This window comes from Carassius carassius, chromosome 41, assembly GCF_963082965.1.
Source record: "Carassius carassius chromosome 41, fCarCar2.1, whole genome shotgun sequence".
Lineage (NCBI taxonomy): Eukaryota > Metazoa > Chordata > Actinopteri > Cypriniformes > Cyprinidae > Carassius > Carassius carassius.
This window is the reverse complement of record NC_081795.1, coordinates 14724895-14988683: the sequence shown is the minus strand read 5'-3', so window position 1 is coordinate 14988683 and position 263789 is coordinate 14724895. Positions and strand designations below refer to the sequence as shown.

General features: G+C 39.3%; 3 protein-coding genes and 1 pseudogene across 10 annotated transcripts; 1 reads left to right on the top strand and 3 right to left on the bottom strand.

The window, feature by feature from the left end:
* Window positions 1-13081: 13081 nt before the first annotated feature.
* On the bottom strand, window positions 13082-19859 carry LOC132123102 (transmembrane protease serine 5-like; annotated as a pseudogene).
* An 8765-nt stretch (window positions 19860-28624) lies between these two features.
* Window positions 28625-38501, top strand: LOC132123101 (E3 ubiquitin-protein ligase TRIM39-like). The gene is made up of 8 exons (XM_059533641.1): window positions 28625-28724; window positions 36008-36055; window positions 36224-36723; window positions 36820-36919; window positions 37075-37304; window positions 37382-37523; window positions 37818-37844; window positions 37963-38501. The coding sequence occupies exons 1-8, from the start codon at window positions 28625-28627 to the stop codon at window positions 38499-38501; spliced, it is 1686 nt and encodes a 561-aa protein (XP_059389624.1).
* Window positions 38502-82119: 43618 nt separating this feature from the next.
* LOC132122826 (zinc finger and BTB domain-containing protein 16-A-like) lies at window positions 82120-147192 on the bottom strand. The gene is made up of 7 exons (XM_059533274.1): window positions 147043-147192; window positions 144213-145471; window positions 129256-129353; window positions 113327-113413; window positions 92144-92314; window positions 84054-84221; window positions 82120-82869 (listed from the first exon to the last, which is right to left on the bottom strand). The coding sequence occupies exons 2-7, from the start codon at window positions 145415-145417 to the stop codon at window positions 82640-82642; spliced, it is 1959 nt and encodes a 652-aa protein (XP_059389257.1). The 5' UTR covers window positions 145418-145471; window positions 147043-147192; the 3' UTR covers window positions 82120-82639.
* A 1635-nt stretch (window positions 147193-148827) lies between these two features.
* On the bottom strand, window positions 148828-254581 carry LOC132122824 (neural cell adhesion molecule 1-like). Of its 8 annotated transcripts, none has more exons than XM_059533266.1 (21): window positions 254293-254581; window positions 216189-216263; window positions 214343-214552; window positions 213368-213511; window positions 212977-213114; window positions 208740-208857; window positions 207336-207496; window positions 206600-206742; window positions 206403-206426; window positions 186767-186796; window positions 184157-184307; window positions 181549-181736; window positions 180343-180439; window positions 179882-180052; window positions 178554-178682; window positions 169418-169542; window positions 169148-169328; window positions 152936-153131; window positions 152510-152626; window positions 150712-151311; window positions 148828-149711 (listed from the first exon to the last, which is right to left on the bottom strand). In XM_059533266.1, exons 1-21 carry the CDS (start codon window positions 254342-254344, stop codon window positions 149603-149605), a joined length of 3159 nt encoding a protein of 1052 aa, XP_059389249.1. In that variant the 5' UTR covers window positions 254345-254581; the 3' UTR covers window positions 148828-149602. The 8 variants fall into 8 exon arrangements, with proteins under 8 accessions (XP_059389249.1, XP_059389250.1, XP_059389255.1 ...); XM_059533267.1 differs by having other exon boundaries at window positions 178554-178679; XM_059533272.1 differs by lacking the exon at window positions 150712-151311.
* Window positions 254582-263789: the final 9208 nt, after the last annotated feature.

Here is a 263789-nt window from a genome sequence, read left to right as displayed (position 1 = left end):
GAGACGGAACTATTTTCTTTAGCGGAAGCAATACAATCGTGTTTAAATCAATAAACTCTTTTTTAAATCAATATTTTGTCAAATTATTGATTTATTTGGTGGGTAGCCATGTAATAAGCGGGATAATGTAGAGCGAGGCCCGATTTTGGGTTAGATTTTTTTCCCCGTTTTCAGTGGTTATAACAAAGCAACATGAAAGAGAAATTTGGTAATCATTGTTTAGGTACATTAAACCACGCCATGGCCATGTCATATTGTCAACATGGTACTTATATGATGATATGAAGCAGATTAGTGGGTCATATATCATATGTCTAATGCTTTGTACGGCTTTCTTCTTCATAAAACGAGTCGGACATCATCACATTTTTGTATACATTTTTATTTATTTACATTAATAAGATACAGGACGTCTTTCAAAACATGACCTGCGCGAAAGAGAAAAAAAAAATGCATCATTGTACCCACCACTTCTGAAAATGCACTTCTGAATGCGTCTCTGTCCCCACCACATTTCAAACCAAACTGACGCCCATGTATATAATCACCCTTCACTCTCTCTTAGATCATACAGTCTCAAACGCCGGGCTCTGAATGGTGTTAATGCCCCTCTGCCCACAAGCCTGGAAAAATATTTGCCTGGCTAAGTTAGAATGGTTCTGAGTGAAGCCTCCCTGTCAACTGGCCACATCCCCAGCAAACTCTTGTGCCAGGAGGGATTCTGCCCGGGACACGTCCAGATACTATCTGCTCCCTCCTGGCTGCTATCAGAGGAGAATTCTGGCAGAAAGATAATGTTATGCCCTAAAATGGACAGGACTGCAGGAATCAGCAAGACTGGTGATCCGCTGTAATTCAGACGTGATGAATGAATCCTCTAGGCCAAGAGCATCACCGCTGTCCCATCAGGTGTTCTGGAATGGGGCTGGAAATAATTGCAGATGTTTTATTCAACAAGTTTGTGATTAAAATATACACACTGTTACGGTAGCCGAGACAGCTCAACACGCTGCAACTTAAGAAAACACATGCAAATTGAAAAAACATCAGCAAGTGAAGAAAACATACACATACTGTAGAGTATAATTTGTAGCACATTCATGTATTTCTACATTATAGCACATACTATATAATGCATATATGACTTTAACGTATTCTTTGTTCAACATAGTTATATGTTGAACAAACATATAACAATGTGGGGGGTTGGGGGGGTGGTGTCAAATTTAAGCGGTAAATGTGAGTGGTAAGACAATGAACAAAACTGAGTCACAGTTTGCAGTCTTGACTGCTGCTTAACTTCTCTACTGTAGATTATAAGCTTGTAGCTTTTACAAACTACATTTAGATACATAGTAGCTTTCCCATCACTGGCCATGAGCAATCTCTGCCAGTAATAGGTTTTTCTAATTCCACTCCAAATCCACTGCCAATATGATCATCCTGCTCAGCACAAACTGGGACTGTATCCATTCAGCGACAAATGGGTTGTTAATGCATAACCATGTGTGATAACCAAAGGGTTGTTTATTTTGAGTAGGTGTAAAAAATGTGCAAATAAATAGGTATAAGAGCTTAAAAGAAAGATAGTAATAAAAACTAGAACTGCAAGTACTAAAAACAGCACCAATTCCCCTCTACATCATCAAGGCTGGAGTTTAACATGCTACACACCACAACAATCTTGTTGATTGTTCTCTATCCATTTACATTTATTCATTTAGCTGACGCTGTTACCCAAAGTGACTTACAATTGCGATATATGTCAGAGGTCGCACACCTCCTGAGCAACTAGGGGTTAAGTGTCTTGCTCAGGGACACATTGGTGTCTCACAGTGGATTTGAACCCGGGTCTCTCACACCAAAGGCATGTGTTTTATCCACTGCACCAACACCACCCCCGATATCCATCAACACCCGACTTCTAGTGGCGGCCATCTTAAATACACATTTTTTTCCCGCTCTCTCCAAAATGGAACATACCATTTATTTATTTAAAAAAAAAAAACTCTTGCCTTTGACTCTTATTATATACATGATTTAGAAACAAGAGTTTAAATAAATACAATTAATAATGCAATTAAAAAGAGAACGAATAAACCAAAACATTTGCACCAACATTAACAGTGAAAACAGTGATGGTAGACAATTTCAATGTCTCTCCATCACACCATGTCCATGGATTGAATGTTTTTTTTTATTTATTTTTTTATAATGTATAATATAGATTTAATGTACAAAGTAAAATTATATCTCTGTTTTTAAAAGTACAAACAAGTATAAAAAGACAATTCTACTTCTGTTTTTCTACTTTCTGCTAAATTTAATTCACTGTGTTACTTACCTTTTCTTTGTAATTATTTGTAAAAAATGTCATTAACAATTCACAAACACATTCTGCCTGTGGAATAAAAATGTAACACAAATAATAATAAAAACAAAACAAAACAAATAATAACAGCTTGTCGTTAATTATATGACCACTGTGATGCTAATAAAATTCCATCTAAAAAAGGAGAAAAAAACCTGCATATATGTGTGTGTGTATATATATATATATATATATATATATATATATATATATATATATATATATATATATACATACATATATTTGTTGTTGCTAAATTATGGGGATCTAACTAATTTCCCTTTCAAAAGGTTAGGAAAGAAACTGTTTTATTATAATAAACACTAGTCTGACATAACGATTTCAAGTAATTATCACTGGAGACACACATGGCTGATGTCAACATTCTCTGGCTTTCACACACACACACTTTATACTGACCAAACAATATTTTCTATCATCTTACCCAACCCTTACCCTTACCCTTACCCATCCAGTCCGCATGGTTTACTGGAGACGCCCTTTTTTCATCCTGCCCACACCCACTCACCCCCTCCATCCCTGAGCCCAGGGAGGGGAGAAGATGGAGGAAGGGAGGGTAAAAAGAGCTGGGCTGAACCATGTCTGACTCCTAAAAAAAAAAAAAGAACAAGGTAGAGGGAAGACGAGGAGCGAAGAAAAACAGAAGGGCAGAGGAAAAATACCTTATAAGTGCCTTGAGAAAGGCACAAAAAACAGGGAGAATGAGAAACAGGAGTCATACGAGTAACAGAAGATGCTGTGTAGATTTACGAAGGGTGGCTGCAGAACATTCCAAAGCTCTTTTCTCCCGTTATGGCTCAGAACTGAAAACAGGATTACCTCATGCTTCTCATCATAAAAACACATCTTGCCGCTGATCAGGATTTTCAACGTTGAGTCTGTGGGAATTTAATCAGGGTTTACAGTGCAAGTGTTAAGGCTGTCCAAAGAGCGACCTGCCAAACAACATCTGCATGGACTGAGATCTGTTCTCCATCAGACTAGACTGGCAGCTACGTGGACACTGGGATTTGTGGACACTTTGGACCGGCGCTGTGCCGTCTGCGATGTTGATGACAGTCTGCTGCTTCCTCAAACCCTACGGGTTGGGCTGGATCAGAATGGGAGGTTAAAAGGGCAAATAACATCATGGGAGGCAAACAAATGAAATGGTATGAATGAAATTCCACAGCTCCCTCTCATTTCTTCTTTCCTGTGTCCATATTCTATTCCTTTCCATTTGGATGGTCCCAAGAAATCAGATTAATACTATTGTCTATCATTTTCTTCATTTGACCGCAATGTTGTGATGTGGCTGTATATGAATATATTATAACCTATAATTAGTTAGACTGGATGGGACAGCAGTGTTCTCTACCTCTGAATGTATGTCTGAATTGTGCCCATAATATTGATGTGTGGGTGTTGCCTGCTATTGTGAAATCACCTAGCAACCGGGAATCACTGGCTTGAATGTGGCTAGTGTCATCTACATGCTAGATGCTCAGATTTATGAATCCACTATTTGGTTCATTGATGTGTTGAAAATTATATGGGATTTTGAAACACAGTACATAAAGAGGTCATACAAGTGGAATAAATGACTAGGGAGGATCTTTGTTCTCACCTGTAAATGTTTCATTGTTTTAGAGTAATTAGTCTTTTTTTTAAAACAGGCTACTTGGTCTGTTTGGACCAGCTTCAAAACACTAAATAGCAAGGTGTCATACAGGTATATGTCATGGAAGTGGATATTTAAGCAATTTCACACAAACAAGAGTGACGGCACGATTAAGAGGTTGAGATCATACAAATACATGGTTATCTTCCTAACAGATTATTTGCAACATCTCTCCAGCCTCAGTTCATCCAGTCCAGCACACACACCCAAGGAAGAGTACATTATTGCCAAATCTGAAGATTCAGGAGAGGTGGTGTGGAACCACACAGAGCAACCACAAAGCCTAGGTAGGATGTTTTCCCTACTTGACCCTACTTTCCATTCTGTTTATATGTTTCTTGTATTTTTTTCCTTTGTAGAGGATGTAGTGAAATCCTCAGCCACATCTCCTGGCCCAGGGCATGCTGGGAAAGAGGAAAGCAGCACATGGGAAGAACAGCTATGTGTCCAGCAGGAACAGCTGGAGAAGGAGATGCAGGAGACCAGGAAAATGATTACCAGGCTTCAGGTAAGTTATTTGGACATATTTACATATCATTGTTTCCCTTTCAGTTGGTCACGTTCGATGTTACGAATGGGATCTCGCCCGAGAGCCCAATCACCTTCGAGTGGTACAAAACTAGCCAATGGTACACAAAGTACCTTCGTCTGTGTTTCCTGCGACAGCTCCCGCGTTCTCCTGAGCGCATCAACACCTCTGAAAGAGCAAATTTCTTTCACAAAAGAGATACGGGCCGATTTGCGTCTTTTTAAAGATTTCATTTCATCCGTGTGTTTCTGGGTGTGGTCGATACATCGCTCCTCGTTACGGCCACGATCGTTGTGTCACGTGTCTGGGCTTCCAGCACGCTGAAACTACGTTCGTGGATGGCTCATGTTCTCATTGCGGGGACATGACCATCTCGGCGTTGAGATCGAGACTCGATTACCTTAAAAGATATAGAGTCCCCTCTACCACACCCCGTTCTAGCTCTTCTTCTCGTAAGAGGGCTACTTCGGCTGGTGGCCAGGGTGATCTGAGGGTTACTGTGTGGGCTTCCCCGACAAGCCAACCTCCTCGGGCCATACCCCCCTCACATATGCCGCAGCCGGTCGAGTTTCCGGATGAGTTTGCTGGACCCTCTCAGGCTCCTGACATCTCATTCGGGGCTCGCGAAGAGGACCGTATGTCGATCGGCACATCACAAGGCTGGCTTGAGTCCTCGGGAGATGAGGATTCGGCTGCGTTGCCTCCCTCGGGAGTGCCAGCATTGTCCGAGTCCGATCCCGAGCTGACGGCTGTGCTTTCCCGGGCAGCGGAGAGCATTGGGCTTGAGTGGAATCCTCCACCCTGTCCCGAGCGCTCGAGGCTGGATGATTGGTTCCTGGGGGCTGCTCATGCGGATCGCCAGCACCCCCCTCTGGTTCCTTTCTTCCCGGAAGTGCACCAGGAGGTAACCAGTTCATGGAAGGCACCTTTAACTGCCCGAAACCGTTCTGGTACTTCCTCCGCCTTCACTGCCCTCGATGGCGGGGCGGCCAAGGGGTATGCTGGGATTCCCCCGGTGGAGCGTTCTGTTGTGATGCAACTGTGTCCACAGACAGCCATGTGGCGTTTTGTAAGGCACCCCATTCATAACGTCGAACGTGACCGGCTGAAAGGGAACGTCTTGGTAAATATGTAACACTCGTTCCCTGAAGGAGGGAACGGAGACGTTACGTCCCCTTACCACATTGCTGATCCGCTGAACGGCCGGGTCACTGGCTCGGCTCCTCAGCGAAGACTTGAATGCGAGTTGCTCGCGTTGCTCCTTATATACCCGCTCTGTGAGGCGGAGCTTGCGATGGAAATCCCACAGACCAAGGTACTTTGTGTACCATTGGCTCATTTTGTACCACTCGAAGGTGATTGGGCTCTCGGGCGAGATCCCATTCGTAACGGCTCCGTTCCCTCCTTCAGGGAACGAGGGTTACATACGTAACCAAGACGTTTTGTGACATCAGGCTTTTTATGTCAAATACTGAAGTCATGTACTGACAGTGTTGGGAAGGTTACTTTGGAAATGTAATAGGTTACAGATTACAAGTTACCCTGTTTAAAATGTAATAGTAGTGTAACTTTTTTAATTACTTTAATAAAGTAATGTAACTAATTACTTTTGAGTACTTTTTGATTACTTTTACAAATTCCTAATGAATGTTTATTTGCAACTGTTAATCATCTTCAACCATTTACACCATGCAGGTTTAACCTTACAGTAGTGCTCAATACTGTCAGACTTTCACCATCCTTCATCACCTGAATTAAGATGATCACATTTGAACACATCCACCACACAATCAGACTTTAGTACTGCCTTTTACTTAGAGATTGATCTGAAGTTCAAAGCAGATTTAAAATCAAAAGAAATAGTTTATAGATACTGTTTTTGAAACCAAATCTTTGCATAACTACAGGCATCTAACTGCATCTAACAATGGTTTGAGGAAAAATAGTTAATAAAAAAATAAAAGCATATACATCAACTCAAATACGGTTATCTAATAAGCATGTGTCCTATTTTGTGTACTAAACTCCTGAAACATTGATGTCTTTTTGAAACACTGCTGTCTCTTTGTATATGATATGATGATAGTTTCTCAAAATAAGTAAAAAATGCTCATGAAGTGACTCAGAGCAGTTCTAGAGATTAATTTACATGAGGGCATACTGGGAAAAAAAATAGGCTGGGAAATCTCCCACTCATACACCCACAACCCATTCTGAAACATGGACAACCCTATTTTTTTATGGACCATGAAAAAGATTTGAATCCTTAGGTTGGGGGACTTGCAACGTAATTAAGAGTTCTCTCCTGAACTGCACCTTCACTTCCATTATCCACCCATCTCTCTCATGACTTTAATACTGAAGATTTTTATTTGACTTTTACCATGTTTTGTAAGTGCAATTATGTTTTTTTGGCAAATGAATTACCACTTGTATTTATTTTACTACAAATTCCATGGTTAAACCACGGTTAGTGCCATATCATAGGCTACATTAATTTTCCTAAGGGTTGTGTTTTTGTATGCACTAGCTCCCCCTAAACAAAATATGATGATTTGTCTGCTAAATTACTACTGTAACATTACAATAGATAATAATGACGTCGTTTATACAGTATTTTGAGTGAGTGTGAGCAATGTGCTGCTGCTGCTGCTTGACTAAGTAAACAAAGACAAAACTACATTAGCATATTTACAGATGAAACTGAAATGCACCTGAAACCCTGAACAGTAGTTCTGCTTCTCTGCTCCAGCTGTGCGCTTACACAGTTCACTCCGGTCTCTCTCTCTCGCATTGATTACTCGGAGTCTGATCCAAACCATTCGGCGGAGGCGCAGAGAGCGCACGAGCCCAACCATTGCCAGTCACGACTAACCGATTCATGATTTATTAGAAATTTAATTATCGAATGGCGGATTATCGTTTAAGTATATTCGGCCTGCAATTATACAATGACAATATTAAAGTAGAAGGCCAAATCGTCTTCCACGCCACCGGGAATAGTCCCGGTTCTCCCGATGTCCAGTCAGCGCCTGATTTCCACAGACATGCAGAACGTGCAGGATTCATATTCAGTCTTTTTGCGGCTTAATATTCACAGACACCAGTCCATATCGCGTTTTTATTCAAATGTACTGACCTACTTTTGATTTAGTCATCCAAATAATTCCGTCCGCGTTATGGGCTGAATTCCATTTTTATGACTGGATTCTACGAATGTGTTTTCCGCGTCGCGGAGATTATGGGCCATATGTCTTAGTGCAATTTGGGAAAGAAATAAGCTGTATGTGGATGTGTGTAAATATTCAAATGTAATCCTCTTTGTAATCGTTACAATTTTCATAAGTAACTGTAATTTAATTACTCATTTTTTTTCTGAGTAACTGTAACTGATTACTGTTACATTAATTTTGTAATTAAATTACGTAACGCCGTTACATGTAACTAGTTACTCCCCAACACTGTGTACTGAAGACTGACACTGAAGACTGGAATAGTGATGCTTGAAAATGTAGCTTTGCATCACAGAAATAAACTACATTTTAAAATATGTTTTTTTTTTTTTTTTATCGTACAGACCCAAAAGTTTTCATGGGTGCATATTACATAAAAATATGATAGAATGCATACAGTGCTAGTTATAAAATTAGCCATAGCGAGACAATGTAGTCTGACTGATAACATGATGCCTGTTGTTTGGACGACTGTTGGTTCAACACCATATGTTCACGGCGAGCGGTCTAGTTTAATTCACAGTAAGTTACCTCATTGCTTTAAAATCCTCACACTCACTGTACACGTGTCTTCATTCAGGCCTTACTGCTGCATGGCTCTCTACCTGAAGACGAGCAGACATCTACTCTGAGCTTTGGAGACAGTACCAGCTCAGAGCAACAGCTGGTAATCTATTATTCTGCTTTTCTGTGCTTTCTGAGGAGTAATGTGAGAAGCTGTGTATGTCTCATTTACAGTCTATTACTAATGACATATTCATTTTATCCTGCCACTGAAGATTTTAATCCGGAGTCGTCTGGACCAGAGTGTGGAGGAGTCTTTTGATCTGAAGGTAAATTATATTGCTGAAAAAAATATGAATGATAACAATTACTGATACTGACAGACAGACAGATATATAGAGTGCAAATATAGTGCAGTTTGCGTACTAAATGAGAGTTGTAATGTATTTTTTTGCAGAGAGAACTTTTAAGATACAAGCAGGAGGCATGTAATCTGCAGGCTATAAAGGTGAGAGCACATGACAATCAGTGTAGTGTGTTTTTATATATAAAACATATGTTTGTATTTGTATGAAAAATACAAAATATAATAAAAAATGTAAAACTATAGATTAATTTCTATTATTATATTATATTGTAGAAGTGTGGATAATTATTCATAATTATTCAACATTAGCTTTTGCAGTACACCAGATTTGTTGCCATTTGGGGTAATAAAAGTTTGTCCCTGTGTCCATCTGTCTACCCAGGATGCCTTGCAGCAGAGAATGTCTGTGCAGGAGGACTCAGTGCTGCAGCTCAAGCAGGAGCTTCTCAGATCCAGCATGGCCAGAGAGGAGCTGGAGGGACAGAATGTGACTCTGACATCAAAGCAAATTATAAAATAAAATAAAATAATAATAAAATAAAATAATACAAATATCCAATCGCATTTGGTTCTTCTCTATAAATGTGTCAAATATTAGAAGTTTTTTTTCTTCTTCTTCTTTAGGTCGAACTAGAAAGAAAGCTGAGTGAATGGAACAGATTGCTGAGTGAATATAAAGTAGGCAAGCTCATCCTAATCATGCTTAGTGTTTAGTGTTCTTTAATCATCTTTAGGGCTTTCATTACTTGGACAAATTATTATAACTTTTGTGAATTGTGGTTTTGCTGCAATTTTTTGAAACCCGCTGTTGTATATAGTACATTCATGAAAATACTTTTTCTCTTACATGTACTTGTCTTTGTAGAAAGAACTCGGGCAGAAAGACAGACTTCTTCAGCAGCAGCGAGCAAAACTGGATGAAGCATTGCTCAGGATCAGTGAAAGCTTTCATAGGGTAACTAAATGAACTACTAGGGGCCCATTTATTCAATATTTGTTTGTCCTATAAAAACACACCAAGAGTCTCCTGACCTTCCTAATCTAATTTAGTTTTGTAATTCTTAGACATTCCCATAAAATCTGGATTAAGAAATAAGCACAAACAACTTTAAATGAATTTGTAGTGCATACATTTGTAGTGTTCTATATTAATAATACAAAAACTGCTTGCTCCAGTTGTCAGGCTGTGAGAATAATGTCTACAGTCACATGATGGACACATCCTCTGATGTTTTCCAACACAGAATGGTGAGTCATGGCATACTTCAGTTTAAAAAGAATTTGCTTAATTTCAAATAAATGTGTGTATTGCGTGTTCTTTGGTTCTGGCTGGGTGTGTGAGTCAGAGGGATGAGCTACAGCTGGTGCGAGATGCTCTGCGCAGTCTAAGGGACAGTTTCAGTGGTCATGACCCGCAGCACCACACGCTGGACACACTGGAGCAGGGTGTGAACAGTCTGGTGGACCGCCTCCACACCACAGAGAACAAGAAAAGGCAGGAGAGAAAGGCAAGGCCAACTTTTAACTGTATCCATCACTACTAACAAAAATATATTCCAAGAATGTTTGCTAACATTGATGTTATGTTATAAAAATCTTGACAATGAAAAATGTCTTCTTGGCAAAGTGAACGTTAGAGAAATCATTAAGAGAACATTACATTTTATCATTTTGCAAACATCATGGATAAGTTACTTTTGAATGTTATCTTAAACATCGCTAACACAAGTATTAATGCTTAAAAGTAGTTAGACAAATGTCTAACTAAATTGTTTCAGAAAAAAAAAAACTTTCCATGAATGACAAATAAATATATATTTTTTGTAATGTTTTGAGCACATTATTAAAGACCAGATAACTTTGAATTAATGTTCTATTAACATTACTGGAAGAAAAGTTTGCTAACTTAGTTTGAACCTTGCCATAATGTTCCATGTTAGCTGAAAATATGTAAAAAGTTGCAATTAAACAGAAATAGCAACAGATCTTTTTTTCCCCCACATTGCAAGGTCCATCCAAGTTTAACAGATTATCAAAAAAGAAAAAATGCAAGACTTTACTTGGTTCTATGCATCGGTTTTTGATTAGAGAAGTCCTGCATGCATCACCACTGAGAAGTCTGAAATTTTCAGTCCCAGGGGGAAAAAAAGTGCACTTCCATAGTGCACTTGTCCAGTTATGATATTTTGAGTTCAGAACATATTAATCTTAAACATGCATTTAAGCAATACATTTTGTGAATTTTGTTGTGCTACCACAGAGCTCAACTAGGTCTCCTGGACGAAAAGCCAATCACACAGACCGAGAATCATGGCCATCAAGCTCAAGTAGGTCAATTCAGTGTTATTCTGCTAGAAATTCATGCAGGGTCCCACTTTTTAGACCAATGAGTGGCTTTTCTGTAACCTTTTCTGTCGTTTGTGGTTGTTGGATTCAAAGATCATTCCAGTCAAACTGAATTATCCGGCTCTAACTGTGAAGCAATTCACTGAAAAGAAAAAATAATTGCTTACATATTGAACAATGCAAAGTTTTCTCTACAGAGGAGCAATATTTAAAACAAATTCAATAGTTTCAATCATAGCTAAAAAAATTATATATATATATATTTACTTTTGATTCACACCAATGTCCATAAATTCTTTTTTATTTATTTTTTCAGAGATGGCTCATTCTCACAGTAGCCCTGTTCTTAGTGCAGCAGCCTCAACCAAAGTACTCTACTACAGAGATCGCTCTCTCACACCCTTCCTGGTCAACATCCCTAAGAGACAGAAATAATGACAGTATACCATCATCTTATAGAATCTGAATCCACAGGTATCCTTAACTTAATATGAACTATTTATTGGTAGGCTGGGGGAGGTCACGCTACAGGATTTCAAGGCGGCTATGGACAGACATGGCAGTTTCAGATATCACTTCAAATCTCTGGTTCCAGAGTTTGGAACAGTGAAGGAAGAGGTGAAAATTACAACCATTCAGGAGTAAATCAACCTTCCAAACTGAAGAATAGCAATTGCTCAGGGTCTTTCTCTAAATGTTTGTGACGTCTTTCAGGTATTTCAGGACGATGCTTTTATTCCTGGATGGGAAGGGAAGATTGTTGCATGGGTGGAGGAGGATCACGGAGACGGGAGGTAGAGCATGAGGGTTTGATTCATTCAGAATGTATGTTTTACCCTACATATACCTCATCCCTGCAAAACTCTGAAGCCTTTGTCCTGTCCTAACTGTGAATCTCTCCGAACCAGTTCACTATGTCACTACAGCAGACAAGTTTTTGTAAACGAAGTTATATGCATTTTTTTAAGAATGAAAGTTTGTTTTAAAATTGATTAAAAATGGTTTACAGCAAAATACTGAGGTTTTGGTACATTTTGTTTTCCAAAATCTAGTGTTTCAGCATTGCCATTGTGATAAGTGATCAAGCAAAGAAGTTTTAAGTTTGCATGTCTGTTCATAGTGTATGGTATCTGTGTTGTGAATGCAAATGCAGTTGACACATGTCTACCTTTTATTAAAGGCTTTTTCTGCACAGGTGGATACTTTTTTATGTGCATTACATTTTCTAAAATCTCAGCAATGCACTCATAAATCCTTAAACTCATAAAAGGTTACCATAAAAACTAATCTCACACATGCACTGTTCCTTGTCTTCTGATAGATGGCGCTGTTTACTCAAAATAACCGTTTCCATTCAGGACTGCCAGGGGCATCAGAACGCCGGATCTTCCGAATTAAAAATGTTATTTGTGTTACTAAAGACGTTTATAAACTCTAAAAAGCGATTTTAGATACAATAAAACATTTTGCTGATTCATCTAATGAGTCCTTGTAGTCTCTACAAATTTGTAAAATGTATTAAATCGAATCGCGTAATCACAAACGACTATGATTGGACCAGGCTAATCAGCGCTGAGAAAAGTAACAGTTTGTACGTGATAGCAGCGGACCCTGGCATTCAAGTAGATTAAATACGAGCCAGACTCTTGATGTACGCGGTGTTAAAACTTGTAAATTCACGTAGTTATTTAAATAGTCTTTATTAGGCTTTCCAGACAGTCAAAAAAAAAAAAAATGTGCTAAAGTACTTTAATGACACATGGGGCCTGTGTTTTAAGAGCTAGTCTGACCAACTAACAGTTAGCCAAGCCACTTTTCTGATCAAAATTGAGCCAATCTACATTTTTGTAATTGACTTTAAAGACCAGTTTTAGAAGAAAACAAATAAGATGGCTAACTTTTTAAAGAAAAGTTTAAGTAGTTTATTCAACCGGCTTCTGATCTGACAACTGAAACTTGTTTTCTTTTTTAACATATAGTGTCTGTGGGATTTTTAGAATGAAAAAAAAAAAAAAAACGGAACAGCACTCATTTTTGTTAAACATTTATTTTAAAACCACAAAGTAACACAACATACAGCAAAACATGTAATGTACTGTACAAACATCTAAATGTAATCATTACATTTCTTTATAAATTTAAGGCTTTACATAATCAAATAGAATAAATTAAATAAAAGGCCACAATTTATAAATGGTCAGGATATTCTTCTCTTCCCTTCTACTATCAAACGTGTCTTTAGTTGCTCTAGGAAAGGAATCAAGTTGAAAGCACAGTGTCAATTAACAGCTTCAGTTTATATATCAAGGGTCATTGATGCCTGTCTCTTCATTTACTTACCTCTATAATGTCATATATCCACCCTAAAAACTCAGCCACTTTGGTATAAACTCCTGGATGGTTTGGCTCAGCACAGCCTGTTCCCCAGCTAACAACACCAACCAGCCTCCAGACATTCTCATCCTGGCAAACCAGAGGACCTCCACTGTCCCCCTGAGAAAATGTGAAGACATTACTACATATTCACACCAACTCATTAGATAAATCTAATATAATTTAGAAAAAAAAACATTTAGAGTAGAATGAAGCTCACCTGACATGCATCTACTTTTCCTTCTGTATATCCAGCACAGAGCATCCGAGAGGTGATCTCTCCATTGTACATGCATGAGCTATTGCATTTCTTTGTGCTTATTAAAGGTACAGGTGCCTCTTTGAGAACCTCTGGTATATGAACTTAAAAAAAGATTGGATAAATGACATAATGCAATGTCTAAATCATAAAAATATTAAATATTAAATTATTTTAATATACATGCATTTAAATATGCATTTGTAGAAAAACAGTACCATCATCTGGCTGTGTATATCCCCAACCAGAGATCCAACACTGGGTTCCTCCTGGTAGATCATAATCATACTTAGGGAGACATACAGGTCTGATGGTGTCTGGGTGTATAAAGAACATTTACAACCTGAAACAACTAGTAGGTATTATGAAATACATGGCACACACAGTGACAAATTTACTAGATATTGGTCACCTGAGAAATTCAAAAGAGTTCTTAATTTCACCAAAGCGATATCATTGTCATGAGTCCTGTGGTTGTAATTCTTGTTGTAGATGATCCTCTCCACAGCTAAGCCTGGGTACTGAGCCAGTTTAGCTGAATTGCTGGTTACAATACCAGCATAAACCACCCAACTGGACACTTGAGGTAGCCTGTAGCTTCAATGAGCAAGCAAATCAGATGATATGCACACTTAATTGGCTTATGATAAATTATTTTGCAGAACTCAATGTGAAACTGAAACTTTAGTGGCATTATGTTTCATGTTACAGTGCCTGTCATCTGGTTAATCCTGTGTCTTTTGTATTAACTGCACCACATTCCAACACTATTGTCAACAACTACATAGTTACAGTGGGTGAGTCTCACAAAAACGTGTCCTTTTAGGGTTAAAGAAATAGTTTACCCAAAATGAAAATTTGCTGAAAATGTACTCACCCTCAGGCCATCTGGTATGTAGATGAGTTTGTTTCTTCTTTGGAATGATTTTGGGGAAATTTAGCTGCAGTGAATGGGTGCCATCAGAATGAGAGTCTTCTCACAATCACAATCATCCAATAATTCACATGACACCAGTCCATCAATTAATGTCTTGTGAATTAAGAAGCTGCATGTTTTAAATAACATCAAGGTACTATTTCTTCAGACTAAAAAAATGAGTCTTATATTCATAATATTGCTTTCTCCAATAAAAAAATATAAATAATTACATCTGAATCAGGAGAGAAATATACAAATCAAGGTGCATTTACAAGTGAATACAGTCCTAAGCAGTACTAAACAAATTTGCTATGATGTGAGAGGACAACAGGGGATGCACTTTTTTAATTGGAGGAAGTGTAATTATAGATTATGGACTCTTATTTGGGTTCAAACGCCTTTATTTGTTTCTTGCAAAACATGCATATTTTTTTTACTTTAATTGATGTTAGATGTTAATTGATGGACTGGAGTCATGTGGATCACTTGTGGATTACTGTTTTTATCAGCTGTTTGAACTCTCATTCTGACGGCACCCAATGACTGCAGATGATCCATTGATGAGCAAGTAATAAAGTCTGGTGAGATTCACCTAAAGTCATAGTTATTGTAAATGAAGAATCTTACTTGTGGACACAGTGAGCAGCTGTAACTATCCATTGGTTGGTGATGATGGATCCTCCACAGATGTGGCGGTTACTGTAATAGAGACTCACTTGCCAGGGCCATCTGCCAAGAGTGGCTTCAACTCCTCCAACAATCCTAGGTAGCTTTGCTCTGGTCCCGCACTCTACAATGAAGCAAATTATAAACACTCAGCTGCAGACAGACAGTGTATATGGATAGTATGTATTATTTAAGACTAATATATTAAGACGCACCAAAACATTTCAGTGCTATGACCTTTCCTGTACTACAGCTTCCCCTGCAAAAAAATAAAATAAAATAAAAAGTGTGACAGTTGATCTGGAAATCCATAATTTGTATTTTTCATGACTACCTGAAACGCCATAAACTCTCAAAATTGCTTTGGTGTTCTGAAGTGATTTGGACAAATCCGTCTGTGTAGTTCGGCCCAATATCAGTCAGATTCACCCCTTTGTGCTTTGACAATCTGAAAGGAGAGAATATTTGACAACACTTGATATAGTTCATCTAAAAATTGTCTTTTTGAAAAAGAAACTTTTCATTCAATTCAAATTTCTCATTTAATTCCAAACTGAATTTCTCATTGTTCGCTGTAGCCATCAGATCATGCACTACTTTATGACTGCTTTTTCATCCTTTTTGGAGCTCAATAGCACTTTTCGCTATCATTTTAGGGAAAAAAGCTGTTTTGGGAAACAGCTCCATGATTATGCAAAAAACTAATCTCAACAGTAAAATTTATACAAGTTTGAAGTTACATGAAGAGTACCTAAATGATGACAGAATTTTTATTTGTGAGTGGACTATCCCTTTAATATCCCTTAAAATGCCTCAATGCTGCACACGTCATGTTTTGAATTAGAAGGGAACATGACTTCAAAGTACATTTCAGTACTGCTGTCACTCTTTGAATGGTTGACCTATAGAAAACAGACACAGCTGGTAGTCAAGTGAAAGGTGCTGAGAGCAGCAAGTGTGTGTGTGTGTGATTCAGCTGTCAGCATGCTCACCTCAGATAGCCCAGCTGTCGACATACGAGCGTTCCCAGAGAGGAGTTCCACCTCTCGTAACATACGGGCAGCCACGTCTGTAGCTTCTCCAGCTGGATCTCCAGAAGAGAGTTCTCAGCACTGATCCTGTAATACACTGAGCCCACATTCAGTCAAAATCCCTCCTAAAACAACATACTGTGTAGCACAGTGAATAGGGCTGCTGTTAGGGGATATGATATTTTAACTGAGGATATATTACAAATCAAAGTATTTGTTGATGTGTTGAAATCGCAATCACAAATCAATCCAGGATACGCGAATGGTTTAATTTTCAATCCGTTCATTTACAGGAACCATCCAAATGAACAGATTCACTAGAATGAATCAGACTTTCTAATGTTAACTACACAAGTAACCATTTAAGATAAACCAGTTTACTAGGATTGACCAGATTTTCAAGGCTTTTATATGAAGGAGAGGACTTTTTAAGGTGAACGATTCACTAGAATGAATCAGACGTTCCATTGCTTAATATGATAAAAATTATTGTTTAGGTGCGTGTGTTTGATTTTCTCATTTGCTCAGACATTAAAAACAGCAGTATGTATTCGAAAAGCTGCTGTAAAAGTTTTACTATTGGAAAACTACCATGAAAACAACTGAACTATTGTCACACTACTCAAAAATTTACACATTATAGTATACTAAAGTTATAGAGTTGCTTGGTTTTAATTAGTTACAATGCCAGCTGTGTAGTCCACTTAATGTTTACTCCCTTTCCCTTAAGTTTGCTTCTCTTGTTAATGTGTTGGTTACAGCTTTCGCTGGTCATTGTTTATGTCACTTTGTTAATAGTGCCAGTGAGTTTAGATGGATGTACACTGCCGTTTACCTGCTGGGTCACTATTGTTTTTTGCAAAATTAGCAAATAAAGGGACCTTTATTACCTTTCCTGGCGTCTGTCACAGAGGTGTCATCGGTTACATTGCAGAAGGATGTGTCTTTGGTGTCTCCTAAACTCACAGGGCTCTGAGCTGAGTTTGGCCTTAAGAGAATTTTCACTGGAAAAACATTAAAGACATTAAATGCAGAAATATTTTATTTGAGTGCTACTGTGTGTATACATTACAAGTGCACGTATTTTACCAAAGCTTTTGAATTATTTAACTTCTTACCTATGAACCAAACTCCAATGACAACGCCTCCCAGCAGACAGAGTACACACAGAGCTGCAAACACTCTCACCAGTTTATGGGCCGACACTTTGCCAGGCACTTTATTAAATAATAATAGTCAACAAATGTCAAATAATAATAATAATAATAATCATATTTTGGTAAAGAGTATTACTTAGAAAGAATAAATAATTACAAAGAATAATACTGAAACAATCTATATCTTGCCTGGATGGAGAAACTGTAGCTCTCGGATCCAGGTGGGATTATTCTCATTCCTCTCCACCTGCAGATGCTCTGGATGGAAAGACTGTCTGACCACGGGATTCTCAATCACTGCCACAGCATCTCTCCTAAGATTCTGTAACAGAGCCACTGATATAATCAATATCAGTGTCATATTGTATATCAAAATAAATGCTCCTATTCTGTTCGCATACTAATGAGTGTTCAGGTTGTAATAACCGTAATAACTTCATAGTAAAATTCTCAGACAACAATACTGTTTTGATCCTTCTGTATGAACATATTGATCCGTCGGTCTATTTTTCAGAGATATCAAGGTTTATACTGTAGAATGGTGTGATCTAAACCACTTCATTTTAAATACAAAAAAGACTGAGGAGATTATTTTGACCCCAGCTCAGTAGGACATTGCACTCCATCACTGCATGGTTTAGTAACATTATAGTATTAATCTTGCGCATTCCTTCAAAATTGAAATATGGAAGACTATAGGGAAAAGAGAATGTCAGAAGAAAATATCACCTAGAGTTGTTATGGTCGGCATGATTTTGCCAAGTAAGACATGTTCCTGGATCTTTTTCTGATCCTGGACCAACATTATTGTTCAAAAATATAGACTTGCCCCAATCCCTAACCCTAAACCTAACCCTATCCAGTGAGAAATAATAGCTGATTAACAAGGGTATAGCAGCTCCTAACCCTGATTGTAAGCCTAAAACAGATATTTCCTGAAAAGTTATATCTCAATTCTGATTGGTTGATTGTAATGTTGTTCCAGGATCAACAAGGATGTTGATCCAGGAACATGTTGTACTTGGTGAAATCACACTCACCAGTTATATGAACAAACGATTGTGAGGGAAGCATATAGAGATTTAACTGACTCACTGCACATATTGCATGCAGAGTATGAATTGTTGCCCTCTGGAAGACATTATAGAGTACAAGTGTGTAGGCTCAATTGTTTTAAAATATTTTATACCTACCTCAATTAAACTGTTAAACCATAATTTAACATGTTTGTTTGTGTGTGTGTGTGTGTGTGTTGTATTTCTTGTGCTTATTGTTTTATTATTATTATAAATGTCACCTTGAGTCTGTATGGGGACAATAAAGTGTATTTCTTTCTTTCATACAATAAGTCATAATAAAATAGATCTGGTTTAATGTACTGATGTCAGTAGATTAACAAATATTGACTTTTGAGTTCATAACAACGTTCCTACTTGTGCTGAGTTTAAAAACAAATTAACATATTGATTTTGTCAAACTTTGTACGGCAAATAAAAAATGCAATACATCTTTTGTCACCATTTTTTAAAAATTATGGATATATATATTTGTGACAAATTGTAGGATGTTGTAGGTCATGTGAATGTATTTTTTCTTAATTGGTTTATATTTGAATAAACCTATTACATACACTATTTCAGAAAATAGCACACCATTTTAATCATGAGCTATCAAGGAGCACTAAAGAGCACAACACTGGTAAATGTGTTTTGTTGTGACTACTATCTTCTAAGCAGTAGTATTATAAAGTTATTGCTATTTCAGGTAACATTGTATACATAAAAAAGCACTTAGAAAAATAGCAATGTGATGATAATCAGTGAGATAAGTTGGCTTTAGAAAATACTGCTTCCTTTATGTATTTATTAAATATGTATACAATAATTTCCCCTGATAAACAATCAAATAATAAACTAAATTAAGTTGAAATAATTAATTGTCACTAAAGATAAAACACATTTTAGGAAGACTCACCTGCAAATAGAATCATTCTAGCAGAAAATACTCATATAGACTGAAAATATAACAGACATGATCTCAATCTTGCAAAATATAACACATACTGCTGAAAAAAGCATATTATTAGAAATGTTTCTTTATTCGAACATGCTGGGAGTAACTCACCATGTTTTGGTTGTTTGGATCCAGGTGTTTCCTGGAGGGAGCTGCTCGGACTGCTCTCTCATCCACTCACCTCCATTACAGCAGAGATGCTGCCAACCAGCAGCTGGCTGACCACTGAACAGAATGCAACTCTGGATTTTCACTCCACAAAGAGACAATGAGGTCAGCAGTGGAGCAAAGAATGAACCCGTTGTTTTACCAAGGGGGTCATGGGGCCTATCCCGGCTGCCTGAACAAGCCCTTTGTAAGGCCAAAGATATCCACCTGTTACTGATAGGATACAGACTGATTAGCACCATTTTTACCTGCGCCAACAGAGGTGTGTCATGGAGCTTACCTGACAGTTCACAGCTTCTGGGAAAGGGTTGTAATTACAATATGTTGAAAAGTCTCATATCAGGATATAAGAATTTCTAAGCAGACAGATGGAGAACAAGTATGCTACAGAATTTCAGTATTTCTTGTTGTGTGGTGTTACATGTTGCAGCGAGAGCTAATTAGAAAAATCCTATTCTTGTTCTACAAATTTGACCTTCTGCTCATCCAAGTTAAATTGCTGAATACACATGGTTTGATAATATAACACTACAAATGTTTACACACAAATATGCTTATTTCAAAATTTCCCTATTTATATGTATTTTTAGCACAAAAATTATTTACAACAAAACTACTATTTTGGAAATTATAACGTGTTAAATGACTACTTTAAGTTACTAAAATTTAATCAAATTACAGTAACACATTAATAAATAATGCACAGTTGCCCAACACTGGAAACTAGTGATGTCTTGTGGCCGTAGATGTGATGAAATAATTCAAAACAAGGGCCTATTTTTTTAAACACTTTATCTCTCCAAAATTTTTGTTGGAATATTCTTTCATGCTAGTGGCTGCTGCTCTAATCTTGATCACTGTGTTTCCCACAAAATAAGTTTGTTTGTTGTTGTTTTTTTTTTTTATTATTATTATTTTATGAAACATGTTAGAACCCAGTTTCTCCTGTGCTTGATTGTGTTCACGTCATCCAGGTGTGTCTTGTAATTAGCCTCGTTGCCCAATGTATTTAAGTCCCAGTCCATGCTTTCTGTCTTTGTTGGGTCTACTATGTTATGTATGTGTGTCTTCAGCCATTCCTATTGTGGATTACCCCTGTTCTGGATTGCATTAAAGCCTGTCACTTTGATCCACGCTCTGCGTCCGTTACTTCAAAACAGTTCCTGACAGAACACCCGATCTACAAAAAGAAGTATATTGTGTGTTCCCCTCAGTTTGCTTTCCATGTTTTATTCAGTGTTTTTTTTTTTGCTGTTTTCCCCCATGGATGTACTTGCTGCTGATTTCACAGCCCTAGCCTGTAAGGACCTTCCCATCTTGGAGTATGCGGATGAGAACTCACTGTTCTGGATCGGGGCAAATTACCATTGCCCCGTTGACCTCCCAGACAACACTGGACTGAGCTGGAGGGAGGCAATCATCCGGTGTCTGGAGAGAGTCCGGCCCAGATCCAGAGCACAGCCCGGCCCAGAGTCCAGCCCACCATCACCTCGCTGTGTGAAGCATAAGCCAGAGCCCACCAATGACGGAAAGCCCAAGCCCAACACAACCGTCGAGCCATTGCCATATAGGGTGACAAAGCTGAAGATCACCAAAGAGCCAGAGCTGCTACTGATGTCAGACCAGGAGCAAGAGCCGGCTACAGAGCCCGCTACGAGGGAAAAATAATTTAGACAGCAAGTGCCAGAAAGGAGCTACACCCACTGCACCATTGCTGAGGGTGAGCTTATTGTGTATCTGGGACTGCTGGATTTAGAAGGGGACCTAATAGACTGGGAGGCAGATATATATATATATATATATATATATGGACATGCCCATTCTCCCCCAACCTTCCTCAAACTTACGAGTCTGCCCTGTACTGTCTGCCAGCCCTGTCATTCCCTTGTCTGACGGGGTCCCATTGCAGGGATCAGCCCCTCTGCTCACCCTCAGCCCACCATCTGTTCAGTGTGAGCACTGCAGGTCTGCCAGTCTCCATCATCGGCGTTGCTGAAGAATCCCTTGATTCTTCAGCCACGGCTCCCTCCGCCGGGCTCCCTTATCCTTCCGGCTCCACCTTGGTCTCTTGTCGGCCATCCGTCGTCTCAGGACTACACTCCTCTGGCTGTGCCATGTCCCTCTGGCTCTGTCAGGCTCCTTCACCCCTTCGGCTCTTCCTCTGTCTTCTGTCGCTCCGGCTCCACCACAGCCTTCTGAATCCTTGCCTCAGCCTCAGTTGCCAGAGCCATAAGCTCCGCCTTGGCCCACTGGATCCTCCCCGTCACCCTGGGTCATCGGCTCTCTGTCTCGGGCTCCTCCTCCACCTGCTCCACCAACATTGGTTGGGCCCCCTGGAGTCATCAGCCCTTCCTCCACTATGGCTCCTCCCCCTGTCGGCTCCACCTTGGGTCACCTTCATGGCTGTGCCCTGGGTCCTGCCTGGCTCCGACTGCTCCAAGTTCATCCTGTCTCTTCCCTGGCTTCTCCCTCCGTCTGGTCCACCCTGATTCCTCCTGTCTCCTCCCTGGCTCCTCCCTCCATCTGGTCCACCCTGGCTCCTCCTGTCTCCTCCCTGGCTCCTCCCTCCGTCGTCTCCAGCCTGGACTTGGTTTGTCGTCCTCCTACAGGGTGTCTGTCCTCCACCTGAGCCTCCTTCCAAGTTCCCACCCATCCCTCCCTCTGCTGTATCTTTGGAAAAAATTTAGGATGGTCAGGGCTTCCAACACATTGTTTTATTTGACTTCATTGAATAAACATGAGCACTGCATGTTTTAAAGTCAAAAACCGTTGCGAGTGTTTTTATACAACTGTATTTCAGAAGGAAACCAACTGTATTTAGAAAATTTTCGAATTCATTTTCATTTCATCTTGCATGTAACGCTTGATAAAGCAGCGTTTGTGTGATCAGTGCTTCTTTACAGCCGTTACCAGAGAAACCTCTATCTCTCCCGCTCTTTAAGCGCCTCCTGTTGGCAGAAAATTTATTTGCATATACATGTATATATGGGGGTGGGGGAGTGCCGCCACAAATAGAGGGTAAGGCTGTGGGAAACACTGCATGGTTTATACGCAACATTTTAAAAATGAGGATCCTGGTCTCTACATATTTTACTGTGTATGTAATGTTTTTTTGTACTGTGTCTCAAAATGTATTTGTAGTAGAACACTGTTAATATTTCTAAAGCTTCACTTTTGACTGCCCTTCTGTAATGTCCTTTTTTTATACACACATAATAGACACACCTAGACAAAACAAGAACTAGACCTTGGCCACACTGGTAACCAAGCGCACGCACATCAGAACACTCACCCACACCCACATAAGCTCACATGCACATCTTACATATCTGTGTCCTTTGATTGCATATCCAGTAGAGCTTAGATTCTCTGCCCGAGCCCGAGCTCCTGTCCTCGGGCCGGGTCGGGTCGGGCCCTTGATAAAGCACGTCACGTGTCATGCGCAGCGTCTCGTCCACTCGCAGTCTCGAATGCGTGACGCATCACACCTGCTGTGCGTGCTGTACTATTCAGTAGAATAAGTGCAACCTGGAGCTTGAAGAATCAAATAAAAAAATTAAAACAGGAGAATTAACTTTGAGCAAGTTTGGAGGAAAATCGGAGGTATGGAAACATTTTAAACTAGTCGTGGGGAGTGACAACATATGTGTTGGCTTTGTCTCGTGCATATATATATATATATATATATATATATATATATATATAACTGCGCAGCTCCCCCGTAGCCTAAATGATCTACAGCACAGCACCATCTGCGGTAAAAAAAAAAAAAAAATCTGGCGCCGCCCCTGGTTATAACGGCCCACATATTAAAAATGGTCGGGTTTAAATCGGGCTCGGGCTCATAATTACAGTGAACTTGTCGGGCCGGGCCGGGCTCGGACACAACGTGCTCGGGCTCGGGTAGGGTCGGGCTTGATTTGTTGGGCCCGATCTTAGCTCTAATATCCAGGACATTGGTAATGCTATTTTATGAACCTGTGGTATACATATGACCCATCTTACTAAATGTGGTTCAGAATGTCATGGTAGTACACTGGATCTGTGTGTCTGCTTGTTCATTCTCCCATAATTCTATGCTGCTGCTACTACACACCGCAGGGGTTGGTTCACCTGTTTCCAATTAATGATTGATAGCATAAAGGCTACAAATAGTCACCAAAAATTTTATCTAACAGACACACTCACTGAATAGTTCAGAGCCGTTCTTGAATTAAAGGGACAGTTCACCCACAAATTGTTATTAATTTACTCATGCTGTTTACAACGTGTGTGTGTACAAGAATCTTTATATCACATACTACATATCCAGACTCTCGGTTAGGTTGTCATGGATACAATCAGCTGTGCCATTATTTATAAAATTTACCTGTACTTTTGAAACTTAAGTTATTTTAATATCAGTTACTTAGAAAGGGGCCTTATGATGTGATATAAATTATTCCTTTCTCTTCGTAGTGTTACAAGCTCTTGGTGGATATGTAGATATAAAAAAGATACGTAAAGTTGCAAAGACTAAAGTCTCAAATCCAAAGAGATATTCTTTATAAAAGATAAGACTTGTCCACGCCCCACACCGCAACATGTCTACGTCACTGTGTGGGAAGATTTGCATAACTCTGCCCAAATGGTCATGCAACTTTTATTCAGGTGTAACTTTTATTCTCGCTGTTGCCGCTGTCGCCATGTTGTTGAGACGCTGTGTGTTTCGTTGTGAAACTTAGTTTGGCCTTCCAAAAGAGGATGATATCTGCTTCGTAATGCCAAGAGTTGATCCGTGCTGGTCGCTGAGGAAATACATCAACTTCACGTTGTGGATCGCCAGATCGGCTTCTACCGTGGATGAAGCAGAGTCCAGCCAGGGGTCATCACATGTGGTTGCCGCAAGCCCACCAGCTGCTCCTTCGTTGAATCTGCTGGCCACATCATTCTCAAGTCCACCGGCCATTCCCAACCGTTCTTCACTCTAACCTGTGGCCGTTCTTCACTCAAGCATGCAGAGTGTGAGATTGTGTGACGCATTTTATGGAGGAATGTTTCCTGAACCTGCAGAATAGCCTACAATGTATCTGTGCTCAAAGGCTGTTTTATAAAGTGGGTCCAACTTTGCAAGGACAGTCTGCCGCTTCTGAATCATAGCCTGTAATCACAGTTTTAAGCAGTGTAGAGTAGTGCTTGTTGTTTGTCGTTTCTCCAATAACAAATGAAGACATGGTTTATTTTAACTGGGCGCAAGACGCAACGCATAAAAGCACAGTATAAGTCATTATAATCAGTAATTATGTCCCAACTGAATGCAACAAATGCCTCCTTTGTAATGGGTTTTATTGGTTTTGTCTCTGGGCCGGCCCAGGCATTGTTGGTCCCCTAGGCGAGATTTTAGATTTCACTAAAAAAATTCTGAAAATGCTGATTTTTCAAAACTTTACTATATAACATAACATAACATAACATAACATAACATAACATAACATAAATACTGATAAGTATTGACATAAATATGTAGTACATAAATTGTGATAATAAATAAATGTAGATGTTGAAGCGCCTTATAGGTATCTGTGAATCTGTAGGAGTGAATATGTTAAAATACTCTAAAAACTCCCACAAAAATGCCTACAATGACAAGTACTTATTACAACAAAGAGAAATATAAGCAATATGAAATGCATAAAGTAGTTCAACAGACAACAAAGGCAACAAAATAAAGGCAACATTTTGTAATTTATTTGATGATGTTAGCCAGCTAGCTAGCTAGTTAGTCTAATTAGCATACCCATACCTTTCATTTCAGTTTTGTGCATACAGTGGAAAATTACATACTTAAACTTAATTTCATTTTATGAATGCTAGATTATAGTCCTAGTCATTGTCTTTTTCAAAAAGACATTTAGACACTTTTTGGTGAATTAAAAGCAATTAGTAATGTAACTGAAAACAACATTACAGAACAGACCATTTAAGAAAATATAGTTAAATTAAATAAGCTGTTAACTCAGGCAAAAATGTTCCACAGTGTCAGTGTTGCCAGTTAAGAAGTTCTGAAAAGGCTATTTCAAAATACTACATAAACATCACAGTCTAATACAGTCATTAACTTATTTTTTTATATATATATAGATTTTTATAATATAAATGATTCCTTTTTAATAATTTTTCTGCTCCTCTTATTTGCGTTGCTTTCTGCTTTGTGCCCCTGATCATTTTTTTCTCAGATTTTTTTGAAATTATACTTTAAGAGCACATAAATAGCAAAACTATTATAACTCTGTGCACCATGCATTATCAATGCATTATGATAATGTTTGATAATTACATCATGACGTAGAATGTGTTTAAATTAGTCCAACATGACATGTTGTCAAATCTTATGATTTTTCATTTATGTCAATTTTATTTTATTCTAACATTATTTTAATCAGTTCGATGATTGATCAGTACTAAAATTGTCCATTGTCAGAAATTATTTTGCTTAATATATGGGTGTAGAGCGCACAATGGTCAAAAGAGGGTGCACTTCTGACCGAAAAAAAAAAACAAACAAAAACCTTTCGTTTGGTGTCCCCCAGTCATTTTGAGTCCTAGGCAAATGCCTATGTTGCCTATGACATGGGCCGGCCCTGTTTTGTTTGGTCTCCTCACTTTTCAGAACCATGAGCTTTGTAAAAGTCGACGCGTTTCAGAAAGGCAAAGTATAGAGGAGCAACAATAATGTGCATTATGTGGAAAATAATGTGTTTTTGAACATTAAACTGCATAAACACATTGTATTACACCAAATACACAACATAATGTTCCTTTCAGCAACGTCATAGGACCATATTTTTCTTATGAGCAACATTACCTTTTATTTGAGTCAATTTCCATAAAGGTATTTGTACTTTTACTGAAGTATGAAGATTGGATATTTTATGCAACACTGATAATCAATGTTTTTGAGGAGGCAGTCCCTTTCTTGTCTCTTCAGAGAATGTGCCCTGATTAAGAGAGCTGATATTCTACATTCCACTTTAAACACACAACATACATGTTAACACTCACACCTACTCTGTTTTTATAATGTATGGGAAACAGTGATCAGTTTGGTTAACAATGTCATCCTCGCCCTGTACAAAACCTTGCATTAGACATTTAACACATTACAGAATACATGGTAACACTTTAAATTAGGGAACACATATTCACTATTAACTAAGAGTTTTCTCTTAATAAACTCCTAATTTGATGCTGTAGTAGTTGTTGTAGTTTTTATTTAGGGTTAAGGGATCTAGAAAATGGTCATTGTTATGTGTTGGCCACTGGCCTCCCCGAAGTCAGGCCAGCCAACCACTGGTCTCTCAGCTCTTTTGGACGTTGCGCTTCCTCCCGAGTTCTCGGCCCCTATCCACCCTCCAGAGTCTGCTCCAGAAAACTCTCCTTTGGCTCCTGAGTCTCCTTCACCTCCGCTGGTCCCATCCAGCCCTTCTTTGTCTCCTTTGCCTCCTCTGGTCCCATCCAGCCCTCCTTTGTCTCCTGAGCCTATGTTGGTCCCATCCTGCCCTCCTTCATCTCCTGAGCCTCCTGTGTCAGAGAACTACGCTCCTTTAAAGAGCCTTCCAGCTCCCACTCCTCCAGAGAGCCTTCCAGTGCCCACGCCTCCAGAGAGCTTTCTAGTGCCCACTCCTCTAGAGAGCTTTCCAGCACCCGCTCCTCCAGAGTGCCCTCCAGTGTCCACTCTTCCAGAGTGCCCTCAAGTGGTAGCTCCTCCAGAGCACCCTCAAGTTCCCACTTTTCCAGAGTGTCCCCCAGAATTCCTCAGTTTCTCCAATAATTTTTTTGGGGGGAGGGGCATATTCCAATTGCCGTGGTGGCCGAGCCGGCTAAGGTCACGGAGGATCTGCTATGGCCTCCTGAGTCCGCTGATCGCCATGGTCTCCTAAATCTGCAGATCTGCTATGGTCTCCTGAGTCCCCTGATCCGTCATGGCCTCCTGAGTCCCCTGATCCACCATAGCCTCCTAAATCCCCTGATCTGCCATGACAACCTGAAAAGCCTGCTCCACCATGGCCCCCTGAGCTACCAGCTCCGCCATGGCAACCTGACCTGCCTGCTCCGCCACGGCCTCCTGACCCAGGTTCCCTTGTTAACCTGTACCTACTTTGCACCAGCCTCCATGTTCTTTTTAGCAACGTCATATGACCCCCTTTAAATACTTTTACTTTAGTATTTTTCTCATGAGCAACTTTAACTTTTATTTGAGTCAGTTTCTATGAAGGTATTTGTACTTTTACTGAAGTATGAAGATTGGATATTTTATGCAACACTGATAATCCATGTTTTTGAGGAGGCACTCCCTTCCTTGCCTCCTCAGAGAATGTGCCCCGATTAAGTGAGCTGATATTCTACATTCCACTTAAAACACACAACATACTTGCTAACAATGAGCGCACACACACCTACCCTGTTTTTTCAATGTATGGGAAACAATGTCATCCTCGCCCTGTACCAAACCTTGCATCAGACATAAGACAAATAATATGCAATCTTTACACAGTTTACACATATTCACTATTAACTAAGAGTTTTCTCTTAATAAACTCCTAATTTGATGCTTGTTGATAGCAAGTAAGGTATTTGTTGTTGTTGTTATATTTAGGGTTAAGGGAGAATATTGTCATTGTTATGTGTTTGTATAATATAAAGCACACAACAAGGGAGTAGAGTCCAAGAAGTCCTTTTTAATAAATCCACAAGGAGAAACCCTCAAGATACAAACATACAAACAAGCAATATAAGACAATGAATTGAGGTAAACTGAGGGTTTAAATAAGGAACATAATAAGGGGGAAACAGAACAGGTCTGGGAACTAATTAATTGAGAACCATAGAACTAACTCAGGCAGCGACAGGGAGAAAACTAAACAAAAAAAAGAACCAATATGTAACAGAACCTCCCCCTCCTGGAAGGTCACTCATAGAAAGAACAATGTCCAAATGAGGAAGGAGGGCTGGGTCTCTGGAAGAGGGCATGGAGCAGGAGAAGGTCTGGAACTGTGAGAAGGTGAGAGTGGGAGAAACCAATGCGGTGGAGACAGTGGGAGGAGCCAGGAGCAGGAGAAGTCAGACAGGTACCCAGGCCACAGTCAGCGAGATCTTTCATGGCGGAGTCGCAGCAGGGAGCCATCTTGAAACTCTGGGAGGATGGACCAGAGATGTGATCTTTTGCGATGGAGCTGGCCGAGGCGGAGACCCAAACAGAGACATGGAGGCATCGTGGCACGTTCATAGCCTGAATGTACTGTAAGTCGTTTTGGATAGAAGTGTCTGCTAAATGCATAAATGTAAATGTCCTCCAGGCAGAGCAGCTGAACAGCAGGCAGGTCCATGGGTGAGGGAAAAAAGAACAAAACAATAAAAAAGGAAAACACAGCTAAATCTATATTCTCTAGGTGCAGTTCCTCTTCAGGAACTCGAGCTGCGTCAAACAACGCTTCGGGGAAATCGCTTAGCGTGAGCGACTGAATATCTGAATATCGTGTGTAATCAGTCCAATGGAAGAGCGTGACGTCACAGGCGGGGTGAGGTAAGCAACCAGGAAGCTATAAAAGCATGTGCCGCACAGAGGGGGCCGACTGTCCGCACTGTGAGAGAATGTCGGTGCGGCTGCTTCGTTCCCGGAGGGCCCTCTTCAAAGAGGGGGCCTTCGCCAGCGTTCCCTGCGGTTCCCGCAGTATGAGGAGCTTTGGAGGTGGTGACTCGCGTGGTGGCCAAATTGAGTATTGATTGGCCCGCTGAGAAAACAACTGAACCGCAGCGAAGCAAGCCCGACCTGCATGAAGAGATCGCCAGGTCGTGGAAACGCTCATTCTTAGCCCGCCTCTACATCCCCTCGTCTGATTATTATGGCACTGTAGTGGGGATGAGAGAGCACGGCTATAGAGCGATGCTCCGGGTGGAACAGACGCTTGCGAGCTATCTGTCCCCCCTTGCTGCATCATCTCTGAAGGCCCCGGCATTGCCCTCCAAGCCGCTCAGAACAACGTATGCTTTGGTGGGCAAAGGGTATGCGGCTGCAGGTCATGCTGGTGCGTGTCTGCACACCATGGCGTTGTTACAGGCGTACCAAGCCGACCTGCTGAAAGAGCTAGACGAGGGAGAGGAGATCAACTCCCACGATATATCAGAACTTAGAAGGACCGCTGATCTCTCCCTCCGCGCCACCAAAGAGACCGTCCGAGCGATTGGGCGGTCCATGGCAGCGATGGTGGCTGCGGAGAGGCACTTATGGTTGACCTTGTCTGAGATGAAAGAGCGGGACAGGGTCTGCCTTATGGACGCCCCGATTCAGCCTTCTGGCCTGTTCGGCGATGCAGTCAGTTCTGTCGTCGACAGGTTTCAGGAGGCCCGCAAACAGGTGGTGGCATTTCATAAGTTCCTCCCTAGTCGCTCTCTTGGGGCATTGCGGTGCCTGTCTCGCCTCAGTGCCCTCTGGGGGCCGATCTGCCAACCCTGCCAGTGTTCCAGGGCACAGCGTTCCCCAGCGAGCATCGTTCTCAGTATCTTCCGCCCGTGCGCGTAGCGGGGCTGAGACACTCGCCGCCCCTGCGGGGGCCTCTTACACCAGAAGTCAGTCTCGAGAGACTGATTCCCTTAGTAGATTATTTAGCAGCGTGGAAACTACTGCAAAATGTATCTCAATGATTCCTGCACACAGTAGAAAAAGGCTACCGTATTCAGTTCGGCTCTGCACCGCCAATATTCAACGGGGTCATTCCGACGAGAGTCGGCCCCAGGCAGGGTCTGGTTATGCAACAGGAAGTGGACTCCCTGTCTTGAAGGTCCTTCCTCAAGACAGGGAGTCCAGGTTCTACAGCCGGTATTTCATAGTTCCAAAGAAGGATGGGGGGTTGCGTCCGATTATAGACTTGAGGGTCTTAAATCGTTCAGTTATGAGATTGAAGTTCAAAATACTCACGATCAAGCATGTTGTAGCTCAGATCAGGTCCGAGGACTGGTTTGTCACAATAGATCTCAAAGATTCCTACTTCCACATATCCATCCTTCCACAACACAGGAAGTTTCTGAGGTTCGCTTTCGGGGGCGAAGCCTACCAATATCGAGTACTTCCCTTCGGCCTTGGACTCTCACCCTGCACGTTCACAAAATGTGTAGTTGCGGCTCTGGTTCCCCTGCAAATGCAGGACATCCGCATTCTCAACTATACAGACGATTGGTTGTTTTAGCTCAGTCAGAGCAGGTTGCGGCTCGGCATCGAGATGTCATTCTCGCACATATGGGGGAGCTGGGTTTGTGACTGAATGCCAAGAAGAGTGTGCTTTCTCCAGTACAGAGAACCACCTATCTAGGTGTAGTATGGGATTCGACCGCGATGCAGGCACGATTGTCCCCTGCTCGTATTGAGTCCAGAGAGTCAGAGAGGCCAGTCACTCACTGTCAAACAATTTTAAAAGATTGTTGGGTCTGATGGCAGCTGCGTCCAACGTGATACCTCTTGGCCTGCTGTACATGAGACCCCTACAGTGGTGGCTCAAGACCAAGGGATTTTCCCTGAGGGGCAATCCACTTTGAACTATCAAGGTCACGCGGAGCTGCCTCCGTGCCTTAGACATGTGGAAGAAACCTTGGTTCTTGAATCAGGGCCCGGTGCTGGGAGCTCCTTGTCACCGTGTAATACTAGCTACGGATGCATCCCTCACTGGCTGGGGTGCAGTCATGAATGGCCACCATGCCTGTGGTCTGTGGAGCGGTCGCCATCTGATATGGCATATCAATTGTCTAGAAATGCTAGCAGTTTATCGTGCACTGAAGCACTTCTTCCCAGACCTAAGGGGTCACCATGTATTGGTTCGCACCGACAACACATCAGTGGTCTCTTACATCAACCACCAGGGAGGTCTGCATTCGCGCCCCTTGTACAAGCTGGCGCACCAGATCCTCGTGTGGTCCCAGAGCAAACTCCTCTCGTTAAGAGCAGTATATATTCCTGGGAAACTAAATATGGGAGCAGACATACTGTCGAGGCAGGGGCCGAGGCCCGGTGAATGAAGGCTTCACCCCGAGGTGGTGAAGCAGATATGGAGAGTTTTTGGCAGGGCTCAAGTAGACCTTCTTGCGACACAAGAGACATCACAATGTCCCCTTTGATTCTCTCTAGTTCATCCAGCTCCTCTGGGACTGGACGCTATGGTACAGACCTGGCTGAGGCTTCATCTGTACGCCTTTCCCCCTATTGCTCTGCTCCCAGGAGTTCTGGCGAGAGTACGCCAGGACAGGGTCCGACTGTTATTAGTAGCCCCGTTCTGGCCAGGTCGATTATGGTTCGCAGACCTGGTCTCGCTCTTCGACGGCTCTCCATGGGAGATACCAATCAGGACAGACCTACTCTCACAGGCGCAGGGCACGATAATTCACCCTTGCCCGGAGTTGTGGAAGCTGTGGGTGTGGCCCCTGAGGGGGCACAACTATTAGCAGCTGGTCTCTCAACCGAGGTTGTTGAGACCCTCCTCCAATCCAGAGCTCCCTCAACGAGGAAACTGTATGCCCTGAGATGGAGCGTACTACTCATGGTGCAAAGACCGCCAGCTAGACCCAGCAAACTGCCCAGTTGGTACAGTTCTGAAGTTCCAAAAGGCCAGGCTCTCTGCGGGGTTGACCCACTCCATACTGACGGTTTACGTGGTGGCCATTGCGGCCTACCATGCCCTTCTCGATGGCCAGTCTTTGGGAAGACACCCCTTAGTTACACGTTTCCTCTGCGGTGCGCTGAGGCTGAGACCTCCAGTACGGTTCTGTATTCCCCCTTGGGACTTGGTTGTGGTGTTAAAGGCAATGTGCAAACCCCCGTTTGAACCTATTCAAGATATTTCAGACAGACATTTGTCGCTTAAAACCGCCTTTCTGTTGGCTATTACCTCTCTGAGGAGAGTCGGAGATCTGCAGGCACTTTCAGTGGCCCCTACTTATCTTGATTTTGCACCTGGCATGACCAAAGCGTTTATATACCCTTGAGCGGGGTATGTTCCTAAGGTTCCCTCTGTCACACCACGACCGGTAGTGCTGCAGGCCTTCTGTCCTCCTCCCTTTCGGAAGCCCGACCAAGCGAAGCTAAACTGTATGTGTCCAGTTCGAGCGCTGGACGCATACGTCCACAGAGCTGCCCTGTGGAGAAAAACAGACCAATTGCTTGTATGCTACGGTCCCTCCAAGAGGGGTTTTCCTGCTTCTGAGCAGACTATTAGTCGTTGGATAGTCGAGGCTATCAACGCCACCTATGAGTCCTCTGGTCGTCCCCCGCTGTCGGGAGCCAAGGCTCACTCTACTCAGGATATGGCGGACTCCAAGGCCTTCCTAGCAGGTGTATCCATGCTGGACATCTGCAATGCTGCGGGGTGGTGCACGCCCTCTAAGTTTGTAAAATTCTATGGCTTAGACATGCCAGTCACTCCAGGCACTTCTGTCCTCTCGTCCTAAGCTGTGCTCTTTGGATACACTCTAGGCAGGGGTTTGGTAGTCTGGCGGCGTTGGTACTCGTTCCCCAAAGCATTGTTTGACGCAGCTCGAGTTCCTGAAGAGGAACATCTCTAGGTTACGTATGTAACCCTAGTTCCTCGAGGGAACGAGACGCTGCGTCTCGGAGCCATACCCCCGGCACTTCCTGGTACTCTAAGCTGACGCCAGCTGCGCGGCACGTGCTTTTATAGCTTCCTGGTCGCTTACTTCACCCCGCCTGTGACGTCACGCTCTTCCATTAGACTGATTACACACAATATTCAGAGTCGCTCACGCTAAGCGCGTTCACCAAAGCATTGTTTGACGCAGCGTCTCGTTCCCTCGAGGAACTAGGATTACATATGTAACCTAGAGACGTTTTCTGTTATGTGTTAGTATAATATAAAGTGCACAAAAACTAAACAGAAACAGAACCAACTTGTGACAGTCATGCAGAGTAAGGCATAAATGTGTGCATTTGATATGTGCTTTGTCAAGTAGGCTCAGCAGAGGCTGTACTTCCTTCACCAGCTGAGGAGGTTTGCCACAGGAGCTGCTGATACAGTTCTACTCTGAAGTCACTGAATCTGTCCTCTGCACTTCTATAACTGTCTGGTTCAGCTCAGCTACTAAATCACACCTTAGAAGCTTGGAGAGGATAGTCTGGACTGATCAAATCTGAGCAAATCACTGGTACAACCCTCCCCACTCATTTGCTATGTTCTGAGAAACCTGTTACCATCTCGCTGATGGGTATATATATATATTTCACACGGATGAGGTGGAGTTTTCTTCATGAAGTAAATTCTGTTGCATTCCTGGATGGGAGGAGCTATGATGTACAGTGAAAGAGAAACAAAACTGATGACTAACAGTCTGAAAACTTCATAACTATTCTTCTCATTACACAACAGGTGACAGGTTTATTCTGGTGATCTAAGACTACAGCTGAAACTCACTCATCGGTAAGGAGACACTCTCTCTGTAAGGGACATACATTTTGTAAATTTGACTCAGTAGTTTAATTTGTCCTTTTCTTGTTTAATTTGCACATCTATAAATATAAAAATTAAATGTTCTATATATGCTGTATATATACTGTCTGTGTGTGTGTGTGTGTGTGTGTATATGCATGCATATTTTGAGTGGTGGAAAGAGTACAGAAAATTTGTAAATATCTGAAATAATACTCAAAGTAAAACTACAGGTGTTTAAAAAATAAGTAAAAATGTACTCTTCTCTAAAACTATTCAGAGTACTACTTACTTTTTAGCCGTTGATATTTAATGAATTGTCAAAAACCACTAAATCAAATCAGAGATTCCAGGAGAAAACAGAATATAGCTATACAAACATAACTTTTGCTTTCCATTTATTGCTTAAAAACACTTACAGCAAGTGAACAATATCTACAAGAATACATATATTTAAATATATACAGACTTTGATTGGTTAGATCTATTTTGTTTCTAGATATTATTTCTAAATCACATTTAAGTCCGTAAATCACATCAAAACTCCATGAAGCACAAGAAGTATAGCCTATTGGTTAGGACATTTGTTTTAAAGAGAAAACACTCCAGGACATTTGACTGCACACACATAACACCACATTTTGACATAATTGATACTACTTGCAATAATAATGCAATAGACAGGTCTACAGAAAGTAAATTAATACTTTAAAAAAAGGGTTATGGAGCTGTTGTTTAAATTGTCACATAGGCCCTGATCTACAGTATAGTGGTACTAGCTCAAACAAAAGTTAGAGCACCCTCAGCTGAAGCAGTAATAATAGCATATTGGCAAAACAGATTTGGCAAACGATCCAGTGCATATTTGTGTTTGCACTCTGGAAAGCTGTTGCTATTTTCAATGTGTTTCTATAGTTTCTAGAAGTAGGTAACCACAGGGCTGTCTGTTGATTTTTATAATTTTTTTATGTCACTCAGATGTGTTTAAATGAGAATCCACTCACGTCAAGTCGAAACACTAAGATTTCAAAATGAGAACGAGACAATATTTTTAAACAATGACAACATATATGACTGGAAACATTCTGCAGGTGCATTTTGAAATGTTTTAACTTATCTTCTCAATGTCATTTCAGTTCTACTTTCTGAGTATGAATTATCATATGCAGTAAAAGACAATGATATCCAAGCACTGTAAAAGGTTTTTCCACTCAAATGTCTCCTGTATGACCTGTTCTCAGACCTTAAAACTGTCATCAAGTTTAAGTTTAAGTTCTTTTATTTTTAAGTACATTTAAAAACAGCCACAAGTACAAGTTATGTACATTAAAATCAAACCATAAACATGAACATAAACTCAGGAAATAAAACTTTAATACTTTTTCTTGCTAACCACTGTAATCTAAACATGTAAATATAAAATACTTTAATGCTATGTAATGTAAGCATATAAATATTAGGAACAAAACCTTCCCAATATCTATATCGCTATATTTTCTAATCGTTATATTTTTGAATCTTCGGCCTGTTACCTACATACGTCACAAGGTAACACATTTGCACAATCCCTGCCTGCCCTCGAAATAGGAACACTCTGATCTGCCCACTAAGACTTACGCTAGTTAGTGTTTTTACATCATGTGGAGAAGACACTGTGTTTTCATTCTAACACAGTTCCCACATGCACCTCATGCAGCGTTAATTAATCAAAGCATCAAAAGTCATGCAGCGTTATTCAGACTTATTGGCTAGATTTGCTAGACAACCATATCACAATACTTACCCTAAAGTTGCTGTGACCCACCAGTTGTAGAACACTGGTATACTGTATGAGAAAGCAATTTGGAAATATTACAGAATACACATAAAATAATATTTCATTCACAAAATGAGAAATGTGTTGTGTGTTGTGCCTTTTTCCTGAATAGGTTTAAAGAGGGGAAGAGCAATGGCTTCATTAACTTCACAAAAACAAAGTAAGGACAAGAGAAAACATCTGGCTACACCTCTAGTAATTCAGTAACTGAAATAAAGAGAGAAAAAAACATCCCATCAAGTTAGACTGATTTTACAATATTCCTGTTTATGTATACATAATTTCTAAATGCAGATAATAAATTGTGTTTCTTCATATTCCTATTTAGCTCTGTCAGAAGAGATCCAGTGTTCGATCTGTCTGGATTTGTTCACTGATCCAGTCAGCACTCCATGTGGACACAACTTCTGTAAGAGCTGCCTGAACCAGTGCTGGAACAACAGTCAGACCTACAGCTGTCCATTCTGTAAAGAAACATTGAGTAAAAGACCCGACCTCAAGATCAACACAGCACTCAGACAGAATAAATCTGAGGTTCTGTGTGATATCTGTGATGATATTGAGACGAAAGCACTGAAGATGTGTCTGGTGTGTCAGAGCTCTTACTGTGAAACTCACCTGGAGCCTCATCAAAGAGTCGCACATTTAAAGAAACACAAACTGATCAATCCCGCGGAGGATCTTGAGGACTATATCTGTCAGAAACATGAGAAACCTCTGGAGCTGTTCTGTAGAGATGATCAGACATGTGTGTGCTTGCTTTGTGCTGTAACAAATCACAGGAATCACAACACTGTTGCTGTAGAGGAGGAGAGCAGAGCGAGATGGGTTGGAGATACATTATTTATTTAAACAACATGATTTTTTTTTTCATGTTTAATTTATAAATAGACATTAAAAGATAAAATGTGTCTGTGTCTATAGACCCAGCTGGTGGACATGCAGACAGACGTGCAGCAGATGATCCAGGACAGAATTAAGAAAATTCAAGACATCAAACACTCAGCAGAACTAAAAAAAGTGAGTACTCTCAGGAAATTGTTGCAGAAATAATGCAGATGTTAAAAAATTTGGTTAGATTTTAGAGTTATTTCCTATAAAGATAATTGAAAATATTTTGTTTTATGCTGTGGTTTACTTTTCAAACATAAAGAAAAATGGTATTGATTTATCAGACAGCGTCAGAAAAAGAGAAAGCGGACAGTACTGAGCTAATCACTGATCTGAGTCGCTCCATTGAGATATGTCAGTATGAGCTGCTGGAGATGATGGAGCAGAAGCAGAAAGCAGCAGAGAAGCAAGCTGAAGAGCTGATCAAAGAGCTGGAGCAGGAGATCACTGAGCTACAGAGGAGAGACACTGAGCTGGAGCAGCTCTCACACACTGAGGATCATCTGCGCTTCCTACAGGTCAGTGTCCTCCTGTCTGCTCACATCACAACACAACTCTCCCCATGCTGAGGGATTTCTGCTCTCTCCTGCTGTAGATTTACCCATCGCTGATCAGACCTACATACACCAACAGCTGGTCTGAGATCAGTATTAGTGACACTCAGCTGAGTGTGACGACTCTGAGGAAAGCTCTGATTCAGCTGCAGGAGACTCTAGACGAGAAACTCAGCAAGTCTGGTAAGAAAACAGAATATAATCTTTTGATAGCAGTGAATAAAGCTAATATGAAGGTGGAAAATGTATCCTACAGATGATAAAAATATTATGCATACAAAAAATTTAAATGAACCATAGAAATGCACTATGATCTGACCTTAAACATGTATATTAATTAATTTCAGTAATATGTAGGCAGCAATAAGAAAACCAGCAGAGAAACAAACTGGAGTTTGAACTGGAACTGGAGCTGTATTTAAGTTGTATTATATTAAAACTTCTGCAATAATTATCCATTGTCATTTGTCTTCACAGTAATAAAGAGGATGCAACAATATGCAGGTACAGTTTGTGATGTGCTTGATTAGACTGTCACAAATAAGAGTTTAAAGTCATACTATACATTCTTAAACTTGTTCTATTGTGTGAAGCTGTGATTCATATCTGATCTGTCTTTCAGTGGATGTGACTCTGGATCCTGATACAGCTTTTCCAAAACTCATTCTATCTGATGATAGAAAACAAGTGACAAGTGCTGACTTTGATATTGTACTCAGAGATAACCCAGAACGGTTTAATTTTTGTTCCCTTGTCCTGGCAAAAGAGGGTTTCAGCTCAGGAAGATTTTATTTTGAAGTGCAGGTAAAGGGAAAGACTGACTGGGATTTAGGAGTGGCCAGAGAAACCATTAACAGGAAGGGAATGATCTCAGAGTGTCCTGAGAATGGATATTGGGCTATAGTTATGAGGGATGGGTATCAGTACCGAGCTCGTGAATCTCCCTCTGTCCCTCTGTCTCTAAAAGTGAAGCCTCAGGTCGTAGGTGTGTTTGTGGATTATGAGGAGGGTCTGGTCTCTTTTTATGATGTGGAGTCTAGATCTCATATGTATTCTTTCACTGGTCAGTCTTTCACTGAGAAACTCTACCCACTGTTTAGCCCGGATGGTAAAAAAGAAGGCAAAAATTTAGAACCACTGATTATTTTACGTGTCAGTTAAAATTACAATTCAAACATGAAACTTTAAATTAAAATAAAGCTGGTATAAATAAAAAATAATAACAATCAAGAATAGAAATAAATAAATAAAATTCCTTAATTTTAGAAAGCTGACCATTAATGAATGTTCAGTACAATCAATCAATCCATCTTTTACTGCGTACTAAAGGTTCAAATTTAAAAGGGACCCAGAGAGTTCTTGAACCCAGAGAGTTCTCTCGTCCCAAGCTGGGATAATAACAATAGAGATACCAAATAAAACCCCCAAATAGACAATTGGGGTGCTGGAAGGATGATGGTAAACTGTCATGGAACAATGGTGGGTCTGCTGTATATAATCTATATATGTTTTTTGTCTTTTACTCTATATATGTTTATTTTATTTACAAAATAATTTCTTTTTCCTAGTGATTTTCCTAATCAGTAATTATGTCCCCACTGGATGCAACATATGCCTTGTTTATAATGGGTTTTATTTGTTTTGTCTCGTCGTGCCAGGACACAAGGCATCACAGTATGGTAAGGGGTGTAACATTTCTGTCACATGCTTGAGGTATTCGGCCAATCACAATGCACTGGATAGCTGGCCAATCAGTGTAAACCTCACTTTACAGAACCATGAGCTTTGTAAAAAATTACGTATTTCAGAAAGGCAGGTCGTAGAGGAGAAACAATAATGTACATTAAAAGAATGTGTTTTTTTTTTACCTTAAACCACATAAACACATTGCATTATACCAAATACACAAAATAATGTTATTTTTAGCAACTTAATATGACCCCTTTAAGCCAGCAGTTTAAATAAATGTTCAGTGATACCATCAAAAAAACTTTTGAATTTTGGTACATTTTTTTTATATAGTGTTGATAATACAACTAGTTAATACGGTAAGTTTTGTTATGCTAGCATGCGTAGAAAAGTTTTATCGATGTCACAACTAACCCCGCATAAGTTTGTGCCCTGCTCACCCCTAATCTATGTTGTCTTTTTAATGTCCTGTTAAGTAATGTAATATGACTACTATCTAGATTACTTTTTATTAATCAAACTTGTTTTAATGAATAAATAAAAAATTGTTTATTCAATGAATGAATAAAACAATGATACACCCAAGCCGTCATTTACTGAAAGTCACTGGATATGATGACAACATGCTTCCCAGTTATACATTACCAATGTTTAGTAACTTATTTGTTACATGCATGGTCTAAATGCTTTAGAGGTGCTGCCCCCCCCCCCCCAAATTCAGAAGCATGGTTTGCAAATTTATTTACACAACAATTGTGAATATAGTAAATAGAAATGCTATGACAGTAGGATTTTAAGAAAGAAGCATTAAAATAGAAAAAGACGTATTAGGGAGACTCAATAAATTATGAAAAATGCACTGCCATTGTGTGGATAAGTAATTATGTTCACAAAAAAAGTGACTGTAATCTGAGTATGAGAATTTAAAATGTAATACACTCTATAGGGTATATTATATAATTTACAAGTACTTAATTTTTGGAATCTAATTATGTAATTCAGATTAGGTGTAAGGAGATTCTTCTTAGCATTGCATATAGTTATAAGTGTTCTCTGATTGGTTGTTACTTAATTCAATTATCAGGGTTGAGCATTTTGAGGTTAATATGTACCTTCTTTTCTTTATAAAAATGGTTTTTAAGATGTTTATATGTTTCAGGAATAAATGTCAGAAATATATGAATACATTTCTCTCTCTCTGAGTAGTGTATGGGGATTGGAACCATCTTACCAGATTTAGTGTATCTGTGCTATATGGTCTCTGACACTGCAAGGCAGAAAAATAAAATAGAAGATCATCAAAACAAACACATTTGATTTAAAATTCTGTATCTATTAGCTTGTCAGTTTACTATTAAGCAAATACAGTTCCCAATTAATATGCTACAAAATTGCAAATTATGATTTAATAACCCTAACTCCAATGAAGCAGAAACCTTTGTGGCAAATAATGCTAAAATAAATAAATAAATAATGCTCACCCGTTTTATAATAATTTTTCTATGTAGGATGTAACAATGTAATATCCAACACATTTTTAGTTTTGTCATACTGAACCATGTGTATTCAGTGGTAATAAACTTTGACTTTTGAATCTTGGGCCTCTTAAACCCTACCCTCACTGTCAGAAAAACTAAACTAATAGCAACAACAATTGACAATTGACTATATGCACGGATACTTCCTGGTTTTAGATAAGCCAGCTCAGTCATTTCCGGTCAACTGGTTTCTCTACATAATCCATTTACACCCGGTCACCGTGATTTTGCCAAGTAAGACATGTTCCTGGATCAACATCTTTGATGATCCTGGATAAACATTATTTTCCAAAAATGTAGATTTAACCCAATCCCTACCCCTAAACCTAACCCTACCCATAATTTATTCCTAAAATCAGTGGGAAATGATAGCTGATTAACAAGGCTGTAGAAGCACCTAACCCCCATTGTAAGCCTAAAATAGATATTTCTTGAAAAGTTATATCTCAATTCTGACTGGTTGATTGGAATGTTGTTCCAGCATCAACAAAGATGTTGATCCAGGAACATGTTGTACTTTGTGAAATCACACTCGCCGCATGCATTCTATTCACACTGTTATTTGCTACACTGCTGCCCACCTCCATTAATTATTTATATAAAAAAAAAATAGTAGTCAAACTACACACACACAAACTGCTGTCTGCTGTCGCATCATCCAGGTGGATGCTGCACACTGGTGGTGAATGAGGAGATACCCCTTGTCTATGTAAAGCGCTTTGAGTGCCTAGAAAAGCGCTATATCAATGTAATGAATTATTATTATTATTATTACAAACTGTTATAGTTTTGTAACAAAATGAATTATATTCCCTTACTCTCCTAATAAATTTATTACAATATACATGACTATATTATTATTTAATTTGAATATATTTCAAGTAGAAAAACATGGTTAATACAGTTAGTGTTACTACTGTACAGGGTATCCAAACTAAGGTTTGTAATGGTGATGATTCCCACATTTACCTTGTCAATCTCGTTGGGAATGTTGAGGCTGTTTCATCTGATTTAAACTAGTTAAATTATAGTGATTTAAGGCTTTTAACAGATATGTGTGTCAAATCAGATTTTCCGTTTTCATGTTTTCCTTTAGTGTGTTATGTAGCTGTTTGTGCTTGTGTAAGATTTGCAAAGTTAAAAATTACAAAGTCTCCCACAAAAGTTTTTTTTTTTTTCAATCTAAAAGAGAAGGCTGACCGAAACCAGAAACAGAATGGCACTCTGCTCTTAAAGAAGCCAGATCTTATTTCACTTGTTATGTTCAAGTTTGTGTAGGACATTTTACAAAGGACAGTTTCCTGAACCTGGGAGAGGCCGGCTGTGCACAAAGACTGTTTCTAAAAAATTGGGCAATTCCAACTTTTATGTTTACAAGCATAGTATCCTCTGTTCTCCACTTATAATTGGCAGCAAAAAGAGACAAAGATAGATGCACTGGCTGCTCAAGTAGAGCTGAAGCAGCACACACCTGTTGTGCTTTCATGCCGGTGGCGTCATTTGCAGTTTTTACCACTCCAAAACTTTCTGCTCAAGTCGTGCTTGTAAAGTCAGTTCCAATTGATTAGCTTGTTCATCTGTGATTTCATAATCTGACTCGGGGCTCGGACTGATACAACTGCTTTTATAACTTTTATAACTGCTTTGGAAGCTGAAGCTCATGATTTTGGTAAGGGATGTTACATTTTCAACACACGCTTGAGAAGCATAATGACATAGTGACATAAAAGTGCTGTACAATGGACCTGCGTGTCTAGTAGGGCTGTCTAGTTGCATATTATGTGTTCTCTTCAGAATTATGCAAGAGAACAGAGCTGAGAAAATGCACCTTATTTAAGAAATTAATGTTAGTTGCTCTTAAATTAAAAATAAAACTGTGTTAAGTGTAACTTTGAGATTCTAACTTCTCGTTAATTTGATTGCTGTTATTCTTATAATTATGAGTGTACCAGTGTGAAGCATAATTTTCTCCACATTTGTTTTTTTTATATCCATAAAGTGATAATTCACCCCAAAGTGAAAATTCTGTTATCATTTATCTCTTTTTGATGTTCTCCAAAGGATAACAACAGATATTAGACATTATATTGGCTTTACTTGACATTCACTTTTTATTGCATAAGTTAAAGTGAATAGCAACTAAGGTTAACATTCTAACATCTCCCTCTGTGTTCATCAAAGAAAAAGAAAGAAAGTCATATAGGTTTCAAATAAAATGAGAATGAGTAAAATTATGACAGACAACCATAAGCCATTGTTAATGCAATGGCATTTATATGTAGCCCTCCCCAATGTAATGAGAAAATAAAAATGTTACTTTAAAATAAATACATATTTCACTCCAAAAATTATTGGTGGGTCTCAAGAATGCTACAAAAGAAAGACAAGAAAGTTCCCTTATGCTGAGTTACAGTATTATTTACATATGCTTTAGCATTATAAATTTCATTAAATTTATTTGGAAAAAAATGTACAAACTGCAAAAACATGATTAACATACAGATGTATTAGATCCATTTTACATGTAATTTCACTTGAGAGCAGTAAATGAAAAAGGCTTTAGCAAACTTCTGACCCTTCAGAACAGAAATGAAAAATGTAAAAACTGGGGAACAGATTTTCAAAGCTAAAAAAAAAGAAAAAAAAAGAAAACAAAAAATGCTATAGGCAAAAATGTCAGGACAGTAATCCATCATTTCAAAACAGAAAGTATTCATACTGTAGTCCTAAATCTTATTTTCATGTTTGTGGGTGTATATTTATTTATCGTACCCAATTACCAGTGGTGCTTCATTTCTACCTTTTTTATTATCATAAGGGCTGAAGTATGTGAAGAGTTTTTCAGTGAAAGGCTGACCAGTGAAAGAATGAATGTGAGACCTGGACTCCACATCATGAAAGGACATCAGACCCTCCTCATAATCCACAAACACACCCACTACCTGAGGCTTCACTTTCAGAAAGAGGGGAATTATAGAGGGAGATTCACAAGCCAGATACTGATTCTCATTCCTCAGAACCACAATCCAGTATCCAGCTTCAGGAGATGCTGTGATCATTCCCTTCCTGTTAACGGATTCTCTGGCCACTCCTAAATCCCAATCAGTCTTTCCTTTTACCTGAATCCCTCTTTTGCCAGGACACAGGGACAATAATCAAACCTCTTTGGGTTGTCTGGGAGTTCAAGCTTAATATCTCCATATCTCACTTGTTTTCCATGATCAGACAGAATGAGATTTGGATGAGCTGTATCAGGATCCAGAGTCGCATCCACTGAAAGACAGATCATATATAAAATAATTATTAGAAAATTATTACTTTACATAGTAGACTGTGGCATGTTTAAATATTTAACACACAAATTGTAATGTTAAATATCTATTAACTGAATACACTAAAAAAGACTTTTTCCTTTTCTTCATTGTGGACACTTATTTTCTTTGACTAGCATACCACCATATTTCTTCTCAATTTGGGAGACATATGGCATAGCTGTAAAAGGATCCAGGGTCACATCCACTGAAAGAGAGAGAAAATATATAAAAAAACAGTTTCACAATACAACCATTTTCATATGTTTAATATAAAAACTAAGTATTACATAGACTTGATTACTAATTTAATATGCATTTCACATATACTGCATGACTTGGATGCACCAAAATGTAAAGCACATTTTAATCGGATTAAAACTTTTGTCCACCAAATTAAATTCATGTTTTGCAACCAACCAAATGATGTGATATCAACTTACAGAAAATATCATAGAGAAGACCCAACAGACCCAACTGTCATCTCTTAAAATATCAGATAAATTCACCTAGGGCTGTGAAATCGATTAATCGCAAAAAATCCCATCTTAAATACAAATTTGTTTTTACATAATATATGTGTGTGTACTGTGTATATATATTTATATGTAAATATAAATACACACATATACATGTATATATTTAAGAATCATATGATTTGTATATAATATAATTCATATGATTCAATTTCTTAAATATATACTTGTATTTATAACACACACACACACGTTATGAAAACAAACTTTTATTTTGGATGCAATTAGTTGATTTTGCAGCCCTAATTTGACCTCTTTATGACAAGGCAAGGTTAGTTCAAGTAAACTGTAAATACATTAATTAATAATTCATGATATTTGTAAAACATTTCACACATTAACACAGTTTATTTGCTATAGTTTAGAAAATGGTAATAAAATATGACAAGAAACTGTGTCAGACTAAATTAATCTTGATAATGTCAGATAACACTTCAGCAAAGCATGGTCAGGTCAAAGTGTCTGAATAATTTTTTGGTCCCAAATTTTTATCAGTTTTACTGGTAGTCCACCAAATGAAGAATTTTTGGGTATAATATGTCCCAGTTTAATTTTGTTCAGGTGTTTTAAATCCTCAGTGTGTGAGAGCTGCTCCAGCTCAGTGTCTCTCCTCTGTAGCTCAGTGATCCCCTGCTCCAGCTCTTTAATCAGCTCTTCAGCCTGCTTCTCTGCTGCTTCTGCTTCTGCTCCATCATCTCCAGCAGCTCAGACTGACATCTCTCAATGGAGCGACTCAGATCAGTGAAGAGCTCAGCAATGTCTGCTTTCTCTTTTTCTGATGATTCCTGTTAGATCAATCAAAAATATTTTTTTAAATAGTTCACCCGAAAATTACAATTCAGTCATAGTTAACTGTAAGTATTGAGATGATAAGTGCATTATATTTCAATCCTTTTAAGAGCAAACATTGGCTTTGTGTACGAAAGAGACCAACACTGGACATTTGAGATTTTGAGATATTTGAGATCTCATATGACTTTAGAAGACTGGGAAAATAAGGATCACTTTTATTACACTTTTTTAGGGTGATTTTTGTAAATCATACTCACATATTTTACTTCTTTTAAGTTTCTGATGTCTTGAATTCTCTTCATTCTGTTCTGGATCATCTGCCGCACTTCTGTCTGCATCTTCATCAGTTGAGGCTACAGATAGAACAGAACACACACACACACACACACACACATTCAACAGATTCAACAATTCCATCTAACACAAATAGGTAAATAGTTTATTTACTGCAGGGATCTGGGGGGGGGGGGGGGGGGGGGGGGTCATAGTTCAGTGGTGCCTGAGGCAGAAGAGGGAAGGGGGGTCAAGTTCGGGAGGGAGTTCAGCTTCCTGACAGCCTGGAGACTCCGCAGTCTCCTCCCTGATGGCACACAGACTTATTTTACATAGTAGACTGTGGCATGTTTAAATATTTAACAAACAAATTGTAATGTTAAATATCTATTAACTGAATACACTAAAAATGCATTTCACGTATATACTGCTTGATCACGATAGACCTCTTCTATGATGAGCATATTTTAATTTAAAACTTCTGTCTGAATGAAAGAGTACTTTTCTAAAAAACTTAGCACATGCATTTTATTTGAGATTTCACGATATCACGATCAATGCCTCACGTGCCTAGGCGTCGAGCACGCTGAGGTGGCTTTCAGTGGAGCAACCCACGGAATGTCGATCTCAGATGTCGATCTCAGCATCGGAGGGAGAGCTGTCGGATGACGATTCGGCTGCGCTTCCGCCCTCTGGGGCGGTGCCAAAGCCTGAGTCGGATGCCGAAGTGGCAGCTATGCTTTCCCGGACCGCCGAGAGGCCAAGTCGTGGACGGCACCTTTTACTGCCAGAAACCGGCCTGAGAACCAGCGCGCACCACCCCGAGAAACCAATCATCCAGCCGCGAGGGTTCGGGACGCAGAGACCCAGAGCTCCCTTCCCGGGCCTGTAGGCACTCGTCTGGTCTGACCGGCAGTGCCTATGCGGCTTTCGGGTAAGCTGCTTCCGCCTTACACGCTATGACGTTACTGCAGGTGCACCAGGCTAAGGCACTGAAGGACCTGCACGAGGGTGATCACGATCCAGCGCTTCTGGAAGAACTCCGAACCGCCACTGACCTGCCGCTTCGAGTGACGAAGTTCACCGCGAGTTCGTGCGATGTCCACATTAGTGGTCCAGGAGCGCCATCCCTGGCTGGGTCTGGCAGACATGAGGGACACCGACAAGGTCCGGTTTCTCAATGCCCCTGTGTCCCAGACCGGCCTCTTCGGCGACGCAGTCGAGAACTTGGTCCAGCAAGTCTCGGCTGCCCAGAAGCAGACTAAGGTGATCCGACACATCCTGCCCCGGCGGGCAGCTGCGGCCTCCACCCGCCTGCCGGCCGCAGTGCCCCAGCCTGCTCGCCGCCGAGGGCGATATGAGGACGGGGTTTTACAGCCCGTACTTCATTGTACCCAAGAAAGGCGTTGGGTTACGACCGATCTTGGATCTGCGAGTTTTGAATCAGGCCCTCCAACGGCTACGGTTCAAAATGTTGACACAGAAACGCATTTTCGGGTGTGTCCGTCTCCAAGATTGGTTTGCAGCGATTGACCTGAAGGACGTGTACTTTCATGTGTCCATCCTTCCGCGCCACAGACCTTTTCTGCGGTTTGCATTCGAAGGACTGGCATTTCAGTACAAGGTCCTGCCCTGCGGGCTGTCCCGGTCTCCCCGTGTCTTCACGAAAGTCACGGAGGCAGCTCTCGTTCCTCTCGGAGAGCAGGGTGTTCGCATTCTCAACTACTTAGACGATTGGCTGATACTAGCACAGTCTCGAGATCAGTTGTGCGAGCACAGGGATGTGGTGCTCCGGCAACTGAGCCTATTGGGCCTTCAGGTCAGCTGGGAAAAGAGCAAACTCTCGCCGTGGGAGAGGATCTCTTTCCTTGATATGGAGTTGGATTCGGTCAAACAGACGTAGGAGGACGAGGAGCAAGTCTTGCTAGTAGCGTTGTATTGGCCCACGCAGACCTGGTTCCCCGAACTAGTGCTCCTTGTGACAGCCCCTCCTTGGCCAATTCCTCTGACGAAGGATCTACTGACTCGGAGATGGGGCACCATTTGGCACCCGCGTCCAGACCTTCGGAAACTCCATGTCTGGTCCCTGGACGGGACACGGAGGTTCTAGGTAACCTACCCCAAGAGGTAGCGAACACCATCACTTCGGCAAGAGCACTTAAGCGCTTATGCCTTGAAGTGGAACCTGTTCATCGAGTGGTGTTCTTCTCGCCGAGAAGACCCCCGAAGATGCCTGATTGCGGTCGTGCTGTCCTTTCTGCCGCAAGGGCTGGAGCGAAGGCTGTCTCCCTCCACCCTCAAAGTCCAGGTTGCTGCTATTGCTGCCCGTGAATGGGAAGTCTTTGGGTAAGCATGACCTCATCGTCAGGTTCCTGTATACCCTCTTGGGACCTGTCTCTAGTGCTTAAATCACTACAGCAGGGCCCATTCGAGCCTTTGCATTCAGTTGAGCTAAAGTTTCTTTTCTTGAAAACTCTACCCCTGCTTGCACTGGCCTCCATCAAGAGGCTAGGGGACCTGCATGCATTTTCGGTCAACGATTCGTGCATAGAGTTCGGGCCGGCTGACTCCCAGGTAATCCTGAGGCCCTGGCATGGCTACGTGCCCAAGGTTCCCACTACACCCTTCAAAGACCAAGTGGTGAACCTGCAAGAGCTGCCCCTGGAGGAGGCAGACACAGCCCTGGCTTTGCTTTGTCCCTTCCGAGCATTAAGGTGCTACGTAGACATGACACAAAGCTTCAGGACCTCAGACCAGCTCTTTGTCTGTTGCGGAGGCCGGCAGAAGGGGAGTGTCGTCTCTAAGCAGAGGATGGCCCACTGGATTGTGGATGCCATAACCCTGGCTTATCAGGCTCAGGATGTGCCCTGCCCGTTCAGGTTGCGAGCTCAATCAACTAGAAGTGTTGCATCCTACTGGGCGCTGGCTCCTGGCGCCTCGCTGACAGATATTTGTAGAGATTTGAGATATTTGAGATCTCATATGACTATTGAAGACTGGGAAAATATGGATAACTTTTATTACATTTTTTAGGGTGATTTTTTTGATGTGGGATCTGGCGGTGGGGTGGGGGGGGTGTTCATAGTTCAGTGGTGCCTGGGGCAGATGAGGGGAGGGGGGGCAAGTTCGGGAGGGAGTTCAGCTTCCTGACAGACTGGTGGATGAAGCTGTCCTTCAGTCTGCTGGTCCTGGCCTGGAGACTCTGCAGTCTCCTCCCTGATGGCAGCAGGCTGAAGAAGCTGTGTGACCGGTGGGTGGGATCACCTGCGATGCAGAGGGCTTTGCGGGTGAGACGAGTTCCGTAAATGTCCTGGAGGGAGGGGAGAGACACCAATGATCTTCTCAGCTGCTCTCACTATGCGTTGCAGAGTCTTTCGGCAGGACGCGTTGCTGGCGCCATACCACACAGTGATGCAGCTTGACAGGATGCTCTCGATGGTGCCTCTGTAAAAGTTGTACATGATGGGGGGGCGCGGCTCTGGCCCTACTCAGTTTGCGTACAGTTAATGTGCATAATTTAAGCACAGCCAAGAATCAATATAGGCTAATGAAAAAAAATTGAAATAGTAATCAATCTAATAAAATAGTTGTTCAGTTTGGAACTGCATATTAATGCTACTCTCACTATTTTTGCTTAAAAATATATGGTAAAAATAGTAGGCTTAGTAGTAGTATACTAGTATCCCAATTCAACCTTGATTATGTCCATGTGTTTTGGAAAAAAAAAATTGGCTTTTAGCACCACATGGACTACTGTGTCTGTTGTAAGACAGTTCAAAACAAAGCAGTTTGTCATATCCGGTTCGCAAACGAATCATTCGATGTAACCGGATCTTTTTGAAACAGTTCACCAAATCGGAGTGAATTGTTTTAAACTGTTCGCTTCTCCAATACACATTAATCCGCAAATTACTTAAGCTGTTAACTTTTTTAATGTGGCTGACACTTCCTCTGAGTTCAAACAAACCAATATCCCGGAGTAATTCATTTACTCAAACAGTACACTGATTGAACTGCTGTGAAGAGAGAACTGAAGATGAACACCGAGCTGAGCCAGATAATGACTTGTTCACGAGTCAAGAACCGTTTCTGTCAGACGTGTCCGATTCGAGAACCGAGGAGCTGATGATACTGCGCATGTGTGATTCAGCATGAAGCAAACCGACACACAGAGCGTCTGAACCGAACTGATTTTTTTGGTGATTGATTCTGAACTGATTCTGTGCTAATGTTATGAGCCCAGGTAAACCGAAGGCTTGCAGTCATCGCCAATGACTCCATTATGACGAGCGCAAAATGTTGACACAGAAACGCATTTTCGGGTGTGTCCGTCTCCAAGATTGGTTTGCAGCGATTGACCTGAAGGACGTGTACTTTCATGTGTCCATCCTTCCGCGCCACAGACCTTTTCTGCGGTTTGCATTCGAAGGACTGGCATTTCAGTACAAGGTCCTGCCCTGCGGGCTGTCCCGGTCTCCCCGTGTCTTCACGAAAGTCACGGAGGCAGCTCTCGTTCCTCTCGGAGAGCAGGGTGTTCGCATTCTCAACTACTTAGACGATTGGCTGATACTAGCACAGTCTCGAGATCAGTTGTGCGAGCACAGGGATGTGGTGCTCCGGCAACTGAGCCTATTGGGCCTTCAGGTCAGCTGGGAAAAGAGCAAACTCTCGCCGTGGGAGAGGATCTCTTTCCTTGATATGGAGTTGGATTCGGTCAAACAGACGTAGGAGGACGAGGAGCAATTCTTGCTAGTAGCGTTGTATTGGCCCACGCAGACCTGGTTCCCCGAACTAGTGCTCCTTGTGACAGCCACTCCTTGGCCAATTCCTCTGACGAAGGATCTACTGACTCGGAGATGGGGCACCATTTGGCACCCGCGTCCAGACCTTCGGAAACTCCATGTCTGGTCCCTGGACGGGACACGGAGGTTCTAGGTAACCTACCCCAAGAGGTAGCGAACACCATCACTTCGGCAAGAGCACTTAAGCGCTTATGCCTTGAAGTGGAACCTGTTCATCGAGTGGTGTTCTTCTCGCCGAGAAGACCCCCGAAGATGCCTGATTGCAGTCGTGCTGTCCTTTCTGCCGAAGGGCTGGAGCGAAGGCTGTCTCCCTCCACCCTCAAAGTCCAGGTTGCTGCTATTGCTGCCCGTGAATGGGAAGTCTTTGGGTAAGCATGACCTCATCGTCAGGTTCCTGTATACCCTCTTGGGACCTGTCTCTAGTGCTTAAATCACTACAGCAGGGCCCATTCGAGCCTTTGCATTCAGTTGAGCTAAAGTTTCTTTTCTTGAAAACTCTACCCCTGCTTGCACTGGCCTCCATCAAGAGGCTAGGGGACCTGCATGCATTTTCGGTCAACGATTCGTGCATAGAGTTCGGGCCGGCTGACTCCCAGGTAATCCTGAGGCCCTGGCATGGCTACGTGCCCAAGGTTCCCACTACACCCTTCAAAGACCAAGTGGTGAACCTGCAAGAGCTGCCCCTGGAGGAGGCAGACACAGCCCTGGCTTTGCTTTGTCCCTTCCGAGCATTAAGGTGCTACGTAGACATGACACAAAGCTTCAGGACCTCAGACCAGCTCTTTGTCTGTTGCGGAGGCCGGCAGAAGGGGAGTGTCGTCTCTAAGCAGAGGATGGCCCACTGGATTGTGGATGCCATAACCCTGGCTTATCAGGCTCAGGATGTGCCCTGCCCGTTCAGGTTGCGAGCTCAATCAACTAGAAGTGTTGCATCCTACTGGGCGCTGGCTCCTGGCGCCTCGCTGACAGATATTTGTAGAGATTTGAGATATTTGAGATCTCATATGACTATTGAAGACTGGGAAAATATGGATAACTTTTATTACATTTTTTAGGGTGATTTTTTTGATGTGGGATCTGGCGGTGGGGTGGGGGGGGTGTTCATAGTTCAGTGGTGCCTGGGGCAGATGAGGGGAGGGGGGGCAAGTTCGGGAGGGAGTTCAGCTTCCTGACAGACTGGTGGATGATGCTGTCCTTCAGTCTGCTGGTCCTGGCCTGGAGACTCTGCAGTCTCCTCCCTGATGGCAGCAGGCTGAAGAAGCTGTGTGACCGGTGGGTGGGATCACCTGCGATGCAGAGGGCTTTGCGGGTGAGACGAGTTCCGTAAATGTCCTGGAGGGAGGGGAGAGACACCAATGATCTTCTCAGCTGCTCTCACTATGCGTTGCAGAGTCTTTCGGCAGGACGCGTTGCTGGCGCCATACCACACAGTGATGCAGCTTGACAGGATGCTCTCGATGGTGCCTCTGTAAAAGTTGTACATGATGGGGGGGCGCGGCTCTGGCCCTACTCAGTTTGCGTACAGTTAATGTGCATAATTTAAGCACAGCCAAGAATCAATATAGGCTAATGAAAAAAAATTGAAATAGTAATCAATCTAATAAAATAGTTGTTCAGTTTGGAACTGCATATTAATGCTACTCTCACTATTTTTGCTTAAAAATATATGGTAAAAATAGTAGGCTTAGTAGTAGTATACTAGTATCCCAATTCAACCTTGATTATGTCCATGTGTTTTGGAAAACAAAAATTGGCTTTTAGCACCACATGGAGTACTGTGTCTGTTGTAAGACAGTTCAAAACAAAGCAGTTTGTCATATCCGGTTCGCGAACGAATCATTCGATGTAACCGGATCTTTTTGAAACAGTTCACCAAATCGGAGTGAATTGTTTTAAACTGTTCGCTTCTCCAATACACATTAATCCGCAAATTACTTAAGCTGTTAACTTTTTTAATGTGGCTGACACTTCCTCTGAGTTCAAACAAACCAATATCCCGGAGTAATTCATTTACTCAAACAGTACACTGATTGAACTGCTGTGAAGAGAGAACTGAAGATGAACACCGAGCTGAGCCAGATAATGACTTGTTCACGAGTCAAGAACCGTTTCTGTCAGACGTGTCCGATTCGAGAACCGAGGAGCTGATGATACTGCGCATGTGTGATTCAGCATGAAGCAAACCGACACACAGAGCGTCTGAACCGAACTGATTTTTTTGGTGATTGATTCTGAACTGATTCTGTGCTAATGTTATGAGCCCAGGTAAACCGAAGGCTTGCAGTCATCGCCAATGACTCCATTATGTCGAGCGCAAAAGAACCGGTGAACCGTTTTCTTCAACCGGTTTATTGAATCGAACTGTCAGAAAGAACTACTGATGCAACCAGTTCTTGACTCGTGAACGAGTTGTTTTGTTTTAACTCAGAGGGAGTGTCCACCACATTAAACAAGTAAACAGCTTAAGTCATTTGTGGATTAATGCGTGTTGGAGACGCGAATCATTTAAAACGATTCAGTTCGTACTGTTTCAAAAAGATCTGGTTACAGCAAATGATTCGTTCGCAAACCGGATATGACAAACTGCTTTGTTTTGAACTGTCTTACAACAGACACGGAAGAGAAGACAATTCTGAATAAAGTCGTAGTTTTTGCTATTTTTGGACCAAAATGTATTTTCGATGCTTCAAAAAATTTTAACTGACCCTCTGATGTCACATGGACTACTTTGATGATGTTTTTCTTACCTTTCTGGACATGGACAGTATACCGTATGCACAGCTTCAATGGAGGGACTGAGAGCTCTCGGACTAAATCTAAAATATCTTAAACTGTGTTCCAAAAATAAATGGAGGTCTTACGGGTTTGGAACAACATGAGGGTAAGTAAGTTATTAATGACATAATTTAGCAAAATGGGACGAACTAACCCTTTAAGCAATGTAATGGTAAACTTTAATTTTATGTAATTTTAATGGTACATTTTAATTGTAAAACAAACAAACAAAAAAAACCAACTACTGTGTCAAAATACAATAAATCACATTAATACAAACTTGTATGTTCTTTTTCTTTGTCTTTTTACCATGTGAAGAGATTTTGTATCGTAACACAATTAACACTAAGCACAATCTAGTCTATTTACTGTTACGATAATTTGAAGTAAATGAAACAAAGTCCAATCTCACTCCTAAGATTCTCAAACTTGTCTTACTAATAGCTTGATCTAGATATCTGCCTTCATTTCATCTGTAGGGCAGTACTGTAGTTGGATTTGACCATTTTGCACACACTCACGAATGAAATGATAGTGAATGTCTATGTGCTTAGTCTGTGAATGGTCAACTGGATTCTTAGTGATTGCAATAACTCCTTGGTTGTCTTCCAGAATCACCACAGGTGTAACATGCAATCCAAGATCACTCAGTAGTCTTCTAAGCCATGCACATTCTTGAGCTGCCTGACTAAGTGCAACATACTCAGCCTCCGCTTTTGGGATGAGGTGTGGGATTCGACCAACTCAGCATTTGAGTATCTGATCAAAGTTCGAAGAATCTGACCACTCATATTTGAGAGCAAGATTCAGGCTACCATTCAAGTACCGTAGAATCCTCTTCACCGCCGTCAGATGCACAGCACTTGGATTGGCGTTGAACTTTGATACAACACTCACTGCTTGTGCTATGTCAGTACATGTGGCCATTGTAGCATACAGTAGGCTACCTACCATGGACTGGTAAGTACTTGAGTTTACAGGCTTGCTTACACCGTCATTTTGCTTACGCCATCATTTGCATCAGTTGGATTTGCAACAGGATTGGCATCATGCATGCCATATTTTTGAATAATGGCTTTGATAAAATGCTTCTGATGAAGAAACACAGTTTCTCTCCTCGTCCAGGATGACAGAGATACCCAAGATATAGGACAGCTCTCCCATGTCCTTCATCTTCTAGCACATCTTTAGCGCAAGTTTCAGCTCTTTCATGCTTTCCATCAACTCTGTGATCAGAATCAAATCATCAACATATACAGCCAATATCTCCAGCTCCTGTTGAAATCTCATGAACACACATGGGCCAGATGTACTCTCTTTGAAACCAGTGTTCTTCAGGAACTCTGTGAAAGTTTTTCTCCAGCAGTGAGGAGACTGCTTTAGCCCGTATGTTGATTTTTTTCAGTTTGCATACCAAATGTTCCTCCCCTGGTTTGACAAATACCTCTGGTTGATCCATGTAGATTTCCTCACCTAGGTGTCCATTTAGAAATGCAGTTATTACATCCATCTGATGCACTTGTAATTTATTCTGGATGGCGAAGGACAGCAACATACGAAATGAGCTAAATCTTACTACAGGTAAGGTACCCCTTAGGGACAAGTCAGCACTTATATCTCTCCACTTTTCCATCACTCTGATGCTTGACTTGGAACACCCATCTTGAACCTGTTGCCTTCTGATCCTTTGGTAGTTCCACTAAATCTCATGTCTCTTTTTCTAATGTCTCATTTCCTCATTTTCAGTCGCCTCCTGCCAATCCTTTGCATTGGAACTCATCATTGCCTCCTTTATTGTGCCTGGTTCTGCCACCAGACAAACACTAGCATAATGATCAACAGTCACTAGGTCAGCAAACTCATCATATCCATACCTCTTGGCTGGTTTTCTGATTCTGCCACGTCTTTAGCAGTTTCATCCACAGTAACATCAACTGATGTTTTCTCATCAGCTTTCACGATAACTTCATTCTCAGAGCAAGAAATGTCCACTTCTTGTTCAAGTCAAAGTCCAACTCATTGAAAATCACATATTGATGAATTAGTATCCTTCTTTTTTCCTCATCAAACAAGCGGTAGCCTTTTACATTATTGGCATAACCCACGAAATGGAGCTTCACAGCCTTCTTGTCCAGTTTGCTTCTTTCCGCATCTGGAACATGAGCATAAGCTACACAACCAAACACTTTCATTTGACTCACATTTCTGTATGTAATGGTTCCCAGTACATCTTTGGCAATTTAGCATGAGAGAGCATGGTTCTTGCTGCTTCAATTAATGTCCTATTCTTTCTTATGGACCAGCTGCAGTTTGCGTTTAGAACGGATTTCTCCCACTGGCTTATGAGGCTTCCTGGACATCTTTCCTTCCACTCAGGCTTCACAGAAGGAAACTTCTTTCTCTGCAGGAAGATCCACTCCATTCACCAGATTTTTAAGTTCCTTCAATTTGGTGGTGTGCTCCAGTTGCTGGTGCCACAAGCTGGCTGTTACTAAAACACCTGACGCACAGTGACAGTCGGGCGAACTTCCCTCGACATCCAGATGATACAACGCATCAGGTCTTTGTGTTCCCATTCCTTGGAGATCTCCATCTTTATTACGGATGTAACAGCGAGATTTCTTGAACTGCACCATATTTCCTCTTCTGACTGCAGATCCCACTGAGAAGAGATTCCCTTAAACTTGTGAACATACAGAACATCAAACATTGTGAAATTTTAGACATCACTGTCTTTGAATGTCATTCTCAGTTTAACGTTACCAAATCCTAGGGCATTAACCGTCACCGAGCTTTACAGACTGTTGTCTTGGAAATTGCTGGTAGTTTTGAAGAATTTCTTCTTGACATGTCATGTGCTTTGAAGCTCCAGAGTCGATCAACCACTCATTTCGCTGCATCATTTATCCTGGTTCGCCTATTTAGCGATAAAAGCACTCTCAGATGAGTCTTCTGCATCTTCATATGTTACATTTTTGGCCTTGTGGGATTTATTCCTTTTTTTTACTTGGACAATCAAGCTTGATATGTCCCTCCTTCCCACACTTCTATCATCTCCATGAGCTGGGTTTGTCAGCTTTCACTGCCTTAGAGTTATATCACTGTGAAGACCCTACTTCTTTGAGGACGCAACACCAAAATAATAGTCATTGGCAAAAACATGCATTAACATAATACATTGAATATTAAACAAACAACTTCACATTAGTTACCCTGTGGGAAATGTCCACATTTTCAACATACAGAAAGTAGCAATGTCCTGAAACCAGACAAACCAGTGGTGCAATCCAACCAAAATGTTCAATAAACACAATACAGTGTGTTTATGCGGACTGCAGCAAAGGTTCTAAAACAAAGAACTGATAAGTTTTGTTTTCTTATTTTCTTATTTTACAACATAATCGTTATACCTTTCAGGCAGTTTGACAGGTCTGTGACCTAACTGTCTAGGGTCCAGCACATCATGCGGAGCCATAGTAGGATGCACCACTTTTGAAGATACAGTGTCCATGTCATCAGACTGTCTGACAGTAAACTGTCCAGTGTTTGGAGTTAAGTTCAGGGGGGACTGTCCCAAAAGCAAAGACCTGGCTGGACTCTGATTGGGAACCTCACCAGTACAACAGAAGAGAACAGAAGGCAAGTTCTCCTGGATAGCAAATGTAGAGGTATTAGAAGCTGAGAAGTTGTATCACTTTGAGTCGTGCCTCTAGATAGTTAGTCTGCATTTGTGTGCTTTGCACCATTTCTGTGTTTTATGACCCAATTGTACACATTAATCTCCAATGCCCAGCATGCCCTATGTCCTGTTGAATCTTGATCAAAATAAATTTTCATTAAACCTAACAAGGGGCGATGATCGGTAACAATCACAAAGGGGCACCCTTGCAAGTAGTAGACCAAATAATAGCCCATCATTCTCTGTAAAAGGTGGACCAGTTGCACTCCGTTGGACTTAGCACATGACTCGCATAGGCTACTACCTTTTCAACACCCTGTTGTTGTTGAGCAAGAACAGAACCAATGGCATGGTCAGATGCATCCGTATACAGAATAAAAGACTTGCTCATGCTCTTGCTCAATCAGGGTAGGTGAGAATAGGAGTGTAAAATACTGAAAAGTGTCCCCACATTGTTCACTTCATGCAAATTTGGCATGTTTCTTCGTAAGGCTGTGTAAAGGCACTGTATTTTCTGCAATGTCTTTGAAAAAACACAGATAGTAAGAACACAGATCTATGAAAGCTCTAACCTCTGTAGGTGTAGTTGGACAAGGCCAGTTCAACACTTTCTCAGTCACTTTGGAGCCTGGTTGAATGCTTTCTTACGAAACAACATGTCCTAGAAAGAGTACAGACTGCTTGAAAAACTGACACTTTTGAGGATGGAGTTTGAGGCCAGCTTGCCATAATCTACACACTTCAGAGAGATCATGAATGTGGTCTTTAAAGGTCTTACTGAAGACTATTATGTCATCAAGATATACTAAAGTCTTGGCTGGCATTAGAAAGACTCATTTGCATGACCTTAAAATGACGAGGGAATCACCTGTAGTAAAGGCAGTTTTCTCCTTGCTATCATCATCAATTTGATTTTGGTAGTACCCACTGGACAAATCTAGAGGGCTAAAAAAGGTGGCTCCATGACGTGCATCTAAACTGTCATCCACACGTGGAAGTGGGTGTGCATCTTTGATAGTATTTGAGTTCAAACGTCTATAATCGATACAAAATCTGTAAGAGCCTTCCTTCTTATGGACAAGTATAACCGGGAAAGCCCATGGGCTATAACTAGGCTCAATTAAGTCAGCATCAAGAAGTTTCTGAAATTTCCTTTCATAGGACATGAGATGTATGATATGCATAACAACTATTAAACATTCATCTTTGATGGCTGATTCGCCATAGTCTAGAAAAGCTTGATGAAGAAGATGGATCAATTCGGCAGCATACACTTCCAATGGCTCGTTACTTAGATGCGGTCTGGCATTCAAGTACATTTGAAAGGTTCTTGAATGCCTTTTTTAAAATTGAAAACTGCAGCTCATTTGCTACAAGTGGTGTCTTAATCAGCTTTTATGTCATCCGACATACTCTCCCAGTAACTGAATGCAGCACCTGCCAATCTTAAAGGAAGTACTTTGGCAAGCTGAGGTTTGTCCATACCTGAGATTTCACAGCATACTTGAAAACGACGAGTCAACTGAAACAAGCTTTTATTGCCATCTCCAGTGAAGTCTGGAGGTAAAACAGCTCGGAAGTGCACTTGTGGGTTTGTTACATTGTCCTCTGCCATGTTTGAAAAGAGTGAAGTCAATGCAGTGTTGTATCAGTTCAATCAAGTCTTTAATTGATAAATATGGTTTGCAGGTTAGAACACAATTTTTCTTGTGCTTGTTTTCTTGTTTGTTTTTTCAAGTCTTATTTGCAATATTGTCTCTTTTGGTTCTGAGGCTATGTGCAATTACCAATGTCGGCCACAGGAGAAAGTAACACACACACAAGTGTCAGAAAAGTGAGCGATGTTCAATCCTGGCAATAAGCCAACTTCTAATAGTCCAGTTGCAAATGTCTTCTTTTACTCTTTTTTTCTTTCTCTTTTTCCAAAATAAAATGAAAGAAAACGATAACTGAACATGAAATGAAAACTCACACAATGGTGAAAAAAAATGCTCTAAAGTTATAAACAGTCCATCGGAATACAGTCCATGTAATTGAAATGGTATGTAAAGCAAAATGCGTTTCAGTCTAAATGAGTACACTATACAACTGTTCCAACATATATGATGAAAGGGCAGCGATAATCAAATATTTTTAGTCTTTGTCACCATACCAGTCCAACAGCAATTTCTCCGCAGATGCCGGAGACAAGCACCACTGCCACCAAAAATATGTAAGGCCTGGGGTTTTAGCTGCCTGTGGGTTGATGTGAATAAAGATGATGGACTTGAAAATATCGACGGCTAGTACCTTTTAATGAGCAAAGTCCTAGAACTGGGGAGGAGAGCAACACTCCATGTCTGCCACACTCTACCCCACTCTCCTCTCCTCTCCCGCAATTCCCTTCAAATTAAAAGACCCTCTTTCTCAGAGGACGTAACACCAAAACACCAGTCCTGTCCCATCCATAGACAATGACTAACTGATAGTTTGTTTTTTAGTTTTTTGTGTGTGTGTGTGTTAAAGTGTGTGTGAATTTAAGTATAAATATTATATTAAGATATCAAATGATATGCACTATGGATTAAAATTAGTGCTGCCAAATGATTTATTGTTATTAATCGCAAACAAAATAAACATTTTTGTTAATGTAATATATGAATGTGTGCTGTGTTTATTTATTATGTATATAGAAATAAACAAACATAAAGTATATATTTTGGAAATATTTACATGTATATACATTTATATATTATATTTTTATATTTTATATTATATATAAATATATTTAATATATAAGCATAAAATTTTTCTTAAATATATAAATGCATGTGTTTGTATTTACATATACATAATAAATATACACAATACACACTTATATATTATGTAAAGAAAAACTTTTATTTCAGATGCAATTAATCGCGATTAATCAATTGACAGCACTAATTGGTCTATATACATAGCCTACATGATACAACTGAATTAGTATTTCTGAAAAAAGAAAATTAACATTACACATTTAATTAGTGAATTAAAAAATAATAATACACATACTTGGAACAAATGGACAATATAATGATACATGATCTACTGTATCCTAATTACATTCACTGTAGGTTTTCATATACAGTATACAGGAGATGGATTGATATATACAGTATATATATGTTGTTAATGAGTTAATCATTTACTATTCACTATTTGTTGTCTTCAGGGGCGTCACTAGGCCCTTTTTAGGGGGGCTTCAGCCCCTAAACTTCTGCCCAGCCCCCCTAAAAAATATTTGATTAATACATTTTTGATCGCTTCAGTCCCCTTTAAAAAAACTCATTTGAAACGGCGGCAAGCTGCGTCAAGTTTCGGCTCCTCCTCTTATCTGAGTCTGCTTGGTTCCCTTTCATAGGTCACTTCGATGCTGCGGTGACGTCACCACGTATGGGAACACCTTCGGTGTGACGAATGTCTGAAGCCCTATACCATCCCGCCAGTGGCGGATCTAGAAAATTTTTCATGGGGGGGCAAAGGGGTGGCAAGAGGTCTTAGCAGGGTGGCAGGGGTACATGGAATCCCTATATATGAATTGCTTTAAAAAAAAACACACAAAAACACTTTTAAACTACAGTAGTTATTGTTTAATCATGCCCTTACACACTACAACGTTTTTTAATTCACAACACACACACCAGTTATGTTTAGACTACTTAATTCTATTGTATTTGTTATTTCCCCAGTTGTAACCTGGTTTCATTGCTGTGATATCTGAGAGGAATTGGATTTAATAGGACTGCTTAGGCTTAGCTAATCAAATGATCGATCTCCTAACTGGCACTGTATTGTGTGTTGTAACCTAACAGCCCAAACTAAAATTGGGTATTTTTATTTAAAGTAATTAATTAATTATTAAAGCGATTTAAGGGAATAAAGAAAAAGAAAGGCTTGTTGTATTAGTGAAATAATTGTAACTATTTGCAACTAATATTTAATTTTTAATTTACATAAATGAATCAAGGAAATTATAGCATATTTTCAATTCAAAAAGGCAAAATTTAATAAATAGATAAAAAAAGTTGAACTTTTCTATTGTAAAACAGTCAAATATTAAATTATCTACTTAGATTTTACCAGGCATTTGTTAACTTATTTAATAATTTTGACATTGATGAGCTAGACCGCTGAACTTTTAGTCTTCATAACAACAAACAGAGCGTTGCGTAATGTAGTGCATCAGAGCAGCATCAATAATAATATCAAGTGAATCTCTTATCTGCATCTTAAGTTTATTGCCAATAATAATGACAGGTTTGCGAACGTGAACTCGGTGAGCTCGCGCAAAACACATCTTCAGCACAGCGACTCATTTAAACGCCTCTGATTGGCCGATGTGATCAACAGACATGTCTGTGATTGGCTACAATGCTCAACGTTGCAAAAGCACGTCAAAAGTACCTTTAATGCAAAGGGAAAAATATAAATAAAAATGTAATATGCACTGTTCATGATTAGTTAATCGCGGCCGCTGTAATCTTATTCACATTTGTTTTTCTGATGAATTGTTTTGCTCTGTGAGAAAGACAAGTTAACAAAATATTCGGGGCTTTACTAAAAACTTTCGGGGCTTAAGCCCCATTAGCCCAGCCCTAGCGCTGCCCCTCAATATTTTATATTTTTTATTAAGCTGTTCTTGTCTTTACTAAAATCAAAATCAGGCTAATCAAAGAGAAGAGTGCTCTTACAAATCACGAGGGAGCGATTTGACCGCTGATTTTGCCTAACGTAATAGACTCGCTGTTTTTGCTGATGCTGAATCGTCTTTAGCATACAATACATTCATTACAAATGTAACTTTAAGTTAAACGTGTGTTTAAACTACACCTGGGGAAACTCACTTCACCTTCAGAGGATCTGTCCGGGGCAGCTCAGTCTCTGGTTGCAGGGCCACCGCACCGAAGCAGACTCGCTGTGTGTATGAGCCAGACTGAGCGAACGCCGCTCTGCACGTTTGAATCAGGGACATAACTAAGTATTTGAGGGGCGGGGGGAAGGGCGAATAATACATTTAAAATTAAAAATTAAATTGTTCACTTTTGGTAAATGTATTGGACATAGTGGTGGGTTGTTTTTGTAAGTACAGTTTTTGGATCATTAAAGTTAGGGGGGCAGCTGGGGGGGCAAGGCTCTAGAGTGAGGCCCTTGCCCCCCTGTAGATCTGCCCATGCATCCCGCCAATCTTATTGGCTAAATAGCGCGTGGCACCGCCCAGCATGCGTAAGCATATATATACCTATATATGGAGAGGCGTGTTTCCCCCTCCTACAGTGAGCTGTTGGATGTGGTTTCCCGTGCAGTGGGTACATTGGGGCTGGAATGGGAGGTTGAGAAGGCCGAGGCACAACATTCTTCGAAGCTGGACGACCGTTTCCTAACTAGTCGGACACCTGCGCAGCCCCGGAGGCCTTTACCCTTTTTCCCGGATCTCCACCAGGAGGTTTCGAGGTCCTGGAAACAGACGTTTTCGGCGCGCATCACGAACGCTGCGGCTGCGGATTTCAACACCATTTCGGACATGGCGAGCCATGGCTATACAGCGATACCGCCGGTGGAAGAGACTCTCGCCGAACATCTTGCGCCTAATTCGGCCGCGGCATGGAAGTCTCGCCCTCTCCTCCCCTCGAAGGCGTGTCGAGTCACGTCTAGTTTAGTGGGGAAATCCTATATGGCCGCTGGCCAAGCGGCTGCTTCGCTTCATTCTATGGCGGTCCTTCAGGCCTACCAAGCGGAGCTGTTAAAAGGATTGGACGAAGGGGAGGGCATTACACCTGAGGCGGTTAAGGAATTACAGCGAGCAACTGATTTGGCGCTTCGTGCTACCAAACATACTGCTCGAGCAGTGGGCCGTTCCATGGCTGGATTAATTACGGTTGAGCGCCACCTCTGGCTTAATCTCACCGATATAAAGGAAAAGGATAAATCTTTCCTCATGGATGCCCCTGTGTCTAAGGACGGTTTGTTTGGAGAGGCTGTCACTTCAGTGGTGGAGAAATTCAGAGCAGCGAAACAGCAATCAGCCGCTTTCCGCCAGCTGATTCCCTGCATACCAGAGAGGTTGAACGCCGTCAGGCGCCCGCGTGTTCTCGCTCAACCTCCTCTCACCGCCAGCGAGTGCCCTCTCAGGAAGAGCCTTCACCTATGGCGCCCCCTCACAAGGATTGGGGCCCTAGGGTTGTTCCACCGGCTCAACAACGCCAACGAAAAAGGTTGAACCTGAGTTCGACGGCCAATGCCTCTCGTTCTCGGGCACCGAACAGCAGCTCCTGATTTTTTCGCTGCCTGCCAGGGACTGTGCCCTCCGCTAGAGAGCGCTGTTGGACCACTTTCGCGCATCCAACACTCTCATTGCAGTCCCCAAGCTCAAACCCTGACTGTTTCGCCGCAAACAGCGCCTCAAACAGCATTGGAGCGAACTGTAACACCAATCGCTTCCTCAGACACTCTGCACGATCCAGTTTTCATAGCTCGAGGAGCGCTTCAAAGGGTCGTCATCGAACGGCCCGTCATGACGGCTCGCACAGCCGCCGCTATTTCGCTAGCGGCAGAGCCCGATGCTCAATCTGTTGGCCTAATTCCTGCTGTGGACACGTTTCAGGATTACGTACAACGAGATGCAACGACTGCTATGCATATACTTCCCCTGTGCACGAACACTGTGAGTTTTTCGTGCCCAGACATCTCTATGTGTGCAACAGCGTTGCAGGAAACGAACATTTTGAGACCGCTAATATTGTTTCGGGCCGCGTGGGAACGCTTGCCCGGCATTTCTCAATGGGTGTTACGCACAATTTGTCACGGATACACCATTCAGTGTCGGAAAGGCCCGCCCCCTTTCCGCGGAATTCTCTCCACGGTGATGAAACCGATGGACATGGCGGTGCTGAGACAGGAAATGTTAGCTCTACTGGGCAAAGGGGCTATAGAAGAAGTACACCCCTCTCAGATGGAGTCAGGGTTTTACAGCCGTTATTTTGTGGTACCAAAAAAGGACGGCGGATTACGACCCATTCTGGATTTACGCCGTCTGAATCTTGCACTCAGGTCGAGCAAATTCAAGATGTTGACGGTAAAGTCTATTTTGTCTCAGATTCAACCAAACGACTGGTTTGTCACGATCGATCTGAAGGATGCTTATTGTCATATTCAGATCATCGAGAGACACCGGAAGTTCCTCAGATTCGCTTTAGAGGGCAAAGCGTATAAGTACCGCGTTCTTCCCTTTGGCTTAGCGCTAGCTCCTCGTATGTTCTCAAAATGCATGGACGCAGCTCTGGCCCCGTTGCGGCTCCGGGGCGTCCGTGTGTTGAACTATCTGGACGATTGGCTGGTGTTAGCGCAATCTCAGACTCAAGCACACTCTCATCGGGATATTGTGCTGAATCATTTACACAGCCTGAGCTTACGCACAAACTTCCAGAAAAGTGTGTTAGTCCCCTCTCAACGGATTACTTTTCTGGGAATAGAATTGGACTCTCGCGCGATGACAGCAAAGCTTTCTCTCCCGCGCGCTCAGTCGATTACGTCATGCGTTCAGCACTTCAGGGCGGGTCACACAGTGACGGTGAGACTGTGCCTCAGACTGTTAGGTCTAATGGCGGCGGCGCTTCCCGTGATTCATCTGGGTTTGCTTTACATGCGCCCGTTTCAGTGGTGGACGAAACGACAGAATATTTCACCCCGTTGTCCTCCGCATCGAACGATCTCGGTGACGCGGAGGTGTGTGATGTTGTTAAATCGATGGACGTCAGCCGAATTTCTCCTCACCGGGGTTCGGCTGGGAATTTGTGCTTCCCGAGAGACTGTCACGACAGATGCGTCTTTGACCGGGTGGGGAGCTGTTTGTCATGGGCGCCCAGCCCACGGAGTGTGGACAGCGGCACAACGCAGCTGGCACATAAACAAATTGGAATTACTGGCGGTTTTTCTGGCTCTCCAGTATTTTTCGAGTCTACTGATCGGCCGTCATGTGCTTCTCAGAACGGACAACACTGCGGTCGTGGCTTATCTGAACCATCAGGGAGGATTGCGTTCTCGCCCCCTGTGCAGACGTATTCTTCTTTGGTTTCACGACAGATTTCTGTCGATCCGGGCTGTTCACATCCCCGGACGACTGAACTTCGGAGCGGATTTACTATCCAGACAGGCTCTGGAACAGGGGGAATGGAGATTACACCCCCAAACGCTGAATCACCTATGGCAGATTTTCGGGGAAGCGAAAGTGGATTTATTTGCGTCGAGCACGACTACGCATTGCCCGCTATTGTTCTCCCTATGCCCTCCATCACCCCTGGGTCTGGATGCGCTAGCTCACAGCTGGCCCAGGACCAGTTTGTATGCGTTTCCCCCGATTCATCTGCTGGTGGCTCCGCGATGGCACACACAGCCGTGGTTTGCGGATCTCATCAATCTGTTAGCGGGCTCTCCGTGGGAGATTCCCCTCAGACGGGATTTATTATCGCAAGCACAGGGACGGATCTGGCATCCGAGGCCAGAACTGTGGAATCTGTGGGCGTGGCCTCTGAGCGGAGTGAGTTGATATGTCCCGGTCTTTCTGCTGAAACTACCGAGACTATACTGAACTCTAGAGCAGTTTCTACGAGACGCTTATATGCTTTCAAGTGGAAACTGTTTATGACATGGTGCGAAACTCATGATGTGGATCCAGTTTACTGCTCTGTGGCTTCAGTACTGGAGTTTCTTCAGGACCGTTTTTCGGATGGATTGACACCAGCCACCCTGAAGGTTTATGTGGCAGCTATCTCAGCTCACCATGAGTATATAGGTGGTGTCTCAGTGGGTCGTCATCCACTGGTTTCTCGCTTTATACAGGGTGCGCGACGGTTGAGACCTTTCCGCCCTGTGCGAGTTCCTTCATGGGATTTATCCATTGTGTTACTGGGTTTGTCAGGGCATCCGTTTGAGCCCCTGGAAACTGTATCGGATAAGCTCCTGACTCTGAAGACACTTCTTCTCATGGCTTTATCCTCCCTCAAGAGAGTTGGGGATTTACAGGCTCTCTCTGTCTCACCCTCGTGCATGGAGTTTGCACCAGGCTCTGTGAAAGTGTTGTTGTGACCTAGGCCTAATTATGTTCCTAAGGTCGCGTCTAATCCTTTTCATTTTCGGCAGGTGGTCCTGGAGGCTTTTTCTCCTGCTGCGGCAGAGTCTGGGGATCTAAGTCTTTGCCCTGTGAGAGCGTTAATCAGGTCTTACAGTCTGGATGTGAGGATGGCTCCTGGCTCCCGGGTTCTCTCCGCTTGAGCAGATGCTTCCTTGGATCCAAGCTATCAGGTACGTCAGGCGTGATGGTATAGCGTTCCCATACGTGGTGACGTCACTGCAGCATCGAAGTGACCTATGAAAGGGAACATCTCGGTTACGTATGTAACCTTGGTTCCCTGAATAGGGCACGAGATGCTGCAGTTCTGGCCGTGCCATACCTTGATAGCTTTCTTGTTCTTCTTCGTCATGAAATCTGAGGTAAATGGCGCGCGGCACCAGGTGTATATATGCTTACGCATGCTGGGCGGTGCCACGCGCTATTTAGCCAATAAGATTGGCGGGATGGTATAGGGCTTCAGACATTCGTCACACCGAAGGTGTTCACATACGTGGTGACGTCACCGCAGCATCTCGTTCCCTATTCAGGGAACCAAGGTTACATACGTAACCGAGATGATTTAGCGCATTTTTCAATCTGCAGGGGCGCCGAGCAGAGCGAACATCAGAGAGCACAAGGTGTGTGTCGTGTGTGCGTGCATTTATCGATAGATTGCTAATGCTATGATATTACATCTGCATCGGTGCAGTTCTTTGTCATAAATGCATTGCAGTTTACATAATGTAATGTTACTGGAGCATTGGGAGCACACAGGACGGCTCGGTTTCTCATCCAATACCAATACGTTTCGCTGCGTTCACCTTCAGCCCTTTTGTGATAGTTGTTTTTTATTCCTACAAAAATGAAGTGATTAACACCCATGAAAACATACTTTAGATTCAGAAAACGATCATGATTTATTTTCATTTACTTTTTTAAAAATTACACACGTATTATTATGTATTTTGACATTACATTATGCAGCCATGCACAGAAATGATTCAAGACACACATCATTGTATGAAAGCACTAGATGGCCCAGAGAGAGAATGTGGAGTTATTTTGTTTTGTATTATTAAGTAGAGTTTTGTATTAAGTAATAATGAATCAGGAGGAGTGTCATGATGCATAAATTAGAGTAAGCGTAGAGTAAAGGGATTTTTGATTTTCTTGATTTATACTATTTATACTAGATTTGTACTTGATTTATAAAAATGGCAAATTGATAATTCATGTTGTTATTTTTAATAAATAGAAATAAATATGGAACAGTTTAATCATATTGCCAATAGACAATTACATTAATACATGGTTTGTCTATATTCTTAATGAATATTAGCTGGTTAGTTAAAATACTTAAAATGACATCAGTTTTCATGGGGTGACTTTATGAATATCCAACCGTATTGTTGATTATAAAGGCTAAAAAGCTAAAAAACCAAAATAATTTATATTTCATTGTAGATGGATATACAAATTTTTTTCTTGTCGTGCGGGAGTAGGTCTGCAAATGAGCAACAGTCAGGTGAGAATAGAATGTAGACAGCCTCTCACACACACAATACCACTGTGTTCCCAAGATTCATTTCAGTCATTGAACCCTGACATTGTTTTAATTGTCTGCCAATTTCCCTGTACATTTTATAAGAAAAAGCAGTGGTATCGTCAAAGGAAAAAATTCCTATCTGAGGTTTGTATGTGGGCATAGAAATGCAAACAGTAAAATGTTGTGTTTGTACTGGAAACATGTGTGCGTGTGTTTGTACAGTGAATGAATCAGGAGATCTTCATTGTAAAAAAAAAAAAAATCGACATTCCCTATTTTCTAGTGGTCACATCCAATAATTATTTTTTTATTACAGTGTTGTATATGGCTCAGTCAGTACTCCTACTCCCATATATGAAATACAGGGAATACAATGGAATAGTGGATTGCAGTAAGGTTAGTAGCATACCACCCTACCCTAATAGTCAAATAATATTTTTTTAATCATACCCTTATTGGGGGCTGAGCCCCCCTAAAATCAAAATCCTAGAATCGCCCCTGGCTGTCTTACAGCAACAGAACAGTGTCCTGCAAAACAGTTTATAAAGACAAACATAATTCTCCATTTTCTAAAATTCCAAGGGCCATTTAGCCATCTGAGAAGTTGGAAAGCTGTAGAAAGAAATGGTCATTTGTGAATAATGGCAGGATATCATGTGTGACATGTTTTCCTTTATAGCATCCTTACAGTACCTTATGTAAATTCCACAAAAGCCAGGGCACAGATAATGGACTACCAGAGAAAGAATTGAGATTGATCACACGCCCCAAGGCAGCCAGGTATTATTTAACATGTTCAGCTTTTCCAACAAAATGAAAAAAGTGTCTCTTTTATAATAACCACAACAAAACTGCCCAGTTACTATTTGCGCCCAAGTGTTGGTGTTATATTTGATGGTTTGCTTTCTTTTGGTTCTTATATTAATATTATTTCATGTACTGTATTTATTTATTTATGCAACATTACTAGACTCTATCACTTTCTCAGCTGAAGTCCTTATTCATGCTATGGTAACATCCTGGATTTATTACTGCGATTCTATTTTGTTTGGTGTTCCTGAAAAAACAATTTCACAGATTGCAGGAAATTTCAAGTTAAGTTCTTTTGGTGCTAGAGCCTTTAGTTGTGCAGTGCCAAAATTATGGAATTTATGGAACTTCTTAGTAATTTATCACTTCAGTTTTTAACTGAATACAACTAAAAAGAGTTGTCAAAAAACGGATATTGGCTTATTTTGTGTCAGAGTGGCTGTCCAGTATGTCCAAAATGTATTTTTGAGTAACTTGTTGATCAGTCAGTGCTAAAGGGCTGACTCAAGCCGTGAACTGTTGCAGACAATTCTGTTCAATTTGGTGAACTAAAGTTCAAAAGAACAATTCGTTCACAAACATCTGCATAACTAAATCTGTTGGATGAAAGCTTTTTCAAAGGTCAGCTGCACAAAAGCAAAGTCTTCTGTGAAACACATGTCTTTCGGGACCGTTCAGCAGTGTTCTTTAGCTGTTTTACAGCTCAGGTCATAACAACATGCCATTTGTTCAGTCTTTCCCGTTAACAGTTGGCAGTTAGCTAATGCCCCAGTGACACTGATTGCTTTCCAAACAAACATGCTTATTACCAATTAAAAGGCTAAATAGAGGATCTGTTTTAATTAATGACAGTGTTAATTACTTTCATCAAACCTAATGAGCCACCAAGGCTTAAAGCCATTGCACAGGTATACAGCTAAGCGAATCACATGGGATGAGGTTACAATTTGATTGGTGTATTACCTGATAAAGACTTTGTAGAATTGTTGTTCTGAACATGATGTTTTTATGAAGTCACTTTAAAAAGCTGTATTCAAATTATTTGAGTCTAACTTGTGTACAGAAAAATATGTGATGTGTCCACATGTGGCTTACCACCTGTGATCATGATTTATCACTCAATCTGTGTTGTCTGTGTGGGCTGGTTTCCTCATATTGCATCAGCAATAAGATATTTGCAGTATGCAGAGAACTTAATATTGTCACCCATCAAAACCAGTAACTGCATTAATAGAAATCACTATAGTGCACATATAAAGCCATCAGGGGTATAAAGCAAACAAACAGATGTGTATTTTACATATTAAGTATGGTAATTGAGCAAATCATCAGTGAAAAGATATGCCTAACCTAAAATGTAAAGGGGGGTGGGGGAATAAAATATAAGCGAACTATTATTTCAATCAGGACCACATCCGTCAAGTATATTTATGACAATTATATTGCATACAGTTAGTCTTGGCGGTATGGTTATGTTCTGGGCAACACTCCACACGCCAGAGCGGGGAGAGGAGCAAGAGAACCATATATATATATATGTATGTATATATGTATGTATACATATATATATATATATGTATGTATATATGTAACCACATGTATGCCATGTTAACAGTTACAAATTTAGCATGAATGAAACTGTCACTGAGTAGGTGCTACCAGTTTACTCAAATTTTAGTAACTGATGAACATATAAGGGTTAAAGGTTGATTAGCATTATTAAGACTGTATTTATAAAACATTATAAGGGTATTCTTAAGGCATTATAATGAATGCATATTTCTAACACACAATGAACACCATATTAAATCTACTTCATGTACTATATAGTGGACTGTATCATATCTTGACATTGTTTATTCAAGATCTGCACAGTATCTTATTACAGCTTGTGAGTCGTTAGATGTTGAGTGTTATTTGAGTGTGTCCTGTGGAGCTAATGTTAATTAATTGATGTAAGATTAATACTCCAACTGAAAAAGAAAAATGCAATATTTTAATGGTTTACATTTTATTTTCATGGTCCCCTTAAAGGTACAATTTGTAAGATATTTGCAGTAAAATATCCTAAAACAAATAGGCTAGTGTTATATATTTTGTCCAGCTGATTACTAACAATATCTCTAATGTTTTCAACTACTTGTAAATCATGAGAAAATTCCCATTCTAAACAGTGACACGGGGCAGTGCAGTTGCCTGTCAGTGACGTTAGTGACCCTTTGTTACCGCCTTTACTGATGTAGAAACCACATGACAACAGTGTCGTGGACAAATGCGGAAGTAGTGTCTAGCGTCCAGCAAACCACTAGCTTGCTTCATGCCGTTCCTTATTTACTTCTTCTTGCATGTTTTATGGTGGATTGTGTTACTTATTTATGGAACATAATTACTGTTTACCGTCTGCTGCTGGTTCTGTCGACAAGGACATCTCCCGTAAACGTAAGCGTACGGGCCAACCAAACTACCCAAGAAGAGTTTGGGACAAGAGGAGAGAAAGAGCGAGGATCAATATTGGTGTTGCATTTTCTAGATGGAGAGAGCTTCGCGGAAAACTTCAACTAGAAAGAGATGCCGATCTCGCTTGTGTTTTACTCGACAGGTGAGTTCTCTTACGAGAGTTCTCTCGTACTGCGTCTTAGTTAAGACGCTACGGGAAAAGTCTCTTTTCACGAAATACTGAAGCAAAAAATTATCCTTAATTTTGAATTATTGTAAAGCGCATTTGCAGCAGCACACAGCCATAGGCAAGACGGCTTGCTCGCTCATTGGCTGCTCTGCGGCAACTGCACAAGCCTATCGAGCGCAGGCTGATGCAACATCAGACCAATGAGGGCGCTTTGCGCCCTCCATGCCACTTCCCGTCGAAACGGGTGTGGCCCAGCCCTATAAAGGGAGCTCGAAAAGGCTGACTCACCTGATTTTTCATCTCTTCAGCGAAGCTCACGCATCGTTGGATCACGAGAAGAAGCAAGCGCCGTCAGATAGCATCTCAGCGGGACGAGCTATTCCTGAAGTCGCTGGCCAACGCCACCTTCCACTGCCGTTCCTGCTGCGCGTTCCGGCGCCCATATCCTTTTCAATTCTATTATATCCAACTGTTCTTTATGCGTGTGTGTGTGTTCGCCCTGCGACACACACTCGTAAAAGAGCTTGCGTCTTTTTTAAGATGCCTTCTTGCGGCTCGTGCAGAGCCCCACTAAGTGAGGGAGACCGTTACGTCATCTGTGTCTCCTGCCTGGGTGAAGATCATGCAGCGCTCGCGCTCGCTGATGGCAGATGCCCTCACTGCGAGCTGTTAACAATGGTGACTCTGAGGACTCGCTTGGTTTTTTTCTCTGAGCCTGCATTCTCTGCTGCGCTGAGGCGCCGTAAAAAGCGCCGCTTCCAGCGGATTCCGGAACCGTCTTCAGCTCAACCGAGCTCGCCGGTTCACCCTGCTTCACCGGCCTCCCCTGCATCGCTTCCCGATGGGCAGCGCCCGCTGTCTGCCACCACGTCTTCCGAGGAAGTCGATCTCAGGGCCGCGTCGGGGGAAGAGGACACGTGCTCTCTGCTAGCTTCGGGCAGTGAGGGCTGGGCGAGCTCCGGGGATCTCGCGCCTTCTGCTCAGAAGCCCAGCAGACGAGCTGACATCGAGAAGGAGCCGATGCGAGTGCTCACACTGGCCGCGACGAGCCTCGGCCTCGAGTGGTCTGCACCAGCGCCCCCCTCTCGTTCCCGGCTGGATGGTAGTTTCCTTTCGGATGAGCGTACTTCTCTGAACTCAAAGCCCGCCTCATGTCTTCCTGAGCTTCACGAAGAGGTGGCAAAGGCTTGGAACGCTCCATATTCAGTGCGAACTCGTTCGTTTGTCTCACTAGCATTCTCCACACTGGATGATGCTAAAAACAGGAACTACCAGTCACTTCCACCGGTGGAACAGGTGATAGCGAGGCACCTTTGCCCGCCCTCTGCTGGACGGCGGACGAAAGCGGTGTTGCCATCTAAAGCCTGCCACATGACGTCATCTCTGCTCGCGCGAATCTTTTCTGCTGCTGGGCAGGCTGCGTCTGCACTACACACAATGGTTGCAGATATTCCAGGGTGATCTCCTCTGTAAGCTGGACGAGATGGGACCTGAGGCTATCTGTCTCGCGGATTTGAGGAGTGCTTCACTACTAAATCCGCTGCACAGGCCATGGGACGAGTTATGGCTTCCGCTACGGTGGCTGAGAGGCATCTATGGCTGACGCTCTCAGACATGGCAAGCGCTCCGGTTCTGCAGCGAGTTGTGCTAGACCGGCCCCGCAAAGCTCACAGCCACACCCCCCGCCTCCTGCTGCTTCATCGGCAATGCAGCTCGAGACCCCGTTCTCGCTCTACCGGCCGTCGCCCCGCGCTGCGGGGACCACGGGCAGAGGATTACGGTGAGGCCGGAAGCCCCGAAGCCATCCTAGCATTCCTAGGAAAGCGCCGGTGTACGAGTTGCCGCGGCCGAACTCTCACCCAAGCGCGCCGCTGTTTCAGTTCCAGGGATTGTGACTGTCTCAGCGTCTTTTGCAATGCGCAAGCCTGTACGGTTGCCCGCTTGCCTGCACACAAAAAACCGTTATCACGGCTACCCAGATATTTCCCGAAAAAGGTGTAATTTCTGGTGTTCCGGCCACGGCCGATGGTGCTATAAATGTAGTGACGATGCCCACTGCTCAGTGCCCATCTCCACATATAAGCACAGCCCTTCACACAGGGCTCGCGCCCATAAAAGCGACTCAGGTCGATCGCGCGCACTACATAGTAAACGTGCCCACTCCTCAGTGCCCATAAACACTATGTCACACACGTCATGTGGTTTCTGTAAAAACGAAACCCTTGCAAGTTCGTTCTGCCCAGGCAGACAGCGAGTCTAAAGCAGTAAATGTGCACGCTTACAGCCCACAATTACTCACAGACAGCACGAGTCCCACGCGACCCGCTCAGCCCTCCCTCACTCGGTTAACCACCGTGGAGGGGTCGAGGACAAGCGATCTGCCTGCTGTGATCAGCGCGCTCCCCGCCTCAAATGTCACAGGCTTAACGCCCATGTTAGAGCACATCGAAGCGCTGCCGTTGCCCAGCCAACAGAGCGCGCTTCACATCCAACCCCTAGCCATTCATGCAGACGCATGGTCAGCGCTTCCAGGGGTTTCGGATTGGGTGCTAGACATTATAAAGGGAGGCTACTCGCTACAGTTTTTTCGATGCCCTCCGCGCTTTTTAGCGCGTCGAAACTACGGTCAAAACAGAAGTAGCACACCTACTTCGAGCTGAAATATCAAAACTGTTGAGCAGAGGGGCTGTGGAGCCTGTATCTCCAGCTCAAAGCGAAGGGGGGCTGTACAGCAAATACTTTCTAGTGCCCAAGAAAGACAGGGGTCTCAGATCCATACTGGATCTAAGACAGCTGAACAATGCATTGGCGAAATGCAGTTTCAAAATGCTTACAACCAGGAGACTCCTCGCGCATATTCGCAGAGGAGACTGGTTCATGTCGATAGATCTGAAGGACGCGTATTTTCAAATACAGATAGCGTCACGTCACAGGCGATACTTGAGATTCGCCTTTGAGGGCCAGACATACCAGTATACAGTCCTGCCGTTCGGCTCGTCCATGCGAGTGCTGAACTATTTGGACGACTGGCTGATTCTGGCTCAGTCACGATCAGAGCTCTTGGAACACAGGGCCATTTTACTCGATCACCTCGAGGAACTTGGTCTCAGTGTCAACTGGACGAAGGGTTCGCTGAACCCCAGTCAGACGATACTGTTTTTGGATTTAGCTCTGGACTCACGCTCCATGACGGCGCGGCTGTCGCCACAGCGCGTGTTGGGCATTCAGCGAGCAGCGAGCTCACTCCGCTGTGGCGCGACCTTCTCGCTCAGAGAATTTCAGAAGATGCTAGGTCTCATGGCCTCAGCATCACCAGTTCTTCAGTTGGGCCTGCTCCGCATGCGCCCCTTGCAGTTCTGGCTGAAAGCGCGAGTACCGTGCAGAGCGTGCATATCCGGTCAGTTGCGTCTCAAGGTCAATCAGAGCTGTGTTACAGCCTTGAAACCCTGGACAGCGAACGACTGGTACCAATCAGGTGTAAGCCTGGGGACTTCCTCGAAAGTGAAAATGGTGTCGACGGACGCCTCCACTTCGGGATGGGGAGCGCTGCTCGAGGGCAGACCGTTCTTTGGCCTGTGGGCAGAACGGGAAAAGCTCCAACATATCAACTGTCTAGTAAATACTGGCAGTAGAGAACGCGCTGACGCGCTTTTGTCCCCGAATCAAGGGCCACCACATCTTAGTCCGTTCGGACAACATGTCTGTGGTGTCCTACATAAATCGCCAGGGCGGTCTCAGGTCCCGAAACCTGTACAGGTTGGCGGAACGCCTCCTGATTTGGGCTCAGCGCAACTTGCGCTCGCTGAGAGCAGTTCATGTGCCTGAGCTACAGAATCTGGGTCCAGACAGACTGTCCAGAAACAACATTCCCACGGGCGAATGGTCTCTACACCCACAGACAGTCCAGCTGCTGTGGGAGAGATTTGGCAGGGCGGAAGTGGACCTCTTCCCGTCCCACGAAAATGCTCACTGCCCCGCGTTCTTTTCCAAGAGCGAAAGCGCGCTGTCACAAAGGTGGCCGCGCTGCCCAATCTATGCTTTTCCCCCCGTCTCCCTCCTTCCGCAGGTGATGGAACGGGTGAGGGAAACAAGATGCTCAGTACTGCTTGTAGCACCACTTTGGAAGAACCAACCATGGTTTCCAGATTTGATGCAGTTAGCAGACACTGCCCCTTGGCCAGTGCCGTTGAGGAGGGACCTCCTCTCGCAGGCCAGGGGCTCGATTTGGCACCCTCAACCGGAGTTGTGGTCCCTCCATGTGTGGGCGCTCATCGGTTACCCGCTGATCTCTCAGTGGGACTGCTAAATACTATCACTCAGGCTAGAGCTCTGTCGACTCGACGGCTATATGCCTCAAAGTGGTCAGTATTCTCCAGCTGGTGCACAGCTCGGGGACGTTCACCCCTTAGTTGTGAGGTGACGGAGGTTCTCTCCTTCCTACAGGAGCTGTTGGATAAGGGCAGAGCCCCCTCCACGCTCAAAGTTTACGTGGCAGCTATCGCAGCGTTTTCTGAGACAACGCTCGGTCAGTCAATAGGAATGAACGATTTGGTCATCCGCTTCCTTAGAGGAGCTAGGAGGCTGAATCCTCCCAGACCTCCGTCAGTCCCTGTATGGGACCTCTCGACGGTTTTGGAGGCCATGAAAGGTTCCCCTTTCGAGCCTATCCGAACGATTAGCCTCAAACATCTGTCATTCAAGACAGTGTTCTTGTTGGCTCTCGCTTCAGTGAAGCGTATGGGTGACCTGCACGCGCTCTCGGTGAGCCCGACGTGCTTGGAGTTTGGGCTTAATGACTCAAGGGTCATACTCAAACCTAGGCACGGTTATGTGCCGAAATCCCTCAAAACGCCGTTTCAGGCTCAGGTTATTTCCCTGTCTGCCCTGTCGGTGTCAGGAGAGGATGGAGACTCGAGTTTTCTTTGCCCCATTAAGGGCTTTAAGAGCTTATGTGTCTCGCTCCGCTGTCTTTAGACAGACTGAGCAGCTGTTTGTCTCGTTCAGTGGACGTTCCAAGGGAATGGCTGTTTCGAGACAGAGCCTATCCAGATGGATAGTTGACGCCATAGTGTTAGCTTACGCTTCCAGGGGCCTTCAGTGCCCACTGGGCGTCAGAGCACACTCCACAAGAGGCGTCGCCTCGTCGTGGGCGTGGTCTAGTGGGATCTCCTTACAGGATATATGTATGGCGGCAGGATGGGCCTCGCCGTCTACATTTATCAGGTTCTATAACCTGGAGGTTCCCGCCCTGCAAGCAAAGCTGCTGTCGGTATAGTTGAATCAGGGTCCTGATTGGAACTCTGAGTTCGCAAGCGCTATACGCTGCCGACTGTTATATGGGCAGTATTGCGTAAGACCCGCATTACAACATTGGTCAGGCCTTGCCTTGACTATGTGATGTCATATTGCAGCGTCTACGGACGCTGCTAGATATGGGACGGAGGGCCCCCCCCCCCTCCTGTTCTGGACTCTCTGTGAGTCCCTCTGGTGACTGTGCACTGTAAATCTTTATTGGTTTATTGGTGTGTGATCCCTGCGCGCACGGCGCTTTACATGGGGTTCCCGTAGCGTCTTAGCTAAGACGTAGTACGAGAGAACTCTCGTAAGAGAACGTACTCGGTTACTAACGTAACCTCGGTTCTCTCTAGAAGAGGGAACGAGTACTGCGTTCTCTGCCGTGTGTACGATTCACTCTGGTTCGCATCGGCGATGAAATAAATCAGGTGAGTCAGCCTTTTCGAGCTCCCTTTATAGGGCTGGGCCACACCCGTTTCGGCGGGAAGTGGCATGGAGGGCGCAAAGGGTAGAAAACAACAAATCCCATCATTCCACGCTCCTTCTTAGCGTCATCAAATTATATATTATAAATACAGACTTCAAAGTGTTACCAAAAATTCTAGTAAACTTTACAATTAAATGCTAAGAAACGGCAAGTAACATGTTGATTATAATTGTTAATATTATTCTAGTAGCAGTACTTTAACAGTGTATTTCTGAGTGCCACATGGGTATATAGGTCTTTATTTATTGATGTCATTGTTGATTTATTTACAATCTTTCATATATGTACAATGTTTATTTGAATGAACATGCTTTCTATTGACAAATTGCTTTTTTGCCACAAAACAGTTTGGGCTTGAATTCACATTGGTGTCCATGGACACTAATAACCCTAACCTCATCAGTGTGTATCTAATAATAATAAAGGAAACAAATGGGCAAGTATTTGTTAATGTTGGTTTCAGTACATTACATACACTAGAGGGCATAATCATCAAATACATTTGTAGAGGCCCTTAACCCAACATTCATGTACTGTGAATGAACACAAATCATCATATTGTCTCCCCCAGCAAAAAAAAACAAAACAAAAACAAACAAACAAAAAAACTTTCCCACAGAAAGCGATGAACGGTGAAGAAATACTCAGTCTCATGACATTTCTGTTAGAAGTTTATTTTAGAACACTGACGTATACAGAGATGTGTCTGAACCCACATAGAGAAGGGAAAAGGAATCTACACCTCTATCTGCAGCATCAAAATCATCACACAGTGCTTCAAAACAGCAAAGAACAAAAACCCTACACGGCTATAATACAAATTTCTGCACAAAACAAAATAACAATAACTGGGCACCTTTTAAAAGTTACACAAAGAACTGGTGCTGAGGTAGACAATACAAAAAAGTAAAACACGACAAATGTAAAACCATTTCGACACCAAAAACACGGTCTTGTCACTAGAACAAGGCAAATGGAGCGAAAATGGCCATTTGGTCCCACGTGGATCCTCAGTCTGAGTATTCATTTGTGTAACAATGGCACGAATATGGGCACACTGATTGACATGGCTACTTCCTGTCTGAAAGCAAAGTAAAACACAGTGATACAGCGGCAGGGATGCCAAGTTTTTACTTAAATGTTGACCTGTAGATTTATTGCTTGAAAGAGGTTATAAAACTAAAAATGATCCTAAAAAAAGTTATTTGTGATGTTCTTTGAGTAAAGTGAAGGCATCCCTGATTGCCTAAGAGTACAGTTCATATCAAGGTGACTTTGCATAAAGACACAAATACAGGGCAGAAGATGCATCAAATCATTTACAGGGTGTCTGTCAGAACACCTCTTTGTTGGTAACCGGTGCATGTATTTAACACTGAATAAGTCGACCACTTTGACTCACACTGCACACACAAGGACCAGTACAGACCGTATAACAGTGAGCAGTGAACACGATACAAACACACAGATACAGCTTTACTTTTCATGTCTTACAGGTCGCTTGCGCTCCGTGACCTACAGCTTTTGGCGTTAGTGCACTCACATTCAATTTATACCCAAAATGTGGAATCATCATCATCATCATATGAATTGACACCCAGCAGCAATGACTACAATATGTTTTTACATACATCTACTACATGTATATGTTTAACATTGTAAAATAAGCACAAGAAAAGAATTTTCCACTCAAATCAAAAACAATCACAAATGCAAAAGATACTGCAAAAGTATTCGCCCCACTCAAAATAAACCAAAAAGAACGTGTCGCACAATACCCCATACAAAAATACAACATATTCCCTTATCAAAGTGCCGCGTTTGGCTCTTTGCAAGATATTTATTTTCACAGGAAATCACGTATTGGTTTTTGTTTTCTCTAGGGAGCTTTCCCACATAACTGCACGCGTCAATAACGCATCTCTGATGACTTACTGCTTGAATAATTTTCACATAAAAACATCATTTTATTCACATTGTTTCAAATTTATCCCCTCAAGTATCCAATAACTAAACATTTTCTCAACGCTGTTCTTAAGTCATCTAGAATGTATGCATCTACCCTCTCAGGTTGAACACATTTCGTCGAAAGGAGTGTAAATATAATGACGAACGAACCGGGCTGTTTTTTTTCTAGTTAATGGAAACATGAGATTGGGCGTAAATGAAAATGCTAGTTACAAGCAAAACAAAAGTGTGCTTTTGCTTTAGTGCAAAACTGAGAGCAGAGTAGAGGTAGCCGTGAAACAGATGGCCAAGAGGCAGATATGCACATCGTAGCTTACTACGATTAACGCTAAAATACCACTGAATAATTCACAGACCCAGACAGAATTTAAGGTGTGGTCACAATAGCCAAATTTTACAGTAATTTTAAGAATAAAAAAAGTAGGGGTGCACGAAAAATATCGGTGATAATATCGGCGCATCTCGTCATTAAAGTCGGTTCTTTAATCAGCGGTAAATTTCATCAGGTGCGTGATTTCACAAATCCATTTCCATTATTGGATATTTATCGTGCACCCCTAAAAAGATCCATTGACAATACTGTAATAATCTGTGAATTTGCATAATGTGAAGACTCAGAGGTTCTGATTTTGTATGAATGCATAAGATATTATTCGTACGAATACATGGTTTTTAGAAAATAAACATAAGCATGAAGGTCCATCCCTAAATGTAAGCGTCAGTGGGCCATAAGAAGATGAAGCACGGCTCAAACAGAAGTCATTTTCCAAACCTTTCTGTTGGTCAATGAGGCAAATTTGCATGACCAAGTTGAACCCGTTGCGAAATCTGAGAAAGTGATGGTGAAGATGTGAAATTCCTGATTATGTCGATTCCTATAGAAAAGATTGGATTTTCAACCCGATCTCATGAGAAAATGTAAGAGTTTTATGAGGATTTTGTATGTATTTGTATTTGTACCGATGTGATTTGTTCTGGCAATGAACAAATGGGGGGGGGGGGGGGGGACAAATGTTTGAAAGCATGTATTTATTCAAATTTCATTAATCAAAAACAGGAAAATTTTTACCACAGATTATTTATTACTTTAATAACTTAAGATAATATTAATCATTAATAATTCATACAAATTCATAAATTCTGGTTTGACTTATTTTTTCTGGATTCTGTACCTTTATGATTTAATACAAATATACTATCAAAAATGGTGGTAATGAAAATGCATACAAATTTAACAATTTAATTAAAAACTATTTATTCTTTTATGTTTTTGCAAAGGGCTGAACAACAGAGATTTACTAAATTAAAATGAGGGAAAAATGTATATTCCCTAATGTTTATGTAAATTATTATTATTATTATTATTTTAGAAATAGGCTACATTACAGTACAATCGTAATTTCTGTCAATTTCTTCGAGTTAAAAAGCAGACTATTATTTGGACGGGTTGTATTGAAGAGCTTTGAGTGTCAATGTATTGGTTTTGACAGCGGTTTTCTCAAATAAAATAAAAAATTATTAATTATTCTCTCAGTGAGGCTCAGATAGTGAGACAGCAGGCACTGTTTAACCTGGCACTTTAAGCCACGCTGGCGCATACTTGAGTATGTAGTACATGACACAATGTCGCTCATTCATAGAGAGACATGCAAAACAAACAGATTAGCCTATTAGCCTTTATATGGCAGTGCTTTTGTCATTATTTTACAGCTTTGTTTTTTATTTATTCATCAATCCATCAAATTAGCAGATTAGCTAGCTACTGTAAATTCATTGTCATGACTGGATTCTGTGCTTCACTCCGCATCACAGAAATCATAATGCATTAACCTTAAATTATAAATGGGACATAGCTGTATCTGCACGGGATGATGATGTTCTGAATAGGTAAACATGTTCGATGCGTTTCCTAATTTTGCAGCCGCTTTCCTATATACAGTTTTTGCAAACTGTGTCTATAAGCATTATAACAAATAAGCATTCGTCTTTCCAATACAAAAAGTATTCCCATACTAGTGGCAATTTTAACTCATATTTTGACGTGGGATAGAGATTAGAGATAACCGCCTCTGTCTCTGATGTTTTCTCCGCTGTACGTGTGGGTGGAGCAAGAGAACAGTTAGGTGGAAAATTGTTGCGTAGGCGCAGGTGAGATTCTGTGTCTGTTATTTACTCTCAGTACCGTAGATAAGCAAATGTACATGGTATGATCATCGTACATATTTATATCACGGTACATCGTCATACAGGTATATCATTACAACCCTATTACCATCAGTGGGGTGTAAGCAGATCGTACAAAAATGTATACATAAGATGTACAAATTTAAACCAATTAGTTACAAATTTGCCAGAACATAAAATAGTTATGTATTGCCACGAGTGCGTATTATAATTTTGCCTGTTGAAATTCGCCAAAAAAAGTACATTTGACCACGCTTTTAGTGATTTCTTTTTTAAAAGAAAACTCCAGTAGTGCAGAATAAGAGTTAAAAATAATAAAACACCTTAAATGTAAAGTACTACACTCTTATTGATAACTAAATCATTTACCAGTCAACCAAAACATAAACACATAAGTGGCAGATATATAGAATGTTGCGAACAAAACGTTCCAATTTTGCTTAAAATTGCGGGATCACTCGAATTCTGTGTGGGTCTGATGATGTGGTATTCAGAATGCATTGTACAGCTCTTAAACAAAGCTCAGCAGGAAATGAGAGACAAAGACTAGTACAAAAATAAATCAAGCATGTGAGGTAACAAAATTAGGCAATTCAAGTAAAATGTTGAAACGGATGACGGAAGACAAACCAAAACTGCGAGCTAGCCAAAGGTATCCTCAGCAGAAGACTGCAGAAAAATATAGTGAATTGTGGTTTTTAATTGTAAAAAATAATCTCTTTTAAATTCACAAATTTATTTCTGAGTATGATATTAACATTTCATTAGGCTAAAAAGCTGCAGTTGCAAAATTGTGATTTTGTTATGGTACCACGTGAAAGTTAACATTAAATAAACTTAAATGCTGTATTATTTGGTGTTAAAATGACTGATATGAAAGCAAATCACAGAGATTCACCTCTCTGGTTTCGTCTGAATGCAGAAAGTGGTGCTGAAAACAACTAAAATGGGCCTCTGAAAGTGCACAGTGTAGTTATTTAAGGTTGAATAAATGTCCCTGAACATCCACTACAGTTGCTTGGCAGCAAAATCTGGATGTACCTCTGAGAAAAGCTGTTTTGTTAAGCACTTTATTATGCTTTAAAGAAAATGACTAATGGATCCAACTCTGTGCATTTCCTCGCATGTATTTATATATATAAAAAAAGAAAAACATGAAAATTGAGTACTAGAGAGCCTAATAAAGAACTTAAGGGAGCAATTTACTAAAAAAAGGGCCTAATTTCATTCATTCTATTTCATCGTGTGTGAGTTTTAGGCTTTGGTCCATGTTTTTATTTGACTCCGAATAGCTCCATTTAGACCCCATGAAATCAACATATGAGGCTTTGAGTCTATGTGTGTGAGCGCTAAGGTTGCTAGCGTATCCACAAAATGTCAACGTTTAAAATATTAATTTAAAATCATGGTTGTGATGCAACTAAAGACTATTGGATGATCCCTATGACATTCCCCTCCACTTGGAGATTTCATGGGGTCTTGAAAATCTATGGCTTATGGGTTTTGCATGGAGAAATAGTGTGGGAATCCTTATTTGAATAAAACATTACAAGTATAATCATGCAGTGAATTTTTCCAATTAACAGGGTGGAATGCAGACAAATGTATTATAGTCACACTTTCTGAAAATATCCCTTTATCACATATCACATGTCCATTTTATAAAGTTTGTGAGTGCAGTTACATCCTAAAAATGTGCACAAATGCATGTCACAAACAGTCGGTCAAAAAAATCCACTTCACATTTCATCACTTTGAGAACGTCCTCTCACCGTCTTTGGCCAGGACTGAAAGCAAACCTTCAGGTGAGTTGTCCTTGGGCATATCTTGCCACTTTCCCATTGCGTTTTTTTGCCCTGTCTCACACGTAGCAGAGGTACAGGTAGGTCTTCTCTATCCTCCAGTCTGGTGGCACGTCCTCGGGCTTGTGGGCCTTCATGTGCTTCTGCATGGACGAGAGGCTGGGGCAGTACTCCTGGCAGATGGTGCACTGGTAGGGCGAAGCACCGTTGTGGGTACGCAGGTGTTTGATCATGGCGGAGTAGTCCCGCGAGCGCTGGTGGCACAGCTTGCACTCAAACGGCTTCTCACCTGTGGAGAACAAGTACAGAACATTTCAAACTACCAATAATGTGAAAATGACAGAAACAGCTGTGTTGATTAAAGTCCGCATGAAATGGGAATCACAGCACATTTTGCATAATATGATAGATAATGTTTGGATCTATGAATTTATTCTAGGGTTATTATTGTACTAAAAGTAAAATTAAAATAATATTAGAGAGTTTTGATACATAAAATAAAATAAACATTAACTGCAAAAGAAAAGAAAGAAAAAAAATGGAAGAAAAAAATTATGGTAATAATTAAAAAATTAATAATAAAAAAAAAATGACAAACACACACACACTCAAAGACTAATTTATTGTAATTCATTACTAAAATGTTAACTGAAATAAAAATAATATAAAAAGCTTATTTCAGCTAGTTTTGATGAAAGATTAGCAGGATAGCAAAAGATTCTAGATTTCCCATATTAGCGCTGCTTCCTGTCTGATAAGATGAAGTTCAGATGCCACCTGCTGTCCAGGATGGGAACGACAGATGTAGAGCTGTGGGTGTGCTGCCTGCCACTGAGCACAGCAAACCCAGTATTGATCCACCATTGACAGCAAGTGTAAATGTCAGTGATTCTCCGGCTGGTTGTGTGAAGGAGCAGTGGCCTTTCAGCCGAGAGTTTCTGCTCTTGTTATCTTCACCTGCCTGGTCTCGTGGCTGCAGCCCCGCTTGACACAAAGACAGCAATTATTTGACAGGCCTCCTGATAGGTTTGCTTTAGCAGCTGCCTTATTGAGGACCAGAGAGCAGCAGCAATCAGCCTGTATTTCCAGCTCAACCGAAAGCTTTAATATGCCACTATGACAGAACAAAATATAGGATATACGAGGAATTTAATCTAGCGTGGACCTGAAAATGTCAAGATTTGAATTCTTTGGTGTAAAACTGTGGCCTTTTAACGTAATACAATTCATTTATCATTTTATAAAACTGTTGCCTTGTTTTACTATATCGTATTTGCTAGAAGGCACCATACTGGCATGACAAAGATCTCTAACTTGGAAGAGCAGGTCAGTTTGTTTTCAGTGTGTATTTATTAACCTGCGAGCTTCTACGGCTTTGGGAATCACTGTTAAAGTGAAGCGGTCATCAGCTGGACCGCAGGTCTGTGCAGATGAGGTGAATGCTATTTAAACTTTAGAATGAATGTGGCTGACCTGTGTGGACACGGTAGTGAGTCTCCAGCTGGTGCTTGAGGCTGAACTTCTTGCCGCAGCCGTTACATTCATAAGGCTTCTCTCCGGTGTGGATGCGCTTGTGACCCTTCATTGTGCTCTCGTCACGGAAGCAGCTCCCGCAGAACTCGCATTCGAATGGATGGTCACCTGTCGTGCAGAGAGACAATGATAAAGTTGCTCATCTAAATGCATTGTTAATTGGGAGAAGTGGTGTTTTTATTCTAGAAAGCATCTGATTGGAGAAAAATTGGCTTTTCAGCCGAAGAGCAGGGAATTCATAATAAATAAAACAGACAGCGGGACCAGTGTAGTGTGATTCACGAACAAATGACTCTCATGAGCCAGTTCCTTTCAGTAAATCACAACCATACTGTGTTACCAGTGTAGTTAGATTCAGGAACAAATGATGCTTATCCCACAAAATACTAATAAAAAGAACCAATCTGAAATATTGGTCTGAATATTTGCATAAAGCCTCAAACCAGCACACTGCAGATGATACACACAGAACAGACATTAGATGTTTTCATGTGTAACCCCTCTCTCCCGGGTCCTCTCCACCGCTCCTCGAACTCGCGACGAGCGGGGCTCGAATCCCCGTCTCCGGCATGAGAGGCGGACGCACTAACAAAGAGGCTAAATGGCTACAGCCACTAGCGTTTATCGCTAGTGTGTCTCTTGAGATCGGTTTACCTGCACAGCACTACCCGCTGGCCGCTGGCCTCCGTTACACTCACCCCCCTAAACCTCACTCCCATCCGGGTCACGGCACCAATGTAACCCCTCTCTCCCAGGTCCTCTCTGCCACTCCTCGCACTGAGCGGGGCTCAAACCCAGTTCTCCAGCATGGGAGGCAGACGCACTAACAAGGAGTCTAAATAGCTACAGCCACTAAGGTCAGTCGCTAGTGCGTCTCTTGAGATCTGGGAGTGAGGTTTACCTGCACAGCACTACCCGCTGGCTTCCGTTACACATGCAGTTTTTCTGAAAGGATTATTTTATTAACAAAAATAATAACTCGCCATTCACTGATGCGTCCAGGGGGCTGTTTCATAAAAGACACTAAGAAAAGTGGGGATTAAAGTCCAAAATCTGACTTGAAATAACCTAACAAATCAATCAAGACTAAAGCGGTTTCATAAATGACAATTTAAGTTCACACAGTCTCACTAATTCAATCCAGGTTCAGTGAGTCAGGATAAAATGATGTGCACGCTTTTTATAACTTTTTTTTTCATAACTTGCACAATGCCAGTATAAACATGGATATCTATTGCTATGTTCTATGCATTTAGCAGGCATATTATATATTTGGTATATGCATCACATGACAAAATTTGCATCATCTTTTTCAAAAGCCTCCATTTTCACAGTCCAAACTACAATATAAAAAAGGTGTTTTCAAATTCATCCACTTTGGAGAGCGTTTTCAAAAAGCTCAGTTTTCCTTAATAAAAAAAAAAGCAATCTCAGTGTGGAAAAAAGGCCAAAATGGAGAGAAAAATATGCATTTTCTAACAAAACGTTTTAGTGTAGATATGGCTTAAGAATTTAAACATTGAATCAAATAGGAATCACAACAATATTTATCACATCAAGAGATTCCTATGATTTGGAATTTAATTAAATCTTTGTCAATACCTATCTCTATTTGTACATGGTTTCTCTATGTGTAGCAGTACTGTTTACTGTCTGTTGGGGTTACTCCATATGAAGGGGGAGTGCCCTTTAATTACGTTCTCTGTGTATATAGGGGTGTCGCTATGTGCATGCGTTCTCTCTCTCTCTGCGTCATCAGAGTGAGACACCGTGTTTCCGGCGGGACTCGTGAATGCTGTAGGGTAAGAGCTGTTGTCAGCGACTATACTAGCATGGCTCGTTTGTGGGGTTGTCTCACAGGGATTACATGATTTTATCTGTTAAAGGTTGGACGGAGGAACTCCGTGTGATGTCGCCATTTTAATGAGTGCTTAATACCAAGCTGGTTGGGTGCCGTGTGAATCTCACTACCAGGTGCGGGCCAACGTGCGCAAGACGTTACAGTGGGTTTCCTCTGGGTTCATCTAAAACGCCGGGTGGATGTTTCCCTTCTGCGGTTTGCATTGTGTTTGCTACTTTTTCTGACTCCCGTCAGACTCTTCACCGTGATAATCACACTGATTATTACGTGAGGCGGGGCTGTTCCGAGTGTGTCTCGCTCATTGAACTGGCGAGCGCGCTTCATTGACTGGTTTCAGCTCGTGTGTGACGCGCTGCTGCTTAACCCCGCGCCTCGTCCTTTGTTTACGTTCAGCGCGCGCTCCATCAGCTGGGCCGTGGACTGCCTGTGGGCCGTTGGCACGGTACATTATTGACGGTGTGTGAGTAAATAAATTGAGCCATAGACCTCCAGTGGCGCCCAAGTACTAGAACCGCCACTTAACTGTCACCAGCTCCTTTACATTTTGTTGTCTTTAGTTTGTGTTTTTTTGTGAGTTCACTGTTTGTGGGCTATATATCCTTTCCCTTTGATTTGTGTTTGCTGAATGTGTTATTCATATATTCATTTGGTGTGACATATTCACTGTAACCACGCTTATTTATGAGTATGTTTTTTGTGTGGATAATCTGAGGGCAGGTGCTCATTATACCAGTGTTTGCTGTTTTGCCCATTTCTGTCCGCCCAATATTGTAGGGTGGCCGGACGCGACACCTTAATCTGATGCGCCAAACTGATTGTGGTGAACTCTTTTAAAATTGTGCCTTAAATGGCCAGCTGCTTTGTTTAATGTTTTAAATATTGTGTGTGTGTTTCGTGTTATTTTCCTTTTTTTCTCTCTCTTCAGAAATGGGGCAGCCAGTGGCAGAGAAATAAGCGTCTCTTCCTGATTGTGGTGGTGGGTTCTTTGGCCTGAATGCTGTGGTCACCGTGAGGGGTGCAGTGAGTGTGCAGTGAGTGTGCAGTGAGTGGGCACGTATGATCGCTATATCCGTTCTGCTAAAGCGAGCCAGTGCCCCATTCTGAAGTGAGCGTCCGTATCATTTTGTGTTTAGATTATGTTTATTGGTGTTGTATTGAATAAAATTTAATATGGTTTTATGGAGAAAATAAAGCTTTGTACTATTTTTCTACACATCCATGTCTGATATCTGACTCTGATCAACGAACCTCTGAGCCTTAGTTAACCAAAGGGCATTTTTCCCGGAAAGAGGCCCCCGGGTGGCGTAGTCGGTGACTCTTTTAGTATACCTCTAGTCAAAGCTGCCACATTTGGCGTAGTCGGCAGGATCTTTTAGTATACCTCTAGTCAAAGCTGCCACATATGGTTAAAGCTGGTAGTTAGTTGTTTCAAATTGGTTGACTAGTTGCACTCTCAGCTGGATGACCTGTTTGAGCTGGATAACCACATTTTAGAACATAACTTGAACAAGCTGACCACCTACTGTATACACGACTGTATACTGTTGGTCTGATAAGTGTTGCTTTCATCAACAAAAATTATGACTAAATATCATCCTCAACGAACCTTTATCAAGTGACAAAAATGAGACAAGACACAACGTAAATTCTGGTCATGTGATGATGACTATAATTAAATGTGTAATGCAATATTATTGACGAATAAAAACAAGACTAAATCTTGTTTACAAAATCAAAACTATGCTAAAATGTCCGTTGATCAAAACAAGATGAAAACAAATTGTTGTAACGTTATTTTGTCTCGTTTTATTATTATTATTTTGCAGTATTTTTGTTTCCTGTGTGCAGATGCAGGCGACACCACTTCCTCAAGCCCCACTCACAGCATTATTTAGAAGACGACAACAAACAAAGTTAAGTCTGACACAGAGAAAGGGACCGATGTGTGTACTTCTAACATGTTTGGTTGGTAAAATAAATGTTGTAAATTCAAATCAGAGCATTTCCGTGTCTGGAATGGAGGTATTCTTGAGTCTATAAGGTAACAATAATATAATAAGATCACCTTGTTTGAAATGGGTTTGGTAAAATACAATTTTGGTTTTGTCTATACTACTAGGTACTTATACTAAAATGACTGGGTTAAATAGAATTTCATTACTAAAAAGAGACTAAAATACAATTTTCATTGACAAAAACTAATCTAGACTAAATGTCATCAGTTTTCGTCGACTAAAACTAGACAAAAATAGTCATGGATAATTCTGACTAAAATAAGACAAATGCTCAGACATTTAGTTGACTGAAACTTGACTAGACTAAAAAGAGGATGAACGTGACTAAAACTAATAAAAACTAAAATGACAGTTTCACACAAAGACTAGACTAAAACTACAATTAAAAAAGGCCGCCAAAAACAACACTAGGTCTGATATGACTTGGATTTTCCTGTCAATCAACATTAAACAACAAGACTAACATTTCCTTAGTGATCACAAAGAACTATTCATTTTTTTTCTGTTTTATTGGAACAGCTTATAATAAAAACAGCCAGAGAGGTGTGCTCAGTGACAGAGTTGTTAATATCGAGGAAACATCACAAGGTGCTGAAAGGGAATTATCCGGCACATTTCTCTTCGCTGGCTTTTCTAATGTCAGTGATCAGTACTAGTCTGATATGTGGTGATTTCAAATGCCGGCCGATTGCTAATTACTTTCCCGCTCTGACTAGCAGCCCCTCATATCATTTCCTCAGACAGCAGCGGCATATAACGCTCGCAATATTTAATACATTTCAGCCCGGGCGCCGTGGCTTTAAAGTCATCGGCGGTGACCTATGCTCTTCATTATCTCCCTGTCCAAGTGCTAGCCATGCTCGGGAATAAATTGCATCTCTTGTTATGTTCCGTCATGCTCCGACTTAAACCCTCATCTTAAGAGACAATGCAGAAATTCCAATCACAATCACAACCAATCACAACCCACCGTTCACATTCAAATACACTTCTGCTTGAGATGAATGGGTTTCTATCTGAGCTAAGAGAAAAAAATACAAGACTGGGAGAGATGAGATCCCTAGTGAACAGATATGAGATGATAGATAGAGTGGCAGTCTTTATGCATCTGTATCAACTTATCCGATGCACCTTCTGAAAGCCCTCCAGCCTGTCTGTCATTAAAGTTAATTGCCCAGAGGCGGGCAGCAGGCAGGCCAGAATCACAACACCACAGGCATGCTAATGCGCTAACGCCGTCTATGCGTGCGCATTCTGAACCTGTCACTTGCACTGACTATACGTTGGAGGAAATATCCACAGGTAGGCTATCAGCTTCGGTGTGTTTCCATGCTTGAATGTCTATTATTGTGCAGACAATGTCAAACTGGAAGTTAAAGGTGGTGTCAAACACACGTTTAAATGTTTATTGTTGATAGTACATTTTAAGTTAGAGACTACATACTGTTACACAACAAATAGAAAGGAGTGCTTTTTATATAAGCATTGTTAGGTATTGAGTAAGCTTTGCCTTGCCTGACAAAATGGCTTAAAAGTCAAGGCCAAGCGACCTGCAGAGACTGTCTGTGCCATAAGCAATGTGAGCTTTGTGCTCTGTACCATCAAACACAGCTGTGAACATAGACAGCCGCCACTGTCTGCAAATTGCCTGGCAGTGAAATGGAGAGCGAACAGGAATGGCATATTAATGAGAAAGCTACATGTGCAGAATGGAGAGAGGAGCAACTGGAGACGCACGCAAACCGTTGTTTGATTTGCCACTCACATTGTAAATACTATGCAGATGGTATGAAATATACAGGTTGTGTTGTGTTGTGGCAAATTACATCTGGTTCTTTTTTTATTTATTAGTTATGTTTTTATTTGCATCATGAAATATTCCAGCTGAAAAGACTGGTAGAGCTGATGATTTATGTTGGTTAGTGCTGGTAAATCAATATCAATATAATCAGCCAAAATGCTGTTTAAATAGCAGGTCTTTCTGACAACGCTGGTTGAGCAAAGGAGGCTTTTTGGGTAAGCTACAGTAGTTAAGAAGCCCTGTAGTGATACTACACTCTTAAAAATAAAGGTTCTTTATTCACATTGATGGCTCCACAAAGAGCCTTTAACATCCATGGAATCTTTCCATTTCACAAAAGGTTCGGTATAGTGGAAAAAAGTTATTTAGATTAATATACTGTTCTTCAAACATTGCTCTTTTAAGAACAGTCCACTGAAAGGGTCTTTGGGGAACCAAAAATGGTTCTTGGCATTGCTGCAAAAACTATTTGGAGAATAATATCATGCAAAACATGATGTTGCTTTTTTAGTTTTAGGATAAACATTTTAAGACTATGTTGATTTAAATGAGGTGCACTTAAGACTTTCAATACGTCTTCTAAGCTTTGAAAGGATTTCTAAATTTCCAAAAATGTCAGGGTTTTGGCTTCGTTTCTTATTGACATGTTCTCATACATTATATGTTTGCATATTTGCATGACTTTGACCATTCTCTGTAGATCCCATGTTACTGCACACCATGAATGGGCGATTAGGTAAATGCCTGCATGTTATTGGTCAGGCTACTTTTCAGTTAATACCTTCAGCAAGTATGAAATCAATTGGAAAACAAAGCCAAAACCAGGACATTTTAGGCAATTTAGAAATGCCGACCAGGAAGTGTCCAGGAAAATTAACTCTTGAGATGTGATATAAAACAGCACAATTTGAGTTAGTCTATGCTCACTTCTGTAAGTTGTTTAAAAACTCCTGCAATTCAAGTGAAGAAAATCAGATGTAGCTTTTGAAATAGCTACAGAAGTTGACATTTACTCAGACTCTGTTAGAATCATCAGAATGTCCTTTCAGATTTTGTTCTGGAAAAACTCTTTAACAGTCTATGTAACAGTCTTTGGTGAGATGGAGTGCATAATGTAATGCCTCGATGTTTTTAAAAAAAACAAACACTTCATTTCTGGCCTCTCTTATCAAAAATGTACATGTTGAGTCTAGACTTCAACTGACTCTGGCAATCTTACTGGTATGTCAGGTCAGAAAGAGCAACAGCGAGAGAAAGATGCTCTCTTGCAAGTAAATGGAATAGGGTCGATTTTGTGATCTTTCTGTTCACTGCCAGACCATATGGATTCATTCATCTCTGTTTGCCTAGTTATGAAGTAAAAACAGAGATAACTGTTAAACATGCTTATACAAAGTACACTGATATAATCTGTTTTAACAAATTGTACTGGGTGTCGATTCAAATTTATTTCATTTCTAGCAAATGTTTGCAGGAGCATGTTTAATATATTGTAATCCTACCTGTTGCAATGACAAGAATAAAAATGCACTTTTGCAAATGTCCTTCTTGCACCTACATCCCCTCTTTTTGTCAAAGTTTTTGGGTCATTTGATAATTGAATTGTCACACTCAGAAATTCGCATAATGTAGAATCGTAAAAAAAAGTCAGGTTTGAACTACTGTCTGTAATAGAAGGGCTTGAGTTAAGCTTCAAGTTACCCTGAAGGAAACGATGGGGAGAAGTGAGTTAGAGAAAGAGACAAACGACTGTCAGAAGATTGCATGGTTTTCCTTCAGAAGTTACCCTGAAGGAAACGATGGGGAGAAGTGAGTTGGAGAAAGAGACAAACGACTGTCAGAAGATAGTCTGAGCCTCAGATGGGCCGCCCACGGACTGTAGGGAGACAAAGTTTTGTTTACAAGTTACCGCACTGGAAGAAGTCAATGGATCGACAAAGTTTGAGAGGTTTTTGTTCTTAATATTTTGTAGTAAGTTATAAACACAATATCCATTATTTGAGCATTAACTATCCATTAACTGTCACTCTATTTGTTGCATGCCAGTCATAATAACACTGCCTTTAGCATTAGCATTGATAACTTATGTGTCAGATATTAGGCCCATTTTTATCTAGGTGGGTGGTTGTTTGGCATAAATGTGACTGACTTTGTCAATACTCAAAAATCTGGCTTGTCTGGGGATAAGTAAGAGGCTTTTAAAACCCTAGCAAGACTATGTGAACATGCTCCTCCTAAACTGTTTGAAACCATGCCACATCTCAGCTTGTGGCCCGCTTGTCTTTTTCTGCATTAATGTGCTTTTAGATGACTCAGTTATTGGTGGTTTGAGTGATGTTCAGGTAAAGCTCACCTGTGTGTGAGCGGAGATGGCGTTTGAGCGTTGTGTGGCTCGGGAAGGTGCGTTCGCACTCGCTGCAGACATAGCTGCGCATGCCGGCGTGAATCTCCATGTGCTGCTGCAAAGCCTTCTGGGTCTGGAAACGCTTCCCACATAGGAGACAAAACACTGCCATGTCTGAGCCTGAAGATGAGAGAAAAAAAATTAGAAGATGTTTGGGAGTTCAATTATTGTTTAGTGCAAAGAATGCATAATTTGGATTTAAGCCATTTAGTAGTTAAGTACATTTTAGCAAAATGAAAGAATAAGTCTATATGTTTCATAATGGATGGGGTTAAAGAGACTAAGATTTAATGTCTTAGCTTCTCTTTTCTGCAAAAAAAACCCTAGTGCTTCCAGTATCTATGGCCAATCCATAATGTAACTTTCAAGTAAAGCTGTCTCTAATTTAAAATCTTTGTGAAAGCCCAATGGTGGGCTCGTGAACATCAGGCCGGGATTGACTTCTCACTCAATCAATCAGCATTTACGACAAGAGCTGAGAGTAAAAAAAAGCATTAGTGCCTGAGACACATAAAAATGAACCTCTACACTTCACTGACAGCTCGTCTGTAATGTGAGTTTTGTCTAAATTTACTCTGACTAGTTGCCTAATTTATCTTCCATTCCCTGCAAGTTTAAGGGCCGACGCTGATGACGAAGGGTCATAGATGTTCTTGCTTCAATAAAATAAAATACATTTAGGGAATATTAATGACAATAATAAAATAATAATATTATTTATTATTCCCTGTTTTACTTTAACAACAAAAATAAAAAATTATATATATATATATATATATATATATATATATATATATATATATATATATATATATATATATATTATTTTTATTAATTTTAAAATATTTTTTTTTTTAAATAAGAATGCAAAATGAAAGCATTTTTCATTTCATGGTCTCTTTTGGACACCACCATAGCTCAAGAATCACCCACCCCCCCACCTCACCCAGAGCTGTGTCACCAGCTACTCCTGCATGTCAAAATGATCAGAGCATTTTTTAAAACAAAGACATCAGGGTTGGGAAAATACAGAGTTTAATAATAGTCTCACTTTTAATTCATGAATGGGAATGTGGATTGCACTGCCCACGTGCTATACAATTTTGAATAGGAAATACAGGAAGAGGAATTTAGTAAAGTGCAATTAAATCAATAATACAGTTACGACAAGGGAATTTATTTTGATAAATGTATCAAAATATCAAAAAAATATTAAATAGCATGACTGTTTCAGCTAATAATAAGAAATGTTTCTTGTGCAACAAATCAGCATATTAGAATGATTTCTGAAGCATCATGTGACACTGAGGACTGGAGTAATGATGCTGAAAATGCAGCTTTATATCACAGGTATAAATTACATTTTAAAATATATTTGATTAGAAAACAGTTATTTTAAATGTTAATAATATTTAATATTTTTGATAAAATAAATACAGCTTTGTTGAGCATATAGAAGACTTGTTTTTTACAATCCTACCAACCCCCAACTTTAATAGTAGAGTATGAATAAAATAAACATTAAAACATATTAGTATTAGATTACATACTAATGAGATTAAGAAAAGAAAAAAAAATACTCTTTTTAATTTTTTTTTTTTTATAAATGCAGCCTTACTTAATTGAGTGTTGTGAGCAATCAGAATCAAATATTCCAGAGGGCTGTGTAATAATTCAAGAATTTATGTAAAAAATGGTTTTATATCTCTTCTGTTTTTGATCTTTTTAAATCTAAAATTTCAATTTAGTAAAACAAAATTCAGTGAAAATATATTGTATGCTATGTTATGACACATATGGGCTTTCAGAGATGAAGAAAGGATAAAATGGAGGGGAAAAGATGAAGTTGGGTTGTTTGGCTTATTGTGTGTGAGTGGGTTAAGAGGTCAGGAGCACAGCAGGCAGATGTGAGAAAAGAGAAAAGACCCACCTGTCCCAGAATGCAATGATGAGAAAACAAAAATATCACTGAACACAGTGAAATAATCTCCAGATGAGACAGAGATGAGATGTTTCTTACATAAATGCTGATTATACTGTTGTGTGGATGTAAATCATATAGTACAAACAGAACATTCCTTCATGTAATTTTTGCAAGTTTGCCAAAAAATTCATTAGAATTCTCCAGGGTGAAATACTTAAGGTTAATTGTAAACATGATTGATAGTTATGGCAATGGAAACCAACACCACTAATGAAGTAAAACTTAAGCAAATTGTCTATTAACAATTTGTTTAATAGACATGGAGCCCAAATGGCCATGAAGGCATGTTTTCCTCTGTTGTGTCTAAGATATTCCTGTAGCCCTGCTCATGTAGAATTAATGAAGATACACTCTCTTGAAGATAACACATTAATCATAAAGAACGCTTTAAAAATTAATATAAAGCAATGACGCCTATTACACATGCAGAGCCAGAGCCACCTTCTCACATCACACCTGAACTTTAATGTCAAAACTTCCTTCTAAACAGATTATCTGGCATAAAACCTCTTCGCCTCATAAAACGAAAATACAGAACAAGCCGAGGCTGCTTGTTCTGGCCTAATATCATTTACAATGGAGAGAGAGGCTGCATGAATCTCACCAATTCTTACAAATCCCCTTTAATCAGATATGAGAGGAACAGAGACGAGAGCACGGGGGGAGGACGAGCATTAGTAAACACAAGGCTGTTTGGTGGCTTCATTGGCATTCGAGTAGGGTTAGAGTGCTGCATTTAAAATGCTGCCTGATGAGGACTACAAAATCAAACCATTTGTTACCACTATTGAGGAGCCTGCAGGCAACAGGCAATTAAATTGGAATTAGTGCAGGAAGATCAGATACAGATGATTCACACACAGAGGGGGGGAGCTGTCAAAGCCCGAGTTTCATTTCGTTTGGAGGGGACAAATACTTCAAGAGTAAACACATTTATCCCTCTGGCTTGCAAGCTCACCAGCCACAGCGAATATAACTCTGCCATGATTCCAAACTGGATACGGGTTACAAACATGGATTGTACATACACTAAACAAACATGTGTCCCAAGAACAGAATAAACACATCATCACTGGAATGACTGTGCTGGTTCCAAATGAAAGCTGCAGTGTAGCATTTTTACAGCACAAAATAGGAATAACGTACCACTGTCTGCCACAGTTTGGAATAAAGGTGCTCTTATATACATGGAGTTGGCATTCCTATCATCTCAACACCAGTTGCTCAGCTGGAGCATGCAGATTTGGATGTAAATGACTTGATTTCTGTTATCTTTGCTTCATGGGGATTTTGGAAGTTCTTTTCAGCAGGATGTAAATGTCATGTGACAGATTATTCTGTGTTTGTCACAGTGTCTGGTCTGTGTATCCCTGGGTGTCCACTAGTGGTCTCACTTCCCCATATAGTCACCCCACTGCAAGTACTGCATTTCCCACACGTCTTTGTCTGGATTCATCACTGTTAATTGCACACCTGTTAATTGCACTCAACTGTTCCCACTTTCATTGTTTTCACCTGTCCATATATACCCTGTTTGTTTCTATCATTTTGATGGATTCATTGGTTTACTTCACCCTGCTTTTTCGTGTTCCCTAGTGTTTGTTGTGTTTCTTGTTTTGGACTGCCTTTCTGGATATTGACCTTTTGCCTGACTGGACTATGATTTTTGGATTCCCCTAATAAAACACTGCAACTGGATCTCTCTGTTTGTGTGTGCGATTCGTGACAGTGTTTAATCATTAGACTACTATGAAAAAAAAAACATTCTTTTTTTTAAATTATAAACAGTAATAATTTCCAGAATTATAATAAATACTAATAGGTTATATATATATTAGGACTGGGCAAGTTAACGCATTATTATTGTGCTAACGCATTAATTAATTAATGCAGACAATTATTTTATTGCACATTAACACAGTTTTTATTATAGTTATTTTTGAAATTCTGTTGCTCACTGGCTCTGAATACACATTCAGACAAACCATGAGTCACAGGAGGGGTGGGATGTTGATCAGTACTGATCTGAGATGGGTGGCATCACGCGTCTCAACCAATGAGAGCATCTGAGGTGGGCCTAACACCATGTCTACACCGGACGTGAACGGTGCGGCGCGACTATACAAAATACTATAGAACCCATTACAATCAGTGATGATGTCTATGTTGGATGCAACACTGCGTGACATGACAAATACCTGAAAGTAAACTGCTACCTTGTTCTATCTATGGCATACTAACACAAAGTCCAAATGATTTGCAATGGTCGCTTTGCCGTGTCAAGTGTGTGTGTATATATATAAATTCGTGGCTGTCATGAAAAAAGTAAAAAAAATAAAATAAATCACAATTTATTATAAAATTACAAAAATAACAATCAGAAATTATATAATAACATATATTATATGTTATAATAACATATAATGATGCTAATGTCGATGAACTCTGCGACCCCACTGGATTTCTCAGTCTCTTGTATCATTGTATCTTGCTATATGCTTCATGTTTTCACATGAGCCTTCTTCTGCCACCACCCCCACTTTCTCAAGGATTTCATTTGCAGATGACAAACCGCTGACCGCTCGTACTTGTTAATAATCGTTAGATTAGCCCTGTGTGACTCCACAGACAGTTGTGCCTAACGCCCCTGCACTGGAATGCATTGTACCTACTGGTATAATTTATCCAGCAGGCCATCTGGACAGTGAGGGGACAATCAGGTTTAGAGTATGAATGACCCGCTCAATTATTTACAAGTCCACAGGTCCACCTCTTATTCGGCTAATCTGTGTGACTCCTCTGGCTTTTAAAGCGCACTGCTGCTGAGGTGGCTTTTCCACAACACAAGAGTCTCAGCAGTCCCTCATTAAGACGCGGCAGCAGGATTTTGTGCACAGTTAATCATTAAAGACTCAAATCGCACACAATTACTGGACAATTAATAAATAGTTGGTGGAAAAAGATCAGAATGGTGACGAGACAGAGTTTCAGGGCCTACTTTTCTAGATCTGTACAATTGGACAGTAGTTGCAGCACTGTAGTACAGTTCACTTTGCCTGAATGGGAATACACTTGAATGAAGTTGAATCTTGGATGCATTCGATTCAGTAAATGTAGCTTTAGGGCTGTAACGATATGCGATATGAAACCGAAATCGTGATATGCAGGTTCACTAACCTGTCCTAATACTTTTAAGTCAGCAGTATGGCAACATTACGGCTACCCGGTGGAGAACAAGGATGGTAATTGTGTAGTTGACAAGACCCACACAATTTGCCGTAAGTGTTTCAAGAAGCTTCCCCAACCGGCCGGCAACACAACCAACATGCAGATGCATATCTTAAGGCACTATACCGACATCAGTTTAGCTCGTGCACAGAAAACAACTCAACAGCAGCAGCCTACACTGCCTAGTTTATTCCAAGCAAAGTTTCCAGCCAATTCAGATCGAGCACAAAAAATTACAGATGCAATTGGAATTTTTATGTCACTGCACCGTATATACGATGCTTTGCCCAAACTTTTAATCTGGCTGCGCAGAGAGGGATGGGCGTTCACCACATGTCCCGAATCCTCGGCAGAGTGAGGAAAGTGGTCACGTTTTTCCACCGCAGCACAACAGCTGCAGCTGTGTTGAAGGAGAAACAGGTGCTACACCTGCCCTTACACAAGCTGGTCCAGGATGTGGCTACTAGATGGAACTCGAGCCACGACATGCTCGAACGCTACCTTGAGCAGCAGGCTGCGGTTTTCTCTGCATTAACAGACAAGAGTGTCAAGAAGAACATTAAAGACATCGTCACTCTGTCTGATGATGATGTGAAACTAGCTGAGGACGTGGTCCAGGTTCTAAAACCTTTGAAAACCGTGACTACCCTCATGAGCACTGAGCAGATGCCAACTATTTCAATGATCGTGCCATTGAAACACAGAATCCTGGCCTCCATGAAGCACAGTGTCTCTGACTCAACAGTAGTGAAAGACATCAAAGCTGCTATTGCACGACTTCGAGGACAGATACCCTGATTCGGATAGGGCACTAATTCAGTTTCTTCATATGAGCACTGCACTCGACCCCCGTTTCAAATCTCTACCTTTCCTTGATGAGACCACCCATGACACAATCTTCAAGAGTCTGACTGAGAGAATTCTGGAAGATTGTTCACAGACTGTTCAGGTATTTGATTGTTTAAATATTAATATATTAAATTAAGTGCTGTGTAAATCAGTTAGGCTTATTTAATTAAGGTCAGTATTTAAATATAGTCAGATAAAAAATACTTAACTTTATTAAACTAACTTTGTGTAATTGTCCTGGTTTTCATATCCTCCATTGTGTCTAACATTATGTTGCAATTGTTCACAGATTGTTCAGGTATTTGATTGTTTTAATATTAATATATTAAATAAAGTGCTGTGTAAATCAGTTAGGCTCATTTAATTAAGGTCAGTATTTAAATATAGTCAGATAATAAATACTTAACTTTATTAAACTAACTTTATTTGTGTAATTGTCCTGGATTTCATATCCTCCATTGTATCTAACATTATGTTGCAAATGCAGTTGTGTAATGGATTTTGTCTGTTAGGGCCAGACTTCAACGGAAGAGCAATCAGAGATAGCCTCAAGCTGCAGTAACTGTCCTCCTCCAGCCAAAAGAGCACCAATGATGGCAGAACTGTTTGGAGATTTCTTTTCAATGGAACAGGCATCGTCATCATCCAAGCCTTTGTCTGCAGTGGTGGATGAGGAGTTGCAGCATTACAGAGCAGTGCAGAGCCTCTCATTGGAGTCAAATCCACTTATGTGGTGGAAGGACAACCAGAACCAGTTCCCCCATTTAGCCAAGTTGGCTAAAATGTACCTTGGAATTCCAGCCACATCTGTCACCAGTGAGAGAGTGTTTTCCACTGCAAAGGACATTGTCACAGCACAGAGAGCAAGCTTCTCACCAGATAATGTGGACATGATGGTGTTTCTGAAGAAGAATTGTCAACTCCCTTAAATCAAATCCCTCTTAAGAGAAAGAAGTTGTTATTTGTTTAATGTTTACTTACTTTTGTGGTTTACAGCACAGACAGTAAGCCTCAGTTACCTCAGTGCGCAAAAACATTAACCATTTTTCTTTGTAAATGTAAGATTGATTGAAGAAGAATTTTCAAAATGCTCGAATCATCTCCACTATGGACTTTAGTTCTGTTTGTTTTTCAACAGTATTTTATTACAAAGAAAACAGAAGTGTTATAGCTTTGGCTATATAGTTTAATTTACTTAGGTATATTGTTAATAATTTGCATAGTTAATATTGTTATTTGGTGTTCAGTTTATACAGGTTTTTCAAATGTTATTTAATGAAAATATATTTTTTGTTCCTCAAAATATCTTTTGAACTGTTTTGTCAACCCCCCCATAACCCCCCCCCCCCATATCGAGGTTTGTAATGTATCGTGGGTCAAAAATGGTGATGCGAACCGAATCATGGGTTTGGTGTATCGTTACAGCCCTAAGCTTAACTGAACTGATCTGAGAGAAAACAAAAATAAAATGGGTGGCACTGTATGGAGAACATATACAAAGAAACAATTATGACCTTGTCTCATGTAAAGGTGAAATAATCTTCTGAAATGCATTATAGGGCAAAGGTCTCTGAAGGTCTGAGTACTGAGAGGTTTAGAAAAAAATATAGCGAGAGAGAGAATGAGGAAAAGAGAAGTCTACAGCACTATGGGATGTCATAAAGGTATATTTCAGAAAGGTATTAAAGAATAGTAAACATTTATAAACATTTGCAAATGAAGAATAGTTTCCACTTTAGATTGGATACTGCAAAAACAAGAACAAATAATTAATAGATTATTTTTTAAGATGTGTATAGAGGTCTACACAACAAATAAAGACCAACAAATGAAGATCATATGAACGGAAAGTTTACTAACATCTGTTAGTATTTCAATAAATAAAGAAAACAAGGATGCACTTTCTGCCGTCTCAGTCTGTGAACTTGAGCACGCCACTTTGATACTCTGTGTATTTTTGCTTTATTACAGACATGAAAAATATATCTATAGAGAGTGAAACGTCAGTGTCACTGGAGTAACAATAAATTATTAAAACATTAATGCAGTATACTTGCTGTTTTTCCCTAACACAAGTTATTATATTTGCCAGTGCGCTGTGGCAAACTTTTTTTGCAGTTGAGCGCTTATTTGGCTATTTAAGAAATTAAATGGCTCATTATTATGATTTATATGGTTTATTAATAAAAGTGCGACTAATTGTCGACTAATACTTAAAATGAATAGCGATATTGATAATGAATACAGATATGAATACTGATAGTGGCCTTCAGCTCTTCTACATTATTGGGTCTGGCATATTGCAACTTTCTCTTCACAATACCCCATAGATTTTCTATGGGGTTAAGGTCAGGCGGGTTTGCTGGCCAATTAAGAACAGGGATACCACTGTCCTTAAACCAGGTACTGGTAGTTTTGGCACTGTGTGCTGGTGCCTAGTCCTGTTGGAAAATGAAATCTGCATCTCCATAAAGTTGCTCAGCAGCAGGAAGCATGAAGTGCTCTAAAACTTCCTGGTATATGGCTGCATTGACCTTGGACCTCAGAAAACAGTGGACCAACACCAGCAGATGACATGGCACCCCAAACCATCACTGACTGTGGAAACTTTACACTGGACCTCAAGCAACGTGGATTGTGTTCCTCTCCTCTCTTCCTCCAGACTCTGGGACCCTGATTTCCAAAGGAAATGCAAAATTTACTTTCATCAGAGAACATAACTTTGGACCACTCAGCAGCAGTCCAGTCCTTTTTTGTCTTTAGCCCAGGCGAGACGCTTCTGTTATCTTTTGGACAACTGTAGAGTCAGCAGTCTTCCCCATGATTGTGTAGCCTACAGAACTAGACTGAGAGACCATTTAAAGGCCTTTGCAGGTGTTTTTAGTTAATTAGCTGATTAGAGTGTGGCACCAGGTGTCTTCAATATTGAACCTTTTAACAAAATTCTAATTTTATGAGATACTGAATTGGAGATTTTCCTTAATTGTCAGTAATAATCATCAAAATTAATAGAAATAAACATTTGAAATATATCCGTCTGTGTGTAATGAATGAATATAATATACATGTTTAACTTTTTGAAAGGAATTAGTGAAATAACTTATTCTAATTATATGACCAGCACCAGTATATGTGATGTGCTGCAAGAGTGTCAGATGCTTATAATTACTGCATAATTATTCAGTAATGTTTCTAGGTTTAGTCAGAGAGGTGGCATTTGTTAAGTGTCATGGTAAAGGCCTGCAGGGGGCGCACTCTGTAACATCAACTAATGACGGTTTCCTCAAATGACCCCATCTCACAGCACGCTTCAATACATAAACCTGTCGCTGTGAGTCACGCTTCTGTCTGAACCATCTTAATGAGCAACATTTATACATTTTTGCATCTGACCTCAGTACTGTTTCCAACCAATGAGAATCAAGAATGCTTGATGTTGCTCTCCACATTAAGATAAGGAGTTTAATGACATTACAGAATGATTCAGATGCGGCCTTTTAATACTATGGCACCTAATTAAAGATATAAAACTACTAGAGTGGATAATGCAGCCTATTAAACTACAGAGGAATATACAAAAAGCCATACGTATTTGTCTTTTATCAGTCTATAAATCAATACAACTCATAGCTGATGTATTGACACAACACACTGTTTCTCACCCCAATCTGATCATCCTGCCAAGTAAGCCTTTTTAAAAAAGTTGCTGAGACCTTTTCAGAGCGGTAGAAAATTAATTCCTCATTGACATGCTGCCTCCCCCATTTTTCCCAGGCTGAAGAGGGCCGGCAACTGAAGGGAAACTCTGCTCCGGCCCCTCACTGTACAATAGAGAGTGGATTTGCCTTTCACACTGGTCAGTTGACCCTTTGACACCCGATGACTGCAAAGTTGTGAATTAGAATAAAGGCCAGAGACTTAATCCAATTCCCACAGTGGTACTAAGCGGAGTTCGAGATCACCAAACTTTTCTAAGAACCAGAAGCAGGTTTCTGTAACATTCTAGGAAGAAAAAGGAATTCAAAACTCTACTATCGCAACAATTCAGACCTGAGAGAAGCAGCATGTTGAACGTATGAAATGACACTGATGAAACACATTCTTAGCACATTCCATAAGATAACAACATAAAACCTGTGGGTGGGTGAATCTCATGAAACTGTCAATAACATGTCCAGGGCATATTTCAGCTTGCACTGCAACATTATTTTCATGACAATGAAGTATATGTGCTTCCCAATTGTCAACATGATGCAAAAGAAAAATTCTCACTTAATTATTTCTCACTTAACTGTTTTGCGTTCTATGAATGCTTCATTATTAACATTAGTATTATTAGTATTACTGTTAGTATTAGTAGAAGTAGTAGTAATAATAATAATAATAATATTTTTTAATTCACATTTCTAGGGAAATTACAGAAATCATGGTAGTATTTGTTTATTGCCTTTATGTTAAAGTATATAATAATAATAATAATAATACCGTAAAACTTCAAATAATAGCCGAGTCCCAAATAGACGCCTGTCTCTTTTAAACGCCTGGTGTGACGACAGGTTTGGGTAAATAAAGGCCGGTCTCAAATAGAGGCCTGGTCTGTTTCAAGCGTGGGAAAAGCTGGATACGGAGCGGCTGAAAAATTCCTTTAAGGTATGCTTGCGCGCGCGTGTGTGTGTGTGCGAGGGAGAAAGAGGAGATAATATATTTCATTGACTTCGGGATGTTATCCTTAGGTATGTGGCCTGACAGTAGCTTCTGATGGAAGTGAGGATCACCTTATCCATTGTTTCAAAGAGGAAGAGCCGTGCGCATCTGGGCGAGAGCTGTTAGTGCAAGCAAGGCAGGCAGAGTTAGCGGAGGCTGGAGAGAGAGAAGTGGAGGAGAGCGACGTGGAGGAGGAATTCGCCAATGAACTTGTAATTGAGGATCGCGGGGATGATGATAGTGATGAATAGAGTAATTTTCTTTCACATGATTGCAGTTGTTTTACAGGGTAGCCTTCATTCTTTCTTGTTGATATGTTTCGGGAAACAAGTTCATATGCTCGATGGATTTTAGCGGTAACTTCTATTGTTCTGCCCATTGCTGTCACATCGTTTCGTTTTTTATGCTGCCAATAATCTTAGACATTTCTTTCACTAAATTATTTGTTAAACACATTCGTTTAGGGGTAACTTGTATTGTTCTGCCCACATCGTTTCGTTTTTTATGTTTTTTTTTTTTTTTTTATGCTGCCAATAGCCAAAGACATTTCTTACATTAAATTATTTGTTAAACACATTCCAAATTAATTCTAAATAAAACGTAATATAATGTTGTAACCTCCTACTGTCATGCTTGAACATCTCAACACTAAATTAAAGGCCTGTCTCTTATAGACGCCTGTCTCAAATACAAGCCGGTGCAGTTCGGCGATTTGGGTAAATAGAAGCCCGGGCTATTATTTGAAGTTTTACGGTAATAATGACAATAATAATCATTATCATCATTTGATAATAATACTAATTTATTATAATACATAACTTTAATAGGAATACAGGGAATTACAAGAGTATTCAAAACATCTACTGTAGGCACACTGGATGAAAATGTTGGGGAAAATGTGCTTATTTTCACAAAAATAAATGTGAAAATGCAAATAAATGCGTAAAAAAATATTTTCTGATATAATGAAAGTCATATGTTACATTTTGCACTAAAATAATATTTCAGTCTATTTACTTTAAAATTTGATGTTTTATTGAATGCCATTTCTTTGTAATTATTTGTGAAATTTACTAGCAAATTTTGAGTGAAATTTTTTTTTTCTGTTTAAAATAGTAATTTTCCTTATGCAATATATATATATATATATATATATATATATATATATATATATTAGGGGTGTAACGATACGCGTATTCGTATTGAACCGTTCGGTACGAGGCTTTCGGTTCGTTACGCGGTACGCATTATGGACCGAACGGTTCGTTGGACTAATTAATTATATTTGGAAAATAAAAAAAATTGTGAAATATAATGATATGCGTTCAACAAGGTAGACCAATAACCCAAACGACGTAACAGGCAACGCCCCTGACACCCCCGAAGAAGAAAAAAACACCAACTTATATGTTTATGTCAGGCTACTCAGTCAGGCGGCAGGCGCTCGCTCACTCAGTACGCGCTGAAGGCTCGTTGCAAAATGGCCAATGCATTTAACAGACCAGAAATAGAAGATCCTCCAATAACCAACAGGTCTGGTGTTTGGGTGCACTTTGGATTCCCTGTAAGCTATAATGGTGATGGCAAGAGAGTGGTGGATAAAAAAACAACGATATGTCGCATCTAGGGTAGCCTACACCAGCGGGAATAGAAAAAAAAAAAAAACACCAGCGGGAATACTTGAAACATGACAACTCATTTACGCCGACATCACCTTAGCGTGTCAGTATCTGGGAAAAGACGGAAAAAAGGAGAAACATACACGCATGAAAACTATCCCCGCAGCATTTAGACAGACATTTCCAACGGATTCAAACAGGGCAAAAGACATCACCACGGCGTTTGGTAGGCTACATTTACGTTATAGCCGCGGATATGAGACCTTACTATTTACCATTCATTCTATCATCACCATTATAGCTTACAGGGAATCCAAAGTGCACCCAAACACCAGACCTGTTGGTTATTGAAGGATCTTCTATTTCTGGTCTGTTAAACGCATTAGCCATTTTGCAACGAGACTTCAGCGCGTACTGAGTGAGCGAGCGCCTTACTCTGTAGTGGAAAACGTAGGTTTTAAGAACATGCTTAATGTAATTGAGCCCTGTTACAATATTCCTTCACGAGCCCATTTCAGACAGACCGTAATTCCTGCTTTGTTCCAAAAAACATAAGCCCTATAGAGAACCAATTGAGTAAAAACACACTCAATATAAAGAGTTATAGAGTTCCATATAAAAAGTTACATCTTTGTATTTGTTCATAACTAATATAACATTTTCATTTTTTTTTATAAGGAGCTGTTTTTGTTTTATACAGTATGCTGCTAAGAAAACACCATAGAAGATGGGTAAAGAATAGCTCCATCATTGTTCAATGTAAAAAAAAAAAAAACATACTTTGTTAGTTTTAATAAATAAAACATTTTTTAAAAATCAAGGAAATTTATCTGCCAATTTTTTCTTTTTGCTGTATCTAAAACGTTCCGAACCGTACCGAACCGAACCATGACACCAGTGTATTGTATCGAACCGAACCGTGAATTTTGTGAACCGTTACACCCCTAATATATATATATATATATATATATATATATATATATATATATATATATATATATATATATATATATATTATTGGTGGGCCATTATCGGCGTTAACGTGCTGCGTTAACGTGAGACTCTTATCGGCCTAAAAAGATGCACAGGACAGTTGACGGGCCACTGCTATGCATCGTCACAAAAGCTTATCTTTTTCACGTGTTTTTAAGCCTTACCGCTTGTCGATTTAAACATTAAAGCATCCAAACACAAGACGCAGAAAAGCTGAACAGTAGATGGTTACTCGCTCGCTGTGTTCGGTGCGCACACAGAGACTGAACCGAGCTCTCTTCTGCGAAGTTCTCCTCGAAGTCCCTCCTGCACCTGAACGAACAAATACAAATCGCAGTTTGAACGAGCAAAAAGATGTGAAAGAGCCCAATTCAGTACTCGTGGTGTTCTGGTGTTCAGGGCTCACGCAGAGAAAGGCATCTCAAAACGCTTGAACATCGAATTTGATTATTTTTGCTCTTGTGCTGACAAATACATACAAAATATGTCCAAATATCAGACATCCCAAGTCTCCCGGATAGTGAAAGCGGCTCCCTGAGACCCGCAAATTAGTTAAAATCTCCCGGAATCTAGACCAAGCGAGCAAAAGCGCGCATGCGAAACAGATACTGTGTTTCAAACCGTGTAGCGTACGCACGGCAGAGAGGGAGAGGGAGCGAGAGACCTTGCGTGTGTGTGCTAATGTGCGTGTGTGCGAAGCGCATGTAAGACAGAGAGCATCCTGATTGGCCTGTTTCTGCAAATCAACCAATCAATTGTCAGTGTGGGCGGGCTTTTATCTCTTGTCCTGAACAAAATTAAACAGTTAGATCTATCTAGAAACAGGAGCACCATTGGAGAGGGAGAGTGCAACAAAACAAAAAAAGTAGAAGACACATTTTACGGCAGACTACACGAAAGTGTACCCCTGTCTTATAGGTGTCAAACATAATGACAGTCTTGCTCAAGCATTGCCCATGGAGGGTTATATGATTGCAAAAGGCATGTTGAGATGAGTTGACAAGTTTTATTTCATCTGCATATTATTCAGGCTACTTGCCAAGGCTACATGAAAACAACCAACTCCTTAGACCTGTTTAAAGTTGCAATGGAAAATAAATAAAAGCAGTTTACATAAATTGTATAAGCAGATTATATAAATAGTAAAAGTAATCTACATATTTAAACATAATTAACGAATAATTACATAGGCCTATAGCTTATAGAAATAATATTTTATGCTTTTATATCTGTTAGGGACCACAACGTGTTAGGGAGGCTAAGCCCAGGGAAGGCTGCTCCAATATAACTCAGTTCTCCCATTCAGATAGGCAAAGTCTCACTAAGAAGGTGACTACAGCTGAGATGTATGTCCTTCCTTTTTTGGGGGGGGGGTACCTCCCTGAAATGACTTTTTGCAGGTTGGGATGTCTGAAATATCCACCTTGGAAATTATGCTCGAAAAAACTGTCAGTTATTTCTTAAGTGAAAGTAAACAGTTGAGGAAAAAAATGGGATGTGTATTATATTGGATGCGTTCATCGTCTCTTAAAGTGACTGCGCCTAATTTAGCTACTGGCTGCTGTAATGTTAATCCAAGAAAATGAAAATGAAAATCACTCACTGCTCTGGACTGAATTACTTTGTAGTTTTAACAGTCAAACAAAAAATTATTCAGACACCAGATATATTTTTGATATATATAGCAAAACTGTAATAATGTGAGAAATGTTGAAGGTGTCTGAATAAATGTAGGTTTGATTGAATATGTAAGAAGAATGTATATATATATTATTTTTGTTTTTTATTTTTATTTTTTAGGGATGAAATGTGACCTGAATAGGACCACGGCAGGTTTTGTGAAACATACAAAAGGAAAATGCTCCTATTGTGAATCAGTTCATCAAGACACATGAAAGAAGCCAATGCTTTTATGCTTTTATATCAAAAAGGCTGTATGATGTGACCATTGACTTGGCCAGTTAAGTCAATGAATACAAAGAAATGTTTGGTTAAAAAAAAGGCCACTGTGAGAAGATGTAAACATGACAGCTATATAAACAAGCACAACAAATACATCTAATCTCTTTATCTCAGAACAAACTGGGTAGATTCACCTGCTCTGAGCTAATTCTGTGAAAAGGAGGTTCTTTCTGATAAAGACACAGAGACATGTTGTGAAATCCTATTACTTTTGAGGCTAGGAATCTGGTTGGTTTTGTGAGCGAGACTGAAAGGGTACATAATAGTGAAAAGATGAACCTCAGGTATCCATATCAAGATATTAATTTTAATATATCTTAAAATTAATCTAAAGAGGATTTAATTCACCAAAATCAAATATCTACATCTCCAAGCAACCAGCAGAGAGCTGAAATGTTAATCCCAGAATCCACAAACGAGTCACTTCTTGTTTTTCCCCTTTTGTGTCTGTCCAAAAAAAAAAAAAAAACATTCCCACACAGAGAATCAGTCTAATTTACATTGTAAACGACACAAAAAGCCTGCAGTTTAAATCAGCTCTTCTTAAAGATCTCCACAAACATCTCCAGTATCTAATTACATACTAACTACTAACTTTTGAATAGAGATACTTACAATATAGAAATCCTGCTGCGCTGACTCTCTTGGCTCGTGAAAGCTCATGGACACAGGGAATCACAGCTGGAGAAACGCATGTGAATATGTGCTTTTCCAAACAATGAGTGACTTAGCAAAAACTGTGGACACCCCATGATGCCAGGAGTATTTTATTCTGCCTCCTTATGGGCCGAAAAAGACATCTCTGTATTGAAGTTCTAGCATAATAGGAATTAGTCACTGTTGGCATGCTGGGAAATCTGCAGCACCACTGAGACAATCAGTCTAAGCTGAGCCGGTGGGGGGGGGGGTAAAGTCTTGCTGAGGTCTAGCCTATATAACCTGTATAGTTACAGACGGGTCATGGTAGAAAAATTTATTTTTCTACATCAGTGGACCACTTTTATGGACATGGATACACTACTTGTACAGTATTGTTTTTTTTGTTGTTGTTGTTTTTTTTTCATCAATTTTTCGCAGTCGAAATGCGAAAAAAAAAAACTGAAATTGTGTCCACAAATTGAGATTTTCTTTCCACAAATTACTAATTACTAAACCACATATTACTATTCATTTATTCCCACATTTTAGGTTAATTGTAACCACGTTGTAATAATTTGTTTTCCAAAATGAGGGAAAAAATAAATAAGTCAAGAGAACAAATTAATAAATCATGGAAACAAATTCATAATTTATGAATACATAGTTTTTTTATTCCTGCATTGCGTAACATTTGATGGATTCTTGTCCATACGATTTTAGTAAGCAAAATAACTAAATAAATAAATTATTAATTAAAACAAAAAATTGGGCACCATAAAAGTGGTCCATGAATGTGAGAAAAACATTCTTAGAATTTTTTTTTTTTTAATGATTCAATTGATATATTCTATTTGTTTATGATTTAGACTGGTTTGATTCTTCTGATTGAGTTTTTTTCTGACTCAATGATTCAGTTGCTTACAAACTTTTTTTACAAGCTTTTCAGAGAATGACGGCTTAATTTCTTTGTTTTCCCCACAAAGCTCTCATACGGCTTCAGAAGTGTTGGAATGTAAAGCACAAGTCATATGGACCATTCATGAAACTTTTATATTTTTGTATTAAGTTTTGAAAGCTCTAGTCCCCAATAATTTTCATGGAAAAGTGCGCTCAGGATATTCCTCAAAAATTCACCTTTTTCGCTCCACACAAGAAAGAAGCTCATACAGGTTTGGAACGATCCTAAAAACCACAGCATGTGTGTGTCCAAGAAAAACACATGTGTTATCATAAAGAGCTACTGTAAATGATTCCATTAAAATGTATCAGAGTCACAAGAGCTCAAATGCATTTTACTAAATATAACCGGTTAGATTGGTGTGTGTGGACTCTGACACATTGGCTACACCTCAGATGACCCCAGCGATTCGCTCGACTGCAAAGTGAGAGGCAGACGGGCTAATCTAGCAAAGTAAGGAAGGCTCTGCTTAATAATTAATGCAACAAGAGATACATTGCTCTTGTTTAACCACTGTTTATTCTGTGGGCCAAATCGCTGAAGTCACAACGTGTTCCCAGTGAGTAATTCCACTGTGCCCTCACTCAAACTGTAGACTTTTAGGAAATCTGACGTCATAAGCACATAAGACAGATGGACAAGTGGTCGTTCCTCAGACCAAAATCGTTTAAAGGCAAATTGCTTCTATTCCGGTCCCAAATAAAACACCTTTAATAACATTTTATTTTTGCTCTGCAAAGGATGCGATAAAGTGCCTCTCCATCGGGAGGGGAGAAGAGGAAAAGGCAAGCTGCAATGTGCTGGCCTGCTTTCCAGCCTGCCCGCCAGTGCGTCGGTCCTGAGACACTATTGAGTTTTATTTTAGGAGGCTTTTAAGTAGGTCAGCTCTCTAGTAGGTCTCATCTATGACAGCACAGCGGCTGAGTGTAAACAACAGCACATGATGTTGTTTGTCTCTTGTTCTGTCCTGGCACCAAATGCCACCAGCCCCCCACCCCCCCCTTATCCGGCCCCTATCCCACGGGTCTCCAGCAATCCTCTTTTCCATTTGCAACCCTAAAAACCTCAAAAAACCAGGCCGTTCCCCTTTGACATTCTTACATATGCTGGCATTCGAAGACAATTGTGTTGTTTAAAGCCTGAGTCAGAATTAATGCTCAAATGCAAGAAAAAACTGGCTAGGAAAAATAAAATTAACTCACCAGATGGCTGTATAATGCTATGATGAAATATAACATGGTTCTTCTGACCCTTGCATAAGTAACTGACAATTCAAATCAAACCATCTACTAAAAATTATGTGCAATATATCAGTGCCTTGTTGGTTGTCAGGCAATATAAGATATTTATTATTATTAATATTATTATTTAATTTATCAGTCATTTAGATATTCAATTCTCCATTATATTCCATTTTAGCTTTAATCTTACACTCAAAGTTAATGTTTAAAAACACAAATAATTTAATAGCAATGTTTAATCTACTAAATACTGTATAATCAAAATACTGTTTATTACAATGGTGTCTTGCCTAAATTCACTTTCAGCATTCATACTGATTTTATTGTTTATTTTTTTTAATTTAAGCAAAATAGTATCAAATTTTATTAGTGGCTACTTATAACTGTAATAGACAAGAAAGAAAAAAGCACAACTGACACTTTTATTTATTTATTTATTTATAATATATATGTATTTTTTATTACTAATAATAATCCGGAGTTTATATAAAATGCCTGGTTTTTATTTTCCTTTGAAAATAGAAAATATTAAAAAAATATGACAAAACAAACAGAAAAAGGGCTCTTGAAACAATTTTTTTAAAGCAACTTTTAAATATGTAATTAATTTGATTAAAACTTGAATCAGTTTATAGCCCTATATATTTTTTGAAAAAATTATAATGGAAAAAAGGGGCCATAGCAGGTAATAATATTAATAATAATAATCTATCAGTTGGTAAATTCCAGTGTCATCGGCCTAGAAATGAATTTTCTTGCCTAGTTTTTCTTCACCGTCTGAGTTTTCACACAGGAATGCCATCTCGGCTTCATCGCATAAGTGATCGCATAAGTGATGACAACGTCCCTCACTTTGCTCTGAGTGAGTGATGGCCGGAGCCCAGCAGTAAAAAGGTACGAGGTATGTCCTTCCCTCCTCCTAACTTAATGTGCTGCCAAACTGAAATGGAGAATGGGATGTTTACAAGTTTGGGAGAGAAGGTATAAAATTCTGGGCATCGTTAACACCACCTCTATGTCGACATGCATTAAGTATTTATACAGTGTGTGCCACAGCGAGTTACAGTTACATGCCAACGTTTTAGAGAGGGTTATCATCTTTCTCCCTGCGGAACACAGGCGACAGATATTGCACCCTCATTGAAGTAGCAACATACCCTACTGTAAAAACAACACAAATATATTACAGAGTCCTGATTCGGACTATGAGCTGGCTGCCATGGAAACATTTAGCACCTCAAATCCACGCAGATGACAAAAGTATGGCACCTTGTTTTAATTAGGACTCAACCTTTAAATAGACTCAACATGTGGATCATTAGCCCCATGAAACGCTTTTATACCAAGAGAGCAAATTAATTAGTGCAGTCTGGAATACCTGTGAAAGACTGTATCGTCTGACGGTCGTCTCATCAGCCAATAAGTAACAGAAGTACAGGTAGAAAATAATGGTTATATAGGACAAAGTATAGAGATTGGTCTGAAGTGGCCACTTCAATTACAAATGTCATTGAGTTAGATAAAGTATAAAAACAAATTATGTTCCAGTGTGTCTGCAAACTAACTTCACTTAACTTACAGTAATGTGTCTATTTTTTATCATTTCAACTCTAATAAACATCTTTTTTTGTGAAATATTTTGAATGAAGTGTGCTTGAGTTATCATCCTATACATCTAATGAATTCCACAGTATTTTGTTTTAGTTTTTTTACAGCGACATTCAGATGATTTTAATCATGGCTTCAGTGTCCAGTTTCTTTATGGGATCTGCATTTTGTCAACTTTTATTAATATAAATAGTGGAGTGATGCAGGAAATGTCACAAGCTGGACTCAAACTAGCATTCATACATCTATCTGTTAAGCCCCAAAAATTTCCCCCAAAAGTAAATCATTCACACATTAAAAAAAAAAGTCTGAATAGACTTCTGTGTAGAATAGACTGAAAATTAAGTCATTATTCCCTCCAGTGAGCAGTTAACCTACAAACTTCTGTCACCTGATCACTTATTCAGTGAGATGAACTCATGAACCAATCAGTTCAATATGTGAATGAATAGTTTCAGCCTGATTTGTGAGCCGAATCAGCTGGTTCATTGAAACTAGATCAAAAGAATGATTTGTTTGTATTAACCAGCTCTCAAAATCAACTCACTGAATCAAAGATCCAGTTGCAATAGTTCTCAAGAGAACAGCTCACTGGAGGCGAAGATGATTTAGTCTGGCTGTTCCTCACACAAAGCTATCATATGGCTTCTGAAGACTTGTAATATAACACATGAAAAACAACAGGTTAAGTAAATAATGACAGGATTTTCATTTTAATTAGACTATAGTATCACGCCTATGTACATGCTCCAATGTGTCCTGACAGAGTACACTCAGGCATGCAGCAACAAAAACAAGTTTACACTCAATATATCATCCCATGACAACCCCTATCAGAGCTCACTATTTACCTCATCTAAAATCTGATTATTAAAATGTCTGTAGCACCACTGAAACCAAACCTTACAGTAATCAGATGTCAGTAAATATGAATATTTGACAGGAGGGTGGCAGCTGAGCACTGTTGGCGTGTTAATGATCGTGCCAGAGCGCTGATGACTCACAGGCTCTGGTAACTCAGTACAGTCGCTCTAACAAATGTACGTGCCATGTTTAGACAAAGTGATGGAGATTGGTGAAACATGGCACTGCTGCTGTGCCAAAGCGGTATGTCACCCTGCCCTGTAACAACACATATTATTGGCTGAAATTGTAGAGGGCACCGAAACCTTCCCTGCTGAATTATAGAAGACCATCAGAATGGAGTTTTGATAAGGTCATAAACATGATTGCTTCTGGTACATGCATGACGCATCTGCACTTTACTGTTGTTTTTTTCCCCACTGTGGTTAACTAAGGTGATTTAGCGAAATGGTTTGTGGTTAGATGAGGCAACAATGGTCCTACCTGTGTGAGTCTGCCGATGGGCTTCCAGGGCGTCTTCCTTGGAAAACTGAGCTCCACATTGATCACATACTAGAGCTTTTGGTCCAGCTAGAAGAAAGAAGAGTACAATAAAAGAAAATACCAGTCGGCTGATAGCTTTATTAGAAACAACAATTTTAGTTTTATAGTACAATTTAAAATTATTCTTGTTAGTAGTAGTAGTAGTGTTTAGTATTATTAGTAGAAGTCATTTTAGTGTGTGTTTGTATATGAAGTTACAGTTAGTGCAGTTATTAAAACTGATGAAAGCATTATTATTATTACAGTATTTATTCATATTTTGAATTAGCCTTTATCTTTCAGGTTTCTTTTTTTCAGGTTTTAGTAATTTTGTTATAATATTTATTTTTATTTTTATTTCAGTTTTAGTTTTAGTACTTTAGTTTAAACATATCAGTTAGTTGCCAAGGCTTAATTTCAGCCTTAATTTTATTTCAGCTTTATTTCACTTACCGAAAAAGATTATGAGGAGTTTTAATTTTAATTAAGCCATTGAAACATTAATACAAGGAACAAAATCATGAATTCGCAAATCTATAATGTAAAATTAAGAACATATTACATTATAAACCTGTACACTGAACAAATGTCATTGACAGAAAGCACTATAAGGACGGTAGTGTTGATCTGTCAAGTATAACCTACTTTTTTTAAGCTTATGTTTAAAAAATCAAACCATAAATTGAACTGAAAAGAAAACAGAAACTACGCCAAAGGCTGAAATTGTGTTATTTCAAAGTATGAGATGTTTTTGACATTAAACATCATTCACCCCCACCCCCCACCCCCACATATCAGCAGGGTAGCATACTGTCCCTTGACAGAATCAAAGAGATGTTCTTATCTACAAGAGCTGGCAGCTTTCTCTTGTCTTGTCTTGATAAAAAAGCGTAAACCATAAGCCGAGGCAGAACAGACAGCAACATGTCCTAAAGGATATTAAAGCGCTTTGTATCTTCAGACTGATTTATGACATGTACAATGAGTCTCTTCTTACAAACAACACACTATACCCATTTTTTGTGTTCATAGAGATAACAGTAATAAATGATAATCAAATAACAGGGAAGGTCATATCAGGTTGACGGACCCTCAGGCAGGTACTGCTTAAGTTTTCCTGTAAAAGCAGGTGATTTAGATCAACCATAATTCATTTATCAATGCTGAGGTTGTTTCTTCAGGATGAATCTCACAAAGCCTGTCAAGCTGTTACATTAAAATATACCAGTAGTTAAAAGTTTGGGATCAGTAATATATATATATATATATATATATATATATATATATATATATATATATATATATATATATATATATATAAATATATAAATATTTATATATTTTTGAAAGAAATCTCTTATGCTGACCAAGGCTGCATTTATTTGATTAAAACAACAGTAAAAACAGTAATATTGTGAAATATTATTGCAATTAAAATTAACTGTTTATTTTCATTTTAATACATTTTGAAATGTAATTTATTCCTATGAACCATTACCTATGTCTTTAGTGTGAACTGAAAGTTCAAAAGAGCAGCATTTATTCGAAACAGGAATCTTTTGTAACATTATAAATGCAGTCAAGGCACAAGAAGTTAATTAAAATATAAATACAATAAATAAATACAATACAATATAAATAAATAAATAAATACTATTTCCATTCCCATTATAATTACTGTAATACATATTTTACTCTTGAATCTGTTTGTAATTATGATTCTCATTAAATTCTAATTAATGTATTACAAAAAAATCACCTTGTCTGGACATAAATAATTACTGGGAGTTGTACATCATGCACTACCATTACATATAATTAAATTCAAATAGTGTATCATTGTTATTTTTATTTTTTTTGATTAGGTTTTTTTTTTTTTTTTTTACATTATGTTAATGTGAATGATAATTATTCACATTAAAATAATGAGAAGGGGTGAGGGCTGCTTAATTATTATGAAAATAATGTCACAACACACCAAAAAAAATCGTAATGGTTTTAAAAATAAGCTATGCAAAATTCACACCATTAAGACATCATTAAACATATGAATTACCTGCACAGATGGAAACACATATACAAGGTGTACAAACGCACACACACAGAAAGAAAGAAAAGAATCATTTAACCCAGTTGCAACCAGCAATCCTTAATAACTGGACTTAATAACTGTTCTGATGGCCATCAACCGCCTGAGGGAATCCATCTATTAATAGTATTAGATCCACCTGTGGAGGTGCTGGCCCATTATGAAGTAGGACAGGATGTTTCCATCACTTCAGAAACACTCTCAATAAACTACACACACTGAACAAGGAGAAATGGCCGGCTGATGTTGCTTTTTCTGAACAATTCATGAGGGACAAGACCTTAAAAGTGAAGTGAACAATGTCTTCGGTTCACCACACATAACTTGGACAAATCTACAACTATGGCTTCTGCTAGAAGGTTTTTATTATTTCCTGCATACTTCATACCTCAGACTCAGACTCAAAAAAAAAAAGAAATCAATAAAATCCAAATGTATATTGACCTTCGGCTCATCAAGTATCTATTTTCACTCAGCTGGCCTAAAATGGCTTTATTATGACTCATTAAAGCACCCACAAGCTTCATGAAGTCAGCCAGCTAGTGCCTAAAATTAGCCTCTTTCCACACACACTTTCTCTTCATTCCTTCTGGACGACAACCATAGCCCTTTAAAATGTAAAAATTTACTCATTTACAGAATCATTACAAACCACACTCAAAAATACTTTGATGGTGTGACTCATCAGCACCAGCGTAAATTACGCCTCTGAGAACATTTCTGAAGCGCATGAATGAAAATGCAGTGTTTTCCATTTATTTTTGTCTTATTAGCAAAAGATAGTAGCTACAGTTCAGGTCTTGCTTTACAACCGCAATGTTTGGGTCTCAAAATCTAGTGAGCTACCAACTTAGACAGCATTTCTGTGAATCACATGTCATTTCAGCATATCTAATTTGTCCTGTTTTGACGCAGCGGTGATACAGGATTCTCTCTTGCAAACTCTTCCAAAAGCTTGCCGCACATTTACAAATCACAAAGCAGATCCCACATTCAACAGGCTTGTGTTCTGTTTCAGACGGCACATTTTTCACTGTACTGCCCATGAAAAAACAGCCCAACAGCCTCCAGACTGGCTGCAATCACCTTCCATTAAAACACTTAGTCTGGCATACAAAAATAAGATTCAATCTCGTGCTGAATACCAAATTAGAGCATTAGAAAACAAGGGCTTCTGCTACTTGGCAACCGTTGGGATGTAAAGCAGCAAAATCCAATGACAGGCCAGAAGATCTAGGGATTTTATGCGCTATAAAGACTGAATTCGATTTTTATTTTTATTTTCCCCTTCCCCATTTGCAAATTAAAGACTCAAGTTAACAACCATAAATTGTAAATGTTTGGACATCAACACTGAAATAATGTTATTTATCTTGTAATTTGCAAGAGTATGCTGAATAATAGGTCACAATGAAAAACATCATTAAAAATGGAGGCACAAAGGCCATAATATTAAAGCAGCTCTATAAATAAACCCAGTGGTTTAATGTCCATTAGAAACAGCCTTCTGTCAGTCTCTGTGACAAAGTACAAAGAAAGGTAATTTATTAGCATGCTGACATCCATCAGTCTGTGAAGTATGAGTGTTGAAATCCACCTGTTCCCTTTCAGTCAGTCACTCTCGACGCCACGTCGGTGACCGACGAATATGGGATATCGCCTCGATAGACCAATCTACTTTGAGTGTAAACTAAACGAGCCAATGCACATTGGCATGCAATTATTGCATCCAGCTGCCGCTGATCACTGCGTGAGTATAAGAGGGCAGCAGGTGCAATGCATACCAGCTTTTCGCTTCGGAGCCGAGCGTTAGTATCGCTCTGCTCAACTGTGTCTGCTGTGAACTACGAGTTCAGCACGCTCTCGGAAGCTTCGTGTGTTGGCGAGACGGCGCTTCAGCGGCGGTCGTTCCTGTGTCGAGTGGATTGCACACTTCAGGCTGCACTACCCCTGTCGTGTTGCAAACGGTCAATTCCCCTGTGCGCCTCAGCACTAAAAGAGCATTTCCTAAAGAGCAAATTTCTCTAAAAGAGCTTCACGGGTGCGTCTTTGTAAAGACGACGGATCGTCCTTATAAGGATGCCGTTTCACCCGTGTGTTTCTGGGTGCGGTCGTTACCTGGCAACCAACACTCCTCTTGCACCTCTGGTGGAGCAACCCACGAAACGCACTGGGCCCTCTACAGCGAGCGTACCAGTGGTATCCATTGGGCCTCCCCCCGACTGGATGTCGATTTCAGCATCGGAGGGAGAGCTGTCGGACGAAGATTCGGCTGCGCTGCCGCCCTCTGGGACGGTGGCAAGGCCTGAGTCGGACCCCGAAATGTCAGCTATGCTTTCCCGGGCCACCGAGAGGGTAAGGCTTGAGTGGAATCCTCCACCGCGTCAGGTCACCGCGTCCGAAGGTCACCGCGAGTTCGATGGGTCGTGCGATGTCCACATTAGTGATCCAGGAGCGCCATCTCTGGCTGGGTCTGGCAGACATGAGGGACACCGACAAGGTCCGGTTTCTCAATGCCCCTGTGTCTCAGACCGGCCTCTTCGGCGACAGAGTCGAGAACTTGGCCCAGCAAGTCTCGGCTGCCCAGAAGCAGACTGAGGCGATCCAACACATCCTGCCCTGGCGGGCAGCTGCTGCCTCTGCCCGCCGGCCGCTGTGCACCAGCCTGCTCGTCGCCGAGGGCAGCCCCCTGCATCCGCCTCCGCTCAGGCGCCGCATCTGCAGCAGCCTCCAAGTGGTGCCGTGGAGCTGGGTGCAGGCAGGCTGCCCCTCCCGTCCCGGCCCCCGTCCCCCGTCCCCCGTCCCCCGTCCCGGCCCCCGTCAAACTTGGCGGTGAGCAGAAGAGCAAGAGGCCCCGGGACGGGTGACCCAGAGAGAGGTAGCTGCTTTCTGGGGGATGGTGAAGGCACCTCTCCCTCCCCTAGAGGAGGGCCAGGCGGAGAATCTGGAAATCTCGACAGGAGAGCAGTTTTCTCCCTCTCTGGGTCCCAGGAGGGCACGGAGAGTTGCGGACGACCAAGCTCCGGACCTCACTCATCCTCCTCCTTCGCCAGATTGCAGCAGCGGGCGGTTCAAGAGCGTCAACAAAGGCCCTACTCACGCACCCTCTGCCAACCCGTGGAACCAGGTGAGCCCTGCACCCCACACTCGCACCACACTCCGGCCTGCTCACAAGCCGCCCGAGTTGGGTCCCTGTGTTCCACCTCGCTGCCCCACTGTGGGTACGGCTGTGGTTCCGCTGGTCCCGCTTGTACGGTTTTTAAGCGCCTGGTCAGCGCTACCCAGCCCATCTCGCTGGCTTCTGCGAACCATCAGCCTCGGCTATGTGATTCAGATCACCCGGCATCCCCCCAAGTTCTGCGGTGTCCGCTTCACTACAGAATCAGAATCAGAATGAGCTTTATTGCCAGGTATGTTCACACATACGAGGAATTTGTTTTCGTGACAGAGCTCCGCAGTGCAACATAACAGCGACAGAACAAAAAACACAATAAGGAATAAAAAATACAAAAAAATACAAATAGGTGGGTAAGGATTGACAATATACAAATTGACAATGTATGGCAGGTATATTAAAAAGAGCATTTATGTATGTACATGTATATTATGTGGAAAAATTGTAACTGTACGCTAAGTATGTGTGTTTGGATAAATAAGTGTATGTGTATATAAATATAAATATAAGTAGTATAGTGTGTTCCATGTATGTACATGTATATTATGTGCAAAAGATTTACGTGTACGCTAAGTATGTGTGTTGGATAAAAAGTGTAGTGTATATAAATATAAATAGTGTAGTGTGTCCCACAGTTATTATCAGCTGTTCATAAGATGGATTGCCTGAGGGAAGAAACTGTTCCTGTGTCTGGTCGTTCTGGTGCTCAGTGCTCTGTAGCGTCGACCAGATGGCAACAGTTCAAAGAGGGAGTGTGCTGGATGTGAGGGGTCCAGAGTGATTTTAACAGCCCTTTTGCTCACTCTGGATAAGTACAGTTCTTGAATAGATGGGAGGGTTGTACCGATAATTCGCTCAGCAGTCCGGACTACCCTCTGTAGTCTTCTGAGGTCCGATTTAGAAGCTGAGCTGAACCAGACAGTTACTGAAGTGCAGAGGATGGATTCGATGATGGTGGAGTAGAACTGTTTCAGCAGATCCTGTGGCAGGTTAAACTTCCTCAGCTGGCGAAGGAAGTACAACCTCTGCTGGGCCTTTTTCACAATGGAGTCAATGTGAATGTCCCACTTCAGGTCCTGAGAGATAGTGGTGCCCAGGAACCTGAATGACTCCACTGCAGTCACAGTGCTGTTCATGATGGTGAGTGGGGGGAGTGCAGGGGGGTTTCTCCTGAAGTCCACGATCATCTCCACTGTTTTGAGCGTGTTAAGCTCCAGGTTGTTGAGACTGCACCAGACAGCCAGCTCTTTAACCTCCTGTCTGTAAGCAGACTCGTCACCGTCCTGAATGAGGCCGATGAGTGTGGTGTCATCTGCAAACTTCAGGAGCTTGACAGAGGGGTCCTTAGATGTGCAGTCATTAGTGTACAGGGAGAAGAGCAGTGGGGAGAGAACACAGCCCTGGGGAGCTCCGGTGCTGATTGTACGGGTGCTGGATGTGTATTTTCCCAGCCTCACTAGCTGCTGCCTGTCTGTCAGGAAGCTGTTGATCCACTGACAGACGGAGGTGGGCACGGAGAGCTGAGTTAGTTTGGGCAGGAGGAGGTTTGGGATGATCGTGTTGAAGGCAGAGCTGAAGTCCACAAACAGGATCCTCACATAGGTCCCCGGTCTGTCTAGGTGTTGCAGAACATAATGCAGTCCGATGTTTACTGCATCGTCCACAGACCTGTTTGCTCTGTAGGCAAACTGAAGAGGATCCAGCAAGGGTCCAGTGATGTCCTTCAGGTGGGCCAGCACCAGTTTTTCAAATGACTTCATGACTACAGACGTTAGAGCCACAGGCCTGTAGTCATTTAGTCCTGTAATTTTGGATTTCTTTGGGATGGGGATGATGGTGGAGCGTTTGAAGCATGAAGGGACTTCGCACAGCTCCAGCGATCTGTTGAAGATCTTTGTGAAGATGGGGGCCAGCTGGTCAGCACAGGATTTCAGACAGGCTGGTGTAACACAATCTGGGCCTGGTGCTTTTTTCCTTTTCTGCTTCCTGAAGACCTGGCGCACCGCATCCTCGCTGATCTGTATTGCAGGTGTGGGGGAGAGGGGGGATGCAGGAGGTGTGAATGGTGAGAGCGCTTGATTGGAGAGGTGTTCAGGGTGGGTTGCAGGAGTTGTGAGTGGTGTGAACAGTTGTTTGGAGAGGCATTCAGGGTTGGTTGCAGGAGTTGTGAATGGTGAGAGCGGTTGATTGGAGAGGTGATCAGGATGGGTTGCAGGAGCTGTTAATGGTGTGAATGGTTGTGTGGAGAGGCATTCAGGGTTGGTTGCAGGAGCTGTGAATGGTGTGAACGTTTGTTTGGAGAGGCATTCAGGGTTGGTTGCAGGAGTTGTTATTGGTGTGAACGGTTGTGTGGAGAGGTGTTCAGGGCAGGTGATGGGTGTTCTTTCAAACCTGCAGTAAAACTCGTTCAGATCGTCTGCCAGTCATTGATTTTCCACAGTGCTGGGGGGTGGTGTCTTGTAATTGGTGATCTTCTTTAGGCTTTTCCACACTGATGCGGAGTCGTTCGAAGTGAACTGAGTCCTTATTTTTCCAGAATAATTCCTCTTTGCCACTTTGATCTCCTTTTCCAGTGTGTATTTAGCCTGTTTATACAAGACATTGTCCCCCTTCACGTAAGCATCTTCTTTGGCCTGACGGAGCTGTCTGAGTTTTGCAGTGAACCACGGTTTGTCATTGTTGTAATTTAGTTGAGTCTTGGTAGGAATACACATATCCTCACAGAAACTGATATATGATGTTACGGTCTCTGTGAGTTCGTCCAGATCGGTGGCAGCAGCTTCAAAAACACTCCAATCAGTGAGGTCAAAACAAGATTGTAAATCCTGCTCTGCTTCATTAGTCCATCTTTTTACAGTCCTTAATACAGGTTTAGCTGATTTTAGTTTCTGCCTGTAGGTCGGTATAAGATGAACCAGAAGGTGATCAGAACGTCCCAAAGCTGCTCGTGGAACAGAGTGAAATGCATCCTTTATTGTTGTGTAACAGTGATCCAATATATTACTGTCTCTTGTGGGACAAGTAACATGCTGTCTGTATTTTGGCAGTTCACGGGAGAGATTGGCTTTATTAAAGTCCCCAAGAATGATTAAAACAGAGTCTGGGTGTTGTTGTTCTGTCTCTGTGATCTGCTCAGCGAGTTTCTGTAAAGCTGAGCTCACGTGCGCTTGAGGAGGGATGTAAACACTAACCAGAATGAACGAATGAAACTCCCGCGGCGAATAGAACGGCTTGCAGTTAATGAAGAGCGTTTCGAGATTTGAGCAGCACGTCTTCTTTAACACAGTTACATCTGTACACCACCGTTCATTGATGTAAAAGCATGTCCCGCCGCCGCGCGATTTCCCCGTTGATTCTGCGTCGCGATCCGCTCTAAACAGCTGAAAGTCCGGCAGATGGAGCGCGCTGTCCGGTATGGTGTCATTCAGCCAAGTTTCCGTGAAACACAGAGCAGCAGAGTGGGAGAAATCTTTATTTGTCCGAGAGAGCAGAAGCAGTTCGTCCGTTTTGTTGGGTAGAGAGCGGAGATTTGCCAGATGGATGCTAGGCAACGGCGTTCGAAATCCGCGTTTTCTGAGTCTCACGAGCGCTCCCGCTCGCTTTCCCCGCCTGCGCGTCCTCTTGAAGCGTGTGATCAGGGCAGCCGCTCCACCGACAAGAATGTCCAGCAAAACATCAGAATAGTCGAAAACCGGTGAAATATCGGGAGATGTGTGTTGCCGAATATCCAGCAATTCGTCCCTGGTGAAACTGATTGCAGGAATATAACTAAAGACAGGACAAACTAACAAAAACACAAAAACAACTGCAGAGCACGTCACGGAGGCAGCCATCCTGTATCGGCGCCACTCAGAGTCCAGTGAAAGCGTCCGATGCCCCTGTCCTGCGGGAAGAGATCGCAGTCCTACTGGCGAAGGACGCGATAGAGCCGGTCCCTCCAGCCGATATGAGGATGGGGTTTTACAGCCCGTACTTCATTGTACCCAAGAAAGGCGGTGGGTTACGACCGATCTTGGATCTGCGAGTTTTGAATCGGGCCCTCCATCGGCTACCATTCAAAATGTTGACACAGAAACGCATTTTCAGGTGCGTCCGTCCCCAAGATTGGTTTGCAGCGATCGACCTGAAAGACGGACTGGCATATCAGTACAAGGTCCTGCCCTGCAGGCTGTCCCGGTCTCCCCGTGTCTTTACGAAACTCACGGAGGCAGCTCTCGTTCCTCTCAGAGAGCAGGGTGTTCGCATTCTCGACTACTTAGACGATTGGCTGATACTAGCACAGTCTCGAGATCAGTTGTGCGAGCACAGGGATGTGGTGCTCCGGCACCTGAGCCTGTTGGGCCTTCAGGTCAGCTCAAAAAAGAGCAAACTCCCGTGGAGGATCTCTTTTCTCGATATGGAGTTGGATTCTGTCGAACAGACAGCACGCCTCACAGAGGAACGTGCGCGGTCTCTGCTAGCCTGCTTGAATACGTTCAAGAGCAGAACAGCGGTCCCACTGAAACTCTTTCAGAGGCTCCTGGGGCATATGGCGGCCGCGGCGGCACTTACACCGCTCGGCCTATTACATATGAGACCGCTCCAGCACTGGCTTTATGGCCGAGTCCCGAGGTGGGCGTGGAAGCGCGGCACTCACCGGGTCCAAGTTACACCGGCCTGTCGCCAAACCCTCATTCCGTGGTCAGATCTTGCATTTCTCCGGGCAGGGGTGCCTCTAGAGCAGATCTCCAGGCATGCTGTGGTTTACACGGATGCCTCCACCACCGACTGGGGGGCCACGTACAACGGGCATGCAGTCTCAGGGGTTTGGATGGGCCCGCAGCTGCAGTGGCACATCAATTGCCTAGAGTTGCTAGCAGTACACCTTGCTCTCTTGGTCTCTTGTGAGGCAAGCATGTGCTGGTCCGAAAGGGAAAAAAACTGCTACCGTTGCGTACATCAACCGACAAGGTGGTCTGCGCTTCCGTCGCATGTCGCAACTCGCAACTCGCTCGCCACCTCCTCCTTTGGAGTCAGAAGGTTCTGAGGTCACTTCGTGCCGTTCACATTCCAGGCCTGCTCAATCGTACAGCCGACGAGCTGTCTCGAGCAATGCTCCCGGGAGAATGGCGACTCCATCCCCTGACCGTCCAGCTGATTTGGAGATGGTTCGGAGCCACTCAGGTAGACCTGTTTGCTTCTCCAGAGACCTCTCACTGCCAGTTGTTCTACTCCCTGACTGAGGGAACTCTCGGCACGGACGCACTGGCACACAGCTGGCCGCGGGACCTACGCAAGTATGTGTTTCCCCCAGTGAGCCTTCTCGCACAGACACTGTGCAAAGTCCGGGAGGACAAGGAGCAAGTCTTGCTAGTAGCGCCGTATTGGCCCATGTGGACCTGGTTCCCCAAACTAGTGCTCCTTGCGACAGCCCCTCCTTGGCCAATTTCACTGACGAAGGATCTACAGACTCAGAGATGGGGCACCATTTGGCACCCGCGTCCAGACCTTTGGAAACTCTATGTCTGGTCCCTGGACGGGACGCGGAGGTTCTAGGTGACCTACCCCAAGAGGTAGTGAACACCATCACTTCGGCGAGAGCACCGTCTACGAGACATGCTTATGCCTTGAAATGGAACCTGTTCGTTGAGTGGTGTTCTTCTCGCCGAGAAGACCCCCGAAGATGCCCGATTGCGGTCATGCTATCCTTTCTGCAGCAAGGGTTGGAGCGAAGGCTGTCTCCATCCACCCTCAAAGTCCAGGTTGCCACTATTGCTGCGTACCATGACCCCGTGAATGGGAAGTCTCTGGGTAAGCATGACCTCATCGTCAGGTTCCTTAGAGGGGCCAGGAGTTTAAATCCTTCCCGGCCACCCTGTATACCCTCTTGGGACCTTTCTCTAGTGCTTAAATCACTACAGCAGGGCCCATTCGAGCCTTTGCATTCAGTTGAGCTAAAGTTTCTTTCATTGAAAACTCTGCTCCTGCTTGCACTGGCCTCCATCAAGAGGGTAGGGGAACTGCATGCATTTTCGGTCGACGATTCGTGCCTACAGTTCGGGCCGGCTGACTCCCAGGTAATCCTAAGGCCCCGGCCTGGCTACGTGCCCAAGGTTCCCACTACACCCTTCAAAGACCAAGTGGTGAACCTGCAAGCGCTGCCCCTGGAGGAGGCAGACCCAGCCCTGGCTTTGCTTTGTCCCGTCCGAGCATTAAGGTGCTACGTAGACCGGACACAAAGCTTCAGGACCTCAGACCAGCTCTTTGTCTGTTACGGAGGCTGGCAGAAGGGGAGTGCCGTCTCTAAGCAGAGGATGGCCCACTGGATTGTGGATGCCATAACCCTGGCTTATCAGGCTCAGGATGTGCCCTGCCCGTTCAGGTTGCAAGCTCACTCAACTAGAAGTGTTGCATCCTCCTGGGCGCTGGCTCGTGGCGCCTCGCTGACAGATATTTGTAGAGCTGCGGGCTGGGCGACCCCTAACACGTTCGCTAGGTTCTATAGCCTTCGTGTAGAGCCGGTATCCTCCTGTGTTCTCACCTCAAACGGGTAGTGGCACTGAGAGGCCCCGGTTAGTGTCGGCTTGCTTAAACTGCTCCAGAGTGTCTGTACTGTAGACCCTGTTGAGATCCTCCATCACCCTAAGCAGCTGGACGCAGCGGAACGTCCGGCGCCAGACCTTCATGATGAATCTGTGAGAACCATGGAAGGGTGGGTTCCATATTGAGACCTAAGCGGTACTCATATGTGTATAGTCCACGGTATAGCCTTAGAGCCTGTGTTTCCCCGGCAGACTTCTGCCTTCCCAAGAGGGTTTTAATCACCTCAAATTTCTCCTTATACTCCTAAACGGATGCTATATGTGTATTTGCCTCCGAGACCTCCTTCGGGAAGGATGGGGCTTCCGCAGCGTCCCGGCTCCAAGCGGACCGGGTACGTTTTCCCAGTGTTATCCAATCTCACACAGTGAGGTAGTGCTTTGAGAACGGTGAGTGGAGCTACTTGTTCTGAGCCCCGGCCTATACCTAATAGGGGCGCAGGCAGCTCGCACAGGGCACTGGAAGGGGCAGCACCCATGGCGCTTTGATAGGGATCCCATATTCGTCGGTCACCGACGTGGCGTCGAGAGTGACCGACTGAAAGGGAATGTCTCGGTTACGTATGGTAACCCTCGTTCCCTGAAGGAGGGAACGGAGACGCCACGTCCCATCGCCATGGTTGCTGTACTGCCGCTGAGCTGCCGGGTCCCCGGCTCGGCTCCTCAGCGAAAAACTGGTATGCATTGCACCTGCTGCCCTCTTATACTCACGCAGTGATCAGCGGCAGCTGGATGCAATAATTGCATGCCAATGTGCATTGGCTCGTTTAGTTTACACTCGAAGTAGATTGGTCTATCGAAGCGATATCCCATATTCGTCGGTCATCGACGTGGCGTCTCCGTTCCTTCCTTCAGGGAACGAGGGTTACCATACGTAACCGAGACGATAGAGGGTCGAGCAGTGAAACAGAATGTACTTTCCATAAATAAGGTATGATAGGGTCTGAAATGCTTTAAATGCATATATATATATATATATATATATATATATATATATATACATATATATATATATATATACATATATATATATATATATATACATATATATATATATATATATAGACACATATATATATATATATATACATATATATATATATATATATATACAATTTTAAGGACCATTCAAATGAGTAAAACGAGCAAATAATAAATATAATAATAAATAATAATAGTAACACTATATAGAAATATAAATAAACTATATAATTAATAAATAAATAAATAAAAATAAATAATTATTGTAAATAATTTTACAATGATATTACTTTGAATATAAATTCAAATGAAAATATTTTTGAATATTTGAATGTGTGGATACAGTTGAAGAAGTCAAGATCTCTGAAGGCCAAAATACACATTTTATGAGGGAGGATACAGATATTACTTTCTATGTTAGGTTATTTTTCATGTTTATCAAACATATTTAGGATACAATAAGATACAGCTTAGTATACTGCATTAATGGAAAGCATCAGCACCTGTCAAGGTGGCACATGTACTGTCGAACATGCCCTCGGATGTAACCTTTTAACACTTCGACCATGGTGAAAACATCTGCTCCATCCTATCCAGCCTGCCTCCAAGGGCCTGCAGTCAACATTTCTGTTTTCTTTCTGCATTTTTGTTTTATTTAGGACTCCGCCAGTGTCCTCCCTCCACCCCAGTGCTCACGCTATTTTTGAGAGCAGTGGCTTGGAGAGCAGTCAAGTTTGATTAATTTTGGGATTTGGGTACAGTATGTTCCTGGACACACATCTGCGAGCAATCATAAATGCTCCAGAATGCTGGCAGAACATTCAGACCTGCCGGCAGCTGATGATGTCATCAGTGCAAGGGAAGAGCTGGCGTGTCGCCAAGCTCCGAGCACAGGGCTTCTCCCAGACAGAGAGAAAAACAGAGAAAAAAGAGAAAGAGATATTAAGAGAAAACATCTTGACAAGGCTTTCAGCCCAAATGTCGCACATGATGAAGATTTGCGCTCGTTTCTTCTTAATGTCGTGCGTGAACAAGTGCGGCGGCGGATTACAAGCAGATTAAATGTGGGAGTAACTGAATATTGTTGCCAGTGTTTATGATATTGATTTATAGCAGATTAGGAGGGTTGGATTTAGGGACAAAATAATAAATCTCTTCCTCTCAGACAGAGAACAACAGATAAAAGAAAGAGGAATTTTCAGTTCATTTGGTGACGAGAGCTGTCAGAATCTTGACACAAAAGTGAAGTGAGGTGGGCTTCACAAACCCTCCAGAGAAACGACTATAGACTTAATCAGAAAGATGGACACATGCTCTCTCACACACGTCCTGCTGCCAGTCTAAGTGTATATCCCCTCCACTTGAAACAGGACATTCCCCTCTAAAGCACAATTTAGTGTGGGCAACTACTGAGTTCAATAAGCATCAATCACATTGTAGCATCGCTGATACTGAAGCCAGAGCCTTAACCTGAAAAAATAGTTTTGAATCCTGCCTGAGACATGTTGCAATGTCATTTTTCAGTTTTTCCTAAATAATACCCCTTCTCTCTTATCATAAAAGTGACAAAATACTTCCTAATTTTTAAAAATTCAAACCAATTGTGATGGACTGAGATACATTGTACAGACTGATTTTTTACATTCAATTTTAAACATATTTTGAGTGTATATTTAAGCAAGGGCATTTTTGTGTGCATATTGGCTATAACTTAAATATAATAGTCACTAAAATTGTTCTGCTGATAACAGGGAAGGTTTTATGAATTTGAGGAATACATTGAATGGAACACAATACATCAATATGGTCTCTAAATGTCTTCAAAGTTAGTAAAATGCAACTTCCAACAGATCTCCATTACTTTATTACTTCAAAAGAAAAAAAAAACTTTCATGTACCTTCTAATCACTGCTACAAATTGATGGTCTTCCTCTGTATTTTTACTTCCTTTTAGGGCCTTAATTTGTAAAATCATGAATAAAGACATATAAGATATAAATTGTATTTTTAAATAAGACAGGACATTCAAGATATAGACGGACAACACCATAAAACAGAAAGAACAACAACAACAGCAAAAATTGGTTTCATGTGTGCTTATGTTAATGACGCATGAGGGTGCAGTTGTGTTGTGTGTATGTATAAATATCTATTAAATCTGCATCTAAACATAAAACTGTGAAATAGAGTGATTAAGAAAGAAGAGTGAAGAAAAAAATGGTCATATCATTTGTAATTAAAAAGGTTAATAAAAGGTGTTAAAAGCAAATTGTATTAAATAGCAGAAATATTTACATTTTTATGAAAAACCCTTGCCGGTCGACCACATACTGTAGCACACTCTTTGTAAAGCAAAGGCTTAAAGCAAAAGTTCTTAAAAAGGAGCTACAGAAAAAAAACAAAAAAAAAAAACAGGATGACAGCTGGACAGCATAAGCCCAAAACACAAAGTCTCAGCACTAAATTTCATTCTGCAGTCTGCTTCTGGTTTATTTTATGTCTATGGTTATGCAACAGACCTTTTTGATAACCAAAATCTGATGGCAAAAGTTTGAAGTTAATAGCACACATCGGCACAAAACAGCACCACACACTTACATAACACGTAACAGCTTCATTTCAGCATGATCGCTTAAATATGGGTTTGGGTGTGTATAAACAACTGGATCCATCCCCTCCTTTAAGTGTGTTTCTGTCCTACACCTCCTCATTACAATGAGAAAAAAACAACAAGCTGGCAAGATTCACTGTACATACTGTACTAATAATGTGGCGAAGTGCCCAGACTGGATCTCTGCCAGGCTTTAGTTGAGACACATACGAGTCTGGAAAGGGAAGTGGGAAGACGGGGATAACCAAACACTGCGTCACTAATAGAAGAGCAGTGTTCCATCTGTTACAGCAGGTTAAGCGTGCGGTACATGGTGGACAAACACAGGGCTACAGGGGGCTGACACTTGTTGCACAACAGCGATCACGTATCACTTGTGCAATAACACTGTAATATGCTTTCTTCCTTATCGGGACAACATTCATACGTGATCATGGTATTTAAGAAAGGGTTTACCTGAATGAGACAGCATGTGCATCCTCAGTCGTAAACTGTCCAGGAACTGCTTTCCACAGAACTCACAGCCAAAGGTCTTCACTCCACCATGCAACTTCCTGTGGATTAAACATATATTGATAGATTATATGTTTAAACTATACACAGTAACTACATGCTTTGAGAGGGTCAGACCTGGTCATTTTCTTGACCTTGATGTCAACTAGGTTTTAAAGTAAAACAGATCGTAAAGTAACCATTTTTTATTTCTTTGCCCAGCAAGAATTCAGTGAAATGACTGATGTCCATGAGTGGGTTAAATCGATGTTTCTACTTCTAATGTTCCAAAATATATATATATAGATATAGATAGATATATATATATATATTTTTTAATTAATTTATTTTTTTTGGTGGGCATGATAACGTATGTGAGGAGCTAAAGGGATAGTTTACCCAAAAATGTAAATTCTGTCATTAATTACTCACCCTTGTGTCGTTCCAAACCAGAAAGGCCTTCGCTCGTATTCGAAACACAAATTAAGATATTTTTGATGAAATACGAGAGCTTTCTGACCCTGCACAGACAGCAACGTAACTACTACATTCAAGGCCCAGAAAGGTAGTAAGGGCATCATTAAAATAGTGCATGTGACATCAGTGGATCATTTTATGAAGCTACGAGAATACGTTTTGTGTGCAAAGAAAACTAAAATAATTATGCGTGTTCACAAGGGTCCCACGATGCATGGGGGTGAGGAATCAATGACAGATTTTTCATTTTTGGGTGAACTATCCCTTTAATTATGTTTGATTTTTGGGTATTATTAAACATGAACATGTTTAAAACTTTTAAAATGCTTTTTTTGCATACTTCGTTATATTCATTATACAGAATGCATTGTTTAAATTACATGTTACGGAAAGACAGGACACAGTGACAGGAAAAGCTCACTCAAGAATTGAATACTTTCATCATTTGATAAGTGTGTGCAGGAACAAGATCTAACAGTTACGTTGCAAGAGGACATTTTCAGTGCATATAAATTCCAGAAGACTGTTTGCAGGAGTATATAGTATAGTGCAAGAGCCTTATCAGCTACTTATATGTTGCTTTATTGACAGCTTGAATTATTTGAATGAAGCCCTGCAACATTCTCCAAAACATCTCCATGTGTGTACAGCGGAAGAAAGAATGCATTTAGTTAAATAAACTATTCCTTATAAGTTAAAAAAGCACTTTTATTTAGAAAAGCAGCTTCATAAATCCACGCTTGATATTCTAAACACGCCTGCGCCTGTGGTTCATAGTTTATTTTGATGATACTCTCGACAGGGTGCTGTGAAAGGTTTAGGGCACATACTTCAAAGACTCCAGGCACTCGAAATATTCATCAAGCAGGTTTGAATCAATTAGACTTAATACAGCAAAAGCTCTTAATGAACCGAATAGCATATGCCATCATCATCTGATGCTTAAAATAAACCGAGACCTGGATTCAAGAAACACAACTTCACCTATAAAACCAGCGTTCGTAATGGAACTAGCTTCAGCAGAGCTATGAAATATTTACCATACAGACATAGTGACCCAGTGGCTTGAGAGAAAACATTTATGGCTTCATTCTATCAAAAATTAAATGGAGAAAGGGTACACAAAGTACCAGAACAAATATATACACCCCATGAAGTAGCTACAGCCGCGAGTGAACAATAAGGCCCAAAACCACCCGTCAAAGTCAAACATGCGAATTGTCCTTTTAATCTGTCCTCTCACTCTAAATATTACTTTTAATTAAAACGTATTAAATGCTCCTGAAATACCCCGGCACTTTGGTATGTTTAACTGAGTCACGCTGTACATATCAACGACTCGTCTCCCGCCCACTCCTGTTCCCTTCTCTCTCCCGAATCCTTTCATGTGAATTCCAGCCACACACACAACACAGACGCACCGTCGGCGCGTGCGCTGCATCAACGAGCAGTCGAGCGAACCCGCCTCAGACGTAACCTTTATTCCTGCAATAGAGCCCTTAATTATCACTGCTCTGCAACCGGGGTGCTGCCAGACATGCACGGGCTTATTATAAACAGGGGCATATAATTTCACCTTGAAAAAAAACCTATTAAAGCAATCTCTCACTAACACCAGGAACGGTTGTGGTAAAATATTAATACCAGGACATTCTGTTAAAGATCATTCTGCATAATGGAAGCGAATTAGCTGTCTATTTGAATTCAAAGAGTCAACACCATCAGGCATACAGTCATTTTATTTGACCGAGGATGTTTGCTCAGGTCATGTGCCATTCGGTTGAGGGCGCAGACTGTATGCGTTAGCTGCATTTCACAATCTTTAGCATCTGCTACGTCGCCCCTGTTTGCAGCCAAAACACAGGGTCTGAAATAGACTGACATAGCAGCCTCCCATAAACAATATCTACTCAACCGCAGTGGACACGCTGAGCACCGCTGTCGGCAGCCAACAGACGTTATCTACAGATTTGTGTGTATGCTGGATAAATACTAGTGTTACCTTACCGAATGCTGCCTTGTGGCTCGAAAATGACATATTATTGTGCAACTAAGCTTTGAAAACACTGTACAATAACGACATAGCTTTTTTAATAGTACCGCATTAATGCAGATGGTCGACTACCTTTAGCCTGTTTTATAAAGTGTGCAAGTCCAAAACCTCACTTGAAATAACCTAACAAATCAATTGGGGTTAAAGGGGTTCCATAAATGACAATTTAAGTTCACTTAATCTCACTAATTTGACCCAGGTTCAATGAGTCATGATAATTTGATATGCATGCTATTCTTAAGCAGCCCTTAATGTTGGTCATGGAACAAATCGATCCACCAAGGCAAACAGCGAATATATTTCTGCTGTTTCATGCATTGAGACGTTGTGTTTTCCTCAGTGCATGACTGACATGTCAAAGGTAAATTCGCCATCTGTAAATGTTAGAAAGTCATGCAAATATTTTGCTCTCAGGAGTGGGTGAGGCTTATGCTGTGCTATGCTGTGCCATGCTAAACAGATGAAGTGCAATAGAATAGGAGCGCAAAAACTATAATAGTAAAAGAGTAAAATATAAATTTTGCTATATTTGTTGTTGGACATTAAATGTGTCTCACTTAGAATTTTAAACCTCCAAGTAGGTGTACTTCTATGAAGCAGAGACTGTAAAATAACTTTTGCAATAAGTAAACCAGATGTAAGCTAATACAGTCCTAATTACTAAGCTCAAATGAGTAAATGTGTGTTCCTCTTCCCAGTTAAAATCTACTCTTTTTATTATGTATTTTTCTTTTTAATGTAGTGATTTTAATGTTTTAATGATACATTTTCAGATTGCAATGTTCTAATGTTTTACTAATAGCCATAAAAGTGCAGCTATCATAAAACCAGAGAGAAAAGCTGCATGGCTAGAAACTGCTGATCAGCTGAATGTGTAAGTAGCAACCACATTAAAATGTTTTCATATATCTTAAAACATATCATAAAATCGTGAGCACAATATATTAAACACATTCAGTTGTAGCCTATATTTTTATTTATTTGATTTATTATTTAAGTTGCATTTTCTGTATACTTTTATTTTTGGACTGATAGTGGATAATAAAGCCATTTAATTGTATATGAGCAAGTCAGTGGTTAATATCATTATATTTCTATTAGTCAGTGTTAGAGGAACTCAGGCTTAGCATGACAGTTAGACTGCCCAGGACCCGGTTAGTTTCCCATCATAAGTTGCCACAGTGACTGAGCTTGACCTATGTTAAACTTGCTTTATGGAACCAAATCATTTGACAATTAATCAGACTGACAAAATAAGTTTACCAAATAAGCCAGGCTTATTTCAGTGAAACAGGCCTCAGATTATTGAGGTTAACTAGTGTGTTTATCTAGATTATTCCCTTTGTTTATCTTTATATAGCTAAGAATGTTGCTTTTAAAAAGATGTATTTAAAGATGCAACATTGTGTATTTTGTGTTCACTTTTTACAAGAAGGTTGCAGGTTTGGTGAAGGTGAGTAAGTGATGACAGAATTTTCCTTTTCAATCATCTCTTTAAGAGAGAATAACAGTACATCCACCAACTACCATCAACTAGTCAGGTTTGCAGGTGAGTGTGATTTCACCAAGTACAACATGTTCCTGGATCAACATCCTTGATGATCCCGGAACAACATTACAATCAGAATGGAGATGTACCTTTTCAGGAAATATCTGTTTAAGCCTTACAATCAGGGTTAGGTGCTTCTTCTCCCTTGTTAATCAGCTATCATTTCCCACTGATTTTAGGAATAAATTATGGGTAGGGTTAGGTTTAGGGGTAGGAATTGGGTTAAGTCTATATTGCATGTCCCTACTAGGGTGGTTGTTTACACACACCACTAACACACATTTCAGATCAAACAACTTGTAAAAGTGCATGTAGCATCCGATGACCCCATTAAAACAAACACCATAATGTGTATTTTGGAAATGTTCTTTCCATTAGAGCAAAAGAAGACATTTGAAGCAAAATAGATCAAAGTCTCAAAATTGAACAGTGCATGAAGTGTCCTGCCTTAATAAGTTCAGAAGTTTGATCTCAGGCTCCTCATCTAATAACTATCCATTTTATTAGTATGTTATATACTTATAGATCTTAACAGCCCTCCCTCAAATGTGAAACAAAGTTCTTGTCACCATCAGTTTGAGTGTGTGTGTGCATGTTAATTATAACAACCTTGTGAACTGATTATTTTGTAGACGTTTGTTAAAAAAGGAAACAACATGAAACAATTGGGAGAGTGTGAGGGAATTAAAATACATTGATATGTCAGAGTTATATATATATATTTAACGTTTTGTTTAGAAAAAAAATTCAAATAAATAGAAGTGCCCTTTTTTCCACTTGAGCCCCACCCTTCAAAATATCTGTGCACATCCCTTAGCTCCAGTTTCTGACAGTGCTATTCAGATACTGAACTAGAGATTGATCGATATGGGTTTTTCACTGGCCAATGCTGATATTTAGAAATCAGGGCAGCCAATGGCCGATAAATGATGCAGATTTTTTTTTGGCAGATATGTTTGGCCAATTTTCTTTTTTTGTTTCCCATTTATCTCATAAAAGTGAGTTTGAGGAAATTATTATTGCAGGATACAAGATAGTAATAGTAATAGCCCAATTTACAGTAATAATACATTGCTCAAACCTTAAGCACCTTTTCAAAATAGTTCTAAAGCATGCTTTTTGTTAATGTTTATTGACAGACACCAGTGTTTCCCACAGACTGCTAATTAATTATCTGCCAGCAGAAGGTGCTGTTGGAGCAGCGATATAGCGGTTCCCCCGGTAACGGCTGTAATCAAATTAGTGCTGCTCACACATGCTACTTTATCAGGCATTACAGGAAAGACAAAATTAAAATGACACCAATGCTTTTCTGAAGACAGTCGGCTCTTTTCTAAGATACATTCATATAAAAACACCAGCGCTGCATTTTAATTTTGAAACGTGAAGCGCTCATTTTATTCAATGAAGTATAAACCTTTCGTAAAATCTATTTGTGGTGGTCAGTTTTGATATAGTGACAAGCCATCACAAATAATCAATGTATAGGAAACACACTGCTATAAGTCAAACGGCCATTCTGATAACAAAAATAAAAGATTTCACACATATTACACAGCCTGCTGCTGATAACTGCTTAAGAGTGCACTGACCATGATGACATCGTGAATGATATTTTCATGAGGATATTTTCACATATTTCTTGAGGAAAATTATCATGTACATTATAATCAGACCAATAGTTTTGTCTGAATTGAACGTGTTTCTACTTTCACATGCAAATGACTTGTTGCACTTGCAGTATGAATACGATAACTTTCCGGCATCAATTCTAGTAGGGTGAAATGTAATTATGCTTTAGAAATGGACTGTGTTGCCCTGCTATTATATGAAGCTGTGTGTGAACAAGCCGTTGCTGCAGAGCAGTTTTGCCAGATTGGAAATGTCCAAGCATCGTACCAGAAGTTCAAAATTATTGAATTTGGAAGAAAATTATCGTACACGAGTCAAAAGAGTTATTTATCTATTCGAAACCAACAACATTTTGACACGACCTGCAAATTAACACAATAGATAACAAGCCGTATTGTTGGACGGAAGCAGTGAGACAAAATACTATCCCATTACTTTCAGTGACTTTCTGCGTCGCGGCGCATATTAAATCATATTAAAATGATTTTTAACACTTGCTTTGTCGCGTCCAGTGTAGAAGGAATTTAGCTGTTTCTGCGTGGTGCAGTTAACTCCACATCTGAGCCGCTGTCATCGGAATGCTGCGTGTTGCCAGATGTTGAAGGGGTTCTTGCTGTCATGGACCGCAACTAGTGCTCGTTGGCTTTAAAGAAGGGCACTCTCCTGCATTCTTAACACACCCTCAGGTGCACACGAATGCATTTAGAGCGTCTGTAATGAGCCGATTTCGTGTATGAGTAAAGAAGCCCTATGACTGCAACTACCATCATTTAAATTTTCATAAAATTCTGAAATTATCGTACATTACGGGATTTTTTTCATTATTGATCGTGCATCGTACAGAGGTAAAAATTATCGTACAAATACGATAATTATCGTACGTCTGGCAACACTGCTGCAGAGTGTGAGCTGCTCCGTCTCTCATCAGTGGGAGCTCCGCTACAACGCTTAGCTGCCTGCCGTGCGCCTGCCTATAAATCAGCCAAATCTACAGCACAATCGGCCGATGCCGATTAATTAAAAAATGTCAAAAATCGTCCGATCAATCAGTCAACCTCTAACAGTAACAAAAGAATATTAAATAATCCTTAAGTCAGATCAATGTTAAATCAACATTAAACATGGAAATTGAACTTAAAACTCTTCTGGTCAATTTAAGGTCACCTGCCCTGAATGAAACAGTTCAGACGAGGTTAAAGGAGAAAAACCAATCTGTAAAGATGACGGTCCTTTTGTCTCTACAGGCCGCTGTTATACATTCCTATTAAAATGCAGGCATGAAAATGTCGACTTTCTCTAAGGAGACAAATTGTCGAGCTGTCTGTTTGAGACAGGGTAAGCGCTTATGTTTCTGGAGTGGGCCACTGGAAGTGGCTTTGATTAATGGCAGGCCAGAGCTGAGCTGCTAGAGTACCTTTCCCACTGAGAGAGCAATTCAGTGGCTGATGTGTGCAATCGGATACTAGAGCACTGCCAAATTACCAATGAGGCGGCTTTAAAGGAAGTCTTCCCTAAAGCAGTGTGAGAAAACCGTATGATGCATAAATGAGAAAACAGAAACACTTCACACAAAACCACAAACAAATGTCCATTTATCAAGATACGTCAACTGGAACCGTGACAGAAATGATCATATTTATGTGAAATGGAACTTAAAGGAATTGGTATTACATTACATGGTAAAAATATAAAAAATATGGCAACAGTAATATACTTTGAAAATGAAAATAATTACATTTGTAAATTGTATGAAGAAAACGCCATTCTAAAAATTTAAGTCCAATTAGCAGCAGCTCTATAAGTCACATGATTTGCAGTGAAGAAACAGTTCACCCAAAAAATTAAATTTGCTGAAATTATACTCAACCTCAGGCCATCCAAGATGAAGAAGAGTTTGTTTCTTCATTGAAACAGATTTGGAGAAATGTAACATTACATAACTTGCTCACCAAAGGATTCTCTGCAGTGAATGGGTACCGTCAGAATGAGAATCCAAAAAACATCACAATAATTCATAAGTAATTCACACAACTCAAAGTCCATCAACTAACAGCCAGTGAAAATAAATACTGTGTGTTTGTAAGAAACAAATCCATCAAGGCACTTTAACTTTAAACTGTTGCTTCTATCAGAAATTCAAGTCCATAATCCAAAATAACGCTGCCTCTAGTGAAAAATGTATCAACTCTTTTGACTCTCATTCTGACGGCACCCATTCGCTGCAGAGGCATTTAATGCTAAAAGTTTCCATATCTGTTTTGATGAACAAACAAACTCATCTACATTTTTTTGAGTGAACTATTACTATATCATCCAACAGTCAAAAATTCTGTCTTATCACTTAGAAAAATAATAGCATACCTCTATTCGACAAGTCACATGATTCACATGAGTGGGGTACAGTGAGATTTTTCCTCACAAGGCTAGAGAAAGATCCTCTGCAAATTGGGAAGTGTTCAATTTACCCGTGCAGAGGATGCTCAGTGACCTGATGGCATTGTGTGAGCGAGGCCAGTGCCATTATGACAGCACGAGTACATCCTCACAGCTGACTGTGTTTCCCTGAAGGTCTATTGAAAGATTGCCACTGGTAATTTCACAGAGTTCTGTCTAGAAAGCTTCAGATGCTGTTGTGCAGGTTGGAAAAGCTGCCAAATGTTGTCTGGGAACATGGTGTAACAACAGCGTGATGGTTGCCACGGATGATTGTTTTGTACTGAAAATGTAGATACTCACTGGGGCACCATAAATCACAGCCTCTCAACAAATATTATTATTCTATTAAACTCGGATTCCAGGTAAGGTTATGTGCCTTACTTTAAGGTCAATGTGACACTACACAAACAAGTACCATGGCAGACCGACAGTAACCAGTGATTTTGTTTAACAATGCACCCCTCAGATTTGATTCAGCGGCCTTGATAGTACACTGAATCCTTGACCTTTATCTGGATATTCTTCTAAATTTTACACATCAAACATTACATTTTCGGGTTCACTCAGTACAATGAATTAACTACCACATGATATCATTTTAAATGGGTAAATCCTTACAATATCTATCTATCTATCTATCTATCTATCTATCTATCTATCTATCTATCTATCTATCTATCTATCTATCTATCTATCTATCTATCTATCTATCTATCTATCTATCTATCTATCTATCTATCTATCTATCTATCTATCTATCTATCTATCTATTAATGTACTCTTTATTTTAAAAGACTATCTTGTATTCAAAGTCAAATCTACATTTTAATTATGTACATCCTATTAAAAAAGGTCTTAAATTTATGTAAATCTGCTTCAAGAAAATTAGCCTTTTTAAGGATGTTTAGACATTTTACTGGTAAACAAGCCAAAAATACTATATAATAAAATGATTTTTGACAATGTAACTATTAAAATTCTGTATAAATACCAAAACATTGAACTGCTTGATTTTTTGAGATGTTACATTAAATGATCATCCTTCATTTCTGATATCTTTGTAAGACTGTGGATGATTCAAAGCCCAAATTTAGCCCAAATACTGTGTATCTATGCATCTTCTTCAAGCTTATATAAACTATGATGAGAGAGTAGCTAGTCTTGTGTAAGCCCATGAATAAAGCCGTCACTACAAACAGATTCTGGGGAAAGGGCTGGACTCTTTCTCTCAGTGAGCCAACCAGAGCTCTGGCACAAGAGCCAAATTACTGCATGGAAGTAGTGTGAAATGCAGGCTACAGGTCATCATCCAATGATTAAACAAACCTTTTACTTTGATCAGGAGTTTGGGTTACAAGTGAACAGACAGCAAAACATGTGGCCGAGCCAACGAGATCAAAGGTTCGAGACGGATAGTTTGTATTTTGGCATATTACGCTAGAGTTTAGGAACTGTGACTAAAGTCACTGTTTTTCAGCTGAATCTCAAAGTCGCCAATCAATAAGTCCCCCAACCCCCAAAGCTATGGCCAGAGCTATGAAAACAGGCACACACACACTCAAACACACAAAAGAGGGTTTGAACACAAGAACAATGTGAGTAAGAGAAGAAAAAATACCCTCAGGGCGCCAGAGGTCAGAAGTTTGACCTGACCCTAAAGAGTTGACCTGGATAGCCATGATAAGCGCTGAAAGAGTCCTGTCTTTGCCTGATAGCAGGCTTTAGGGTGAAAAGATACTAGAGAGCTTAAAGTCTTGACCAACTGGATTCCAGAGGTCCACGGAGATGACAGAAATTTAAAGATCACTGGGTGGCCATAGTCTTGTGGGACAGGAAGTGCTTGAAGCGCTAATGAAGCTTGACCAGGGCAATGCTCTCTCAAATCATATCCTCTCCGGAGGCTGGGTTATCCATTAATGGGCTCAAAGTGTTTTCTTTGACCCTTTCCACACTTTCTACATCATTATAAACATCATGCTAATCATTCAGTAAATTCATGATCTATCACTAGAGCTAGCTTTACAAATCTATTATGAAGTAGTTCATTTAATACATGTATTTACAAAAATTTCAGCATAAATCTAACAAATCTGAGAGGTTTTTTTTATAACACTAACTGCCAAACAATTTTGTTTATCAAATAAATGCATTATATAAACCAAAATAAACATTACAGCTAAATCTTTAGGAGAGTTCAGATATTATATTGTATTGTGTTGCATTGATTTATTTAATCTAACTTTGTAAAAAAAAACCTTGGATTTTGGAAGGGCACTATAAGACTTATTTCTGGAAAACTAAAATATGGATTAAAATAAATATGGATCAAATATATATATATATATATCCGGCCACATGTTTTGCTGTCTGTTCACTTGTAACCCAAATATATTGTTTTTCTTATTTAAAGCTCAGATCCCAACAAAGATGACATCAGCAGCATAGATGGCATTATCTGTGATAATCTCAATCAGGCCCACAAAACTTCCTGTTCAGAATGGGCACATCCAGTGTCCTCTCAGGAGACTAATGGTATGTAATTAGGGCTGCTATTGTAGTTAACTGGAGGATAAAGGGAGAGGCTGAATAAACAAAAGATCTCCTGAAGCAACAGTTGAGAAGACAATAGATGAGCTCTGAAGCCTGGCATGTTGAAGACACTGATTATCTTCAGTTTCTTTACTACTAAACTGCTCTATGTACACACTATCATTCAAAAGTTTGGGCTGGCAAGCCCAATGTTCACCAAGGGTCAATAAGTTGTTTTTATTTTTTAACTGTGTTTTTAACCAATTAAAATGTAATTTACAGTATTCCTGTGATGTCAAAGCTGAATTTTCAGCGTGATTACTCCAGTCTTCAGTGTCACATGATCCTTTAGAAATTATTCTGATATGCTGATTTGATAATCAAAAAACATTCGTCTTCTTCTTCTTCTTATTATTAACAGCATTTGAAAATCGTGGTGTGCTGTTTATATTATATATACATTATACATCACCGGACCTGAACCCAATCGAGATGGTTTAGGGGTGAGCTGGACCGCAGACTGAAGGCAAAAGGGCCAACAAGTGCTAAGCATCTCTCGGGGAACTCCTTCAAGACTGTTGGAAGACCATTTCAGGTGACTACTTCTTGAAGCTCATCAAGAGAATGCCAAGAGTGTGCAAAGCAGTAATCAAAGCAAAAGGTGGCTACTTTGAAGAACCTAGAATATGACATATTTTCAGTTGTTCCACACTTTTTTGTTATGTATATAATTCCACATGTGTTAATTCATAGTTTTGATGCCTTCAGTGTGAATCTACAATTTTCATAGTCATGAAAATAAAGAAAACTCTTTGAATGAGAAGGTGTGTCCAAACTTTTGGTCTGTACTATATATATATATATATATATATATATATATATATATACACACATATACATATATATATATATATATATATACACACACACACACATATATACACACACACACACACAGTATGTACAATATATATATATTTTTTTTTTTCTCAGAAAGACTGAAAAAAGACGATATTATCAGTATGTCAAATACAACTTATGTTTTTACATTAACTCATCAAAATACGTTTTTAATATGTTTTCATACATAAGCAATTATATGAAATTAAACTTGTTTAATGTAAGCTAAAATGTCTAATGTCATGAAAGTTGAAATGACTTCAATCAAGTTGATTATACTTAAAATATTTAACAGCAACTGAACTTAGGTTTTTAAGTTTATTTATTTTTATTTTTTTACATTGTATGTTGTGAAACAACTGTCCAATCCACAGACTGCACTGTTCTTCTATCCCTCACAGCCTCATTTTCATGCCTGTCTAAACATATATAAAACAATGGGATAATTGCCAAAAGAAGATTTATTGTCACAATTTAATGCATCCTTGCTGAATAAAAGTGGAAATTATAATTCTAATTTACCCCCAACATTTAAATGGCATTGTCAAGGCTTGCACAAAATATTAAGCAGCACAACTGTTTCCACCATTGATAATAACAAGAAATGTCTCTTGAGCAGCAAATCAGCATATTAGAATGATTTCTGAAGGATTATGTGACACTGAAGGCTGTAATGGCTGCTAAAAATTCAGCTTTGCCATCATATACTGTGAAGTAATTTTATATAAACAGCTTTACAAGCTACAGAAAGTCGCTCTATTAGCTCTATTCCTTCTGTCTTTCTTGACCTCTCTCTGTCTCTCAATCTCTCTGTTTGCTCTATAACAAAAAATCCAATTAGAGCCGTGAGCGGCGGGGCCAATAGGAGTGCTCTAGGATCTCCCGCTTCCAGGGATTCCAAAGCAGCGGAGCTGATCTGTGTCCCCAGAGCCCCTGCACGCATCAGTCGTCTCTCTGCTGCCCGCGGTAGACTGTGAGTACACAACAGCGGCAGATTAAATCCACTCAGTGGAAAGCAGCACATTCCTCGGCTTGACCACGGGGCAGAAATGACATGCATGACAGGACCGAGACCAGCACAGCGGCTCGCAGAGGTCTTAATCCAGAGGAGTGTTTGTTGCATGACAGTTGTGATGTGTGTCCACCGCTACTGCATTTATTTCAAACGGATGGTTGTGCCTAAAGTCGTTCCAGAGGACTGGGAATGATTTGGCGGGTGCATTTGGGTTAAGATTCACGACTTTGAGGGCCTCTTACAATTGGGGCAAAAGTTTAACTATTATTGGTATTAGGTCACCCCACCATGACCACAGTGACCCCATGGGACCCCAGGGCTTTCATAACGTCCTGTGTACAAGTCAGACGTCGGCGGATCTTAACATCTGTCATTGTTCACAAACCAGAAAAGGGCAAATTGAGTTTATGAACAAATATTAGTGTTGAATTAATTAATATGAGTTTATGAATTAAATATTACTATTTTATTTTCTAATTGTCCCAACTTAAATATCAAAATGAATTTTGTGAATTAATTCATTTAAAAAAATGTTCACCATAAAAATGGTCATTATACTGTATGTACATTATGTTCTTGTTAGATCAGACCAAAAAAAATAATCATTATGTGTTTTAACGCCACACTGTAACGGAGAACACCTGATAGCATGGCTTCAGACAGGAAACCCGGGTCGGTGTCACTGGGTTCAGCATTTGTGGGAATGAATGAAAGAGTATCAGGTGTGCCGCAATACACACAACATGTGGCCACTTTATCTGTATCTGACAGAAGGCTAAAGTCACTATCAGTCCATCTTTACCACAGAGACTAAGGAGAGCAGTGCGGGTTATCTTCCACTCTGATAAATACAGATAAAGCTCAACCTACTGCTTGAGAGTCCAAGTTAAAACTGCATGGCCATCGGTAAAAAAAACCAAACCAATAAAACTGAAATAATGATGGCCTTTGGTTGGAGAAAATTGGATTTCATGTGTCAACTACAGCAATAAATATTTTATTTTGACATGGTGTGACACCAGTTGGGTGCCCACCAAGTGGAAGTGTGAGGACATTCTGTGCGAAAACAGAAATGCACAATCATGCCTGATTTTATGAATATTTATTGGTTGTTTGAGCTTAAAAATATAGTGCTTTAAATCCACCTGTCTATCTGAGCAAAGCTGCTCCTGGCTGATCTTTTTGGTCGATTCAGTGGCTATGAAGGGAAGGCCAGGGTCAAGCTGCACTAAGCAGCCCTTCTTTTCTGCAGAGGAAGACCTTGTTCTTCCACAAATGAAATAAAGGCTTGGTGTGTAGAGCTGGCAGATGTTTCTAACCTGCTCTGTGCTGCTCTCAACAAGCCTGAGGATGTTCGTTAATGAGAAGGTTCAACCAAAATGGATAAAAATCAGTTTACAGTTGTGATCACATTTTTTTGCAATTTTTCACATGTTAAACATTTAAACAATGTTTTCTTATTATTGCAGGGGGGGGGGGGGGTTCCATTCCATTGCTTGCGATGTGCATTTTTCAACACAAAAATGCATTCTGTATCAAGACGATTCCTGTACTATATTTCAAATCTTCTGGAACTATACAAGACCAACATTTTGCACAGTTAAACATATCCAATAGATATATTCATCAATGAGTCAAGTGAGTCAATGAATCACTCACCCATTCATAAATACAGCCACATGCTGAATGAATCAGCAGTTTGAACGAATCAACTAAATGAATGATTCAGTGATATAATCAGTGACTTGCCACCACCTATGGACAGTTTAAGTTTAATGTTTAAAGTATCATTTCAGTTATTTAAATAATTCAATATTTCAATAATCAAAATTGTATATTTAAGTCATTAACCTCTAAATGAATTCATTAATTTAATTTCACTCATGCCACCTCTGAGCCTCATGTCTGTAAAATAAAAATAAGTATTATATTATAGTATTAAAAAAATAATTTTTATAAAAATAAAGTATTATAAAAATAATTTTTTGAATTTAATGTCATAAAAAATTACATAAAAAAAAAAAACAGGTAAAATAAATGTAAAAAATGCCCCTGTAAATCACTTTAAAGAGTCAAAAATCCCCTCATAATGTGAAGGCAAATTTGTGAAAAAATTGTGTTCCTAAAAATAAAAAGTAAGTGTAGAGCTCTGTGGAAAAAAGCAGCATGAACATTCTACAATATATATATATTTTTTTTTTGTTGTTCACAGAACCTAGGAAAGAAAGTCGTTCAGGTGAATAAATGATGACAAAAAATGCATTTTGGGGTTCTATTCCTTAAATAAATAAACATAAACCAAAGGGAAAGTCTCAAATAATTTCACTCACCTGTGTTGTTCAGCTGCTTCACTATCAGGCAACTCCATATCACACACCTCACATCTTTCTTTCTGGGCTTGGACCTCATGCTTCACATTAGCTGTGAAATCCCCGAGCTTGCTTAAGAACTCCCTCTGAATCAAGCTCTGATGGAAGAGCCCCCCATAGGCACTGAAATCCATCGACATGGCCAAGGAGGTCGGCACTTGTAGCGACGAGGCCATGGACACAGGCAAGGGCAGCATGCTTTCACTCTTATGATTGGATGGGATAGAGCACAGCGAGGTGAAATGTCTATCAGCCAGACTGGCCATATTGACCAGACCCACTTGAGTGTTGTCTCCTTGGGAATCAGCAGAACTATCGGTGGAGTGGAGCTCGCGGGCGCTGGTGATGACGCTACCTCTGGTCGGTGTTCCAGGAGTGTCCCGGTGTTGCCTGGAGTCACCTCCACCCTCCCCGTTCCTGGGTAAGCAGCCTTCATTTTGGTAGTCCTCGTCTACCTGCATCATCTCAGTCTTGATTTTATCTAGCAATGGAGATGAGTTACCGAGGTTGTTTGAGAAACTCTGGGCCATGTTTTCTTGGACGATGGACTGTCCCATGCTCATCAGGCCCTCTACAGCCGCTTTAGTCAGGCTGCCAGTTGAAAGACCCCGTTGGGTGGACTCTGAAGATATCTTATCGACCAGCGCCAAGTGATGTTGATGGCCGCCGTCCAGTATGGAATGCTTTTTTGACATAAATGCGCTCTTAAGGTACTTGATCCTGCGGTCATCGCCATCCTCTGCGCCGTTTTCATTCATGTTCACATCCGTGTCATTCTCTTCGGATGCCTGGATGGTTTCCAAAATCTTCAGACATTGCTCTTCCAAGTATTCTATCTCTAAAATCTCTGCGGCGTACAGCAGGTCGTCCAGGTCCTCCAGCTTGGCCTGGAGCGTGGCGGTGTAGGCGTACTCCAGAATCTGCTGGAAGGTCTTTGGTGAGAGGAAGTCCAGAGTGTAATGTTGGCTGTTGCGGTGGAACAGGATCTCAAACATCTTACTAGCACATGCGAGCACGGTTCTGTGGGCATGAAACTCCTGGCTGTCGACCATGATGACCACATCACACAATGTCCCGGAGAGTCGCATCTGGTTGGCCTTCTGCAGGAGCGATGTGGGGTGGCCAGGGTTCTGGAGGTGGATCGCACCCATTTTAGTCAAATCCATTACATCGACATTTATCGAACCATCTCACGGATTTGCAGCTCTCCTTGAGTGCTCCTGTAAATGGCATTCAGTCATGTCACAAAAACAAGAATGAGTACAAAAAAATGTGCAATCCTCGGTTCATTCATCTCTGTTACACAGGTCATGTTAATCATCAATCAAACAGGTTAACTCAGTGCTTTGAGAAAAAGTCAAAGGGGTGTTGTTGTTGCTGAGGCACAGGCCAATCGTCACAACATGTACTTATTGTTACGCAATTGCAGCAATAGTAGTGGAAAGCTGCCAGAAGAAACTGAACCGACGGCATTTGGCACATGCTTGAGAGGAACTTGCATTTATGATACAGTTCTTCAGGCAAGAAACAATTTGTTTTAATTGTACCTTTCATTTTGTATTAACACCCAGGAACATTCCAGCAGTAGAGAAGAATAAAATCTCACCCCAAGAGTGACATTTTAATCACATAACTGTAATGACACATACAGCTGCAGTATAATAAATGATAAGACTAATTGTCTGAAAGCAGTTATATATTATGTACAAATCAGCTAATACCAAGATCTTCATGTTTAACTGTTAAACGTAATAACGATTCACTTTTTTTTCTGACACAACTAGTATTATAAGCATTTTGTAAAATCTCACTGAAGCAGTGTAAAAAAGTGTAAAAAGCTAAACCATTTATTCAAATAACAATGAAATATGCAATTATTTGACCTGTGAATATTTAATATACAAACAGGTTTTAAATCCATATTCACAGTTTTCTACTTAATCTCCCGTGGTCTCAACAAATGGTGCCATTTAATGCTGGCCTTGATATTGAAAAATGGATAACTACAATATGAATATGGATAAATCAACATCTGTCAAACCTATTATGAGTCATTAACATTTAATATTTATAGTTTATATATATATATGTGTGTGTGTGTGTGTGTGTGTGTGTGTGTGTGTGTGTGTGTGTAACATCTTATTAATGTATACTGGTCTTATGTAAATCCTCAAGATTGGATTTTATTTATTTTTTATGCGTGAGTGAATGAAAAAAAAAGAAAAGGTACGGATGCACCTTGTCCCTCATGACAACCCTGAAAAGGTTGAACCCTCATAATCTTCCAGCCTTCAAATCGCACAAATAAACTGAAACCGTGAGTTACACTTTATTGGAACCCCATATCTATGTATCGACCTTTCTATCTTTGACTATATAAAATGTACGATTACATTACGCTTGCTAAATATGACAAAATAAGCAACAGATCTGAGACAGCGAAGACAGTCGTATTTCTTCCGCGCAACAGTCTGTAGGTATTCGCAGTCTTTCCTGACTAATTCACCTGACTGACAAGTTCTTTTAAGCAACAATTACAGCAGTCAGTTCATAAACGTAATTCTTTTCATAACACTTAAAGTCTACGTGTCCTGAATGCGTAAATGAGCCTGCAGGATCCATGAACACTTAGGCGCGTGCAATATCTTTAAAGCCAAGAAACAAGTTGCATCCTTAACGTAAAACGAACTCATTCTCGCAGCACTTTCACCAGCCAATAATAATTTATCCCGCCATAATCAGCATCTGGAAGAACAATTAAGCTGTAACCGGTTAAGTTATTTTCACTTACCTGCAATTGGCGCGTAAATTGAACACTTGTTATTAAGGCATCAACATACTGAGGTCCACCGGAGCCGCTTCACGCGCACTACACTCGCCGTGCGGATTCCAATCATCATCATCACCGTGACGTCAACGCAATGGCTCGCTGTTTTCACAGAGGCGCGCGGGAACCCTGTGATTATTAGTGCTCTGAGGATGGAGCGGGTGATGAAAACAGCACTGGAATTAAACCAAAACTCCTAATAGTCATTTACATATGACTGAAAACGAAAATATTACGACTAACTTACAGCGAAATACAGCCCGGCGTGCATTAGCCTACACTTACATCAGAAGATGTTTATAACTTTAAAGATCATGACTGCAGTAAAAGAGCTAAGCTTGTCCATGAATGAACAGGAGAATGGGAGAATGAATAAGAAAACCACGCACAAAAGCACCGTTCCAGTGAGTCTTACCTCATCTTCCCACAGTCGTTATCTGGAAACATGCTGCTTTATTCCCTAAACGTCAAGCAACTTTGAAGAATAACCTCAAGACCATTAGCAAGCCACTGTACTGTAATGTCTACTTAATATTGCCACTTATAATTACAGTGCTGTTTTCAGTACCAGTCAATGGCTACCGTCAAATGTTTGATTACATTCTTCAGAATATCTTTTGCACTCACCAGAACTTTAAACTACTAATTTACTTAAATAAATAATAAAATAGCCTACACGTTTTTATCAAACTCAACTAACTTTCTTTTCGCATATACACCTAAACAGTTTTTGTAAAAAAAAAAAAATCCCTTTTAAATCTTTTAAGTTTTATTCAAAACATTTATGATTGGCATTTAATGCATATAAAATACAATAATACGTATGTTAGTGTTAAGTATGTTTATAAGCACGTCCACTAACATTTGAGGCTTGTGAAATAGTGCCACCTGCTGGTCAAGTAAAATAATTGATGGGTAGGTATTTTCTCCTTTCTGTCCAAGGTGGGAATTTCAACAGGGATACAATGCATACATTATACATATATACTCCAGAGTGACACTTTTTTGTCATTTTAAATGTTAATTTTTGATGGATTAAAAAAATATTTGTTTACAATGCTTAAAATGAAAACGAGGATTAATCTGAAGGCATTTTAAAAACATCAGAATGTCGATCTTTATGAACTAACCAAATAAAAACATGCAGAGAGATAATATTTACTTTTATGATACGGAACGAACATAACAAACCAAGAGAATCTTTCATGTTTTAATGAGTTTAATTAAAAGATGTTAGATCCACACCATTTACAACATGTTCTTTGCTTATCATTGTAAAGCTCACCCATTATACTGCGATTTCATGGGTCAAATCCTCATATACATGAAACGATTTACAGTTTTGGGGGCAAACTGTCAGTGAACAACTGAACAACTTGAGTAAAATGGACAAACAAAACGATCTTCCATTCTGTCCAAAACATTATAAGCATCAAAATCATGAAAACATCCAGAAACCACAACCTTCACCATTTCTCAACCAGACTGCCATAAACTGAGGTCGTACAGCTCAGGCCAGTCTGGTTTAATATAAGACATGGGCAAGCAGACAGTCATGCAGTGAGTGATGATATAAGAACTCTTCTCAGAGTCACGTGTCCTATCAGTCCAGATTCATACAGGACTGTTAACATCCATCATGTTATGAAAGGACACTCAGCCGTTGCTCCAAAGCTATGGGAATTTTCTTAAAAAAAGAAAAAAGAAAAAAAACAACAAAGATCTTGAAAACACAATCCCAGTGCACAAGCTTGCAGGTGACGGTGTTAAACTTTTCTCCAGAGGTACAAGGTATAAGAATGAGCAGATATTTTAGTTCGGGTTGATGCTTTAGGAGCATGTTGGAGGAACATTTAATGTATAAATCCCAAACATTAGAAACACACGATAATTGTAAAAACTGATTTAATAAAGACTTCAGCAGCGAATCAAATGGTTAATTTGAAATCTTTATCAGACTTTCGTTCATATAACAGTATTTTAAAATATCTTAGGATATTTTGTCTTTACATAACTGCCATTATGAGTTATCATTCAACAGGCAAAATAGTAAAGAGTAAATAAAATAGAATGATAAAATATAATAAAATACAAAACTAACAACAAATCGAACCTAGCCCTCAAACACTCATGATAAAAAAATAGGAGAAATCATTTACATTTTAACAATGTACTTTGTAAATAAATCGCATGTGTATTACTGAATAAATCATTTTCCTGAATAACTTAATGACCTGCTATAATAATTATCTGACAGAAAAAAAAAAGAAACACAAGAACCTCTATAAGAATATCTTTGAATTATATGAATTTGATGTCTGTTTAACTCTGATACAGAAACTTCTGGAAGTTTCACTTAAATCAACAAAAATAAAAAAAGCATACATACAGTACATTGTACGTGAAACTTCTGTCTGTAGATACAATGTTTTGTTCAGAAAATTCATTAAGGGCACTGTTAAACAAACACGTTCATGGTCACCACGACGCTTTTCATCCTTCACTTGTCCTCTCATGCTTTACTTTAAGTGGCGTTTGTTTGTGTGAGGGCGCTGGCTTCTGCTCCAGTTCCTGACGCAACTTTCTTCAGGTCTGCGTTTTCAGTCGTACTCTTCTCATTATCCAATATTTTCCTGTGATTGAAACCATTAACGTGACAGATCAGTCAAAAATGAACACTGTAATCATTTTCTCATCTTCATGTCATTCTAAACCTGTATGACTTTATTTCTTCTGTCCATTTAATAAATTATTCAGTTAGTCGGGTTGACGAAACTGGTCTGAATGATTCACCAACTGGACTCATTTCTCAAGTTCAGCTCACTGGGTTGCAGCGATTCACAGCTCACCATTGCAAAGACTTTATCAATTCCAACGCTGATTCGGAATCATTTAGGTACAATGCACTTACATCTGAAATACATTCTTTCTGCTAATACTGTTAATAAACAATCTAAGTGTTTTAGACTGATGCAAACCCCACTTTTTGAACTACATAACCAGAAAGAAAAATAATTTGGGAAGTCAACATAGACTGTTCGTACTATGCATTTTTTCATTACAAACAACAGGCTTGTAAAAATAATTTATTCATGAATCAGACTAAACTGGTGGCGTTGTTAGATTTTGCGTGCATGCAGCAAAAACAACTTATAAGACATTTAGTGCCACTATTTCACAGTACACTGTATATTTATTCTTAAAATAACTCTTAATATGACTCCATAAGGTTTTAAGAAATTTTGTGGGGAAAAGGTTCATTGTCTATTGCTAATATTGTTGCGTTGTATGAAGCAAAGCTCACGCAGAAGTCACTTTCAAAAGGATACTTCCTGTCAGTCAAGGTGGTGAATTCACATTAATAATGATTTAGTTCCTTTGTTAGACTTCCCTATTCTCATAAAATGATTTACAGTTATAGTTATTTTTATAGTTAATGTCCTTGATGCGAACTGCCCTTTGTTCTCATGTTTGGAATGGCATAAGGCTTGTAAATAACTTGATTTTTATTTTTGCCTCAACCTTTACATGAGCAAGTCTAAAGAATGCATGCACATTCACTGGTTCAGATGACCACATGCAGTGAAATTACAACAAACATCTAACATCTAGAGAGCATCTAGAGATCCATACTCGTCCTGTGCTGGAACAGATGGGCCACCGGAGCCAGCTGTCCCCACAGCATGTGACCCATCCTGAGGGACGTCTGTGGCTGGAGCCAGTGGGAGCTCTCCGTCAATCTCATGTTCATGATTCACTAAGGGGATTGCGACGCTGCCCTGTGGGCTGATGGGATTTAAAGTGGCATGAGACTCGGGCGACTCTAATTCGTTTTCTGTGTTTTTTGAGTTTACAGAAGCTGGTTGGACTGCGTTGAAGTGGGGAGGAGGAGGCACTGGGACTGGTTCTTCTGAAGGGACCACACGAGGAACCTCAGCTTGTGGTTCTGGGGAATCACCCAGGTCTACCAGGAGAGTAACTTTACTCGGGTCGGAAGACGGGGGAGATGAGCTGGAGAGTTTGGTGTGAGATTTGGGCGTGCTGCTGTTGGGTGGTGTCAGGTGGACGGGGTTAGGAGAGTCGGAGGGAGGTGCTGTGATGCTGGAGGTGAGAGTGGTGCTCTCGCTAACTGGGCTGCTCTGACTAAGGTCAAAGGTGTCAGTGACTGTGTCTGAGTTAGTGGGAAGGGAAAGAGGCAAGTCCACCACCACAGAGGCAGTTTCCGTAACTTGCCTGTGAGTAGAGGGAGAGAACAGAGACACAGACGGGTGATGTTGACACAGAGGGGAGATATTAAGGGAGAGACACCAAATCATTGGAGGTATGTGGTTACAGCACATATGCAATACTCATTCATTTGAAATACATTACTGCATGCATTGCAAGAGTGGTGTTACAATTAATGGTCACTAGAGGGAGTACTTGATTTAAAATATGAAATATAGTGGGGGGGTAAGAGTATGAAAAAAATAAAAAATAAATAAAATAATAAAAAAATTATAATACATATATATTATTACAATTTCTTTTTTAAATTGTCTATTTTAATATATTTTAAAATGTAATTTATTTATGTGATGGCAAAGCTGAATTTCCAGCAGAGATTAATCCAAACTTCACTGTCACGTGATCCTTCAGAAATCATTTTAATATGCTAAATTGCTGCTCAGGAAACATTTTGGAAACCATTATACTTTTTTTCAGGATTCTCTGATGAAAAACTATTGAGATCACACTCTTTGCTTGTTAAAAAAAAATAAAAAATAAAATAGAAAGAAAAATAGAAAAAAAACTAATCACAGCTTATTGCAAATAGTGCATTTCTTTGTCAAGATACATTTGCACCACTAGATGTCAGTATAAGCTCAAGGAAACGTGTTTGAAAACGTGTTTTGTGTGTGTGTGTGTGTGTGTGTTCTTGTTTTTGTGACATATCAGGACACAACTCTGTATAATGACATGGGTATGACACAGGTATTACAAGGAGAGGGTGACTTATGAGGACATAACCCATGTCCCCATTTTTCAAAACGCTTTTCAAAATGCACAAAGTTTCCTGTGAGGGTTAGGTTTAGGGGTAGGGTTGGTGAAGGGCCATAGAATATACAGTTTGTACAGTATAAAAACCATTACGCCTATGAGATGTCCCCACTTTTCACAAAAACAAACGTGTGTGTGTGTGTGTGTGTTTATTTTTACGTTTTTACAGTTCCCTTTGGGGTCACTAGTTACTGCAGCTTTAAATGCGTTGCAAAATGCTGTTTTCATGTTGTCTTTACACTAAGTTTAAAAATAGAAGCTAGATAGTTGAGGTGGATTCAAATGGTTATATTTAGGGTGTAGGAAACATTGATTTAATGGCATTGCAGATGTTCTGTGATTATGTGATTCAGTAATTGAGCACAGTACTTTCACATAACAGTGAGCTTACTCTGGTTCGGTCAGCGGCGTTGTCTCATTGGGCTCAGGATGGCCTTCTGCATCATGATTGGCTGTGGCCTCTTCTTCTGTCCTCACTTCTACAATGTGCTCTTTAGACACATCTTGACTGCATGCAGAGAGAAGGGACACACATCTGCTCATTACACAGCAATGAGAAGAGTTTGATGAGGTCACTAAAGCTGTGGCATAAGAGAAGATCTTGATTCTTTCACGGTGGTTGGAGGACTTTAACAGCTAGAACAGCTTATGTGTCTGAATTCATGCTTAATATTCATATGCTTCACAATGCAGGGCCCTCGACTGCTCTCGATGTGTGATATGAGCTTATTTGAGTCAATTATATATATATATATATATATATATATATATATATATATATATATATACATAGTGCATGAACATTTTGGATACTCACACAAAGGCAGCTTTGCCTGTCTCTATGTCTTTGCCTTTGGTGCCTTGTCCGGGTTTACCGCAGATGCACATGAGGATGCCACACTTATTGAGGAAGCAGCAGGTGGCGTCCACGATCAGCAAGAGCAGCACACACACCAGTATAAGAATACCAACAATTACTCCAGTGTTCAAGCCCGTGCCATCTTCCATGGAGTCTTGAGGAGAAACAGGAGAGATACAGACAAATAGACAGAGCAGGAGGATCATCAGCCCAAACTAAGGTTGCACACAATGTAACAGTCACGCAAGCATGAGTTATTTTCAGATCATAAGACTACCAGGATTCAGCAAAGCGAAGACAATCGGTGAAAGCAACAAGGCAAAGCTAACAACTCCCCCTTTTGACAGAATTGTGCACTCGGTGAATATATAATACAATTTTAAGTTTGGACTTTAAATAACAAAAATCTATCATCATTAACTCTAAAAACCTAATTTATTCAGCTGATACGAAAGAAGATATTTTGAAGAATGTCAACCAAACAGTTTTGGTTCCAATTGAGTTTCACTGTATATGGGTCCATATAATGGAAGTCAATGGAAACCAAAACTGTCACTCATTTGTAAGTCGCTTTAGATAAAAAACGCGTTTGCTAAATGATTAAATGTAAATTAAATGCGTTACCAACATTCTACAAAATATCTTCCTTTGTATCAACGTAATAAAATAAGTCAAAGAGGTTTGGAATGACATGAGGGTGTCTAAATGTCCTGGCCTGCATCTTGCCAACCTTCATATTTTTTGTTTATCATCGGTAGTTAAAAAGAATAATAATAATAATAACTTAGCCATAAACAATTACAGTTCAAGGGTTAGTTCACCCAAAAATCTAAATTATGTCATTAATAACTCACACTTATGTCGTTCCAAACCCGTGAGACCTCTGTTTATCTTCGCAAAACAGTTTAAGATATTTTAGATTTAGTCTGAGAGCTCTCAGTCCCTCCATTGAAACATCGAAAATACATTTTGGCCCAAAAATTGCAAAAACTACAACTTTATTCATCATTGTCTTCTCTTCCGTGTCTGTTGGGAGAGAGAGTTCAAAACAAAGCAGTTTGTCATATCCGGTTCTTTCGGACAGTAAGATTCAATAAACCGGTTGAAGAAAACGGTTCACTGGTTCTTTTGCGCTCGACGTAATGGCGTCATTGGCGATGATTGCCCTGGATTCAAGCCTTCGGTTTACCTGGGCTCATAACATTAGCACAGAATCAGTTCAGAATCAATCACCCAAAGGATCAGTTCGGTTCAGATGCTCTGTGTGTCGGTCTGCTTCACTCTGAATCACACATGCGCAGTATCATCAGCTCCTCGGTTCTTGAATCGGACACGTCTGACAGATATGGTTCTTGACTCATGAACGAGTCAATCTTTTGTTCGTTATCTGGCTCGGCTCGGGGTTTCATCTTCAATTCTCTCTTCACAGCAGTTCAGTCAGTGTACTGTTTGAGTAAATGCATTACTCCGGGATATTGGTTTGTTTTAACTCAGAGGGAGTGTCAGCCACATTAAAAAGTTAACAGCTTAAATCATTTGTGGATTAATGCTTATTGGAGACATGAACAGTTTCAAACGATTCAGTTCGATTTGGTGAACTGTTTCAAAAAGATCCGGTTACATCGAATGATTCGTTCGCGAACCGGATATCACTAAACTGCTTTGTTTTTAACTCTCTCACAACAGACATGGAAGAGAAGACAATGCTGAATAAAGTCGTAGTTTTTGCTATTTTTGTACCAAAATGTATTTTTGATGCTTCAAAAAATTCTAACTGACCCTCTGATGTCACATGGACTACTTTGATGATGTTTTTCTTACCTTTCTGGACATGGACAGTAGACCGTACACACAGTTTCAATAGAGGGACTGAGAGCTCTCGGATTAAATCTAAAATATCTTAAACTGTGTTCCGAAGATGAACGGAGGTCTTAATAGTTTGGAACGACATGAGGGTGAGTTATTAATGACATAATTTAGATTTTTGGATGAACTAACCCTTTAGGATCATGATGGTATGATGGCAACTGGCACAACATTAATGCTATTTATGACAGATTAAGTAGTTTGTCACTTATTGTGTTATTGCAAATTACACATACACCACTGATGTGTGATAGTTTGGTTCAGTAAGATTTAAAAACAATTAAATGTATAAATAAACACTTTTTAGAAAGATGTTTATAATGCCTATTGTAAAAGAAATGCTGTTCCTTTGAACTCTCTTCATCAAAGAATCCTGATTTTACCACAAAAAATATTAAGCAGCACAACTGTTCTCAACATTAATAATAATAATAATAATAATTTCTGAAAGATCATGTCACACTGAAGATTTGTTATTTTAAATTCTAATAATATTTTACAAATACTACTGTTTTCACAGCATTTATTTTAATAAGTGCAGATTTTTCAAAAAAAGAAAAAAAAGAAAACCGTTACTCAAAATTTTTTTAGATTAAAAAAGTACACTACAACATTATATAAAAATGAATTTAATAATGCCACATGTGAACAATAGGCCTAGTGATGACTATAATACATTGCTGTTTTTCCAAACATTACCGTAAGTATAAGCCTCAAAATGTCTTTTAAGTAATGAAATAACATCTGAAAGTTTTGTTACAAAGTTTGATCCCAAAGGACTGGTACAGTTTTAGTTCAAACAATCCATAGAGCAAAAGAAGAATATAAGACAGACAAAATATATTCTCTCTCTTCTTTTAGCTTAGTGTTTCACTCTCTCATTCTTTAAGACGAAACATATAATTTCTGCATCATTAGCAGCACTACATGGAACTGCAAAAGTAATTGTTGTTTCAAAACACACAGAAGCCCACAGAGGCCATACATTATTAGTATTCGTTTCTAAAAACTCTTGATCTTCCGTATCATTATGTCTTCATTGTTTTTGCAACTATCCACTAAGCTCTGCCCCTCTAGAGGATAGGGTTACATTGCATTTAAACCACCCAAAAACAGATCCTCCATAAACCTGCATTAAAAATTAAAACAGTTATTAAGGTATTATAATTATTGTTTAAGGCTGGGCTTAACGTTCGATTAAAAGTTTGCTGAGAAGCATTGTTTTATAGAGTGTTTATTGCACATAAAGAAGAGCATGTGCCCTCAGCAGGTGATGTCATCAGTATTTTTGGTTTATTTTTATGGAAGAGAAATGCATATATCTGCTATATGTTTATTCTGTCAACCTTCATGTGTGCACTAACATATAGGGTCTGTTTACACCTGGTCACTTCATGTGTTTTCTCTGATTGGATTGCTATCTGATTTGTTAAAGCGGCTCCATTTACACTTGGCCACATAAATGTGTCTCCGCAAACCTGATATAAAAGGATTTCGATATAAGTGATGTGACATACAGCCAAGTATGGTGATCCAGTATCCAGGAGTCAAACTCTCTAACCACTAGGCCACGACTTCCCCAAGAAGTCAGCCAAGAGGAGACTGTTTTTCCTTTGCTAAAGTAAGGAATCTTTGCTCCTGTTAACAAGTGTTGGGTTTCACGACTCACTGGTGCATGTGCAACACTGACCTTATACGTCTTTTCCCCGAAACTGCTTTTGTTTTACAACAGTGAGCGCAAGCTAGATTAAAGTGATTATAACCCTTTGAGCAAGGATATTTTTCTTACAAAAACGCATTGATTCGCTAGAGAAGTCCTTTGATCACCCCCCAGAGCCGTGTGAGACACTTGTTTTGTAATGGATGCGCTTTTTATTAAACTCCTTATGGACCGATGAAGTCCAACAACTGCTGAGTGGCATCAAACAGCTTGAAATATCGTTAGTTCCATCTGGTGCAACTGGAATGACACAATGCAGCTTTACTTGCACAGTACAGTGCAAATGTCTATAAACTGGAAGCGATATAACATTTTTACTTTTTTAATGACATAAATTAAAAAGCACAGTCATTTTAAGATTTCTGTCATCTGAAATGGAATATATTTTGTATTTTCTTAATTGGAGGTACTGTTGTCTATTAGGCTCACATTAGAGAGATACAGAGACAAATCACAAAGAGGATCCTCAACATGAGGAAAAGACATTTCCTCGACTCTATGAAAGCAAAAGCAGCAATAACGGAGAGAGCAGAAGGGACACTAGAGGAGAGGAGAGGAGACTGAAGATCCACTCTGAGTGACTACAAAACACAAAGACCAACAGAAGATGACAGGCAGAAACAAACATTCACACAATAACACAATGAAGGGAAGGAGGAAGAGTATTGGCACCAGGATGTTTGCGTTATGAGTGCATGTGATGGTCCGTCCATTTTCCAAGCGCAGGAACAACGACAGGACAACAGAGAAACAAGGAAAAAGGGGAATGGGAATAGAAAGAGAGAAAAACAAGAGGCAGAAAAATAAGTCAAAAACAGAAACAAAGTTTAAAAATGAAAAAAGTAAAGTGGGAATAAAAAGGAGAATGAATGAAAGCACCAGCTGAGGGTGAGAGGGAAAATATGTGACAGATGTTGGGTCATTCTCTGTACCGCTGCCATGTGCGTCTTTGACTTAATACTTTTGTGAGTAAAAATAATAAAAAGTCAGATTATAAAAACCAATTGTCATTTACAGTACCAACCACTAATATTGGCACCCTTGGTAAATATGAGAAAAGGCAGCAGTGAAAATAAATCTGCATCATTTCTCTTTTTGAAAAAAAATTCTAACCTATCATTGAAATAAAACAATGGAAAGTGGCGTCCAAATCTTATTATAAATCTTATTATCTCTAGTTCACATTAGCCACAATTATTGTAGTGTCTATTTGCCAAAATAACAGATCTGAGGTTTCTCCTATAATGCCTGAAGAGTTTGGAGAAAAGCTGACAAAAAAATCAGAGACCATTCCTTCATCCAGAATCTCTCCAGATCCTTCAGACTCGCAGCTGGTGCTGGTGCTTCTTCACTTCAGTTCAGCACACTCAAACGCTCCTCCTCTCCGTGCATTAGGAGGATATAGACACACGTCCTACAGATTTGCCCTGATGGTGGAAATGGGGCTTTTAAATGTGTTAGCTATTTTCTTACACCCACTTTCAATTTTGTGAAGCTCAACAATCTTGTTCTGCACATCAGAACTATATTCTTTATTTTTTACACTTTGTGAAGGATGATTAAGAGAATTTGGCCTTTGTGTTCTCCATATTTGTAATCCTGTGGACAGGAAGTAATGGCTGGAGAATTGCATGCTCCTTGTCACCCTAGTGTGCAAAAAAATATACTTCAAAAATGGTCTGAAAAATGTCCTCAAAGACCTTGAGGTGCTGAATTAAACAAACAACGTTCTACAGAGCAAGCAGCTTACGAAGAGCTCAGTGTTGTGTAGTTTTGCTTCAAAGTAGATGAATGCTGACAACACTCATTTATCTGTGACTATGGAACAGTTATTTATTTCAACTTCAAGTTTTACTATGCATTAGCATTAATAAGCATTAATAAAAACTATATAGTCAAGACAAAAACAACTAAATTACAAAATATTAAATATTAAATTGAAAACAGAAAATAAAAATTACTTAAAATATTAATAAATATAATGTCAATGATACTAAAATAAGACGTGTGCATAGAAACACTGAAATTAAAAATTATATAAATAAAAATAAGAAAAATTGCATAATTAGAAAAGATGTGTTTATCACTTGTTTTGTTCATTATATATTCATTATTAAGTGAGAAATAAGTAACATTATGCTTTTTCATGATGTTTAAGCTTAAAAAGACCCACTGGGGTCAAAAATATCACCTAAAAACTGTTAGACAGGGAGGGATAAAGAGTCTGTACCAGACGTTATCCATAAGGAGGGAACAGATTTGCTGTAAAGAATGTACAATATGCATCCACATTAAATAAATCGTCTCTAGGTTACGTATGTAACCCTAGTTCCTCGAGGGAACGAGACGCTGTGCATTGGGGAACGCGCTTAGCGTGAGCGACTCTGAATATCGTGTGTAATCAGTCCAATGGAAGAGCGTGACGTCACAGGCGGGGTGACGTAAGCGACCAGGAAGCTATAAAAGCACGTGCTGCGCAGCTGGCGTCAGCTTCGAGTACCAGCAAGCGCCGGCAGGGGTGCCGGGGTATGGCTCCGAGGAACTCGAGCTGCGTCAAACAACGCTTTGGGGAACGAGTACCAACGCCGCCAGACTACCAAACCCCTGCCTAGTGTGTATCCGAAGAGCACAGCTTAGGACGAGAGGACAGAAGCGCCTTGAGTGACTGGCATGTCTAAGCCATAGAATTTTACAAACGTAGAGGGCGTGGACCACCCCACAGCATTGCAGATGTCAAGCATGGATACACCTGCTAGGAAGGCCTTGGAGGCCGCCAAACCCCGAGTAGAGTGAGCCTTGGCACCCGACAGCGGGGGACGACCAGAGGACTCATAGGTTGCGTTGATAGCCTCGACTATCCAACGACTAATAGTCTGCTTAGAAGCAGGAGAACCACTCTTGTGGGGACCGTAGCATACAAGCAATTGGTCTGTTTTTCTCCACAGGGCAGCTCTGTGGACGTATGCGTCCAGTGCTCGAACTGGACACATACAATTTAGCTTCGCTTGGTCGGGCTCCCGAAAGAGAGGAGGACAGAAGGCCTGCAGCACTACCGGTCGTGGTGTGACAGAGGGAACTTTAGGAACATATCCCGCTCGAGGGTATATGAACGCTTTGGTCATGCCAGGTGCAAAATCAAGATAAATGGGGGCCACTGAAAGGGCCTGAAGATCTCCTACTCTCCTCAGAGAGGTAATAGCCAACAGAAAGGCGGTTTTAAGCGTCAGATGTCTGTCTGAAATATCTTGAATAGGTTCAAACGGGGGTTTGCACATTGCCTCTAACACCACAACCAAGTCCCATGAGGGAATACGGGACCGTACTGGAGGTCTCAGCCTCAGCGCACCGCAGAGGAAACGTGTAACTAAGGGGTGTCTTCCGAAAGACTGGCCATCGAGAAGGGCGTGGTAGGCCACAATGGCCGCCACGTAAACCTTCAGCGTGGAGTGGGTCAACCCTGCAGAGAGCCTGGCCTGTAGAAACTCCAGAACTGTACCAACTGGGCAGTTTGCTGGGTCAAGCTGGTGGTCTCTGCACCATGAGGTGAAGAGTTTCCACCTCAGGGCGTACAGTTTCCTTGTTGAGGGAGCTCTGGATTGGAGAAGGGTCTCAACAACCTCAGTTGAGAGACCAGCTGCTAATAGTTGTGCCCCCTCAGGGGCCACACCCGCAGCTTCCACAACTCCGGGCGAGGGTGAATTATTGTGCCCTGCGCCTCTGAGAGTAGGTCTGTCCTGATCGGTATCTCCCATGGAGAGCCGTCGAGGAGCGAGACCAGGTCTGCGAACCATACTCGGCCCGGCCAGAACGGGGCTACTAATAACAGACGGACCCCGTCCCGGCATACTCTCGCCAGAACTCCCGGGAGCAGAACAATAGGGGGAAAGGTGTACAGACGAAGCCTCGGCCAGGTCTGTACCATAGCGTCCAGTTCCAGAGGAGCTGGATGAACTAGAGAGAATCAAAGGGGACATGTGACGTCTCTTCAGTCGCAAAAAGGTCTACTTGAGCCCTGCCAAAAACTCTCCATATCTGCTTCACCACCTCGGGGTTAGGCCTCCACTCTCCAAGCCTCGGCCCCTGCCTCGACAGTATGTCTGCTCCCATATTTAGTTTCCCAGGAATATATACTGCTCTAAATGAGAAAGCTTTGCTCTGGGACCACACAAGGATCTGGTGTGCCAGCTTGTACAAGGGGCGCGAACGCAGACCTCCCTGGTGGTTGATGTAAGAGACCACCGATGTGTTTCCACGCTGCTAAATAATCGACTAAGGGAATCAGTCTCTCGAGACTGACCTCTGGTGTAAGAGGCCCCCGCAGGGTCAGCGAGCGTCTCAGCCCCGCTACGTGCACGGGTGGAAGATACTGAGAACGATGCTCGCTGGGGACCGCTGCGCCCTCTAACACTGGCAGGGTTGGCAGATCGGCCCCCAGAGGGCGCTGAGGCGAGACAGGCACCGTGTACTTCGCTGTGCACCGCTCTACCCCAGCAGAGGCTGCCCTCTGAAACCCTGGGCTTCTGGCGTCAGGGCTTCTTGGCCGAGGACTTCTTAGCTTCAATGACTGCCCTCAGATCTTGCTTGGGCTTAGAAGACCTCGGCTCTGTCTTTCCGCCTCGCGGTACGAGGAGCTAGGGTATGGCTGCAAGAGAGCAATGAAGGAGGAACTTATGGAACGCCACCGCCTGTTTGCGGGCCTCCTGAAACCTGTCGACGACAGAATTGACTGCGTCGCCAAACAGGCCAGAAGGCTGAATCAGGGCGTCCATGAGGCAGACCCTGTCCCGCTCTGTCATTTCAGACAGGGTCAACCATAAGTGCCTCTCCAATCGCTCGGGCGGTCTTCTTGGTGGCGCGGAGGGAGAGATCAGCGGTCCTTCTAAGTTCTGAGATATCATGGGACTTGATCTCCTCTCCCTCGTCTAGCTCTTTCAGCAGGTTGGCTTGGTACGCCTGTAACACCGCCATGGTGTGCAGACACGCACCAGCCTGACCTGCAGCCGCATACCCTTTGCCCACCAAAGCCGAAGTTGTTCTGAGAGGCTTGGAGGGCAAATGCCGGGGCCTTCAGAGACAATGCAGCACCGGGGACAGATAGCTCGCGAGCATCTGTTCCACCCGGGACATCGCTCTATAGCCGTGCTCTCCCATCCCCACCACGTTGCCATAATAATTAGACGAGGGGATGTAGAGGCGGGCTGAAAATGGGCGTTTCCACGACCTGGCGATCTCTTCATGCAGGTCGGGAAAGAATGGAAGGCCCCGGCTAGGAGGTGGTTGACTCGCGCGCAGGAAGCGTTCATCGAGCTTGCTTCGCTGCGGTTAAGTTGTTTTCTCAGCGGGCCAGTCAATACTCAATATGGCCACCACGCGAGTCACCACCCCCAAGAGCTCCTCATACTGTGACGAGTGGGGTGGCGAATCCCTGTCGACAGACTCCACATCAACCTCCTCGGAGGAAGAGAGGCAGAGTGTCGATCCCTCTCCCTGGGTGGAAGGAACTGCAGAGCGTGCTTCCGACTCCAGAGATTGGGCGCCGGATCTGGCGGAAGTGGAAGGAGATAGGGACTCGCCCGTCTCCATTCCCTCCGCCAAATCCACTTGCGAACCCCACGAGTGCAGCCACCATTCTGCCTCGGCAGAAGCGGGACAAGCACCGCGGGGAACGCGGGCGAAGGCCCCCTCCTCGAAGAGGGCCCTCCGGGAACGAAGCAGCCGCACCAACATTCTCTCACAGTGCGGATAGTCGGCCCCCTGGAGACAGACCATGCATAGGCTGTGTGTATCCCCGCTCGTTATTTATCGCGGGCAGGGAGAAACACACAACCTATAACGCGATCTGGATTCGCCTTCAATATGTTTTAATTTCGCCTTGCTCTTCGACATGACTTGGAGCTCTAACTGGAAAGACAACAGTACATAAGACTCACAAGACAAACAAGTGACACTCACGCACAGAGCGCTTGCTGAAAGACGCAAAGCCGACGGCAGCTGCGCGGCACGTGCTTTTATAGCTTCCTGGTCACTTACGTCACCCCGCCTGTGATGTCACGCTCTTCCATTGGACTGATTACCAGAGGTGGAAAGAGTACAAAAATATTCTACTCAAGTAAAAGTACCATTACATTAATGAAATTTTACTTAAGTACAAGTAAAAGTACCAGTCTAAAAATCTACTCAAGTAAAAGTAAAAAGTAGCTCATTTAAAATTTACTCAGAGTAAAAATTACTTAGTTACATTTTAACAGTGGGAGGGAGTCAAAAATGGGACAGGCCAAGGTTGTCAAACTCAGTTCCTGGAGGGCCACAGTCCTGCACAGTTTAGATATAACCCTAATTAAACACACCTGATCCAGCTAATCTAATCATTTAGGTTTATTTGAAAACTACATGATGTGTGTGCTGGAGCAGGGTTAGAAACTAAACTCTGCAGGGCTACGACCCTCCAGGAACTGAGTTTGACACCCCTGGGATAGGTCTATTAATCTCAAACTAGTTGTTTTTAATTAAAGGAATCAGTTATTTAGAATAATAAAACATTTGGGCTGTTACCAGGCAAATCAGTATCAACAAACTCATCTTTTAATGCAGAGGAAATGCAGAAGATTCATTGGAAGTGGCATTTAGATGTATTATACTGTTTAGTGCAGGACAAGAATGCATTTAACCTGCAGTTACAAATGCATGAATAATGTTTTGATATACAAGACATAAAATGTTTAATACTCATTTGAAATGATAAGAAATTAATTATTTTAAAAAATCAAAAGATACTTTAAATGTGAAATTAAAATGGCCAGTATGTGTCAGCAAGTCACTGTTAATAAGCGAGTCATTGCGATTAAACCGAATCATTTAAACGGTTGATTCATTCAGGAACGAAACACTGTCACGTTGCTCAGAGACGCAAAACTGTGCTTTGGTGGCTGTGTTTGGAATTATTTTCTGTTGTAGAAATAGAGCTAAAAAAAAGGCAATATGGTGTCTAAAACGCAAGTCTCTTAATTAACTTGTTTACTGAACTGTTATGTATATATTCATGATGATTTTTGGAGGAAAAGATGGCATTCTTTGTGTGATTTTGATTTAATGTATGAAATAATATAAATATGTGAATTTTCTGCCCCTATATCTTCAATTTTGTGATCATTCTAAATGCATTTTAGGAGACTGAATCACACAGTGAAAGAACGCACTATAAATGCGCGCGCACATCATTAAAACAAAAATAGCACACTCCTCACCACTGTCTTTTTGGCTAATTTGTGCAAAACCTCTTGCTAAAATGTCAAAGCTTCATTTTAACCACCAATGCAACGATGCAATTATTTAGCTTACCTCTACATTCTTGCGAAGGGTTGATGTCTTGTCGAGATTTTATAAGCTGCTAGTTTGGTCTTCCTAGGCAAGTACAGCTTACACTGCATAATAGAGCATACATATGGCCAGGGGTTCACTTCAGTTCCTTCGAGTTCAACTTCAGAATATGACGGGGTTTCGTTTTCAGCGGTGTCTGCACCACTAACGCCTGTTTTGTCTGTCTGCATCTTTCTTGTGATTTTAGCGCCAGTTTGCCCTCCTGCCTATTATTTACTGCCGTAGTTTCCAGGGAGCGATTTATTTTATTTTTTTTTATTTTTTTTACTCAGTAATTAATGTGTTTTAAAATGTAGCGAAGTACAATACTTCAAACAAAATATACTTAAGTAAAAGTAAAATTACAGATTTAAAAAATTACTTTAAAAAGTATTAGTACACAAAAAAGCTACTCAATTACAGTAACGCGAGTAAATGTAATTCGTTACTTTCCACCTCTGCTGATTACACACGATATTCAGAGTCGCTCACGCTAAGAACATTCCCCAAAGCGTTGTTTGACGCAGCTCGAGTTCCTGAAGAGGAACTCCATTGTGTTATGAAATGTGCCTGTATTAACATTGTAGCTCCAAGATGTACACAGTTCATTTACAAACAGGAGAATAATGCATGAATACTTATAAAATATTCAGTTAAGAGGCTATAAAATGCCAAATACGATTAAATAAACAAAACTTTCACACATGTTGCTGAAATGGTTATTTCGAGTTAAGTATGTGCATAAATGCAACTCAAAATATATAAAAATATTTGTATTTTACTGGATAAGCACTACATTAAAGTACTGCAAAAAGTTGCAGACTTCTTACACACCAACATCCAAGCTGTTCTCAACTTTAATGTTAGTTATCACAGTAAAAAATAAAACATGTTGAGGAAAGTTAGTCAGGAGGTGATGTGGTCTCATTGGCATGCTGTGAGGAGTGCGGTTCTGTACTTCGAGGTGTGAGTGAGACAAACAGCCTTTGGATGTGGGCCATTCACAGCCTAGTATGCAAAAGAGAGCAGCGATTCAGCCCTCCTACGTCCAGAAAGCCATCTCAGAGTGTTAATGAGAGAGAGAGACAGTGAGGGACAGACAAAGTCTCTTTGCATTAAGAAGCACAAGATGCTTGTTACATTACAGGTGAAGCAGTGAACCCCAGCTGTGGCCATGGCATAGGGCTGGACGATTATGGCCTAAAATCAAAACCTCGATTAATTGAACATTTCACCTTGATTACGATTAATGAACGATTATTTTGCTTCTGTTTTGTTTTTTTGACAAGGTTTGTGCTGTAAATATGATTGACTATCAGCAGTTATTTTATCTATGTTCGTAACATTTCTTACTAGGGTTGGGTATCATTTGAATTTTATCGATTCCGATTCCGATTCTGCTTACCGATTCCGATTCGTATCGATTCCTAGTTTCGATAAAAAGTCAAATATTTAGATGTCAAACATTTTTACAAAGCATTCTGTTGCAGCTGAATAACATGAGCAAAAATACAGCAGCCTACAAAACACTGCGAGATAAATTTTGCCTGTGATTAAAAAAATACCATAACAAAAACAACTAGATTAAAATAAATTTCAAATATTAAAGTGTTAACGACAAGTAAACAGTCAGTAATAAGATAGGTACAAACTAATCAATTAGCAATATCATAATTAAATACAACTAAACAAAAATTTCTTTAAAAGTTTAAAAATACTGCATAGTTTTCTTTTTATAAATAAAATAAAGATTAATCAAGTAAAGTTATTAAATATATTCAGTCAAGATCAGTGGATGATTTTCTTTTGTTCTTTGATTAACATTAATGACAGACAGCGCTTTTATTAGGCTGTTGTCTCTTTAAGCAAAAATACTGCACATGTGTGTTTTCTTTCTCATCTGTTTATGTTCACGTAAGACAAAAACGGCTGCGTTTATGATGATATACTGATGTAGTTTTCTGTATCATAGTTTCGACTCGGAACAACCTTTTCACAGAGCACACAGAACAGTCCGAGAAAGGACACAAACCGGGAACCCGCAGCACGACCGCCGACCACTGCTCTCTGTGCATGCGCTTGTGCTTCATGTGCGCCGCACACAAACATGCTATAATAAGTTTTGAGATTCTAAGCTACTTTAGTGATAAATCACAGGACAGCGCTGACAACTAGTTTCTGTGTTCCTCTGTGCGCGCTGTCTTCACATCTACTGTTTATATGAGTGTTCATGCCACAATGCAGCGCATCGTCATGAAAGCTTATCTTTTTCACGTATTTTTAAGCCTTACCGCTTGTCGATTTAAACATTAAAGCATCCAAAAACATGACGCAGAAAAGCTGAACAGAGTAGCTGGTTACTCGCGTGCTGTTTTCGGTGCGCACGCAGAGACTGAACCGAGCTCTCGTCTGTGAAGTTCTCCTCGAAGTCCCTCAGACTTCGAGAAAGGCAGAAACAGGCATCTCTTTTTTGTAAAAAATGTAAAAAGGGACAAGACAGAATTTTTTAAATCTAGATTAATCTCACTGTGATTAATCTAGATTAAAATGGCTCATTCGAATTCTGCCGAAGGCATTCAGAATATGTGTGTTACCCAAATAAAATTGACAAACAGTAAGTCTTTGAGAAGTCTTTTTTTTCAATAAGCATTGGTGATTTTGCAATCAACATGCAAAATGTAAATTCTGTATAAATTACTGACTCAAATAGGGAACATATTGGTACAATATTGGATGATATCATAAAAATAAGTGGTTGTATGACTTTGTGATTTATATATATAGACATTTACATTTAGCTGTTTAGCAGACGCTTTTATCAAAAGCAACTTGCAAATGAGGACAATGGAAGCAATCAAAATCAACAAAAGAGCAATGATATACAATTGTTTTAAGAAGTCTCAGTCATCTTAACGCAGTACACATAGCCAGGGCTTTTTAAATAATATAATAAATAAAAAGAAAACAAATAGAATAGAAAAAGAATAGAGCAAGCTAGTGTTAGAGGTCTTTTTTGCTTTTGTTAATTGTATAATAAATGAAAAGTAAACTGATAGAATACAAAAAGATTAGAAAGTGTTTTTTTTTTTTAGAAAACAAGCTGCAAATGATTAGAGTGCAAGTCTAAAAGGGCCAAGTGTTTTTTTTTTAAGAATAGAATTAGAATAGAGAGTGCTAGAGTTAGAGGGTCAAATAAAGATGAAAAAGATGGGTTTTAAGCTGATTCATGAAGATGGCTATGGACTCAGCTACTCGTATTGAGTTGGGCAGGTCATTCCACCAGGAGGGAACATTTAATTTAAAAGTCCATAAAAGTGACTTTATGCTTCTTTGGGATGGCACAATCAAGCAACGTTCACTTGCAGAACGTAAGCTTCTATAGGGGATATAAGTCTGAAGAAAGAATTTAGGTAAAGGGGTGCAGAGCCAGTGCTGGTTTTGTAGGTAAACATCAATGCCTTGAATTTTATGCGAGCAGCTATTGGTAGCCAGTGCAAATTGATAAACAAGAGTTGTGACCTGCATTCTTTTCGTCTCATTAAACATTAATCTTGCTGCCGAGTTCTGGATTAATTGTAAAGGTTTGATAGAACTGGCTGGAAGACCTGCCAAGAGAGCATTGCAATAGTCCAGCCTGGACAGAACAAGAGCTTGAACAAGGAGATGTGCAGCATGTTCCGTAAGAAAGGGCCTGATCTTCTTGATGTTGAATAAAGCAAAATCTGCAGGACAAGGCAGTTTGAGCAATCTGGTCTGAGATAATCAGCTGATCATCAATCATAACTCCAGTGGTATGAAAAGCCATGTTTCTTGTTGACAGAACCTAATGATGCCACGTAGACAGAGAAGAAAAGTGGTCCAAGAACTGAGCCCTGAGGCACCCCCGTAGTTAGATGTTGTGACTTGGACACATCACCTCTCCAAGTTACTTTGAAGGACCTATCTGATAGGTAAGACTCAAACCACTGGAGTGCGTTTCCTGAGATGCCCTTTGCCAGTTGGGTTGACAGAAAGACGGTGAAAAATGGTGGTTAACCATGTCAAAAGCAGCAGACAGATCAAGCAATAAGATAAGTATTAAAGATCTGGATTGCGCTCTTGCCTGGCTTAGTGCTTTAACAACTGAGAGCAAGGCTGTTTCAGCTGAATGTCCACTTCTGAAGCCAGATTGGTTGCTGTCAAGGAGGTTGTTCTGTGTGAGAAAGGCAGAGATTTGGTTGAACACAGCTCGTTCATGTGTTTTTGCAATGAAAGAAAGAAGGGAAACTGGTCTGTAGTTCTCTAAAAGAGATGGGTTGAGTGTGGGTTTCTTAAGTAGTCATTCTTTATTAATTAAAAATGTGGCAAAGATGTCAGCTATTAGAGTTGATGCAGGTGGGGGAGGACAATGGAGTGTGGAAAATGTTTTAAAGAGCATGCGAGAGTTACACTAATTGTTAATTTTGTTATAGTAGCATGTCCTTTTAGCAGTGGAGACATTGGCATAAAAGAAAGAGAGGAGTGACTGATACACATTAAGGTCAGTAGTATTTTGGGATTTGCGCAACACCAGTTCAGCAGCTCTAAGCTTAGAACGATGTTCGCGGAGAACATCAGATAACCATAGGGCAGAAGGGATGATACCGGCAAGCCTGGAAGACAAGGGGCAAACAGACTCTAAATAAGATGTAAGTGGCACAATATATATATATATATATATATATATATATATATATATATATATATATATATATAAAACATAAAATACACTTTAAAAACAAGAGTTCTACAAAGAAAAACAATAATACCTTTTTTTTTTTTAGGTCAACCAGAAAAATAAATCCACTGAGCATTTGCTGAATAACTGCCATCATGCTTGTTTGTGATCAAAATTGCCCCTCTGTCTCCCTACCTTACATGTTTGGCTAAATCTAAAACAGCTTGAATGGCCAGCTTGGAAACTGACATCACCGTCTCACAATAATCTTATGATATAGAAATATGGCATCAAAAATCTAATATGAATGAGTCAAATATTTTGTCCGTGTGTTTCGTGATATACCATGTAGCATGACTCACTGTTTATCATGCAGTGTAAGTGATGGCCCACACTGCATTCGCATGTTTGGTGTCGTTACAGCACTGAGTCAGCTTTTAAAATCAGTGTGCTTGAGACTGGCAGCGAGGGTGAGCACAGAGAAGGATGGAGGGGAGGAGAGAGGGCAGGGGGATGGATGGGTGGTGGTTACCTGTGGTAGCTGCAGGCTCCGATGAGGTTCTGAAGGTCAGAGTGCCAGGCTTGGACTTGCCCTGCTGGTTCTCTGCCATCACGAACACGTCATACTCCGTGTCCCACTCCAGCCCGATCAGCATTTCATACTCACTCACATTGGACAGACAGATCTCAGGCTTCCAGGCAGAGTCTTTCCTCTGTGTACCAACAACCAAGCATGAAACTAAGAAAGTTGCAACCAAAATAAGAAGGATCACATAAAATATATTCATATTTGGATACTCACAGCTTTGTATTTGACCAAATAATGTGTGATTGGTGACCCTCCATCATCTTGTTTGGTCCATTTAACTTTGAGAGAATTGCCTTCAGGTTGTAGAGTGCCCTCTAGTATAGGGGGACTTGGCTCTCCTACAACAACAAACCAATTACAATGACGTGAGAAAAAAGCATGATAACTGAAAGGAATAGTTCACCCAAAAATAAAATGTCATTCTGCCACCAAGATCAGTAGATAGCAATTCTGGCCAATTAAATGCCAGTCACCACTTTTACATGTATTCAAAATTGTCAATTTTCCAACTCCCACAATTCTTAGCCACCTACACACTAGTGATTTCATATACTGTAGGTGAGTAAGAGAATAATATGGCAAATGCTGGTTGGCTGTGGCTCCTTAGATGAGTAGGCTGATATTTGGAGGTCACAGTGAACTGCATGTGCATTAGTGCGCTGTGTATTGGGAATATTTCTATGGTGCTGTTCACTGAGGCCGCTCCTTCACGGGGCATCATGATCCATTTTATTTTAATGACCAGTGAATGCTCGTTTGATTCACTACATTAGTTTGATGCACAGAGTGACAACATTGCAGGCAGAGCTACACGTGTACACCGCGGGTGAAGGCATTTACTCTCATTAAGCCAGTAATTAGCTATTAGCCTGTACGAGAGAAATTACAAGTTTTTTTCTTTCATTTTGTTTGGAGTTCTTGTTTATCCTGGTATTAATTACGAACACCCTAAATTTTGTCCATGCAGTGGTGAAACGATCAATGTAGTCAATACATCAATAGCTTCACCTCTCCAATAAAGGAGGATATCCCCCCCAAGAGGTACAGCTCAAATCTTCTAAGGATCTTCTGCTACAAAACAATATTGCAACTGCAAAAACTGAATGAGATGTCATAAAAATGCAGTTATTAATCTTAATGTGGCCTGAAGTCATGAAATTGCAGCACATGAAATGGAAGCCCCACTAACTGATGCAAGGGGCTCCAATCCTAAACAATCAGCTCAATTAACAAGCAGATATTCTACTCAGTTGACAGTTTAAAGGGTCATCAATAAATGCTCATCTCTTAAATAATGAAAGTGCAGCACTGCATGATTAATTCCATCGTCCTTAGCCATTTGTCCCTAAAGGATAGAGTGCATGGAATTATCATATACACAAGGGAGCAAACAGCAGTAAATTAAATGAGACTAAAAATAAGAGTTTTACATGTTTGCAAATGAACTTGCATGTTCATTATTTTAAGGCCTAAAAAAAAATTTTGTTTGGTTCCGGTTTCCGACCGACCCTGTCAATTTATGTGTGACCCAAATTTATTTTATGAGACTGGGGAAGAACGGTCTTTCACACATCGTTAATTAAATTACAGTTTCCTTTAAATGCTGTTTTACACTTAAGTAATCCGTTAAAAACCATTAAGTATTGCATCAAAACCCTTTAACTGTCAATTTCTAAAGTGAGCTATAACTTAAGGTTTGGAAATCGTAACATTAAGAGAAACACGGGGGGAGGGGGGAGTCAACAATATATCGCGGAACAGAGAGGGCACTGACAACATGCTGACAGACAGGACATTAACATTACCAGCTTACTTTTAATATGAAACAAAGTCTCATTTGGTTATTTCACCTTTCAAATGTGGTCATTTTTTAAAGAAATGTAAACAATAAATACCGTTTTGTGGCTCTTGAATGTGTCGAACAGATCGCTGTAAGTTAGATCATCAGTTAAAACTAACTGATCGTCTCTTGCTTCTAGTTAATTTATAGCATCAAAATCAAATAAACCACATAAATGAACATAACAAAGAATGTTGTTTGACTACAAAAAGATGTCTGTACACTCCGTTTTTCAAGTTCAAATCCTCCATGTTAATCTACTATGAGATCGCCTGTCAAACTCCCGCGAAGGCTTTTTGTGTGTGTGTGTGTGTGTGCGTTTTTCGTGTCTATGGCAACAACAGACTTTAAAAGGGAATACAGAATCACTGTCGTAAAAGTACCGGTACACACATTTAAAATCAGCGCGCGTGTGTGTGTGTAAAACTGCCACTGGAGAAAAAAAAAATAATTAAAAAAATATATATAAATCCCTACCGACCAATGACCTCAACTGACAACCAACCGGAACCAAACTTTTTTTTTTTTAGGCCTAATGGCAGCTACACTGATATTCTGAGGGGAAATCACCAAGAAAGAATTGTGCCATTTATCTGCACACACATTGACTATGTTGTTTAAGCAATGGATTCGCAAAAGACATAATGCAAATTGGATAATATCTCAAACACAAGCCACAATGGTCTAATTTGCAGATTACTAGTCAGTACTAGGTTGGGCAAACTTGGCAACTTCAGAATTGGGCTTTCAATTCAATTACTTGGAATTTGAGTTGAATTGGCCACATCCACAGGAAGTTCAGCTGGAAAGGAAGGAATTGCAGTTCAGAACAGATAATACATTTCGGGAATCCAACAGTTCTTATACAATGACCTACAATGAATATGATGGAAAATATAACCTTAAAGCAAATTTATATAGCATCCTCCTGGGATTTTTAAGGCCTATAAACCTTTTTTTCTTTTTTAAACCTATATGTTTTCTCCAACATTCAAAGCTGCTTTCTTTGAAATTAATTTACTTCCTTGCATTCAAATTGAAATTCTGCAGCCGATTTGCTACCTTAATTCAAATTCAGTAATCGCATTGGAATTTAAATTCAGTTTAAACTGGAAATCTATCATGACCCTTATTTGCACAGAAAAGAGGCGTGTTAATAAACAAGTACTTAAATGAATAGTTCACCCAAGAATGAAACCTCTTGTCATTTACTAACTCTCATTTCATTTCAAAACCATAAGACTTTGTCAATCTTAGGATCTTGATGCAAGATAATAAATGAGATTTGTTCTTGCATGTCAGGCAAGCACAGCTGAGCTTCTGGTTAGCATATTTGATTTGCTCTGTTTTTTAATCAATCTTTATATGTGAATAAAAGCCTAATTATATCTGTTCATCATATAAAGTGAACATGTCTCATTAAAAGTCTTAATCCACTCCATTCATATGGATTACTTGTATTTGGATTACTATTTTTGCATCCGAAAACACATACTGTCTAGTAGTAGGTAATGCAAAGTTCTGTCATGAAACTCTAGATGGAACAGGCCGATAGGTTCTAACTCAATCTGACATAATGACATTATTCTCTTGGCACAGCTGATTGGTTCTTTTTGTATCAGCAGCCAATGAGCTTGCTGCTCAAACATTTCAATACTCGACTAGTGCTTGCTGTAGCAGTTGCAGTGTGCTTCAGAAACCCTCCACCTTCCCTAGCTCCACCTGTACAGATCTGCTACGGGGTGATTTCATTCATATGTGCAGCAGCAGTATTTCTTACATGCTCACTGCAGCATGTCTGCAGCAATCTCAGTACTTGCTCTGCCGCAGCAGCAGCGCAGCAGATTTATTCTGCCAAGACCAAACACACTGACATTGTCGTGTATATTACTATGCTAAATTCCCAGAGAGTTTTCATGGCAGAACTAAATCTGCCCTGAGGCCACTAAAAAGTATGCTCTATAATATGAATGTATGTAGTTTGAATAAAATTCAGATGTAAAACATCTGCCATGTTTTCACTGTCATGTGACCTATCAGCTGTGTCACTTTCACAAATCCTATGGCATCATGAGATAGTAAAATTCCATTGTCTATTAAATGAGCACTTCAGAATCTTGCTGGAAGTAGCAGGATACTTTTCGCCTGCTATTTTATTAATACTATGAATTCGGTCATACTACTTGGCTCGGTTATTATTTTTGGCCGAGTATGGAAATACATATATTGGGTTTAAGAGTATGTCATTATGAACTTTTTGAAAAAATTTGTTCATACGAGAATATGAAAAATATCTATATTTGCATTCCAAATATAAAAAAAAGTCTTATGTGGCTGGGTAATTAATGACATAATTTTAATTGTTGAGTGAACTATTATTTCAAATAAACATGGCACTATTAAACTGCAGATATCACATGCTTGAACTAAATTGAGTGTGGTTCGTAAATAAGACGCAAAATGGTGCAACAAATAAATTTGCCCCTTTTTGTCTAATAAAAAGACAAGCAAAACAAACCAATATCCAATCACAGAAACATCGTAAAACCTATATCATTAGTCAAGGTGTGCAAGCAGAGTAAGTTGCAATTTTTCTGTACAGAGTGATCATAAAATTTACATGGTCAAAAACATCCAGAACATCAAAGGATAAACTTCGGAGAGGAGAGGACGACCCCTCTAAAAGGTTCAAAGATACGTTGAAATTAAATGCGGTACCTTGAAAGTTACTGAAACATGCTTGAAACTGGAGAATAAATAAAACCATTGAGATCACCCACTCGCAGTGTCCACTGTAGCATTTTTTTTTTTAGGAATTTTTTAATTTGGATATAATTGTACACTGGTAACAGCATATCCAAAGCAGCAGAAGATAAAAGGATGTCAGTGTAGAGTGTCTGTAAACTCTGCTTGTCAAAATGTTTAGACTAAACATAAAAGAGTGAGATTGTCGTACCCAGTGATCGCTCTGGGGAAATGTTTTTAAGCTCCAAAGCTTTTGATGTCATTTCCATGGTTGGCAGGACACGGCATCAACTTTTTTTCCTGATTGCATATTCACCACAGAAGATAATTTGTGCAGTCAGAGCGCAGTGGTTGCTCAAGGGTAACAGACTCTGTTAAAAATTGGGAATGGATGAAATTTCATGAACTGTCTGAGGGATTTAATTCTAGAAATGTGACAGGAGTGAGTTATAATGGCTGCTTAGGAATGAATGAGGTGATTCTGATGTGAGTGAAGGCTAATCCTGTACATGAGAGGATGGAGCTGTGTTTACCTTCTGCTCATCCGTGTGAATGATGACATCACCAGCACCATGCAAGCCACACGACACAGTCACATCATTCGCACGCACATGATTGGTTGAAAGGAAATTGGTTGCATGAAAGACACAAAAAATACAGACACAAATGTAACCATTTGAAAGAAAGAAAAAAAAAAGATTCAAGAGTTAGAAACACAAAACCAAGCAACTCAAAATGGCTTTAATCACAAAGATCACAACATTAAGCACAGAAGCAGAAACACACTGAGCAGGATACAGATATTCATTCATGATTGAGTCATTCTTGTCTACATCTGCTCCGGCGGTGAAAAAAAGGTGGACTGATGACGGCTCACTCAGGGAGGGTCTAAGGTATGACACCAGTCCAGTCTGTGCTGAAACACTACTGTCAATCAAACTATCATAGGAGGGGCCTGTCTGTGTGATGTCATCTGAGATCTCCATCTGAGATCAACTTGATTTGAGAAAGGGGAAATGATTTAATAACATTAAAAACATGATTTTCATCATTATAGGGTGGTTGTGTACACAGTGCTAACACACATTTAAGTTCAAACAGCTTGTAAAAGTGCATGTAGCATTCGATGACCCCTTAAATGTGTTGCTATGTGGTTACAGAGGAGATCTCAGTGGTTGCTAATGTGTTACTAAGTGTCCTGAGTGGTTGTTAGTGTGTTGCTTAGTGTTCTTGGTGGTTGCTACTGCTTCGCTATTTGGTTGTTGAAGCCTTTCTTTCTAAGCAGTTGCTAGGGTGTTCTTGGTGGTTGCACAGTGTGTTTGTTGTCAGCATGTTGATATGCAGTTGCAAAATTTCTCTCAATGTTAGCATGTTAGCATGGTTATGCGGTTGTTAAAGTTTTCCCAGTGGTTGTCAACGTGCTCTTGCTGGATTCTAGGGTGTTGCTAAGTAGATGCTAACATTTTGAGTGGTGTATAAAGCATTTCTAAACAGCTGCTAGGGTGTTCTGGGGGTTTCTATCTGGTTGCTTAAGATAACTGCATGGTTGTCACCGAGCTGCTATGCGACAGTTAAACTGTTCTGAGTGGTTCTTAACATAATGCTACATGGTTCTTAAGGCCCCGATATACTTCAAATGAAATTGAAGAACAAACTGATGTCATTTCAAACAAAATCTGGCCAAAATGAAGTTCGTTAACAGTATAATGCTCATGTATCTCGAACTTCATTTTACTCCTAAATGAAGAATGAAAAATAACTTGTTTTGATTATATCGGGGCCTTTAGGGTGTTCTTGATGGTTGCACATCTGATGTAAAGGGCCCACCACCAGGTCTATATGACATTATATGGCTTGGGTCCCTTTATTAATATTACAGGACTTTTCCAGTTCCATTGCTTATTAAAGTAACAACATTGCTATTGCAGCACCGTTTGAGATGAGATTCAGGTGCTCAGCACAAACAGTATAGAATAAGTTATGTATTCAGGTTTAATACTAAAATAAAGGTTTGTTCAAATCCTGTAAGTTAGTAGTGATGGCTGCTTATTCAAAAACTTGTCAAATTGTCAAATCATATTTCTAACTGAGAAACAGAGGAAACACTATAGTATTGATATAATGCCTGAGGATCATGCATTCGTTTTTGGACAAAGCATGTGATACTCTAAGCACATCAAACTGGATCTCAATCTCTAAAGAAATATTTAAAGTTTCTAAACTTTAAATACTTTGTATACTAATAATTTAATAAACTTGAGTTGCCTAAAGTTCAGATATGAGAAGGCTTTATTGCAGCCACAAAACCAGAGTATCATTTAGTATTAACGCTTTATATTACCTATAGAAGGATCTTTTTGGTTTTGGTTTTTAATATTATATAAATCAGAACTATGAAGATCACCATACAGCTGCATAACAAACCTGTGTCCTCAGTGTGAAAATGAAAAATCCCATCTAGGAGGCACATGAAGAAAAGAAAACGGTCACCTTTATTTAGTTTGATAACTAATGGAGGAAAAAGCTTGCATATGAACTTAAAGACCCCATGAGAACACATGAGGAGCCCAGTTATCTTTAAGATGTTAATGTATATCTTAATGAATCAGGAAGGAGCCTTTAGCTTGTCACAACCATGATGGTTTGATACTTGCTACTGCTAATCGTAGAGCCAGGTAATATTAGAGGAGAAGATATTCTCATTCTATACCGCACAACATTATATTTTAATGTACTCAACTTTAGCGAGCAAAAAACATATGGCTGACCTCATAACAGACACAGACTTAAAGCAATCTAGGTCTTTAAATCCTATAACTACTAGACAAGATATTAACAAATAATAAAACACAAAGAAATATCAGTGATATCAAAAGATGACAATGATCACAGGGGGACATGAAACACTTACTTGTGTAAGAATACCCTAAAGGATCCAGTAGAAGAAGAAAAAACATACAAATGGGAAACAAAATAGAGGAGAAATCACATAAAATGACAAGATGAAAAAAAGAAAAGCCTGAAAATGTCAAAGGGTAAAAGCTGGTAACAGGATCAGGCAGCAATACTCTCTCATCACTAATACTTTACCTGAGTTAGAGTCATTACTCTCTGGACTACATCCTGGAGATTTCTGGCACTAAATGGGTTTTGTTTCATGTACTGATAGAAAATAAATCCCAGTGCATAATGTGCCAAGTGTATGATGTGATAATGGCATCTCAGGAAGTCCAAAACATCCTGCTGATCACACAAGCAACCACCAGGGGGAGAAAGAGGGCAGCTGTGTAGTGTTTACACGTGATGAGAATATCAACACAAATCACAGGAATATTCTTGAGGTTGATTAATTTTTATTGATGTTTTGTGGAATGTTTGCAGAATTGTATGTCCTGTGTGGGAACAAGATGTTCTGTTCTTACCAGTCAGATTAAAATACAAAGAATAAAAGATCGAAATCACTTATGTAAGGTGTGACCAGTGTATTTGAATGTGCTTAGCTGCAATAAACCTGCCAAGCATTTATTTTTACAAAGTAATTTGAAAATGCATCAAGACCAATGTTCTCATTGCACTCATTTTAAATTAATATGTAGTCCATTGTGATATATTTATACGCAATGAAAGTCACAATTCACAATTTTATTGTAAGTGTTGTAATATTCTTGTCAGAAATAATAGAAATAAGATATGGCAGTTTTTATGTTACATTTATAGAAAATCCACAGGCTTCTAAGAATGACTAAAATAACCACCAGGTTTCTCTTCATGATGAATAATACATAACATGAAAAAATATATAATAATAATGCAAACGCTGGATAGCCAAGTGGGAACCGTTTATACATTGTCAAAAAGTGGCAAATACATCAAACTACTCTGTTGTTACCTAGAAAAGCTGGTCCTTTAAAACTCTTGAGAGTCATAACAGGCGAGCTAACAATTACTCTGAAGGAGCGACAGAGTTCAGATCAGTTCAGTTCAGCTGAGAACAGAGTAAAGGTGAGCCAGTCAACCATATCAAGAGCTCGACATAATACTGGCCTGTATGAGAGGGAGGCATAAAAGAAGCCACTGGTCAAAAAGAAGCATGCAAAGGCCTGTCTGGAGTGCATGATAGTGAAAGTGTTGAAGTCAGATTTTGAAGTGTTGAAGTCAGAAAAAAAGGAAAAGGTTATAATAATATATTCATAAAAAAGACTATCTATCTATCTATACAATTTTCAGTTTTATTTATTTTAGTTCTTTAAGTAAAAATAAAATAAAATGACAAATGGCTTGGCAACTAGCTGAAATAATAAAAGACTTTAACATATTATTTGAAATTTAGGTAACGTTTATTTTATTTCAAGGCAAGGCAAGGCAAGGCAAGGCAAGTTTATTTATATTTCGTACACAATGGTAAACAACATTTCTTTTTTTATGGTTTTAGTTCTAATTAAAAATAACAACCCTGATACGGTATCAGTTATTCGTTCATTGATAAAAATACACACTTAACATTTAATATAATGTCATGCTGCGATGCCGGGTTTGTAATTCAGTAAAATGAGAGAATCGAATCACGAAGTGATTGAAAATATGTTAATATTATACTGAAGTCATTACGCCCTACGCTTTAGCATCATGAGCACAAACTGTATCTTTTAGCATCAGCGTCAGCCAAAGACTTCACACTAGCTGGTGATGAGGTGTGTGGGCTGTTGAAAGAGCCAGGTGCTCCTGAGAGAGAGAGAGAGAGAGAGAGAGAGAAGTGATACTCACGGACATGCTCGGTTTTGAAGACCATGGATTGGCTTCTGTCACCTTCGCCCTTGCCGTTAATGGCAGAAATCTTGACTTCGTAATCGGTTTCGGGTTTAAGGCCGGTGACTGTGACTGAACTCAGTCCTGCTGGGAAGCAACGAGAAGCAGATTTAATCAAAAACCCATTCATTAAGTCATAAATAACAGCATGCATGTTAAATGGGCAAGATAAAACCTTGCCACTGAACATTAGGAAATACATTTGACATTTAAAGCCCAGCGTAGACTGATGCTGCCATTCAACATCACAGCTAAAATATTACTTAAAGGGATATTACAGTGTCTGTAATCATTTATTCACCCTCATGTTGTTCCTTCTTCTGCAGAAAATATAGTGAAGATCTTGAAAAACATTGCTAACCCAATAGTTTTGGTTACCATTGACATCCATTGTAATAAACATTGTGACATTTCTCAAAATATATTCTTCTACTCTATGATACATAGAATAAGTCACACAGGTTTGGAATGACATGAAAGTGAGTAAATGATGACAGAATTTTAATTTCTGGGTGAACTATGCCTTTGATATATATATATATATAACAGGGTAAATTTTATTGCTTACTGGACCATGTATGAGACATAAGCAGAATACATTTCTAGTAGACTGCATGGAAAACCATTCTTAAATCAATTGTTTATTTTCTGCTTGTGTTTCATTACATGCAAACCTAATTCATTACAATGTAAATAAGTTCACAAAATAATTGCACAATAAATACTGTACACTTTTGTTTCAAATGTATTTATTATTTTCTTTCAATCTAGTTATAATGTTAAGGTTCTGGCACCCATAAACAGACAATTTAGTTTTTCATGATTTACTGAAGTAATAGCTGCTGCAATCAAAAGTGCATAAAGTGCATTTTAATATATATATATATATATTGAAATAGCTATTTTAAACCTTAAAAAAGTCACAATATTATTATAATTACCATTATTATATTACAACTTTTTATAGCATTTTTGATCAAATAAATGCAGCCTTGGTGAGCATAAAAGGCTTGTTTCAAAAAACAGAGAAAATCTCACTGACCCGAAGCTTTTGAATGGTCATACATGTTAATGTGACAATCAATTTCTGAATGAATATTTTTCAAAGTATAGTTTCCGAAATGGTCTGTAACATAAAATACTATTCTCTTATTTCAAAAGAACAAGAACAATTCTGTGCTTCTATGATACATTTTAAGACCATTATTAAAGTCTACAAACCATGCAGTAGTGTTGATAATCCATATTATATGGATGGTTTTCTCCATTTCATGTGACAGACTCACCATCTTTCACCCTATAGATTTGCTGCACCCATTTCCCTCGGCCCACGGCTCTCCACTCGGCTCGGTACTTGAGCACAGGAACTCCTCCAGTGGACTCGGGCTCCTCGAAAAGCACCTGAGCTGTGCTGGAGTACGGCTGCACTTGAGTGATGGATGGCGCCGAAGGCACATCTGCACCACAGAGGAGACACTTTTCAATACGCAGTGGGAAAACTGCACTTTAACAGCTTATGCTTGATTATACGGCCTGATTGTACTTTGTGCTTCAACACCACTTTTACAAAAGTAAAATTTGAGCTATTGTATTGCACTTTATTGCACAAAGTCTACAAAGTAATTAAAAAATGCAGTACCTCTAAAGCAAAAAGCATCCAATCACTCAATGTCAATACAATTTTCTACCTCCATTAATGTTTATGTCTATATTGTGTTTGTTTTGAGATCAATACAGAGAAACAGACCAGCTGGGATCACGATGAACTCTTTGGATTCGGTCCCGATCTCATTGGAGGCAGAACAGTTGTAGTTGCCAAAGTCGCTCTGAGACTCTGGATTGACCTGGGACAGATCAAGCGAATGCATTAACCTCTAGTCTCGATCTCAGCATTTATCTTTCAAACATGCATTTTATCACTGTCATTCCATTAGATGTGTAGTTACTCCTAACAGCGTTCTCCCTGTGCTAAAACATTGATAAGACGCATAGGCTGCAGTAATGCCCTACAGCAACACTATCACTTTCTGGGTGAAGCTCACGAAAACAGGTCCAGGTCACATGTCACCCCAAAATCTAAATAATAAAATTTTAAAAAGTGGGTAAAATATTTATAATACAGAAAATGAAGCTCATTTTCAAAACCATATGGAGTGACCAAATAGTTCTTGTTTACATAGATTCAAATTCAAAATTTGAATTTGACTGCTTTTCCGCCTACTATAAACTAACTACAGCAATGAGTAAATAGCATCTGGGTTTAATGCTGTAAGGGAGAGAAACATTGCATTGATTGGACCTACTGAATGAACACATCCAGTCTAAACTAGTGGCATTTTAGTGTTATTTTTATACTATTACAGTTTTCATTAACATTTTGAATTAAAAGCATGCCATTTGAATTTTAGCTTAATTTTTATAACATTTTCTATACATTTTTTTACTTATTTTATAATTATATATATTTTTTTATATTAGTATTAAGGTTTTAGCAATTTTCTTTGTGCTTTTGCCATTTTAACTTTTGCAAATTTAAAACACGTTATTTTGATATATGTGTTTGACATTATATCTTTTTTAAATTACTTTAAATAATATAATATAATATAATATAATATAATATAATATAATATAATATAATATAATATAATATAATATAATATAATATAATATAATATAATATAATATAATATAATATAATAGAGGATATGCATATTTGGATAATGGATGAATGGATGTCAAATAAAATAAAATAAAATAAAATAAAATAAAATAAAATAAAATAAAATAAAATAAAATAAAATAAAATAAAATAAAATAAAATAAAATAAAATAAAATAAAATAAAATAAAATTCATTTCTTCTGATACGGGGCAAAATCTAAGCAGCATATATTCATCCATCTGGGTTCATGTGAATGTTTGTTCTCATGAAGGTGTCTGCATGATTGTACCTCCAGGTAGCTGGCGGAAGGCATGTTATAGATCTTGATATTGGAGATGTTAGCATTAGGCAGCTGGACGCCGTCTCGCAGCCATGTAATAGACACATTGCTGGGGTGAGCCAGCACTTCACAGCTGATGTTGGCTGGGTTACCCTCCCACGTGTACACCGTTACTGAGCCCAGGATTTTCGGTGCATCTGTGATGAAAGTCAAAGCATAGACACATGAAAATAAACAAATCTGTTTGTAGCGCCGACCCTTCATCTATCTACCTCCTGTCTATATCCTCAAATTAAGAACGAGACCTCCCTTCTCATTACCGTTGATGCCTTTATTCTGAGAATAAGGTAGTTAAAGATCAAAATGTCCAGGGCTTAGACATAGAGTGCTGAAAACACAGCGCTGTATGATGTTGAACACATCTGTTCACGGCAGTACACAAAAGCCAATCACGCTTCACTGGCTTCAAAAGGCCCCTCCTCTGTGCAACGTCCCTGAATAGCATGCTGGGGGGAGACTTCAGGCCTGATGCTCACATGATGTATGCGATCGGGCCTGTGTCCCACCACAGACTGCGTGCGAATAGCTCCCGGCCCGCTGAGATAGTGTTCTCACATTCATCAGAGCTTCAGATGTCATTAGTCCCATCACAACAATACACGCCTGGTACAAATGCATTAAACATGCGAACAGGGAGGCTGGTATTTTCGCAGCATATGCCGGCGCTAATGTGAAAACAAATACAAATAGGCCCAGTGGTGGGGGGAGCACAATGACAGCCAAAATGGGTGGTAATGCTTTGCTTGCTATTGATTGCAATTAAGAAATTGAGGGAAGAGTGTGCTCCATTTCTGATGTTACAGCAATATAAGAATAGTAGAAACAAAAGTAAATTGGTCAATTTCTGGTCTTTGTTAGCAGAATTTAGTGCTTAGATAAAACGCTACTGAATATTTCATTTGACACAAACACAAACAAGATTAGGTGTTTGTTCACTAGCAAAAATATCTGCAGTATATGCACAGAACAGACCAAACTTCTAGCATTAACTGCCCCGTTTTCATTCATCAAAATTGGCATTTATCGTTCTAACTAGTGGTCAAACGATATTGTTTTTTTGACAGCCGAGGCCGATATTTTGGAAAGCAGGTGAGGACAATAGCCAATATATATATATATTTTTTTAAATAATATTTAAGAAATGTTTTATAATTTGACAATGGATTAAAAATTAAATGTGTAAAATAAACATACTTTAGATGACAAAGTATTTTTCACAAAAAAAAATTATATTTAATAAAAATATAACTAAAAAGGAAGTAAACACTGTGACAAACAGAGCACTCAGTGTTCTGGGAAGTTTGTGTGCACTGGGAATCATATTTTTCATGTAAAGCCAGGGTAACACTCCTTTTACATACAGCACACAGTGAAAATGACATGAATATGACAGTGGGCAAATGCATAAAACACAGCATAATTTGAAATCACGAGTTTAAAGTTTAAAGCATTCAATTCACAAGAACCGACCGTCACACAGAGCACACATGATCATGCTGGATAAAAATTCACAAGATCTCACAGCTGGATTCAACTAAGTTTGCAAGGTTTGTGAAATTAAATGTTCATTAGCCATTCAAAGGTTTGTTTTTAATGATATAAATGCATATTTGCTTAATTCTGACGGCAAACAAGAAAGTATTATAATGTTTGCCTTTACAGTATATTCCTAATAATATAAAAGCAATACTTTTATATATATACTTTTGTATACATTAATTCCTTTGTTTAACCGTTCTATCTGATTATTAGACAGACTTCTATCTGTATTAGACAGAACTGATGACGACTACAGCAAACAAGAGGAAGAATGTGAGCTGTGTGCGCTTAGGCGCTGCCTTTTTCTCACGGTATTTATAACAATATTTATATTGTTTTTTTAATATTATTTTTCCAATGTTGTTTAGTGTTATGATGTGTGGTTTCAAGGGATGTTTGTCTTCATGAATAAGAGATAGGAAGGAATATTTATGGAAAGGTTTATGGGATATTGTTGTGAAGCAGTTTGGTATCACACCATTGAGCATTGAAACATTCGCAACCAAAACGATTCAATAAACTCTGCTCCTTTTTTTATCATTATCACTTTGTCTCCTGCTTCTGCTCTTCACTGGCTTTTCTCAGTCAACTGCTTGGCCTCAGCCATCAGTTATTACTATCATGGCCATAATATGAGAATAATATGTTTTTGTGGTAATACAACTTTATTAACAGTTTGAATGACAATTAATAATGAAAATGTTACATTCCTCGGTTTACATTCCTTGATATGACTGATTCACACAGCATTCAATGTGGACACAAAAACCTTTTCACGTTGCACTTGGTAAGGAAACTGTGATTGAAGTCTATTGGGAGGCTTTTCTTATCACTGGGGGTGATGATGTCTAGGGGTGGCTGTAGTTTTGATACATTAACTAGCATTCTCTACTGAGAATGCAGCCGAGCAGCAGTGCTGCTGTGAATTAAACATATGCCTCTGAGGCATATCAGTGTGGTTTCCAACAGTACTTGTGACTGACAGAAGCTAATGAGACTACAGATACTATAGACTCACAGCGCACTTCCAGATACACGGGCTGCGCCGTCTCTCCAATGGCATTGCGGGCGGTGCAGAGATACTCGCCGGCGTCGCTGTACTGAGGGTACTTTAGGGTGAGAGAAGACACACGGGCGTCACTGCGGACCAACACGTAACCATCAAGATCCTAAACAAAGAGACAAGAAAGAAGAACTCACTGAAAAACTCATACTTTTCACTTCCTTCAGCCATTAAAACAATAGTTTCCCAGCAATGAATAATCTGTCATCGGTTACTCACCCACATGTTGTTTTAAACACAAATGGTTTTCTTTTTCCAGCAACACTGGCTGTCAAAACTCCACCAACAGACTTTAAATATTGCACAAAAGACATGAACTATTTGTAGGTACGTTTATGGTGCACTGATACTTTACTTTTGCCCTTTTGGGAGCTTTGTGTTACAATATGCTTTCATTTTGTGGACAAGAGCAACTCTAGATAATTATTTTTTTTTTGATAGCATTTTGTTTTCCAAAGAACTTTTGGAACATACATCAAGATGAATAAATGATGACAGAATGTTATTTAAATTAAATTAATGCATTATGCATTTAGCGGACGCTTTTATCCAAAGCGACTTTCAGTTCATTCAGGCTATCAATTTTTACCTATCATATGTTCCCGGGGAATCGAACCCCCAATCTTGCGCAATGCTCTACCAATTGAGCTACAGGAACACTAATTAACATTTTAATGAACTATTCCTTAAAATTAATAGACAGGTTTGCTATTATCTTCCTAAATGTATTATATAGTTTACAAATAACACCTGTTCAATGCAATAAAAAAAAAAAAAAAAAGTTATCTACTTTCAGAAAAAATGCCCAATTGAACCATTTTTAAGTATGTAAGGACCGAAACAGGCTGTATCAGAGAAGCAAACCTGGTGAAAAGAAGGTTTGCTGAACAGCAGTTATAAATAAGAGTCTTTTATGTGCTGAGTCTTTGGAGCGAAGATCTGAGAGGGGAACATCAATAACGCAGACTGTAAGGTAGGGGAAGCAATTTCTACAGCGTTGTTACTTCAAAAGCGATGTCATATGATCTCAGCCAGCTTGGCCCAGTGCTCAGAGCATAGATCTTAACATGCCATGCTTGCATTTTCTTTTAGCTTGCTGTTCCACTTAACCTTGTGGTTCTAATGAAGATGAGTGGCATCTATAAACAACATCTCCTCAATGACTGTGCAATTTTCATATAGCAGGGATGTCAAACACATGGGCCATGGCGGGGGGGGGGGGGGGGTACAGTTTGTTGAGGTGTTCTAATCCGACCCAGAGGTTGAGTTGAGAAAGCAAAACAAAAGAATGTTATTTTGCTTTACTGTAATATTTGACATGTATGGATGTTTAGATATGTTACTAGAAAACAACATAAAATCTGGGGTGATTTGTAACACCTGTTCAAATATTGTTCATTAGAGAGAGAGACTATTTGCAGTGAATACTTGGGCTGAACAGATCTCAGAATGGGTGGGATGAACTCACTTTTTCTTTCAAACACACACACAATCTCAAGACAGGACGGTAATGAGGACAGAAAATGCACTGAGGTTACGAGGACTTCATCAAGCAAAACATTAGTATTCCCTGCTCCATTTGAAACTGAAAAACTCCTCTCTCTATATCTCTGGTCAGCTGCTGCCCCTTGCACAATCTCCGCTATGAATGAACACGGTAGAAGCTTCATGTCAGAGACAATAATCATGCCGATGTTGTCCCAGGACTGAGTCACGCTTTGCCTTTTCATCCCAAAACCACCCAACGGCCACCCAGCAGAGCTGACTGGGCTAATTCAATAATAGTCCCATCCAGCCCATTTCCGGCTCTCTTTCCCACAGTTTCCCTGTCTGCTGTGGTCAAATGGCCAGACTGTGACCCCCTGTGCCATGAGACGTGCTCTTGTCACTGGAATCTGGTTACTATGTGGTCCCGGGGTCAAACCACGGTCTGTAACACTGAATCTCTATGACAAACAGCTATACATTTCAATCAGCACATTCAACAGACTTTATCTCCCATTCTTCTCAGATAAGGCTCTATGTATTCATTTGCAACGTGAGAACGCCACATCATTAAAGTTTTAGAGCCATAGTTTTCAGCAGAAAGGTCTTTTTAATAATGCATGCCAGCTCTCTGAAAAGCTTGGATGGAGGTGGTTTCCTCAAATGTCTATTTTCGTAGGGTTGGAAAAGGAAAAGTCTCGGTGTGAACAACAACAAAAGCACTTTGTGCAACATCAATTGCTTAAAAGAAAAAACCATCACCTTAAAATAGCACGTACAAAAAAGGACATTTTAAAGTTTTTTCAAAATATGAACCTGTCAAGAATGCAGTCTTAAAATGTCATACCGAATGATGTCGTAATGACTTAATTGATTCGATACAGAATGGAAAGAGGCCATGCACTGAATATAGAAAGCGAAAACTACAACTACATCATTCCACTCTCAGACGAAACAAAGCTGTCATCGTAATTCAATTGACAGATGTGATGAGATTTCAGAGATTTGATCAGATGGGAGAAAGGTTAATGGAGTTGATGGCTATCTTCATAATTTAGTTTATGGATATGGAATCTCTACCTTGTGCTGTTCCGGTCGAGTCCAAGAGGCCTGCAAAGAACACAGACAAAACAACACAAAGAGGCAAAGCAGTCCTTTAGAAGGAATCCTATGTAAGTGAGAATAAAAGCACTGCACATTAAAAGACATTTGTTTATCAATTAATTATATGAACTAAAAGTGAAATATTACAAAAGGTATACTGCAAAAAATAAACATAAAAAAAGGACTGATTGAATAAGCAGTAGATTAAATTTGTTGTTTTGCTCTTATATCTTAGCATTACTGACTCATTCAGATAAACAGACTTGAATATAGGCTAGACGTTTATTCTGATTAATTAAATTCTGCTTACACACACCATAAAAAATAAATAAAACAAAGTGGTATAAAAATTACAGTTGCTTTACAAAAAAGCACAGGCAAAACATAAATAATATGATAAATAAATGAAAATAATAATAATAATAATAATAATAATAGAAAAAAACAATTGATTTTAACTGAAAGCAATATGAATTTACTTGAAAAACAAAACTGTCCAAGATAACAAGCCTTTTTAAATATCATTTTCAGAAAAGTCATCCTTTTATTAGAGGTTAACCAATTTATTGACACCGATAGTCAACTGCTGGAACAGTAGTTTAATAGTTAATAGTGGGACAATAGAACAAAAGTGATGTGTCCTTTTATCTCTCAAACATATGTACTTCATGTGCTAGACAAAAACATATGCACAGCTTATTTGCACCTCATAACAAACAATTATATTTATTTAATATCATATAAGGCAATGTAAAATTCCTGAATACTTTAATTGGATGTCTGAAACATACGTTTGCATAAATATTTTATTCCATAATAAAAGTATGGTTAAGTATGGATTTTATATATATAAACTTCAGTGTTATTAATAACAAAACATAAAAAATACAATAAAATGCTGTAAGACTTCCTTTACATTTTGCAGATAACAGGATGACTAAATTTCTACACTCTAAAGGAAAAAAAAACAGTGATTGAAGTAATACCCTATGGTACAAAAGCTAAAAGGTACCACTTTGTGTCTTATTTACCCCTAAATGGTACATATTAGTACCTAAAGTGAATATATTACTACCCTTTAGCTTTTGTACACTGTGACAGTGAATATTCAAACCACACAGATAAACACTTTATGCAATCACTTTCCCCATGAAAGTGGCTGAAGTTTTCTGTGGACTCACAGCACTCCACACAGAGGCTGAGCGTGCACATGCTTAGCGACACAATGCAATGGACAGGAAACCACTTGACACGCTAGAAAACATTGAGATTATCACCAGACAAAACACACCAAGAGCAACAGGCGCTAATCGAACGATGCCTGAAATGGTCTGCGCTCAGTGTCATTGCACTTGAGCACAACAATGTGCATCTGCACCGTGCTTGCAACAACAACAACAACAACAACAAAAAGCAGAGTAGAGCAGAACGAGTCATTTTGCATGAGCATCATAAAATAGCTAAACCCTTGAAGTGTTGTTATGATGACAGCAGACCGAGTCTGCTAGTCTTGCAGCTTTCATTCAGCTGACTACCTCCCCTAAAACCCGCGTGGGATAAACAGTTATGATCAATGCCTTTATTCTGCAATGCCGTCTAATTGCTACTAATTAAAGTTAATATCTTAGTGTAAGCTGAAGCCCTAGGCTAATGACGAATCCTTGTCTATTTTCAGGCCTGATAAAGTACCAGAACAAAATGAACAAGATGCTTATGTAAATGAAATGTTCAGGGTATTGTTAACATTATTACATGATGATTATTCTGATTACATCAGGTGCCCAGCACACGAACTGACATCATTCATTTTTGTTATACAACATAGAGGGAGGACGAATGAAATTTTATTTTAATATTTTGGAAACAGAGATAATTTTTTTTTTCAAGATTTTTGATGAATGGAAAGTTCAAAAGAACAGCATTTATAAAAGTATTTGAACTTATCAAATTATATTTTTGATAGTCGTCTGTTGGATAACACTGGGCAGTGTCTTTCTTTTATTGTGACTACTAAAAAATCATTAACACCATAAATATGCAGCAAATTCTTACTGAAATAGCATTTTTGGCTGCTAACCTGTTGTGCCTTATATACTTGTGATGGATAGGTAACAAGGTAATCTTTAGGAGAGAGAAAGCACAGATGCTCTGAAAAAGCAAAAAACACTTCTAAATCTAGGAAATCCTCCTACTTCACACCGTTCACTTAATTTGTTTGGGAGGACATGCAGAGCAGCAGCTGCTACAAAGCCAGACATGGCACAAGTTTTCTGCTGCTGATTTTACTCTTATAATTAGCGTAAGAGAATAATATAATCTATTCTGCTTTCTCATTACATTATCATAACTGGACAGACCAAATTTTTTAATCAGTGTCACTCATGTGATGCCAATAACCGAAGTTGTTTCTGCAGTTTGGTTTAAATAAAAGGAGTTTTAAATTCTCAAAGTGAGTATTTTCATTATACAATAAATTATTTCATCTCAGAAGATCAAAGGGAATATCCTTTGATACATTTCTTTAAATTTTCTAAATCAGAAATGCAATTATTAATAACGTACCACAGACACTGATGAGAGCGCAAAAGTTGTATTTAACCTGGAAGACTCTTTAAACTATTCCCTCTCGCTGGATAAAAAACTTCAACACGGCTGCTATGAAAATCCTACGCTCCAGTGGAACTACTACAGTAAGAGATCAGATAATCAGATCAGCTAAAGTTTGCCAGGAAATGCTGTTTACCAAGCTCAGGGGATGGGGGGCTTTTCACTGGCTGTGGGGTCACTGGCACAACTGGACAAATCTATCAATGACAGCACTACCATACTGCATTCATCTGAAAGAGCATCATATCTGAAAATAAGAGCTGCATTACTCATGCCCTGCTCTCTCTGGAGTGTGTCCTTGGGGTTTAAGATCAAAACGCTCCCTAAACCTACAACCATCTCAAACTAGTAACTCTTTTGTACTTATTACATTCTTTTATAAAATTATATATAAAAAAAAATTTAATTCTCCTTTTGAATCCTACCCCCAAAAAAGTTGAGAACAACACAAGGATGAGAAAATGATAGAAGTTTTTGTTTAATTTTAATTTTTGGCTCCCTTTCCCTAAACCTCCCTAAACCTACAACTCGTTTTTTTTTTATTCTGTGGAATTAACAAGAAATTAGTGTTGTTTTCGGCGGCCTGTTTTAATTTTAGTTTTAGACTAGTGCTATATAGATTTCTGAAAGGAGATCCAGAAAGGAAGGCACAACTGAGAAAAGACAAGAGAAAAAGTGGCTGATGTATTGCTCCTTGTTCAGAGGTTGAATTCTCCTCTTGTCTTTCAAACCGGATTGTGATAAGCTGTTGTCCATGGCCTATTCTTTATCGCCCTTCGGCGCTCCTACTCTGCCATTTTTATGACCTGCTCATTTGTCTAGCACCTTGGTAAGTGGCTCAGAGACTGCAATATATTACAGTTCATACAAAACTCATTTTTTATTAACCCAACTATTACAGTCAGAAGATAAGATACGATTTGGGTCTCTTTGAGGGAGAAAACATTTATTTTAAAATGACAGGAAACTGAAGACACTGAAGGATTTTCATGCACATATGAACGCAGTTGTAATACACGTCACACAGCTGTGTAAAAGAGGGCAAGGAGAAGGTAGAAACATGCATCACACGGAGCAAGAAGATCTACAACTCTAGTAAATATTTTCAATAAACCCTTCCCACATCCTCAAGCAAAAGAATCTGTAGCCATAAGACTGAATTATTAAAAAGGCGTTCCTCATCTGGAGCACCCAGTAAAATATTGTTGTGAGAAAAAAAAAGTTGTGCCAACAAGAAATTAAAAAATCCCACTTCAAGCATGTGATGTTCTTTATAGCCCTGTTGGAATAGCAAAGTCACACATTCAAAAATAATTAGCAGTGTTATGGCAATTTGCTTTTCACAAGTGACTATTAGAAACACTTACTGGTGACTGTCTTCACCAAACTGCATAGGTACAGTCAGCATGAAACAGCATTTGCATAAAAATGTATGACATTTCAATAAAAGCTTGTTTCTACCACAGGACAAAAAAAATCTAATAAAAAAGATAATTGCAACTTGCCATTGTGGGATATATTCTAGCAACTGCGAGAAAAAAAGTCATAATTACAAAATAAAAAAAAATAAAAAAATCACAATTGCATGTTTTATTATTATTTTTTATTCCATGGAATTAACAAGAAACTAGTGTTGTTTTAGTCTAGTCTTTTAGTCACGTTCATACTCTTTTTAGTCTAGTCAAGTTTCAGTCAGCTAAATGTCTGAGAATTTTAGTCTAATTTTAGTCAGAATTATCCATGACTATTTAGTCGATGAAAACTGACGACATTTAGTCTAGTTTTAGTTAATGAAAATTGTGTGTATGTGTTCAATCAGAAGTTACGATACGCGAAAGAAGAATGAATTCTGTGTACGCTTATTGTCTGAAATGCTGCTCTCAGCGCGTGCTTTGAATGAGTGCGCGCAAGCTCCGAACACGCGCAAATTGTTTAAAACGCATGAATCGGCAAGATTTAGAAACAAGTGCAAACGATCAACTACGATCCGTTTCACCCCTTCAAGTGAGTGAACAATGCGAATCAAGTAGGAATTTTAAATCACTATTCACGATAGCCCATCGGGCAGAGCAGTGATACATTTTGGAGCCCGACTGGAAAACACAACAGCCCCGGGACGTTGGGCTAGCGATTTTGCGAGCTCTGCACCTCAGATCTATCCAGTTTGTGAACCATTGGTTTCCACACTGGTTTTGTTCAACAAAATAAATGATTATTTTAAAAGATTGACTCAAAAGAATCATCGGTTCACGAATCAGATAATGAACTTGTATTATCGAGTCAAAGATTATGTTATGATGTGGTGGGCTGCTGTGGGCCAGAAAGTCCAGGGCCACTTTTTGGTCCCAGTCCGCCCCTGGAATGGTAAATAGCATTTTTTCTATTGTAGTCGCACTGTTGTATTGAGTCACATTTATCATACAACATTTACATTAGGTTGAAAGCCTATTTGGGCACTACCGCCGCGCATACCGCCGCGGCATTAATTGAATTCAGTCGTGTGTTAAAATAATTCGCTTAACTACCGCCAGATGGCGCAAAGGGACGAATTTTGAACTGACTGTAAAAATAAAATGAGGGTGAGGGTATATTATATTATATTATAACTCTATATATATATATATATATATATATATATATATATATATAAACAAACCAGAATAAAAATATTAAATGTTCTAATCTGTGTGTGTGTTCCTATATATATATATAAATATATATATATATGTATATATATATATATATATATATAAGGATTAAAAAATATATATTTTTCATTCTGGTTTGCTCTTAGCAAAAAATAATAAATGAAATCCTTCAAGTTCCATATGCGTAACGAAATGAGAACGGTCCAGCATTAGCTCTAACAGCAAAAAATTCTTATTAACTGCTGTTGTTCTTGATTTTTCAAACTGTCTCCAATTATGCCTTAACCGTGTAAGCAAAAATTGAGTATGGTATATTTCAGCTGTTTTATGCGCTGGTGCCTCACACGCACATATTCATTGTAAACAGCGCAGTTCAGCATGAGCAGCTGGTCTACTGTGGCATATTTTTGCTCATTTTAATATTTTTCCGTCATACTGAAATCATATGCATATGAACATTTAAGAATAAAAAAATCCTCCTACCCCCTAAAAATTCTCTTCACATTCACTTGTGCGCTCTTGCGCAATACATTCCTCTCGCGTTGCTCAGTTGTGGACAACGTAAAAGTGTTTGATATAAATGTTGCTGTGCCATTTTATACATGAATTGTTAATGTAAAAAAAAAACGAATTATTCTGTTAGTTTCATGGTAACATGCAATCAAGGTCTTCTGTTATTTAGGCTATATTTACCATTCACTGTAGCATTTTCATCCATTTAAACTTAAAATTCCATGAGATTCTAAATTCAGATTAATAGTATTAAAATTCAGATTTAAACTAGTATAATAACGCATTAAATTGCTTAAATTATTTCTATAAGTTGAAGTTGCCAACCTTAAAAACGAGTTGTCATGACTTTTTCATTGTATTTTTTTTACAGTCTGATAACAAGCTGTATTCGTTTTCCTTTTTTTATTATTATTTTTGTTTTAGTTTATTGAAAATAAACTGGCTAAAATAGAAGCAGACACGTTTAAATTAAAACAACCACAAAAAACATGACTAGGTCTTGAGGGAAATATAGGTTTTATTTTATTTTTTTATAGAAATCGCCAGATAAAATACAACTACTAAAATATAATATTAACAGATTTTTAAATGTATTTAAAAGAAATGTATTTTAAAAGAAAGTGTCTTCAAAAGTGCAGACGTCGGTGGGCAACAGAGTTCCTTGGGGAGCGTAGGAATTCGTTGACCCGGTCCTTTACCCGCTTGCTGTCAGCGCTGGACATGTAGGGAAACCTCTGGGAGACAGTGCTTGTAACATAAGGCATAATCCAAAAATGCTTGTAGCTTGTAGTTTGAAAAATCAAGAATAATAACAGAGTTAATACTAATTATTGCTAAATGCTGGACCGTTCCCATTTCGCTCTGCATATGGAGCCTGAATATTTTTTTAAACCAAGAATGAACCGAAATGAAAATGAAATAAAAAAAATTTAGCTTTTAATTTTTGTTTAGTAGACTGTAGCCTAAGACTATCGTACATTTAAAAAAAATAACAAATTGTAAAAAGAAATATGTTTATTCCTAAATATGCAGTTATATTATGCGCCGTTGGCATGAATTGTACTCGTGATGGAGCAGTGGTCGAGCGCTCTTGGAGCGAGTGAAAACACGACGCTCCGACTTGGAAAAAAAATCCCTACTCGCTCCAGTCCAAACTGCTCACATAACTCTGCTCGGCAGCAGAAGGCGCGTTGGCAAACGAGCGAGGGAGGGTTGATCCCATTCGCACGGAGCCCTGCACGTCACCTGTAGGAGAAAAAAAATCAATCCGTGGCGACGGTTTTGCAATCCGTCCCCGCAGTTTATAAACCGTACTCACGAATTCATAAACTGTTCCCTCGGTTTAACAAACCGTGGCCACAATTTTTTTCACTTGCAAATCACCAGATCTTAATCCCATCGAGCTGGTGTGGCACGCACTGAAGGAATTTATCAGACGTCAGGTCAAGCCAAGAAATAAAGACAAGCTTCCTGAGGCCATTGTAACTTTTTGGTGCAATTGCTTGACAAACTGTCTGCAACAGATACATTGACCAACTTCAGAAGGTTTTACCAGCTGTAGTGCAGTGCAACGGATGCGCAACTGGAATGTAACTAATTTATTGCAATTTTGTACATTTATTGTAAACTTGCTATTATTTAATAAACTTTAGACTTACAATAATCTGCTGTCTCTTATTTCTAAGCATTTCAAGATATCATGTATATGAGACACCGCAATTTAAAGTAAATTAATTATCAGGAAAAAATTCAAGTGATCAAGAGGGTGCCTCCCTGTAATTAATGTGCATTAATAATTTTCGCACAAACACTTGAGTTTGAATATTCATACACATTTTGCAAATGCTTTTAAACGTAAATAATTTTATTGTTTAAGTAGAATGTGTAATTTACATCGGTTTATTTGAAGGAAAATCGGTTTTCTTTTTAACATCCACTGATGCTCCACTCAAGGCTCCCATAGTTCTGAGTGGCTCAACTCTCCCCGCGCGTCTGACAGAGACGTGAAATTAAATTTGTGACGGGAAAAAAAAACTACAGAACCCATAATGCACTGCAACAAGTAGGAGGAGTCAGTAGCCAGAAGGAAATGAAATCAGGTTAATTTAGATGCAGGTGTGTGTGCATGTGGTTGAAGGCTTTCCCACTACACCAAGAGCTAAAGTTGAAGCAGTTTGAACTGCCTGGAGTGATGATCCTTATTTTGATGAAATGTTTTTTTGTTTACTTATCTGCTTGAGTCTAACCGTGATGAACTAAGTTGTAAGATGTAACTGAAACTTATCTAAGTGCATTTACTAGATGTGAATTGTGTAGAAACTAACTCAAGTCTTTGAATTTGTGGAGTTAAGATTGTAATTAATAACCAAGGAGGGTGTAATTTCAGTTGTGAACTATGGGTTATCACAAGTGTTTATATGTGAGTGGTATTAATGTGAAGTGATCAATTGTTTATTTTTTTTTGTACTTCATATACTGATAACATATACAATATCCCATCTCTTTCTTACACAATACATAATGGCAGATGCTTTTCACCCATCATCAACCTTTGTGGATATGTTCCAGATGTTGCCACTCCAGTCTGGATGCCTGGGCTGCAAACTCAGGTGTCCAACTATCCCTATTCCCCCATTCAATCCACTGCATTACAATCAAGAACCCATGTACAGTTTGCTCCCTCAACCTTTTTCCCTAACACGTCTGTGCAACCTCTTGTATGGGATGGAAACCCAGACCAAATGCAACTGTGTACTCCTTCTCCAGCAGGGACAGTAGGGGATGGTTCTCAAGTGTCTTCAGGGGCCCAGTATGAATTACCTGGGACGTTTCCCACACCTGCAAGGGAGGTTGGACATCTTACCACCCAGGTCCAGGGTAACTGGGACAAAATGTTTGATCTCCTGGAGAAACAAGAGGCAGCTGTAAGTGCACTTACTAGTGAATTGAAACAGAGTTCTTCACAACATGAAAGTCAATTAAAAAGTCTCGCTGCTAAAGTGGATAACCATACACAACAAATTTCAAAGATTTTGTCAGATAACAAACAACAGACTGAAACTGAGACTGACCAAATGTTGAAGACAATGAAGTTGTTAATAACCGATGAACTTCAAGAAAGTACAAAGTCCCTGCTATCCGATATTCGATTCATGGTAGAGCAACTTCAAAAGGAAGTCCAAGAAGACATCAAAGCTGTCCAACAAAACTTTCAAGAAAGTCATGATGGACTTGTTAAAGATTTCTCAGGCATTAAAGCTGTCCAACAAAACTTTCAAAAAAGTCACGACGAATTTGTTAAAGATTTTTCACATTGGACCCTTCAGCTTGACCGCCTAAGTGATAAAGTAAATGAACTGTCAGTGGGTACCGAACATAAAACTACTCTGAACCCTCCGAAGGGAGCTGAATTGTCACAGCCTTCCATTGCTGTATCACCTCCGCTAAATGCTGTTGCTGTCAAGAGTGACCACCTCAAGTTAACATTCCCTACGTTTGGAAGACCGTCAGATGACTCAGACCCTTTGTTGTATATAACCAAATGTAAGGATTTTCTTGCTTTACATCCTCTGTCTGATCCAGAAATTCTAGCTACTTTCAGAACAGTCCTATATGGCACGGCCCGAGACTGGTGGGAGGTAGCCAGAGCTACGATAACTACCTGGGGTGAGTTTGAATCGGCATTCCTTACTGCTTTTCTTTCTGAAGACTATGAGGATGAACTCGCTGAACGTGTCCGAATTCGAACTCAAGGTGAGAGAGAGTCGGTAAGGGACTTTGCCTTTACGTACAGAGCACTTTGTAAAAGGTGGAACCCTAGTTTGACAGAGCCTGAATTAGTTAAGATGATTCTAAAAAACCTAAAACCCTACTTGGCCAGCCAGCTGCGTGGTCGGGTGTCATCTGTGGAAGAAATGGTACGACTTGGACAACAACTGGAAAAGGATAATCTTCAACAGTTACAGTATGACTATCGTTTGAGTTCCAAACCCAGTCAAGCAGGGTCTAAAGGTCCAAATGTCAACAGGCCTGCAGACAAACCGCCAGTGCAGTGCTGGAGGTGTAAGGGCCATCATGCTCCTGGTAATTGCCCACAGTTTACTTTGTCCTCACAGTCTGCTCCACCGTCTAACACGCAACCAACCTTTCCTTCAAAATTCCGAGGTAGACCTAGTAACAATTCTGTAGCTATTGCAAATGCCTTACCTACAAAAGTTGGTTCCACACCTGGACAGAAAAATGTTGTTGTACCACAACAATTAATTGTACCTGTCAGTATTGGTACTTGGATAGGTAAAGCCATTGTCGACACGGGGGCAAGCTATACCCTAATCCATGAAAGCTTATGGAAAGATCTAGATCCCACGGAACAAAGCCTGAGTCCATGGACTTTTGGACCTTTATATTTGGCCAATGGAAAGGCTGAAGTGCCTTTGGGATGGTTGAATATTTCACTTAAAGTACATGATCAAATTTGCCCCTTACCTGTTGCTGTGCTGACAACCAAAGCTTTTGCTTATTTTATTGTTTTGGGGCTAGACTTTATCTTCTTTAGTGGAATGCAGATAAACGTCTCTCTGGGACAGTATTCATTTATCTCTGATCCAGATGTGGACTACTTTTTTCAGCCTGGTCATGCCAGTGTGCCTTTACCTTCACCAATGGGGTCTCCATGTCTGCCAGGTGGAAATACAGCTCAACGTTCTATACCAAGTATTTCATTAATAAGTTCTGTTCCACCCTTAATGTTACCCCTATCCTTGAATGATAGTGGCAATGAGGATGACCTAACACTCATCAATCAAGCAGTGGATGCAGCTTACTTACCAATTGATCATAAGCAACAGTTAAGTCACATCCTACAAACAAATCCTCAGGTGTGCACCCTCTGGGACGGACAGATGTACTCCAACATCAAATCTACACACATCATCAAATACCTATAAAGCAACGACCTTATCGTATATCTCCTTCCAAACAAGCCATTGTGAACCAGCAGCTTCAGGAAATGTTGAATACCGGCATTGTGGAACCTTCAAAATCAGGATGGTCTTCCCCGGTAGTTCTAGTACCGAAAAAAAATGGACAACTTCGATTCTGCGTTGATTATCGCAGATTAAATGCTATAACTGACAGTGATGCATACCCACTGCCAAACCTTACTGAAATCTTGGAGTCACTTTCAGGATCTACTATCTTCTCCACTCTAGACCTTAATAGTGGGTACTGGCAAGTTACTATGGATGCTTCCAGTAAAGCAAAGACTGCCTTTACCACCTCTGCTGGGCTATTTCACTTCAATGTAATGCCTTTTGGGCTTAAAAACGCCCCAGCCACCTTCCAACGTCTTATGGAGACTGTCTTGGGAGAACTACGAGGAAGTATTTGTTTTGTGTATATCGACGATATTATCGTCTATTCTTCGTCTGTTACTCAGCATTTCCTTGACCTCCAAGCTGTTTTCCATAAGCTACAAGAAGCTGGCTTAACCATAAATCTTCGGAAAAGTAAGTTTTGCTTGCCTGAAGTGACATTCCTAGGTCATGTAATTAACATCCACGGTATTACAGCTGACCCGAGTAAGGTGGAAGCTATTCGAAACTATCCAGTTCCCAGAAATCTGAAGGAAGTCCAACGATTTCTTGGACTAGCCGGGTGGTATCACCGGTTTGTTGAAAATTTTTCCAGAATTGCCGAACCACTTAATTCCTTAAAGAAAAAAGGCAGATCTTTCCAATGGACACCACAGTGCCAACAAGCCTTCGAAGAACTGAAAACCTGCTTGATGACTCCACCCATCCTCGGACATCCCAATTTCGAGCATCCCTTCATTGTGTATACAGATGCCAGTGAGACTGGACTGGGTGCGGTCTTGACCCAAAAAAGAGGACAAGGTACAGAGGAGGTAATCGCCTATGCCAGCCGAAATCTTAATCCTGCTGAATCAAACTACTCTGCAACAGAAAAAGAATGCTTAGCCGTAATATGGGCATTAGATAAGTGGCAGCACTATCTTGAACATAGAATGTTCACTGTCGTTACAGATCACTCTGCTCTGCAGTGGGTGATGAATTCTCCAAAAACCACCAGCCGTCTCATCCGATGGGCTCTGCAGTTACAGAAGTACGATTTCATTGTTGAATATCGGAAAGGGAAATTAAATACAGCACCGGATGCTCTTTCACGAATTACCCTCCATGCAAGTTGTAATTTGTATTCAACTCAAAAGGATGTGAATACTCTTCCAGTTACAGATGAACTAATATGGGAGAAACAGCACAGTGACCCTGTGATTGTGAAAATACTCCAAACTTTGGCTGTTGATAAAGGGAGTCAGCAGACAAAATATGAAGTCATCGAAGACAAGCTGTACCTAAAAACGCTGTCCGACAAGCAGTCACACTACCGTATCTTCCTCCCTAAGGATCTTATTTCACCTATACTGGAACACTATCACAGTGACCCCACAAGTGGGCATGCTGGCATCTTTAAAACTTACAAAAGAATTCAGAATGTCGCATTCTGGCCGGGGATGTGGTCCGATATAAAACAATTTGTAAAGAGATGTGTAAAGTGCCAAACCCTAAAAACAGATCAACGGAAACCTGCTGGAAAAATGCAGAAGATTAACAGCACACGACCAAATCAATTAATGGGTGTGGACATCATGGGACCACTACCCCGTAGCACCAATCAAAATGAATACCTTTTAGTATTTGTTGACTACTTCACCCGTTGGATCGAACTGTTTCCTATACGTACAGCTACAGCAAGGAGTGTTGCAACTGTATTCAGAAAAGGGATACTAACAAGATGGGGAGTACCGGACTTTCTTATATCCGACAGAGGTACCCAATTTGTATCTGCAATATTTAAGGAACTGTGTGAGAATTGGAATGTCACGCCAAAATTGACAACCGCTCATCATCCGCAAACAAACATGACAGAACGGGTAAATCGAACTCTTAAAAGTATGATTGCGGCATATGTAGAGGACAGTCATAAACGATGGGACCAGTACCTGCCAGAAATCAGGTTTGCTATAAATTCTGCAGTGCAGGAAACCACAGGAATGTCTCCTGCAGAACTCCACATTGGAAGAAAGCTACAGGGGCCAATGGATAAGATTCTGAAAGGTAGAAGCCATGATCTGTCACCAAATGCACCCCACTATGACACTGTATATCATTTAAAGCAAATGCAGGCAAGAGCACAAGAGAACTGTAAGAAAGCCCATCTAAGACAGCTTCGAAATTACAACAAGAATCGAAGGGACATTCTATTCAATGAAAGAGACAGGGTATGGATGAGGCATTTCCCACAGTCCAGTGCAAAGGACAATTTCACAGCCAAACTTGCACCAAAATGGAAAGGACCCTACAGGGTAATCCAACAGATGGGGCCAGTAAATTACAGAATAGCACTGGAGTCTACAGGCGAAGATGTTCGTGTTGTTCATGTTTGTAATTTAAAACCCTGTTATCCAACCTCCACTGAATTAGAAGCACAAAACAGACAAAAGCTTGTCGACCTCTTTCAAGAATCCTCTGATGAGGACGAAGAATTCTTAGGATTTTAATGTTTCAACATCTCATAAGGAACCATGAGATGTTTTGTCCAATGGAGGGGGAGTGTGACGGGGAAAAAAAACTACAGAACCCATAATGCACTGCAACAAGTAGGAGGAGTCAGTAGCCAGAAGGAAATGAAATCAGGTTAATTTAGATGCAGGTGTGTGTGCATGTGGTTGAAGGCTTTCCCACTACACCCAGAGCTAAAGTTGAAGCAGTTTGAACTGCCTGGAGTCTTTAGACGTTTAAAATGTGCCAGAATTTAGTCAAGACTTGAGATTACTGTGTTTTAAAAGCTTTGTTGCGGCACTGTGGAAGAGTTTCGACTACAAAGGTTACAGCGAGCTGCTCCTTTCCATAGCAGTGTTTGGAATATACAAATGCTTAATCAACAGACAGTAAGCACTGTGAAGTATGATGCCGATCATGAACCAACGAGACTGAAAGCTTTTGTGTCACAAGACTTACGCCAGTTACACAGTGAACGAGTGTTCGGGTGTCGCGATGCCATTCGTTTATCAGCTGTGTTATAAACTGCATGGGGTTGGAATGCTGTGACCGTGAGTGAATCTCATCTAGTTTGGACAGGCCTCAGATATTCTGATTGCACGTTGGAATTCAGGTAGGCCTTGAACAGTTCATCCTCACTCTGAAATGGACACTTAAATCACAACTGACTCTTGGAAAATAATGGGTTTAGCGGACTTTTATCCCATACTTCACACAGCCCATTCACACACATCTACACAAGCCCACAAACATCAAACATCCTTCTTTTGAACACTTTGCTTAAGGACAAAACTTTCAAATGCATTTGGTTTGGTTGTCTGTTGGCTTCCCTTATGGACTTTGAACTGAAAATGACTTGATACCTTTACAAGTATTGTGTCTGAATATTGATCGACATTGTTTAGATTTGTTTAGGTCATTTATCTTTGAAGACTCGTAAACTCTTCTATCTGTTCTGAAAGATGATTGTGATCTACTGATTGTTCATTTGATGATTATGTTATAAGATTTTTTTTTTTTTTTTGTTCTCATAATTGTTTTTGCACTTTGATATGCTGTGAATAAGCAAGATGTAGGAAAAAAGGAAACGAGTCCCCATTTTTTGAATTAAACTAAAAAAGAACGTTTTCAATTGTAAAAGTGAGCTTATTTTGGTATTTGTTTTGTTCTGTGAAGCGTGATTGGGGTTACAGCCTGATTGGGGTTACAGCCTATCTAGAATCACTACGTCACAGTGCATTAATAATTTTCGCACAAACACTTGATTTTGAATATTCATACACATTTTGCAAATGCTTTTAAACGTAAATAATTTTATTGTTTAAGTAGAATGTGTAATTTACATCGGTTTATTTGAAGGAAAATCGGTTTTCTTTTTAACATCCACTGATGCTCCACTCAAGGCTCCCATAGTTCTGAGTGGCTCAACTCTCCCCGCGCGTCTGACAGAGACGTGAAATTAAATTTCAAACATACTGAATTAACTTTATCCGCGTAGAGAAGGTGGAGTGTGTTTCAGTAAGCACGCAGCGGAGTGAATATTAAATGCTCTGAGCACAGAGGAGGAGTTGCTACTTCATTCTGCTCACAGACTCTGCTGCGGAGTGAGAGAGATGATTCACCCGACGAAATAAAGACCATGGCAGCACAAGCACTGCATATACATTTATTCGTTTTTTGTTTTAGTCTAATTAGGCCTAAATAATGGGAACTAAATTATACATGCTTCACGTTTTACTAAAATAAAGGAAATAATTAATAAAACATGCAAGAATGTCTAAATTAGTGTACATACAAAAAATAAAAATTCCCAAGAAGTTATCTGTCAAAATAAAGGACAGGTAACGAATAACTCAATGTTCAAATCAATGTTGTTTTATTAAATGAATTTTAAAATATAATATAAATTATATATATTACAAATAATACTGCACACCTTTCAAATGTGTCAAATCTAAAAATAGGATTTAATACTATGTTGCTTAAAGAAAAAATAAGCACAGGCTCAGGCACAGTCTTGATATTTATCCTGCTTGAATTCGTTCTAAGAAATGCACATAACTTCAAAAATACAAAACTTTTGTCTGTGGATATTAAATATTAATAATATTAAATATTTCAACTACAGTGTTTTTCTTTCATTTTCCCTGACTGAAGCCATCAAATCTAACACATCAGTGAGGCAAAACTGACGTCTATTAGGGAAAATGTAGGTGTGTGAATGTGTGTATCAGTCAAGAAAACAATCGAAAACTCGAATCTGTAAAGGGTCTACTTTTTTTTGGATACAGACATAATAACAACAAAACTTTGTGCACTTATAAAATAAAGATAACAAACAAGGTGTGCTGTCTGCAGCCTTTGTCTGCGCTGATCTTCATTTACAAACACGTCATTAAAATGAACTGTAACTCCATGAATACTCAAAGAAAATACATGAGAGAGATATCTATAGAAAGCTTGACATGTCTACTTTTAAACTAAACAAGTGCCGCCGAAAACAGATATTCTGTGATAAAGTAATCCTTAAGAAAACAACAAAATATATTTATATTGAAAATATAAATTAAAATAGGCTATAGGCATAATATATGAAAATATTGACATTTTGCATATTAATCCATGTAGCCAACCCCACTAAAATAGGCTACCACTTTTAATGCTCCGATGCAAAGTAAACCACAATTTCTTTTGAATAATATAACGCATAATATAATATAAATAATACTGCACACCTTTTAAATGTGTCAAATCTAAAATATGGTTTAATACCATGTAGATTAGAGAAAATATTATCACAGGTTCAGGCACAGGCTTGACATCCTGCTTGAATTCGTTCTAAGAAATGCACATAACTTCATAAGTACCAAACTTTCGTCTGTGGATATTAAATATAAAATATTTTAACTACAGTGTTTTTCTTTCATTTTCCCTGACTGAAGCCATCAAATCTAACACATCAGTGAGGCAAAACTGACGTCTATTAGGGAAAATGTGCTTTGATGCGCTTGTTTGATAACTTGTGGTTAAAGCGCCACTCAGCGGTCAAAGGCTGCAAATGCACTTTATACCGCCGCCGCGGCGGTACGTGTGGCGGTAAAAAGGGCCTTTTGGATGTCTACTTAGTGCATAAAAGTGTATATACCCCCACTTTATTAGTATTTAAATAGTATATGATCATGTTGAACTTTATTCTTGAAACGTTGGCACTGTATTAAGCAATATATAAAAAGTGTTTCTGTTGCTCATGGAAATGTTTCTGAAACGTCTGTGTATGATGAGGGAAGGAGGTGTTTATTTGTCTCAAAATAACTCCGGTCCTCTCCTCTGAGAAGGGTTATGGTATATTTATTACTTGTTTGACCTTAAATCAAGGGATCACCACTCTGGTCAGGAATCCCATGAATTCAAGAGTGTCTTCACAAAGACCACTAATGGAGGGGCAAATAGAACTAGAATGAAAAGTAGAGTTTGGCTAACAGATTCCAATTGTCTTGGTCGGTGCAACCCCTAAAGTGAACACACTCAAAACCTGATAGCTACTGTATTTGATTATTTATATTTTTACTTTTCCAGATGGACAACAAAATAAATTAAATAAACAAATAAAACAACTTTACATAGATTTTTTTCCCCTCTGAAAAAAGATGAATGTGTTTTATAAAAGTAAACATTATCGATTTTAATTTCTTGTTGACTGAAAGACAATCAAGAGAGACAGAAATTTTGAAAATAATATTTCTTGTGGTATATAGAGTAGTTCATCAGTTTCGTTGTACAAGTCAGATAGCTATTTGCTTATTGATTTATATTTTCCTGATGGACAAAACAACAATAACTAACTAACTGTTTTAAGCTTAAGCTTAAAGTTATTACATTTTGATGCATTTTCCCCTCTGGTATAACATGCATTGATAGATCATGCCCAGAAATGTATATTAAGAAAGTACATAAAATCAATTTAGATTTCATTTTTCTTGAAAGACAATCAACAAAAGACAGCTGGTTATATCTGATGCTGACAAATAAAATGTTAAACAGCCAAAGTAACCTGCTAATCATTTTTGTAACCATAAAGAAATAAACGGTCATCAGCACAGGCCAGTGAAGAGATGCTGGCAATCGTGAAAACCCAACACCCACATGAGATGAGCAAGACTGGACAAGACGACACACAGGAAATGACAAAGCACTCCAACAAGAGCTTATATAAATCATGCTCCTTCAGGAACACTGTGATGATAGTGACTCGGTATAAGCTAGATTGAGCTTATTTATTATTTTTGAGGCTTAAAACTAGAAATTCTTTATTTTTTATATACCTCAAGGATAGAGGTCAAAAGCTCTGTTCTAAAACCTAGCGGACGTCTTAAATGTCACTGAAACTCAAACAGGGTTATTATCCTTAACTACAAAGTGTTAATTGAAATTGGTTGGTTGGATTGTGTTTTTACACCATGCCAGCTTCCTTGGCTATTTTCAGAGTGAGTAACAAGTTGAAACAGTACGAAAGAGCAATTGAAAGTTTTATATTAATTTTTTGTAATATCCTAAGAGAACTTAAACCAGCACAATTCTGAACTGTGGCATTTAAGTGGATCTTCATTGAATAGTAAGAAGAACCTGCTTGTGAATGTTCATTGAAAAAGTTCAGATTAAAATGTTTGAGGAAAAACCTTTTAAAAATATTCAAAAGAAATATATAAAATTGCCTTGGCAACTGACTGAAATAAGTTGGTGAACTGAAATTGAAGCCCTAAAATTACTAAATAATAATGCACCAAATTTAAAACTTAAATATATAAACAGGAAAAAAAAACAATCATGAAACATAACAAAAAAATATTAAAAATAAACCAACAGAAAAATTAAAACAGAAAATCATAAAAATAAAAACAAATTCCAAAAATTAATGAAAAGCATAACAGTATGTAAATAACAAAATAACACTGCTCATAAGTTACTATTTCAAATGTTCTTCATCAGCAGCACAATAGGCTGAACACAAATTTCACTTTTGTCTGTGCCGGTAACGTAGTGGCAGTGTTGCCGAAATATCACAGCCAGTGTTGAGTAAAGTAACTTTTAAAAGTAATGCATTACAGTATTGCATTACCGCATAGAAAAGTAACTAAATTAGTTGCTTATTTACTCTTTTTGTGTAAAGTAATGCATTACATTTGCGTTACTTTTAGTCACCAGGACTGGGCTTGGTTATTTATTTATTTTATTTAATAACAAAAAACCCAAAAGTAAAATTCTTGGCAACTGTAAAGGCCCTTTCATACCAAAAATGAAATTAAGCCTTGGGCTGAATAAAGTGCCTCTGCATCTCACTCCCAATTTCTCTCACAGGACAGGAGAGGTGTCAATGAATAAATGAGAAAAAGTAACTTCCATTACTTATTTGAAAAAGTAACTCAGATATTTGATTGTAAATTTAAAAGTAATGCATTACTTCACTAGTTACTTGGAAAAAGTAATCAGATTACGTAACTCGTGTAACTTAATGTAATGTGTTACCCCCAACATTGATCACGGCATTGTGCCTCAGCCGTCCAGAGTTCGAGAACCAGCTTGTGGACCTATCCTGATCTCGCCCCCGTCTCTCTCTCCCACTTCACTTCCTGTCCTATCCAAATAAAGGCTAAAAACGTTAGCATGCTGCTAAGCTAACGATGCAATACTCTAAAATATGTAAAATAATCAGTGTTCAGTTCTAACAATACTTTGAGACTGATTTGAAAAAAATATATATATAAATCACCCTTTCTTTAATCTGCAATCTTAGATTTATCTTTCACTGAGCTCATTACAATATATTCTGGATTTAGATTCTCTGCAAAGAGTAAAAGTGTTTCTGCCTTAGAATCAGGTTAAAACGAGGTATCTAAGGCGGCAGCATAATTCATTTAAAGTGTTTGGAGCCTTAATGCCTGTGGTGTCTCGCAATGCAGCCTCTCTAGGCAGCTCACTAGGTTGTGGAACAGAGCAAATGTAAAGCAATTCTTAGAGCTCATCCATCATCACTTTTCCTGTCAGGAACTGTTGCAATAGTATTTCACCACCATGCAAGTCTTTTCCACATATCAACTACTGCAGATAGCATCACGACTTGAAGAACTTCAGGAAATCGAAACACCAGACGGTCGATTAGCAAACATCTTGAGTATGCAGGCAACATCAGAGACATTTTTGGAAAAACGGTAATATAGAAACAGATCTAAGTGGCCAGTTACTATACCTGACCTTATGATCTCATACCTGATAAATCCTTTTTTGGTGCTCCTGCAGACAAAAAGAATTGAATGCATGAAACAACCAGAGGCAGGTGCACCACGACTCCATCACTGAACTAGCTGCTGCCTGTCTGTACGACCGCGATCAACAAGTTACTCTTCTAGCTCCTGGTCCCACATCTATCAAGTGAGGAGGCCCTGTGCCTGTGCATTTGGGGTTACCTGCTCTCCCTCGGTGAAGACCCGGGTGCCGAAGCTCCACGTGATGGTGGGTGTGGGGTCTCCGGTGGCATCGCATGTTAATGTGACCTGTTCATCCATTTCAGTTGCAGTCTGGCTTTCCAGATATGTGATTTTGGGTTTCACTGAGAGGACACATATTAAAAAGGTTACACAAAAGGAGACGTTTTGCAGAATGATTATTTTAATATGGCATGTAAAGACAAGTTTTGATGCCCAAGTTTCCATATCTCTTGCAAATTAGTTTGCCAATTTTTGGACCAACAGATGTGTGAGTGAGATTTGACAGCAGCTTTCAGTCTATTATATTATAAGACTTGAAAATTTGGTTAACTACTATTATGGTGTTTTCTCATCATTTTTAGAGCTTACCAACATCCATCACTATTCACTTTCAAGAGCAATGTGAACATTTGGATGAAAATCTCCCTTTTTTGTTTTATTTAATTTAAAATGTGTTTAGGATTTGATAGAAATTCTTAAAATTTCCTATGTGAAACCTTTTAAAAACACATTACAAGGAGGAAAGAAAACAGTGAGTCAAGTGGGCTATTTCTTTAAGGCATAAAACAATATATTCATGCAACTACACTTTGTTCTCTGCAGAATAAAACTGAATATTTTTTTTTTGTCATTGCTGAATGTTCAATAAGAACTTCAATGGAGTGCTGTCAAATCTCTAGACTCCTGCGAGACTTCATCTCTCATGAATTCTTACCAAAGACTTTAAGGCTAAGTTCTTGTTCGCTCTCCCCAGCTTTGTTCTTAGCAATGCATGTGTAATCTCCCTCGTCCAGCTTTGTCACATCTTGTATTGTCATCTCAGAGCCGTCTTCATTGAAGTTGTATTTTTTGCCGCTCTCCAGTGGAATGTTGTTCCTGAGAGGAAATAAAGTACTAACATATTGAAACAATACAGCAATGGGGGAGACTTATCTGAACATTTTTTTCTTTTCAAAGAGGCTGTTCTATAAGGCACGCAAAATTCAGTGGAAAAATTGTTGAAGCAAATAACTATGAATCAAAAGTGATGATTATAGCAGGGGTTATTTTTTATTTATATATATATATATATATATATATATATATAGAAAAAAATTAAGAAATAAAAATATAACAATGTGTATAATAGTATATCTAGTTTTATTAGAATTAAATACAATTATTAAAAATGTATTATTATTATTATTATTATTATTATTAATAATAATAATAATAATGTATATTAAATGATTATATTACTTAGTATTAGTAGTAGTAATAATAATAATAGTAACAGTAATTATACGGAATTTATATTAGACTAAAAATATAAAGAAACAATTGAAACTGTATATTTAGTTTAATTTAAAAAATAATAAAATAAAAATAATAAATATTAAATAATTGTACTGAATAATAAAAATAAATTGTTATTACTATAATATTAATTGTACTGAATGTTAGTAATAAAAAATTTATTACAATATCCTTTTAGAAAGTAGTGCGTCAAAATATTATTTTAAATATATTTTTAAGATACACATTTTTCCATGGACCCCTATGTTTAATACTCACCTACTGAAATTTTACTAATAAAAAAAGACAATTGGAATCTGTTAGCCAAACTCTACTTTTCATTCTAGTTCTATTTGCCCCTCCATTAGTGGTCTTTGTGAAGACACTCTTGAATTCATGGGATTCCTGACCAGAGTGGTGATCCCTTGATTTAAGGTCAAACAAGTAATAAATATACCATAACCCTTCTCAGAGGAGAGGACCGGAGTTATTTTGAGACAAATAAACACCTCCTTCCCTCATCCCCCACTTCATGACCGAACAAAAGATCCTTGAGGCGAGGTGTATCATCCCGAAGGATTCGTATCTCACACACACTCCTCCACGATCAGAGAGAGTACGCACTCCCGCTGAGAACATGGTGATGGCTGAGGAGAGACTCTAACTTTAAAAGTACTAATGGTGTGTTTTTCTATTCCATGTCATCCACAAAAGTTCTTCATTTATTCAGAGGCCTTTACATCTTGCTTTGAATTCCTAACCCAAAATACACAAGAGGAGGTGCAGCAAAACCACTGTTGCAGTAGTGCTTTGTTTCTCCTTTTGTGAAAGAAAATGGACTTACCGTGTCCAGGTCACCATCGGCTCAGGAAATCCGTCAGCATCACAGGCCAGCAGGGTTGAGAAACCCATGTCAGCGGTGCCGTTTGTTTCCGCTTGACGGATTCGTATAGTGGGAAGGACTGAGCAGAAAAGAAAATTGCAGCTTTTATATGCAGAGCCATATAAAACATTTCTAAATCTTAACCCTCTTAGCTACATACCATTTTTTTATCTACTTCAAATAGAACACTTAAATATAATTAATATATGTTTTTAAAACAGTTTTTACCTTAAGGCAACAGTGTAACATTATGGGAAAAAAGAGGTTTACAAAATAAGAATTATATATATATATATATATATATATATATATATATATATATATATATATATATGTATATATATATATATATATATATATATATATGTATATATATATATATATATATATATATATATGTATATATATATATATATATATATATATATATATATATATATATATATATATATATATATATATATATATATATATATATATATAATTTTTTTTTTTTTTTTTTTTTTTTTTTTTTCACACATGCATAGCCAAATCAATTTTAATAAAATACAATCTAACATTTAATCAGAAAACATGTTGTATATATACTTGCTGCCTTCAGGGAACAACCATTGCAGAACAAGAAATTAGCACTTTACAGAAATTGAAATATCATGATGTGAACCTCCTTGAAAACTAATATACATAATTAAAAAAAGTCAAAGTATGTAATGTACAACTACTAAATACTTTTGGCACCATTATAGTACAATGTTGCCTCAAGCCTCAACTTGCACATTTTCATAAACTTTCGATAATGTGTATTTTATGAAGTTATTTAAAATACAGCTTTACTCTTTCGTAAATGTACACCCTTGATGAAAAAGACAGTTACACTATTCAAAGGATCACTTTGATCACATTCGCAAAGAGAATTTGGCACTGCATCAAATCTGGCACATGCTGAAAAAAGGAATCAAATTGGCTGCCAATGGATAATATTGTCACATACCTGGACTCATTTTGTGTGTTTTTGCCCCTGTGATCCAGTTTCTGTCTTCCGTGTGTGGTTTGATTAGTTCCCAGGTGTGTCTATTCATTTCTCCATGTGTTCTATTTCCCGGTTAATTTAGTGATTCCATCCACCTGTGTTTCCCCATTATCCCTTGTATAAAAGCCTTGTACTTTCAGTTCTGTTTTGTCGGGTCTACTTGTTACTTGCTACCAGTTACTTGCTACTTACCTGTGTCTTCCTCTGTGATCCATGTTTGGATAATGCCTATGTTAGATATAATAAAGCCTTGTTTTGTTTATCCTTCGGTTCCGTGTTCCTTCCAGCAGCGTAAGCCGTGACAGAAGACCTGACCCAAAAGTTTAAAAACTGCGCGTTTTCCCTCCGTTTTGTTTTCCGTTTTTTCAGTCTTTTTCTTTCCGTAGTGTGTCATGGATCCCCTCTATCACCCCGAATTCCTCCTTCTCCTGCTGAAGCAGGAGGAACTTTCTCTCGAGGACCATACCAGACGGTTTTTACTGCTAGCTAATGCCACCAGCTACCCGGACAGCGCGCTCTGCTGCTTCTATCACGCCAGCCTGAACTCCAAGTGCAGAGCGTTGTAGAACGAAGATGATCCTCGGGAGGACTTCGCCGCGTTTGTAGAGTGGAATCTGGTGAGAAATGGGTCACCTCTCACGGTCTGCCCAATGGAGGATCTCGCCAGGTCCACTCTGGACCCAGAGCCCAGCCTACAATCTCCCCATGGTACGGGACATAAGCCCGAGCCCACCGATGATGGAGAGCCAGAGAGCAACCCGTCAGACCAGGTGCGAGAGCCGGCGACACTGCCCACCACGAGGGAGCAAAATGTGGAGCGCCAAATGGGTCAAAATGAGGGGGTTTTCAATTCACCGATGCCTGATCCTCCGTTAAGCCCAGGACGGTGCTCCTGATCCTCCGTTAAGCCCAGGACGGTGCTCCTGATCCTCCGTTAAGCCCAGGACGGGCTCCTGATCCCCCGTTAAGCCCAGGACGGGCTCCTGATCCCCCGTTAAGCCCAGGACGGGCTCCTGATCCCCCGTTAAGCCCAGGACGGGCTCCTGATCCCCCGTTAAGCCCAGGACGGGCTCCTGATCCCCCGTTAAGCCCAGGACGGGCTCCTGATCCCCCGTTAAGCCCAGGACGGGCTCCTGATCCTCCGTTAAGCCCAGGACGGGCTCCTGATCCTCCGTTAAGCCCAGGACGGGCTCCTAATCCTCCGTTAAGCCCAGGACGGGCTCCTGATCCCCCGGTAAGCCCAGGACGGGCTCCTGATCCCCAGTTAAGCCCAGGACGGGCTCCTGATCCCCAGTTAAGCCCAGGACGGGCTCCTGAACTCCAGTTAAGCCCAGGAAGGGCTCCAGCCCCAGAGCTCACTCCAGTGCCTGCTCCTCCGAAATTCCCACCCTCCCACCCACTCCTGCCTCCTCCTCCGCTGTCGTCTGGCAGCCCCTCTGCTCGCCCTCAGCCTACCATCGTTGTCCACATGCTCTGCCTGGCTCCCTCGTCCCTCCGGCTCCGCCTTGGTCTGGCGTCGTCCATCCTATGCCTCGGGACTCCACTCCTCCGGCTTCGCCTCGTCCCTCCGGCTCCGTCAGGCTCCTTCATCCCCTCGGCTACACCTCAGTCCTCAGTCACTCTGGCCTCACCGCGGCCTTCCGGATCCACATCGCCGCGTCAGTCACCAGAGCCATCAGTTCCGCCTAGGACCTCCGGCTCCTCCCCGTCACCCTGGCTCTTCGGCTCTCCGTCTCCGCCTCGGGCTCCTCCTCCACTTGCTCCGTTGCCGTGGGTCGAGTCCCTGGAGTCGGCGACCATTCCTCCTCCATGGCTCCTTCCACCGTCGGCCCCACCTTGGACCGTTATGGCTGTGGCCTGGGCCCTGCTGGGTGCCTCCTGCTTCAGATCCCTCCTGTCTCCTACCTGGCTCCTCCCTCCGTCGTCTCCTCCCTGGCTCCTTTTCCTCTGTGGTCCCTGTCTGCTGGCCCCCTCCTGGGAGGCTGTCCTCCACCGGAACCTCCTCCCAAGTTCCCACCCACGCCTCCCTTTGTTGTTTCTACGGTGCGAGGACGCACCTACCGGGAGGGGGGAGTACTGTCACATACCTGGACTCATTTTGTGTGTTTTTGCCCCTGTGATCCAGTTTCTGTCTTCCGTGTGTGGTTTGATTAGTTCCCAGGTGTGTCTATTCATTTCTCCATGTGTTCTATTTCCCGGTTAATTTAGTGATTCCATCCACCTGTGTTTCCCCATTATCCCTTGTATAAAAGCCTTGTCCTTTCAGTTCTGTTTTGTCGCGTCTACTTGTTACTTGTTACTTGCCACTTGCTACCAGTTACTTGCTACTTACCTGTGTCTTCCTCTGTGATCCATGTTTGGATAATGCCTATGTTAGATATAATAAAGCCTTGTTTCGTTTATCCTTCGGCTCCGTGTTCCTTCCAGCAGCGTAAGCCGTGACAAATATAACAAATTTTGGTGTAAATATCTGCTGATCCTCTCTGATAAAAAGGAACTCACAAATTTTGTTATGTATTTTGTTACTACAGCCTGCACTGTGGTTGCTCAAGCAGACTAAACAACAACATAAAGAGAACCTGCCAAGGACTCGAATAAGACTCAAACTAGAAAACAAATAAACAGAAAGGCAGACATAAGAGGTTAAATTACCGGGTTTAATGCAGGAAAGAAAACAACATGGCAAATGAGAAAGAAATCAAAAGGAGATGAGAGAAAAACATCTGTGGAACAGCTACTTCAAAAAATATCTGATCCTCAACACAAAACACTGAGCTTTATACACCAACACAGCCGCAGATCAAATACACATTGTATATTTTGTGTATATTGTGATATGTTCTTCTAGCTAAATCAAAAGAGCTTTTCTTAACCAATTAACACTATGCTAAGCTAGTAGGCTAAGCTTTTAGCTTGCAAGCTGAAAAGACAAATAAATAAATGTATAATTTGACCAATTAAGCTTTGGTAATCCAATTTAATGGGATTACTGGGCTATTTAAATTATGAGAATAAAAATCTAAAGAATGAAACAATGTAAAGCATTTGTATAATTTGTCAATTGAGGCAAGTTGTCTCAGCTCAATGGAATGGCTCTGGAGTCAAAGTGGGATCGGAAATGTCCAAATCCAGAGCATTACAGGTACAAAAAGATGAATAAGAGCTCACCGTTAACAACCACTTTAATGCTCCGAAAATCAACCTCTCCACGGGCTTTAATGCGGCCCTCACAAGTGTAGACACCCTCGTCGGTCTTCCTGATCCCTCGGATTTGGAGATGGTTGTTATTCAAAATCCTGAAACGGACTGTGGAACAGAACAAGGGTGGAACAGATGTCTGCGAAATTGCGTATTAAAATCGCATGCAAATGTATCGATTTAACACTTTTTTTCAGCTGTTATCACAGGGATAAATAAAGTGCCACATTTCTGAGAAAGCAGCATTAGGCTGCACTAATGATCTCACCAATTTATTAATGCAAACAGTGAGAGTTACAGCAAAGCAAATCACACTTCTTATGTAACGCATCATTTTTCACATGTAAAGTGTGGAACTTACCATCTTTTTCGAACTGGATTTTTGCACCCTTGTATTTCCAGAGGATGTTGGGTGGAGGTGAGCTTATGACGTCACACACTATAATGGCATTGTCCTCTTCAGTGAACTCTTGAGGTGATGGGACATTTGTGAAAGTAATTTTTTCTGGAGGAAAAAACAGCAGTCCAGCAACCACTTCAATGTATCATGCAATGATTCATTTTGTATTGTTGTAGTGTACAGCAAGGAACCAAGTCATCATCCAAAATAAAGTCTCCTCAAAAGCGCCTTCAAAAAATATATACTGTATACTGCATTTTTGGAAATATAAGTTGTATTTGTCATCTGAAATGGGCTGTGACTTGTATTTTAAAGTAACATAACTATATAGTGCATTTAACATCAATCACAGAAACATTTGGTTTTGTGCTAAATTAGTTCAAGTTTACTTTGTATGGTGCATTTCCATTTCACTTTAAATAAATTCATTTAAGCTTGGCGTTTAAAAAACATTTTTATAATGAATGCCACAATAGTTTGTGTTTGCTTTATACTTCCATTTTTCATTCCTGAATACTATTAAATAAAGGATTTGTTGTTGAGTGAGGGGAACTTTTTTTAATTCCATTTTAATTTACTGCCATTTTACATTACGTTTACATTACATTTAGTTTACTGATGCAACATTTGATTTTTTTTTTCTGTCACAACAATTAAATTTTGACCCGGTGCAACTTTTATTTTCTTGAAAATACAATGATCAGAAGCATTATTTAAAATTTAAACTGTTGATGGCACTAAAGAAATTGAGATGGAGACCCCACAATTGGCACAAGGAATGTTCAGACCCTTTCCAACTAGTGTGCCAAACTTCAGATGTTTTTCCCACACAATACATAGAAAACGTGAATTTAAATTTGACAACACAACTTTAATTTTGGCATTCTACTGCATATATTCTTCCAGCACAGATGAATCAGACATGTCATATCTTACGGTATATCTTCAGATTGACGGTGGCTTCGGCTTCCCTATCTCCACTGCTGGCCACACATTTGTATGTGCCGGCGTTGTCAACCTTTGCGTTATAGATGGTGAGAGTGGAGGATGTCTCATCATTGCGAATCACGCTTACATCCAGTCTGCCTGGCTCAATTTTTTCCCCGGTTGGAGCAAACCAGTCGATTTCCTTGGCCCCACCGATAACTACAACCCAAACCAAATGAACACATCAACATTAATGAGGTGATCTCATGAATTAAATGTGTCATCATATAAATCAATCTGTTAAATGTTAAGCTTGTGTAACCATCCACAAAGCAGAGATAAATCAATCAAAAGCAAATCAGGCCTGGCACGATTGAATTGTTTGCTTGAATTAAATGGGATTAGGTGTCACTGGCACAACAGCTGTCAGAAGGCACAACCTTAAAACGTCAACCGATTCTCAGGTTACCAGTCTATTACCCAAATCAGTGGACCATAGGACACAGCACTGCTGAAGCCTCTAGTGCTGAGACCAATTATCAGAGCCGCTGTTCCATGCCTTCGTGTCTTCAAATGAAGCCCAGATGAGTGGAACCAGGAAAAACGTTTTTCAAAGTGAGATATAGGCACACAAACGTATTACTCTTGTAAACCTTATTCACATGGATCTCGTTTACTGAGTCCTATGTGATATTTGCTGACATAGAACACCATCAGCATCATTAAAGTTGAATTCACACTAGTGTACTATTTCAGCAAATTAATCATCTAGATTACTGATTTTTTTAGGTCACAAAAACGTGAAAAACCAGACCATTTACTAAACTATAAAAGACAAATATTTATTGCAATATATAAAGCCCCTATTTCTACTGTATGAGAAATGTAAATGTAATTTGAAAACAATATATTTGCAAAATTAAATCATGATTTATACTGTCGTTCATTATGTTATAGCCAAAAGAAATAAAAATGGGAAAAACATTTTAGTACTAAGTTTTCACTTCTCACAATAAATGCTGTTCCAAAGCAGTTTTGCAAAGAAAATTGTCTTAAAAACCCCAGTGAAGAAGATAAAGGCAGCAGAGGCCAAGAATGATGCATACATTCAAAAATAGTTTGTATTTGTGCTCACTCTCTGTAATATATACTGTATAATAATTGTTCTTTTTTTAAGAAATAAATACTTTTATTCAGCAAGGACGTATTCAATTCAGAACATTTATAAGGTAACAAAGGTTTTAATGTTTTATTGTATCAAATTCTTACTATTAAAATCATCACTGCAAATATCTAAACAGAATAAAATAACCACAGTAAAATCTCAAGGTCAGAATGAAACCGTAAACCGTTGAAATTTTTTACAAACCCCAAACAACCCTTTCCCTAGAGCCCAGTTTGAAAACCCCTAAACTCTGCTATAAACTATATATCCTTTCCCGAAGGAAACACATTTGCTCATAAAGCAGAAAATGTGCAGTGTTAATGTTTCTGGTTAAATGACAGTAGGAGAGAAAGATTGAGAGTATGTATGCAATACAGATGGATAAAGAGACCCATTACATTTTGGTAGGCAAAGAACACAATGGCATCAATGTCAAATTAATTTTGAATACCAAACATATAAAACCATAACCTGGTCAGCTGGCACTCTGTTTCTGTTCTATTTCTATGGTGTCACGCCAAGAAGCCTCTTGTAGAAAATCTTACAAAGTCCAAGAATAAATGGCATAACTAAGGTTAAAATTATCTATAAAACAAAGCCAGTCAAACGGTCAAAGCTGAAAAACTGCAGAAAACTCTTCAAAGCACTGTAATGAGGGCCAGAAGGCTCCTGGTCAATCTGAAAACTTACCTTCACACAAAAAGAATCGAGATTCTCCAACACTGATCTCTCCCTGTGCAGGTGTAATATTGACCTGCAGAGAAACTGAAGAGAGAGAAAAGTATTATTATTAAAGAACACATCAAACATACCTACTATAATAGAGCTAAACTTAGTCCAAAAAAAAAACAAAAAACAAATTCATACAGTTTGAAAAGTTCCTCAGTTGTGAGTTGTGTTTCTCCACATGCATAATTCAGCAGTCCCTGAGAGCACTTTTCATTAATTCCACACAAGCGGCAGATCTCTCCTATTATACAGACGCACAAGTAACTATGGAAACCCCTCTGACATGGGCTCTTCAGATAAACAACTGCACGTCATTTTAATCTGACTAAGTAAGAGGTGACAACAGACAGTGAACCTAACAAGCTCACTGTCAACTTGGCTATTTCACCTCCTTAGAGTTTTGCAGATTCATTTATTGCCTTATCATCACCGCATCTGACGGCAACATCAGCACATTCAGCAATATGTCACAAATGCATCCCATTATGCTGAGATTTATTTCTGAGAAACTCTCAATCCCCTCTTAAACTAAATCTAAGATACAGGCCAGAGAGGCTGTTTGGTTTTAAATGCGATATTTTGACCTATTTTGTCCACAGAAACTCTAGGAACGGAAATGGCAAAACAGATCAATATGTTTCAGTTGTAGAAACGTATAACTCAAAGCTTGGGTGTTAACGCCAGTTTGGCCGTTGCTCATTTCTCATTCATATGTTGGCGCACGGGATGTCTGGGAAATTAGTAAAGCCAAAGAAAGCAGACTGAAGGCAAAATTGATCCTCTCACAGATGGTGGCCTATAGTCTTCCAGGTAATTTAATAAATGGACGAAGCCGGACGAGGGTAAACTTCAATTAAATCAGCATATTCAATCAATACTATTGGATGTTTGTTGTTCTTAGTGGAAGGGACATTTATTTAATATGTCTTTACACATTTATAATTTTTATGTAGATAAAAGATTTGCCAAATCAGTCAACCTTGGGAATGACATAAAAAGGCTAGAGTTCTGCTGAAGACAGGACTTTAAATTAATTAGCCTCTTATTAGCAAGGCATGCTGGGAGATGCATGGAGACACTGGAGCAGTGTGTGTAACAGCCACACAATCTCTGAGGTCCCTGCTTGAATTCCTTTTGAAAATTACAAGGACAATACTGCCTACAGTGAACGCTTTTGTTCAGCTAAAGCCAGATTTGACTTCTACACTATGACCAGGACCATTTTATTTAAAGAAAATATGAGGAGGAATCAAATTATGCTTGAAAACGTTATTCTGAGAACATGCTTCTTGAGTTGAACTCTGAAAACGTTCAGAACTGAAAACTTCTTCCCCAGTGAATAAAGACCATTTATTAAAAATAGATTCACAACTGTTGAGAACTTCTGCAACTGTTTAAGTCAGATGGATACTTTAACACATGACAAATGCCCACATTTAATTGTCAACTAAGCCTACTTAGTGATCAGACACTTGAGTTGGCCAGATAGAGTGAGGTGATGAGGAAAAAAGAAACTGTTCTTGGCTGTGAAGCACCTACTGCTCTGCACATCCTTATAATGGATCACAATGTTAGAAACTGTGTTAGAAACACAATGTTATATATAACTGCTTTAAGCAGTAGCCCATGCGAGCACAAAGATTACAATTTCATTTCACACATAAAAGAGGAGTTTACATAGAGGGTTTAAATGAATGCCAGTATAATTTTTTGAAACCCCGCTCTGTAAAGCTGAGTTGAAACAGAGGAAGTGACAGATCTTTTCTTCTGAATTATGATGTTTGTCTGAGTGTAAAAAATCACTGAAAAGAAAAAATGTAGGGCAGGGACTTGGTCCTATGCATTGGTTTTTAATGTGATTTTGAGATGTGGGCGTTGCAATCAAAACTGGAGGCAGATAGATGCAAGCGTGCAGGGACAGTCAGATTTCTCCAATCATTTGCAGGGACTGAATAATTGTAGAAGCCCTGTATATTTCACAAGAGAGTAAGTCTGGAAAGTCCAGTTATGACATTTTAATAAAACATTGAGGTTTTTTTTTTTTTTTCTAAAAATAAAAAATATGCATGAATGAATTGTTCACAGTAAGACCTATGAAATGCATTTAGAAAATATATATGGTGTATTTTCATTTCACAGCAATTTTCAAGCTCAGCTGCCCTTCGAGAACCGCTTGGAAGTCTGAGTCTCTGGAACAGAAAAGTATATGAAAGCAATCCATTCTACTTTGTGGAACTGTACAGCTATTGATGGTGTATAATTTCCCTGTTATAGTATTATAATGCATTTGTCATCGCTGCTGACCTTGGCAGAAATTGGCTTACAAATCAATTGAAGCAAGTTTGGAAACAGTCTCAGTGAAAGCAAAGGAAATTTCACAGCACACATCCACCTCATTACTCAAGTTTCTGTTTTGTATTTATAAAGTAAAAGTACACTCAAAATGAAAATGCTATCTTGAGGTACTCACTCTCGTGTCATTAGATACTTGTTTCCTCTCTATAGAACACATAAGTGAATCTACAAAAAAAAAAAAAATATATATATATATATATATTTCAATGTATTGAGAGTGAATGAAGTCTTGGGTACCAAAAAAGTGGTCTGTTGTGCATCAAATTCCTTCTATGTGAGAAACAAATTTACAGAAAATCTTAACATTCACCCTTGCTCAGATCTTTTTTTTAAAAACTGGCTAATTCAGTTCACACAATCAGTCTAAGTGATTCGTTCATGCATCAGTCTTTAGTTTAACTCACTGACTCAATACAGTTACAGTGGTTATCAGCTCAATGGAAAGAAAGATAATATGAATTGCATGTCATTCTGTTCCTCATACTAATCTATGATCTACTAATCTATACTACTAATCTATACAATCTATGAACTACTAATCTATACACTTCCACTGATTTCTCAGATAAAGACATCTATAGTATGATTTGAGTGAGCCAGTTTATAGTAGTTTTATGATACATTTATGGTGCTTTTTTATTGCACAGGAGAAAGAAGCTCAGATTTGAAACGACAAGGTTTTTTACTCACACTTGTATCGTTTCAAACTTGTGAGTTTCATTGTTCTGTGCAATAAAAAAGCACCATAAAAGTATCATAAAACTACTATAAACTTGCTCACTCAAATCATACTATACAGATGTCTTTATCTGATGAATCAATGGAAGTGTATGGTCTTTCATGTACTATTATCTTCAGTGAGTTGTGAGTACGTGCTATCGTGATGAGGGAGCTGTGTGTGTGTGTGTGTGTGTGTGTGTGTGTATTCATGACTTAATCTGGATGTGCCTCTATGCTCACTCACAGTGAGACACATCATCTCACCTCATCTGTTTATCACATCAAAAGTGACGCAAATAAATCATTTGAGCATTGTTGACAGGATTATATTTTATACACCATCAATTCAAATATTTGAATAAATCATCTTAAATTTGAGCTTTTGACTATTTTATCTGAAATCCTCTTTCATATCTGTCGATTTCCTCTGGGAAAACAAATGGCCCAGCAGAACTGTCACACTGAATCTTAAAAGTAAGAGATAAAGAGAATCGCAGTCATTTCTTCCTCAGCGTCTCTGCAGGAGACTGGGAATACCTGAATTTGTGCTATTTTCTACAACAGCTGAACTGCATGTGTAACCAGCTGTGATAGTACTAGATGTCGATTTTAAATGCACTGGTATCATGGGTAGATCATCATCCCTCATGGAGTTTCTTCATGAAAACAGGAAAAAACACCTTGAGAAAAGTCTGGAGGGGGGAAAACACATACTGTATGAAACTAACTATTTACTAGCACTGTACGGGAAAACTAAGCACAGGAGATTAAATGAAAGTCTGGAGTGTTGTGACTGAAGAGACGCTACATCCACACTGAAAGAACTCATTGAAATCATTACCGCATAACAGCTGTACTTGGATCAGGAACTTTTGTTTACTAATCATACACTGGGGTTCATAAGTTTGGGGTCAGTAAGAAAGGAATACTTTAATCCAGCAAGAATGCTTTAAACGGTTCAAAAGTGACAGTATAGACATTTACAGTGTCATAAAATATTTTTAAAATGGTATTTTTAACTTTCTGTTCATAAAGGAATCCTGACAAAAAGTGCATCAAAATATATAAATTAGTTATTTAAAAAAACTTGGATATTAACAACATTATATTCTGCAATTTTGTAGAAAATCCAGAATTGTACTCCATGTTAAACAAAATAATTCCTGGTTGGCTAAGACTGTGCAATGTTATGCAACAGAGTCTCAGAGTCTTGCCTTCGGAATCACGCCTGATTAAGACACAATCAATGACTTCACTTGAGGGACGATGGGGTTTATTTTTAGTCAAAACATAGTGAGGGGAAGATTTACAATCTTTGTCTCAGACATTAAAGGTACAATTTGTAAGATATTTGCAGTAAAATATCCAAAAACCACTAGGCTAGTGTTACATATTTTGTCCAGCTGATTACTAACAATATCTCTAATGTTTTCAACTACTTGTAAATCATGAGAAAATTCCCATTCTAAACAGTGACACGGGGCAGTGCAGTCGCCTGTCAGTGACATTAGTGACCCTTTGTTACCACCTTTACTGACGTAGAAACCACATGACAACAGTGTCGTGGACAAATGCGGAAGTACTGTAGTGTCTAGCATCCAGCAAACCACTAGCTTGCTTCAAGCCGTTCCTTATTTACTTCTTCTTGCACGTTTTATGGTGGACAGCTCCCGTAAAGGTAAGCGTACGGGCTAACCAAACTACCCAAGAAGAGTTTGGGACAAGAGGAGAGAAAGAGTGAGGATCAATATCGGTGTTGCATTTTCTAGATGGAGAGAGCTTCGCGACAAACTTCAACTAGAAAGAGATGCCGATCTCGCTTGTGTTTTACTCGACAGGTGAGTTGTTTTGATTCGTATCTTTACAGAAAACGTATGCTATTATAACGATCAACAAGATTAGCATTATGGGGCATACAAGCCAAACGCGGCATAGCGACTCTAGAACCGCACGAGGACGCGTCTGATCCATAGTCTGATCGCGTCTTTGCATTGACTTTGTATGTAATCTACTCGCGCAAATCGTTGAACTCGCGTTTGCTATGTATGCCCAACTATTGTGTTTGAATGTACACGAGTGTATATATTTGTTGAACAAGTGGTAATAGTTTTCATATCGTCTGATTGATGGCCGTCAGCGGTTAGGTAGAAGACAACAAATCCCATCATTACACGCTCCTTCTTAGCATCATCAAACCACGCGATTGTTATTGTTTTGGTAGTGCGCCCTCTAGTGGCAGGTCCTACAACCTGTACCTTTAATTGAAAATGACGTTAAAAACTTATTTTTTTCATTATTTTTTTTACACAGCCTGATTAGTCCAATTAAGCTTCAGCACTGCGTGAGAGAAAGACATCTCCGAGCTCACGTCTGATCTCTACCGAATACAAATTTACATTGTTCGAATGCAAATGTGTTAATCAATTTAACAAGGTGTCTGAGATCTCAGTTCTGATCTAACCTAGACCCACCACAAATGTGTACAGAGTTTCCATGCTTCAGTGATAATTGCGCAACAACAAAAAAATTACAACAGGCAGGAAGAGCTTTAAATGCATTCAGAAACCTTTTAATCTGAGGCTGCACAAAAAGACTGTGATAAAAGTGATAATGGGGAGAGAAGGGACTCAATTATGAAGCTTTTTATTTGGCACAGTGAATTTATCTGCTTTTATTTGCACTTCCACACTCAGTTTCAGCCGTTTGTGCCAGAGTAAACAAGGATAATATAAACTGAGCCAATAAGATGTAACATTTGCTCTTAACCAGATGCTCCTTGGGTCTCAGTAGGTGTACCTTTTTCAAAGAGTATGTTTCTCAAAAACCAGCTCACAAGATTCTCTATGTGATGTGGCGCTGTTGCTTGGCAACATGACATCCCGTGTGTGTGCAGAGTATGTTAATGAGCTGAATGGCAGGGGTGTCCGGCGATCCACCAGAGCAGAGCCGCGGGCTATGTAATATATGTGATGAGAGCGCAGAGACGATGACATTTCCATTGACAGCGCTGCATCAAATTCTACATAGTGCTTTATTATGTTCAAAGCTGTAGGGGCGTTGTTTTACATAGTGGCATTTTAAGACACAGACAGATTTGGAGCCCCATGGGTACACACGCTGTTGTTTATACCCCGCTGTTCCTTTCACCTGGGTTGACTCATTTCTGCAAAAGCCACAAACCAAACTAAAAGTCATCTTAAAAGGTTACAGAATGGTACATTTGTTCTCAATAAACCCGGCTCTATGAAAGAAACAGGGCTGTTGGAGAAATAAACCAATCAGCTTGGCTCAATACACCACTGGTCAGGTGTTTAATCCAGGGGTTTTCAGACTTTTTAGTGCCAAGGACCTCTAAATATGATGGGCCCCGTGTGAGGGACTGACTTTTGAAAATATAATTAAATAAAAAATTAAATAAATGTATTTCTATGTATAAAAACTCTTTCGTAGGTGTATAAGGAAAAATAGTGTGATGTTAGAAAAAAATTTTGGTTATGTGTTATCATTTTAATAAAACAAATAATTTTAAACTTTGTGCTATCAATAAAATAAAATATCCAAATTATCCAAAGAAAACTATTTAAACAGATTATATAATGTAATATATTAGTGCATGTTAACTATATGGCTGCAACTGAATTTTTATTTTATTTTATTATTTTCCCTCGATTACTCAATTAATTGAATGATTATCTTTTCTTGATAAATCTTTCTATTATTTTCTGATTAATGAATTAATCCTTTGGTTAACTTACCACTAAGTAACAACTATAACTTCTGCCATTAATCTTTTAACATTTTATTCAAACATTTTCTCATAAAATACTTTGTTTACAAATAAACAATGCCCAAAATAAAAAATAAATAAATATAGTGCCAAGAATTAAAAAGACATTTATCAGTTTAAAAATGTCTGACATCATTTTTGCCACTACAATACCAAATGTAATCAAGAATATGTGTTATTTCTGGTTAATGTCAGTTTTTCATTAGGACATAATAAAAATCTATCCCAACATACTTAAAACAGGTCTAAATTAATGAATAACTTTATTTACTTTTATCTTTTTGCTTACCTCAACAAGGCCATTTACGCTCAACCAGAGGATGTTGGCAAAGTATACAAAGGCTGTATACTTTTTATGATCCAATAAATTCCTGATGTATACAATAAATTCCAACACATTTTTTTTCTCATTCAAAATCACGTTTCAAAAATTCAAAAATGTCACATTAAGAAAGTAAAATGGCTTACAAATGCCATTTCATGTTAACTTCATATGAGATTTGCTGATAATCCTTCTGCAAACAATTCAGACTGCAGTTATTACCAATGAGCATTTTTTTTACACAAACTCCTCACATTACCTCACTTAAAACTGGACGGTCTGTCAATCTGCGACTCTTACTGAGTAAAACATCAAGCAGCAAAGAGTTTTCCTTCCTCTGTGTGGATGAGGCTTGCCACATAATTAAGCTGATTTCAGTCACATCATCACTTGGTTTGAAGCATTGATGCGACAAGCTAATACTGTACAAGCTTACAGTTTTTACCGCTATCACGGTTTCACTTGTCGAGCTGCTGTTGCTGCTATTTTTGCAGGAACTACTGTACATGTAAGACACCTGTCACGCTGCAATGACTCATGGGCCAGCTTAAGCAGATTACTGCTGTGTACTTACACTCGGCACTGCACCCAGAGAGATGCCACTGTGTGGAGAATATGATGAGCTACTTATCCGCAGCCCTGGGGCGGGAGTAACCCTTTCCCAAATAAGGGAGCAACCGGCAGTCTGCTGAGCTATGGGTATTTCAAGCTTGAGTCTTTTTTAATGAGTTCAAATAATGCACAAACTTCACACACTGGCTGTGCGAAACAGCATGCGATAAATCCAGTGAGTGATGTTACGTAATGCGGTCAGTCGCTTGCATATGTGGGACAATCTGGGGCGAACCAACAGGCTGCGAGCAGTTGCTAAGTCGGACTTGCATTTGCTTGCTGATCATGCCACAACCACAGTGATCGTCCCTGCTACCCATTGCTATGGTAACCAACCCCCCCAACCAACCCCCATCATCCCTTCCCTGCTCGTAAAATCCATGTGAATAGGATGCAATAGACCACCACTGGAAAAGCTCTCTATGGGCTGAAGAGAATAACATGCACTTAACCAAATGCTAGTGGTCCTTACAGATATTTTTTACAGATTTAATTTATTATTAATATTAGTACTATTATTAAAATTTAGTATAATAATAATAATTAGTATAATAATAGTATAATTTTTATTTTCTGAAAAAGAAAAAAAAAGATTAGTTGAAATCTAGTGAGAGGATTTTTTCTTTTTTGCCTTGTGCTAAAGTTAGCTCTACCCACACCCACATCTTGTCATTATATAATAAAAGCACATCTGAATTACAGACTGTACTGTTTACAAAGTTGTAGTAGTCCAAAAAAAAAAAAAAAAAGGAAAATTTTTGCCCTCTTCAAAGATTCATTGTTTAGACCAGTGGTTCCCAAAGTATTTTCCAAGGGACCCCTATTTTAACATTTACATTTTTTAATGACCCCCATAAAATAAATATATAATTAAAAAATCATTTTAATTCATTTCATATTAAAGGATTAGTTCACTTTCAGAATGAAAATGTTGTCATCATTTACTCACCCTCCACTGTTGTCAGTTGATCAGTTGATGAGGACCATTGACTTCCATAAGTTGTTTTTATTTATTTATTAATTTTTTTGCTACTGTGGAAGTCAATGGTGCTGTTCGAATACCAAAATCTTTCAAAATTTCTTCTTTTGTGTTCAACAGAAGAAAGAAACTCATACATGTTTGGAACAAATTGAGGGTGAGTAAATAATGACAGAATTTTCATTAAATAAATAATATAAAATGATAAACCTCACATACTTAAAACTAGGGCTGTGCGATTAATCGAAATCGAAAGAAAATCACGATTTGAGTGTGCGCGATTTCTAAATTGCTTTATAGCACGATTTTCTGCAGCCCTGACCTCCCGCAGTATGTTATCTAAACCAATCAGGATGCAGCGCGCCTAAGTGGAGCGCGAGAACAGAACAGACTGTAGCCTTTTTTTTTCGAGCCCATGTTAATGGATCAGAACGTTCACACTGCATGCGGTAAAAAGAGGAGAACAGAAAAGGTTATAAATAGAAAGGTGCGAAAAGATTTAATATCTTGCGAATGAGCACAGAGAGAGTTGTGAGTGCACAGGACACAGGTTGAGCGAGAGGAGACACGTTGTAAGGCAGCATGTATCTGAGGGCGGCGACACACTGGATGCGTGGCGCAAGCGTCTCAGCTGCGTGGCATGTCCGTTTTTAATTCGGCTTCCATGTTAACAGTTAGAGCTTGCAGACTGCCTGCGTGAGACGCGCGGAAAAAGCGTGCATGCTAGAAATAGAATCGACGCCTATTTTTCACGCGACAGGCAAGCGTGTTGGAAGCGTTTCCAGGCAAAATAGAATAGGAAAATATGTTTATATGTCATTTTGTACACTAATACATATTAATTCATGACACTTTGATGTTTGAAAGTCTATAGGTTGACATATATTCAGATATAATGTTATTAATAATAATCGATTTTCAAATATTGCACCTGTCAAACATAGTCTATTTTGCCGTCAATACTGTTGATGGTGTCCTTTATCAGTAGGCTTTATGTTTATGCTCAACATGAAGTATAGATATTGTTGTCATGAAGACAAGAGCCTGGTCTGTCCGCGGCCTCCCTCTATGTCTCCTACAGCAGCAGCAGCGCGCCAGCGCCGCGTCAGGCACGGTTCTGGTGTGTAAAAACATAGAAAACGCGAAGCAGCCGCCACGCAACTGACACGCAGCAGAAAGCCACGCTCACGCCGCGCAGCCAGTGTGTCACCGGCCTGAGCCTTATACAGTCTATGATCTGAGCACGTGCATCTGGTTTTGTTAAAAGAGCAAAGGAAATCTGGTTGCGAGCGGATAGATTCGCACTCGTGCATTATTTTAATGTGCTTTCACGTTACAATAATGCGCTCTCGTTGCTGCTTCTGAACCGTGTACACGTAACTTACTGTATACGCACTGCAGACGGAGTACGTGTGAGCCTTGGGCAATAAATATATTGGGCAAAACATATAACACCTGAGGCACCACTACAGTGAGCTCTATGACCAATGCATGGCACACAAAAAAAATCCCTAAACACAGGTTTTATTTTATTGTGTGTGTCAAAATCGTGATTAAAATCGAAATTGCAAAATTGATCAAAAAAATCGTGATAGTTTTTTTTTTTTGTCAATATCGCACAGCCCTACTTAAAACCATTTTTGAGAAAAGACATATGATTCGAAATGAATGATTATTGACATTTTGTCTGCAATAATTCTAGATATAGACTATTATCAAGAATTGTTTCGATTTTTAGAATGCACGTTAGATTATTTTTTTTTATTAATTAACTTTGTGTTAATTATATACGGGGTGGGTGATGATTTTTTTTCATGCAGAATCATAATCCGTGATCTTATCAATTCTTTTCATTTTGTTTTTTAAGACTATATTGCAAGCTAATAAGCAGTAAAATTAGCAGGCCCTACAACTAATACTAGTAAACATTTAGCATGCTTATTGAGGACAAGCAGCTGATACTAATTCTATTTCCACCCAACTGATTTTGTTCATACCGAACAAAGACATAACCGAGTACATTAAGGTGAATACTCACCAAGACATTTTGACACATTTTTGTGTGTTTTGACCTGAGTATACTTCGTGTGTCTGCATTCCGCTCCATCTCCCCGAGTTCACACTCAGAAAGCCGCCTGTCAGTATGATGTTATCGGTAGTAGTGGCAGTGTGCTGATTTTTGTTTATTTACTGTAAAGGGTGTCATATGATCGAGCACCTGCCCAAAGATTTTGGATGTGTGCATATTACACGCTCTTCGTAAAAATAATAATAACAATGCATATTTGAAATACCATGATTTCACTAATTTCGCCCATTGTAATGTGGTTGCAAGTGTGGCTGGATGGTTACCATCCTCCAGACAAATATTTTAAGTCTGCTTGCTTAAAGTAATTGTATAGCTTTGATAGACGAGCCACCGGCCTCAAAGTTTTATTCATGTCTGTAATAGTCTGGGTTAAGTAATGCCATGGTTTTTCAAATAAATAAATTATTATTATTATTATTTTAACTAATGCTTCTATTCAGCAAGGACACATTAACTGATCAAGTGACAGTATATTCTATATATATATATATATATATATATATATATATATATATACGTAGAGAGAGAGAGATAGATAGATAGATAGATAGATAGATAGATAGATAGATAGATAGATAGATAGATAGATAGATAGATAGATAGATAGATAGATAGATAGATAGATAGATAGATAGAGCAGAAAAACTGTAATCATAAGAAATTTCTTGAGTAGCAAATCTGCATATTAGAATGATTTCTGATTATAGACTGTTAAAAATTCTGATTTGCCATCACAGGAATAAATTACAATAAATTCAAATAGAAAATAGTTTTTAATAAATCAAATAAATGCAGCTTTTTTCTTATAGTCCCCAAACATTTTAACAGTAGTGTATACCTGTATACTCAGAGTGATAAAGACTATGTAAAAACCTGAACATAACTCTGCATGTAAAGGCATAAAAGTACTTATTGCTTTAGCAAGCACCGCAAATTAGTTTAAATTAGTGTTAACAATTATTAATTGAGTGAAGTGAAGTTTGACCAAGTATGGTGACCCATTCTTAGAATTTGTGCTCTGTATTTAACCCATCCAAGTGCACACAGCACACAGAAGAGGGCAGCCATATTGCTGTTGGGGGTTCGGCGCCTAGCTCAAGGGTCTCACCTCAGTCGTGTTGTTCAGGGTGGAAGAGAAAGCTGATAATTCACTCCCCCACCAACAATTCCTGCCAAACCTGAGACTCGTACCCTTAACCTTCGGGTTATGACACTCTAACCATTAGGCCATGACTGACCCTACTTATTTATGTTATAAAACATAAATAACAGCCATAATCAAAGGCCCAATGTCTAATCACAAAACAAGCATTTGAAGAAATTTCCTTCCCCCAGCCTGTTGAAAATGATCAATGAGTCAGCGCACAGAAGCAGTGCAGATTTGAGAGTTACTCATGGCAGGTGAGATCTGACCATATTCAGGCAATTTGTGCTGAGTGCCCATCAACATCTGCGCATAACTTTACAGAAGCTCTCCAATGCAGCGGAGGCCAGAGGATAATTCCCTCTCCCTGCCTGTAATGAGACTTTATTTAAGTGGCAGACTGAAGAGAGTGGGGAAGGCAGATATTCTCAGGCACTTAAAAAGGCTGGATAACAGCATCATATCCCTCCTCCATCCTTTTCGATCGCAGTTGCTGCCTGTGAAGGCAGGACTGCCTGTGTTAAATTCAAGAGGCTCATGTTGCATTCTGGTAACAAAAGGAGAATATTAGCCATTGAAAGACTAGGCTTAGACCTAATAATTTGGTTAGGCCTTTGGAGCACGAGGCTATTATGATATCAAGCATTCGTGACTGTAAACGATGAGGGGGTTAATGACCAGACCCCATGAAAGGGGGAGTGGACAATACCTTGTGCTTTCCCATAATCCCCACTTGGTCACACAGATGAACTAATTCTAACTAATTTACCTTTCTATATTTCTATCATATTAATTCCACTTCCATTGTCACAGTATTTGCTACACTGGACAGAGAGGATGTTTTTGCATTTGTTTTGTTGAGATCAAATATTCCATCTAGATTTCAATCAAATGCTGTTTTGCATAAATCATTTCATGCTTATTTATTTTTTCCTGTTAGCATGTGCAGCTTAAAAACTCATGCCTAAAGTATGTCAAATATAGCTCCCTTCCCCCAGTGAGCCGCCAATACAGCATTTCAGGAATACATCATATGCACAATCCCAAAGTGAAGGCTGTTCCAAATAGATAAGATGCAAGATGCAATCCCAGAGCGCAGTGAAGTGAAATAAATAAATAAACAAATCATCTAAGCAGAAAATGTCAACTGATATGTCACTCGGTAATAAAAAGTACACATAAAATAGTTAAATCTAGCTAAAATATAGTGTGATATTTTTGTTTTCAGGAACAATTAAGTCTCTTATATGCCTTTAACCAGCACAGTGTTTCTGCCTTCAATAGGGCTTTTTAGATCAGTCATTTATGATGTTCTTTCTGAATTAGGATGTTCTGTTAGAAAGCAGCTGCTCATAGAGGAAGGCTGTTCACTATAGAGGAAAAATACCAAAACAAAAAAGGTTCACACATTTAAATCACTCGCTAGTAATCAGGACTTAATACAGTAATTGAGCCATCAGGCACAAACTGATGAGATATAGCATTTTTCATTCATACCATTTAAAAGAAATATGCATTAATGTGTACATGTAGGATCTCAAGACACCAAATGGTTCCTTCTATCTTAAGTGAGTAGTTCAGCCAAAAACCTATCAGAGATTAGTTTAGAGCTGAAACAACGAATCGATTTAATCGATTAAAATCGATTATTAAAATAGTTGTCAACTAATTTAGTCATCGATTCGTTGCTAAATAACTTTTATTTGCCGTAAGCGTCTCATTTCGTGCATATTTCAAATCTGCGGTGACCAAAGTGTGGCAGTAATGAGCCACCGGAGGTTTTACTCAGCCAGTACAGCAGGAGAAGTAGCGAATAGCCAATAGCTGGCCTTGTTTTATGTCACGTGCTTCCCGAGCAGCGTCTCTGCGGCCATAGACATCATATGATGTCTATGTCTGCAGCATTCAGCGTGATGTGGGAGTACTTTACATTGAGCCTTTAAAAAAGAAGAGTAACCTGTAAACTCTGCACTACTGCACTGTTTAAGGGGACGTTCACATATCGCGTCTTTTGCACGCTCAAGTTCGTTATTTCCAACACCGCACCGCACCGAGTTAAAAACATTTAAACTTTTCAGAATGCCGCAACCGCACCGCGGGTCATGTGACAAGAACTAACCAATCAGCTTCATCCTTTCCCGTAACAACGTTAAAAGCTCAGTCAAGATGAAAGGAACAGCTGATCATAGTTGTATATGGATTTCCATTTTGAAATAAATTTAGTAGCAGAGCTACTGCAAGCGATTTTTTATGAGCTACAAATCCATTTATCCTTTGCTGAAATTTCCGCGTCTTCAAGGAGAGAGCAAGGAGGTTGCTTAGCAAAGGCAGACGCCTCAGGGGCGCTTCTGCGCGAGCGCTTTGGAAAGAAGCGTTTTAGGCGCGATATGTGAACGGCCCCTAAGACTTTCATTTGTGCAGATTCTCCAGTACAATGTTGTTTGCAAATGTTTAGTCGTAAAAGCTGATAACATTGCTTTTTAACAGTTAACATTTAAAGCTTTACAAACATGTTCTGTGATCAGTTTGTCGTTTACCAGTTCAAAATTCAGTCGTGCAGCCTAATTATGACTGAATGAGAGAGGTAAATGTAGATATTTGAAATGCACTTTTTTTTCTAAGTATTCACTGCTCTTTTTCACACAGCAGGTTTTTTGTGTGTGTCCCATTTTTTTTCTGGACAACCTTCTGATGGATTTTACTTTAAATTGTGAGTTCCATTCAGGTTTCATGCCATTGGCACTTTTTTTGAAGGATTGTTTACAATTTCACAGCAAAAGCTATAAAGCTGTTTCCCAGTAAATAATAAAATACAATGCACTGCAATTTTATTCTGTTTTATCCTTATTCTTCGTGAAAATATGTTCTGAAAGATTCCTTAATAAGCTTTGTTCAGGATGTTAAACTACTCTAGGAGCTCTAAGGACTGCCACGGTGAAAACATTATTTGAAATCTCCTTGTGAAATTTGCTAGAGTATGGGTCAGTGTTCGGATTGCAGAAGAGTTCAACAAAAGAATTACTAACACAATAAAACAACTCCAGGTATATTTTTGATGAGGATATGACATATATAATCTCTTAAATCTATGCTGAATGATAAAGACCATTTATTAATAATTTACTTGGGGAAAAAATGGAAAAAACTAAAATATAAGCACATAAACCGATTAATCGATTAATCGTAAAAATAATCGACAGATTAATCGATTATCAAAATAATCGTTAGTTGCAGCCCTAGATTAGTTTAGTTCTTCTTCAGAACAGATTTAAAGACATTTAGCATTAAATCACTTGCTCACTAATGGATCCTAATGAGATTTCATTACAACAGCTGATAAAAACATTACAGTAAACCACTAGTAATCCATGCAACTCTAGTCCATCAATTAATGTCTTGAGAAGTGAAAAGCTGCATGTTTGTGTTAAACAATTCCATCAAGACATTTTTTACTTCAAACCATTGCTTCCAGCTAAAACAGAGTCTACAATTATACTTTCTCCATGTAGTTAAAAAGTCATAAGGAGAGAAATATGCACATATCAAGCACTGTTAAAAACAGTTCTAAACATATATGTCAGTGGATTTTGATGCGAGAGGACAACCGGGAATGGACTTTTTCACTGGAGTAAGTGTTATTGGACTTAAAGAGCATGTCATATGGTCTTTTAAAGTGTCCCAATATTGTGTTGGAATACTTAAATTTTCCAAATCTGTTCTGATGAAGAAACAAACTCATCTACATCTTGTATGGCCTGAGGGTGAGTGAGCAAATTTTCATTTTTGATGGAACTATACCTTTAAAATGAAGGGGATCCTTTAACAGCTACTGGAACAGCACAATAGAAGATAAATATACTGTCACCACTGTGAAATAAAGATTTAGTACCAAACCAAACGCACCTAATGTTTGGTATGGTGTTTGAGGCTTATGGGACCAAACAGTGTCACGTGAGCAAGTTAATTCTGACAAAGATAATATGGAAAGACAAAGAAAAATACAAAGGGCCATGTATATTACAACTCATTTTTTAGCTACTGCTCTCCTCAGTCATTTTCTCTCTTTGTTAATATCATGCAGCAACTGTGAAGATAAAGATATATTAAGCTGCACAACAAATAAACACTTCAGAGCCCCTCCCCCTCACTCTGGCAGCCAGTTGCTTACTGAGAGAAATGCGTGGAGCTCCGGCTGCACTTCGTTCTGAAGAAAACACTGTGTGAGGCTGAAAGCCCAGTAAACACCTGCATTTCATCTTTCGTTTACAACCCACTTTGTTTGATCGAAATGGCACAGCCAGACACCTACGGCTCGCCTATAACCACCCTGATGAAATAACACTTTTACACTGCAATAGTGAAATAACACTTTTTACACCACCAGAGTGGTAAGCAGCAATACTTCTGCTGATTTAAAGCGATAACTCGTCATCATTCCATCCCCTTGATGTCAGACAGTCAATGGGTTCCAGTGTTGTTTTGGACTTTCACTGTAGGGGCAAAATAACCCTGATATATTATAGAATATCTTGAATGACTTTCCCATGAAAGTCAATGTGTTGTTTTGGACCCCATTAAATTTCATTGTACTTGTCTTTGTGTGTGTGTGTGTGTGTGTGTGTGTGTTAGAGTGAACTTCACCACTATTAGAGTGAACTTCACCACTGAAAATTGTGACAAATCGCACAATTCAAGAGGGTTCAAGGCAAATATAATAAAATTGGAATTTGGCATGAAATGAAAATTCCATTTTCCAAATGCATTTTGATATTAATGTGAACTATCCATCAATGTACGTTTCATTTTGGTTACATTTTTTGAGCCTGTAATTTTCAATCAAAATGTAGTAACTCTTGTAGATCAATGTAGATCTTCCAAAGACACAACAGACTTCTTTCTGGTGACGTATGGTGGATTTTCCACTCAAGCTCGCTTCAGTTCTGCCTCCATCCAATCAACTACTGATAGATAGAACCAAGTCCCCCTGATACATGATACAAGCTCAGACCTGACCAGTGAGGGAATCAACTGGTGGTAAATTGCTGATCCAAATCCAAAGAGACATTGGACTGACTGTGAGAGGATTTCTTCGAAGCGAGCTATGAGTGGGCAGCCACTGTACGTGGGATACTGTGAAAGCCTCTTAACTGCAGAAAATCACATTTGGGCCAGTTTGTTTTACAAGGTGCTGTCTGATGGTATAGCAAAACAGTACAGATTAGGACTGGACAATATGTCAGATATTCACAACATATTCAACACTTTTTAAAGAGCAAGTCATATGGTATTTTAAAGTGTCCTAATAATGTGTTGGAGACCCCAACAACATATTTAAATGCATCCAAGACAAGAAACATTGTAATTTTCTCAGAATATATATTTAATATCAGAATCATTTTTTTAATGGACTAAACGATTCAGTCGAAGCATTTTTGGGCTTAAGGTCTGTAAACCCTTCCCTTTCATAAGCCTACTCTGCTCTGATTGGTCAGCTGGCCAAGTCTGTTGTGATTGGTCTTTCCGTATACAATCGGAAACGAATCCCCCATTACCATAATTAAGATTTTGCTCCGGATGGTTACTTGTAAAAAAAAAAGATGCTCTTTTATATATCATGCACTTGTTTGATTAACAATTTTGCAGACGGTTTACACTGAAGGATAGCTATGTTACAAACCGCAGAAACTTTTTTGGTTTGTTTTGAAAACCCGTATGACTTGCTCTTTAAACAACATAGTGAATTTTGTAAATATTACACTACTTTTCAACAGTCTGGGGTTGATAAATTTTTTATGCTTTTGAAAGAAGTCTCTTGGGGTTGATAATTTTTTTATGCTTTTGAAAGAAGTCTCTTATGCTCACCAAGGCTGCGTTTATTTGTTCAAAATACAGTAAAATTGTAATAATGCAAAATATTATTTAACTGTAACATTGTGAAATATAATTTATTTAAATTTAATACATTTAATGTGTCTTTGCTGCATAAAATAAAATAAAATAAAAAAGTAGTATCTTAATGACTTCCAATGTTTTAAATAGAAGCGTGCCTTGTTATAAACTTATTTACTATGGAATTTTTTTTTTTAATTTGTTTGTTTTTGCAGTAAACATTTCTGAACATTAATATTGAGATACAATTTTTTGTTATATCATGCATTCCTAGTAAAACCTACAATGGTAAATCAAACTAGTAGGATGTCTAAACGTATGACTCATATTCTGAGTCGGCACTGAATCTATATTAGTAAAGACCTCAGAGAGGGGGCAAACCCTTTACTTAAGAGACTTTGCAAAACTCTCTTATATCACTGTTACTTTCCATAAAGATATGGATTCTCTCTTCCAATCATTTCCATTTCATCTAGGCATTTGCATATAATACTAAGCTCTGACATAATATATTATAAGAGCGGGTCTAAGGGCTATTACTGTATGCAATGTTTCTGAGCACTTCATCAACTCAAATTGCTACTTTAATAACTGAATGAAATAACTCAATACAGAAGTTCCTGTCTGAAGTATCTTACCACTTAAATGCTACTGTACTAATATATTTAACCATTGAAATGTTGCACTGAAATGTAACCACAGAAATAGCAGAGCTTTTCTTAAAATGTACAGATTTCCATCCGCCTTCACAATGAACTGAGCCAAATTAAGAGACTGGAGTCACACACTTAACAACAAAAAAGCAAAAAAAAAGTCCAAACTAGGGTGAGGAGATGGAGCAGCAGTAGGAAACTAAAAGGGAGAAAATTTAATGTTCAACATGGCTGTAAAAATGGAAATGTGGAAATGCTGCCTTTCGGTTAAAACAGCCTAAAACATCTTTAATATCGTCGACTGCAGAAACTATAAAACCTGCACAGTTTTAAACATACTAGTACTGTAGGTGTTCCTGCTGCTGGAAATGTTAATTAGAGGGCGGCACAAATGTTCATTAGTGGGGAAAAAATATTTCTAGAAAAATGTTATATACAGTACATGCATTGTATCATATGAGACGAAAGAGAATCAGCCGTGTGCTCTTTGTCATTGCAACAGTCTACCTTTGGCAAAAATGCAGACGCCAGAATATCTACAGTCGTGGCCAAAAGTTTTGAGAATTACATAAATATTGGAAATTGGAAAAGTTGCTGCTTAAGTTTTTATAATAGCAATCTGAATATACTCCGAATGTTATGAAGAGTGATCAGATGAATTGCATAGTCCTTCTTTGCCATGAAAATTTACTTAATCCCAAAAAAACCTTTCCACTGCATTTCATTGCTGTCATTAAAGGACCTGCTGAGATCATTTCAGTAATCGTCTTGTTAACTCAGGTGAGAATGTTGACGAGCACAAGGCTGGAGATCATTATGTCAGGCTGATTGGGTTAGAATGGCAGACTTGACATGTTAAAAGGAGGGTGATGCTTGAAATCATTGTTCTTCCATTGTTAACCATGGTGACCTGCAAAGAAACGCGTGCAGCCATCATTGCATTGCATAAAAATGGCTTCACAGGCAAGGATATTGTGGCTACTAAGATTGCACCTAAATCAACAATTTATAGGATCATCAAGAACTTCAAGGAAAGAGGTTCAATTCTTGTAAAGAAGGCTTCAGGGCATCCAAGAAAGCCCAGCAAGCGCCAGGATCGTCTCCTAAAGAGGATTCAGCTGTGGGATCGGAGTGCCACCAGTGCAGAGCTTGCTCAGGAATGGCAGCAGGCAGGTGTGAGCACATCTGCACGCACAGTGAGGCCAAGACTTTTGGAAGATGGCCTGGTGTCAAGAAGGGCAGCAAAGAAGCCACTTCTCTCCAAAAAAAACATCAGGGACAGATTGATCTTCTGCAGAAAGTATAGTGAATGGACTGCTGAGGACTGGGGCAAAGTCCTATTCTCTGATGAAGCCCCTTTCCGATTGTTTGGAGGCTACCATCAGTCCTGTGTCATGCCAACAGTAAAGCATCCTGACACCATTCATGTGTGGGGTTGCTTCTCATCCAAGGGAGTGGGCTCACTCACAATTCTGCCCAAAAACACAGCCATGAATAAAGAATGGTACCAAAACACCCTCCAACAGCAACTTCTTCCAACAATCCAACAACAGTTTGGTGAAGAACAATGCATTTTCCAGCACGATGGAGCACCGTGCCATAAGGCAAAAGTGATAACTAAGTGGCTCGGGGACCAGAATGTTGAAATTTTGGGTGCAGGCAGATGTCTACTCTAGGGCCCAATGATTTCCGCGATGCAGAAAACGCGGACGGAATCGCGGAATCCAGTCATAAAAACGGAATTTACAGTTTAACGCGGAATATCATGGAATTTGTCAAATTTTGAATGAATTAATCAAAAGTAGGTCATGCACTTACATCAAATCGCGATATGGACTAATATCTGCAACTATTAACCTGGAAAAGTCTATTTAAATATGAATCTGCGTGTCTGTGTTAATGAATGGCGCAGAAGCGCGTCTTCATTCATTAAACACACGGAAGCGCGCGTGACGCTCGCGGTCATTTCAGCGTCTTTCCTCTCACTAATAAAGACGTGAACACATGAGGAACATCTCCAGAACTGCACTGAGAGTCACTTCATGAGCTTTTGACCGTTTTATTTGAGTAAAACTAGCGTCATATCACATCATAGACTGTAGTATCACATACACAGAACTGTAACGGTAAACCCGTCAAAAAAGTATTTGCCAGAAATCTATTACTATTGTTCAGCAGAATGTACATACATAGTCCACTACTACGTACTACTATTAAAATGAAACGAACATAATTTTTTAAGGAATAATCACACAACATTTCTTCCATGTTTAATTTTTAATAGTAAATCCCATTTGTTTACCAAAAAATTAATTTTGCTTAATTTTAAATAAAAGATAAATTAAATGAATGTTTTATGCCTTCATTTGATAACCAGAAAAATTTAAATACACAGAATTTCTGAAGGGAAAAAAACATTTCACATAAGGCTATTTTAAGGTTTTTTAACTAATTAAGTTGTTTTTATGCATTTAAATAATTACACATGCTTAAACACAGAATTACGTAACAATAAAACATATGGTGAAGAAAAAAATAAAACATTTCATAGGGTCCTAAACATGTAATATTTGGCATATTTGTTTTTGCAGTAGTTTTTGGGGGGTTATTTTTCCTATAAAGATATCGAGATATATATAGTATATCGAGATATAGCAAAATATATTGAGATATATTTTTTGCTCCATATCTCCCAGGCATACTTGGCTGTATCCATTGGTTATTGACTGGATTTTGAGATTTAGGAGCTACACTAAAACTAAAGCGAGCTTGCAGTTGACTGTGGAGTGATGGGATTTAAGTTGACTAAATTATTGGTATACTGATTGGTCTGGTATACTGTACTTTTAAGTCACCATTTTCATCAGAAGATTGAATTACAACATTCTGATAAAACATCACAAGGTCAAAGAAAAATATCAACAAGACTCTTTCACATTAATTTGATTGATAACATCATGTTATGCATTCAGTGTGATTAATTTTGCATGGTGATCACCTTAAAGGCTTTTTGTCATGACTGTAGCATGGTATGTCAACTTCATAGTTTTTAAAATCGTATGTTTTGTTTCACTCCATCTAGCTGGTTTTGAATGCTCCTCATAAAATGCTTATGATCTGTTTTAGGTGAACTTGAAAATAGCCCAATTATGCAAGGCTTCTTTGAAATTGGAAATTCACCCATTTTTGTGAATGTATGTTCTTTATCTTAAAGCACTGACACTTTCAACACTAATACGCAGCTGGAAAATCAATGAATCTAGACCCATTGTTATATTAGTGACAAAACAGTACATTCACCCTGCATAAAAAAAAAAAAAATCCTTTGACCTCCCTTTGAGAGACGCTGAATGGGATTTTTTAAATGTCTCACACACACACATTTAAAGTTGGTTGGATGCTTTGATGAACCAATGCATCTCAATATGCTGCTATCTGCCATTTGCCATAACACATAAAATTAATGTGCAAATTAGCTGATGAGCTGGGGAAATTAAAACTGTCAAAATGAGTCTGAAACCTCCGAGGTTTAAGAGCACTTGGGTTAAATGACAATCCATGACCCGGGCTGGGGCGCAAAGACGCTGCCCCCACTGACCCCCGAGTGAGAGTTCACATGAACATCTCTTCATGAACTACTTAATATGCTGTTTGATTCCAAGCCCACATGTCAGCACAGAAGCACTGTCTACTTTCCCAAGGCACAGTTTCAAATATCATGGAGAACAAAGTGGTGGGCGTCTATTCAAAAGAGGTGATGACTTGAGTTCTCTCCGTCTGGCTCCAAATAACTGTACGTCTGCATTCAGATGTCCTGTGCATCCGTATGGAGGAGATGCTGCGGAGATGTGGGAGGAAAAATCATCGAAAGTAATTTACGAAATGTCATTTCAACCAGTGAAATCTGTTCATTGTCACGAGGCTCGTTCCATTTCCTCTGCTGCTCATTTCTTTGTCACCTCAGACGTTATTTCAAGATGATTAAGTGCCATATTTAAAAGTGGAGGAAAGAGCGAATTGTTATCGAATAGAAGGGGGGAATAACCGGCAGCCAAGGAATTACGAAACCGTGTATAAACAGTGTCATTTTTATCCATCCTTAAAGTGTCTTTGAGGAATTTTGGCAATCCAGAATATTTATGGCTTAGCTTCTGCTTAACACAGTACTGTGAGCGCTGAGCTAATGCTGTCGGAGAACAAATAAATCCTACTTCTGAAACAGTTCCAGATGCCTGAAAAGAAATTAGACCATGATCTTGATTAGAAATGCTAAATGTGGATTCCCCAGCCACCATAAATTTTGTTAATCTGGTTTTTGGAGCTTTATTTCTCGCTTCATCATTAAACCACACAAAGTAAGGTGGGTGAGACAGAATCTACACGAATATGATTTGGTATGACCAAAATCTTATATTGCATGATGAGTCATTTTGATATATCCATGTGGTAATGCTTATTTTTAGATAATATTTAAAGGCAGGGTAGGTAAAAAAATGTATAAAAAACTTTTTTTCCAAATTTGTTTAAACTTTATTTATATATCAATACATAATTAAAATGTAAGTACTCTGAAAAAGAAAGTATAAAAATCGAGTGTCTGTAGACCTCTCACGACAGCTCATCATTAAAGACAGCTCATTATTTCCATTCACTCCACCCCCTCCCTTCTGGGCTCCTTCCAAAGCCTCTACTACGGCTCGCTAAGTAATGTTATGTTAGCTATATTACGCAGCTACGTGTGCTAATGACACATGCTTCATGAAAAAAATATGTATGATCAAAATACAAAAAGAAAGATTTACCTGTCCAGCAGATATAAAGCCATCAAGGAGTCACTTTTCAGCCCTTTGAGTTCCCTCAGTTCTCGCCATCGCTGGAAAGCCACGCCGATATAAACTCCCATTTTATTTCTTTGTTTATCCAAAGACTTTTTGTTCATTGCCTTTTCTTGTACTGTTACTGTCTTCCTTTTTTTTGCCTGGTTTGCCTTCACTAACTGCATAGGCTGGTACTGTGAATTTTGCTTGCTGTTTCTCTGCCATTGTTTTGGTATTCCTAGGATCCGTGCCTGTTGAATTCCTCAAATCAAACGTGCACGCGCAAGTGGGCAGGTAATGTGTGGCAAAAGGGTGGCTACCATGGTTGCGAGAGAGTGACAGTCGCCTAAGCCAATCCTATGTTTCGTCCCAAAATGGAAATAATGAGCTGTGTTTAATACAGATTAAACGGTCTAGAGTCACTCGATTTTTATACTCTTTTTATCAGAGAACTTACATTTTAATTATGCATTGATATATATAGAAAGTTTAAACAAATTTGAAAGAAAGTTGTTTATACATGTATTACCTACCCTGCCTTTAAGGGATAATCTACAGTCAGCCTTTCATTAGTAAATAAACCAGACAAGGGTTTCTTACATCCTAATGAAGGGGCATATTTGGGGATAATGATGAGATGACTACATATTATCCAGCTTATTATACATACCCACTTAGCAAAATAAATAATGAAATATGCATGAAAAATTGATTTGAGTTCTGTTATATGAGAAAAGACACTGTAGAGTCTTATGAGAGACATGGAATCATTTACCATTAATTAAATACACAAAAACTTCTCCCAGTGCAGCAATTGACCAATCAGAATCAAGTATTCCAAAGGGACATGTACTAAAATGAATTAAATACTTTCAAATGATATATTCTTCATATCGGTTGATTATTTTCTTTGATACTTAGGTAGTAGGTACTTTATGGTATTTCTTTTTAATTATTCACTTAAAGTGGATGTTGTTAGGCTTTCATCTTTTGGCTTTTTATGCTGCCAGATGACAGAGGTTTCAGAATGTTCTCTGCTTGGTGTTGGACTTATAATACAAACCATGTCCACTTAATAGAAGTAACAACCATTTCATTAATAGAAGTAACAACCATTTCATTCTCCTCTGCATTTTTGCTTTTTTCTTTTGTTGACCAACAAAGTCTTTCTGGTTAAGCTGGTTAAGAAACCTGGTGGGGTTCAGGTATAGGTAGCCAATTAGTTGTCCAACCTATAGTTTAATTAGTAAGGTTGACCAACTCATCTAGATACTTTTATCCACTGTAATGAATGAAGAATGCAGAGCCTTACATGAAAAATAATTATTCACAAATAATTACAAATAAATGGCAAGTAACACACTGAAATAAACATGTAATTTTTAAAATAAACATGGAATAGACTGAAGTAGTATTTTCATACATACTCCAATAATTGTTGTTTAATTTAAATAATTTTATGCATTATATCATTTCTTTCGTTCTTTTTTATTTTTATTAAATATGATTGTGCATGTAAAAAAAAGGTTTTGTTTTTCGCAAATGTCACTTTGGAGGATCTAATATAAATTTTATATTTGGCATATACATTTTAGATTTGAAATAATTGTTTAATATACATGTTTAACTCCTATACTGTAAATAAGCAGAAATTCTGGGAATCCCAGCAACGTAATCACTGATTAATATTGATATTCTTTAGCACGTTGTTCTTCCACAACTCTACAAACAATTAGTATCACAGAGTGTTTTTTCATACATCAAGTGCATGAGGGACGTATCTCATTAATCCAAGACATTCCTAATTATGCTAATCCACCCCAGTCTGTCTTCTCAGCTCTCAGGCAAATCACATGCACCAAGAAATACCCCTAAACTATCTTAAATCAGATCTACTAAACAAAAGCCCAGCAAAATGTTAGGCACCAGCACAAAGATGACCTAAAAGGAAGCCAAGAACAGTGACAAACGATTCAGTCAATCGATACATGCAGTTATTCAGTTTTATATCTGTTGTAACCTCATTTTCTCCTGCTGTAGCTGTGGGAGTAACAAGGCCCCTAATCTCATTGTGAGAGCACAAAATGCAGCATTCAGCACCTGCAACTCTTGTCAACTTCTGTGTTCAGTTTTAGCAACAGATGGCCCTGTCTCCATTTCTTAGCCATTAGACCTTTCCTGACAAAAAAGAAAAAACTGAACAATTTGTTTTTTTCAAGGCAAGTTTGGTTCAAGGCATTTTCAAACGCCAACTTGGCACTCAGAAATTCAGTTAATGTATAATTTTTTTTGATTGTCATGCCTTCAAGAACTGGATGCACATCTTTGATGATCATGTTTTTAATTTTTGATTTAAAATTAATTAAAACATTTTTGGTGGGAATAAATAAAAAAAAAAAATATCAGGTTGATACAACTTTCCTGATGTCATAATAAAGAAGAAAAACTTCAAACAGCAATATGATACATATAAATATAATGTTCATATATTTTATAAAATAATATATTTAAACAATATATTCACACTAATTCAAAATATGTCATTACTGTTTGCTTGATGGTAACACAACATTACATTTTAGAGTCATTAAACAAAATAGTAAAAAAGCATAAATAAAAATAATGTTGGTATAAACCAACATGAACAGAAAGAGTACATCTCTGCAACCCTGGCATGTGTGTTTCTAACTGTATCTTTATATATATATATAATTTTAATTTAAATTAATTATATTAATCCAGAATGGATATTAATAACAACCCAGCTGGCACTTTTATGTGTTCAATAACCAACTTCATGTGTGAAGCCTACCAAACTAACAGAATTGATTTAGGCAAAAATCAATGGGCCACAATAGAATACAACATGATATGCCAAAAAAACTGCTGTTATGTGGCGAAAAAGCTGCTGGAAGAAGCGTGTGTCATATCTAGTGACAGGGCAACAGATGGTGGAGAGGCACCTCCCCGCACGCCAGCCGTAGGCAGCCACAATACTTCATGCCAACACATACAGCGGCACGCTCAAATTCACAGATCAACTTCATTCTTCTTCATATATGTAGTGTCTTACGAGAAAGGAGAATCAAGGAATCCCTTCTCTTGCCTGGTCCAGGTCTGTGAGACTCCGAGCTTGACTCTTTGAGCTGAGGGAGTTTATCAGAGCTCTCATTACGACAGAACAGAGATGATCAGAGAGAACAGATCCGTGGCTGGGAGCAATGCTCACATCCAACTATTCCTCTTGTTCGAATTATAGAATAACAAGCAGTGTGTCTGCTGAAACTCTCACATGCTAAATTAATTGATGCTTTATTAGAGAAGATGAGTTGCCAACCTAATGAACATGAATTTATTGAACTGGCATTGATATTTAGACATTTAGCATTGAGTGAGTCATGCCTGCAAATGCCAAACTCGATGTGTAAATGCTGCGGTGCCATAGGTCCTTTATAAGACATTGCTATGTGGTTGATAGGATGTCCTGGATGACTTTTAGGGCATTCCTAGGTGGTTGGTGAGGTGTTCTGAGTAGTTGCTAGGTGGTAACTCACTGGCCCTCTCAAAAAAATCAGATTCAATTGAAATTCTAATTTAAAAGTTTACAGTGTGAATCCGATTCCAATTCATTTGGGCATATTTCAGTTACCAAGCTCATTTTGCTTATATATAAAACACTTATATATCAGGGCACACTGGGTGGGGAGTTTATATTTCTGTGAATAACTGTACAAATGATTGTACTGTAGTGGTAAACCAGTAGGGTTTTAATGGGCAATCTCAATATCTTACAGAACAGTGTGGCCAATGGCTGACACACGATCTCAGTACTTAATTTAAAGATAACAAATAAACAAATTAAAAATAAATAATATTTAACAAATTAGAAATAATTTAGAGACTATTCAATTATATTATATATAGTTATTATATACTGTTATAAAGAACTTGACATTTTTGTCAATTAAAAAAAAGATTAATAAAAAAAATTAACCTGTAAAATTAAAATTGGAAACTTCTTGATTTTGAAACCCTATTTTAGCATTTCTACAAACAAAATAAACTAAGACTATAATACTTTTTCAAACACCATTTACTTTCTTTCTTTGTTTATTTATTTCGTATTATTATTATTTAAACAGAATATAGAATAATTGAATAGTTAGACAGAAGTGTTAAATAAAGACAGTAAACTGTTCAAGTGGCTGCATCCTCTGCACTGTCAAAATAAAGGTCCCGCTTTCAACACTTAACAGCAAAACTTATCAGGCAATAACAACATTTAAAGGAAAAAAAAAATTCTACAATTGGCCGATATAGAAGTCTTGGCAAAAACTATTCTATTGTTCATCCTTAGCACGCATAAGTTGCACACTTCAAGTGTGAGAAATAGTAATAGTAGCGACTATTACCACCCAAAAATGAACCTCACCCTCATGTTGTTCTGAACCTGTATGATTTTATTTCTACTGCAGATCACAAAAGTACATTTTGAATAATGATGGTAAACAAAGAGTTTCCCACTTACTTTCAAATCTTCTTTTAAACAAACGCCACTAATGAACACATGATAAAAAATGTGTAGACCGAATATAAGCTTCACCTAAAAGCATTATTCTTGAAGCTTTACAGCAGTTCTGTTCAACTATATTTGATGATGGAGATCAGAATGAAAAAAAGCTGTAGTGACCCTGTTCCGTCATCATGTATTTACAGAGCGGTGGACTGAGGCAGTCAAGCAAAAGACTAATGCATGTTCTCTTCAAGCTGTGGGTCCTGGATGACGCACTCTCTGCAGCCTGACGTTGCAAATCTTCTGCCATCAGACCAGAAGGGACATTTCTGATTGAGTGCCTCAAAATGCTGCCTGCTGGTCCAGAGTGCCAGCCACAATAGAAACAAAAAAAAAATTAACCCCGAGATGAAATATCAGCCTAAGGAAGCCCAACAAGAGCTGCTTTCTGAGTAATACTACTGATATCTGCATCAGCATTAGTACTAGTAATATAGGGAGCTTATTACCACAAAATGAGATTTTTCTGATTCATTCATTGCATTTCCTTTGTCTGTGATGATCTGACTGGCTGTGGACATTTTGCTCAAACTCTACATGAAACATCCGGGAGAAAAAAGACAACACAGCAGGGGTCATGACACATCCAGCTTCTGTTGGCAGAGTAAAAGTGTGAGCCATTTCAGGCAGGGGAGGTCACCCAGACACACTGAACTCTCCATACTGTATGTGTGTCTGTGCGTGAGTGTGAGTGTGTTCGGGTGGCACGTGCTTGTAAGTGAGAGAAAGAGAGAGGGGGGAAAACAGACAGAAGAGGGGACAGCAAGAGACAGAGGCAGAGGGGATGTGTGTGTGTGTGTGTGTGTGTGTGTGTGTGTGTGTGTACTGGTATATATGGTTTACGAGGACACAAATGTCAACCCTCTACATTGCAAGCAAATCACTCTTTATCATCTCTAAAACACTCACTAAATTATGTCTAATATTAGCCACTGGCTAATAAATTCTCAGATTTTACTCGCCAGTTTGTGAGTTGGATGTGAAGTATAAGTTCAGCATAAATATATTTTTACTCATCAAACACTGAGCACTGAGCAAACACTGAGCACTTCGGAGTTTCATTCTCTGTCAAGTGATCTGTGATATTTCTCAGTTCATCTGAATGGATGTGCGGTGCACCTGCATTTGAAAGTGTCGTGTAAAGATGCACAGCTTGCCATCACTTTGTCTCACACAAACGCAGAGAGAGAGAGAGAGTGACAGAGAGAGAGTGAGAGAGAGAGAGAGAGAGAGAGAGAGAGAGAGAGTGTCTTGCATACCATGCAGAATTGACGCGCTACATGTAAACTATATTCTTTGTTGTATTTTCCTGTCCAAATAACAGGAACTCCTTTGGAACTCTTCAGCTTTTAAGAACTGCCAAGTTCTCCGGTAGTAGATGGAACTACTGTGCAACCTGATTAATATTCTTGAATCCAGCAGCTTGTTAATATTTAGTGCATTTTATATTGTTCTTATAAAGTAGAATTCAGCCCATCTGCTGTTTGGTATATTTAGCCTAATTTCACAAAGCTAAAGCCAGGCCGTTCTGTTTTTGCTTCAGGTTTTGAAATACAGTTTAATTTAGATCAAAATATAGGCTAATAAAACAGCTAACCATATTTTCATTCTTTCTTGTCTTTTGCTTAAATAAGATACATTAAAAAATCAGCATTGTATTCTGCTATGATAAGTTAAGATCAATGCATCCCTAAATTTATGAATGTCTGAAATGAAGAAATTATGATTTAAATGTTAGTATTGTAGCTGCCTTTGGACAATAAAGTTTTGTGTTTTAAATGCCTGCAAGGACAAATAACTTTAAATGAAGAACTAGGCCCACATGAATTTAAAAGCAAAAAAGCAAAACAAACCAAAAAAGCACTGAAAAGACTGACCCTTGAAACGTGTAAAATCACAACATTGCTCACATGCAAATCGTGTATGTGATGAGCTGTAATTCACTAACAAAATACAGCCTCTAATTACATTTCTTGATTCAGTTTCTCAATATTTTTAGCAGTACACTGATGATATAAAGACATCAAGCCCAGAGAAAAAATGTACACCAACACCAGCCCTGCAAAGAGAGAACATGCCCTCAGGGGAAGAAGGCAGTGAAAAATCAGAACCATTAATAAAGAAAAAAACTACTGCCACAAAACTGATGTTTTTGACTGCAATACGTGGAATACTTTTGGATGTGAACTTGAAATACTTCATATTTTGGTTGAAATCTTATTAGTAACACAACCACTTTCAACTGTGAAGATAATAAGAAATGTTTCTTGAGCAGCATTTTAGAATGATTTCTGAAGGATCATGTGACACTGAAGACTGGAGTAATGATTCTGAAAATCCAGATTTAACATCGCAAGAATAAATTACATATTAAAATAGAAAACAGTTTATCCAAATTGTCAATTTCTTTTACAAAATTACTGCTTTTGCTGTAAACAAATGTAGCCTTGGTGAGACTAAACTTTCGTAGGTAGTGCACCTTTCTGGACAAATTTGGGAAAATAAACGACTATCTGTTTCCTAAGAACCATCTGCCTTTCCCACTAAGTGCTTTTCAGGGCATTGTATTTTGACTGATGATAATCCATAACACACCCTTAAAAATCTCTGAATTGAAGGATATCACAGTAAACTGAGAGCTTGACGGTAATTATTTGCCAGTTTCCAGGCCAACACTTTCAGGCCACATCCATAACAAAGTGCACGAACCTTGACAGACATTTCAACAATCTCTTTCTGAATAAAAACAACAATCCACAGCACTTTAGCCACCCATTATTTTGGAAACATATAGCATTGACAGCACGTTTAAAAACAGAAGTCATAAATAGCATTCATTACAGTGGATGTGTTAAGGTAAAGGACTGGTCTCATTAAGCATGAACGTGCTGCTGTTCCTCCAGCATTCTGCAGGCCTAAATCTGCCAGCAATACTCATGATCAAAGGTGAGGCCAAGCAGAAGAGCAACATCCCAGGGAACCTTTTAGTCAAACAGGACGTCCCGCAAAACTCACTCCCAAACATTGGTGTTTACTGCTGCCCATGTTACTGTCATCCAGCATCACTGTGAAAGTCATTCCTTCACAGAAAATATAGTTCATAAAGTCATTATATATAGCATAAACATCAGTAATACCCCATGTCTTTTTTAAACATCTGTCGCAGCTCTCTGGGAAATGATCATGGAGGTTTAAAACTGTCCATTGGGACACAACACGTCAGACAACAGGATAAGCATGTGATCTCTGCTGTACCGAACAATCACGACTGAGGGCTTCATGGTTTCAATGATTCAGCTGCACATATGGGGAGCAAATGGTGTCGAAATGCTGAACGTAACATGCCATTGCCCCTAAAGGCCTTCCCAGATTATCCATCTTAGTGACATATGCCATCACTACACTGGCTGAACCTTGAAATGGAAACAGTCCACCAAGAAAGACTCCTGGGGAAAAAAGTTTTAAGACACAGTATGCCAGGATAAATAAACATATATTATATGATTCAACAGGATCAATAAACTTGTGTTGTCTAGATCTATACATTTTCAAAAGTAAGTAGCCTATTCATAAATACATCAAAATTGCATGGCATGAATATAGATTTTATATGAACATATTTTTAATTTCTGAATTAAAATTAATTTGGATTGTTTTATTATTATTTCTTAATGGGAAAAAAAACATTTGTTTTTTGTTTTTTATCAGAAGGCTTAACTGCTGATTAACCTTTTTAATGCCAAATCAAAGCAAGGCAAGACAAGTTTATTTATATAGCACATTTTGTACACAATGGTAATTCAAAGTGCTTAACATAAAAGAACCCTTGGTATTTCTAACTGCAGTGAACATATCTGCAATGAGGTGTGACTAAAAAAAGTCACAGGTAAAAAAACGCAGGTAAAACATATTATTATACAACAGGGTCATTGACTCTGGATCATCCATATCTAATTTTCAAAATCAAGTGTTAAAATACAATAAAAAGTAATTGTGCCAACACACAATGCCATTGTGCTTTGACTGTCCCAAGTTCGAGTCCCAGCTCATGGACCTTTCCCAGTCCGACCCTCCTCTCTCTCTCCCACTTCTGCTTCCCGTCAACTAACTGTCCTATCAAAATAAAGTCAGAAATAAACCTTTAAAAAATCATACTTACAATGACGCTCTTCTAGGAGCGTGTTTTTCATCTCTACATTAAAATTAATAAAAAATGTTTTACGAAAAAAAGTTTCACTGCTTTATAAAAAAAAAAAAAAAAAAACGTATTAAACATGTATGCCAAAGTCGGTGTGAAAAAACCTGAAATAAATAATACATAAAAGAATAAATTAATACAAATATATCATCGAGAGGACCCCTGCAGACCCTAACGACTATATGACATAATTTTACCTATAAAACAAGAGTTCTAAAGTTATAAGGTTTGACGGAAATGTATTAAATTTATGAATACGAGTAATATGAATGAGTAAATTTTTCCTTTAAACATATTAAAAATAAAACTTTATCTGAAAATTTATTATTAATGTGCATAGACTTCAAGGTGTATGCTTTCTAGTGTTGCACGGTGCACCGATACTTCAATAGTATCGCAATTCTCGGAAATTAAAAACATCACGATTCCTAAATTTATTAGTATCGATACTTCAAAGAATGACTGCGTTCCAGATTTGTAAGAGACGTATTTTATGTTGGTGTGTGCAACGCACGCTTCCAGTGCCTCCCTATGGACGTCTGTGTTTTTCAGTGAAGTGAAGGGCTTATGGGTTCACTACATTCAACAAATCACATGCTCCGTAACATCTTGAGTAACTCTTTGAGAGGATGAAACAGTTCACAGAGCTGTTCACGAGCTGTGCATGCGCTGCTAATAGCGCCGAGGGAGGAACTTCAGTGAACAAGAAATATGAGTCTAGTAGCAACGTATCTTCCGTGATGTCCCCGATGCGCGGGTCGGGGTGGGTAAAAAAATGTTACTTTATTTGCGGGCTGGGGCGGGCCAAATAATTTCATAAAAGCGGGACCCGTGGGTTGGAAAAAAAAACCCGACCCGCACATCACTAGGCAGCATATACGAGCACAAGTGATACTGTGGCCGCCGGTCCACAACTGGCAGAAAAAGATGACGCTCACTAAAGCTCACTGGCTGAGTTTTCTCCTCTGAAAGAAAAGGTTGCACAACTGACAGTATAAGTTACAATATCTGAGATATTGCTGCTAATTTTTTTTTTTGTTGTTGTTTTTTCTTTGAATGCCATTGCTTAAATTGATATTATTTCAGAAAAATAAGACTTCAGAAACATTGTTTAATATAATCGCTGTTCATATTATTATTCAAAGTTCAGAATCAAGATAAATGTATTACTCTTATGTTTCTTATGATAACTGAGATAATGCTGCTAAATTTATTCTTTCTTTACCTTGAATGTCAATGCTCTATTTTATTTTTTATATTTTGATATTTCATATTTTGTTCAAATGTTTAATATATCTGCTGTTCATATGTTCATTTATTAGTGTGTTATATGATTAGAATATTGTCCTGGTTTTAAAATAAAGCACAGCAATGATATTTGAGTGTATTTTCCCTTTTCAGGAAAAGTATCGAAAAATTATCGAAATCGCAATTCTTGACTAGGTATCGGTATCGAAACAATAATTTTGGTATTGTGACAACACTAATGCTTTCAAGGTGTAAGGAAAATATGTTATTAGTATATTACAATACTGGTAATCAAAAGAAAAAAGAAAAAAGATAAATACACAATTGGAGTCAATGGAAACCAGAAATGTTCTGGTTATGAACATTCTTCAAAATATCTTCTGTAATGTTGAGGAGGACAAAGAAATTCATACAGGTTTAGAACAACTTGAGGTTGATAGATGGGTTAAGACTAAGTTCAAATAGCAAATCCACTTTTTGAACCTACTGCAAATGCACACATAAACATTGTTCGAAAGATAAATCAAATGCAGACGTGCAAATCTCATCAGCGATGAGGAGACAGATTCTAATCACACTTGTCCATGACAAACACTCTGTGCGTGTTTGTGTGGGTGTACGGCAGTAATGATCAAGGGAAATTGATCTGTCAGTGCAACATCTGTCCTGTTAAATCCTATGTTCTTTGGGCCACAAAGTCAGCGAGGATGTGAGATCAGTCTGTCGTTTTTCCAGATCAGTGGTGGCGCTGTGGGTTACACAGTTATACAGTTATATCTACTGTTTTTGTCTTGCCCAGGCAGTCAGAGTCGGGCCAGGCTATCTCTACCACAGCTAGTTGATAGCCCAATGAGAGCTTAACTGTATGTCAGGAGATTTCGTCACAAAGATGACTCAAGCCCACAGCCTGGGGAAGTGTATCATGTTACCAATGGGCTCCACCCATCTTGTCTCTCTAAAGACACTGATGAAGTCCCAGAGTATCCCTAGAACACAGCCATTTGTTTTCCTCTTATCATCAAAACAATGACATAAGAGTGGGGGATGCTATGGCAAGCATCACGTTTCATATTGCTCATTTTGCTTAATCAAATTTCATAACTGATAATTAGGGTGTATTCACACCAGGAAAGTCTGCTAGGTCACTTCCTTTGGTCTGGACCAAATACAATGTTGATTTATTTATTTGTTTTGGTGTGGTTCGCTTTCACAATGCCCTTTTTTTTGCAAGTGAACCAGAAATTGTAAACAAAATTACGTGCGCTAAGGTTATCTATTAATTGGACAGAAATTCTCAAGCAGGGAAAAACAGGAATTGCAAAAACAGGCTAATCATGGAGATCTTTCATAGTGCAATCTTTATTCTTTTACTAATTTGGATTTATCAGATACTAACTAATTGTGAAGAAACTTATAAGCATTATATGAGACAATGTCATACATGTTGTAATTAGGACTTGCCAAGAAATAAAATCTATAGATATAAAATACTTAAAATATATCACAATCTTAGTTTAAACATTTAACATAGATAAGTGCGCTATTAGGCGCATAGCCAATCGTTTGTGCAGAGAGTGGAAGTGGAAACAAATTAAATACGCCATTATTTTTGCTATTAAAGCTAAAAATAATACATTGTTCAGAACTGTAAAGGGTCTATTTTATTTGTGTGCACTCACAATATCAAGAAAACATTGTGCTTTTGTAAAATAAAGAAAACAAATAGGATCCCATTACCGTCTCGGATTTGAACAGGAGAACTTCACAAAAATGCACCAAAACTTAGCGGATATATTCATCATGTCTGTAAGGAAAATATCTATAGAAAGCTTTAAATGACTACGAAATGAAAATTCAAATCCAAAAACAAAAACTCTTATTATTATGTAATCTGTAAAGATGCATTTCCTTCTAAAGGCACGTCCAATGATGAGACGGCGAGTCAGGATCATCAACTTCAACATCACGTTGTTGTGTGTCATGGTCACGAAAACTCATTTGCATGCATTTTTAGGTATTGTGGTTTTAAAACAAGTGATTTAATCCAATGAAATGCAAACAACGGCACTGTAAGCGTGAGCTGTCTGTTTCTGAGCGTGATTTCTGCAATTGGGTTGGATCGAGGTCAGGTCATATTCACACCTTAGACGAACTGTAACAGAGTTAATTTGGAAGCAGACCGAGACCACCTCTTCCGCTGGGTCTCGGTATGGTTGTTTGGTCCGCACTTGAGTGCGATTGCTGTATTCACACCTGCCAATAAGAGCCGCAAAAAGAGGGGAAACGATCTTGAGTTTGATTCAGTTGAACCAAACAAGACAGGTGTGAACACACCCTTAAACTGCACATGTAAAGTTTGTGCTAACTGGAATGATTCCCAAAAACTCTGTAAGATGTGAGGAGGAACCTATAGGGAGCAGAACATCACAGAGACTTGGGGGATGGGCTTTTATTTTGACTTGAACTAGTGAACAGCCACATAGCAACCACCCAGAAAACCTTAGGAAACACATAGCAAGCCCTGGCAACCACCCAAACCACCCTGACACTGTGGTAGGTGGTAAGTTTTGAAGAGGCAATTATAGAACATGAACTTCTAGTTCTTAACCATCACAATGGGGTGCAAGTAAATAAATAATTATACAGGCAATCGATCTCTTTAAAGACCCTAAATGAAAATTGTGTTGTCATTTGCTCACTCTCATGTTGTTCTAATCTATAATGAGAATCTTCAAAAATCGAAAATACAAATTATGATAATTTGTTTTATATTCTCTAATAGGGTTGAACCATGTCTACAGTGAAACATCATGATGGACGATGGCATTGGGGGGCAGGGCAGGGCGGGGTTAGGGGTGTGCCCTATGTGTGGAACAAATATTGTGTTCTACAGAGCCACCAATAGGTTAGCCGCTTGCTAGCAATAGCCTGTTGCATTACAGTAAGTTTAAGTTCACTTACCACATTGTTACATACCCCTTTGACCTCTGAGTAAGAGATGCTTCACTACACAATTGACAATGGGCCAACTCTGCCTGCAAATTTTGTCTGAAGTTTCGCTAATGTGACCACGTCTTCACCCTTTGAGTGTTTTATTAATACAGCTGTTATCCTAAACGGCAAGGGATTATAAGATATTTAAAACTTGTGGTTTTTCAAAGAGTGTACTGGTATATGAACAAAGCAAGTTTCACATTACTTTGAGAGGCTTTCGTGTTTTCTTCTACACCATAAATTACTGTTATCTTTCCAGCACACATTTTCAGTAGTTAAACATAACTTGTTAAAACATTGCTACTTAAGGACTACAGGTACAAGGGATGTGAGTTTACATATTTGACAAATTAGAGACAATTTTTAGTAGTGACTTATTTTTGTAGAAACAACACTCAAAACTCACATCTGAGGAATATATAAATTTATGTGGTAGAATAAAACAAGGAAGTCTCTTTAAGTAATGTTAACTACTGATTTTATTTCACTCATTAATCCAAAATGCTGAAAGCCTACAGGACATTCCATAAGGATTCCATGGTGATTTAGGGACAGTCCCAATACACTTGCAGTCTTGGCCTTCGTTCATCAGGATCAGGAACATGTGTGCCCCAGAAATGCAAGATATTGTGGAAAACTCCCCAGTCTTAGCTCAATTAATTGATATTACATGTGATTTGATAGTAAAATGTTAAGTGTTTGGTCATTTTATTGATACATAGCATTTAAAACATTTGTAACTCCTTTTTAATCACTAAATTAGAAAAACACAATTAATGTTAATGTTTCATTTTACATGTGAACTACTGAACACACATTCAGAAGTGCAAAATATAGAAAATCTAAATGTGTAAATAAAGCTCTGTGAAAACTTTGCTCACATTTTTCCAACACTATTGTGTTGTAACTAAACTTGTGTCCCATCGGATAATCAAACGTTACATACACACTTTAACATTTGGGTCAAATACGTGGTAAGCAGACAAGTGTACTTGATAAATGGTTAAGCACAAACATTTATAAACAAAATAAATAAAAGAATTAACTTACATTTCATTAAAATGTATTTTGAAGAATAATGATAACACCTCTCATAGCTGCAATGTAGTTGCATGAGGTAATACACAAAAAAGGTCAATTACATATAGAAAGTTCCCTCCCAGACAAGCTGATTGGACCTTTCTCGGCTCGTGCAGCAGGTGGGTTGCCAAAATTCATCCCACCACAGTCCCATAAAGATTTACTGAGGATCCATTTAAATCAATGCTGTCTTACCGAGGTTTTAATTCAGAGCACAAGTACAGGGCTGCTTATAATATTAGCTAAGATAATCTTGTCTAGTTAAAGGACAGGTAACATTGTCAAATCCCACTGGATTTAGTCTAGCAAATTAGCTCCGGAAAGTCCCTATAAGCTGTATTATAAGGATGCTTAAATTATCAGGCATGCATAGTAATGTAAACAGCACATTGCCTCTCACAAACTGTATGCAACGGTGTTGATCAATGAGCACAACAGAATTCGAACAGGTCCACAGATGCACCTGCCACTGACATCCTACATCACATCACTGACCATAAAAAGTAGCATGCAAATCAGAAAAATGCACAAAACCTTAGCTCTTCATTATATAACAGTTTATATTTCGTGTGCGGTTATTGCATAACACTTGAACACGATCCTACCTGCGTTGCCAAAGAAAAGAAGCACCAAGATTATCGCCTTGTTCGGAAACATTGCAATCCCTTTTTGAAACAGTGTGTTGACAGTTAATTCTTGTCTTCCGTGCCTGAAATGAAGAATTTGTAATCCGTCAAATTACGCCTGCGAAGTTTCCAGGAAGTTTTCTGGACGGGATGCGAATATGCGCGAGTATCCTGGTCGTTGGACGATATTGATATTGTTGCGGTTTAAATTCGCGTGCCCATATGTCGCGCGCTGAGACTGAGAGGCAAGAGCGCGTGCACAAGCCGCTTCGAGATGCACGCGAATTAATCCGCCCAATCAGCAGCGCCTTTGAGGAAAGACAGCGACATAATCAAATAACACACTGAACCCAACCTGGAAATACGACCACCACATTCACCTGAACTCCCAAGAGTAAGGCGTGTGAGGGGGAAAGCAAGACATATATAAACAACCCTTTTTTCCACATACAGTATTTAAGATTAAGATTATTTAAAGGTATAGTTCACGCAGTGGTGAACATAGTCACTATTTACCCACTCTCGTGTTTTTCCAAATCTGTAAAATGTTCCCTTGGTGCAACAAAAGTGGAGATATTACGCAGAATGTCATAGTTATTGTGGGGAGAAGGACAGGCTACAGCGCGAGTGAATGGTGACTCAGTCCCTAATATTATTTGTAACAACATGAAGAGGAGACAGCTTCGACGGATTCCTCCCTAACCCCATACCCACCCCCACCCCCCAATTTCAGTCATGCTATGGTAAAATACACTATATTTTTCCATTCATCTCTCCTCAATATAGCGAGGTGTAGATAATATGCTCTAAAGGCGGCGCACCATTTCGTCATTCTGAAAATAATGATCTCCCTCACGGATCAGTTCACTGATGTTTCCTTTATCTAGCTCTCTCTATCCCATGCAGGGCTAAAGAGGAACTACTTTTCGCTGTGGCTTTAGAAAAGAATTGTGGTGAACTTTTGGAGAACAATGATCTTCTAAAAGTATCCAATTTAAAGCCTTTCTTGCTTAGGGGCTGGCCAACTGTTTTAGTGTAAGTGAAAACTGGCAGTAGATTTGTTATTGTCCTCATGCATTACACATTAAGAATTATTTGCATGATTATATTTGATTCCAAAAAGAAATATTTCTTCAACACAAGATATCTTTACACAGTTGAGGTAGGCATATATATTACATGATTAATAATTTATCATTTCATTTTTTTTTTTGTATTATGTATTTGCAACTGCAATTTCTATGCAAATTATTTTTTCTTTATTTTTTTCGGTTAAGATAGCATTTTGCAGATTAAAGACACAAATATTTATAAAAAAAAATATGTATGGGAAACAACCTGAAACAGGCAAAGTGAAACTAAATAGTTCATCATCATTATCTCATTTTTCTTCATTTTGGTTATCATCACTTTAGCATAATTTGAGTACAATTCCTGGACAATGTTACATTGTTAGTAAAGATCTCAAAGGCTATCAGATTACCACCACGAGCAATCATGTCATTAAAAGCGGGTGTCATTGTCATTTGAGACATCTTGCATGGTATAGTAACCTTCTTTGTGTGGTTCCTGTGCCATTGTGTTTGTTTCTTTGTACATCATAGAATTCAATAGGCGTGCCTATTTTCTGCCTCCCAAATTTCCGTCTGTCTGAAAATAAGCTGAATTGCTCTTTCTGTTATCCGGATCTGTGGTAATAACCGTCAGAACTTTCTGAAACATCGACAGTTCGCATGCACAGCAGTTTCTTTCATTCTTGGCACATTAATAAGTGATTGTTCTATTTTTGCAGTTGCAGCTAAACAAAGTAGGCCTACTTTGATACTTACTGTTAAAAAAAACATTTTCACATTAGACATGCACTGGATTTGTTATGGTGTCTTTTATTACTTTAAAAGTATTACAATATTGCATTAATCCGTTAATATATATATATATATTTCTTTTGGTCACCTGGACTGGGCTTGTTTTTTTATTACCGTATGTATTACTTGTACTTGTAATGCATTACCCCCAACACTGGTAACTTATAATACATAACATATTGCATGTTGAAATTAAATTGCACAATGGAAATAAATTTAGTTAAAAATTAAAATAAAAATTCTCAGGATAGTCTTGTAGTAGTTTAAAAACTGGAAACTCTTCTATTTGGATTTTCACAGTGGAACTGGCAAGCGTTGTACAGATGGCATTAATAGATAAGGGACATATGTTTCTGCCAAAGTTTTGTTTGATGAATCCTCAAGTAAGAGAATAGTAGCTCACATTTCATGTCTGGGTGAGAAAATTAGTGTTGACAATAGCATTCATAACTGTCACGCTAAATATGCCCATTCCTACACTAATAATTTACTTTCTGCGTCTGACAGTTGTTCTAACACAAGTAGTCTAATTTCTTTCTCCTGTGAGGTCTTTTATAAAATTATTAATCATGCAGTTGGCGTGGGAGAGGTGAAAGCGTTGAATGATGATTTCTTTTGTATCTGCTGACATCTGCTGGTCAGATAATTTACTTACAAGCACTAGCCTGTAATTTGGTATATTTTCCTGTAGAGGACAGACATGTAACGTATTCAAAGTGCAGAGTGAGGTCTTCCATAAGAGCTATAGAAACTTTGATTGGTTCCTTTACAAGAGCACAGGAAGAACTGAAAGATTTTTTCTTGAAAGTGGGCAACAAAATTGATTGCAAATCTCAACAGATTCTCACGTCCCAGATAAACAATCTGTCTCGGTATCAGCTTACTGAGCAGCCAACTGAACAGTAAAATACTTTCCCTTGGATTGTGCCTGACAGCACGCAATAATTATTTGACTCGTTAGTTAACATTTCATAATAATTTATATTGTAACAGCATTCTTTAAAATAATTTGTATATATATAAAAAGAAATATCCAACTTATGTGTATTGTAATATTTGGTGCTTCTGGTATCATCCACTTCCAGTTATTTTAGCTGTACAAAAACAGCATGTTGTGCTGCTTGAAATTGCTAATTTCTTTTAATTTTACTTTAAAGGGTTACTCCACCCTAAAATGAAAATGTTGTCATTAATCACTTACCCCCATGTCAATCTAAACCCTTAAAAGCTTTGATGTCTTTGGAACACAATTTATGATATTTTGGATGGAAGCGGGAGGTTTGTGACTGTTCCATTAACCGGCAAGTAAATTAGACTGTCAAGGTCCAGAAAAGTATGAAAGACATCATCAGAATAGTCCATCTGCCATCAGTTGTTCAATCATAAAGTTATAAAGTGATGAGAATACTTTTTGTACATTAAGAAAACAAAAATAGCGACTTTATCAAACAATTTGTCTCCTCTGTGTTTCTACACATCACTGTAGTGCCATTTTGGAGAAAATGAGCTGAAAACAGCAAGCGTACGCTCTTCTGTGTCAGCCGCGCCATGAATAGTTGAATAAAGTCATTATTTTTGTTTTATTCATGTACAAAAAGTATTGTCGTCACTTCAAAACATTATGGTTAAACCAATGATGGCAGATGAACTATTCTGAAAAAAGTGTACTTTACTTTGCAGTCTATGGGACATTCACAAGCCTCCTGGTTTTCATCCAAAATATCTGAAATTGTGTCCTGAAGACGAACGAAGCTTTACAGGTTTGGAACGACATGGGGTGAGTGATTAATGACATCATTTTCATTTTGGTGTGGAGTCACCATTATAATCGTAATCACGACACATCAGTTTGTAGCACAAATAGTTTTATTGATCACTTAATATTTTTTCTAATTATATACTAAAGCTGCTAATGAAAAAGAAGTCTCGCACATTTACTGGAAACAGCTTACTCCCATGATGCAAAACACTGTAAAATATCAATGTTGATTTTTCACTTAGATTTATTGCATCTTAATTTAACCTAAAATTAATTTGTATATATTTTTTTAGAAGGTTTTAATATTATTTTCAGGTGGTTAAAATGGCCATGCTAAAAAAAAAAAGAAGCTAAGTTGGCTTTTCTTAGCTGGAAGTAGCTGGTATTAGCTGACTGGTCAGTTGGTCTTCCAGCCTGACCAATGGGTAACCTAAGTGATCAAAGACCCTCTAAAATCAGACTGCAACCAGCTATGACCATGCTGGAAGACTGACTAAAACCAGCCAAACAGCTTAGACTGGTTTTACCTGTTTGTTTGTTGTTAGGCTGGCTTAAACCATTTTTTTTAAAAGTAATGTAGTTTAAGAGACATTACGAGCAAAATAATACTAAAGTGTTTTTTTTTTAATAACACATTTTTGACAAATGTTCGTTGTTTTGTTTTGTTTATTTGTTTGTTTGTTGTTTTCCAGTTCCACCTCCGGAATTTTTCCCTAAAATATTAGCTATAATGCATTTTGTTTGTTTGTTTGTTCTCCGTTTGAGTAGCACTCATTCACTCCTTCCTGTAGTATCAGGAACCGATGTGACAAGAGTATAATTCAATGCAGCTGGTGCGTAACCCCCTTTACACCCCACCACACTTATTAGCATTTCAGACATGTACACAGTTTCTGATAATCATAATTGAAGCCACTTTTAATTGTAAACCGTTTCTAGATTCTCTGGAATTCCTGTATGTTCTGAGCACAAATATCTTGCAGTCATTTTCATTTTCAAGCTAATAAATTCCCCTGTTTGTAGAGATAAACGCCTAATGTAATGATGTTTTCCGGAGAAGAATCGCCCCACTGTGACAAATGAGAGAGAGCTGAATTACTGCCATTGGATGTAGTGGCAAGACGACTGTCTAATAAAAAATTAACCAAAACAACAGAATCCATTACATGCCTCTAAATGCCTTGATTCAAGAAAACAAATTGGAATAAACAATTTTAGTTTGATTATGGTTACTTGGTTTACCCCCCACCCCGCAAAATTGCAAATGAAAATCTGAAGAGTGGTTTGGTTGACAAAAGATTGTCACATAAAGGGCTTGTGAGTCTTAGTTTGCATTTTTATTGACCCGGGTTTCCATGACAAAAGGTTTAACACGCACAAACACGTAAACATGTTAACAATAAATCTATATGCTCTTTCTTTGCACATTCATGCCAGTGTTTTCAGGATGATATTTTATTTAAGGTCACGTATTCCCTTTGGGGTTACTGCATAGCATTGATAGGTAGTGAATTATGTTTTTGAGATGCATGCGCACACCACACTTTAACATGAATGTTTCAATCGCAGATGCCCTCAATAGCCAGGAAGCATTGTGTTTTCCTTAAAAAGATGAGATAACATCACATTACATCCGCTATAATGGTCACATCTAAGCGTGTGATGATTCATTCATGAGCTGTATCAAACTTTCTTCCGAGCCCAATAACGTCAATGTTCAAAGAGAATGAGCCATACTTTGAAGATTGATGTTTTTGGGGTTTTTTTTCTGTTCTTTGTTATTGATTGTGTAGTACTCTTTATGAAAGCAGCAGAGAGGTAGATGGAACATTCACCTTTCATTTCCAGCACCTTAGTCTCCATTCTCATTCCCACACAGAAAGACCAATTCCCCATTTTTGCCTGATAGATGTTGCTTTGAGCAAAATCAAAATAACAAACCCCAAAAAGAAAATAACAGAAAAAACTATAACAGAAAGCACACCGTTCTCACATTTGTACACGAAGCTGAAATAGACACAGTAAACAATAAGGCTGTTGGTAGCTGGCATACTGAAGGTTCATTTCCCTCCCTCACCTTGTTTTCTGCCATACTGTGTGGAGAGCTCCGCCTTATTATTATTATTTTATTTCAAATTATCCCTGAATATGAATATTTTATTTGCATTGTCCTTCTGTTTGTATCCTGCATAACGCCAAATTATTTGACTATTTTTTTTCCAGAACAGCAGAGGAGAAATACTCACACACACGTACATGCTGATTTTTATAAAGTGTATTTTTCATAACCCGGCAGGAGTTTCTCTTTATTTTTCTCTCACTATGTTTCTCTCATTTTGTTATCAGCACAACCGCTTTAGTACTTCTTTTTCTATTTAAGAAATAATTAGCTATAATAATAAACATGTTGCCAAATCACTAAATAACCACTTTTTAAAATACCTTTCAGGCTTTTTCCTCATTTCAGGCTCGTAATACAACCTTGACATTTTGATTGCCTCACAAGAATATAAAAATGAATTTCAATTCAAGTTTATTTATGTTATGATGTATTTCCTGTATGTGTGTTTGTGTGTGTGTGTGTGTGTGTGCTTGCGTGCTTATTCAGTGTTATTGGATGTTTTCTTGTGCGCATCCTCAAGACTTGAAAAGCTTATTATATTATATTATGTTGACATTTAAATGTATTTATTTATTTGTATATGTTTGTTATCCGTCGTCGAAATGATAAATGCTTAGCATAAAGTTTGGTTTGGCGGTATGGTTCTGTTCTGGGCAAAAAACTCCCTGCCCATCAATGCAGCCTGTCATGAATGAGCAGGGAGAGCAGCAATATTAACCCCCCAGGGGTAAACAGAACAGAACAAGGCAGATCATTAATTTACTTAATCATATATAGGGGTAACACATTATTCAAGATAAAGGAGTCTGATTTAGCAAGAAATATCAGAAAGCCAAGTCCTAAGTGTGGCGAAAGGAGGAGTTGGGGATGGAGTAGGGTAATTTGCTCCTGAGCAAGCAGAAAAAGCTGCTAAATAATACTGAACAGAGCTTCTATAGGAATGCCTCGATAGGTGTCGTATTCCTATGAGTAGATAGAGAATCAGTTAAAGCAAGCTTGACTCACGTGACCTGCCAGAACGAACACTTAACTTTTTACATTTATTTTAAATATTTAAAGTCAAAATGTAACTTTCTTCTTTTTTATTTAATTTATTTTTTTGTAAGTGTCCTTGAGTTTTGGAAAGTTAATAAAAATGAAAATGACGGCATGAAAATGGGGGCAAGGCAACAACAGCACTTTCGTACAAGGTTGATTTTATTGACAATGTCACTTCCTATTCAGAGTCTATTTACAATCCACCAAAAGTGCACAAAATATATAGTATTTAAAAATTGATAAATAGGGAAAGGGGGGGGGGGGGTGGAGGACGTATATAAAAAATACATACAACACAACACTTTGACCTTCCACACAATGGTACTGCACACAAGAACTCACAGCTCACTATACATGGACTCTTTCATGTGCTTCCAGAGGTGAATATTAATATGAAGTACTTACATAAATAACAGTAATAATCATACAATCTTCAGTGTCATAACAAATATACATGATCATAAATATTCATCATTTAATACAATATTTAGTATTCATTGTCATCCGTGTTAACTTGGTTTTTTTTTTCCAGACTCTCCCCTAAAACAAACATGCTGGAATTTGATTACTTTTTTTTTTTTTAGGGTCTTCAAGAGACCAATAAAAATTCAGTTGGCAATGATCTTTCATAATGGCCAACCCACGAATGAGAAACTGAATTTAGCAGCTTGTCCTTGAGAGATATTCTGATGACTGAAGTAAATAATAATAATAATAACAAAGGGCCTTTATTGAAGTTGTCAGTTGTCCTCTTAAATATCCCCCAACATGTTGTAATTCCAGGCCTGTCAGTGAAGGAGTACTGTACAGGTGCTGGTCATATAATTAGAATATAGTTGATTTATTTCACTAATTCCATTCAAAACGTGAAACTTGTATACTATATTTATTCATTACACACAGACTGATATATTTCAAATGTTTATTCCTTTTCATGTTGATGACTATAACTGACAATTAGGGAAAATCCCAAATTCAGTCTCTCAGAAAATTTGAATATTGTGAAAAGGTTCAACACCTTGCACAAGGAGGGCAAGACACAAAAGGTCATTGCAAAAGAGGTTGGGTGTTCACAGAGCTCTGAGTCCAAGCACATTAATAGAGAGGCGAAGGGAAGGAAAAGATGTGGTAGAAAAAAGTGTACAAGCAATAGGGATAACCGCACCCTGGAGAGGATCGTGAAACAAAACCCATTCAAAAATGTGGGGGAGATTCACAAAGAGTGGACTGCAGCTGGAGTCATTGCTTCAAGAACCACTACACACAGACGTATGCTGGACTGCTGCTGAGTGGTCAAAAGTTATGTTCTCTGATGAAAGTAAATTGTGCATTTCCTTTGGATATCAGGGTCCCAGAGTCTGGAGGAAGAGAGGAGAGGCACACAATCCACGTTGCTTGAGGTCATGTGTAAAGTTTCCACAGTCAGTGATGGTTTGCGGTGCCATGTCATCTGCTGGTGTTGGTCCACTGTGTTTTCTGAGGTCCAAGGTCAACGGAGCCGTATCTCAGGAAGTTTTAGAGCACTTCATTCTTCCTGCTGCTGAGCAACTTTATGGAGATGCAGATTTAATTTTCTAACAGGACTTGGCACCTGCACACAGTGCCAAAGCTACCAGTACCTGGTTTAAGGACAGTGGTATGCCAGGCTTCAATTGGCCAGCAAACCCGCCTGACCTTAACCCCATAGAAAATCTATGGGGTTTTGTGAAGAGGAAGATACGATATGCCAGACCCAAGAATGCAGAAGAGCTGAAGGCCACTATCAGAGCAACCTGGGCTCTCATAACACCTGAGCAGTGCCACAGACTGATCGACTCTATGCCACGCCGCATTGCTGCAGTAACTCAGGCAAAAGGAGCCCCAACTAAGTATTGAGTGCTGTACATGATCATACTTTTCATTTTCATACTCTTCAGTTGGCCAATATTTCTAAAAATCCTTTCTTTGTATTGGTCTTAAGTAATTCTAATTTTCTGAAATACTGAATTTGGGATTTTCCTTAGTTGTCAGTTATATTCATCAAAATTAAAAGAAATAAACATTTGAAATATATCAGTCTGTGTGTAATGAATAAATATAATATACAAGTTTCACTTTTTGAATGGAATTAGTGAAATAAAGAAACTTTTTGATGATATTCTAATTATATGACAAGCACCTGTATTTGATTCAGCTCTAGTCAGCTGGAGCTGTCTGCAAAGAATTCATTTGTATTCACAACCCTTTTACCATGCACATCTCTTTTTGTCATGAGGTTCTTATCAATTTTCAATTCTCTGCTTGACTTCTTTGCCCACACAAACATTTCATTACTGTGATACCTCACTACGGGATCAGTCTGGCAATTCAAGTGACCCTGGTATACCAAACGGCTCAAGTAACCCTTTTAAGTGTCTTCCGTCAAAAATAGACGAATGCCTGTTTGAGTCCTCCTACCTGTTGAACACAAAGAGCAATCAAAGATGGGGGCATAGGGACAATGCTCATAATTGGAGGTTATCAGATTCAATTTGCTGCAGATCATTTAAATGGCAATTAGGTAATTTTTCGGCAAGAGAAGTGTGCTTGCTAAGAGCAAGTGAGAAGTGTTGGAGCAAACACACAAACCTTTAGTTTTGTTTCACTGAAGTTGGATCATTTGCATGTCAATGTGATGCGTTGAAAATGTGGAGAATTAAGCCAATCACAAAGC

What these genes read in the sequence shown, in the direction of transcription:
- LOC132123101 (XM_059533641.1), top strand. Translation starts at nt 28,625, where the DNA reads ATGGAGCAGGAGAAGGTCTGGAACTGTGAGAAGGTGAGAGTGGGAGAA. An exon ending in ATTAACTTCACAAAAACAAA is followed by an intron (nt 36,056 to 36,223) that starts GTAAGGACAAGA and finishes ATTCCTATTTAG; the next exon opens with CTCTGTCAGAAGAGATCCAG. An exon ending in AGGAGAGCAGAGCGAGATGG is followed by an intron (nt 36,724 to 36,819) that starts GTTGGAGATACA and finishes CTGTGTCTATAG; the next exon opens with ACCCAGCTGGTGGACATGCA.
- LOC132122826 (XM_059533274.1), bottom strand. Translation starts at nt 145,417, where the DNA reads ATGGATTTGACTAAAATGGGTGCGATCCACCTCCAGAACCCTGGCCAC. An exon ending in GCACATGCTGTCTCATTCAG is followed by an intron (nt 113,414 to 129,255) that starts GTAAACCCTTTC and finishes TCTTTCTTCTAG; the next exon opens with CTGGACCAAAAGCTCTAGTA. An exon ending in CCATCGGCAGACTCACACAG is followed by an intron (nt 92,315 to 113,326) that starts GTAGGACCATTG and finishes TCTCATCTTCAG; the next exon opens with GCTCAGACATGGCAGTGTTT.
- LOC132122824 (XM_059533266.1), bottom strand. Translation starts at nt 254,344, where the DNA reads ATGTTTCCGAACAAGGCGATAATCTTGGTGCTTCTTTTCTTTGGCAAC. An exon ending in CGTGTATCTGGAAGTGCGCT is followed by an intron (nt 181,737 to 184,156) that starts GTGAGTCTATAG and finishes CTTTCATCACAG; the next exon opens with ATGCACCGAAAATCCTGGGC. An exon ending in CTTCAAAACCGAGCATGTCC is followed by an intron (nt 169,543 to 178,553) that starts GTGAGTATCACT and finishes TTGTTGTTGTAG; the next exon opens with GAGAGCCAAGTCCCCCTATA.